Genomic DNA, 288,358 nt, shown 5'->3' on the forward strand with positions numbered 1-288,358 from the left:
CATTTCCCTGATGATTAGTGATGTGGAGCATATTTTCATGTGTCTCTTGATCACCTGTATCTCTTTGGAGAAATGTCTGTACCTGTCTTCTGCCCATTTTTAAATTGGTTTATTTATTTTTTTGGTATTGAGTTGTATAAGTTCTTTATATATTTTGGATATTAACCCCTTTTTGGTTATGTCATTTGCAAATATCTTCTCCCTTTCCACAGGTTGGCCTTTTTGTTTTGCTGATTGTCTCCTTTGCTGTGCAGAAGCTTTTTATTTTGATATAGTCCCAATAGTTTATTTTTGCTTTTGTTTCCCTTGCCTCAGGAGAGACAAATCTAGAAAAATGTTACTATGGCTGATGTCAAAGAAATTACTGCCATTCATTCCCTTTTTATTGCTGGATAGTTTTCCATTGTATGAATAGACCACAATTATCTACTCACCTGTTGAAACCATTGGATTGTCTTCATTGGGACTATGATGAATAAAGCAGCTTTTTAAAAATGTGGACATACATATTTTAATTTCTCTTGGGTAAATACCTATGATTGGCATTGCTGGGTTATATGGTAAGTGTATGTTTAACTTTATAAGAGATTGCCAAACTATTTTCAAAAATGGTTGCACCATTTTACATCCCTACCAGCAGAGTAGGGGAGTTCCAGCTGCTCCATTTTTACCAGTTATTACTGATATTTGTTTACTTGTTCTATTAATTACTGAGACAGGAGTTATCTAAATCTCCACCTATAATTACAGATTTTCCATTTCTCCTTTCAGTTATATCAGTTTTTGCTTCATATATTTTGAAACTTTGTGACTAGGTACGTACACAGTTAGTAATGTTTTGCTTTTTTTTTTTTTTGAATGAGTTGACCCTTTTATCATGAAATGTCCTCCTTTGTCCCTGTACTCAATTCTACTTTGTCTGCCAATCTAGCAACCCCAGCTTTTTCTTTTTTAAATCACAATGTACATGATACATCTCTTTCTATCCCTTTGCTTTTAAACTCATTTGTGTATTTTTATTTAATGTACGTGTCATTTAAATAGTATATAGTTTAGTCTTGCTTTTTTAAAAAAAAATGCAGGCTGCTGCAACTTCTTCCTAGACACATCGTCAAAGGCAAGGGAAGCAAGGTCAAAAATGAACTATTGGGACTCCATCAAGATAAAAAGCTTTTGCACAGAAAAGGAAATAGTCAACAAAACCAAAAGATAATCAACAGAATGGGAGAAGATATTTGCAAATGACATATCATATAAAGGGCTAGTATCCAAAATATATAAAGAACTTATCAAACTCAACACCCAAGGAACAAATAATCCAATCAAGAAATGGGCAGAAGACATGAATAGACATTTCTGCAAAGAAGACATCCAAATGGCCAACAGACACATAAAAAAGTGCTCAACATCACTTGGCATCAGGGAAATACAAATTAAAACCTCAATGAGATAGCACCTCACACCAGTCAGAATGGCTAAAATTAACAAGTCAGGAAACAACAGATGTTGGTGAGGATGTGGAGAAGGGGGGACCCTCTTACACTGTTGGTGGGAATGCAAGTTGGTACAGCTACTCTGGAAAACAGTATGGAGGTTCCTCAAAAAGTTGAAAATAGAGCTACCCTATGACCCAGCAATTGCACTACTGGGTATTTACCCCAAAGATACAAATGTAGTGATCTGAAGGGGCACCTGCATCCCAACGTTCATAGCAGCAATATCCACAACAGCCAAACTATGGAAAGAGCCAGATGTCTATTGACAGATGAATGAATAAAGAAGATGTGGTATATATATGTATATATAAACACACACACACACACACACACACACACACACACACACACAATGGAATATTATGCAGCCATCAAAAATTGAAATCTTGCCATTTGCAACAATGTGGATGGAACTAGAGGGTATTATGCTAAGTGAAATAAGTTAATCAGAGAAAGACAATTATCGTGTGATCTCACTGATATGTGGAATTTGAGAAACAGGCAGAGGGTCATAGGGAAAGAGAGGAAAAAAATGAAACAAGATGAAACCAGAGAGGGGGACAAACCATAAGAGACTCTTAATCTCAGGAAATAAACTGAGGGTTGCTGGAGTGGAGGGGGGTAGGAGGGATAGGGTGGATGGGTGATGGACACTGGGGAGGGTATGTGTTGTGGTGAGCACTGTGTATTGTGTAAGACTGATGAATCACAGACCTGTATCCTTGAAACAAAGAACACATTGTATGTTAAAAAAAACAAACAAAAAAAGCCCAGTCTGAGAATCTCTGACTTCTAATTGGAGTGTTTAGACCACTTACTTAAAATAAGTCATAATTAACAAAAGAATAAACTGTATGTATTTCAAGTGTATAATCTGATGAGTTTTGACATGTGTATACCTGCAAAGCCATCACCACAATCAAGAAAATGGGCATTTTCATCATTCCCAAAATTTCCCCGAGCTCCATTGTAATCCCTCCCACCCCCTCCTCTTTGGAGGACACCACTGATTGGCTTCCTGTCACTGTAGTTTGCATTTTTAGAATTTTGTGTAAATGGAAACACCGTGTGTATTCTGTTCTGTCTGGCTTCTTTTACGCATAGAGATGGTTTTGAAATTCATTCGTGTTGTTTTTGTTTCAATTTTTTTGGTTCCTTTTTGTTTCTGTGTAGTATTCCATGTGTGGGTATACCACAGTGGTTTTATTCATTCACACAGATGAGCATTTGGGTTGTTTCTAGCTTTTGGCTATTCCAAATAGAGCTGCTATGAACATTCTTCTTCAAGTCTTTGAGTGGACATACGTTTTTAAATCTCTTGAGTAAATACCTAGGAGAGGAATTCCTAGGTTGTATGGTAGGCATAGATTTAATATTTTAAGGAACTGCCCGTCTATTTTCCAAAGCATTTGTATCATAGCTCCCCTGTCCATCGAGTTGCCTTTTTTAATTTTAGTGACTCTTTTTGGTGTGTTTATAGTTCATTTACTTATTGCCCATTCAGATGTCTTCTTTTGTGAGGTTTCTGTTCACATTTTTCGCCCATTTAGAAAAATGTCATTGTTTCCTCATTCTGATAAATATTCTTGGCTGATGTATGCAGTGCAATATTTTCTCCTGGTTTGTGGGTTGTGGGTTAAGTCTATGATCCATTTCATTTTTGTGTAGGCTGTAAGGTAAGTACTCATTTTTTTCCATGGAGAGTTCTAGTTGTTCCAGCACCATTTTTTCAAAAGACTCCTATCCCCACTGAAGTGCCTTGACACTTTTCTTGAAAATCAATTCATACTTATAGATGTGGGCAAAATAATACAAGGTATGTTCAAATACCTTACCTATAAATCTCAGTAGGCTACCTGTGTGAAAGAGTAGGCTAAGCATTAAAAATAATTTATGTGGTTATGAATCTCTAATTTTCATCAAAAAAAGTTTTCTTTTAACAGTTTTTTATGTCTATTCCAAAATGAATTAAGTCATTCTCTTTGATTCTAAAACGTCATGAATGGCAACATTCATATTATGATAGCAGAAATCATTCTACCTATCACTTAAATGTACAGGCTTTCTGGTGAAGCTAAGCCTTGTTCCAAATATTTGGGTTTGGCAATGTTCACAGACCCCAGAATTTTCTTCAAATGTAAATACACTCCGAAGTGATACAAAGTGAAAAAATAAATAACTCTCAATTTTCCTAAAAAATCCAGATCTATAGTATTGATACGATAACCATAATTTAACTTTCTCTATTGGGAGTGCCCAAATACGCCAACGCGCAATTCTGTGACAAAGACAAGAACAGGGAAAAGAAAACCCCGTGCCTGTGGAAATTGAGATCGAAAAATTTAATGATTTAAAAATAGCCTTTACATACAAGATGGGGAAGAGAGTAATACAGATTGAAATTTTGGTTTTGAAAACGTGAAATGTCACCCCTTAGCTTAAAACAAGTCTGTCATCTCCTAAGAAACACACATTGTACAATGGACTCTATAGGGACACCTTTCAGCTCCTGCCGAGTTGGTTTTCAGCAATCTCCTTTCTTCTCACATGCTTTCTTGTCATAAAATGGTACAACTTTTAATCATCTCTTGACAGCACAGAGCTTGGAGAACTACAATAATGGTTGTTTCGAAAAGCAGCTTCTGGGATGTTTTGCTGATTTTTTCTCACACTTAGATCACACATTCTTCTCTCTTAAATCCTTTCCTTTTCCAATGATTTGGTTGTTTAAAACAAGTAAGCTTAATTAAGTCAAGGCATATATGGCAAATAAAAACCTTTTCAAATAGGCTAGACTAGAACCATTAAATAAGAGCTGGACGGAAAGCCTACAGATGACATGCTTCCTGACTTGTTAATATATGAATACATTTACCCACTAGGTAGGAAGTATTTCATTTGTTTCAAGATCAATCTGATGGCTCGTGGGTGTGTCTGTGCTGTGCCAACACCAGCAGGTATAATGGGACAGACTATGGAATGGGCTCTGTGATGAGCTGTAAGACGGTGGTGGGCTGTTTACACAGGGTCATGGGCCAGACAGATTGTAAAGACTGGATGGGCTGAGTGTCGGGTCAGCAGCTGCATGTTTTAAGGAGGGTGTAAGATCAAGCAATGAATTTCCTTAGAGTAAGATGTGGCCTGGTGGCTCTAACCTTTAAGTGACCCAGGAACGGGCCTGTTTTCCTCAGGTAATGGAGGTAGTAGCCCCTAAGTGAATGTTGAGAGTCAGAACGGCCTCTACTTACAACTGGCAGATGGAACCATCCCTTCTTTTTGTGGACAGTCATAGTCTGACATGTCTTTATGAATTCCTGCTGCAAATAATATGGTTTTTGCAAATCTAAAAACACCCTTTGGAAAACCTCACGGCCAAGTCACTCATAAACGCAGATGATCAAAAGCCCTGGGGAAAACATTTGCTTTCCTTTATTGTGATGTCCTCTCTGTGTTGAAACAACCAGCCCTAGCTGGGGATATGGCCTCTGCCTACTTCTAAAATACCGGTGCTTGGATTAACGTGTACCTCCTGGAACTTCTTTTATAAAAGGGCTTTTTCAATGACAAGTGAGGCATTTTGCCACAATGGGCCCAAGACGGTCAATTCTGAAAGGGGTTTCCAAACAAGAACAAGTCATGCCATGCCTGGTTATTGGGAGGTGAACACTTACACGTATACTGTGCTTCCCAGACTTGGAAGTGACAGGCTCAGAATAATTGCTAGTATATGTAGAGCAATATTATAACTAGCTGGTATGTTTTCTTAGGGAAAAAAAAGGGAAAAAATGCAGCATTACGACGTGCTTACTAAGGTGCTTCTTCATTCATGTTTTCTGATGGAATGTATCGGACAAACATCTACAAACGAACATTACACAGGCATACACATAAGAACCACACAAGAAAAAAAAAATTCCCCCTCTAGCTCCCTGAATTTCTGAATGTTGTCTAACCCACAAAATGTTAAAATAGTTCATTTTCATATAAAATTATCTACAAAAATAGATAACATTTACAAAAACCAGATAGCATTTCCAGTTTTCCTTGGTAGCGCACTCAGTCCCTCTTTCCCTCCTTCTCCTCTCAGAAGGTGGCCATCTCCAGCAAAGAGCGCTTGAAGAGCTGGGCGTTCCTGGACAGGTCTGTCACTTGGTGCACCATCTCCTGCAGGGCCGTGGTGCTGGGATAATGGAGGGCCGCCATCTTGGTCGCCATCACGATCGTCTTGAGCTGCTCGCAGAGCTGGTTGCTCGAGTTCATCACTTTGTTGCGAATGTCCTGGGCGGCAACCTGCCTTGTCAGCGTGTCCCCAATGAACACCAGTTTGTGTGCGCTCAGGATGACAAACTTGCTGTGGGCCACGAAGATGCGCGGGGGCTGCGCCGAGCTGACGCAGCTGAAGAGGGCGTCGATGGCGTTGAGGAGGGAGATGTAATGGGTCTCGCACTGGTCGTAGTAGAAGCAGAGCAGCTGCCGATCCTGAGCACCCACGCTGCTGTTTGTGGTCGGGAGGCTCTGAGAAGGCTTCCACTTGGAGATGTCGTTCTCCACCGGCTTGGTGATTTCTTGTTCCAACAACTGGAACTGACTTAGCTGCAAGGGAGAGAAAAGCAGACCTCGTGAAGGGGAAGGCAGTGTGCAGTCCTGGAACTGAACCAGGGCTCGGAGTTCAAGGACAGGGGTTTCAATCCCTCGTAAGTGGCAAGTGCTCATTAGATGGGAGGCTTTGCTTTCCTAAACTGTAAAACGTAGAGTTTGAAAAAGAGGATCGAGAAGAAATCCCCTAGCTCAGGCCCCTGTGGTTGGGTATCCGTCTCTTCTGCGCTAAGGCGGGAAGGCAGCTAGCTTTTCTACTCAGCTCTGTTACCTGCACCTTTATGAGACTTCCATGAGTTAACATTTACAAAGTGCTTAGAATGGTGTTTGGCGTATTTCCACCTCTATGTAAATGTTTATTGAACGTTGAGTGGTGGGGAGGGAAAATCAAATGGAGGGATCTCTTTATCAAGTAAATCACTGACAGTTGGCTCCTTCTCTGGGAAAGTCTTGACTCTGTCCCTTCCAGACTCTTCGATAAATGACCATCCATGACCCCTTTCTGTTTCTCCGACTCTTTCAGTCAAGATTTGTAAATGTTATTATGCAGTACTACGGGAGAGTAACGCCTATAAATACATGTGCAGTGTGGAAAAGAGCTTCTCTAAGGGAATCTGAACGCTAATTGTTCATCAGAGCACTTAGCTACCCAGAGCTGTTGAAAGAAAAGAACCTTGCACACAGTCAGACTCAATGAGTGTTAGCTTTCTTCCTTCCTTACAGTTCCCTGCTGGTGTATTATTTAAACTGCAGTTATAATAATCTTATGCTATTCCACCAAATCTCAGGAGAGACCCTTCTTTTGCAGGTAAGGACTACATGTGATCTGAGCCTAGGACTCCATGATCTTCTGCTCCAAGAGAGAGCTCAGTCAGAGTAGGGATTAAACTCATCCAGCGTCTCCCCTAAGAAATGACAGTGAGTTTTCCTTTTCAACAGAATCTGCTTTAGAAATCACTATGGTTTCAACAAGTTCCCTAAAGCCTTGCAGTCCTACTTGGCCAAATGCCAAAGCAGACATAAACAGATACAGGGTGATGTTTGAAGATATTTCGCTTATGCTTTTGCAGATACGTTCATAAATATATCATCTTATTAGATGGAGAGGTGGGGGGATTTTCTCATTTTATATAGAAGTAACTGAAGTTCAGGGAGGTTAAATGACTTGCCTAAGGTCACAGGGTTGGCTGGTCAGAAAGCAAGGATTAGGACTCTGGTTTCCTATGGCGCCTGGGTGACTCAGTCGGTTAAGCAACTGACTCTTGATTCCAGCTCAGGTCATGATCTCAGGGTTGTGAGATGGAGCCCCTCATTGGGTTCCGCACTCAGTGCGGAGTCTGCTTGAGATTCTCTCTCTCCTCTCCCTCTGCCCCTCCCCCACCCCACTCACTCTTGTGCTCTCTCTCTAAAAATAATAATAATAATAATAATATAAAATATCTTAAAAAAGAAAAAAGGAACTCTGGTTTCCTGAGTGCAGTGTGACAGTTCATGTCTCTACATGTCATTTCATTTCAACTTAAAAGGCATGTAAGTCCTCAATCCATTACTCTTTTATTTTTACGCCCTGTACCAGCAATACTTGCCATTATCAGCCCCACTCATGCCCAACTCTTGAGTGAACCTGCCTTGCCCAAATCCCTTGTTTGAGGGCTTGGTTGTATTCTGAACACATTTGATCCTGCCCTCATTCTCTCAGATTGGACCAAGAATAGCCAAGCCATAGGCTTGTGTTGTAGGAGAGAGACAGAGAGAGGTGGCCCAATCGGACTCTTTTTTTTTTTTTTTTTAAGGAATTTGATGAACCACAGTGAGGAGCTATCCCCGCTGTGGATGCTGAGATGAAAAGTCTACTTTAAAAAGGACTTTGAGTGGCCATTTATGGGTTCTGTAAAGTTCAATGGGAGCCAAATGAGTAGATAAGCAGAGGAAACTGTCAGACAATAGAGGAGAAGGAAGCAGATTTAGAGAAAAGGAAGTACAAGAAGGAGAGAGAATTCAGTCCTAGCTCTCATCGGACTTGGCTGTATCTGCATTTTCTCTTCCTGCACTCCCCTCCCATGGCCTCACTGTAAAACCTGTTTGCTTGGGCTAGCTTGAGTGGGACTTGCTTCTTGAGACCAACAACCTTAACCCAAAGAGTCCTAATATGTTAGACATACAGAAGTAACCTGGAAAAATGGCTGTTTAGAGATAATCCAGGTACACCAGCTGGATTGCTAAAGTTATAAACTTTCTCTTTGTTCTTATCCCCTATTATAAGCCTTGGAGCTTATTATTATGATTATTTTTAAAGATTTATTTATTTGAGAGAGAGAGTGGGGGTGGGGAAGGGACAGTGGGAGAGGGAGAAAGAGGGAGAAAGAGAGAGAAAGAGGGAGAAAGCGAGAGAAGCACTCCCCACTGAGTGGGGAGCCAGACGGACTTGGGGCCCGATCCCACGACCCTGAGATCATGACCTGAGCTGAAATCAAGGGTCGGACACTCAACTGACTGAGCCACCCAGGTGCCCCAGAGCTTATTATTTTTTTTAAAAGATTCATTTATTCGAGAGAGAGAGAGCATGCAGGGAGGAGCAGAGGGAGAGAGAATCCCAAACAGATTCCGCACTGAACACAGAGCCACAGAGCCAACATGGGGCTGGATCTCACAACCCTGAGATCATGACCTGAGCCAAAACCAAGAGTCAGACGCTTGACCCACTGAGCCACTCAGGCACCCCAAGCCTTGCAGCTTATTTATGCCCAAGTGTGCTGGAAGGACCAAAATCGTGATCTTCTGAAGGACTACCTTCCTTACGAAGCAGGAAATCTGCAGTACTAGGTCGGCTCTGTCCTGGTTGACCTTACCTGATGGTGCTCCAGCTGCATCTTGTTCTGTTTGATGATATTTTCTTTTTCCAGCAGCTCTTTCTGTTGCCTCTCAAACTCCTCCTTCCCCTATTATTTTTCAACATAAAGAAAACATTACATCACCCCTGTGATTCACTTGTGCTAACACTTTCACTGACAAATGTGTAAATACCCTTTAGTTTTCTATTGCTTCGGCCCTCTTTGGCCCTCTTAGGCCCTATGAATGCCAGATGGGGATGGTGCGACCCCTGCCAGACATCCAGAGTTCCCGTGTAGGGCAGGGCTGAAAACTAAAATCCGTTTCCACGTGGGGTGCCACGATCTCCGCTCCACTTTACCATTTTGGGAGATCCACGCTCCCCTTCAAACCTCCTTATGCAGTCCTCTTTCTGAGGGTTCTTCTCTAACAGATTAAATGCAAACCCGTAAACCCAATGCAGGTCTAAATGGGGTCCACTCTGCACTCCTGGTCTCTGAATCATCTACAACTCTACACCAAATTAGTATTTCCTAATATGCAGAGCTGAACAACCCGCTAGGGGAATGGTGAATGCCCCTTTCTACTCTCTCCTGCGCCTTTCCTTAGCAGTGGGGGGTGGGGGTAGGGAGACAGGGCCCAGCTCTCTCCCTTCCCCAGTCTCCTATATGCTCAGGAACTGTAGTTAGTTCAACAATTCTCAGGACGATCGATCCCTCTCAGTCAAATGAAAGGAATGGCCGAAGAAGATGGCACACCAAATTCTAAATAACGGATCTTGGTCAAATGTTTGAATTCCGCAAAGTGAAAGGGATCCCAGGTCAACATGGTGGAATTTCCACTTGTAGGAGGCAGACTGTGCCTGCCCAATTTCCCGTGTGCTGGTGACATTCTAGGTCAGCTGACAAAGGCGCAGTGTTCCTCAAGGTAAGCCTGAGGTGGGGTGAAGTTTTTCTGTAAGTAATTAACCACACAAACACGCACATTATAGAGCCGAAGGGGCCTGAGAATTTCTCTAATCTAGAGTTTTCTTTTTTTTTTTCCTTAAGAGTGCCTCCCTCCTTTTTCAAATATGCACAACTCTATCATAAAATGCAAACAGAGGTGGGGCTGGTGTGATAATCTGTGGGCCCACGTTCCTACTTGGGGGTCCCTTCCGGCTTGCCCGAGGAGTATCAATGAATCACTCCAACCCCACGCTCCATTCACTTTGCAAATGAGGAAATGACAGCCCAGGGAGGTTCAATATATCCATCACACAGTTAGTGTCAGGGAAAGGTCTAGAACCGAGGACTCAGCACTCTCAGGACAGCATCCTTCCTACTGTACAATGTCGCCTCCGCACGTGAACTACGAATTCTGCTCGCGAACCATTAGCCATGCTCTCGCCGCTGGCAGTCCAGCCTAACAGCCGCTGCGCATCACTCCCAGGCTCCCTGAATGTGAACATCGGCGCTTACGAGCCTGGTTTCCTTACCTGTAGGTGGACGTAGTCATAGTCATCCATCCAGCTCCTTTCAGAGCCATCGCTGCTGCTACAGTCAGGAGGCTGGTCCTTGCCCAGGCTCGGCGGCAGTGGCTTGTTGAGGGCTGGGGCCTTGTGGTCCCCAGGATGCAGCAGGTGCATCTGGGACGCAGCGTGTGGGTACTCCGTGGAGTTCATGATGTTCTCGGACCCACTCTTCGCGTGTGAGCTGCCAGGGCCCGGTCTGAAGAGGGCCTCTGCGTTGGTGTTGATGGTTGTGGTGAGCTGCTTGGCATCATCGGGCACCGTCTTTGCCACCATCACGAACCGGTCCAGGTCATCACACTTGTTTTGGGGCTTGTTGGCGGCCAGAATATTCAGGGACCAGCTGCACTCATTTAAGTCGTGGCTGGTCTGGCTCAGAATCTGGTGGGAGTCTTCCACTCTTTGGAGCTCCCGCTTCATTTTGTTGTGAAGGAGGAGTTCGGGGAGGCAGGAGGCGTTTGCTACAGCCCCCTTGGCGAAATGGAGGTAGTCCCTCACGAACAGCTCCACCTTGTCCACGGAGGAGCGGATCTCGTTGATGTGTCGTTCCATGTATCCGTAACACCGCCAGTCCGTGGTCACCAGCGCCATGAGGCTGGAGACGCCCACCTCCAGGCTCTGCTGGAGTCGGTGGAGTCTCTCGATGGCTGTGTCCGGATCCAGCAGGAGCCTTTTGTCCTGAGACGGGGAGGCCGACAAGGAAGATTCCTTGGAGGTGGTGGAAGAAGTGGACATATTGCTCCGGGTGCTGCCCGTGCTGGAGAAAGATAACCGGTTGATACCATCGACCACGTCCTGAGAGCCTTTGGCATCTGGGGTGTTGTGCAGGGGGACGTCGTAAACGCCGTCTCTTTCTTCGGGGTTTGCTTTCTCACTGGTTTCCGCCGGCGGCTCCAGAAACTGAACCCCTCGGGGGATGTCGTATGCATCGTTCTGGGGGCCCAGGGACTGTCCCAGCTGTGAGGGAGGGTGGTTCAGCGAGACGCTCTGGTGTCTCCGTGTCGCCAGGTCAGCGGCTCCCGGAGCATCACAGTTATATTTTATGTGAAGGTCCTTCCCCATCGGCTTGGTGCTGGTTGGGGGGATGTCATACACACCCTCGGGTCTGACGTCCGGCCTTCCAGCTTGTCTCACTGGAGGGGGGAAATCATACTCTTTTTCCCTAAGCCCTGCCTCATCCCGGCAAGCAGAGGGTGGAATGGCATACACCTGAAAAATAAGTAGAAAAGGGGCTACTATGCATTTGGCTGGCTCATGCGCACACGCAGAAACTGAGAAGGACCTTAAAACGAGGCTAGAATTCTCACCGCTCATCACTGGCTCCTGGCTTTTTACCTTCCCCCCACTTCTGGCCCGTGTTTCCCAAGGCTCTGCTCTGCTCTGTTCTCACTTCCCTCATCTTGGACAGGAGCACCCTTCCCATGGCCTCAGTGCTGCTTGTGTGTGGACCCCTCCTGGCTGAGTTGCCCTCCCGGGGTCCCAGTCCTGCGTTTCTGACCACCTCCTGGGTTTCCTTCCTCAGCTGATCCAGGCGGGGAGGCAGACTGCGCATTCCCACATGGGAGGAGACGAGGCGTTGGAAGAGTGGAGGTCTCTCCCTGGATCTGTCAGCTGTGAGATGCTGAGTACGTCGCTTCAATGTTCTAACACACCGTTCCCTTCTCTGGACAATAAGGGGAGCTGTACTTCCTGTGCGGGCCGTACCCCAGCGGACGAGAGAGTGCATCAAATGCAGCAACCCCTGTCTACGGACTGAGGACGCTGTAACACTGCCCAGAGATAGGAGGATGTTCACTGCTTGCCAAACTGAATTATTTTACCTTCCTACTGGCTCTCCTTCTCGACTACCTCATTTTTAGTAGAATCCTCTAAATGTGGAATCCTTAGACTTACCTTTGAGATTTTTTTCCTTTCGTTTTTAAAGTAATCTCTATGCCTGATGGGCTCGAACTCACGACCCCGAGATCGCGAGTTGAATGCTCCCTGACTGAGCCAGCCAGGCACCCCTGGAATCCTTAGACTTATCATTAGCCGTTGTCTTTCCTTCCTCCCATCCACTCTCTCATAAAGACTAGTTTTCTGCCTTTGGTTTGCCCTTCTTGTTTTACCCCAATAAACACACACGCGCACACACACACATAGACACACACGCAGACACACGCACACGCACCCCTTTGGTGCGGCTCTGTGGTAGCTCTCTTACCCCTTTAGTAGGAGGGATGTCATAGACGCTCTGAGGTTTTATCTCTCCCACGGGAACCGAAAACACAGGGCCTTTCACTGATGACGGAGGGATATCGTACACCTGAAGACGAACACTTGCGTTACCCAGAACGGAAATGGCATATACTTGTCATTTCTGACACTACGAAGCCTTTCACTGTGGATTTGTCTGCTCTTTGCTCTATGTCATAAGGGGTTGGTAGAGTTTTTCTTTTTAGATTTCATATTCTTTGACTTTGATTGAATATAAAAATGACCTTCCGTGAAATACCTACACCGTTTGGACTTTATTTGTTTATTTTTAAAGATTTTATTTATTTGTTTGAGGAAGAGAGATTGAGTGACGGAGAGAGCTTGGGGGCAGAGGGAGAGGGAGAGGGAGAAGCAGGCTCCCTGACAGACAACATGGGGCTCCATCCCAGGACCCTGGGATCATGACCTGAGCCGAAGCCAGTCGCTTCACTGCTGAGCCACCCAGGCGCCCCACTGTCTGTGTTTTAAACTGTAGTTTAAATTTTACATTTCCTGAACGAAAATGATAAGTGACAAAAGCTTTGTCAGATAAAGGACTAGGATTTCCTGATTAAGCAAATCCAGAAAACATAATTTAAATAGCATTGTTGAAAATGGCTTCTGGATAGATAGCTTCAAGTGAAACGTGCATAACTGGTGAACTTCCCTTGGCTCTTTAGCCCTGAAGGAATGTCACCCTGAAGCCCTCCCCTCCCCCCGGCTGGGCTGGTACATACCCCTTGAGTGGCGTGGGAAGGAGGGATGTCGTAGATGTCCTTTTGGTATCTGGACGGGTACTCGTACACGTAGCCCTGGCCTGTCCTCACGGGGGTTATCACCTGTGGGCAGGAAGACACAGACGTGTAAAAGTCCAAGCCCCAGTCCTGAGTGACTCTCTTAGCCTCCTAACCAGGCACTCCTCCGTCACCTCTCCCCCATAAAAAGAAAGAAAGAGAAACAAGGAAGGGAAGAGAGAAAAGGAAGGAGACAAGGAGACATCAGGTCAGAACACTTTTAAATCCTCTCTTGGATCCCAATAAAGAACAAATCCCTGAAATAGCTCCATCCCTCTTCCTCCTGATGACAAAACCATCTCAAAGTTGGTCCAAGTCTCAATTCCCAGGATGCACCTTAAGGAAGAACCATTTTTAAATTATGAAATTTTAAATTATGATCCTAGATCATCCCTTTGAAGCAGCAAAACCACAGCACAATGAAAAAAAACCCACATTTTTTTTTTAAAGGCTCTGAAACTATTTGTAAAGTGAATAATGCAAATAGAGAGTTGAGCTACTTAAAATTCCTCTCATGCCTTCTCTTCATGTGACATTATTATGATTATAACTAAAATTCCATAGGTCACTAGAGTACTTTTATGAAGCCAATAGCTCAAGCAGTGCTGGCTCTCAGAAGCCTCCAGGAGCTTTCAATCTAACCCTTGAAACAGATGACAGACGAGTCGGGAACCACCCGGAACAGAGTTCAGGTCTCTAATCATTTTCTTGTTTCCACTGGGGAAGCAGACTTCCCAGACAGTACCTACGTCCAAGGGATGTGGGAAGTCAAACACACCGTCACAACTCTGGCATCTAGAACCAATGCCAATGAAAGGAACCTCACCCAGTAGGCTCGGATTTTCCCATCTACCGTCCTTCACCGTGTCCCGAAGCACGGGCAGAGAAATTACTTGAACTGAAACTCATTTGGAAACGTATTTAATCCTCCAAGGGCTTCTAAATGACCAGGGTCTTGTGTCTGCCTAACCCCTGCCTCCCAAATGACTAATAGCAACCCCCCCCTTAGTATTGCCCATGTTTTTTTTTGTTGTTGTTGTTTGTTTGTCTGTTTTTTTTTTTTTTTTTTGGAGAAAGGGCATTGTAAATTAGGAAGAGTTGGCTCTTCCTTAAGAAACTGTCATCTTTTATCCTTTCCCTAATGTGAAAATTCTGGCGTCAGGCTGCCTACAAAACTATGTGAAAAATGCTCGCGTTCGGCTTATATTGAAGTGGGTGGAACTCCGCCAAAAGCACCAGTGCCCTTCTCCCCGGGAAGCTCTGAAACGCTGAAATCCCTGATGCCTGCAGCTCATTACTTCTTGCAGTGGAGGTAAAGGAGATTAGTATTGCGGTCACCATCCCATCAAATCTCTCCACTGCCTTGGGTTTAAAAAAAGGAATCTATGGCTTTCAAGTTTGTTGGCATGGAGCATACAGAACCATTTACAGAGTGGACACTGTATTGTGCCTAGCAAATCTTCCTTTTAAAAGCAGCGTGCCCTTTGCTCAAGAAAAACGCACTCTGTTGCTAGTGCCCTTATATGATTTTTTTTTTTCACTCACTATTGTCCAGGAGAGAAGTGAAGTATCCTCTCTGAGTGTATCTCATCAGCCCCTCTATTTATAGCTCTCTATTTTGGCTTTATAATAAAACCTGTGCACAACACAGCTTTTGTTCAGTCTGAAAGTTTCTAAGAGTGGATTCTGTCCAAGGCTGCCAAGTTAGTAATAACGCTAATGGAAAACCAAGGCTGGTTATGCTGAAGGCCAGCTGAGTGGTTCCATCTTTAGTTTAAAGATGGGGAAGGGGTGGGGGGCTGGGAGATAGAGGGGGTGGTGCCGGTATCTGAAAATAGTCCTTGGTGAGATGTAAACACATGGCAAGACCTCAGAAAGGCGGGGTCCTAGACAAAGCTTTTCCTCGTCTTTGCGGATGCCCCTGGCAGGGAGCATTAGAGCTTCCCGGTATTTAACTTCTCACTTCCTGACAAATGTCACAAAACCTCAACTTGCTCTCTCTTTCTCATTTGGAGGATGCCTGTGGTCATCTGGTTTTTAAAAACTTTGCATTCCAAGCCAGTAATTTTCCTTGTTTATGCATTAAAAGAAACAGATGGTGAAAACCACAAGGGGGGAAGAAACCAACAAAATAAAATCCCCCCCGATTCGATCGCAGCATTCCCGATGGTACCGTCCAATTCACGCCGGTCCACAAATAGCATTTAAAAGGGACCAGCGTTTTGCATCTGGTCAGACACAGCCAGGGTAGACAGAGACCCACTCTGTAACGTCTGAGGGAAGAGGAGCTGGAAGTGTTCTCCTTTTGGACATTCTCCTCCTCGACCCGTTGCTTGGGTGACTTTCATGCCAATTGTGTGTTCTCTCCTCGGAGGAAAGTGCTGACTGTTCTGTACCTTACAAAGTATCCAGTTCTGTGGTCATAAGACCTTTTCTTCCTGCTTGACCCAGTACACAAAAACCTTTCTACTGTCCCAGAATTACTGAACCTCAGCTTAGGAGGAACAACAAGGTCGAGCCAAGGGAATGTAAATTTCAGAAGCCTTCTCTCCTGGGCATTTGCAGGGCAAGGCGTTGATGGCAGTGCTACACAGAAGGCATTTCAAACCTAATTTTCTCAATGACACGAAGTCAGGTTTTTCATTTCCTTTTTTTCCTCCGTTGGTTTTTCTTTTGTGCTCTCCTTTTATTCTGTGTATTTATTTATAGTTACAAGGGCTTAGCTTTAGGAACTACCAAACTGACCTCTTAGTTCATTAGAGTTGATGGAAACGGGGCTAGAAACGGGGATTCCTGGGGCTCTCGGACCGAGGGCTACTGCAGCCCCTTTCCTGATGACCCTGACAGAGGATTTGCATTTTCCAAATACGGATGATCGGCCCCATGAGGAATCTGACTGGTCCTCAGATGTTAGGATACTATTCTTCTTAACTAACTGAAGAGTCTGAAGGTGGACACTTCGAGAAGAGAGGAGAGGAAGGGCAGATGTAGACATTTAGGAAAGGAATAGTCCATTTAATAAATGTCCCAGGCAGGGTGGCGTCCAAAGTCCAGAGAGTGGGGTTATTGCTCTGATTATGTGCTTGCCTAAAAGCAAGCAAACACACATAGGGCCCCCGACCCCACACTCTGACGTGTTTGAGTCACACCATTTTCAGCATCAGAGCCCGGCCACCACGAGCTGCTTTTAGAGATGATTTAAATACCTCCAGTGTCTCATAATTTTGAGAGCCGTGCATGCTGAAATTTTACAGAAGAGGAGCTCGTGTTTAGGGTGGCAGTGGGGGGCCAGGGGAGCCCGGCAAACAGCATGTATGAGTCAGTGAGCTGGAAGAGAGGCCCGTGGGCCAGGCCACTCACCCCTCCCCAGCCCTTGGCCTGGGCTTGCACCTGTAGCCCAGCAAAGGCCTGATGCTTAGATGCCTGTGGGGCCCAGCAGATGAGATGCAGGGAGAGACGAGCTGGGATTTTGTGCTGGGAAGACAGAACTCACAACCTCCTGAAGGAAAGCAGCCACTCCTCAGCTCCAGCCAGCTGCCGTCCTGAGAAAATGGGCCCCGTGTTGCTAAGTCTCTCAAATTTTCGGGAGAAGCCAGAAATCTGGATTTTTTAATGTGAAATCTGATTTCCAGAATCGGCTCAAATATTTCAAACAGCATCCTGGCCAAACCAAGCATGTCTCTGGCCCTCAGGGGGGCCCATCTTGTGTTCATCTATGTATTTCTGCCCTCCTCTCTCAATACCTTGAAAACTTCTGAGGGCAGGGCCCAAAAAGCTCTTTAGCAATTCCATTCCTTGGCAAGACGGAGGAACTCCACCATTTTATACCGATGTCCTGTGCGCCCCACCTCTGTGCCTTCACTCGTGCTGTGTCTTTGTCCAAGATACTCTTCTTCCCGTCTTCATGATTCACATTTTATTCAGCTTTCAAGGCCAGGCTGAGTGTCTCTCTCCCATGGGGCCTTTCCAGACAGATAGAATACCTTTCTCCTTGGAACGCCCCAAGCACGTTATGCGTACATCTCTAAGGGAACTTATCACTTGTGGTCCGTTTCAGTGCCTCCCATGTCTACTCAAGGCATGGTGGAGATAGAGGCCGTTTCTCCTCCATTTGTGGATCCACAGCAGGGCCTAGCACAGTGCCCTGACTGTAGTAGGCTTGGATAAATGCATTGACTGGGTATATTAATGAGCTAAAGGAAGACTCGAGGCTTTTCTCAAGCAAGATGGTGTGGAACTGGACAGGACAGGAGACAGGGTCTGCCTGTGTAGGATGAGGTTGGTTTCCAGGTGAGTCAGCTCTTGGATGAGTGGGACCCATGGGAGAAGGAGCGGAACGGGCTCTTCTCAGCCACGGATGGGAAGGTCGGGCAAGTGAGGAAGCCAACAAAGCAGAGTGAATTTTCGATAAAATCAAGACATCAGAAACCACGGAAGCACGATCACCTGCACCACTGTTTGGTGCAAACCACCATGGAGGCCAAGACGGGCTGCTAGATGGTTTCCTTTTCCCCAGTCTAGAGGCTGCGTGTGACATGAACATCTGTGTTCTTTTCAGCCCCAAGCTAGAAACATATGGGGGAGTTTTGCAAAAAGAAAGCAAAACAAACTCTGCAGTTTACGTTAATATCAGAAGGAAAACACAATGGAAAGGAACGGATGTTGTGTATCACAGGCCATGGCCACACTCGGTCTTTAACTCATGGAAAGGATTCGGTCTGATGAGGGGAGTGATTGAGAACATAAGCCGGACTCAGGCAGAGCCGACTCTACCACATGGGAGAATGTGACCAAGGCATCTGTCCATTCTAAGCCCGTTTCCTCCTGCGTAGAATGAGACTATTAGTGTATTAAGTGAGATCAAGGACATAAAGCAGCCGGCATCGGGTAAGCCCCTTAAGCCTTAGTTATTTCTATTACAATTCTCTTATAATTGCTGGGTTATACGGCTTTTTACTTTTCAACTTAAGTTGTGGACCTGGTAATTCAGATCAACCATCCTACTGAAGACAGCTTTTAGAAAATGAGGAAAAGATATTAAAAATCTTCTTCACAGCATTAAAGCATTAAAAGATAGTAAAAAATGATCAGGTCCAAATTTGGGAGCAGAGAAAGAATTCACAGAGGTCAGCCCACACTTCAACGCTGCTTTTTTCCTGGGGGACATTTGTTGATGTGAGACAGGTGTCCGAGAGGCCACACTGTGTGTTTTTGCAATGTCTTTGGGTGCAGGGGAATATTGGACTCTAGGGCTCCCCAAGGTTGTGACCCTCATAACCACCCCCCCTTTGGGCTGGGATCCTAAGGGCTACATGTAAAAGTGAGAAGCTGCTGGAAGGAAAGCCACCCTTGCATGGCTGAAACCAGGTTTTCACTCATCAGGGTCAGAAAGAACATCTCAAAACCTGAAATTAGATTTATGTGTGGCTGGGAGGCTGGCACAAGCAAATAAAATCCTCTCTGGAAATAGAGAACATCTTTATGGGCCTTAAATTATTTCTTACAAATATTTAAAAATACAATGTCCACCCTACAAAGATACCCAGGAATACAGGAGACAAGACAGCAGAAAAAGACAACAGCCAATTTTTGCTCTCTTCCCAATATGTGGAGGACGTGGTCTGTGTCTTAGTGACCACAGATCTCGAGGCTGTTTGCTTTCAAAATGTTGTGTGATTAAACCATGGGAGCAAACAAAATTTAATCATGAGATATGAGTCAAATAGAAAGAAATTAATCTTTACCAATGCATACAGTGTTCCCGTGAGGTCTATGAGGTGATGGGAATTTCACATCAAAGCAGTAAGTGACAAGAGACTTTGGTTCTTGATGGCCATCAGTAGATTTACTTGGGTTACTATTTTACTCTGGTCTTATCAGTATTGCCATTGTCACAGTTATCACTCTAACAGCCCAAGACACTCCAGTGGAAAACCCCAGGAGAAAAACGTGCTTTATGAGGCATAGAAATAAACCTATTTACCCAAGAAAAAGATGGCAATGTCCCAAACCCAGGACTCTCGATTGGATTTCTCTTCAGACAAGGCCTTTTCAGTGGAAATCACAAGCTGGGTTTGTCAAGAGGATCTCCATACCCAACTGGAATGTCTAGAAACAACATACTTTCAAGACAACTCCTGCTTACATAGTATCCCTGGGGCCAAGGTCTCAGCAAGTCTCCGTGGGCATCCACTTCACCTCCTCAGAGCAGAGCTCGCTGGCGGGTGCCTGGGAGTGGGGCCTAGCTGCTGTGAAGGCCCTGAGGTTAGGAAGACTTCTCAGCCGGCATGCCTCCGGTTCAGTGGCACGCTGTGGGAAGCGGGAGGGGAGCCAGCTGTGCCAATCAGGCAGGCAGACCCTCCCCACCCCTCGAATCCTTTGAAAGCCAATTAATAGGGTCTCAGGTCCCGCCATGTTCTGCCATCCTTCCTTCTGACATCAGCCCTACCACTCGCTACTTATGGCAACTTTTCATCTCTCTCCTCCAACACTCACGCCTGTTTTGATTCCTTCCCTCCTGCCATGCTACCAGCAACGTAAAGAACAAAAAACAGTAAAAAGGAAGCGGAAAAATCCTACTGTTTGACAGAAAGAACTGGGTGGAATGGATAAGAGGCAGAGATGGGGTGGGGAGGGGGGAGCAGAGGTCAACTGTTCTAGGGTAAGCTTATCATTATTATTGCTCATACTTCTACATTTGATAGATGCCTGCGTCAATGATTACAAAAATCACAAAAATAGAATTTTTAATAATTTTAACAGAATTTTTAAAAATAAGAAGAAATCCCACTTGGAAGGGTAGGGAGGGGTCTTTGTAGCTGTTTGGATTTCTGTGCCCCATGATTTAATTCTCTGGGTCTAAGTCTCTACATTGCAAAGGAACATCAGAAACAGCCAGAATGACACAATCCTTTCTTCTGATATCCAGATAATGCCTCGATAAATGACCACCGGAGTTTACCCATCAGTCTAGCAGAGCAGGAACGTGTGTACCGGGCTCCTGGCGTTCTGCCCCAGGGCCTCGTCAAGGCCTAGGCAGCCCAGGTGGCGCTCGGGAAGTATAATGAGTAATTGATGAGGAGTTAAAAAGTGCCACTGTGCCGTAATAATTACAGTACAGATTTATAACTCCGCCATTAACAGTACCTAAGATTGTCTGAATTCAAAAGTAGGCCTCACTGATTAGCAGTCGGCCATTTGCATTTTTCTTGGCATCTGCAGAAAGTAAAATTAGATTGCTTCCTGTCTATCTCTAATCTCCCCTAACCCCCTGTTTTATTTATACTATCTCTGGGTTTCATGCATTAACAAGAGTATTTAGATTTCTCAAACCGCCCACTGGAAAGGACTTATTTCACATAAATGCCCTTAAAAAGCATTCACAGAGCCACCACGGTATTTATTAGATCTTATAATAACCTCTTTGTCTTAAAGCCCATGAACTGTGTGACCCTTTCCCTTTAAAGAAAGCCCTTAGGGAGAGAAACATCACCAGTATCACTGCCTGCCCGTTAGAACTTGGATCCAGTTTTCAGAAATGGCAAAGTTATAGAGGTTCGTCTGTTTAAAATCCAGGATTACTAGTTTCTTTTCTATGACCAGAGGAGAAGCCACATGTGGCCTCCGCTGGATTTATTAATTCTCTATAAATTCTCTCTGCCCAGCTTGGGCGTAGCAGTGAGCTCATTTATTATTCGCATAGCAACAATATAATGAAAACCGAATCTGGCCCGAAAAATACACCCTCGCGGGCCAAGTGCGTGGCTCACCCTTCCTAATGCTTCTCTTGAGCTCATCGAGGTTTCTCCCCCTCTGTTGTTGGGCAGTGATTTACTTTCCTTCAAAGACATTCTGCTGTCTGATTTTTAGGCTAGAACTCAGCTTTTGCTCGCCACATCTCAATCGTGGCCAGTCTCTCCCTCTCTCTCTTTTTTTTTCCGAAGGAGGAAAAAGTCAGAACCGAAGGCTCAGAAGTGGAACGGGGTCACTTTCATTCGACACAGCATTCGGGAGGCAAACCACTCCATGGAAACAGTGCCCCGATTGTCAGGCCTCTAGCACGCCTCCCCTGCTGCTTTCAGGAAGCTCTTTGTGCAGCAAGTGCTAAAGCAATATTTAGCTATGGAGTGACCGAGCGCCAAAGAGCAGCTCGAGGGTTTAACGTGAAAGAGCATGGCGGGGAATGACGTCTGGGCTCCCGCAGCGGTGGAGGTCTTTCTCCGGACAGAGCTGAATGTGCCCCGTGACGGAGCTGGGTACAGCGAAGTCACTTTTTATATCCCGTGGGCCGAAATGTTCCTGGAGAATCATAAAAGGCACCAGCGCTTTGGTTCTTTGGATGTCCAAATAAATTCAACAGGACACCAAGCACGACGTCTAGATTTTGAAAGGGAGTTTAGAGAGATGCCCACAAACTGCCTGAAAGGGGATGTGATGATGGAAAGGGAGCAAGGCATGCGCATTTCTGGACCCAGATGCCTGGAGCGCTCGGCTCCTCCCACGCCGGAGACCCCTCCCGGCTTCACTGGGGGACAGGACGCAGTGGCTGATGGGACAGACCCATCACGTGGCACAACGTGGAGCTGCGGCAGGGCTGTTGGCGTCGAGAGACACGTGACCTGCCAAGGGTCTCTGCCATATCCGAGAGGACTGGAGGAAAATGGACCAAAAAGTAACAAGTTCTAGGAGGAAACACACTCTTAGCTTTTGGTACCAAAGCAGGGAAGAGAGTTGTGCAGAAGCCACTCCCTAGAAACTGTTGTCACGTACAGGGATGGGCCTGCGGGAGCTTTGAGTCTCCGTGGCTCAGCATACCCCCCACCCCCTTGTTCCTCCTGCTCCTTGCCTTCTACTGCCACAGCTCCATCCTCTAGAGGCGACTGCCGTTTCTAGATGGGAAGGCGGACGGCATCCTAAAGGACGAGTAAGAAGGTCTGCCAAAACTTACAGGGTCAAGTTGAAAATTTATATCAATGCCTGAGTGTCTTTTTTCTTTTTTCTTCTTTAAAAATCTTGAGGTCCAGCAGTTTTACTAAACTTTTCAGGTAACTCTGGGAAAGAGTCAGATAAGGATATCTGGATCATAAAATTTTAGCAAAGACCATTAGAGATAATTCAACCCTACTCCCCATTTCACAGTTGAAGGAACTGAAGTTCAGAGAGGTTATTCAGCTGGTTTATGACAGAGAAGTAATAAGAACCTGGTTGGCTGCGTCTGGCAGTCCACCCCTACTTTTCTCAATGTCCGGTTGCTTACATTAGCAAGACAGATTAGAAATTTACTAGAAATTTACTACTTTCCTAGTTTCACAGACAAACTCACTTTCTTGTTTGAGAGGTAAAACTTGAATTCTGGGTATCTTAAATTTTGGGCGTACCCCTTTCCCTGGCAAGCGCATTCTGGGAGATTGAACTAGACAGTAGTCTCTCCTCATCCATGATGGATATGTTCCAAGACCCCCAGGGGATGCCTGAAACCGTGATTAGTACCAAACCTTATGCATATATTATGTTCTTTTCCCTATATATACATACCTATGATAAAGTTTAATTTATCAATTCAACACAGAGATGAACAACAATAATAAAATAGAACAATTATAATGATATACCATATATGAACATGGTCTCTCTCAAAATATCTTACTGTACTGTACGCACCCTTCTTATGACGACACAAGACAATAAAATGCCTATGTGATGAGGTGAAGTGAGATGAGTGATGTAGGCATTGACTGTATGTCAGAAAGGGGATCATTTGCTTCTGGACCCTGGTTGACCATAGGTAACTGAAATCATGAGAACAAAACTGTGGATAAGGGGGAACAACCGTGTCTGGTTAAATAAAGTTATCCATCTGGGCCAATTGGAAGTCATTTGAAAAATGGTGCTTCCAATGGTAGCCAACGCAGCAATGGTCTCAGTGATACCACGGTCTTTACATCACCTTAATCATCTGCTCGGGACTTCTGGATCAGCCTGCCAGGAAACGGACCACTGCAGCCGGGTGGTGGGAATTTCCACCTTCCTCAGCTCACACTCCATCAGCATAGAGGCTACTCTCCAGCTCTGGAGTGGGAGCCTTCTGAAGTGACTTTAATTCTTTCTGGCCAAGGTGATGCTGTTTAGCACCCAGGATTTTGATGAGCTGGAATTGCTAATGAAATGTCTTAAACATGCCCTCTTATTTTAGGGCTTGGCAACATCAACCATTAGCCAGGATGTAAAAATCATTAGCTTCAGATTCAGACAGACATGAGTTCAAATATCAAGGCCACCTCTTACCGGAGGTATGTCCTTCAGCAAGTGAACTCCCCTCTCAGACCTCAGATCCCTCCCCCATAAAGAGAGGAGGGTAAGGAACACCTTATGAAGCTGTTGAGAAGATCAGATGAGATTATGGATGTAAAGTCCCCAACATGGAGTCAGGGCCCCAGGGCACTTTCGGGTTACCCCCTGCTTTCGTCCTACACCTATCCTGAAAAATGAGTAACTTCATAGCGTGCTAAGGGCTATACAGTCAATTGGTGGTAAATTTGAAAATAAATGACTGTTATGAAAAATAACTGGTTTAAGCATGGCCTGACTTAAGAAAATCCAAGAAAAATTACTCAAATAAATCAGATGTGATTATAGCATTGCTGAAGATTCTTTGCTTCAAAAATTGACCTACTCTGGAGTCCCCTTAAAGAGAGGATCCCTCGGCACTCTTCAGATGTTCCCGAGTTACACAGAACTTTGAGAGAAGACACACTGTTCTAAGTGAGTCATGCTGTGACTCTGTAGCCAGGAGCAGCATACCTCTCTAGCAGTGTACCTTGACAACTGGGTGTATGGCACTATTGAGAACCAAGCGCACTTCTGATGGGATCTCGCTGTACATTTTCCACAATGTACTCAAATAAGCCTGCTTTTAAAGATGCATTCCACCAGTATGAAGTCTGAGTTTTGTCATCAAAGCAAATAAATAAATGCATTCTTTTTTCTCCCTCACAAATACAGCATTATCCACCCAGCCAGACATCATACCACACACAGTATCTGACCCATTCACTCTGATAAGCATAGTCACTTAGCATGAAATCATTGAAAAAGGAAGGAAGATTACCTCTGTTTGCTCTGGTGTGGGTTTACAAAAAGTTACTGATGCACTCTTAGAAATACGCACTATCTCTGAGCTTTATGACAAATTGCAACTGAGTTAGAAGGCCTTGGCATTGACCAAACAAAAAAGACCTTTGTACATTTTTAGGGAGGTGTTCCAGTTTGCTCATTCCCCTGGCGTGGGTGGCTCAGCTGGGAGGAGAGACTTCTTGTTTTCAAAGTGAGCTCATAAAGTCCTGCCCCAAAGTGCTCAAGGACCTCCAATTCTGTGTAAGATGTAGAATTCATCTTGACTCTTGAGGGTAAAGAATTTAGATGGAAGTTCACTTCTCCACACAGCCCCAAAAGTCATGTATTGAGGGGGAAAAGAATTTAAATTCAGATTATCTTTATAGAGAGTTGCACAATTCTGAAACATGGTCCTACTACATGGAGTTTATAAGTGAAGAAGCCAGAGGTATTCTGTGGCCTGTCAAACTCGAATTCTCCCTGCTGTTTTCAAGGGGTGTGTAATGTGTGTGTGTGTATAGGAAGAGAACAAAGGAAAGTGAGGTGTAGTCAGGGTTTATCTTCTCGGGGCACTTTCATTTCCTCTAAATCTATTTTTACTTGTTGGTAGACAAATCATACTGCTAAGATATAGCAGTTAGCTGGCTGGTAAGTCAGTGTTGCTCCAGGCGACCAGATTTCACAACGCTTCAAATCCCAATAAGGGAAGTCCTCTGTTCCCTAACCAATGGCTTTGGGTGAGGGTGTGTGTGTGTGTGTGTGTGTGTGTGTGTGCGTGTGCACATGCGTGTGCGTGTGTGTATGTGTAATTCCTGATGACTCAGTGTCTAAGAAGGTACAAATATTATAGCGAATCTATTTCTGGTTCTTATGTTACCTTTCAGGAACGGGACTGGCAGACCTGGCAAAAATCTTTTAATCATTTCCTGCCAACATTTGGCTGTGTCCCATTTCGGAAGGTAGGACACGGTCTTTAAAGATGATGTCATGGGGTCTGGATAAATCTAAAGTTTTCTGAGTGCCACCCCTGCCATAGTACTGGCCCAGCCCAGCCCATCACACCCTTGTAATAGCCATTGCAGCTTCAATGAACCCATGAGCTTCCCTTGAGATTAAGTGAAGAGTCCGACATATTTTGGGGACCAAAGAGGAGGGAGTAAATGGCTGGGATGCAGACAGGAAGCTTCACAGAGGAGATGAACATTGACATATGGGCTTGAAAGTATGAATAAGAGTTTACCGATGGAATGGAGAAGAAAAGTCATTCTAGGTAAATCACAGAATATGCAAAGCTCTGCTCCCCAGCAAAAATAGTGCTGTTCTCCTCTTTAGGTGACCTCGGAGGAGTCAACTGATCTTGTCTACATTGGGCAAAATGCATAAAAGTTAGGCTCTCGGGCACCTGGGTGGCTCAGTGGGTTAAAGATACAACTCTTGATTTCAGCTCAGGTCATGATCTCAGGTTCATGAGATCGAGCCCCACGCTGGGCTCTGCACTCAGTGGGGAGACTGCTGGAGATTCTCTCTCTCCCTCAGCCCCTTCCCCTGCTCGTGCTCTCTCTCTCTCAAATAAATAAATAGATCTTTAAAAATAAATAAATAAATAAAAGGTAGGCTCTCAGACATGCTGAACTTTACATCAATCATGCTTTGAATGCTCACTTGTTGTGCAGAGATAGTTATGATTACAGAAAAGAGGTGGTGGCATTCCCCAACGCCTTTCTTAGGGGAAAACTACCGTGTAGAATGTGACATACGTTGTAAGAGACTGTAATAAGCTGGATGATAAGATTTAAACAGTGTGTGATAATCCGATGGGTGATAAGATCAGAACCACTTTTCAGTTTACTTAAAGGTCAACTCAAATTAGATGCTTCGTTTCTTACTTCTGCCCCATTCCTTCATTCGTTGGCTGTGTTCATGTGCTGACACTGCTGTGAGCATGGCCTATAGCAGGAAATGCCATACGTGGAAATGCCAGATGTGAACGACAGCCGTGGCCCCTGCCTACCTGAATGGAGCTTATAATTTAGCTCAAAACTGATCTTCAGAAGGATGCAAAACAAACCTGGTTCCATCAGTGACGATACAAGTGACATGTCCAAAAAATAATCAGAGAAACACATATTCTCCGTGTGGATCAAGGCACAGAATGGGCGACTCAGGTGGCAGTTTTACTAATCACTGAAGCAGAAAAATGAGGCTATTTTAGACCTTTGTGGCCCTTAGGCTTTTGGACCTTTGGAGGCTCCACTCCCAGCCACAGTCCCTTAAGTAAGTAAAATTTTTGCTTTTAAAGAATCGAGAACATTAAAAAATATACATAATTTAGCTTTTCAAATGATTGGACTCTGAGTAACTCAGTTAATTTAAAATTGCCTGTGAGGGGCGCCTGGGTGGCACAGTCGTTAAGCGTCTGCCTTCGGCTCAGGGCGTGATCCCAGCGTTCTGGGATCAAGCCCCACATCAGGCTCCTCCACTGGGAGCCTGCTTCTCCCTCTCCCACTCCCCCTGCTTGTGTTCCCTCTCTCGCTGGCTGTCTCTATCTCTCTCTCTCTCTCTCTGTCAAATAAATAAATAAAATCTTTAAAAAAATAAAATAAAATAAAATAAAATTGCCTGTGAGTCCTTGGCAATCACAGGGCATATTTAGAAATCTCTGCAAAGTGAGACGAATCTAACCTATACATTGTTTTCAAATGTAATAAAATAGCTCTGAGCTCTAAACGTAGCAATTAATGAAGCTGACATTATTTTGTTTCCTACACATTTATCTAAATGTTTATTAATTTATATTTTGCAGTTTTTGTGTTTCATATTTTGGAGTCAAAATTTTATTGGGGGGGCGGCTCTCAGACATTCTTTCAGGCCTGGGCATTCTGCCCATCATGCCTGATGGATAAAACGGCACTGCACCCAAAACCCATAGGGCAAAAGACCAATGAAATTAAGAAAGGTGTCCGTGTATCTGGTTTCCAGGTAACTGTAAGAGTTCTTTTCCACTCCGTGCAAAATTCCTGTAGAAGCAAAGAGACAGCAAGCCACGCACTCGAAGGGAACAGCCTATTGTTAGTAGTAAAGTATCTGCATATTTGATATACAATCAGAAGCATAAACAGGGCTGAGGCCATTCAAAACGAACTCTGAGAAAGGAAAGACAAACAAGGGAGAGGAACTAATTTTTTAAGTCCCCACTGTGCTAAGCCTTGGGCCAGGTCCTTCCTGTGTGTTGTTCTATTGAATTCTCGCAAGAACTCTGTGAGGTAGTTGTGTTTGTTCCCATTTTACAGATGGAGAAACCAAAGCCTAGGGAATTTGAAGAACTTGCCGAGGGATGGATAGCTATGAAGGAAGAGAGCCAAGGGTTAGCCTAACCCCAAAGCCTATACTCTTTGCACAATACTCATGTTGTCTTGTTTCATAAAAGGGTGGGGATGACCTGATTATCTTTCTTTTTCTAACCACTGATATAAGTGGTGCATATGGCACTTGATGTGGTCGGGACGAGTAGAGGCGTCTTAGGTGGGTAGCGGCTGCAGTTTCCCAAAGAGCAACGTTGCAGTGAGAGAAGGCAGAATATTTTTTTTCCTCTTAAATGATTCATTCATGGAAAAAACTGTGGTGGATAAAAGTCCTGAAGTCCACAGTCTGTAGCAACATCAAGGGAATCTTTAACTATGGGAAGTCCCGAATCACAATCAGATTGGAACACAGCCACCCCCCCCCCATCACTTCACAGTGTTTCTCGGAATGCAGTCCTGGGTCACCTCCCCCAGAACGAGCTAACGAGCTCACCCCAGGGCAGATTCCCAGGCCCCAGGATTAGAATGTCTGGTGGGAAAGGCCTGGAAATCTGCATTTCAGCTCACCTTCCCAACCTCTCCAGATGATTCTTACGTTCTCTAAAAGTTTTAAACCACACTTCTGTGGTTTAGAACAAGATCCTCCTCCTCTTCTTTTTCTTCTTTCATAGCTTTTAAAGACCACGGCTTAAACTTCCAGAATGTCCAGTTCTGGGCTTACCACCATTTTACAGATGAGAAAGTAAAGAGAAAAATGGGTATAGGGCTATTCACTAAGTCAGCTACAATAAGAACTCAAAAAAAAAAAAAAAAAAAGCCCGAAGACAAAACAAAACCCAAAAAGCCCACCTGATTCTTGCTGTACTGAGATTAACTCTTGGGACCTTGGCTTAAGTCATTTCTGTGATTCTCACCCACTGAGAAGATCCCTACACAGAGGAAAATGTTGACAGAAGTTTTTAAAACAACTATTGTCTAGAAGGTTAAAATTCCCTTTTAGCAGCCAAGCCATCTCCACTAAGAAGGGAGGGAAGGAAGGATGGAAGGAAGGAAGGAAGGAAGGAAAGAAAGAAAGAAAGAAAGAAGGAAGGAAAGAAGGACAGAAGGCGAAAGTGAAAGAAAGGGGGAGAAAGAGAAAGAGTCTGAGAGCAAGCAAGGGAGAAAGGGAGGGAGAGAGAAAAGAGGAGGGAGAAAGGAGGGAAGAGAGAGGGGAAGGGAAAGAAGAGGTTCTTCTTCCTCACACCCATGGTGGTTCGAGCCAGTGGCCTAGGGGACATGATGGAGGGGGTCAGCCTAGGGGACCAGAGGCGCTCAGATGACTTTCAGGATATCCTGCAGAACCCTTGGTGTTTGGCAGCGAGGAGCCAGGACCGTTCCCTCCTGCCCTTCCCATCCTTGCCGCCATGTTTCCACCTCGGACCCCCACAGCTCAAACTTAGCACTGCAGGCATTATCTACTTCTCAGTTCTGGTAAAAGTCTCCCCCCGTAAGGGCTGGCAGAGGTCCGATTCGGAAGTTGGCTTCCTCCTACAGGAATCATCTGCCTTTTGGTAAACATAAAATGTTCCACTGATTTTAGAATTAGACAAACAAACAAAACATTGAGTTCAAGCGCACACCCCAACATCAATCCAAGGGAAGGCGTGGTCAAAGTCTGTCCCCTTTAAAAGGATGGAGGGTCAAGGAGCAAATCCGCAGTGCAGTTACGGCAAATCAAATGGGAAGAAGTCTGAAGTACTTTTCAGACTTGGAACTAAAAAGGTTGAGTCTAAAAAGGAAAACATGTCACCTTCCTGCCAAAATAAACTGTGATGAAAGTTTAGACCCCACCACCTTTCAGCCAAGCATTTCCTGTTCTGGTCTCCCTCGTCTGCCTCACACTAGCTCAGCTGAGGGAGAGCTATTTTTAAGGTGCAAACAACCAGGACTAAGAATGAGAGAAGTTATTTATTTATAGTTACACCTTTCAACTGTTCTTTTTTCCTTCTGGAGATAGAGGCTTGGTTTGGCTTTCCCTTTGAATCTAAAGTCCCTGGGGTAAGAAGGACTTTGAAAGGTCATGATGGAGTCACTTTGCCTCCAGACAGTGGGCAGAACAAGTCACCACTTCTTGAGGAATTCCTCCTCCTGTGGGTGCTCTGGGCTTACGCAACAACACAGGTACTCTTGAGCAATGGTTTGTAATACGAACCTTTTGCATAAAAGGTGATTTGAAAATACATTCGTGGTTTTGTTATTTGAAGGACTCCAACAGTGATTCTCCCCCCTTTTTCGTCCAACAGAGAATTCCATTATCATGCGAATAGAAGTTCCATAATGGATTTGGGTTTGTAAATTCAGCCTTTGTAATTAGATTTTCTTGAGGCAGGACACACGCATATGTAGTGTTCTTGGAGCCAGCAAGCTCCTTCTTGTATCTAACTGCATCTTCCCTTATTTCTTATTCCATTAAATCAGTCCATTCTTAATACCAAACCTCAAAGGACCCATTGTAGACCCTTGGAATCTGCCGGTAAACAAAAGAGAAATGCCCTCGCTTGTAATGCTTGCTTAAGCACGATCTTGGTGTTGGCTATTACCCCGTAGTTGACTAGCATTATTTTCTTTCCAGTGTGTATTTCCACCTGACATTGCAGTGTTTGCTTGTCTCCCCACTACAATGTAAGCATCACGAAAGCTTTGTTCACGCTTTAGTTTATCACTGTATCACAAGCATCGAAAATATACTGAATGAAGGGGGCCTGCCGGGCTGGCTCAGCTGGTGGAGCATATGACTCTTGATCCTGGGGTTGGGAGTTCAAGCCTCAGGTTGGGTGTAGAGATTACTTTAAAAAAAATCTTTAAAAATATATATATACTAAATGCTTAAAATTAATTTGATGAACAAATTTCTATTTATGTCAAATTGTTGTGACATTTGGAATTATATAGAGTGCTGAAGAGGTCCTTTCCTTTTTTTTTTTTTTTAAACATAATGGTTTCCTAAATATTCTGGCTCTACTGTTTTCACCCACTGGCTCCGGCATTATTACAGGAATTACTTAAAGGACGAGAGGATGGCTCCTTTCTAAATTCACTAGTATCCATGTGTTCTCTAAATGGGTCAACCTTGAAACTAACAACTCTACAGAAAAGTTGGTTGGCATGACCCACGGCCAGCTTCTTTGCTCCCTTTACTTCTGGTGGGTTCCTTGTGCAGCCAGGCCAATGGGGTCATGGTTCAGCTTTTGGTGAAAGGAGAGTCAGTCCTTTCTGTATCATTGTACTTGTTCAAAATTTGGTGCCTTGTACCACTCAAGGAGGAAACAGAAAAGACTGGAAACTGTTTGAGTGTAGAACCTAGGTCTTAAAGCAGATCTATCAGAAAAACAGAGAGAAGCAACTTAAATGATCCAGTATGATCTGGAACGACACAAGAATTTATAATGACATGGGAACAAAGTTTTGCTGACCGATGAATGGATAAATGGTACAAAACATCAGGTATTTCGGTACTTACTCTTTGCAAGACTATTCAGTTCTTGAAAGTTTCAAGTTCTTGTTCTGGGAACATTTCTATTGTTCTGAGTGCAATGGAAACAAGTAAGTAGGAACAAAAATCCAGTCGGTCACTCACTCACCTTTTTGCTTAAGTGGGGACCATTAGCCCCCCCAATGCTTCTCTGCACTGATGGTGGTACTTGATACACATCTTGTTCCTGGGTACCATGGCTAGTGGGGACCTGGTAAATCCCCTGATGTTGGTAGGAAGGTGGCACTTGGTAGATGCTGTCTCGAGGGGCACCGTGTGGGTTTGGCACTTGATAGAGCTTCTGTTGGCCAAAGGTCTGATGCGTTAGTCCAGAAGTCGGCTGGTCCTGATTGGAGGGGGTCTCCTGAATGGGGCCAATCAGAAGCTTCACGCGGTTGCCTGGGACAATGCCTTGTCGACCATGTAAGGAGCAGAGCCACCATCCTTCCAGTCCTCCTGTGTTCTGCTCTATGACAGTCAGGATATCTCCCTTGCGGAAGGCCAGTTCCTCAGCACACTCTGGGACATTGTCGTATAAGGCCCTTGCCATAAGATTCTAGGAAGAAGCGAACAGAGGGATTTCATGTTAGAATGCTAGCTCAGTCATTTAAACACGGAAAGCCCATGCTCTTATGGAGAGGCACACTTCCTGGAAGGGAGAGAAGAACAAATATGAACAATAGCCTGTAAAGAGAAAAACAGATGGTGCAGACAAAACACAGATACATACGTACTGTGTCTGCCACCAATGACATCAGACTGCCTCCTCGGCGAAGCTCGGAACACCACAAGAGTTCTTCCCTCTAGCTCTAGATGCTGTGCCAAGGAATTATGAGTAGTACTGGTAAAGAGTTCACTACACAAAAACACTTTTCTTCCTTTCTTAAAGCCAGCTTAAAGAATAAAATATTCCAAGATCTTCAGATGTGCCACAGCAGGCATTTCTCAAGCTTCTCATATACTGGAGGCAGAGAGAGTCAAAGAAAATCCCAAATAACAAATGGTACACATGGCGTTTATAACTGGTGTTAAAATGGAAACAAAAGTAGACTTATATATGCCTTGGCAGGGCTTACAAATTCTTGTTCTCAGTTGGTCAAGAAGTCCTTGTATCCAGGGAGAATTGACAGGCAAGTATTTTTTCCATGATAATCAGGCCTGGAGCATAGGGTGCCAGCAGTCTACATCTCCAGATTGGATGGCAGGGAGCGAGGAAGAATTCACCGCATCTAGGTAGATGTCACCACTTTCTTTTTCGGTCTTTTATTCATACCTTTCCTGAAGGCCCCTCCTCACCCTGCCACTTTTTCCCCCTACTTCTTGAATCTCGCCATTCACGTCAGAAAGCCTCTGCCTTCCCCTTTCATGGGCCCAAAACACTCTCTCCCTTTGTATGAAGGCCCGTCTGGCACATTCAGTACTAAGCAGACAGCCAAAGTAGGCATTCAGCAGAGAGTGGGCAAGCAGTACGTGCTGACATTCTTGGAAGCCTTTCAAAGGCTCCGAAGATTTCATTTCTTGGCGTCAGTCACGTTTCACAGTACGATGGCAGCCATCACCACATGCCTGCTCCTTCCCAGCACACAGAGGAGTCGGGATGCTGTAAATTCATCGCAAGCACTTGGAAAACTAAAAGGGGTCTCTCTGGTGCTTCACTGAAGTGCCTGGATGCGCTTGAGTCACCGGGACAATGATCATTTGTGGGAGGAGGGCGGCCTATAGGGTGGAGCATGTTTGGGACTTTACATATTCGTGGAATTTTTGGCAGTTGTTTGGATTTCTGCCCCCCCCGCCCCGTTTGCTTCTCTAGAAACGTGGACTTCATCTTCCAGCCCCGTGCTTTTCATTCCTTTAGAACTGACATACATTAATCACCTCCCCCCCCCCCCCGTACTAGGCCCCATGACCACAGTCTTGTGCTGTGAGCTGGGCCTCCTCTCTGAGGGGGGGACTGTGTTATGTAAGGCAGCTCCCCTCCCGTCAGTACCTGGGACGGGGTCCTACTCTTACTGTTAATCCTCTTAGTGCAACTACTTAACCTAAGAAAAGGAGATCAAGCCATAGAGGTCAGTACCCAGGAAGCCCAAGGATGCTTTTTAAGAATAAGGTTGAAGTTCTCGTTCTTGACAATTTTTTGAGATCCGAGAAGTCTATAATGTAGACAGGTGAGGAGTAAGGGAAGCTCAAGGGAAACTGAAGCGTTTGTGTTCCAGGTGAAGGTTTGACTTAGTATTTATACGCTAGGAAGCTTGGGGTTTTTCCTAACAAAAATTCACATATATAAAGATAAAATCATTCAGCATCCTACCCTGGCTTGAGGAACCACTTAAGGATATGTCATAATCCTAAAATCTCTCTTTCTCTTCTTCCATCTTTTGAGTGTTCTGTAACTTAAAAGAAAAATCATAGAGTTACAGACAACAAGATTCTGGTCCTTGGTACCAAAGTAACCTGAGGGAGATCACTCCACCAGAGTTGTACTGTGATTACAGAGTAGGGAGAGAGCCGAGCACTCTGGTCTCTGTCCCTTTTGCTGGTGCCCCATTCGATGATTGGGAATGGCTGGTAAGAAGGCCCCACGAGAAATCAGAACTGATAGAATTAGGACCAGTTCTATGGAAGCTGAGGGTGGGTAGCTGGACGAGTCTAGTGACTACGAAGAAGGGAAAGAAAAGAAACAGAAAACAGTAGCAAGGCAAAGACTGCAGACCTAATCAGCAAGCTGGAGGCCTGTGGAGTCGGGTCCCTGCCATGGGACTCCCTGCAGCACTGCAGTGGGGCACTGGACCGTGCTTGATGGGAGGCAGCTAGAAATCCCCGTGTGGGAGTCGTTCTGGATGTTCTTCGTCTCCTATCCCACTGACCTTCCCGCACCTGGGAAGCAGCATGCTAATGCTTCAGATGTGCCCCGAGAGCCGTTTCTCTGGGAAAACTTTCAGAGACTGTTGTCCTCACTATCGGAGGCACCCCGGGGAGTTGTCCTGACTGGTTGTCCATGATTCCCCAGCAGTCCTCCGTGCTGCCCGCAGAGGTGAGGCTTTAAGGAGAGAGCCTGCGGCAGGACCGTTGGTAGCACGCGCCCCCGTGATGGCCTGACACCTCACACACTGACAGAGAGTCTCAGCCTTGGCTGAACGGAAGTAAGTGACTGAACACCCGTACAAACTAAGAGTCCGCGTCTACACCCATCCCTCTCCCATACAGAAGGTGACATGCACTCCTGGAGACCTTTAGAGAACCCCTGGACCCAACCTCCCTGTTTTATAGATAAAGAAACAGGTCTGGGGAGGCCAGTTTATCATTTGCCCAAAGCCACACTGTTGGTGTCAGAGATGAGAATTCTCTTTCCAGAACTCTAAGCCACCTTAGCTCGACTACACAATGTCCTCCTAACTGGGCTCAACTCCATTGTATAGCGAAGTTCGGAAGATGACAATTCTTGTCCTGTCTATGGAATAAACAGATTATTTTCTTTTGCGCCTTCACTTCCTCCTCGGTAAGATGGGAAGGAGGGAGGGAGGGAGGGTAACAGCACCGCCCTCATGGGTTTGCTGCGAGGATGAAATGAGTTAATCCAAGTCAAGTACCTTAACACTGCTGGAGGCTTAGGAAGCTATTGTGACAACTTGACTTAATTTGCTGAATGGCCCTTTGGCCTTGGGTTCCCTCCGTACTCAGCCTCTTGTCAGTTCTCCGTCAAGGGTTGGGTCCTGTTCTAATTATGCTATTATATATATATATATATATATATATATATATATATATATATATGAAATATTCAATTACATATCAAGAGAACTGTATCTTGCAGTATTTCTCTGATATAATAAGTCATGGTCACTGCAACCTCTTATGGAATATTTGCCTGCAAATAGCAATAATGAAACTATTGATTGCCCTCAAGAGACCGAGACAAAATATTATTATTATTATTACTACTCTGATTACTACTGAATGAATTATGGCTATATCTCTTTAGATTCCAGCGGAGTCCAAGCCATCAGAAAGGGGGGAAAAATGGGTAAGGAGCTTGGCTCTTGAAAACACTTGATGCTTTGGGGGCAAGAGTTCCATCGAGAATATAACAGCAAAGTTAACCAAAACACAAACCATCTCATTCAGAAGTGCATGGAGTTGATGGGCAGATGAAGAGTTAATTCATCCAGCTAGGAGAAGGTGGAGGGACCTCCTCCTTCAGGGTGGGAGGTGTGATGCCTCAAGGCCACAGAGTCAGAAGGGTGATTATCTGAATATCTTAGAAAAACCCAGGAGAAGGGGTTTGTCTATTCAAGATCTCCTCTTTCTCCCACTCGCCCCAGGATATTTATCTCTAGGGCAGGAAAGGTCAACAGAGAAACAAATCCAGGACAGATAAGAGAGCTCTGTCATTCTATAGCCAGTTGGATGGTTAGCCTCGAGAGGGTGGCAGTTAGAAATGCAGCTAGGGCTTGGCAAAGCGCCAGAACGGTTGGGGCACAGAAGTTGAAAGCCAGAGGAACTTCAAACAATTACACTCCAGCTCCTTCACCTTACAAATGAGAAAAAACAGGGCTCGAGCAGTTAATGATTTGCCAAGCCACCTGGCAAGAAGGTCACAGAGCCCGGGCAAGAATTCATGCCTCCCCGTCTCTAGCTCCAGAATTGGGACAGTACCGAACAAAGTCAAATGCATGGGCTAGCAAAGCTGTGTTTCTAACTAGGATTGGAAATCGGCATTGAGAGTTATAAATCCTCTTTGAGGGAACCCTAATTATAGTAGCCTCTAGCACTGATCCCCCACCTAGTCTTTCTTGAAGCTCTCTTTTGGCTCCCATGATTCCACCTCTGGTTTCTTCTCTTCTCCCTATTCTCATGACCACTCATCTACCTTCTTCACAGACTAATCATGTTCCAAAGGGATCCCTCCTTTGTTCTGTGCTCTTTGCATGCTCAGTCTCTAGAGGAAATCCCATCCCTACCAATGGCATCTAAACACACAGATAACAGATCCATTGCCCCAGCCTAGATATTTCTTCTGCACTCCAGTCCCATATCTCCAACTGGCTAATAGGTATCTTCTACTCTAACTCGACAAGTGTAGAAACCCCTTCTCCTGCTTTATCTTAGTTCACAGAACGCACACAGCTGCCCAAGAGAGGAGGCTCAGAGGTTTGTGGAGTCTCTTCACAATCTGGAACTCAATCAGCTTGGCCCCCGACTTCCTCCTCACTGCCTCTCCTCGTTCAGGCCTTCAGCAACCTCGTATCAGGAGTCCGGAAATTGCTTCTCAACTGATTTTCCTGCATTCACCTTCTCCCACCTCAAAATCTATCTTCCATCTTCCCTAGAAGAGTTATCTTTCCAAACCTATCCGCTCGTTTCCCTTTCCAGTTCTTTGTAAGAGTATTTCTTTCAGTATGACTTGTAATACCCCATTCAAGACTGTGAACTCCTGAAGTTCAGGGAGGCTGGCCTATTCCTTTGGCGTTTCCAGAACTCGAGCCCAGTGTCTGAAGCAAAATGTACCTCATTAAATGTCTGCTAACTTAAAATGGATTCTGGACTCTGATTTCCTGGTTCTCTACAGAGAAGGTGAAATTGTTTTCTAGAGACGTCAGCAAGATACTTGGTAAAAGTTTTCAGATGGACATGGGAAGATGAACCAACGGAACCAGAAAGATAAATGGCATGTCCAGACCTCACAGCCAGAGAATGTGGGAGCCAGCAGCAGGAAAGTGCCCGCCCCTCCCTGTTAAACAGGATAATGACGTAGATGGGAGCTTGAATCCAGTGTCCACAACCGCTGAGCAAACAGGAAGGCCAGGAGGAGCTGACCATCCCAGCCAGGTTAAATACAGTCATCTCTGGGAGAGCTTTTCCCCCGTTGGTGTAGAGCCCTCCATCTGGCAGCAGGTGACTGGGCACCATTCATGCTTTGCCAGGACGTTGGGTTCCTGGTTCAGCTGTGCCTGAGGAGTGGGAATAAAATTCTGTACAACTAGCTAGAACACTGGGTACAGAGAGCTCTAGGTCATATGACAGTTTCCACACCATCCCCCACTCTTCCCTGACTCTTTTTTTTTCATTGCTATCAAAATGTCAAGAAAGCTTATTCGTACTCCCACTGCCAGGGAAACTATCTGCTTTTCCAAATACAGAGAGGTGTGACTTATAATTTCCATGACCATTCATGCTGTTCTTTGAAGAGAAATGAGACACAATAGCTGATGTGTCACCCCATTAGGACTGATAGCATCATCAATGGCCCAACTTCCTCTTATTATTTTTACTTCATTCTATATTTATCATGTAGGAGCTCCTGCCAAGACCTCGGGGCTGCCACATTCTCACCAATATGACTTTCCTGTACCCAACTTCCCAAACTTTCGCTCTGGACTCTGGTGGGGTGCATGTGGACGCGCGTGCGTGCACACACGCATACACGCACACAGTGGACAGATCCTGAGAGACAGGCACGGTAAAGAAGGAAGTGGCTGTTGTCAAGGAAATCAGTCCTAAAGGAAGTAGCTAAGGAACGAGCATCATCAAGGTCAGTCTCAGGACACACTGGGGAAGAGGAAGAAGGGCTCATGGGCTTTTGTGCGTGCTGACAAAAATCAGCTTCGGTCTGAGGGCGATCAAACCACTTTGGCTTCCCCCCACCATCACCTTTAGGTTATAGGGAAATGTGGAATTTCCCCAAAGAAGGTACTAGTCAGAAAACATGGATATCTACAAGTGTCTGGATTTCGATTCTTGGAATACTTGGTTTATACCTGGGTTTTTCATCAGATGATCTGGACTGTTCAATTTTTGGAGCTGAATCCTCTGGAGGTTGTTAAATGGCAGATGTGATATGTTCAAGAAAGTTCAGGAGTTAGAAGATAGGATTCATATCACTTCCAGGTTTTTCTCTCTGCTGTATTTGTCAGCTGTAGTCTGACATGGTGTTCATTATGTGGTCTGAACTAGCCATGGAAAGGCAGCAGCAGAATTTCCCTAGGCACACTTCTGATACCTCCTGGGGGGCATCCAACATATGCCATAAAGATTTCTCTGGCACTGAGACCATATTTCAGCCAATGCTTTTCATTTTCTGGAAAGTGCTTCTCAATCCCTACGGTGGTCACAAAGCTTACATGAGTATCTCGGACCTTCTGAATATTCAGGTCATTTACTTGGTCCCAAGTCCTCACATTTTCTTAGATTTTCTAGCCTCGTGAACTTTACCCATAGCATTCTCTTTTGAGCATTTCTGAATGGAAGATGCTTTAAGAAATCTGGCATTAGACACTTGTCTCCCAAAGGTACTCTTTGATACACAGCAGCCCTGACAGGCACTGTGGGGCTGCACCCTGTGTGTGGTCAAGATCCAAGGCACCCAGATTTGGGAATCTTAACATCTCTTCCATTTTTGGCCCATTCCTGTTTGATGAGGCATCATTTCTGATAATGCATACATGCATAACCCCCTGCATTATTTTGGGGGCTCATGCACCAAAGTGATACTACCTCTTGAGAGTTGAGAGCGGCTGTTGGCCAATTTGGATATTTGGACCTCAGAAAGAATTTTCCATCTGACCAGATTTGGTCACATCATATCGACAGCATAGATGTGAGATTAAGTAAGTGTTTCTTTATACGCTGGTTTTCTTTCCTTCTTTGCACTAGAGCGAATGCCACCTGTTCGCCCTTGATTGAAGCTTGATGCGGGACAAAAATATCCATATGATGGGATTTGTTTACCATGAAACCAACAAAAGTCTAGAGCAAATCCTTTGTTTCATCTGAAAAAAATTATAAATGGGTTGTTAGGGAGGCGTGCGTGTGCGCGCATGCGTGTGTGTGAGAGAGAGAGAGAGAGAGAGAGAGAGATACTTCATAGTCAACTTTTATTATTTCTTGGCCAGTTGTGGAGGATGAATCTGAATCCTGGTGGGAGTGAGAACACAGCATTTCCTCACAAGTCTGACGATCAGAAATGACACACTTGTCTCCAGGAGCTCCCTTTTCCACTCCTCTGTGGTCTTTGAGATTTTTTTTTAAAGCAACTCCTGAGGGTCTTAAAGAAGGTGGAAGGACACCGTGGTTTCTATGTAGTAGAACCAGAAGTCACCCATAGCTTGACCAGAACCAATTACGCTAGAATTTTAGACTGAGAAGGGATTCTGGAGATCATTCTAACCCGGTCTTGTTTTCCAGCCCGGAGGGTCATCTAGTAGTCTAGCAGCTGAGCCAGAACGAGCATCTGGTTCCCTCTTAATCTAGGACTTTTTTCCACTGGACCAGGATGTGCTTCCTGAGAACCTCTCCATCTTAGAATTTAGTACTGTTGCTATTAAGCCTTGGAATTTATAAGCATTTGTCCCAGGTTGCCTGGTTTTGATAGATTGAAGTACAGTGTATTGGCAAAGGATCAAACACATGGGGCAGGCACAAACTCTTTTCAGGGTCTGTCCCTAGATAAATCTGACAGGCGCCATATAATGATGAAGGCCTGACACCCACTCACCCAAAAGATAGGTTTTTATTAACAATAAAACAACCAACTGGATTTCAGCCAACATTACAGTGTTGGCACTGGATCACATCTCTCTGCCTGTCTAGACAGATCCCTCCAACATCCAGGTACTTGGGGAAGTGAAATGAGAATTAAGTTATAAAGGAGTAGGAGACGCCAGTCCACTCTATTACGGTTTATTTCCAAAAACAGTATTGTTTCTCAAAAGTCAAAGCACGAAAGTTATAACATCTAATAAAGTATTGGAAAGAAGAGAAAGATCTTATTTTTTCTATTGCCACGTATCTTATCTTCCTGCACCAACGTATGCAGCTGTCAAGGTCCGAAGTAATATCTAAACCCACCAATACCGATACGTACACACACTAGCAACCCTGACCTAAACCTGCAGCCAGACCCAGGCGACATACCTTGGATGACCCCCGCAACACTTTGAGATGTCCCCTTACTTAGGTTTGCTGCCTGATTGCTATTATCCCACTCCACTTGTGAGGTCCTCAAAGAGTTTTAAAAACGGACCAGTATACTCGGCCGAAAGGGTGTCTACAACCATGTGCCGTCAGCCTTGTGCCTGCAGAGAGGTCTCAAGAAAGAACTTTCGGGTGCTGTAGCTTCTCAGCCAGAAGAGGGAAGAAAGATGGCAGGAGCACATGGAACAGAAGAAAACCTCTAAATGAAATGGGTCAGGGGCTAGGTATATAGACAAGCTCGTACATGTATAAATTATAGACCAGTTTATAAGAATAAAATAGCTTTCTTCAAGGTTCTGTTCTAAATGCATGTTCCATTATTTTATATGTCAATATAAAATTATATATATCATTATGCATGCACACACACACACGAGACAGAGGAAGGCTTCAGAGGACCAAGGTTGCCTTAGAGATGGCCTGATGGTTTCACATGTGGCCTGAGCGAGACCTCATGCTTCTTGGTATTTTGCGGTATTCACCTGAACACACCAGGGCCACGCATGTAAGAGGAAGTTTCCCATGCTGAGAACCTGTGACATGAAGCCCAACGTCAGTCATGGTACAATTATGGCAAACGGTTCTATGTCTGTATTTTTGTGCTTCTGTCATGTAGAACCAGTAAATTTTTTTTTTTTTTTTTTAAGCAGAAGGAAGTAGGGGAGATGAGACCAGTGATTCTTAACTAGGGGGCACTTGGGGATTTGGCAATGTTTGGAGACATTTTTAGTTGTCACCATGCGTGCGTGTTGCTGGTGGCCAGTGGGTGGAGGCCAGAGGCTGTTAGACATCCTGCAATGCACAGGACAGTCTCCCATCCCGAAAAACGATCGAGTTCTAAAAGGTAGCAGCGCTGAGTGGAGAACCCTGCACAGAGGAATGGACACCCACCGAATTAACAGGAGCTAGTCTCAGTCCTCATTATTGTAAGAACGATGGCCAAGAAATCACACCTTTTGTGCCTCTGTTTCCCCACCTGCAAAATGGGGATAATGAACACGTTCTTTCTAATATTATGAGAAGTCATGAAATTATATATGCGGAACACTCTGATTTCTTCAGAAGAAAGGGTCTCTATAAAATCAAAGCACAGTTATTATTACTGCCTTATTATGAGCTCATGAAATTGTGCCTTAAGAACTGTACTCCTCCCCCTTGGAAAAAAAAAATTCCTCCAGGAAAAGAAAACAAACCAGAAATGATCTCATCGTGATTACACCTGCCACACCAAAAAACAGACACAGTTCAGAGAAACTAAATTCTTTCCCTGCAGCAATGAAGTAAGCTGCGTCTGTAATTAAGATCTTAATAAGGGAGGCAGGAGGCTTGTTGCAGTCGCTGCAGGCCCAGGAGACGCAGAGCTACCCCCCCCCCCCCCACCCCGGGCCCGGGTGGAAAGCAAGATCAATTGAAACACAACCTCCCTCACTGCTTCTCACTCTCAGGTGTTCTCGGTACATTTCAAAAAAGGCCTTTCCTTCATTTCTAGAGATGCCTATTTCTGCTAAGGAAAAGAAAAGAACCAACTAATTATTTGTCAGCAAATAGTACTGATGACTCTATATGAAAAATTCACCTGAATTCACTTAAAAAAAAAACAAAACACCTCTTAGATAATTTCCTGTCAAAAGGCTGACATAAGGGAAAGGGATAATGCCTTCAACAGTTGATCTTTGGGGCAGCTCACGTTGACTGTCTAGGGTGGCCATGTGTTCCAGAACTTTCCAAGACAGTCCCAGTTTCAAGTATCTTTCCCATTGTCAGACCGTACGTCCCATTGTTGGGTTGTGAAACGTGAATGCATATCCAAAGAAGTTTTATATATATATATTTTAAACTAAAAATAAAAGATAGGCATGCAAGTATATATCTTGCTAATGGGTTTTCCTTGGTTGAATTTAGGATTTGGGAGAAAAAAGAGATAGGTATTGGTAAGAGTCTTTGATTCAGTCAATGGACATGTTCTCTAATTGACAAGATGATCTTTATAAGGAAATGAGATATATTGTAAGGCCATCTGGGCCTCTGTGAGATTGTCTAGAAGTCCGGCTTCCCAGTGAATGGGGTTAAGAGAAAAAGTGCTGTGGAGCTGACTGTATTCTTATTGCTCCTTTCCCTTACCCCCATTTAAAGGTACGCTCAACACACTTTGCTCCAAGGGGAGAAGGCTGGAGAATCAGAGACTAACACGAAGTTCTATCCCAGAGGAGCGTTCAAGAAAATAGATCTTCAAAATTTTGCTTATGCCAATGCTATTGTAATGGTACTGCAATACTGCTGGTCCACTAACCCATTTCCTGCCAAACTCATACCACAAACGTTTGGTAACCAAAAAACAACAAAAAAATTCGTCAACAGATTACAGACATGTTCTGATAGACACTAAAGACTCTGGACACCAAGAAAGCTGGAGTGTCTAGACGTCTACTCTACTAGCTTCCCTGTGTGTTGGTTTTGCTTGTTATGGTTATTGGAGGTAGGGGTGGAGTGAATTCAGGCTCATTCTTTTAGTAGAGCGCAGGGCTGGGCGACAGAGAAGCCTAGATGAGTCCTGAGTTAGCCACATCCCCTGTGGGAGTGAGGTGCTAAGTTAACAATAACGACCTGACTACTACAAATCAATGAGATTAAGGCTAATTCGTACAAGAGCATAAGGTTGCCACATAACTAAAAAAAATTTAGAAAAAATATTAAGGGCACATCATTCTGTCTAAATACATATTGCTTTAATAAATAGGAAAGATCTGGTTTAAGTCTTAACCCTATATACTTTTTGATTGCTGCAACTTTCTCTCTAGCTTCCCAAATAATTCCCCCTGAAACGCACTCACGCACACACGTACGCATACGCACAAAGAGTAAAGAAAGGAATTAAACTTCAACTCCAAAGATCCTATCAAAGATTTTTGTGCAATGCTTGCACCTTTACATAGTTATGGTTGCTCAATCTTTAGTTCTGGTAATCGTGAGTATCAACAGTCCACTAAGAAACATTTCTGGTAACGTAACTATTATCTGGACATATTGGAAAGATCAGGAGGGTTCTCATTTGCAACATATACACCATGATTTACAAAGAGATAAGCCACCTCCAAAGCGATAGGCCCAGTCTTGGAATAAGGACCCTGAATCGTCTACTTAAACACCCTTAAGCACCATTAATGGTTGGGGAGGAGGTCGGGGCGGGGGGGGGGGGGGGGGGGGGGGGAAGACTAGCTCTTTTGAAAGAATAAACTGGTATTTAGTAGTCCATGATGGGGCGCAGATGTATTTGAGAGCACTTGGCTGGCAACTTTAATATCCCCATGATCAACTGCCCCAGCCCCCACTTCAGGCATGAAAACATCACTGTCACACACTGTCATAACTCACACATGTTTTCTGGAGTGCCACTTCCATCTTCCTCAAAGTATATGCCTCGATTCACCTGGATCTCCTTGTCAACTAAAAACTACCTTCTCAAAGAATCACTCTTCCCAGTGGACAGTGGCAGGGGTCATCACCAAGGCCATTGCTCTTAAAACGAAGATTTTCAGGAAGACAGTCTTTTGCAGCCAACCTGTAATGCTCCCCAGGCCTGCATCGTCCTCATGAACCAGTACGAATGGCCGCAGGGAGATCACTGGAATGCTCTAAGTAAATAAGGTGTGTGGGGGGGTGCCGTTGATGGAGTACGAACAGGGTTTTTTTTGGGGGGGAGAAGTTGCCTTCCATGGGCATATTCTTTGCAATCATCCCTCACCTAGGAACCCAGCAACTATTCTCAGCACTTTAAGTTGGAAATACAGCCTTCCTTCCCAGTGGTCCTTCTTGTTTATCTTGGCAACGAGGTTTGGTAATTAAATCTATATGTTACTGCAGAGTAATGCCACGGGCCCAGTGGCTGGCATTTCAAACCAATTTGTTTAGGTTTCTTTCTAACCCTAAAACGATCTAAAGATAGATCACCAGGACCTCTTACTTCCCATCTCCTGCAGCAGGATGAGGGATGGAGTCCCCCCTGAGCATCCGTACCCCCAAATCATCTCCTTTGCATTTCACCTTCGATTTTGTGTTGATGCCTTTCTCTTGTCCTCACTAACATTCTTCCTGTGGATAAGTGATTCTAGCAGATGCTTCCTCTTAAATTTTATCTATATAATGCTTCTATATATTATATATGTCTTATAATGCATCCTATAACAGCTGCCATTTTTACATGCCTTTGTGTTAAAAATGAATGATTTGCAGATAGTAGATCCTTACCACTATCTGATAATATCGGTATTATCACTCCCAGTTTTGTAAATGAGGACACAGAGGCCTGAAGTAGCAGAAGTGGGATTTGCAGCAAACCCCAGGTCCTTTCTACCATGCCATACAGCATTAGGACTCTTTTTAGTGGCAACAAACAAAACAAAACAAAACACCCACCTCTTTTTAATGGCTATTTGTATAAGTATTTTACATCCTTCAACATTCAATTCAGTGTCTGTTGAGTGCTGACTATGACAAGGTCCTGTGGTTTCAGGTATATCAAATCTTATCAATAACAATGAAGATCCTAAATCATTAATATATTAGCAAGGGTGCTAATCAGTGTGCTGGTAAACCCCTGTTGTCTGTCATCTGCTTTGCCACACTACACCCAGGCCCAGGGAACACTAAATAATACTCAACCACCTTTACCTCATACCTGGGATTTTCACATAATCCCGTCTTGAGTCCACACCATCCTTTCAACACCTATCAATGCAAAGAGAGCCGAGGCTGACTACCATTATCTACTTTACTCTATGCCCTGGAGTCGTGGTAAGTACTTCACATCCATCTATTATCTTGTTTGGGCCTTAGAACAATAGTCTGACCAGTTATCATCCCCATTTTACAGATAAGCAAACTGAGGCTCAGAGAGCTTGCCTTGCCTGAGGCTATCGAGCCATAAGTCACAAGAAACAGAAATACCTTTCTCCAAAGACCCCACTCTATCCACAGGGTCATATAAGGTCAAGGCCGTGTCCCGTCGAGGCTGTAACAGATCCTAGATCACACTTTTTATTCAAGGACTTGTCTAACAATCTGCCTATACCCAAAATAAAGGGTGGGGACTCTCATTTTCACTGGGCCTTCCTTAAAACTGGACGGTCCCCAGGGGCACCTGATGGGCGTTGCAGGTATCCTTTCAATAGTGACTTGATGGGAAGGGGTTAATAAGTAAGGAAGTGCTAACAGAGGAGGGCAGAGGTGGAAAACACAAAGCCTGTTGTAGGGATTATGGGTCAGTCGAGGTGACAAAGGTGTAGGCTTTTGATCCTTACACAGAGTGGATGGATGAGGAGACCTGGCCAGTGGGAAGTGACAGAATAACCCAGTAGCGTAGACACGGGGAGAGAGACGGGGGCCAATGAATGGGAGCAGCAAGAGACCAAGCTTTCCCACAGCAGAGCTGGAAGAGAGGAGAGAGGCAGGCGGTACAGGGTGGGCTTTACGGTCGCTGTGTCTACCTGGGTGGAGGAGGCGAGCTGTAGGCAAGTCTGGTGTTAGAGCCGCATGAGGACTGCTTGAATGAAAAAAATGAGAGAAGTTGAGGTCGATGAGGTCATAAGGGCACATAAGGGGGAGGGAATTTGCAAAGGGGAAAAAGCTGGGAGGAAGTTTTTTTAGAAGTCCTGGCGGGGCGGGTAGGAGCAGCAGACAGGAAGCCACTGATGAATTCTGAGAAAAGGACTGATGTATATTACAGTAAGGAAAGGATGCTGAAGGAATCCTTGGTATGCCCCACACTGTGCAACTTGCTAAATTTGGTATGGGCCGAGCACCTCTAGTTCTCCAAAGACACTCGTCTCTACGTGGGTAAAGCCTGTGGCTGTCACAATGGGTTTGCTCAATAAATACATCCATCCATAAACAATTCAGTTACTATTAAAACTTCTTTCGGTGCTTTGAAAATTCCTAGATCTCACGTAAGATTTAAAAAGGGGCGTGGGGGACTGGGGTCTCTCGTTCGGAGAGAGCACAACAAATCACTTACAAGACAGTACATAATTCAAAGCTGAAATGTCACAGCAAGGAAAGAATAGGGAATTATCGAAGTCGTAAATGACCGTGTCCACTCGGCTGAAGACCCTCCATCATTTGTCCTCAAAGGGGCTCAAGAAAATAAAAGGATTTTCAAAGTCCCCCTCAAAAGCGTTTCACAGTACCCATGTTTGCCCACATCCCTCCAGAACACAGCGGTCTGCGTGCCAGAATCCAGTTTTCTTATTTGCATTATAAGCTCCACCTAGATGTTTTCTTCGCTCAAAACGTTGAGGAGTGAATTTATTGTCGACCATACTTCAGTGGAAAAAAAATGAATTCGTTGCATGGTAGACTAGACACAATTTAGAATTTTAGGCAGGCACCCAGGGTTCTGAAATCTGGCAAAACCACAGAAGCTATTAGCTCAGCTATCAGACATCAGACAGGCAGTGCCGGCTGAGCTCTGACCAGGCTCGGGCCTGCACAAAGTGGGCGGGGTCTCGGGCCTCAGCTCCAACACAGCTGTGCACGGATGCTTCGGGTCCCCCTCCTGGCAGAGAGCAGCAAGGATCAGCCTCCAGACCCTCAAAGGGGAGCCTTCCCTGGGCAAGCCACCACCACGGAGGCACCGTGCCCGCCCCCCATTTCAGGGCAGGCTTTGCATCTTCCGAAGAGCCGGTGGAAAGCTCTCAGTAAACGCAGGCCCCCGACGTGCTGTCTCCTATCACAGAACCTCCCACTGAAGCCTTTGAAGAGAAATGGAACATGAAGTCCCTATGAAACTGCAGGCCCCCCCCACCCCCATGAACACCATCAGCACCAAAACCCAGCAAACGAAAAAAAGCTAGACTAGATGTGTGCTAACCAGAACCGATGTGTTCATCCGTAATAGCTTACATGCCACCGTGCTCAAGATTATCATAAACGCATCGCTGGCTGGCCTGGAGCTGTGGAGAAGTGCAGACGGAGTGGGGCTTTGGCTGCCCTCTAGTTATGATTCCTGAAGTAGCCAAACCAGATAATCTGGTTTAAAAAAAGAAAATCTTATAGTGGCTGAATTACAAATCTCTGGGGTGAACAGAAGGCTGGCCGCGCTGCATTCCCAGTGCGTAGAGCAACACGGGCTTTCAAAGGTAATTCCTGACTCCAGGATTTTACAATCGAATAATTATCTGGCTTTACTACTGGAGTGGCTCAAATGAAACACGGAACTGCCAAACGTGCCTTACGCTTTGCTTTATTGACTTATAGCTAAGAAAGAAAAAAAAAGAACCTATCCTGCAGGAATACTGGAGATGAAATAGTTTTAAACTCCCTGGGGGACAAAAACAGTAGTCACACAGGACATTTCAGGGAAGTCACAGATGATTCTTTCTTATAGTGGTTTAAAGTCACACGTTCTGGAGCCAGATCGCTTTGGTTCAAGTAACAGCTCTGCCACTTGTTAGCTGTGTGGCTTTGGATAAATTACTCAGCCTCTCTGTGCCACAATTTCCACATTTGAAAATGAGTATATAACAACACCCACCTCACAGAGTTTTTGGAAAGGTTAAATAACTCTTAATATTATTTACCATCCCTCCACCTCTGCACCATCGCCTCTACTTAAAATGACAAAATCGTCTCCTGAAATAGAGTTGCCCATTATTAGAGAGAAAACAGGCTTAAAAGACAGGGACAGTAGATTTCTTCCGCTACTGGTTTATTTTATAGTCACCCCAAGGTGTCAATTTGGCATTTGGCCCGTTAGAGAAATCAGTATTTTATTCTGGTGAAAAAACCTAATAACATGAGCTAATAACAACCATATATTTACACCACCTGGCAGGGTGTCCAACACTGGTAAGACCCGGCAAAGAGAAGGGTTTTTTTCCATGAATGCCAGTCGAAATTTATTTTGTCAGTTGCCATGACGTTTTCTCTCCATGAGGGTAAAATGAAACATGATGAGGTCAAAAAGTGACTCTAGACTTTGTCACTTCTTTCACTTTCTAGATTGAGGTACTTAGTGTTGATTTCAGCCATTTGTACTTTCCAGTCATAAACGTATGAACATATTTTCTCTTTGTTTTCCCCCTGCAAGGTAGTTGTTATGAGCCTAAATGCTTTCAGCAACAGGGATAGGAGGGGGAAGAATCACCCGAGGCTCTGGAATCTCTAGGCCAACCACTGTTCTAACCAAGGGACTGTGGAAATATGGGGTGAGCCACTTCAAGAATGGGAACTTCCCTGCCAGGTAGGACTTGTTGCTGGTTGCATCCTAAAGCCAAAAGTATTAAGAATCTTCATGATTATCCATTCCTCTGCTTTTTCTTATGGAGAAATAATGGAATAATTATAATGATGATGATGATGATGGAAAGCTAATAGTACAGTGGTAACTGATACATGTGTCTTCACACAGTTGTAACCTTTCCAAGGAGAACCATAATTCATGCATTATAATAAAGACTTTCAGCATCTTGATTTAGAGGTTTTGAACGAGATTTATAGCTTTTGAATAAAAGATTTATCACTGAGGTTAGCCAGTGGCTATTAGCAAGAACCTAGTTTTTACAACCTCACATTAAAAAAGGATGGGCCAGAAGCTACATAATTCAGAAAGGAAGCAAAGTAGCTCCCAGCTAGCAGAACCTGAAGGTCAGACAGGTAATACAAACTGTCAATCCAAAACCACAGCCACCTTGCCAACCATCATTTTAATAATAGCACGTTTGTTTAAAAGCATTAGGTCTCACGTCTATTCTAGAAGTCACCCCCAATTCACTGCAATGTGCTTCTTTACAGTACAGTGTCTCTGGAAGCTGCTTGCCTGGTTAGATGGGGGTGCCTTAAACAAAACAGGGATATTCCGAGCAAGTTATAATCCTTTTGCCAAGAATACACAAAAACAATGGAGCAAAATGCATGGGAAAATAATGTATCATGACATTCTGTAAGCTACAGGGACAATGAGCTGGCTGGACACTTCAGACCCTCAGTCCATTCAAACACCAAAGTGTTTTTAAGAAGTGGCAGGTACTCATTTGTTCTTACATCAGTATCATAAATGATACTGGACGTCAGAATTCTCCACCATCGGCTGCGTAACAGTACCTCGGGCTTTTAATTCCTCCCACCAGAAGTACGAAAGGCAAATTGTTTCTCATATTAAATGCTTAAAGCAAAGGCTGAACACTGCTTTAAGAGCCAGTCTGAGATACTCAGAAGTTCTGATTCCTCTCTCATTACAGCTCCGGGACTGTGGAGGCCAGGCCTGGGGGAGCCGCGGAGACTTGAACTCCTTTTCAAGTTAGACACCCTCCGAATTCCAGGGGCTCCCGCGGCGGCTCTAAGACGAATGCCCAAAACTTCAGGGGAGATGGACCCGGGTGCGCTGTGAACTCCCGGAGTGGGTCTCAGAGACTGGGTCTCTCTGCCTGCCTGCTTGTATGCCAGCCTCGGTGATTGAGACCCATCTCTCCTGGGCACAGAAGGGCTCCCTGCAGGGGAGGTGTCACAGTGGGCAACACACACACACACGCACGCACACGCGGAAACCTTATGGAAAAGGCACCCGCTTACCTTATACTTCATCTCGGCGGCGGGGAGTGGAGCCGTTTTCCTACACTAGTGAGACTGCATCAAGCACTGGCGAGTCCGCCCCTCCATGGAGTGCAGTGCTAAATGAAAGTGAGAACGGTCCGGGCCTGGGCGGGGTTGCCAGTCGCAGCGCGCCGAGCTCCAGCACAGCTTCTGAGCTCACTGTTATGACTGAGGCTGGCGGAGCATCGAGCATATTTGCATACCTCCCGCCATTGGCTGGCGGGCCAAGGTAGTGCGGGGCCCCGCCCACCTCTTAACTTCGGAAAACTGACAAAGAACTTGTAATGTAGTCATTTCTTTTTACATTAGCAGAAGGGGTGGAAAATAAAACAAAGTGGGGAACCCTCTCTTCACTCCCCATTCTCCCCCCTCCCACAAAAAAAGTATCCGAGAAAAGGAGATTCTTTTTCAGATTAACCTATGTTTTAGAGACATTGAATTCACAGAGCAGTCTGACAGCCCTGCTTCCTGTGACCTAGCAACTCCTTCATAAACCCATTTCATTTCAAAGCCATTCACCTCCCAATCTCTACATGAAACGAATTCGGGGAACAAAAGGTTTTCTGTCTCGGGGCCCCTTTTTACTAACTACCCCTGCTGATATCTCTCTCTCTTTCTCTCCTCCCTCCCTCCCCTTTTTTGTGGCTGTTTGCTTTTTTTGTTCTTTTCAATGTTCAAAGTACTTTCAACATCAGTCTGCAGAGGAGCCAGAATACAATTCTCTCTCAGTGAAAAGGAGCTCCCCTTGCACAGGCACCCAGGCTTCCCTGGCCGGCTTCTCACCGGGGCCTCGGAGAGCTGAGTGTCAGCCACATTCAGCGATCTTCTCTGGCTTTGCTGAGGATAAAGGTTAGATGTGACCTCTCCGGAGAGGGTGGCCAGTGCACGCCCTATACATCATCGCCGTCCACTGAGCACTGTGTCCTTTGATGGCTGACATTTCTAGCTCCAGCTTTGAACACTGCAGTGTTTTCCTTCTGACCTCTCTCCTGAAGATGACCCATTAACCCACCAACACTTATTATGGGGGAACAAAAAATGCTCACTGTTTGATGAGCCTGGTTAAGAAAGACCAGTCTGTCCAGTGAAGCACAGAACATTTGGTTCAGCCTCATGATTTCTATAGAGAAAGAGGTCACCCAGGAGAAGACAGAAACAGTCACCTTTAGCGACTCTCCGGAAGGATAGAGCTGAGAGAGGGGAAAATTCCTTTTCACTGGGTCTCAGGGTTGAGACTCCGTGATTGCAGACAATAGCTGTCCCTGAGTGGGATGGGCTCCAACCAGACTACACGACTGGGATGGAAAAATCGGCTCTTAATTTTTTTCCTGACCTAGTTGGATCAGAATCAGTTTGATTCCCCTCCCCCACAAATTCCCAGTGGATTAAAATTTTAGTTTTATGATCCAAACAAAAAGAACAGGAGAGCAGCTGTCCTGCAAAAGTGGTTTCCAGATACAGGGCTCATAGTTGAGATCACAGTTTAATATGGCACCAATTCCCTGGACGTGACCAGCCCCCACCCCCACCCCCACCCCCACCAGCGGTGGTAGCGTCATGAGGTTGACACACCCGTTCAGGCCTCAGCTTGGACTTTGCTTTTCCTCATTTAGCCTTGGAGTGAAAATGAGCCTGAGTGATTTTGCAAGGTCTTTCTGAACACAAAGCACACGGCATATTCTGCTGTAAAGCATCCTCCTCACAGTCCCACAGTCTTCTGGGCGGGCCATTAGTTTGCAGGAAATTGTTTTTGGTGTCCGCCTGGATCAGTCAAAGGCCTTCTCATCTGTAAGATGAGTCTTGTGGCCTCCAGAAGATCTAGATAACATTCCTTTGGCTTCCTAAACAGTAAAGCTGAATCCGCCTTTCTGTTTTGTTTGGTGAGTACCATTGAGTAGGTGAACACTACCTCACTCATTTCAGGGCTTTCAGACGGTTTCCCAAAGCATCTGCTAGGGCTTTTTGTCATTTCGTTCTCTTGCTAGAAAGTTTAATTCATGCTAAGTGGCCCTCTTGCTTTCCTGTTTCTCTCCTGTTGGGTAGAACACCTCAAATCTACCTGAAGTTCATTTCAGGGCAGTTCGGGTCGGTGTTAGTTACCTTGGAGTTAGGTAAACTGTTAGAATCTGAGCACATTTTCTTAACTTCTTGATTTTGGTGCCCTGAGGTATAGATTAGAGAAAACAAGACTACCTACTTGCTGGAGTTATAATGAGTATTGAATGAGATAATATGCATAGGGGCACCTGGGTGGCTCAGTGGGTTAAGCCTTCGCTTAGGTCATGATTCCAGGGTCCTGGGATCGAGTCCTGCATCAGTCTCCTTGCTCAGTGGGGAGCCTGCACCTCCCCCTGCCCCTACTTTTGCTCTCACTCTGTCTTTCTGATAAATAAATAAATAAAATCTTAAGAAAAAAAATGAGATCACGTGCATAGAAATTAATAATCCCAGTACATAGTAAGATCTTAGTTAATGTTTGCTTATTAATAGTTCCTTATTAATTATTTCATCTTAAATTCATCATATATTATTTTATTACTATATTATATAACACTATTATGGTATATAAATATATAAATATTTATTTAATTATATGAATTATAACTGCTATGACTGTTAGACTGTCAATATTTTAAGTGCGATAAGCCGTCAGAAAAAAGGTGGAGGATAGCTTTCTAATTTAACAGATATCGACTGAGCATCTCCCAGGTACTATTCCAGGTGGGGAAGGTAGAGAAGCAGCCCAGACAGACAAAGTCTCTATCCGCTCGGAGCTCACAGTCTCCTGGAAGTGGGGGACAATAAGTCAATGAATATGCAATACAGTTTTGGAGTACTAAATGCCATGGAGAAAAATTAAGCAGGGAAAACTGCTAGAGGAAAACAGATGAGGGTTGGGGGGCCGTCTTATTTTAGAGAGTGGTCAGGTAAGCCCCTCTAGGGAGGTGATATCAATGGCATAAGGGATCCACTCAAAGATCTGGGGAAAGAGCATTCCAGATAGAGGAAAGCACCTGAGCTCGGTGGAATTAAGAACAGCACCCAAGCCAGGGTACCTGGAGTCAGGCACCTGGGGTTTGGGTAGAGGAGACTCAGACAGGTGGCTGGTGGCAGTTGGATTTTCTCCTGAGCGCCGGAGGAAGTCACCGGAGTGATTTGAGCAGAGAATGATGTGATCTGTTTCTCTGTGTTTTTACCCTTCGTGTAAACACTCAAGGCCAGCAGGCTATTGGTTAAAATATTGAGCTCTGGTCTTAATGCAGCTTACATAATGCAGTTGTTACTGTATTCATATTTAGTATTAAGTATATTAGTATTTAGGCATTTAGTAGGTTTTTTCCACCAAATACCCTTTGGGGAAATACAAATTCTCTCACTGAATAGGAAAACAGCTCCAACCCCATCTATTACCTGAGATTTTTGTATGCAAAAATATGGTTTAAACTATGCTATATAAACACTGTTGATTGATCTATGGGGGCCAACCTCCTACTCCCATAGGTAGGCTCCTAAAATGGGCCAGGACGCTGGGGCTCGGGCCCTACCCTGTGCTTGCCAACACCCTGGTGGCCCCTCAGCCTTGCCACCTGCCTGCTGGTTGGCCGAAGGCTCTATCGCCCCAGACGCTGAGGCAGGCAGGAGCAAGGGACAGGACACCAGACGGCGTCCAAACGATTTTCCAGCTGCCACTGGACACAGGCATGGATACAGCAAGAAATCAAGAGGATGCCACAGGGAAGAGATTCTCCTATGCACAACTTGGGAGGAACCCATGTGGCTGCTGTCTAAGAGCAAAGGGCAAGGTCAGAACATGCTAGGACAGAACATGAGCTCGGGAATCTAGTGCAGCCCCTCTGAAGAGGACGAAGCTGCTCCGAGGGCTGGGGTGCCTTGCCTGGGGCGCCGCCAGCTTGGCTCGTAACAGCAATCGCTGCTTCAGGTCCGTTCTCTGTCTCTTTTGTCTGCTCTATTCCAGTCCTTCCTTTGTCGTTTCCCAGCCTGCAGTCTCTCCCTGCTGAAATCTACCTTCCACATCGCTACCTGTTTAATTTCTAGAGTTCAGAGCACATCACGTTGCTACTGGGATTAAAAACCTCTAGGGACCCTTCAATGCCTTTAAAAACAAACTCTGCAGACTTTGGCATGGACTATAATTTGAGCCCACCCTTCCTTTCTGGCCTCATCTCTTCCCATCCCACCACCCCCAACCCCACAACCCACCCTCCAGCCAAACTGGGGGGGGGGGGGCTCACCAATTCCAAGACACACTTGTACTGTCCTGACTTCGCACAGATGGGTCCCTCTGCCTAGCGCGTCCTCCCTTCACACTTCTGCTATCAAGCCGAGCCCCAACACTAACCCTTTTGTGCTTCCTTGTCAACATCCCCCACTCTGCCCACCTCCTCCTTTCAGAACTAATTCCTCCCTCCCTTCACTATGCCCCCATTGTACTGGGAACACGGCCCTATTATGAGGCTTTTCCACATTGTACCATAATATTGGTAGATCTCTGTGGCGCCAGCTTCAAGGTGAGCTCCCGAGGGACAGGGTGGTATCTTGTTCGTCTCTGTGTCCCCCGAAAGCTTATACCTCATAGGGACTTAAATGCTTGCTGAATGAATGGATGAACAAGAGGACAGAAGTCACTTCAAAGAATGTCTATTATCTGGAAGTTCTGTGTGATGTTCAGGAAGGGAATGGAGAAAACTTGAGTTTGTGGGCAATAGTGTGGTTTACATTGATAAGAAGCGGAGCGAAGATGCGACTTTTCAGAACTGACTCAAGACCTGTTGCCGGTTCTGGCTCTTGGACATGGTTTGGTCTGAAAACTACAGCTTGTAGGCCTCCTGTTTTTGTACGACCCATGAGCTAATACATTTTTCATATGGTTGGAAAAAAAGAAAAAGAAGATTTCGTGAGATGTGAAAATTATGTGAAATTCACATTTTTGTATCTGTAAATAAAGTTTTATTGGAACACAGGCACCCCTTCCTTTACAGGGTGTCTTTTGAGCTATAATGGCAGGCTTGGTGGTTGTAACTTGAAGAGGTAACAGCTGCAAACCGCGCCCCCCCCAATGTATTGTTTGGCCTTCCACAGGAAACATTGGCTGACCCATGTTCTAGAAGAGTGCAAGATATATCTATATACTGGAGCTCAGACTCAAGTATAGATCCTTCCACATCCACAGAGAAATGATCTAGGAATACCCATTCGAGGGCCATGTGTTACCATTTTTAGTTGGGAAAAAAAATCTACAAAAAACAAAGTTATTTGAAAAAATAATACGAGGCAGCAACTTTCCTATTCTGCGAATCTCCATAAACCTCCCCAAACAAAGATGAGCCACTTAGAGTTTTCCAACTGACCGCTGGCGTACTCGCCTTGATCGAAACCCTCCTAGGTGCCAGGCCCTGAGCTGCATTTCACGAACGTGATCTCACTGAATATGTATCTAACATGACAACACTAATTTTACATGTACCCAAACTGGAGACCCAGAGAGGTCATACAGCTTGCACAAAGTTACAGGTGGATGAGCGCGTGTCTGGTGTGGGACGACAGGCTCTCTGGCTCTTGAGTCTCTGGGCCCCCAGTGCTGTGCCTACTGTCCCCCATCATCCCCTGGGAGTTTTCATTATCTGAGCCCCCCGTTTGTCAGTCAGTTCAATAAGGTAGCTTCTCCATTGGAGTGGGACTAAACCCAACTGAAGAGCAAGTCGTCAAGTTGTGACACACCTTATCCATGCTTCAAACCCCGCTCGTCTAGACTGCCCCCCTTAATCACTGTGTTTCTCTAGATCCCATCTTTCTCTCTGCTTGCACCCCATCTCCTTCACGAGACCTTTCCTTTCCATTGCTGATCTCTTCCCCACCCCCCGTGTCTCTCCCTACCTCTGCCCTGGGTCGGTGCTTCCCAAAGCTGACCTCCCTTTAAAGCAATTATCAATGCTCCGTGGGCCTGGGGTGGGGACTTGGCATCTATACATTTTTAAAAAGATCCCCCAGATCTTTTCAGCATTACGTGTATAGCTTGTCATTTAGGGCTTAGGTGTTGCCTTTACTATTTCTCCTGGGACGAAGAGCTTCTTCTCTGAAGTTAGATTTCAAGCAACTTGGGAAAGGGGATCCTGTCCTTTCTTTGCTGTATCCCCTTCTGTATTTATGCAGGCAACTGAGTCTCATGGACGTCTTGCCAGAGCCCTGTGTCTTGTCCACGCTCCCAGCCCTCACTGACGTCAACGTGGAAAAAATAAGTCACTTTTCAGTCGGCAGAAGAAAGGACACCTTTCACTCTAGGCAATAGCCCCTGCCCCCCTTTTTAATCTTTTGAGCTGGTCAAGCTCTTGGAATGAATGAAAGTCTGTTATTAAAGAGATACTCCAGACGCAGTCTCTAACATTTGTTTCTTCACGTGTTGGGGAGTGGAGTGTTCATTCACTTTTTCGCCACTGATATTTTGGTGAAAGAACCTCATGAAGGCCACCCGATCCTTACCCTTCCCACCCTCCCCCTCCCTTAACAATTAATTTATTATTATTATTTTTTAAGTTTTTCTTCCTACCTGCCCCCCCTTTTAACAATAGTGTCTGAAGGATAAACTCCATTTTCTGAAAGAGTTGTTGAAAACATTGTCTTACAATATTTGTTTCTGCAGATGGAGGGTGTTATTAAAAAGCCTTGTTGACTCATGATCCCAAAATTACTTCTGATTTGGTACCCTCTGACTTACTTCTTATTCTCACTTGGTGACGAGCCACTGGGGAGGGGTGGGGCCCTAAACCACAGAGAATAGAAACGATTCCTCTAGAGTTCTCTTTACTGGATGACATGGTGGATTCCCACACTGTGATGACTTTACAAGGTCTCACTGCCCCGTTTTACGGAGCTGAGTTTATAAGTGTGTCATCGTGACCTTCCTTTTAAAAAATCTGCCATCCTCTTTCCCCTGCCTCATTTCCCACGGCCTTCTGCCGTCTGTCACAGATTCTCTGAGGTAGCTTTTAATCTTCCCAAGGGTGAAGTGCAAAAATGGTGTGTCTTAGACCCCTATCGGTCCTTGATAGACCATGAAAGAATACATGTAATCCCGTGTCACCAACACACCACTAAATACCGACATACACCCCTGTAAATTCTCCTGGTGGTTACGGGCAATACCTGGACTTGGTTTTTGAGAAACTGTAATTGTGAAGTTTTTGATGTTTTATATATACATACATAATAGTGTTATTATAACTTTGGAATCCTCAGTTACTACCTTCCCCCCCAAAGAGTAAAAAACAAAACAGATTAAATTATATGTCAAGTAAACTTGCTCAACTTTAGTAAAATATGATAAGCAATGATGGGGCTCCATTTTAGCATTTAGTATTTTCTTCAAATGAAAGATTTGGGGAGTTAATTTAGGGGTGAGATTATGAGGAAGACGAAAGACGTGCGAAGGTTTACGATTCCACTCTTCCAATGTACCCGGTTGGGCATAGGACTGACTCTCGGTGGAGCAAAAGGACTTTATTGGTAAAATCGTGCAGGTTGCCTGGCAAGGCTCTCTCCTGTTCTCTCTGGCCGTGAGGTATTCTGTTACCACACGCTTCGGTTTGTCCAAATGAACTATTTGTTATACGAAACTGTCATGGAAGTCTCTTCTGCTGCCAGAAACTGTGGATCTTTACAAAGGCCAAGGTGATCTGCCGAGACCATATAGCCAGAAGTCCCACGCCTGGGTGGAGGATGGCCTTTTCTTCCTGAAGGCACTACCGGGACACAATGGCATCGCTATGTGATGTGTATCCAGTAAGAGGGGACAAAGCACGCTGCTTCCTTCTTGCTCACTTTCGTCTTCCTTTGTATATTCTTAAGTCTGAAGTCTTCCTGTCCTCTCCTTGCATCTGCAACTAGGATGTGACATGATAACATGACATGATCTGCTGTTCCCTCTCCACTTTGTGCTCCTGTCCAGGTGTAGTAAACAGAGAGGCTTAGGGACTGCGGGCCCGACGTGCCTGGATGGGGCCAGATGTTGTGTTTCCAGAAACACTGGCCACTAAAATTCACCTTCTGCATCCAGCATGCAGCCTAGCTCCAGGAGGAGGTGGGGGGTGGAGCTGGAAGCAGAGTGGGGTGGGAAAGAATCAGGGCACATGGCGGGATGGGTGTTTTCAACACCAGATAACCACTTTCCTGGAGGCATAGGGTAAACCATTTCTTCAGGGGTGGGAGATGCATTGCTCCCCAACCCCCGCCAACCCTGAAAGGGGCCAGCTAACCCGGTCTTCCGAGGAAGCCAGCCTCCCGTCCCTTGCTGCCCTCACCAGCTGGGGCCGGTGAGTGTCCAGCAGGCCCCATCCCAGGGCATCGGGCCTGTCTGACCAGCTCCGGCGGCCGCCAGCTGGCGCTGATGAGCGAGGGGAAAGAATCCGAGAAATGCGGGGCCTTGGGGGGTGGGGGGGGGGGGGAGGACAGGAGAGGAGGAATGTGGTGTGGGGACACGGCTCAGCCGGCACTGTTCAAGCCAAGCTTTTGAAGAGTTTGATTCATTTTAGAAAGCAAACAAACTGCTGCAGCTATCAGCAATCTTTTATTTTGTCTGCAAGAGGAATGCCTCTCCCGCGTGGGCTGGGCACCGGGCGGTGGTGGAGACACGGGCGTCCACCCTTGACGTGCCGTGTGCAGTGTGGACGGCGCGTTCCTTTCTGCCCACTGACGCTGAGAAATGCAGAGCAGCTCTCTTCCTCGGAAGAAAAGCCAAGGGGGGGGGGCCCTGCTAATTAAGGAGCATGCCCGTGACCTTAAGCCTCACTCGCTCACACCGCGGGGGCTGAGAGATGTTGGGTGTAAGTTCCCATCATTGGCCTTTGTCCTGGCACCCGTGACTTCAAACGAGGCGGTGTAGAAAAGGGGGTGTTGCAAAGGTTTTCTTGAGCTCTGGTGCCTGTGGTTCTTGTGATTCATGCTCTAACCAGCCTCGGGAGCTTCTGGTCTTCAGAAAGGGTGGCGAGCTGGGGGAAGAAGCAAGGCTTCTGCTCTTTCTGCCCCTAGAAGATAGGGGCCACGTGTTCCCCAGCTTCAGCTCTTACCACCTCGAAATCACTCTACATCTTCAAAAGCCATCTCCTGGGCCGTTCTGGTCACCAGGAAAACAAATTTCTTTCCTCCTCGCCCAGACAGGGCTGTGTTTCTTCTTCTCTCCTAAGCCCACCCTGGGACTCAGCTTCCCGCTCCTCCGTCTCTCATTTTTGCCCCTAATCTCTCATATCCTGCTCTCTACGTGTACATTTAAGTCTTCCTCAACCGAAATAGAGAGCCACAGCTCCTTGTTCAAAAACCTGGAGGCCAGACGCGTGTGGGATTCCGAATATTTCAGATTTTAGAAACAGATTGACCTATCCCCCAGACTACTCAGTTCCCAGTGGGACTGGGGCCAGCCTCCCATGTGCAAACTCATTCATATTTCGGCAGGAAGATGTACGAAGACTCATGCCAAGTGGGGTAAATGAAGAATACGCATTACCTTGGGCCAAGCCAGGTCAGGTTTTGCTGCCAAATGAGTTGTGAAAGAACTCGAGACTTTCATCCTTCATAGCTGTGGATGAGCGAGCTTGGACCACTAGGACATTCTAGTTCCTCCGGGCCTTCCCTTGGGCACCTCTCCTTCCCCCCACATCAGGCCGAGTACTCTCTCTCTTCTCCTTGCCACGACCAGAGGGCCAGAGTGAGCAATTTGGAGTCTGGCCTCCCATCTGGGCCTCCTGTCCTCTGCCTCTGCCAGGCACTCTGTGGACCACCATTCAGGCCAGCGCCTCTTGGGCTCTCCATGGGGAATTACCAGTGCTTCCCATTCCCAAATCATCACCAGTCTGTTGTGTTGTAAAATACTTATCAATATGTTACTAGAAAAATGGAGTAAAAAAGACGTCTCTTGTCTTCATGATGGAATCCAACGGTATAAAACGGCCCCTGTCTAATTGCCGTCAGGGCTGTGAAGGGCTCACTCTCCACCTCACTCTCGAGGTGGACCTGGGGGGTGTGGCCCGGCGGGCGGGGCTCTGCAGGTCACATTTGGAGGAGCCCTCCAGTGCCCACTCCCGGGGCTCTCCTGGGCCCTTTGCCTTCCCTAGCTTCTGACATTCTCCACCACCACCGCTCTCAAGGTGGCCTCCTCGTCTGGCCTCCATGGCCGAGGGCTCTTCCTGTTCTTTCACGACCCTTGCCAAGACCTCAGTCCCCTTTCCCGGCAGGACTTCCACCAGGTTCCACCCTTAACCTGTTTTCTTCTGTGCTTTCCCATTATGTAACTAATCATCTCTAGCGACTTCTATGCTCGCTCCTGGGTAGATGACAATCGCATCTCCTGACTTGTGTTCTGAGTCCCAAACTCTCACTTCCTACTGCACCCAAACAGTCCAGAGGCACATCAATGTTCACATATCGTGATGGTTATTTTTATATCTCAACTGGGGTAGGCCACAGTGCCGAGCTATTTGGATAAATATGAATGTAGACATTGCTGTGAAGCTATGTTGCAGATGAGAATAACATGTAAATCAGTAGACTTTGAATAAAGCAGGTTATCCGCCATCATGTGGGTGGGCCTCATCTAATCAGTTGAAGGTCCTAAGGGACAAAGGTCCCCCTGGGAGAAGGGAATTCTGCTGTAGGCTGCCTTTGAACCTGAGCTGCAGCATCAACTCTTCAACTCTTCCCTGGGTCTATAGCCTGCCAGCCTTCCCTGCAGATTTTGGACTTGTCAGCCTCCACAATCATGTGCCAATTCCCTAAAATCTCTCTCTCTCCATACAGATGCCCGCATGCACTCACGCATGCACACACACACATCCTACGGCCTCTTGGTTCTGTTTCTCTGGAGAACTCTGGTTAATATATATGTGAACTTCCCACTGAAACAGTGTCCATATCTCACTATTCTATTTCTATTTACGATGCTGCTTTTGTCTCAGGTGCCTAGAATCAAAAGTTCAGACTGATCTTTTGTTTTTTTTTTTCCCTTCCTCCCACATCCATCAGCCACATCAGTTCCACATCCTCCATATTTATGGCATAAATACCCTCCTTTCCATTCATCTGCTAATGAAGACCCCAACCACCATGCAGGCCTGGTCTATCATGGAAGGTGAAGGTGCCCCCTGTCCATGGAGATAGGCCCGAGAGGCTGGCATGTGATTCAGAGTCAACCTGAGATCTTCTTTGAGATTTTGGAAATGAAGCTTGGGAGACAGAGGACCTCTCTTTCTTTTCTTACAGATCATAATCTTCAAATGTATGTTTGGTAGTGAACATCTTTTCCTCAGTGTGCAGAGTGTCTATAGCATGAGAGAGTGAGTCCACATGCAAAAGAAGCAAAAATATTTGGAGTGAAGGGATAGAGAGAAAATTAATGCTGTTGTCTGTACCTCTGGATCAAGCCATACCTGATGTTCCTTTTTAGACAACCCAATTCGTAAGGCAATGAACACACTTTTCTGCCTAACCTAGTTGGAGTTGAGCTTCTTTCATTTGCAACTACAGCGTTCCGACTAACCGTCTGCCGGAAAGTATTCTCCTCAAGGGCAAAGACTGTACCTTATTGATGTGTATCTCCTAAATGTGACACCACATTTAGAATCTTCTCGGTCTGTGTGTTGCACTGAATCCCCAGCTTGTCTTTAAGACACCAACTACATTGTGAAATTGTGTGTGAGAGGAGAGGGAGAAATGACAGAAAGGAACACTTTCTGCAGCTCCTCTGATGGCAGAAATAGAATAGAGACTTATGTGTGGGGGACATCCCAGACTGAGGGTGGTTGGGGTCACGGTGGCCCAAATGAGAAGCAGATCCACCCTTTGATTTCAAATTCATTGATAGACACAGATTTAACAATGAAAGGAAACGGGAGACATACTTTTACTACGAAGTGTGGGGTAGCAGTGTTTTGTCTACGTATAGATCCGTATAAATGTTTATATTATATCGCCTTTCCAATTAACTTGTACTTGTTAATCACTGCTGAGATTTCACTCATCCGTCCGTCAATACTTACTAATTGTTCAACAGAATGCCAGGCACCACGGGAATTACAAAGGTGAATAATACCCAGATGTTGCCCTTCCTTCTTAAATACCTATTACGGTAGCAGCCAAGGGGACTTCATGAAGATAAACTTGTGTAGAAAAAAAAAAAATCACACCGTAAAGTTATGTAAGTTTCTATTTTAAAATCATCTGGTTCTAATTTACTAAATTTAATGCCTTAGAGTCAATGCCAAAGTGCTACATTTGATTTATGGAAATACATTAGCACATTTTTCCATCGCGCTCTTGTACAATGTATTTACCGCCCTTTTGTTATGGTTAGAAAGATTATGGATCTTAAAAAAAAAAGCCCTCTTTATGAGCTTGTGATATTTTATTATAAAATGCCATAAGATGGAATAAGAAGTCTAGTAAACAATAATACTCACTTAGGAGCATTCCACATGGTTTAGCCTTTTTTTTTTTTTTTTTTGTATATATATATAAATTTAACAGAGAGGTCTGGAAAATGGATGTTTAAAAACTTGCACTTTATGCCAAACCACTTCTTTTCAGGGCAAACAAGTACTTTAGGGTGTGGGGGGGTATTTAAATGGCAGTCATACTATACTACACCGCTAAGAAAATAATAACGTCAATACCAAAGGATACAGAATGTCATAGACTCAGACTTCTGGAGGGAACTTACCAAATATTCCAGCAAAATGGAATCTAAGAATATGGACATAAGTACCATTGGTGTCCATGGCTCAGGGCCCCGCACTCGCCAGCAGGGCAAGGGAGCAAGTTTTCAGGAGATGCGGGCTCTCATTACCTCCACCCTCTCTGACATGCTCGCCCTCTGAAGAGGCAAAGGTAGGTCTGCCCCAGGTCCTGGGAATGAACCACCTCTATGTGACCTTCGGGGCTGTGGGCTTGACCAGCTCACTTGGTCACAGAAAAATCCAGACTTTGTGTCAACCTTTTCACTGAAGCCTCCCAGACATGCCCATGAAGGCCGCCCTACATCTTCAAAGTGGTATTTAAAGCTTGTGTGTAATCGTTTTGTTCCCGCTTTACTCCAGCTTCGCACAGCTTACAAAAAACGCAGGTTTTACACCTCACACCCACATAAAATAAGATGGCTGCCTAGGAATCCCCCTCCGCCCTGCAGTTTGGCATTTCAGAAACCTCATTTCTCTCAAACAGAGTTTACTCAACTCTTGTAAATGAAAAATGGCAAAGGCCAGGCTGTGGAAATGTTTCCTTTTCAATAGGCCATCTTCACGTCGTGATGTGATGAAGGATGAAGGGGTTCCAGTGGCTCAGAAGGAATGACAGGGGACTGTCCAGCATGGTTCAGGGGCCTCCAACTCTGTCCTGAATCCTCTCCCACATCCAGACAAAGCTTGAGTAGCAAGAAACTCTTCCCTGTCTGGCCAAGACTGGGTCTCCATGCTCCTCTGCCCTGGAGCCAGTCTTCCTGAAGTGAAGGGAACACCATGATTTCTCACTCCTTCTAGAGTCTTTTCTGGATTGTGTCTCACTTCACCTCTTCAAGTGCATTTACTTCTCACTGACCCTCAGCTCAAGCGTCACCTTCTCCTTGACATGGACTCCAGCTGGCCTCTACTGAGGAGTCCTTTCCCCGAATCTGTGTGATGCTCACAGCCTGGCATGGATACTGGCATCACTTGTGAACCCCTTGCTGTGCCTTGTTTGGGGACAGTTGACCTTGGAGGCAGGCAATTCCCTATCTGACCTAGGCAATAGCCATTTGTATGTATTGACACACAATTCATGCAGATATAAGTCACCATTTTAAAGTGTACTATTCCGTGGATTTTGGTATACTCGCAGACTTGTACCGCCATCATCACTAATTCCAGAACCCACTCCCCATCAGCGGCCTCGTCATTCCTCCTCCCTCCCAATCCTGGCAACCACGACTAGCAATCTAACTTCTGTCTGGCAATAGCAAATTATAACTGACTTCATGAATTTTTTTCCAGCACCATTCCAAAAGCTGCCACCAACATGGGATTGCTCATTAAAATTTCTGTATACATCGAGAAGGATCACTTTGGTTGTGTGAACACACATACATATTTAATACTTGAGAGGGAATGCAGAGCGATAACAACCAAAAAATGGCAATTAAATACAGAAAGGGAAAGCAAAAGTTGGGCGTGGAGAGTGTTTGGTGAGTTGGAGAGGGTTGGGGAGTGAAGGCTTTAGAGAGAGAAGAGAAATACTGTCTTACAGGGACAGGGAGATTATTCTCTTTGTATTTACCTCGTAGGGTCTTATCCTGTGCCAGATACAGCCAAGCAAGCCTGTCATCTAATCTGTAACAGTCAGGCAGGAGCCAGGAATCCTATGCGATAGATAAGGAAGGAACCTGATGTTCAGAGAGGGGAATGCCCTGCCCAAGGCCACACAGCAAGGGTTTAATCAAAGCTTGCTGGTCTCAGATCCCATGCTCTTAATACTTTGTTATATCTTTTGAACACTGTATGTGTATGGATCCTCAAACTGGTCGTAAAAAGGTACCCTGATGAGGCAATTGCTCTTCTCCGGAAAACAGCCAGACAACAGGGACAGGTAGACATTTTCCCAGCCTGCACCAGAAAGGGCGCCAGCTGTTCTGTCAGGCTGCCACGGTTCCCAGTCTCTGTGGCCTCCATGGAAAAGCCATTGGAACTTCTGGCCTTTTGCATCCCTGAAGCCAGTCTCGTCCAGAAGCAGCTTCTTCCAGACCTCAAGACCAGCGCTCTGGCTGGCACCAAGCCTCCCGAATGCCAGAGCTCCTCTGACCTTCTCCAGCTCTGGTAACTTACTTGTTGGGAGACAGAGGCCCCGTCTTGCCCCCTGGGTGGCCCAGCACAGGGCTCTCCCTGATGGGCGGGTCTCCGAGGACTCAGACGAGTGTCTTTGCAGTCTCTCTTGCCAGCTCCCTGCTGTCTTCTCCACCTGAGGAGGGCTCTGCCCTTCTCGCTTTGTTTTCTCTCCCCAGGCAATGCCCCCCACTCACAATACCTCCGGCTGCCTATCCACACGCTGATGACTCTCCAGTTTTCATCTCTGGGATGGGTAATTTTATAGGTTAACTTGGCTGGGCCACTCTGTCCAGATATTTGGTCAAACATTATTCTGGGTGTTTCTGTGAGGGTGTTGACTTTTGTGGGTGGGGTTCACCTAACCACTTGAAGGCCTGAATACGACAGAAGGCCTACCTTCCCTGAGCAAGACAGATTTCTGAGGACTGCCCTTGGATTTCATCTGCAGCACTGGCTCTTTCTGCTTCTCAGCAGATTGTCCCTGAACTTGAATGCTTTCCTAAGTGTCTCCCATCCGATGTTGGCCTAGCCACCCTCCACGAGCCATGTCCTTCAAAGAAATCTCTTTCTATAACTGCACACATACCATTGGTTCTATTTCTCTGGTAGAGCCCTGACGAGTACAGTTCTGGAGACTGAAACCCCAGTGTTCATCTGGTTACTGAATATCTTCATGGTCACGTCAAGTCACGGACCCCCGGCTCTCGTTCATCCTTAAGAGCCCCTCAGAAGAGTAGCTACACATCCAGCTATGGTAGCAAGCCAGAAAGCTGGCATCTCCCTGACCCAGCCGACACCCTATCGCTGGTCTCCTATTTATGCTTTGCACGTATCTTTCAAACTATCCGCGTCCCTTTGTACTCTCTGTGCCCAGCTGTGCAGATCGGGCCACTTTTGTCACTCCCCTGAGTCTCTGTGCTTCCACTCAGGCCAACCACACATTTCTCTTTTAAAATGGCCAATCCGATGATGCTCCTTTGATGCTTGAAGGGTCACCTCCCAATTTTCTCAAGAAAAAGTAACAACACAAAGTGACACAAAACATAAATCTCCAACGTGACCTGTACTAGTGCTTCTCAGACTTGGAGATCAGAGACGTGCACGCCCGTTTCCCGGAGCTTTTGTTAAAATGCAGCTCTGGGGACGCCTGGGTGACTCAGTCAGTTCACCGTGCCACTCTTGATTTCGGCTCAGGTCATGATCTCAGGGGCCTGGGATCCAGCCCCGCATCGGACTCTGCACTCAGCGGGGAGTCGGCTTCAGGATTCTCTCTCTTCCTCTGCCCCTCCCCCTGCTCACTCTGTCTCTGAAATAAACAAATCTTAAAAAAAAAAAACAAAAGCAGCTCTTGTTCCATTCGGTAGCCTGGGTGGGGCCTGGGGGATCTGTGTTCCCAGCAAGCTCCGAGAAGGATGGAGCTGCCGTCCATAGATCACTCTTAGAGTGTCAGGGGCTCAGAGGACACAGCACAGTGGGGCCTCTGCCTGCCTCTCTGGTCCCCCCCCTTGTGTCTCTCCTGGAATGCAGAGGCTGCAGTCACTGGCCTTTTCCAGCTCCTCTGTGCCGCACACAGCAAGGCTGACAGCACTTTCCCTCCTGACTCTTGCTCAGCGTTCAGGATTCATCGGAAACATCACACTGCTTACTGTGTTGCAGCCCCCTGGTTATATATTGGCACTGCACGCTGCCCTTGTCCCACAGTTCACCACACTTGTCACTGCTTGTTCAAAGTCAAGCTTTTTCAGGAGGTCATAGGCGCATGAGGGCGGGCACCAATTCTGTTTTGTTACTGCCGCATTGCGGGGTAGGGATTAGAGCTGGGCACCTGGAACTGCATTCATTCGTTCATTTTTTTCTTTTTCACTGAATCACCGATGGGTCAGTTGGTCACTCAGCGACTATTTATTGAGTCCTGTAACATTAGATTTGACTGTGAGTGACAGAAAAACCCGAGGACGGGTTTAAACAAAGCAGAAGTTAATTTTCTTTTCATTTATGAAGAGTCTGGAGGCAAGCAGCCCAGGACTGGCGGAGGGCTTGATGAGGTCTGCAGGGACTCAGGCTTTCTCCAGCCCACGGCAGTGCCTGACGCCATGACCAGCCCCTGCTGGTCTTTCTCCTAAATGGCCATTGTCCTTGGAGATCAGAGACGGTGCCAGGTCGTAAAATTTTGCAGAATGTTGGCTATGGATGAGAGTTAGAGCCCCACGACAAGCATAGTAGCCAAACCCTAAATTTAATTTGACACACCATGAAGACAATGGTATGCGAGCCTGGCCGGAATCTTCACCTGCCACCCTCCATGGGTTTCCTTCTCAAGGTGGCCTCCAGGATCTCCCCTTTTCCTCAGCATCTTATGTGTGTCCTTAACACACCGAGGAGGAGAGAGGCTGCTAGTGCCTAGAATCATCCCGAATCTACCAAAGAGCTTTTTGCCGCCAGTCTTATGCTCTTAAGTGCGTGCTGACGTTCACCCAGTAGGGATCCCTCCTCCCCCAGGTCCCCAAGAGAGACCTGTTAGCCACGTCCAGTGACACTTTTCAAATTTGACAGTCTTGGTCCCCTGCGGGTGTGTTGGGGAATGCGCTGTGACTTTAGCTCTGAGATTCTAGAAGCTGCCACAGCCCACCATCCCCCCACCCCCATTCCTCTGAGCACTGAAGCATCTTTCAACTTTACCATTCCACCACGTTTCAAAGTTCTCATTTGCAAATCAATTTCATAAGGCCCCAGGCTCAGTCCCCTGGTTAACAACCTTAAAATGGCACTTCTTGCTGGATTGAGGAATAAAACCACACACCTGCAAATTCCTTACTAACTTTAACTCTGATCTTTAACTGTGAGTCCGTGTGCCCTGTTCTAATTTCTCTAGGTACTGTGTCTGGATCTCCCACCTGTGGAAATGTCTCCAGAGGTTTCCTGCTCTAAGCAGATTTAAGGAGATGATGCATTATATGATAGGCGTCTCCTGAATTTGGATTTTAAAGGAATAAAGGTGTTTTGTTGTTACGGTTGCTGTTTTGCTAAAATCACCTGTCTTGGTCTGCTGCCCTCTGTTAATGGGATATCTATGATGGGGACATCTCAGGGAGATGAGTGTTAAACAGATAGGGACATCGGAGTCCAGGGTAGTTAAGTGAGGAGCTCAAATATAGGCTGTAGGGGAATAGCTACCTTCCTTGTGAAGAAGTTATGTCCAGAAGCACCTTCAGCTTTCCTGGTTCTCTCTTGCCTCCCAGGCGGGCGGGACCCATATTAGGTGCCCGGTTTTGGAGGTGAAAAGGCTGAGGCCTGTTTATTTTCTACAGAAGTGATATGCCCGGGCAGCAGAGCCCATTCGACCCTGATTGCAGGCTTCCCGATTTGTGTCCCGTTCCCTCCCACTCAGTAGGTACCAGTGACCCGTGAAAGTCTCAAGCCTCAGAGACAGGCATTCACCCCTCCAGGGATTTAGGGGCAGAGCTACAAGAGGAAAACAAAGCAAAACTGGGAATCGGCATGGTCTCATGGAAGAATACAGTCCTTTTTCCGGGTGTTTCCACAAAGAAATGACCCTTTGTATTCTAGCTGCCCAGAAGCTTCCACTAATTTCTCTGTGGCTCAATTCCAGGGGTATGTTTGCCGTGGGCTCTGTGCTGCTCTCTGCCTCAACATGAGTGTGTGTGTGTGTGTGTGTGTGTGTGTGTGTGTGTGTGTGTGTGCGTGCGCGCGCATGTTCACGCCTCAACACGAGCCTGCGCGTATGTGCGTGTGCGCATGCGTGCACATGCGCATGTTCGTGCATCTCTTTGGGTGAATAAGCGTGTCTGTCTGGCCGGGGTGAAGGGCACAATTTTCCTCTTACCTCCAGCGCTTAGTGCACATAATGCCTCTCCCATACCCTGCGCTTCTGCTCAGCCCCTTGGTTGGAGACCCTGTCACTGATTCCTGTCAACCACAGGTTGCATTTTGCTCTGGGCCCTGCATGGGAGCCTCGTCTGCCACTGTAGCCCCGCCCCTGCTAGATCTTTGGCTCAGGTCTGGCCCGGGAGGCTTGGCAGTGGCAGTCAAGGCCTCTCCAGAGACAACTGGTGTTCTCATTTTCTACCAGCCCGAGCATGTCATGAACTTTCCGGCCCAGTGACAGCTGAGAATACAGATGAGCACAAAAATCAGAAAAGGTCCTTGGAGGCTCTTGGAGGGTGCCAATCAAGTGAAGGAGCTGTAGGCTCCTTTTGAAATATCGGAACCAGCTCGTGTCTCCACCTCGTGGTAACTCATTTATCTCTGCTTAATTGGAATGCCTCAGCAAACCTGTGCTAATATAATTCTCTGAGGGTCTGAGTGGACCAGTCTCTGCCTTTAAAGGGAGTGAGACAAATTAACACATGCATATAGGCGCTCCCTGCATCCCCTCCCCCGCCTCCCCCCTCTCCCCAATCACAGACACACACTAAAACGTGATTCACTGCAAATTGGCGTTAAAGACCCTGGAAGTTACGGTTGACCTTTTCCCAGGCCTCCTGGAAGCACCCCTTTCCATGGTCAAAGAAAGGCTACAGAGAAATAGACATCTTAGTTCCACGTCACTTACACTCTTTAATTGTGCAGAACCTTCTACACATACAAAGCATTACTATCTTAATATGCAAAGTCGGAAGTGACAAATATTGAAGAGAAACTCATTCCTAGCCTGGCCAAGTTCTGTTTTCCAAGAAAAAGCTCTGTCTCTTAAATACATGGTTTGTTTTTGTGTGTAAATTGGTTTTGTACTCTGGGTCAACATATTCCTAAAAGAGAGAGAGAAAGAGGGAGAGAGAGGGAGGGAGAGGGAGGGAGGCAGGAAGGAAGAAAGAAAAACTAGAGACAGAGGTGATAGGAATACATCCCCCCCCCCCCCCCGAATTTCAACACAGAGATCATTCTTTTGGAAAACTAGGCTTTGAACGAGATGTTTTTAATGATTACTGATGGTCACCTAGGAACATTATCTTCTGGGGAAACAGTAGGACACAGTAATTTTTACGTTTGTCTTAATGATCTAAGATCCTTGCAAACAGCTGAGTCCCGAGGAAGCCAGGACATGTTCTTTCAAGAACTTGTAGACAAGGATCAGGTTATGGTCAAAGGAAATGCTCTGACTTTAGTCCTAATAAGTTCCCATTTAGTTTCTCGTCCAGCCAATGTCCTATTTTGGTTTTGTCACATTCACACATGTGTGCGGTCACTCAACTCACAAAAACTTGTCACATCAAACAGTTTTAAGTCTTGTTAATAATGATTTAAAAAAAGTCTCACTTTGCAGGATTGTAAGGGAGGAAAAGATGTAATGAAATCAGATAAAACCTCCTCACTTACAAGAATCTGGCCTCCTCCACTGAGGTTGCGGGGAGTAAGTTCTCTGTAGCAGTTGTGATTTCTGAAGGACGAATTTGATCAAGGTGGACGGCTAGTTCTTCACTTTTATGTCCTCCTCCCTGAAAAGTCCTTGGTCTCCAGGAAAATTGCTGGAGAATATATGCTTTTTCCTTTCCATGCACAACCCCATGCTCTGGGACTAACACATGTGATGGTGAGTTACATCATGAATGTTCGTGGTAACTTATCTAAAATGCTCAAAATTGGCGTCCGCTTTTCCACTCTTTTAATGTAAAATTTTGTGTATGGGAAACTATGGTATTTTTTTTTATTTTTTAAAGATTTTATTTATTTATTTGACATAGATAGAGACAGCCAGCGAGAGAGGGAACACAAGCAGGGGGAGTGGGAGAGGAAGAAGCAGGCTCATAGCAGAAGAGCCTGATGTGGGGCTCGATCCCAGATCGCCAGGATCACGCCCTGAGCCGAAGGCAGACGCTTAACCGCTGTGCCACCCAGACGCCCCATGGGAAACTATGGTATTATTTTAGAATATAACTCTAAATCTTCTGTGGGAACATTATAAAAACTATCACCAAAGTCTATTCCTTCTTCTTGAATGTAATAGGCAGTGACACGGGTATGCTTTGAGTACATATGTAAATGCAACATCATCCTAAGGATGTATGCAAAGAATAAAATAGATCCATCACTCTCCCTTTCAGACAATGGTGATTCAGGCAGTGACGTGATGCCATATTGAATAAACATTGAGGAAGACGTAGATTCATCTGATTATTTTGTACTAGTATTCATTTTTTTGTGGATTGTCGTTTGGAACCACCAGTTAATATCATGGCATCGTCAACCATATGTGAAGATCATGTGGTTTAAATAGCCAAACTATGAAAAGAGCCCAGATGTCCGTTGACAGATGAATGAATAAAGAAGATGTGTGATGCATAATGGAATATTATGCAGCCACCAAAAATGAAATTTTGCCATTTGCAATGACGTGGATGGATCTAGAGGGTATTATGCTAAGTGAAATACGTCAATCAGAGAAAGACAATTATCATATGACCTCACTGATATGCGGAATTTAAGAAACAAGGCAGAGGATCATAGAGGAAGAGAGCAAAAAATGAAACCAGATGACACCAGAGAGGGAGACAAGCCATAAGAATCATAGGAAACAAACTGAGGATTGCTGGAGGGGAGGGGTGTGGGGGAATGGGGTAACTGGGTGATGGACATTGGGGAGGTTATGTGTTGTAATGAGCACTGGGTATTATATAAGATTGATGAATCACAGACCTGTACCCCTGAAACAAGTAATACATTTTATGTTAATTAATCGAATTTAAATAAAAAATAAAACAAAAATATAAAAGCATGTGGTTCAGGTTGTTAGATAACATACAGGATGACCAGTTGCAGTTGAATTTCTGATAAATTATGAGCAATTTTTTTAGTGTAAGTATATTCCATTTAATTTGGGGGACATGTTTATATAAGAAAATATTTGTTGTTTATCTGAAATTCAAATGTACCTGGGAGTCCTGCATTTTTGTTTGCTAACTATGACAACCTTACACGCAGAGAACCAGTGTTACTGTCAGGATAGCCATCTGAAACAAGAGGAGAAATCCCACTGGGCCTCAGAGATGATAGTAACTTCCCTATAGAAAACACGCATACCATCCCTAGTTTTTCTGCCCCCACCAAGACAGAACTTCGTCCCATCTGCATTCCAGTTTCCTCTCTGAGAGGCTGAGTGGGTGGAATGTCACTGGTAATTGAGATTATTCCTATCACCAGAGTTTTAACAAGTGGCATTTTGGTTTAATGAATATTTATTGAGCACATACAATTTTGCAAAACAGTGTGCTAGGCTGAGTCTCTTTTCTCAAGGAGTTTAGAATCCAAAATGAAGAGTAATGTGTTGACAACTGATGCTGATTCAAAGCAGTGTGGGAGAAGATCCAAATAATGTACTACGGGGATGAATAAATTCTACGAGGAGTGGGAGATGAGAGAAGAGTTCAGAGAGGAGAGTGGGTGAACTGGGCTGGCAGGGAAGGAGGATTCTTGATGGCCAGATAGAAGCCAACAGCCTCCGATGCTGCAAAGATGGAACCCTCAAAGAGACAGAAATAGGAATGTGTGGTCAGAGCCCTTTTCCACCCCAGGAAGGTATAAGTCATTCAATTGTTTGTTGAGGAGATCTTTATTAAACACCATTGAACACATCAATGTAAAATTGCAATTGTGCAAAGAGCAATGAAGAAGAGACGTATGGTCCCAGGAAGGGTAGTATACGAGGAATGACCTAGTGAGAGCAGTTGGACATGGCATTTATGAGGGAGGCAGTGGTTGAATTGAGCTCTGAAAAACCGGGGTGGGGGGTGAGGGCCAGGGAGGAAGAGGATATAAGACAGATAACATAATATGTGCCAAGGCCCAGTGGCAGAGAGAACCAGGGAGCATTCGAAGAACTGAAAGAAAGTCGGTGTGTCTGGAGCATAGACAGCATGGTGGGATATTATGCTTGAGAGGGAGTAGATAGCAGGTGGATTCATGCAAGGCATTTTGGAATCCTTTACGGAATTCTATCATAACACCCTGAGCCCCGTGGAGCCATTCTATGCATTTAAATACGAATGTAACATAATTGACATTGAGTGTGAAAGAATCATTGGCTATACTGGTGCGAAGAGACGGGAGAGAAACCAGGGAGCTGTGAGGACACCAGTTAGGAGGCTACATTAGTGATCTGGGCAAGAGTTGAGGGCAACCCAGATCCCCCTCCTTCCTGAAGACTTTTTCTGCCTCATTTTCAGAAGAATCCAAGAGGAGCAGCCGTAGGCCTCCCATCGGCATGCCCACAGGATATCTGGGTCCTGACAGCCCAGCAGAGTGGGAAGAATTCCGCACGTCACTGCGTGTCGATACTGCTAGAGGTAGACACAGGGTATCCCCACTGAACAGTGGCAGCTCCTCAGAGTCCCAAGTGGATGTTTCAGGCCTCAGAGGAGCAGGGACATGCAGGCCAACTCAAAAGCCAGCTGGCCTTGGCGGTTAGGATTGCCTTTCATATGCCAAACTCTTGACAAGGTAGAGCCCCAGCTGCTCCGGCTGGAGTCTTCCTGTCGAGACCTTCAGAGTCCTAGCACTTTTCTTCTCTCGTTAGTTCCTCTCTTCCCAGCTGTGCCTGTGGCAGGAGAGAGGAATGATTCCATGACTCTTGGAACCTCTCCAGCCAGTTCTAAAAGCATCAGGCACCTCTACTGTGGTTGGCCATATCCACCAATTACCAAGCGTAGGTGGTATCTCTTCAAAGGTATTCTTCGGTATTTAATTCTTGTATTATATGCTTGTTACAAACCGTGAATTTGAAAGAGCCCCTTCAAGTATCTTTTTAATATCAACACGTATGAATTGGTGTAGGTGACATCGTGTGTCGCGCACACCCAGAGCAGCCCCCATGTGGGCGGCATATTTGCCGGCTGGCCACTTTTATGCATCTTCCAACTTTACCACAGGCCAAACCTCCCTTTGAGTAGCATTGGTCAACCTCTGAGTATGTCAGACAGATGCTCACGAATGCCAGGAAAGAAGGCAAAATTTGTAAGTATAATGGCTCAACATTGACTCTTAGGCCCTTGGAAAAATGCAAAGTATGACCATTGGACTCCTGGTTCCAGACCAGTCCTATGTTGGGGGTTCCATCAACCATGTGGATCTTATTAGAGGTTAATAGACCCTTCAAATGGTGTAGCCCAGAGTTTTTCAACTTTGGCACTATTGACATTCTAGGTGGGATAACTCCTTGTTGGAGGGCTGTCCTGAGCTCTGTAGGGTCTTCAGCAGCATCCCTGCCCCCCTCCCCATTTTGACAACCAAAAATGTCTTTAGACATTGGCAAATATCCCGGGAGGGCAGAATTGCCCCTGTTTAGAACCCCCGTGTACGCTACACTCCTCATTTATCTAATGAGAATCAGGACCTGGAGAAGGAAGAATGCCTTTGGAGGGTCCACAATTCTATAGAAACAACCCTAGAAGGAGCCCTCGGGTCTTTGGAATTCTAGCCTGGGTCTGTCTCCACAGCCCCCCAAAGCAGACTGTTGTTCTGAACCATGTCGCATCTATCCCCTCTAGACACTGCTCCTTATCCCTTCCCTTCTGTTCTAATGTCTTCTTTCTTGCATCCTGTTGCTCCTGAGTTCTGCCTGGAAGCACTAAGATATTTGCCCAATTGAATTTCGACCCAACAGAAGAGCAGGTCCCAAGCAAAACTCTAAACAAGATGAGAACTGAGGGTTTTCATGTCTGCGTGGTCGACAGCACAGCAGAGCACCGGGCACAACACAGATGCCTTGCGTGCATGTGTGTGTGTGTGTGTGTGTGTGTGTGTGTGTGTGTGTATGAAAGAGAGAGTGTGTATTTTAACTGAGTAGCAAAAAAGTTATCTTTTTTATTCCTTGTCTCCTATTGTAGAGAGTAATATCTTGCTCATGGACAAGTGTCCTTCTCCCCATCTTTTGCTTTTAAAACTGATTCACACAGCCTTTTTTCACACCAAGGTATAAATAACTGGTAATAACCGCAGATGATAATTTTCTACAGAGTTGGCATATCCTGAAAGAGGAAACACACAACTTCCTGTAGCACACAACTCTGGACCTTTTTCTAAATGAGTTGTGTAATAACAAAGTCCAAAGCGAACGCAGACAAACTCCAATTTCATCGCAGCCTCTCACAGCACGTACAGCACTCCATTTCTTGGTGTCACGGTGTAGTCACAGGACTCAGAGGCGGTGGAGTGCCCTGGGGGGCTTACCCTGGCCACGCTGCCTGCATGCTAGCATTTTCCTCATAGGACAACAACGTGAGAGCTGGGCCCCAGCACCCCAGATGGGCCCTTCCGTAGAAGGTGTGAATGTTCTTCTCTGAATTTTACTTACAGCAAGCCTCACTTAATAATCTAACATGTTTGCTATCAAGAATTTGAAAGGAAGTGGTTTTGTGGGTTTTAATGCATTCTTTATGTCGAAGTTTTGTGTCCCTCAGTTACTGATGCGAAGAAGCATTTTGGCTATCTGACCTGCTTTGGAAGCCAGTTGGCTGTCTGGGTTCTGCTCCTGGCCTCTGGGCGGAAGGTTATAGGTTCTGAACCACTTGCGGCCGTGCAAGGGGTGATGCCCCCTTGGTGACTGTGCCCACAATTCCTTCCCAGAGTGAGTGTGAAGCTCAGTGAGGTCATGAAGCTCTCGGAAGGGGTGATGTCTATTCAGATCGGAGGACATGGAATCATAAAGCGTTCAGGGCTGAAGGTGCCTCAGAGCAATGTAAGGCTGGTGAACGTCTGGGGGAGAGGTTGGTGATTTATGACTTCATCGGCTTCTGGCATTGCCGATGTTACTTCTGTCGTAAGACGAGCTAGAAGAGCTGCGATATGAAACCAGAAAACGCACACATCGTTTCTCTTTGTGGGCTCTTGGTGCTGCTGGTGGTGTTTTTGGGGTCCAGTGAGGTCTCATGGTGCAGAATGGAGGGAGACCTGGAAACATGACCCCGATCTGGGCAGTGCGTGTGAAGGAGCCTGGCATGGGAAGGAGGTCAGGAGGGAATCGTGGTTGGCCTTGGGGCGATGCCAGGTGGGGCATCCCTCCTCACCCAGTGACCTCGGGTGAGCTGAGCAGCCTTACAAAATAGAACCTTCTGGCAGCATGAGGGCTCCTCCTGCCGCCTTTGCTCTGAGAGCCTTGCACAGAGTGCTCTTTCTGCCAGGAAGGTATTTGTGGAAGGCACTCGCGACCTGGAACCTGGTTACTTAGAAGCATTTCCCAGTTAACCTAAGTATAATGATCTTTCACCCCCGAAGGCCAACTTGGAAAAGGGGCAGAAATGGTTAGTTCCAAGTTTTTTAAAAGGCAAATTCTGGGGAATTAAGTATCTGATCATAACCTTGAGACCAACAGGAGCCCACGAAAGCTTGATGTGATAGGGTGAACTTTGAAGGTGAGTTTTAGTCCTGCCCCCCAACCCCAGCCTTACAATGGAGTGCCTCTGTGAATAATGTTATGAGTACATATTGTAATTTAATCTTAGAGCTCTAGGCATGTATTACTATTAGCAAAATCAACTGTATATACACTGGAATTTTGTTTGTATGCTCTTAATCAAAACAAACAAACAAAAGACCCTACAAAGGGAACACACAGACACATGTGGTCTGAAACACATTCCCTCACCTTCCCTGGGGTTAGAAAAACAAGCCATAACTTTAGGAATAATCAACATAATTTCTGATGTGCCGAAAAATAGAGGTAGATACTGTTTTAAGATAGACTGAGCAAGTATTGATATTAACCAGCCATTTTTGCATCTAGGATGAGGACATTGAAAACAACACTGACACGTCAAACCTTTGAGAGATCAGGTTGGATGGTCACCTAAATGGTGTGGTGGTAGGAGCGCAAGTGCAGTGATCGGCCCTTTGAAACACACTAGCAAAAACCAACAAACAAAAAAATCCCGTAGAAACAAAGCTTCTTCCTCATCTGCTTGCCTCAGTGCCAGAAATGGTACCATTAGGATTCATTTAGCTTTTCCTTTTAAAACACAGGTAACCCCATGAAAGGGCATTAAATCGTCAGTAGTCACTTACATTGTGGAAATACTGAGTTCTTTGTATTTCTCCAGGCCTCGCCTAGTCAACCATGTGTATGGAAGAGGGTTTCGTTTTTGTTTTTTAAGATTGTATTTAATTATCTGAGAGAGAGAAAGAGAGAGAGCATGGACACGGTGGGGGGGAGGGGCAGAGGGAGAAGCAGACTTTCCGCTGAGCGAGGAGCCCAATGCGGGACTCGATCCCAGAACCCTGAGATCATGGCCTGAGCCAAAGGCAGACGCTTAACTGACTGAGCCACCCAGGTACCCCCATGGAAGAGTAAAATAGGAGGAGTAATAGTAGTGAACAGATAGAAGATGTACTTCGAGGAGCTTCCAAAACACCTTCTTCCTCCTTGCAAATCTCTGCCCTAGCACGCCAACACTGTCCTGTGACAGAAACACTTGGGAAGGCAGTCCTAGAGCGAGGTGGACGCAGAATCAGCTGGAATAGGCTTCAAATCCAGACTCTGCCACTTGGAAGCTGTGTGCCTTTGGGTAAATTGCTTAGTCATTCTAAGTCTCAGGTTGCCCATGTATAAAATGGGGTCAATAATATTTATTTCACAACGTTGTTGTCAATATTAAAATTGATGATGAATGTGGTGTGCCTGGGTGACTCAGTCAGTTAATCATCTGACTCTCGATTTGGGCTCAGGTCATGATCTCAGGGTCATGAGATCCAGCCCTGTGTTGGGCTCCACACTGAGCATGCAGCCTGCTTAAGATCCTTTCTCTTCTTCTCCCTCTGCCCCTCCTCCCGCTCATGTGTGCTCTCTCTCTTTCTCAAAAAAAAAAAAGTGTTAAAAATTGATGATGAATGTAAAGCCACACAGTAACTGTTCAATACAAGGTGAAGATTGCAGAGCTGGAGGAGATGGTGATTTCTTGCCTCGCTCATTGCCAACCCAACTGTGGCCTTTGAGCAAAGGACCGATGGCAGGAGCAGTACAAGTGTCGGAATATGAGGGGCGGGTCCTAGATACCTTGAAGATCCTGGGGGTCTGGAGGTGGGGACGGTGTTGACGAGGAAGAAGATACAGTCTGCTAGTCACGGAAGACAAACTATTTCTCAGTTTTTCTGGGGGTGGGACTTCTTCACGCCTTCCATCAAACATTCTCGGTGCTGAAGAATATGTGGTCTTGGGGGGTGTGTGTGTGTGTGTGTGTGTGTGTGTGTTGCTGACGAATTCTTCCTGGGGTTGGTGCTAGATAATTTTCAGAATCTGATTGCGCCCTGGTTGGCTCACTATGGGCACAAAGCATGCAATGTTATGTGTAATTTTTTAATTATTATAAAAACTAAGCCAATTTGAAAAGTAAGCTTAGAGGCAGCATGAGATTTGTTGTGGATTCTAGCAATTTTCTTTTTGGCAAGATTCCAGGTGGCTGAGCAACCTAGAGTACCAGAGCAGTGATACTTAGCAACAATAACGATAGAAATCTTTAATAATTCTGATAAAAACTTTACATTTGTATTCATCTTTTCAGGTCTCCTAGCATTTTCACATTCAGTGTCTTAGTGGGTCTGTACAACAATTCTGTAATGTAAGCTAAGTAAAGGAAGTTAGTAGCTCCATTTTATAGATGGGAAAACTGAGTCTTTAGAAGGTTTAGTAACTTTCCCAATAGCGCTTTGCAGAGCTTGGATTAGAACCTGGATCTTTGGATGCTTAGTTTATGCTAGAAGCCAGTACTAGAGGTTAAAACAGCTTATCCATTTTTGAATTCAACGTCTATACAGCCCTTTTTATTTGCCATATATCATATCGAGCATTAGAAATACAAAGATAACTGTGTCACAAACATTGTCCTCAAAGAGCAGTTAAATGGTATCCTTTCTTTTAGAAACTGTACCTAGTTTATAATTTTAATTTTCCTAATTAAAATGGAGACAGGCTGCCTGGCAAGTATGACTATTTTTATGGGAACCATTGGAGAGATTATATGGACACAGGTCATGGGAAATCCAGGATATATGGTGGTTGTTGATAACTTATATCTTGTTTTTATCTCATTTTCTCTCTTTCCCCTTATTCTTGCTTCACTAAAATCCTCAAATAGACAAAGTTTGGGCAGTGAAAGATCACCCTGGCTCAGCAGGGAAGCTCGCAGACCGCCGCGCCATCATTGCTATGGTATTTTGGATTCTTGTCTCGCCCTGAGGATGTCAAATTTGGAGCTCATCTTCTTGGAAGAAACCTCTATCTTTTTCTTTTTCTTTCTTTCTTTCTTTCTTTCTTTTTTTTTTTTTAAAAGATTTTATTTATTTGACAGAGACAGCCAGCGAGAGAGGGAACACAAGCAGGGGGAGTGGGAGAGGGAGAAGCAGGCTTCCCACTGAGCAGGGAGCCCGATGCGGAACTCGATCCCAAGACCCTGGGATCATGACCTGAGCCAAAGGCAGACGCTTAATGACTGAGCCACCCAGGCGCCCCAAGAAACCTCCATCTTAACCACCTCCCCAATTCCTCAACTTAATCTGACTTTGAAGCATTTCTTATAAAGAAATAGACAATCAAAAACCTTATGCGCTCTGGAGAATTCCCCAACATGGAAATTCAGCAGCGAACGTGTGCCTAGACCAGATTTCGCGAAGGGCTGTGGTTTAATAAGGCCCTTTGCCTTGAACCCCCTGGCACAGGTTCTGTTTGCCGTGAGTCGATGGTGCATAAGCTCTGGCTCTCAGATGACCAGGGACGGGCAAGAGGAAATTAACGAGAAACTTCCCTAAAGAAAGAACCGAAGAGGCTTTGCTTTAAAGATTTTCTTTTTCTGCACCTTGAACATTTCTGGCAGCTGTATTGCTGACAGATTTGTGGCAACATTCTTCTGGCCTAGGTAAATGTTTGCTCTGTTTTCTTCTTTCCACATCGTGCATTCAAGAGCGTATGGGTCTTGATTCCCTCCCTGCCCTTAGGTGGAAACACGCAATCTACCCTTCTGAGTGTAGAAGGAAAACATAGACTTTGTTCACTCCCCAGATTCTCTGTTTGAAGCAAGTTTAGGAATTTATGTGTGGTTGGAATGGGGAATTAAGACTATTCTGGAACCTGGCTACCACGCCACATTTCCAATTTGGCTTCAATTGTTATCTCAGGATAGAGAAAAGCGTTTCCATCCACACAGCCCAGAAAACCCAAATAGAAACTCTGGAGTTGAACACGGTATAGATTTGTTAAAAGAATAAAACGATTTAAAGCCTCGCAAATACGTGGAAAAGAGGTTTGCGGGGAAGCAAAGAAGAGCCATAGGCCTGAACTTCAGATAGATGTGGTTTTGTAAATCACGACATCTGCTTTATAAGAAGTCCACAAATAAAATCAGGTGACGTTTTAACATACAGAATTATCCATTAAGTGTAGACCCTGTGCCAAATTCTCACCCAATAAAATTAGATGGAAATGGTCCTGTAGAAAAAAAGTTATCCCATTCCCCCCCCCCCCCATAGTATTCCTGGTGGTGAAAATCTAGGCTAGCCAATAGTTTAGCAGAGAATCTAAAGGAAATGAACAATAAGTCCTTGGCTAATTTTTAATTCTCACGATTTCACAATATGTATAGCAATTGCTTTTGGGTTTTGAGGCCATTTTCAAATGATTACACATATGCTTAACGTGGGGTATGTATTCCAGATAAACCATTATTTCAATATTTAAAATCATTTAACCCAGATAATCAGACAGGATTTTGAAGCTTTTGTGCGTGTGTGTTGGGGGGGGGGTGTTGGTGGTGGTGGTTCTGATTAAATGTAAAACAATTCAAAGGAGTTCAAGAGTCTGGTCTGCATGATTAATAGTCTGCAGTGGATATTAGAAATCCAGACAGACCAAAGGCAAAATGCCTTCCTCTCGTAGACAGACTGTATTCTAACCTCCAAGGACTCTGCGCATTTAGTCACTCTCAATTCAACTGCCTTTGCCAGGCCCGGCTTCACTGGATTAGAGAGTAGTGGAAAAAAACCCCTCCCAGGAGTGATCGTATCAAATTCCCGGAGTGTTTAATCTGTCTGGCACATGGATGGCCCTCTTGGGCTGTGGAGAGTGCACAGCGGAGAGGGCCGTCTTGGGCTGGCGTGCCGGTGCTTGGAAAGTGAAAGCAGGCTGTTATATTCTCCTCCCCGGCTCGCATTCCTGGCCTTCGACATCAGGAGGCCATCGTTTAGTTGGAATGGAGGAGCGCGCGTTAAGGTCACACGTGGATAGGTGCCTTTCTGCCTGGGGCATTTACACAGGAAGCCTCTAACCTCTCGGGGAGTTGGAGGCCTATCATTTTCACAGAAAGGAGGCTCGTTAGTTCTCACCCAAATTTGAATTTGTGGTTCCTTAAGCCTATACCCTTGAGACACTTTGTCAAGGGGAAGAGCAACCCATTTCCTTCAAAGTAATCCGCGTGGAACCTCTCCTACTCTCTCCGGGTTCAAGGCCAGACTTTGCCATTTATTAGCTCTGACCATGGGCAAATTCCTCACTTTCTCTATGTCTCAGTTTCCTTAGCTTTCAGGGACAATAATAGTACCTCTGTCCTAGGATTGTTGTAAGGATTGACCAAGACCACTTAGCCATACAACTTAAAGCCCTTGCCATGTACGTGAGAAACACTCAGTTAATATTTATAATAATAATAATAATTTTTATTAAAGTTCTAAATCCTGATCTTTCACTTCCTTTTTGGTATTCCCTTATGCATCCTTTCTTTCCTGAACCTTAGAATATGTTAATAGAATTCTTGATACATCCGCTTTATCAACAAATTTTACTAAATACCATTATGTGTAGGATATTCTGTGGAGAGGTTATTTTTTTTTAAAAAAAAGATTTTATCTACTTACTTGAGAGAGAGAGAGAGCACGAGCAGCGGGAAGAGGGAGAGTTCCCCACTGAGTGTGGAGCCCCATGCGGGGCTCGATCCCAGGACCCCAAGATCACGATCTGAGCTGAGGGCAGACGCTTAACCAATTGAGCTACCCAGGTGCCCCTTGAGAAGCTTTTTGACACAGTCCTACAACATAACTGTTCTGGCCTTTCCGTGTGCTCAGATGTGTCTAGTAGACTGAAAGGACAGTCAAAATTTGAGGAGGCAAGAGTACACTGGGTGATACTTGAAGAAGTTGGGGTTATCTGCCTTGGAGGATAAGAGCTTACTACCGGAACGTCAGTATGGAATCATGGGATAAGTAATCCTCGGTTATTTCATATGCCCATTTTTGGAATGAGTGGGGATGTTAAGAGTATACAAAGAGGCCTTTTTGGCACCCATTAGTACCGAGGTGCGAGGTGCTCTTAGCTAGGTGCGCCCAAAGAGCGGAACTCAATGGCAGATCCTGAGTGGGGAAATTTAGCAGAAGGAAGATTGGAAGAGACAGAAGTGGTGGCTTATTCAGGGAAAGGGGAGGAAGAGATGGCTCTGTACCTTCTAGTTCCCATGGAAAGAGACTGGGAAGAAGGGAAAGAGTGACCACCAGAGCTCCCTAGAGAGGGACGAAGGGCAGCGGGAGAGGAACAAGGGTCTGCTTCTGCTGTCATTTTGAGTTGAAGAGGTGGCCGTGTTCCCGGCATGGCGTAGAGAGGAGTGAGGAGACTGGCCCCAGAGCTAGCAGGCTGCCTCTGGAGCAGGTGTGGCCTCGTAAGGGACTCCCCGAGAGAAAGGACCAGGGAGTTGGGTGGAGCCGTACGCCCCAGCATCCAGCACAGACTCAGATGTTGCCGCAGTGGGAACCAGTCATCGTCCTCCAGCAACCAGCCTGGGACCGCGTCTGTAAAGCTTCAGGGCAAGAAACGGTCACCCAAGAATTGACTCTCTGGCCAAGTTGTCCTTTGAGTATGAAAGCAGCAGGCAGATATCATCAAGGGTTGAAAAAGCTCAAGAAATACAGCATCTGTGGGTACTTTTTGCAAATAAAAACTGTGTCTTGAAAACCAATCCAGCCAAATAAAAAATGAGTCAAAATAAAGAATTCAGGAACTGAGAGGCTGTGGATTCATTTAAAATAGAACTGAGACCAAACAACCGTAGGAAGTATGGCTAGAGAATAGAACTTAAAGGTCACATGTAAATATTATAGCTAATCCAATTGGGGATGGGAGGAAGGTGGGGGGGGGGATATGCTAACTTCCTTCCTCATCTTCTCTGTTAGGGAACCAGTAGCTACTCCCTAATGTTGAAAAGGACAGCTTAGTAATAATTTCAGCTCTTAAAATTTGGCATAAACATTTTCTTAATTCAGGGAGCACTTTTAAGAACCAGTATTTCCAGTGCGGAAGAAGCATTTGTCTGAAATTCATCAGTTTCTTCAGTTTTTAGTTTCTCATCTGAAAATTCAATTGAGTTCTTTTAATTTAAAATTGCATGAGTATAATCTCATTTTTGTAAATGTCAATGTGGAATCATGGGATAATTTATCCTGGGTTATTCGGTCAAGGAACTTCTGTGTATCCATCAGGCTTTATCCCTGTAGAAGTACATGGAAAAGTCCAGAAGAATGCCTTTCAGATGTCAGCAATGGTTCTATTTCTGTGTGGTGGGATTTGGGGTGATTTTTAGGTGTTACTAAGATTTTTTCTGATATTACTTGAATTTTTCAAGAGTATTTGCTGGGCTTTAGCTTATTTCATTCTTCCAACAAATCTCTGCTTAGACTTTTCAACTTTAGTTTTCCAAGATGTGTGGATGGGAACACTTTTCTCTGAGAACTATATCCTGGGATAACAATTTGAATTAATTCATGTGTTGTCCTTATGACCAGTAATGTCGGTGGGGAAGTTGTTTAAACTAAAGCTGGTCATCTTTTTACAGAACAAGAGGTCATTCTTTTGGAGGGCTTGGGAGTAAGGAATTGGGGGAGAGGTATCATTGGTACAGATGCGATGTATTTATTAAATAATGCCCTAAACCAGTGGTTCTCAACTGGGTGTGATTTTGCACCCTTTCCCCTCCAGGGGACATTTCATATTGTCACAACTTGGGTGGGGGGGAATGGCATTGCGTAGATGGGGTCCAAGAACGCTGCTAAACACGAATGCCCAGGACAGCCCCCACCACAAAGAACTATCTGGCCCCAAATGCCAATAGTGCCGGTATAGAGAAAACCTGCCCTAAAGTCTTGGAGAAGAAACCATTATACAGACAATTAATTCACTCACAAGAGTGAGTTCAGAGACGGAGGATTCTATTTTGGAGATGAAATCTCTCTAAGAGGGCAAGTTTATTCTTTCTGGCCACTAGAGTTCTTAGCCAAATACATTCATTAAAAATAACTTCTCTGCTTTTTATTGGGTTCTAATTAATCTTCCACTAAGTATCAATTCGTTTGTCAATGACGGATGAGAAACTTTAATTGTAATCAGGGGCGTTAAGTCTAACAAAGGGTTGATGGAGTTTTCAGTGGTACCTTCAGTACCAACCTGACTGAGCCGGTCTCCGATCTTAATCCTTCCTAGCTTGAGCAAGCCCAGCTAGGCTATTTGAGGTCTGTGCAACCAGTGAATGGTCTGGACCAGTTACATGAAACAAGAAGTTAATGCTGGAAGACTGGACCCATCTTGGTGTACGAGCACGTAGGGAATGAACTACCCTCTCCTTGTTCACCATAAGGACCATCCATCAACAGATGGGAACAGGGTTGGCTTCCGTTGAGTAGACATTTTGCTCGCAGCCCAACAGCTTTTTTTAGTCACCCACACCAAAGAAAATCTGCACGTGCTGGAATTACCTGTCTGGCTCGGGACTACAAACAGCCCTCATCTACAACACTCAGCATCGCTGGCCGCTGTTTTCAGGACCTCTTCCTCAAGTCAGAATGCCTGGATGCCAGTGACTTTATTTTAGCAACAGCCACCTCTCTGGCTAGTGCTTCCTGCAAATGTGTCTTTTCAAGAGACTCAACCTGGAAATGGCTTGCGACGTACCATCTGACTTTATTGTGCGAAGAACAAGTGACTCTCGTGCTCATTAGACGCCAGATGAACTGATGAACCGAATGTTTGGTCTGAAGCTTTGACAAGGTCAGACATCTTTGCACAAATAAAAAGCTACCACTTCTTTGGTGTCAGGGATGTAGTTTTCAAGAACCTTTTCACAATGCCTTAACACTCGTACTTTGACTTGACTCTATGGTATGTAGCTTATGAAATATAAATTGGCTTTATTGTGATATAGAGTTGTTTTGTACTGGGGAGCAAGGTGGGCATTCACGGCTGGTAAAGCATTAGCTTTCAGCTAAATATGCTGTTTGCTGTGTATATTATCAATTTATGACAGAGGTCCTGGGGGTAAGAGCATGGGGGCGTATCAATGCATCACTGATGAGCTAGTAAGACAAGAAGCAACATGCACCTGTTATCCATGATTATTGAGATATGGGTCTTGTCTGGGGGAGACAAATTGCCTTTCTTCAATTATTTTCCATAAGCTAATCATATCTGAATATTTTATCTGAAGCTTATAATAAAGCTTATTTCCAAGCATCTGCCATAACCATAGCTTGCATTTAAGTAGAGAAATGTAAAAGGGGACCCCAACCTGGAGGCTTTGCCTTACAGTAGTCAGTGCCCTTGACCACAGCAGTGGACTTCAGCTCTGCAGGCTCTGAAACCAGACATTCTCCGCTCCTCCTGAGTTGATGAGGCTCAGAAGACAGTTCAGAAAACAGAATGAAAATTTAGAGTGAGAAATATTACTGCAGAATAAGTCAGAACACTGACGTTATCATGGATTCCATATGAGCTACAAGTCCATCACATGAGGAGATGGAATAGTGTTTCACATCTGTGCTCTGCGTGTCCGGGGATATGTGTTACTGCATTTATTTCAAAATATTATTGTATTTGTGGGGTTTTTTTACTAGAACTTTTTCACAAGTGAAATATCCTAAAAGTATGTTTTGATTAGCCTTTACTGTTCTGTATTGTATCTTGGCACTCCTAAACAGCTTTTCGAGCACTCGGTGTAGACACTAGCTGGCTAGTAGATTTCAGGCTACTGCAGGATGATGTTGCCTCCTGTCAGCCGTTCAGTTTTTGTGTTCTGATCTTTGTGCACCGATACTTGTGCAATGAGTTGACTTATTTTTTCGTTTTCAATCTGACTCTTTTATAAAAGGAAGCAGAAAACGAAGCGATACATGAAATATTCAAACTAATAACCAGAATCATAGATGTCATTTACCTAACGCAATTGAGTCTTTAGACAAAATGGCGAACCTTAAGTTTCCAGGAGACGCTTGTCATGAGAAAGAACGAAATTACAGAACACGCATGAAATATTGAAAATACATTGTCAACTATTGCGCTAAAGCATTTTGATAGTAAACTTCAGCTCCTTGAGAACAACTTGTCACTTGTAAGATGCAAATCTCATGTTGGGAATCTTCCATACAATTTTTAGGAACAATGGTATTACCTGTGGGGGAATCTTAGAGCTTTCTTAGATCTAAAAGAAGCCGCTACTTCCCCAAAAGTTTTCTCCATACTTGGAAGTTCTGAAAACCACCGGGCTAGACTCCTCCAGTAATATTTCAGAGCAGAAGCTTAAGATAAATTCTTAGGGCATCCCTTTCCCTCTGCGCAGTACTCTCCCTTGCCCCCATGAGCGGACATGGGCACATTCTTCTGCTCCCTGCATCCAGACCCCATGGAGTCCACCACTCTTTTGCACACTAGCTTTTCCCCAAGAAAGATGCAATGTAATTGCCGATAATTGCAGAACGATACTTCCTCCACAGACTTTCTTAAGTGTCCCTTAGCACACATTTACAAACCCCTCAAAGATGGTTACTCTGGGTCATGGGTAAGTGCAAACGTTTTGTGTTGGTTTTCACTAAATTATCTAAGAGGATCCCCTTTCCTGATTTTATCCTTAATTTGAACTCACTTATCATCATCCTCTCTGGCCTGACTAGCCCTCAAAGAAAGGCTAGTTTCATACCAAAGATGTAAAGTGTTTGTAATAGTTGGGACCTCAGGTCTTTTATATTATCACTATTAAAGACTTCAGCTCTCACTCATTATGTTACATTTGGATAGCGCTCTATTGGTTATGAATCATTTTCACAGCCAGGCCTTCCTCCTCTCTGATTTTGTATCTGGGTACAGGGAAATGGGGGAGGAGGCAGGAAAATCCTGCCATTCCCTCCGTCAGCCCTGGTGTTTGTCCCAGCAACTGCCCCTGCCTCAGGTTAGGCCGTCGCCCCTCACCCCCATTCTACGTCCTCTCCCAGCAGCTGGGGACAAGGCAATCTTACATGGCATCTTTGAGCTATTCTGGTGAATCTTTGGAGAACACAGAACTAAGCATGCTTTCAAGTATTCTGTACTTCATATATTGATCTTCTAATTTATCTCTCAGGTGGAAACCTAATTTTTCCAATTTTCCAATTAATCGAGGGCACCTTCCAGGAGATCCCACACACTGAAGACATAAGCCAATATGCCAATTTACTAATTTACCATGTGTTTATTCCTCCTCAGTGATTTGTCTATTATTTGGGGTGCTCCCTTTTCAGAGTGGGTGCATGGGTGGAAGAATCAGTATCAGGGATATCTATGGGATTGGGGAAAACAGACTTGCTTTCAGGCTCAGAGAGTTATTTGGACTGAGCCTTTGAACAATTTAATGGGAAACTCTTGAGTTGACAACATGCCTTTCCAACGCAAAGTCACCTGGAAGAGAACAGTTCAGAGGACCCTGTGAAGGAGGTTGATTAGTCTTAGAGAAGTAGAAGAAGGACAATCAGGAGCATAATCCCATGGATATGTCCACTGTCTATGGGAAGGGGGGAGCAACTGGGGACTCTGGGACTTTTTAATTGCGAAGAAATCCATAATGTAGAAACGCTGATGAGAAGAGTATAGTCGTTAGAATCTGTTTTTGCCATTGTTGGTAAAATTATTCCTGTTATCAGATGGATGCCTTGGTCTGTTTTGACTCAGTTCTGCCATTTTCTATTGATTTAAGCCTCTGGTTCTGATTCCCAGGACAGCCAACCCCCTTCTGGCTAATACATGGCTCTTCCCTGTAAGTTTTCAGATATGGATGATGTGAAAGGCCAGCATTCTCTTTCTTATGACAAGTTTCTCAAGATGAACCAATAAATTGGCTCCTGTTTATGGAGGACCTCCCCATAGAGCCTGAGTAAAGAGAGAGACTCACAGGCATATGATTGCTTATTCTAGTCCATTGTATTTTTTTTTTAAGATTTTATTTATTTATTTGAGAGAGCGAGAGAGAAAGCATGTGTGCACAAGGCGGGGGGTAGAGTCACAGGGAGAGGGAGAAGCAGACTCCCCATTGAGCAGGGAGCCGAGTATGGGGATTCAATCCCAGGACCTGGAGGTCACGACCTGTGCCGAAAGCAGACGCTTAACCGACTGAGCCACCCAGGCACCCCTCATCCACAGTGTTTTGAATAAATTTGTCATTCTAGAGGATACCCTAAGCACATCTGTGTTTTAATTGATGTCACCCATGGACACAGATAAGAGCAAATTTCTGGGATTTCAAAGCAGAGCACCAGCTCCTTCTAGAAGTACCAACCATCCTGGTTTCTACCTGACTTTCCCACCTCTTATTTTTCATCTGATTTCTACAGGTTATGCATCAATCTCTTATACATTTGGTTAATATGAGTAAATTCCTGAGCATCCGATTTGTCCTGAAACAGAGATCAAATTTATTTAATTTTTTTGACTCGTAGGAGCATATCATGGAATGTGGTGACCACACTTGGGAACCTGGCAGGAGGCTGGTCTGTCTGGCTCCTCTCCCCTCATTAGCATCTCCATTTCCTTGACCTCTAAGTGAAACATGTGGCAAAGGAAAAAAAAATGAGAGGACATGTTTTCTGGGATGTACACGGCAATGGATGTCGTTGTTTTGTTTGCCAAAACATGGTAGAAAATTAAAATAGATTTTCAGTTGATTTACACTGAATTATTTTCTGATTTATAAACTATCTGATAGCAATTTTAATGCTGGATGTCTGTCAATCAAGGTAAACAGTAGCAAATACACATATGAAAGGCCTCCTATTGCTAACACAAGAGGAATAAAAGAACATACATATAAAATAAGACTGAGTTAAAGTTGTTGCCTTTTAATGATAATAAAGAATTTTCCAGTATTCCGGACAAGGGGCTGCATTTATTTTTATTTCAGCTGACTGAAATGGGAGCACATGTTGTATCTTAGTTCCTTAACCTAGTTTCCTTTAAATCGACTTGAAATTAGGAAAAGAAATTTTACTTGTTAATAACAAGGTTCAGTAAAGTTGGAATTTGAAATTAGAATTTGCAAACTTAAAGGCCCAAATTCCTGAAATTCCTTATCACACCAAAGTGGTGTTCTCTTCTAGTTTTCAAGTATTTCATGCAAGCCTGGGCATCCAAATTTAACTGTAAATCAGCAAATCCAACCCATTCATTACCAAGGGGTGTCCACTGAAGATTTTGGGCTGGGGTGGGAGGATGGAGGGGTGGGGGACGGAGGGGAAGTTAGTGATGATACTGAAGGGTAGACCTCCTGGTCTCTAAATTACCTTCCGTGGAACCTCCCCTCCTGCCGCTCTGTCTGGTTAGGTCACGGGCATTCTTCTCTTTGATGGGAACAGTTCGAATTATTAGTGTCTGACCTCTGATGTCTTAGGCTCTTTAGAGAGCTTGTGAGAACTTTGGGAAGAGGCTCCGAAGCACTGTAGCTGTCCCACTTGTTTTGGTCGGTTACTTTCTTTCTTTCTTTTTTTTTTTTTAAGATTTTGTTTATTGATTTGAGAGAGAGAGTGCGAGCAAGTGAGAGCACGAGCAGGTGGCGGGAGGGGCAGAGGAAGAGGGAGAAGCAGACTCTCCACTGAGCAGGGAGCCCAGTGCAGGACTCCATCTCAGAACCCTGGGATCATGACCCGAGCCGAAGGCAAACCCTTAACTGCCTGAGCCACCAGGTGCCCCTGTTTTGGTCTGTTTTTATTCCCAGGGATACATTCAGATGATGATGGGCAAATTGATCACTTATTACCCAAAGAACAAATAATCCAATCGAGAATGGACAGAAGATGTGAACAGACATTTCTGCAAAGAAGACATCCCGATGGCCAACAGACACATGAAAAATTCTCTGCCTCACTCGGCATCAGGGAAATACCAATCAAAACCACAATGAGATACCACCTCACACCAGTCAGAATGGCTAAAATGAACAAGTCAGGAAATGACAGGTGTTGGCAAGGATGTGGAGAAAGGGGAATCAGTCCTCTTGCACTGTTGGTGGGAATGCAAACCGTTGCAGCCACTCTGGAAATAGTATGGAGGTTCCTCAAAAAGTTGAAAATAGAGCTACCTTACGACTGAGCATTTCCACTACTAGGTATTTAGCCCAAAGATACAAGTGTAGTGATCCGAAGGGGCACCTGCACCCCAATGTTTATAGCAGCAATGTCCACAATAGCCAAACTATGGAAAGAGCCCAGATGTCCATCGACAGATGAATGGATAAAGATGTGGTGTATTTATACAATGGAATATTATGCAGCCATCGAAAAATGAAATCTTGCCATTTGCAATGATGGGGATGGAATGAGAGGATATTATGCTAAGCGAGATAAGTAGATCAGAGAAAGACAATTATTATATGATCTCACTGATATGTGGAATTTAAGAAACAAGTCAGAGGATCATATGGGAAGAGAGCAAAAAATGAAACAAGATGAAACCAGAGAGGGAGACAAGCCACAAGAGACTCTCAATCATAGGAAACAAACTGAGGGTTGCTGGAGGGGAGGGGGGGTGGGGGGATGGATTAACCGACATTGGGGAGGGCATGTGATGTAATGAGCACTGGGTGTTATATAAGACTGATGAATCACAGACCTGTCCCCCAACAAATAATACATTATATGTTAATTAAAAAAATGGACCACTTATTAATTGGTTTGGGCCAGATTAAGTACTGAAATCGTACGATAAATGACTAGAATCTTACCCCAAGGATTTTCCTGAGAATATTGTCTTTACTTCCTCTGTTTTAAACCTAGGATAAACCATAAAGATATGAACAAACACTTCCTTATTGATAAACAAAGAGGAAATACTCCCCTGATGTTAGGGGCATACCATGAGGCTCTTTCTAGCATTCTGTCGACTTCGATTAACAAGCAAAGCTACAGTGTTCATTACTCTTAGGTTACAAAATGGAAAGTGATTATTACCTGCTCTTAAGGGGAGCTGTAATTACCGTATCACGAAATGCAGGGCAGACGTTGCTGCTTCTCCCCCTCCCGCATTTTAATGTGCCAGGGTTTCCAACATATCCTCACGCTGTTCTAGTTTAAAGACTTTCCAGTGATCCCCAGCACCTCCGGCCTTTCCTACCCTCCCAGGAATAATAGCAGCACTTACCCACCTAAAATAAACAAGCAGACACTCTCAGCACAGCTGGTGAACGGCCTTAGCCACAGCTTCGTCTTTAGTGACGCAGTGGCAAAGCCAGGAAACTCTTGGGCACTTAACTTTATCCTGAATGGCAACAGTGTCACGTCTGCACTCATGAGCTCAAAGGGTCCTAGAGACTCCACGAGGTTAAGTAATCTGACTAATAAGGTGACTGGGAAGGGCTCATTCACCCTTCCTGCGGTTAGCCTCAGTATTTGCTTTGTGCAAGGGAGAGCCTGGTGTCTGTCTAACTGTGAACCGAGCCCATCCAGAATGCATCGGGCCCCTCTCAGCATCTCTGCATTTTGTGGTCCCTCTTAACCAAAAAGGTATAGTGTCTTTCTCTGCTGAATATTCCAATTAAACTCAGGTAGTGAAATAAATGGATTTGGAGAAACCCCCCAAATACTCGTGTGTAACACCAACTTAACAGCCTGCCAGACTCTTAAGAGTAAGGGAATATAACCTGAGACCTGTGTGGTCTTTGGTGCTCTCAGTCTTTTAGGGGATCCAGTGGAATTTAGTACAGGGCTGAGGCTTTATAATAGCATAAAATATATATAATAGTATATAATATGTATCTGACATGAACATGTATCTCACCTCTCATCCAAAGGGGATGCTACTGACATGCTATGAGTGGGACCAAACACATAGACTTTCCAATAGTCAACTGAGGTTACAGCGATCCTTCTGGTGCTCTGTCTTCCCTCCTGAATGCTGTATGGATTTTGTGGGGCACCTGGCTTGGGCCCACTGTCCAGTTGGCAGCTCTTGGACTAACCAATAGACGAATTCGACCTTTGCCCTTGCTGGCATCATTAGTTTAGTGACGTGGCTACAGATGAATATTAATGTTATTCACCTCTCCATTAGCTGGGTCCCTACCATGGTGACTAGTTTGGCAGACACAAGATGGAAAGAACATTGCTCCTGCTTCCAAAGGGTCTTCAGTTTAGTTGAACAGACAAACTCGAAGAGATACTGAGGAATCCAAAGAGGAAGTCAATGAAAGAGGATTTCAGGGAAGACTTCTTGGAGGAGGCAATACCTTAGCTGAGTGTTGGAGAAAAAAGAAGCCTTAGGGAACAGAGAGGAATGGGGGTAGATGGATAGGGGGTAAAAGAAGTCATCCCAAGCCACGGTGATGGTAGGAGCAAAGGCAAGCTATTGAGAAAGAGCAAGGGACTAGTGCTCTGGCTTGACATAATTTTAAGTGTCCAGAATCCTTCACTACCTGCTTTAGCAGCCTTGGGCAGGGCAGAAAGACCTGCTCGGGCAGTGTGGGCCTGTCCCAGGTTGCAGAGGGATTCGGTAGCATAGCTGGATCTGGGTCTTAACAGTTAGCAGGTGCAATTAGAGCTCTTGCACTTCTTGAGTCAAGAGAAGAGTTCACAGATGAATCCTAAGCAATTGCAAGTTTGCACCTGCAAAAGAAAACAAGGACCCGATGTGGAGAGGGGCCAGATGCTGAACTTCAGGAAATCAAGGTAAAGAAGTCTTGAGCTTCATCTGCTTTATTTTCACAGTCCTGGTTTACGTCCACCCGTACTTCTGTGTTTGAAGAAAAAATGCAGAGTCATGACACTTTGACACCAGTGACAAATGACTCTAGGTAGAGCTTCATTATCAAGGAAGTCATAGGCTTTCCTTTCTGGTGTTTTGATTCCCCCTCCATCTCCTTTCCCTCCTCCCCGCTCCCCCTTGGCCGTTTTCTCCAGCTGTTGTTGGTAAGGAAATGATAAACATGCACATAGCTTCAGTATGACAATATTATACAGAGCTGCGTTTCTGCTGCTGCTGTGTAAACTCAGCTCACGTATTGTAAAACCACAATGAGCGACAAGACACATCCCTTCCCTGAAAGCATATTTCCGTCTGGGTCTGGTTCTCCTATTGAGATATTTCCCCCTGCGCTTCTTAGGTGGCCCCACCACGGAAGGCTCTGTCCTATCAAAGGACGGCCCAGTGAAAACCGGCATGCCAAATCAGGAGACTGTCTCCCTCTGTTTTCTTCTACTACCCTTGAGCCCGGGACTCAGTTTACCCTTCTCTCCAGAAGCTGAAGACAAAGGATCTCCACAGCTCACAGGTTGCTCGTTTTGTGCACCACACAAATCAGGTCTAGTCGCTCCATTCACCCTCCAGTCTTTCTTCCTTGGTCACGAGCTGTGGCTCCTCCCTTCCGCCAAAGCCCAGGAGGAGGAAGGCGAGCCTGATATAAGGTGTCCTAGCGATATGCAGCGCTCGGCAGAAGATACGATTGCTTTTGAAATGTAAGCAAAATGATCACCTCCTATTTTTAAGGTTTTTTGCTACATGCACAATTGAAGGCAGCTTGATCTAGATTTGCCTTCTTCCTTCGTCTATCTTTGCAATGTTAGGATGTGCGAGCCCTGGACAAAAAGAACACTATCGCCCGAGGAATTTACTTTCAAGATGGTTGACTCGGAAGGTTCCAGTTTTCACTAATGGCGGAAGGTGTGTTTCTCATTCCTCCCTCTCCCCGGGTGGCTCCCCTCTTTGCACTGGCCTTGGCTTCCAGAGACCCTGGAGGTGGGAGACCCGGGTGCAGAGCCCAAGGAATGAAGCTGCAGAGGGGTCTGCCAGTTAGGGAGAGAAAAGCCGTGTCTGTGGGAATGGCAGTGGAGAGTACCATTTCTTTCTTTCTGGCTCCCCCCATTCACACTTGATCGCACATTCCGCAGTGTGCAAAGGGGAGCATTGTTTATCCATACAGATATTGAATTGTTGTTCTTCTTATCTGGGCTTCATAACTGTCTGCTTGATTTTCATTTCTCTTCCCCCCGCTTTGATTAATTGCTTCTCTCTTGACCCTGAAACCATTGGCCCGTTCATGCCAAAACCCTGACTCCCACAGCGCTGGGGCCTGGTGAATGAATAGATCCGCCACACAGTCCTCCTTGTTTTCTAGTCTTTGTTAGTGACCGATGATCAGAGGGACTGTTGGCTTTGTGCTGTGATCTGAAGAAAAGACGTCCCGATCGCTTCATTGTTGTCTCCTTTAACTCAGTCAAGGAAGCAGTTTCTTCGGGGTAGGCGAGGTGAAGTTTTATTGAAAGGAGTGTCCAGATTATGATATTGTAAATTAAGTACTCGTTTGATTACCCATCTACCTTTCTTTATAGGAGTGTACTTCATCATAGAGAGAGTCTTGAAAATGTGTATTTTTGTTGAAATTTTAAAAAATTATTATAACAGCACAAAGGTGCTCTTTAAGACTGGTTACATGAAAAAAATAGTTTACAAATGAATAATCCCTCTTTAATTTAGTTTCTGCAAAAACAAATATACTAAGGATTGAATTCGCTTAAAGCAAAGGCAAACCTGAATCGTGACATGAGTCACACAGTGCCACCGAAGCCAAGGCGTGGATACCCCGTGGCCTTGCTTGCTTATCTGTGGCCGCGTACTTGGGCTGCCTTATACACAGTCGCCGACTGGTGTCAACCAGGCCTCTCCTGTCCTGCTGGTAGGTTCCTGCTGCCAGTGACTCAGTATGACTTCATTTATTTGAGGTATCGAGTAAATATTGTCTAGGCTCAGATGGCTCTAGGCATTGTTCCTGTGGCTGGAGGAGAATCGACACCCCATGACCTACAGAACACCTGTGAGAGTTCTTAGCACATAGTTCATGTGGGGTTGTTCCCTGTCCATTTAGACAACCTGATCGTCATGGATGGGGCTCTGGTGTCTGGTGGGGGAGAAGTGCTGTGTGAGGGGCAGGGACCCTAAAGTGCTCTGACTGCTAGTGTGGGATGGGTTCCTTCTTCATTAGCATTTTGCCAGGTTGAGCCAAGAGAGGAGGCTGACGACATTAGTGATAATTGACTATCTAAAGGTGCCTTTCCCCGTTTCTCAGGATGGGATTTAGCCATAGGCTCCAATTAAATCACAAAACACTACGGGGCTTACTGTCTTTGACAATTTCCTTGAAATGTGTTCCAGGAAAAATCCAAATGTCTTTTTGAGACTAAATTCTTTGTCTCTTCTTACGTCAAACCTGAGAACTAGGTTAGAATTGGAGTAACTATAGGTTAGGAACTTTTTGAACGTTAACCTAGTTTACACATAACCTGGTCTTCCAGTTTTAGGGTGGTAATGATAGGATATTTTACTAAGAAGGGACATGATAGGCTAAGTAAGCTGGTCCTAGTCTAAGCTGCCGCCTCATCTGGGAAGGTCTGTGCCATGTGTTCCAAAGGGTAATGAAGGTCTTGCCCCTAACTAAGCTCCTTCCCCAGACCAGGAAGGGACACCCCAACCACCAACTCAGTCATCAACCCTCAGTGCAAATGGGGCTACACTCTGGGGTGTGATTTTGCCAGGGAAGCCAATTGACCCATAGACAATGCTTCCTTTCTCAGAATTACTTGTCTTGGCCCATTCCTGCTCTCCAGGAGCATTAATGCCTATGAGTTCCTACTTTCCATTCATCAGTTATTCAATCAATTCATTCATCCCCATTTCCCTGGGCCTGCTGCCCATAAAGCACGGTGCTCCATGTTGGAAATGCCAAGCTGAACCAGACCCACTGCACGTTTTCCAGGAGTGCACGGTCCAGCGGGATGAGGCCTCCATGTGCACAGGCAGCAAGCACAGCCCTCTTTGAGAAGTGCTGTGATTGAAATATGGACAGAGCATCAAAGCAAACAGAGCAGGTGCCAGTATGACAAATGAATGGCTTACTTGTAATAACATCCACCACTATGAGCTAAAAGCTGAGACGTTCCTCAAAAGCACTCATTGCTCAGTATTGGACTTCGTCTTTTCTTTGCTAGTGATACACGTGGGCAAATGTGTGTTTCATCGGCAGGGGGGGCAGGGGACGTGTTCTTGGAGATATTGGCTTTGTTATAGTGCCCGCCCTGAAAAAAATGAGCACTGAAGGTATAAAGCATACACTTCAACCTACCCAAATGGGGAATTATTTTTAGATAATTGCTACTTTAAAAGTATTTACATCTTGAGACATCATCTCAGGACATGTCTTTAGATATGGATGGATCAATCGTTAGTAAATTTGTGGATGTGTCATGAATTCAGAATGTCAAACAGTACATTGGATGTGGAACTGGGAGAAATTTTTCAGCCGCCAAATTTATGCGTATGGAAACAGAGGCGGATTGAGAAATATAGTAAAAATCGCACCGATACCAATTGAAATGGAAATTACTTGAGTTGATAATGAGTCTTGATTAAGGGAAATGCCTGCATTAGAGATTTTTAAAATGCATCTGAATTATTATTATTTATGTGCTACTTAATTGACACTCATCCTTTGCTAGCCTGCATTATTCGGAGTAGGAGTGTGTTGTGTGCATATGTGCGCGGGCGTGCGTGTGTGTGTGTGTGCGTGCCCATGCACACGCACTGTGTCACCTCTGCTTATCTAAAATGCAAGCTCCTTCATAAGGAATACAGTCAGTGATATTGTCATAGCGATGTAATGGGACAGATAGTAGTTACACTTGTGAACACAGCATAAAGTCTAAACGTGTCAAATCACTAAGTTGCACACTTGAAACTAACATAACAGTGTGCGTCAATTATATATATAAAAAAAGTGCAGACCTTACCAAAAATAAATAAATAAAAATAAAATATAAGCTCCTTGAGGGCAAGGATTTATCGAACTCCTAAGGCCTATGTGTTCAGTGAGTGCTATTTCCACTGCTGCTTTTGCCCAGGCTGAACCCAGATCAATGGTTCAAATCCTGCCAACTCAGGCCAAGCAGGGATCTCTTCTTAACTTCAATCCCCAGCTCTTTCTGGGGGCATTGGCACATCATTATGATACTTTTGCGTAAGGGCTCCTAAGTCCTGGGAGTGAAGGAGTTACTGGGAGCAGAGCTCTTCTCTCTTTCCTCAGAAGAGCTGGGTAGTAACATCTGCCAGGCTTGTGAAGGGGAACAGAGCCGAGTGATGGCTGCTAGGGTAGCACAATGTGTATGTGATGGAAAGCATGAATCCAAAGGAATTTGGAACGCACGTAATGGAGTAATAAGGATGAATAGTTCAATTAAATCCAGTAAAGGACCAACTAGTCACGGGATCTGGAAAAAGCTTGATGATGTAAATGAAGATAGGGTCACAGCAGGGCTCCCAGTGCAACGGAAAGGTTGCCAAGGCACCCAGGCATAAATCTAAGACTTGATCATTTTCGTTTGCAATACGGTGCTGTGACAAAACGCAGGGAGGAAATGTCGCACGCATAGATGTCTATGGAGAAAGCCACCAGTCACCTCGAACACTGCCTCTTACCCCTCACACTTGGGATGGAAATTGCTGGAAGATAGGGGCTTCTGTTTGCACTTTATGTCACTCAGTACTTGACAGGTAGTGTGACTCCAAGGACGGTTTTGTGGGGCAAATGCAAACACAGCCGAGAATGGCCCCTTGAGGAGAAAGTGGGAGGTCGGAAGACTGAAATCTTTATTGGACAAAAGGTCAACATTCATGAGTGAGAGGAAAGAGGAGGTGTTTGGGGGCGGGGAAGGGACTGAGGAAGAAATTCCAAAGCAGGCTGCAAATCAGGCTCAGGAATGTGTTTCAATGAGCAGAGGAAGTGAACTCGAAGCTGTTTCTGATACATTCAGGCAGGGGTGGGAAAGAAGCTGAAGAGAGCAAGTGAGGTAAGGGTTCATAGGGGAGCGCAGGCTGGTCCGTAGGGATGAAAGGGCTCTGCAAACCGTGAAATTCCCAGCAAGCTCAGGACATGTGTTCTGACCGGGCTTTTGCCCAGAGCCATGTTGAACCATCCCAGTTGGGTGCTAACTACCCATGGTGATGGCACCTTTCTTTCAGGATGAGTGTGGTTGAAGGGGGGAGTTCTCCGGATTCTACAGCCGATGCTGTAGGACAACAAGGACGGTCTCTGCTGATTTCCCAGCTCACACAATCATTAGTAACCACCAACTGTGCTGGTTACTCTCTACCTACTTCCCCGCCTACCCCAAATCATTCTCCTCCCTGTCCTGCTTAGCTCTGTGTCCTGGGATGTTGACCCCCACCCTGGAGGGTTGCTCTCCTTCCACTCCCTGGATTCACCCGTGGCTCAGCCAGTGAGAAGCAGGAGATCAGAGCTTGGAAAGAGAGAGAGAGGTCAGGGTATTTCTTCCCTGCTCTCTCCCTGCTTCTTTGCCTCAACTTTGGCAGTTGTTCTGTGTCACCCCAGCCTTGGCCTTCTCTGGGTTCTGGTAACTCTCCTTCCCCTGCCCCTTCCAGCCTGGACTGGTGATAGCTTCCTACCGTTGTAGTCTCTGGGGTTGTGCCAGGCTCCAGTGCCCGACACTAGTCTCCATCCTCTGTGTGCACTACCCCATTTATTTATTCATTTATTTTTAAAAAAGATTTTATTTATTTGAGAGAGAGAGAGAGAAGCAGACTTCCCACCAAGCAGAGAGCTGGACATTGGGGCTCAATCCCAGGACCCTGAGATCATTGACCTGAGCCAAAGGTAGACGCTTAACGGACTGAGCCACCCACGTGTCCCTGCACTAACCCATTTAATCCTTCCAACACTTTATTGGGGGCACGGAAAGATTAAGCCACTTGCCCAAGATCACACAGCGAACGGCAGAGTCAAGGTTTGATCCTATGCAGTTGAGTGTGAGACACGGAGCACTCACCACCGACACATCGTACCTCTCTCCCTCCTTGAATAAATTTCTTGGAGCACATCTAAGAATGAGAACGTGAGACCCAAAGAGCACCAAAATCCATGCTAGGGAGGCTCATATGCTAAAGCTTATTCATAGGAAAATCTCTCAGATCATAATCAACTCTTTTTTTATGCCTAATTCTAACAGGAGAGGATATTCCTATTCTAGTGGTTCTCAGCCTGGTTGCACAACAGACTTACCTGGGAGAGTTTTCAACTATCCCCATGGCCAGGCCAGGCCCCAGCCTAATGAAATCACAACTCTGGAGATGAGACTCTAACATAGATAATTTTTTAAACTCCCAGGAGATTTCAGTGTGCTGTCTTAGCACTCGGCAGCAATTGCTAGAAAGCAAGGGTTATGGGTGAATAGGCCTGACGCCGTGCATTAAGAGTAACAGCTAACAGCTAGGCAAAGGGAGGGTAAAGAGGAGCTATGGGAGTTTGCCCAAGAACCAAAGGGAAAAAGCATGATCTGGGTTCGAGTGCTGCGTGGAGGGATCCAAGGTCTGAGGACACCTTATTTTCTTATTATTACATTAGAGCAATTGCCCTAAGTCACTTGAAAGGACAGAATTCTTGTCAATGTACTTTGTTTATTGAAACAAAGCCTTTTACCCCCAAATATTCCATCAGTAAGGTCATTCTTAAACAGGGTAACTTTGGGTATCTGGAAGACTCACTTACAATACAATATTTTCGATTCATCCATAGATCGGCCATCTCTAGTGAATGAGGAACAGAGGTGTGACATCAACTGTTTATCAAAACACACCTGTTGACCTTCAGCAGAGAACAACGTTCACCTGCTCCTGATTCACGGTCACAAGTGACATTTTTACATGTTTTGGTCCTAGCATGGGTGATTGCACAGAGAGAAGGGCTCATCAGGCCATGGTAAGAACGCGGCTGAGCCAGCCGCCAGTCCCCTTGGAAATGGTCCTGGCATGAGGAAAATGCAGGCTTCGTCTATTTAGACGTCGGACGTGGTCTCCTAATTGTTATTGTTGGTTGTTCCTTTTGGACTGGGGTTAGAATATTCCAACAATCTGTTCCTGACGGCAGACCAAACAACTTTTATTTCTTTCTTATGTTCTCGTGGCTGGCCTTCTTGTTTACATGCTTGCCTGCAAAGAGCGGGTGTTGGGGTGTGATATGGCTCGCATGCAGCCCTGCAGCTGGCATAGGTCCACTGTGGCCACGGGCTCATGCTCCCCACTATTAGCCATTAAACTGAGGCGAATTCAACAAAGGTGAGCACACAGCCTCTCTTCTCTCACCCACCTCTCCGCTACAACTCTGTTCCCACTAATTCCTTCCCTCCCTGCCCTCAAAGGGCCCTGTGCTGTGTTTTATTAGCACACCCTGAAACCAAAGATTTCAGCCAGGTTCACAGGGGGAACTTTGGGCTGTGGCTCCTGGGGAAGACCTTCTACCTGCTAAGTTTCTCATCTGTGGCACCACTGACATTTGGGGCCACATCATTCTTTGTGGTGGATGCTGCCTTGTGCGTTGTGGGACGCTTAGTAGTATCCCTGGCCTCGACCCACTAGGCGCCAGGAGCACCTCCTCCCTGAAGTTGTGACAATGAGAAATATCTCCAGACATTGCCAATATCTCCCAATGGGGGAAAATTGCCCCTGGTTGAGAACCATTGTGTTAGGAAAAGATACATGGAGACCCTAACCTTCAATCTCCAGTGGACGTGGGGGTCCTGGACTAAACTAATCTTAACGACTTTTACCTTAATGCCTGGCTGTGAGAAGTGTGGGCTGTTGTCCTCTGTCTAAACTGTTGTCATGGAGATGAGGAATTAGGCCTGTTCTATACAGGATCCCCACCCCCCTCGACCCCTGGGGTGGACTGGGATCTTTCCAGAAGTCAGTTATCCCGAGGTGATATGAGTGATCTTCCCCATGGGGTAGGCTGGTTAGCTTCTATTTGTTCTTCCAGAACCTTCTCCACTCTTCTCTGCTGTGTGCCTGAATCTCACATCTATTTTCTCGCTGGAGGGCGAAAGGAGGTGAGGTCAGAGCTTTTATTTGTTAGCATCCCTCATCCCGCAACATCGCTGTAGGCTGACTGCTGTGCCCCTGGGCCAAAGGTCTCAGCTCCTGTCGGGTGTGGCGAGGGAGGCCTCTCTTGTACTAGCCTGGACCCCTGCACTGCCCTGTGGTTTTGCTATGTTCTGCCCTCACTCGTAGCTGGTGCTGGAATCAAATTCTCTGAGTTCCTGTTAAGTTAGGATAATTGAATAGGTCCTATATTTCTCGCTGGAACCTTGTCTAATGCACAAAGTCATGGGGATTTGATATAGAGAATACATGGACTTTCAAGGTCTCTTCTACCCCCCAGATTCTGTGATGCTCTGGTAGGCACAGGTGTGTGCCTCCCTATTAAGATTAGTTTAGGCATGAGTTTGTGACCCATTCTGGTTTAGTTGAAAAGGGAATTCTGCAGGGAGGCTACTGGTAAAGTTTCCTCTTAAAAAGAGATGATAAATCTTTTTCCCTTTATCCCACCTCTGGACACTGTGAGAGGGTGTGACATCCGGAGCTGCAGCAGCCATCTTGCTGTTATGAAGATAGCAAAGTTCAAAGATGAAAGGGTCTTGGTCCTTGATGACATCTTTTAGGTAATGAACTAACCAAATTCAGAACTACTCTTCCCCCAGAATTATGTTATATTATAAATGTTCTTATTGTTCAAGCTAATTTTACTTGAGGTTTCTGGTACTCGGCCTACAGCCCAAAGGACCCTTAATGCACTGTTCTAGGTCTCATCTCATTTAATTCACTAATAAACTGGAATCTTTTGTTTGGATCCTCCTTCTCTTGTTGGAATTCTTCTCTTTTCTTTTTTCTTCTTTTTTCTCTTTCTTTCTTTTTTTCATTTAATTACCGGGCTATCTTTTCTAGCAAGAGGTCCCATCCAGGTGATCCTACCTGGTGCCATTAATTCCATTACCATGTGGACACTCATGACTCCAAATGTAAATCTCTAGTCCTGATCGTCCAGCCCTGTGTATACAACTGCCCACTCAGCCTGCCCCTGGCACAGCCAATGGACAACCCTAACTTAACGTGTCCCAAACAAGCTGTTGGTGCGCCCTCTCAAAAACTTCTTCTTCTCCAGGCTTCTGTATCTCAGTTAATGACATCCTTTTCTTGTAAAGGCCAAAATATTAGAGTCAGGCTTTACTCTTTTCTTATTCCATGGCATGAAACTCTTACCCTACATCTAATTGTTTAAGGTTATGTTCGAAACATTTGTTTCTTACCTCTTTCACCTCTCCCACTCTAGTTTAAGCCATGAATGTCTATCTTTCCCTTAAGGGAGCAGCCGGTCTTCCTGGCTCTTCCTGCTTCCTCTCTGGCCACTCAACAGTCTGTCCTGAGCACATCAGCCCAAGTGAGCATTCTCAAAGAAGTCAGACCTTGTGAATCCCCTGCTCAAAACCCTGCAGTGATTTCCTGTGTCGCTTAGAACACATACACTCCAAAGTCATTATCCTGGCCTCTAATGCCCCAGATGTTTTAGACCCTAGACTGCCCTCCAAATAACTCTTTACTGCGACCATATGGGCTTGTTTATTTTCCTCAAACGTGCCAAATAAAATGACCTTCACACTTACCACTCCCCATTCTGGAACGTTCTTCTGCCAGCTAGAGTCACGTCACATCACTCACTTTCTTTAGGCCTCAGCTAAACTATCACTGCCTCTGAAAGAACTTCCTTTACCGTGACCTAAACTAGCATTCCTTTTCATTCTTGTCTCTTTACTTTGCTTTATTTTGATCCTTGCAGTTCACCACTCCTTGACGATCAATTACATATGTATTCACTGCTTATTATCCGTCTCTCTGACTTGCATATGAATTCTGTGGGAGCAGGGATATCTTTTTGCTCACTGCTGTGTCTTCTGCACTGGCAGTGGTAAGATTTGTTGGGTGAATGAGTGGTTCAAATGCCACCATCCCCTTACGATATAGCAGGCAGCTGAAGTAGAATCTTAGGTTACAAAGAAGGAAGAAGGGCTGCTAGGATGAGAACACAACCCTTGACTCTTCTGGTCCAGGGCTCTTTCTATTGCTTTATACTGTCACCTACATATATGAATAAGCTCATGATTATTTTTTCTTCAAAAGTAATTTGCAATTTTATAGGGAACGAAGTCATCAAGTATAGAAGTGGGTCTCTAATTAGGCAACTTGTGTCAGCAAGCGTGCAGAGAGATTGTGTGTGTGTGTGTGTGTGTGTGTGTGTGTGTGTGTGTGTACAGGGGTGGTAGGTAGTGCTGGGAGGTGATGAGAGGTGCACAGGACCTTTCTGGGTTTGGAAATCATATCACACCACAAATCCAGTCAATACGTAACCTGGACACTTCTTTGCCCTATAGCAAGGGCCAGGGGTCGAGTAGAAGCATCTTCATGAGTGAGTGAGCTTTCTAAGTTTTTGGAAGCAATAAGAGAAAGTGAATCATGTAACCTCTTCCAGACTTTTAGATCTCAAATGGGTAGAAGAGAGATTAAGGAAGCCAATAGTAAAGCTAATTGTGGAAGACTTGCCTATCATGTTGAGATCCTGCATGGGTGTGTCTGAGGCAGACCCTCCAATATGACATCCAAAGAATAGAATGGGGACTTGTGTTTAGTATCAGGGTCAGATCTTTTAGGAACAAACCAGCAAATTCAGGTCAGCCTGTGGTATTCAAATCAGATGAGAAGCATACATGAAGGTGTTAACCAAGTAGCCTAGTTTGTTATATAAGCTAATAATTAAATCTACCCTTTATCAGTTGAAGATGATGTGTTAAGTGCTATTCGTGATAAAACCAGTACCCATTGCTAGCATTTGTTTTTTGCTTATCACATGACAAGAATATTTCTAAGTGTTTAATAAGCTCATTTGATTCTCATGAGGACCCTTGTGAGGGAGGCACTAGTATTTTCTACATTTTGCTGATCAAAAAGCTGAATTCTAGAGGGATTATGAATTCCCTAAGATTGCTCAGCTGTAAGTGGTGGAGCTGGGATTTGAACCCAGGCTGTCTGAACCATAGCCTGTGCTATATTAAGTTGAATACTGTGCTCTCTCATTTAATGCTTGAAATTCTAGGAAATAGGTACTATCATCCCCTCTTTATAGTCCCTGCATTGTATTACTGTAAAACGATACTGGGACTTAAGCCTCGGTGCGTTTAGCTTGTGAGTCTTGAAGAAATTAGTCATCCTCCTTGACGTTTGTGACTGAGAAATGTGGACAGTTCTCTATGCACTGAAAACTATAAAACACTGCTGAAGAAAATTAAAGAAGATCTAAATAAGTGAGGGAGATAGAATGCGTTCATGAATCGGAACACTCAATATTAGTAAGATGTCAGTTCTCCCCAGATTGATTTCTAGATTCAGCACCATCCCAATCAAAATCTCAATAAGCTTTTTTGTAGAAATTGACAAACTGATTCTAAACTTCATATGGAAACACAAAGGACCTTCTTATAAAAGAAGAATAAAATTTGAAGACTCGACTTCAAGATTTAATAGAAAGCTATTCAAATCAAGATAGTGTGGTATTGGCTTAAAGATAGACAGATTAAAGGAACAGAAATGTGTGGACAACTGATTTTTGACAAAGGTGCAAAGAAAATTGAGTGGGGAAACATATTCCTTTCAACAGATGGTATTGGCACAATTGGATATCTATGTATGAACTTCAATGCATATCTTCCATCATATAAATATTAACTCAAAATGGGTCAGAGATAAATGTAAAACCTAAAACTGTAAAATTTTTAGAAGAAAATATAGGAGAAAATATTTGTGACCTTGGATTAAGCAAAGATTTCTTAGTTATCACACTGAAAAGCATGATCCATAAAAGAAAAAAATAAATAGGACTTCACTAAAATTAAAAACGTCTGCTCTTCCAAAGACCATGTTATTAGAATGAAAAGACAAGATAGAGACTGGAAGAAAATATTCACAGTACATACATCTGACAAAGTAATTGTATCCAGAATATATAAGAAACTCTCAACACTCAATAATAAGAAAACAACCTGATAAAAGAATGGACAAAATATAGGAATAGTCATTTTATTAAAGAAGACTTACAGATAAGCACATGGAAGATGCTAAGTAAAGCCATGGGAAGATATCACTGGTCTACGGCCATACCACCCTGAACGCGCCCGATCTCGTCTGATCTCGGAAGCTAAGCAGGGTCGGGCCTGGTTAGTACTGGGGCACCTGGGTGGCCAGAGTCCTGGGATCCAGCCCCACATCAGGCTCCTCCACTGGGAGCCTGCTTCTTCCTCTCCCACTCCCCCTGCTTGTGTTCATTCTCTCACTGGCTGCCTCTCTATCAAATAAATAAATAAAATCTTAAAAAAAAAAGATATCACTATCCACCTATTTGGATGGCTAAAATTAATAGAACAATTCAACCATACGTAGTGCTGGCAGGGATGTGGAGGAACTAGAATGCTCACATACTACTGATGGACACACAAAATGGTACAACCACTTTGGAAAACATTTTGTCAGTTTCTTAGAAAGTTAGGCATACGTCTACCATGTGACCTACTCATGATCCTAGGAATTTATCCAAGAGAAAAGAAAGCACATGTCCATACTAAAACTTCAATGCAAATGTTCCTAGAACTTTATTTGTAAGTGCTTCAAACTGGGAATAACCCAAGTAACTATCAACAGGTGAACAGATAAACACACTGTGGTCCATTCATACAAGGAATACTACTCAGCAACAGTGAAAAGGAATGAACTATTGATACACACCGCAACATGGATGAATATCACAATAATTATGCTGGGTAAAAGAAGCCGGGAAAAAAAAGGGTACATAGTGTATGTGTCATTTATATAGATTTCTAGGAATTAAAAACTAATGTATAATGGCAGGAAGCAGACTGATGGTTTCCTGGGGATGGGATGGGAGTCAGAAGGGGCAAAATGTGGGATTATAAAAGAGCATGAGAAAACTTTTGGGAATCATGGATACGTTCATTATCTTGATTGTGGTGATAGTTTTACAGGTGTATATGTCTGTCAATATTATCAGAACTCACAATTTAAATATGTGTAGTTTATTATATGTCAATTATACCTCAATAAAGTTGCTAAAAAAACCTCAAGTAGTTAATGTCTATGAACATAGGATTATATGTGTATGACAAGCCGGTATGAGGGCACAAGAGTATACAAACCCTTCCCTAGGTAACTGGGGAGATAGACAGACAGACATGCACATGCACACACACTAATCAAAAAACTTGTAGAGACTAGGGATACTGCTTTCAAGTTTTTAGGCCAGATTCTTTATTCCCTTCACCCCGCCCTCTACGTACAGTTTTATATATTACTGAGGTTGTAGTAAAGCCTCTGAGTTTATTTTCACTTCAAAAGGTTTTTTTGAAATCTAATGCCTTGAGTGCACAAGATTCCAGACAGAATTGTGGGGGTGGGGAGTAGAGAAGTGACGGGGTAAGATGCTGACCTATCACCCAGCGGGTGAGAAGTGCCACCTAACCTTTCAGCTTCTGGAAGCGGAATTTTGTAATGAGCTGTCACTGTATTTATCACCTAACAATTACTGTAATTGGATAAGGTGTGAAAAAACCTGGAAAACATTACTCTGTCAACTACTTGGTATCTTTGATGAAGCTGTCTGTGGCGGGGTCCCAGCTATAATTGCAAATCAGCACGCAGCCTGTTAAAACGGTTTAGGTTCTTTCCATCCCTTTATTCTGCAGGCTTGCTGTATGGCAATTGTTTTGTCAGATCACTAAAGGCAGTAATATGATTAGAACATCGTGATCTTGACTTTGTATATGGTTCAGTCAACATTGCATGGGGCTGGTTCAGCTACAGTTCAAGAAGAGCAGAGTGAAGTCTGAGCCGTTGCTAGGTAACGGTACTGCATGCCCAGGGGCTCTCCATAAGGTGGTACTTACCTTAAAGAAGAGAGCACGGTCTCAGGTCTATCAAGTTCATAAAAGTGATTTTGTTGGCATACTTAAGGTGGAACCAGCTCACAGTATCAGATACAATTAAAGTAATTTAAAATAATAAAAACAACTGGCAGGGGCGCCTGGGTGGCTCAGTCGTTAAGCCTCTGCCTTCGGCTCAGGGCGTGATCCTGGAGTCCTGGGATCGAGCCCCACATCAGGCTCCTCCGCTGGGAGCCTGCTTCTCCCTCTCCCACTCCCCCTGCTTGTGTTCCCTCTCTCGCTGGCTGTCTCTCTGTCAAATGAATAAATAAAATCTTTAAAAAAAAAAAAAAAAAACAACTGGCAAATAGACTGGAAAGCATTGAGACAGCTCTGTTACGAGCCACATTATCTCAGGGTTGCTTGTTGTCCACAGAATCAGGAAAAAAAGGCTTGGATTTGATCATTCTAAGATCAAATTCTAGGCCATTTGATTTTAGAATGTTCCTGTCAATGTCTTGAGGTATTGTTACTCATAATAAAGATTGTCTCATCAAGGAAACCATCATGCTTTGGCCAACAGTGCCAAGATCATATCTTCTTTAGTTGTTTCCATGTTGATGCACTGTACCATCCAGAGGGCCTCTATGACCCTCTGGTTCTTTTTACTGCTTTTTTGCCAACCAACTCCTTCATTCACATAGCCTTCCTCCAAACGGGCACAATGCAGCCACTTAGTTTTCTGCTAACATATAATCACACGTACATCCTCCTCATTACTGTACCCCCAGATCAGTGGGGCTCAAGTTTGAGATGCTTTCACACACTTCTATTTTATATATAGGTGGATGATTTCTTGGCTTCCTTCCACAACTGGCTAATTATATCCATTCCGTTTTACTAGTTTGAATGCATTTTATGTATGCATATTACTAGTTTAACTCCGACAGCAGCCTTATTTCCAAGGTTTTTGGAGACACCTAACCAGCCTGCCTCCATCTTTCTTGCTCACCATTCGGACCTTTGATTCGAGTCCAAGATTTGCCATAAACTAGCATGTGATTCAGTGAATCCATTCATCTCAGGTCTTCAATATGACTGTTAATAACTTGGGCACAATATTTCCCCAACTCACAAGGATGAAAAAAAATTTTTTAAGGGTAGAGCACTGAGCATGAAAACTGAGAATGAGGTAGAAAGATTGAAAAATAAAGGCACATGTAATTATCTTCTGAGCTATTTTTGATACCTGATCTGTAAATCTAGGAAATGCCATCGTGTTTTGGTTGAATGAAGTAATATAACTTGGCACTCACTCTATAAATCTAATTCTATTATTATTATTTTTAAGTTTTATTTATTTATTTGAAGGAGATAGAGATGAGAGAGAATGTGAGCAAGGGAGGAACAGAGGGAGAGGGAGAGGAAGAGAATCTCAAGCAGAATCCCTGCTGAGCACAGAGCCCAAAGAGGGGCTCGATCTCACAACCCTGAGATCATGACCTGAGCCAAAGTCAAGAGGCAGATGCTTAACTGATGGTGCTACCCAGGTGCCCCAAATTCCACTATTATTATTGTTATTTGATTTTATGTAATAACGGAATGTTTAGGTTAAATCAGCACCTTAATTTCCAGCCTAGTGGCAGATTCTTATTTTTATTTCTTTTCCCTCCCTAAAACTGAGAAAACTAACATGCAGCCTTTAATGACTCAATGTCAGATCTCCAGGTGAAAATTTTAAAATTCAGGCAAAAAATCCAGATATATAACCTTTGTGATGGTAACGTCAGAATTAAAAAAAAAAAAAAAGGCATGTAACTATGTGTTCAATAGACATTGATCTAGATGGTCAGATGTGTGGCAAAGTTTCATCCAGATCCCCACACAGGAGTCTTTTCCACTAGTGTTCTCAACCTGTCAAGGAGACCATCCTTGCCTGCACCCATTTCCTTATTCTTTATTAGGTATTTTCTGGAAGTTTGTTTCTTCTCACATTTGAACTCAACTATGAGGAAGACCATCTTTCAAGACATATTTTCCATGAGCTAACATGATGGTTGCAAACCAGGATGACACCATCCAGAATTTCTCTCCTTACCAACTGTCTCCACCCTGTAAGCTATCCTGACAGAATCAAGCACAATATGCAAGCCTTACTAGGTGACTTTTGGCCTCTGAATGAAGCATTTCAGGGTATTCTGTTTCTATTTTTCTTGAGTTTCCACAAAGTAATTTTATATCCTTAGGAGCCAAGAAGCATTTCCCGTAATTAGGGTTTGCTACTGGCACTTGCTCCTTGAAACATTCATCTGTCCAGCTCTCAGATTGAGAGGACTGCACTGGAATTGTGGGGTTTGGAGCAGGGTGGTCAGCAGCAAAACAATAGTATTACAATCACCAAGAAGTCCACTCCTCACCCTGGAGTCCTGCATAGAAGGTTCTAGAAACAATGCTTCAACTGTATCTTGAGATCTTATGAGTCTTTTTATATGTTAATTGGAATTACTAGGAATGGGCAAGAGGCCTTTTGGCCAGCACTGAACTGAGCGGTCACTGATTAGCTCTGTGTAACTGGTATTCTCTGGGTCTCAGTTGCTTCAACTAAAAAACACTTGAAGGGATTGAAAACAAGGGGCATCTAAGGACTCCCTGAGACAAACACTATTAGCATCTTTGTACTTGTCAACATTTCTCAGCCTTCTTCAGGTCAGTGGAATGCTGGTTAACCAATTCTCCACTTTCCTGGCTTGTTTGCTAAAGTGCCCCATACCTTCTCTCTTTTTATCTACACTGCTGGAAGTGAAGGACCCTGAGATGGTGGGGCCACATGGTAGAAGAGGCCCAGATGCCAGAGGAAAGCTGCCCGAGAGAGCCAATTACTGTTGCAGGAGTGAGGACACAACTGTATTGTGCTACAACACCAAGATTATAGGGCTTACTTGTTGCCGCAGCTCACTGCAATGCTAGCCTGACTAATGTATTCTTTCAGCCCTACAGTTCTGTGTAGGCAGTGTACAGGGCCACGTCAGAAAGAGGTTTGAACATAAGAAAGAAGACTAGGTGGAAACCTACTGTTTAATTGGATGTCGTACTCAAAGATGCTTTTCTGAGTGAGCCAGGGAAAAGAGCAAGGGGCTCTGGGTAATACTTAAAGGTTAGGGGATGCATGGTTCCTTTAGTGTAACAATGACTCTGTCTGTGTTACAAGGCCCTGGTCAAACCGGTAGGAGTATCTTGGGGAAATAAGGACAGAGACCCCCTTCATCTATAAGAACTCAAAGTAGGTCTAAGGACAGAAAAAGCTCACCGATTCCTGTACTTGTGGTGTTAGTGTGGAGGCGATGAGTACAGAGTCACCTTGGACTTCTCGGTGATTGTAATACTATTGTCGTCCTGCTTGTAGATTTTTTTTTTTTTAATTGCAAGGAAACTGACCAGGTCTGGGTGGCTGGTGATCATTTGGGGAAAAATAGACTGTTTCTCTCATGTTCTCAGTTTAGTCCTTTTTCAGAATGGATTCCCACAGATAGTGTTTTCATCTTGACTTATTTTTACTGAGTGAAAGTACCATTTTAAAGAAACCCCCAAAGCTTCATATTTTAGAATAAATGAGACCTCTTTCTGTGGGAAAAGAAAGCCACAGAAGACACTGGGAAACCACATGGCCCCATGTTACATCAGGGGAAGTCTGGTAGGGATGTGAAAGCCCATCTCTGCTCAGGGGTCACTTTCCGTGTTCCAGCTCCTGTTTACTTCCTGGACCTCGGTCAGGTGTCTTTTTGACAGTAACATTCCTGCTGCAGAGCTGGGCTTTGTGATCCACAATCAGACGCAGAAAGCCTTCAGCAATCCCATCCCGGGGAACTCAATTTTCCTTGATTTCAATGAGAAAGTTAAATCTCTGTCCAGACAGTGCTTCTTCACAGGCTTTGCAGCTCTTACACCTGCAGGACCCTTCATCTCTGGATATGCTTCCCATTTTCCAGACAAACTCGGGGGACCTGCATCCCCCAATAAAATTCCTGTCTGTGCTAAGTTGCCTTGTAGTCGTGATTTATACCTCAATAAAACTACATCTTGAAAAGGAGAATGGGTTTGATTCTATAGCTGACATAATTTATGCCTGTTTTAGTTTTGGAATGCACAGTATTTACGCAAGGGGAGAAGTCTTTGTGATGACATGTATATACCTACATCTACAGAACTAACGACAATGGGGACAGTGGAAATGTCCCCAGGCATCTAAGTACTGGCCTCCCATTCCTACTGAGAAAGCACCCACAGACTCAAGCAGGGGGCCTCCAGATTCTGGGATCAGGAACCCCCACGAGGCTTGCTTAAATGATGTATTCCTGGTCTTCACCTTAGATCTCCTGATTTAGATTCACTGTGAATGGGGTCCAGTAATTTGTTTTGAGAATCTTTGCTGGGGATTCTGATCACACCAGAATTTGAGAAACATTTTCCTTCAGGTGAGGAGATCAAACCTCTATTTCTGGTTTGAAATTAGTTACCACCAATTATTTGCTGAAGAAAAGGGAAGGGAAGTCATGCTTTTTTGGATGCCTTGTTTGTGTCAAGCATTGTGACTGACACTCTTAGAACATATTATTTAAAATTTTCCAACGGTCTAACAAAGTTGGCATTTTGCAGAAGAGAAATTGGAGGTTCAGAGAGGGTAAAAAATATTAGTAAGTAGTGGGGTAGAGAGTTGAACCCAGATCTCTTCGGCTCCAACCAGCATACATTTCCCATGAAGCCACATTCCCTGACGATTCCACTGGGTGTTTTCTGTGCACCCAGAATTGCACCAAATGTTTTAGGGTTCATAATAGGTCACCCTTTAATCCACTGAGAGATATTATGAGAAATTTCTTAAGGAGATGATGGTAAATCTTTTCATTCACTTGAGGGAATTTCTCCTCCCTTATACTGTGGACACGCAGTGCACTGACCAGAGACCCCACTTGAGAGTGAGCAATCATCTGTCAGCTCCCGAAGATTGGGTGATGGGTGGCTCTCAGCTGAGTCCTCCCGAGATTGTCCTCAGCTGAAGAGAACCTCTTCATGCATGTCATACCATCCCCCGCCCATCCCATGACTGGGCCAGGCAGGGGTATAAAGGCCTAGCACCCTTACCTCCATTCCAGACAACTCTTCCCATGCACGGAAGACTATGTGGTCAGCCTGGGTCTTAACTATGACTGCAGTGTAGTCCAGCTCCCCTCCTGCCTCATCCCGCTGCCTTTGTTGCTTATAGATATTCCTGAGAGCATCTCCCATAACCCCCTGCATGCCAATCTCCATCTCTCCAGAGTCTGCTTCCCTGGGAACTTGACCTGTGATGTTGTTAAATCGAATTTTCCTTGTGGATACATTATGGTTATATTTGGGCAGTGTGATGGGCTTAATTGTGTCACCCTCCAAATCCATATGTTCAAGTCCTAACCCACAGTATCTCACAATGTGACTTTATTTGGTCTTTTAGGAGTTGCGTTGGATACAGGGCATTCAAGGTAAAATGAGGTCATGTGGGTGGGCCCTAATCCAATATGACTGGCGTCCTTATAACAAGAAGAGATTAGGACACAGACACACACAGAGGGAAGACCAGGTGAGGACACAGTAAGAAGGCAACCATCTGCAAGCCTCAGGGGAAGCCATACCTGCTGACACATCTTGATCTTGAACTTCCAGCCTCCAGAACTATGAGAAAGTAAATGCCTGTTGAAGCCATCAGTCTGCAGTACCTGTTACGGCTGTCTGAGCAGACTAACAAAAGCAGATTTAGAGGTATTCATTTCAGTCCTTATTCTTTCATCTTTACTCTCAAGGAACAACCTGGAAATCTGAACAAGTTAAATTATCCTTGAAGTGTATGGAGGAAAGCTAATAATTCTCAGTGCATAAAGTTTTCATATTCCCTAAAATAGGTCATATTTATTTAAGGGGTGAGAAAAGAACATGTGTTGGGGCACCTGGGTGGCTCAGTGGTTAAGCGTCTGCCTTCGGCTCAGGTCATGATCCCAGAGTCCTGGGATCGAGCCCCGCATTGGGCTCCCTGCTCAGCGGGAAGCCTGCTTCTCCCTCTCCCACTCCCCCTGCTTGTGTTCCCTCTCTCACTGTGTCTCTCTCTGTCAAATAAATAAAATCTAAAAAAAAAAAAAAAAAGAGAAAAGAACATGTGAATTCCTCCACTTCGTTGCAGCTCCCTTTTTAGGATGTCGCAGACCTATGGCAGGTGTAAATACACACTTTGATGACGAGTTTGGACCTGCAGTGAACTTGTATCTAATGGGAGAAAAGGGACACAATTTGTAAGTCCTGTCAGTCAACAACATTTTGGCCATTCGTGAAGCAAGAGTCCAGCTGGATGTTTTTTCTTTAGATAAACCATCACAGACCGTGTCCAACTGCTAGCTTCCTGCCTCAGTAGAAAGGGGAAGAGTGAGGAATGCCAAAGAAAAAGTTTTGCAGTTTAAAAGATTTTTTTTTTCAGCATTCTTGTTTTTCCGAGCCAGCTCCATCGCCAGGGATGCATTGGGAAACTGCCTACCAGCTTTCTGACAGTGAAACAAGACAACCCTGAATTGTCATCTGCCAGTTTCTGTGGTGTAAATACCCCCACCACGGCCCCTGTTAAGTTACCTATGTGAACTCACTGGGAAGGACGAGCCCAGTCAGATCTGGGGAGCTGGAACGAGCTGCCTCCTGATTCCTACAGAATCGTGAAGGAAGGCTGCCTGCTGCCCACCTCTCTGCAGCTCACGATGGCCCTCCGGGTGTGAGCATGCGCTCTCCGCCTTCCCTCCGTGTTTGTGTTTGCACGGGTAGCTCGGGGCGTGCTTTCACTTGCTGAGTTGTTTGGTAAAGGGCTTGCTTTTAAGAGTATTTATAAGCATAGCACAGATTTCCCCCAGGGTGTTTCTTTTTTTTTTTTTTTTTTAAGATTTTTTTTATTTATTTGACAGAGACAGAGACAGCCAGCGAGAGAGGGAACACAAGCAGGGGGAGCGGGAGAGGAAGAAGCAGGCTCATAGCGGAGGAGCCTGATGTGGGGCTCGATCCCATAACACCGGGATCACGCCCTGAGCTGAAGGCAGACGCTTAACCGCTGTGCCACCCAGGCGCCCCCCCCAGGGTGTTTCTGACCGTGACCTCACGGTGTCTTCATTGCAGCTTCCCAAACCAGTCACAGCACAGGGGGCTCAGGAGAGCAACCCAGTCTAACCTGACCCAGATTCCTAAAGGCTCCATCTCTCCCCTAGCCTTTCCTTGCACACTGCTTCTCCCATCTTCTGCCTTGAGTGATTTCTTTGAGCCGCATAAACTCTACTTTCTATGTGCTGTAGGACTCGGAGTTTCACCGGAAGCCTCTGTGGGGGGTTTAGAATGTGCCAAACACAATTATAAGCAATTTGCATACTTCGGCATCACAACAACCCCTGCAAAGAGGTGCTCTTCTCACCCCATTTTATAGATGAAGAAACTGAGGCACAGAGAGGTTCAATAACTTGTTAAGATCCTGCCACTTGTGAGTGGCAGGGCTGGGATTCGAATCAGGCAGCATGGCTTCAGGTCTGGATCTTTTACCAGCACGCTGCCCCCCAGAGAGCGGGAGGGACGTATCCCTAGAAACCATTGATGACAAGGAGTCAATGCTCCTTTTTGCTCTCAGGTCGTACTGATAATTGCCAAATTTTTCCATTCTACTTAGTCTAGTGTGACGTTACACACAAGTGTGTACGTGTGTGCGTGTAATATTGACATACAGTTCAGTAATGAGAAAAGAAAAAAGAAAAACCTAACCAGAAGTGATAGAATTAATGATCCCAAGGACTTTTGGTCTCTGAACATAGATGATTCTAAAGCAAATGAAAGATTTCAGGTGGTAGAATTGTCTGGTTTTCAGATCCAGAATACCGAAAGTTGAGAAGCAACTTTGTATATTTGAAATACCACAGTGCTAATGTTCATTGCAGGGACTCAAATGGAATGAAATATTGGCTTACGTTCGAGAATGCTAAGGTGTTTTTTATTTTTATTTTTATTTTTTGCTTTGTTTTTGTCTCAAGTTAGTGAAACTGGCTGAGTAGGTCTAAATAAATGAGGAGAGACTATTTTTGTTTCACTCCTCATTAAGAAATTAACATTCATGCTGAGTGACTTGAGGAATCACAAATAAATGTAATTTGCTCCAGTTTGAATTTGTGCAGGACTCCTCCCTTATCTGTGAAGCACACATTCCAAGACCCCCAGGGGACGCCGGGAGAAGCAGAGCACCGCACCCTATATACACTATGCTTTTTCCAGTAGGTCCCTGCCTATGATAAAGTTTAATTTATAAATTACACACTGTGATTAACAACAACAGGAATCAGAGAGAATGATTATAATAATATGCTGTAATAAAAGTTATGTGAATGTGGTCTCTCTCACTCCCAAAACACCTTAGTGTCCCGTGCTCACCCTTCGTCTTGTGATGGTGTGAGATGATCAAATGCCTACATGAGATGCAGTGAGGTGAATGACGTGGGTATTGTGACATAGGGTTAGGTGACTATTGACCTTCTGATGACATTCAGAAGGAGGCATCTGCTTCCAGAACGCAGTTGACCGTGGGTAGCCATAACTGTGCAGTGCTAAACCCTGGGTAAGGGGGGGACTACTGTCATTGGGTGTGGTTGAAACTTCTATGGAATCCAATTCTGTGACAGATTTTTGTCATGGAATCTTGGGACTAGGGGGACTTTTAAGAGTCATTATTTTAAAACATTACAGTGAAAAGGCAATCTGGTTTTTAAAGACTTCCATGCAAATCCCTTTATTTCTCAAAGAAATGTTTAAAAAAAAACATTTGTCATTTTACTTAACTTATAGACTTTCTCCCACAAATGAAATAGGGCCCTTTTTGGATTGACGTGACTGCCCAGTTGCTTTCTTATTTGTACTGATGGTTAGCTCTCCCTGTGATACAGACGACAGATTGCGGATCTCAACACATAAGGGAATTAAGCTTTCTTTTTCTTTTTCTTCTTCTTCTTCCTCTTTTTTTTGGGGGGAAGGTTTAGTTATTTATTTGAGAGAGAGAGAGCATGGGGGGAGAGGGGGAGAGGAAGAAGAGAATTTTAAGCAGACTCCGAGCTGACGCGGGGCTCGATCTCATGACCCTGAGATTACGACCTAAGCTAAAACCAAGAGTTGGGTGCTTAACTCCCTGGGCCACCCAGGCACCTCTTAACCTTTTTTCTTTTGAGCACAAGTTTCTTCATATGCATTTTTTTCATTTCATCCTCAGGACAATCTCCCTAACTCCAGTTTATAAATTCAGAAACAAAGATTAAAAAGAACCAAGTAACTCGCTCACAGTTACTCAACTGCTAAGCATCAGGGTGACATGAATCCAGCTCTGCCTGACCCCCCAAAGCCACCACACCACCCGTGCTGCCTGCTTCCATTAAAAGTCAATTAACAGATGCATTGCATATCACTTCTTTGACTTAGTTTCTGTAAAACCTTTAGAAAGCCTTGGTTAGATAGGACTATGGACCGTTTTATCCCTAACCTCCACCTCAGGCCAAGTTGACTTTCTTGCGGAATGGCTGAATGGAAAAGAAACAATTTAATACTGATCGGCTGATGGAGAAAGGGGGCACCGGAGAACTGGCTAATCTAACCTAGGGGATCAGCTTCTGAATAGTTCAGTGAGTGTAACTTCCAGACTTGCTTGAGCACTAGTAATACTAAGGGGAATGGTCTACCTTGATCCCAGAAGATTGCTTCCCCTGAGATTGAATGGGAGAGGACTTACTGTGGGCACTAATGTATCCAGCTCAGAAGATTCACCTACCAGAGCAAAATCGGGTGGCCTGCAATCAGCCTTTTAATTCCAAATATTAGTTATAACCCTGAGTGAGGATGGAACACCGTGCAGTTTATTGTTTCAAAGGAATTAGTCTGGATTGAGCTGGACAAAAGGGAAATGGATGAAATGTACGTTTTTCCCATCACTACTCACCGTTGCCCACATTTTCCCAGGTGCTTCTCTCTGCTACGCCAAGGAATGTTGGAGCTCTGGATCTTGAAAAAGACAATTCCCGTCTTAGTCTGCTGACCACCTTCTTTCTTTTCATAACTCAGCTTAAAGGATACACGATCTTCTCAGGCCAGTGTGTGACATTACGGAATTCACAGCCTCTTGAATCTGAAAAGAAGTTTAAAATGTGAAAGTGGGTAAACATCGACAGAGGCTGAGACGCTTTCTATCACTTAAGGATTGCATCAGAGCAGCTGGAAAAGCCAAATCCGTGTCCCATGAATGGGCTCCATCTTTTATTCATTCATTCATGCAATCATGCAACCAAGGAAAGCATTTATGGTACTCTCACTATGCGTTTACCTGGAACGGCAAAGATGCAGAAAATATGATCCTGTCCTCAACGACCCCACAGTCTAATAGGACGTATCAAAAAAATACAGTTCCATAAAATGTCACAGGTCCTCGATAGAATATGAAGTGGATTTGGTGAGGGCGCAGAAGGAGGGAGACGGTAAACTTTGGGTGGAGTCTTGAGTGATGGGTAGATACTTGCCAGGTGCTTCCTATTGGGGCAGAATGGTGGAAGTGAGCGATCCTTCGTGTCTATAGTCTACAATTTTAGTCCTGTCATTGACTGTCATTGATTAAACTTGTTTTCCACCCTTCCACCCGCTGCCTCGTTATTCCCCTTTATGTTGTTGCTTTTATCATTTTGAAGCCACCAAATGTGCCTGACTCTACCTCTCATCAATGGCTCGAGAAGGTCACTGCAGCCATATGCTTTTCTTGTTTCCCTAAAATGAGGAAAACTGGTGCTTTGGCAATGTGGCTTTTAAACAGCTTAGGTGCAAAGCCCAGAATTTCATTTTTTGGGGAAAAAAAAAACGGATTGGGCTTTTGGTCTGTTAGTACAGGCCAGCTTTTCACTCCCCTTTCATGATCTCACAGCTATAAAGTTCAGTTTTGGGATGGGGTATGTGTGTGTGTGTGTGTGTGTGTGTGTGTGTGTGTGTGTATCCTTATGGACCATTGTTGAAATATATATTCTTAGAAAAATCCTGATACTTAAACCACATGGGCTGCACAGACATCTCTTTGAGAACTGGGAATCTGAATCTTTGTAAAAGGAAAGTGTTTTTCCTATCAAGAATGAGAAATCAAAACCAAATGGATGCTTTAAAACGTGGAGCAAAAACACAAGGATTGTGTCTGGATCATAGTATCAGCTCAGCAAACTGTGTAATGCGCTCATCCAGCTGCCCTCATGGGGAAGAGAAGCCTTCTTAGAACTGCTTTCCAAACAGAGAGTAATTGGGAGTTGGTCTCCTTTCACTTCTGCTAGGATGGGGATAGCTTCCTGTAATTTTGGTTTGATAAACACAGTATTTAAAATCTTGGTCAAGATGGGGAGAAGGGAATTTTCCTCTGAGGCACTTGCAGTGGCGAGGCAAGAGGACACGGGCCCATGACTCATTTGCTCTGCCTGAACCCGTCCATGGTTGCCCAAGTATCTGGGCCTCAGATGGTGGAGAAAACCAGCAGTGCAAGTTACTGTTTCCAGAATTCAGTCCATTTCCCCCTGAGGTATTTGTGCCTTGGGGCATTTTAACTGCCCAAGGTGTCTGAGCTTAAAAGCAAGCATTCAGAGCTGGTGTGTCTATGGGTATCCCAAAAACGACAGTTCTAGGAATGATAGATAGATACATAGATAGATACATAGATAGATTTCATTAATTATTATTTAAAAAGATTTTATTTATTTATTCATGAGAGACAGAGAGAGAGAGAGAGAGAGGGAAACAGGCTCCCCAGGGAGCAGGAAGCCCGATGTTGGACTTGATCCCAGGACTCTGGGATCATGACTTGAGCTGAAGGCAGCCGCTCAACCAACTGAGCCACCCAGGCGCCCCACATTAATTCTTTATTGTGATATCTAACACACATAGAAAAAAAAATGTAGAGCTAAATCAATTGTCATAAATTGCCTTCCAGGTGACCCCAGAAGTTTTTCAGCTGCCCTTCCAAAAACAACCCCTTTCTTTAAAGGCAGTAATGCCTTGAGTCCCATGCAGGGGGCCCTATGTTGGGCCTTGTGCTTTTGGGCTTCTAGATTTCCTCCACCAATGTCCCTTTCCAAGGAGAGAGAAGTCCTTGAGGCCAAGAGGCCATGTCCACCTAGAACTCATGTCTCCCTTTCTAGACCATGCACCAACCACCAAGACCTTGGGATGCCCTGTCCAGATGATTCTGAGTCCACTTCCTGGTTTTCCCCAGCCCCTTCCTCAGGTCCACCTGCCCAAGGGGTGCCCTAGGGACAGATATTTGTAGGAGGCTGTGGACGAACATACATGGACACAAAGGACCTTGAGGTATGGGATGGGGCAGAGGGTGGGAAAAGACAGTGGGAGTCTGGGGGCCACTTCCTCTTGTGCCACACATTCCAGTGAGAAGCTCTAAGCAGTCCAAGAATTCTAGGGTCCAGCCTGGCCCTCCAGGTTGCCATGAAGATACGTATGTTGAGGTAAGAGGATAAAACATCTTTTATTTAATATAGTGTTAGTTTAATTTACCTTAAAATATTTAGGCCTATGACTATGATATACAGTTCTCCATTTAAGCCCCAGAAATGTTAGGGATGAGCCCGCCTAAAGGTAACTATCCTATTATGGTGATTACGCCTCCTTGCCTTTCTTTATACTTTACCGTCTACGTCTGCATTCCTATATGCTAGAGTCCCTCTTCCCTGTTTTTGAACTCTGAATAAATCAATCACACAATATGTATTCTTTTATGTTAAATTCCTCTACCCAGCATTATGGTCATGAAATTTATCCATGTTGTTGCCGACAGCTATAGTTTGCAATTTTTATTGCCATATAGTATTCCACTGTATTGAGGCCTATCCATCTTAATGTCAAGGGACAAGTGAGTTCTTTTCAGGATGAAGCCTTTATGAACGATCCTACTAGGGAGACTTTTACCTATTTCTGTTGTTCATATACCTACGAATGGAATTTGCTAGATGATAGATGCACATTTCTTCAACTTTACTGGAAAATACCAAATCGTTTTCCAAAGTGGTTGTACTAATTTATATTCTCACCAGCGGGGTATGAGACATCCTGCAGCTCCTGCCTGGTATTTCTTTTTGTTTTAATCATTCTGTGCTGAGAATATTCTAGTATACTATTCAAAGTTTTTTTTTTTCTTTTTCTTTTTCTCCTCATGATTCATGTCTAAAGATACTGAAGTGATTCTAGGAACTTAGAGTTTCAAGTTGACTGTTGCTAACATCAGTAGAAGTATATACTAGTAATAACTTAATTACTTATAATAATATCCACAGTTTTCATCTGAAATATGGCAGCTAGGAGAAGATCTACAGCCTTGGAAGATTCACAGTAATAAAATCCAAACCAAGAGTGTTGGTCCATATAGCATTTTAAAATAATGGCTTATTAGCAGACTGACCTTAGGGGGGGGGTGAACCAACACTCTAGCTGTGCAGTTGGTATTGACCCTTTCCTTTCATAGAGGTATGCATGTCCCCAGGGCATGCTCTGACAGTTGTGGCAGCTGTGGGCACAGATTGCTGAATGGCCTAACTGGGGCCGGCTGGGGCCACCCCAGAGAAGGAAGATGAGCTGGGGAATGCCGTCAGCTTGCAGCTCATTAGCCACCCACATCTGGCAGCATCTGTTCCTCCAAGAGGCGGCAATAACCATGTGCTCTGGTCAAGAGAAAGCAAGGGACACGCACAAGCCTCTTCTGCAGAAATGAGCACAGCCTCCTCACTGCCCACCTTCTTCTTCCCCTACTTGGGTCCCTGAGCTTTCTCACTTCACCTTCCTCTTGCTGATAACCTCAACCTCCATGCACCTTTGTCCTTTCAATGCACCCTGTCGGACAAAGCCCATCTCTGAACGTACTCAACTGTTTACTTTCTCTCCATCACTCACCCAGCTGTTGAGCATTTCTGGAAAACCCACACACCCTGCAGATGGTGCCACTATATACTTATGGTCACCAGTGCCATCTCGGCCATTGTTATGGTCAGGCAGCCCCTCTCTGTTCCCCTAGTTTGCTCACCCTCCCATTTTCCCACTCTCCTGTTCTAATTATAGATCCTCTTCTAGAAGGATGCATTGGTGCCTACTCGGACACAGTTGGCTGTTGTCCAGTATGCACAGGGCTGTTTCAGAGTTTCTCCACTCTCCTCAAGTCCCTGGTTTCAGTGCCAGCCCCTCTATTGAGCCCTCGTTCCCAGCTCCACTGTCAGCCCCAATAAGTAGTCTCTTCTCCTGCTTCATGAAGAAAGCTAGAGACACCTCACATGGACTCCCTCAACTTCCCTCCTCCTCTGCGGATTCATTTAGAATGCGGACTCATCCCTTTCCCCTTCCTGCCTCCTTGTGACAATAAAGGAAGTGTCTCCTCTTGTGCCCAAGAATATCCCTCTACCTGGCCTCAATGCCTAGTCAGGGCCATCTCTCTATGTTCCTTTCCTCTCACTCTCTCCTCACTTCTTCCCAGGAGTTGTCAAATAGGTTCACGTCTCTCCCTTAAGAACCTGGTATCAGGAGCTTCCTTAGCTTGGCCAAGAACCTCATCCAAACAGGGCAAGAAGCAGTGCCAGGGGTTGGATTTTATCCCCCTTCCATGTTCTTATGTTGAAGTCCTAGCTCCCCGTTTTCAGAACGTGACCTTATTTGGAAATAGGGTCACAGAAGATGTAATCAGTTAAAATGAAGTCATACTCTCTCTGGATCTCACTTTCCTCATTTGGGACACAGGAGTCTTCAGACTGTCATTTTTGGGGTGGGAGCAAATGGGGCAGATGGGAGAGGGAGGTTAGAAGGGAGGGTTCTGAGCTCCACAGTTCTCCTTTGACCACAGCAGCTCCATTTTAACTGGTTTACAGTTTGGAACTCTTGGTAACGTTTGGCTTAAAAAAAGCATTTCACTGTTTAAAAACTAAAATACAAAATTTAAATCTCCTGGCTTAGGTGATATCTTAGTCTCTTTCTAACCACAATTGACTATTGATTATAAGATTTTACAAGTGAAAGCATGTGGTTTTGATGAATATATTGCACAGATTTTTCTCAAAAAAGCCCAATTTAATAAAATTTTTTTTTCTGTGAAGGAGATGTGATAAGAGACTGACTACTGCAATTTAATTTTTAAGCCTTTTAAAGACGCTCGTATAAAACATTCACAAGTTAGAAAAGCAATTTTTCTTGGGGCACCATATGTTGGAATTTGGGGTTTAGAAATATGCTTACTGTCCACCTGGGCTCTGAGACTATGTGCAAGTACGGGACCTTCCAACGATGAGTTCTTGAGGACAATCACTGTGGCTGCTCCATCTTTGTTTCCGCAGGACCTAGCTCAGTGCCTGGTACACAGTAGGTGCTCAATAAGTCCTTACTGAAAGAGACTCCCTGAAGGTCTCTGAGAATTCTTGGTGATAGGAATGAAATAGAACTTCTTTCTAAGGGAAGAGGTGGGTAGGGTGGAATCCACAAACACAGATTAAGAGGGGGCAGTGCTCTTGAGTGAGGCATGGGTAAAATGGCACCGTTTCTGCTTGTGGGACAGTTATCTGTGGGATGGAATAAACACAGTGGAGGAACATAGCTCTATGGCCTCCTCAGAATAGTCTGTCTAGGTTCCTGGTTTCCTGGCAAATCATTTCATTTCCTACACAGGGACAAGTGGACCACTAAGCCTACATTTTTCTTATTTCTCCCTGGATGTTTCTCTAGTTGGTATCTGATCCTTATTTGTAAGAACCCCTAATGGGATCCTTGATGGGAAAGGATCTGGGTAGCTAGTAGGATAAACCGGGTTCTCCAACCTTCTCTGTCTCCCAGTCCTCCGTATGCAACTGGCAATGTTCAGGGCAGGAAGTGGTCTGGAAATCAGAAGACCTGGGTCCTAGTCCCAGGTGTGTGGCTTTGGGCAACTCAGCCATTTCTCGGTCCCAGTTTCATCTGTGGAAGATGAAGGGTCAGACAAAATGGTGTCCTCAATTCCATATCTCATATAGGTTATCACCTGAATATATAAGTGGTGGTACACCAGGAAAGGCATTATTAACCAAAAATAGTGTCTTTCTTTCTCTGTCTCTGTCTCTCAGTCTGTCTCTGACTCTGTTCCACTTCGCGGTGTCTTTGAGATAAGGCCTTGGAGGGGATGCCGAAGAGTGTACTTAATTAAAAGGCCCAGAAGCTAAGCATTTATCAGTTGTGCACATTAGGGATGTTACACTTTCACCACCTGGGGCTTGTCCTGAGGGAATGGAGCCTGACCTGGATCAGATTTATGGTCAAAGGTGTCAGAAAGACCCTCATCAGGGGCTGGGCAATACTCCCCCAGAGGAGGAGACTGGGAGAAGGCAGAGCAGAACAGGGGCTAAAGCCAGCTGGGTGCCCCTTATGGTTCCGCCTAAGGACAATTCTAGGTGTGGGACCACTGCACTCAGTTTGGCCACCAACGGCCCCTGGAATAGAGGCCTCTTGGAACTATACACTTACTAAGCTGTCTTCCTTGGGTATTGTATTTCCCTGGGCCGTGGAGCCTTGCTAAGATGTTGCTTGCCAGCTGATGGAGGCCCTCTACCACACTGGGATTCTCACAGTTTATTTTGGTAGGTAACTAAGACAGAAAGACAGTTAATTAAACCCTTCATAAAACAGTCCATCAGCCACCTGCTTGCAGAGCAAAAAGTCAGATTCTTTGCTGTGCTTTGGCAGAAGGATTGAGTCCTTCAGCCTCCTCTTGGGCCCCATTCGGGATTCTAACCAGGTTACCTATGAAACTTCTTTTTTGTTATGGTATATATTTTTTCCATTTGTGTAAAAGCCGTAAATAAATACCAGTGATCTCGTCAGGCCATGCCAAAGAAGAATCTGTAGGGGATTTAATACCCTAATGCATCGGACACACTTGAATTTGGCTAAACATTCAAATTGGGTGGTTTGGCTCAATTGAAGCAGTTTAAACGTTGTTGGGGTATAGCTTTTCAAGCGACCTCTTTCAGAGGTTGTTCTTTCAGAAGGGTCCCTGGAAGGGATTGGCTTTAAAGTGAGTTGGAAATTCTCAGGTATGTTTTAGAGGTCTACAACACAAGCCTTCCCTTTGTTTGAAATGGGTAAGACTCAGCAAAGAGAGTGAGATGAACAGGGTTGTCTATTCATCCAAGTTCACATCCAAACGTGCACCCTAGGGGCATAGCAACGAAGTCATCCATGCCTTAGGATTTTCTACAAACACCAAGATATTCCAAAAGACGGTGAGAACCCTGACCAAGAAAAAGGGCATGGCAATGATCATGAAATAAGCGAGGGTGGAAGTCAGACTTGTAAGTCCTTAAACCCTGATTCTTTGCCTGGTCTTTGCCAGCAAATTTTCAGGAATCTCTTAGCAGAAGAGAGGACATTGTTTGCTGCACCTTCCACTCCTGCAGAGTTCTTGGGTGCTGACTATTTATAGGGACTCTCAGCTGCCTTCATTCCCCATCTGGTATTAATTTTTATTTCTTCTTCTTTACCAGGCTCTGACTCATCTCCACCCAAACCTTCAGGTTTCCTGAAGGCGGGCTTCCCCAGATGTGGCGCCCCACCCAGGTAACGCAACTTGCCACAAAGAAAGAACGGTCTTTGTCCCCAGTCTCAGGGAACAGGACAGTGATTTAGTCAATCATCCAAGTCAGAAATGGAGAGATTTTGCTTAGCGCTTCGTTTATTCTCACCGCCTACATCTCATCGGTGGTGGGGTCTTGCCCTTTCGAGCTCCTTTCCCTCATCCGGCCCCATCTCAGTTGCCCCCGTCTTAACTCATTGTCTTGCCACTGGACCAGTGACATTTTCATCCCACTTTACCCTCAAGGCAATGGGGAAGACTTTGAAAGGTTCTGACTGGGAAGTAACTCGATCACATTTCTTTGTCGTAAAAATCTCACTGAATCTAGTGGATGAATTGGAAAGGTGGCTGGCATGGAAGGGTCGAGAAATCCGTAAAAAATTGTGCTAGAATCCGGATGAGAAATGAGGGGGTCTGGATTAAGCCCATGGCAGAAACAATGAAGACAAGAGCAAGTGGCTATTTAGCAAGTCGGGGGATAAAGTATAAGATCTGATTGGAACTAGAAAGTGAGAGACAGGAAGAGTTTGTAATAAATGTCTCGCAGATAGAAGTAGAAGAGATTGGGTGGATGATAGCATCGTTCTGAGAAAGACAAAATTAAGGATTAAATCAGTGAGAAAATGATGAGTTTTATGTGACGTGTTAGGTCCCAGTTTCACGTGGGAAATGTCATGTGAGGAGAAAATCAGTAACAAGTTTTAACTATATAGGTTCACTGATGTGCAATATTTTTTAAGATGTATTTATTTATTTGAAAGAAAAGGAAATCATGTGTGAATGGGGCAGAAGGAGAAGGAGAGAGAAAATCTCAAGCAGACTCCGTGCTGAGCACTGAGCCCGCCGAGGGGCTTGATCTCAGGACCCTGAGATCATGACCTGAGCCAGAATCAAGAGTTGGCTGCTTAACTGCCTGAATCACCCAGGCGCCCCCCGCCATGTGTGGATTTTTTTCAATAAATACAGTATAGTACTGCAGACCTTAGGACTTGCCCATCTCCATATATATATATGAGCCACTTCCTTATAATAAATCATATATGTATGATATATGATATGATGTGTGTATGTGTGTATGTGTGTATATATATATCTATATCTCCATGCTATTACTTCTGTTTCTATGGAGGACCCTGACCGATACAGCACAGAATGAAAGAAAAGAAAATTTTTAAAAATTGGAAGTAGGGAAGGAAGGGAGAAAGAAAGAAAAGTGTGGGATGAATGAATCCACAAGAGCCTACGTGCTCTGAAAACATAGGGAGAGGGCGGGTGACTGTCTGTCTGTAATATCTGATGGCATCGATGACTCATCAACATTATGTAACTAGAATTAGCCTTCAGACTTTGCTGTCTTGGAGGTTTTGTCTCATAAAAGCAGGACTTCCTAGCTTGGCTTGTTTTCTTGTTACCTAGGAGCCGTTGCTAGCATAAGGTCATACTTAGAAAATTGAGCCCTCAGTAAGATTACTCAGAGACTTGGCTGCTTTCTCTCTGGCCATTTTATCTTTAGGTCAAAAAAAGAAACAGCTCACTTTTCTTAAGTGACATTACACATTACTTTGAAATATGCCCTACAGGCCAGCCCTGAAATCTGGTTTTTTGTTTTGTTTTGTTTTGTTTTGTTTTTTGGGTACTCACAAAAGAGAAGTTTTGTTTTAAAAAAATGTCAAAAAAATTTTTGTTTGTTTCACTCTAAAGATCATCTTTGATAATCCAGTGTTTAGGAAACTGTTTGATGAATAGAAGTTGAGAAGAAAAAAAAAAAAAAGAAGTTGAGGCAGAGGTGAGAATTTGCCCAGCTTATATCCAGTTTATTTCTGACCCAGTGATGGGATAACCTCAGACCACTGAGGTGATTTAAATGAGAGACTTATTGGGCATGTAGAATTTATTTTGTTTTTGCTCTATTTTTCAAATCTTTTCTGTTATAATTAATATAATAATATAATATACAATACAATAATTATATAATATATAATATAATATGGTGATAAGCCATTTTATTTGTGGTTGTAGCAGAGGCCATTTGAAACATCTCCACAGCTCAGAAAGATGTCCATGGTTGTTGACCTCTCAGTGATAAGTTCCAGATTTCAGTTTGGACAATACAGTCATGCTTTATAAAGTTCACAGCTGCCTGGACCTGGAATGAGCACCTGACCCGAGTTTAGAGTCAAAGTTCTTCACACACACACACACCACACCCACCCACCCCCACACACACACTGAGTCACTCACACAACCCCACTCCACGTGTGAACTTGGAAGCGTGGCTGCATTCCTGCTTCTGGCACCGTGAGCGCTAGCCTCGTCCTTACAATGACCACCTCCCTTCCTCTCCCACTAACCCCTGCCACCCTACACCATGCTGGAGTTGACCTATATTTTAATCTTTGTAGCCAAAAAGTCCTCATTTATTCTGTTAAAATAAGATTAAAATATTCCCTCCTTGGGTTGTAGAATAAAAACTCAAGGGGCGCCTGGGTGGTTCAGTCGTTAAGCGTCTGCCTTCGGCTCAGGGCGTGATCCCAGGGTCCTGGGATCGAGCCCCATGTTGAGCTCCCTGCTCAGTGGGAGTCTGCTTCTCCCTCTCTCTTTCCCCATCCTCCCACTCATTCTCTCTCTCTCTCTCTCAAATAAATAAATACATTTAAAAAAAACCCTCAAGTTTAAGAATTTCAATGACAACAGCTGTGGACAGTGCAGTGGGGAGCACAGTGTTCTTATTAAGAACCACTCATACTCTCTCACCTCTTCCTTATCCCAGGAAAGCCTCAGCAGCTGGTGGCAACAGTGACTGCCACACCCCTTTGTTGGTGGAGTGTGGTTAGTGCCATACTTCTGACGGTCAATTTGTCCGAATCTGTCAGGGTTACTCGGGCCTGTATCTATTCCCAACGATGCCATTTGCAGGAATGTATGCTGCAGGTGCACTCGTACAAAAAAATGTATACAGATATCCTTGCACAGGTGCAAAGTATTAGGACAAGGGTACTCGGTAAAGCATTGTTGGTAAGAGCGAAATATCTGAAACAACCTAAATTTGCGTTAATGTAGAATTGGTTCAGTAAATTAAATGAACCTACACTATTAGGGTGTTATGATGTGAGAAAATGAATAAGGTGTTCGCGCATGGGAAGAGCTCTAAGGCATGATAATAAGCGAACAAAGCAAGGTGCAGACCAGTGGGTTTCACCGGTTAGCATTTGGGGGATGATGATATCTCTTCAAATTTACTCATGCGTGTATACATTGAAAAAAACTGTGGAAAGAGAAGGAATAAGTTAATGCCAGTGATTTTACTTGTGCGTATGGGTGTGTGCATGGCAGGGGTGCAGGGAAGCAGACAGCACAGATGGGAGATGGAAGTAAGAGGAACACTTTAACTGCATACTTCTTACGTGGTTTTAAAAAAATGCTATATTGTGTATTGTCAACTATACAAAAGATAGAGAGAGGAGGAAGAAGAGAAGGAGGAGAAGGAGGAGGAGGGAGAGAGGGAAGACAGTCAATGGCTATCTACAGAGACAAACCTTTATTTCATCAGACTCTTAGCTGGTTATTCTTACTTAGCAAAGAAAATATTTGGAACTGTTTTCCCTTGAGTAAAAAAAAAAAAAAAAAAAAACCCACCTCCCAAAAAAACCCCAAACAACAAAAAAACCCAACCCACTGATGCTTAGGGACATGGCCCGGCTGTGGCCATAGCATTGTGGTTTCGTGGCTTCCTCCCTCAACACTCCCCATTATCCCCCCAAGGTCAGGAATCACAGCAGACCTAGAATCTCCACCATCTCTGGCTACGTCCCCTTCAAACAATAGCCTTGGCATTGATGGATGAGAGGAACTTGAAACTCCATGAAACATTATAGGAGTGAGGCTGGAAATTCCTTCCCTGTGGATCAAGTCTACTATTCCTCCATATTCGGCCATGGACAACAGGCTTAAAATATCACTGTGTCTGACAGAGAGGGAGAGAGGGAGAGAACAGTGACTCGAAATGCACACTAAGGTATAGAAACCTTAAATTGCTATTTCCTTTAAAATAGATGTTCATAAAGGAGTGGGTTTCTCAGCCTCATTATCCATGATGGGGCCCGAAGAAAAGATTGTATGAGTTTATTTGGGACTGCCCCAGGTAGTGTTGGCAGATAAAATATAGGACATTGAGTTAGATTTGAATTTCAGATGAGCAATAAATAATTTATATACCAAAAATATATACTACACACTATCTCAGAATTATTCATTGGTTACCTGACATTCAACCTTAACTGGGTATCCTGTGTTTTTATTTCACTAAATCCTTCAAGCTGGGCCCCCGGGACTGGCCTGCAGGAATAGAAGCTCTGGCCTCCAAGGTTTAATGCACGGGGGGGAAGGTTCATTTGTCCTCATCGTCTCAAGGAAATGACAAGCAAACAACCCCCTCCTCTAAGAGCCAGTCAGATGCCCCTGACTCCAAGATCCAAGCATGGCACCCGCCTCAGACTTTTCTACCATGTCTGGTCCTAATAGATGGACATCACCCAGTCTAATACTGCTGCCCTGGGTCCCACAGATGAGACACCAGGGGATGTGTACTGCTCTGCCATCAGGACTTTGGCTTCACATTTCTAACAGAAAATATGGATTTGTGCTGCTCTTCCAAATTTTCCCATCTGGCCTGCCCGCTCTCATGGCTTACAACTACAGAGTGACCCTGTATTAAACTGAGTCAAGAAATCTTCCAAGAACGAGAGTGTGGTTCAGGGCAGCCCCTTCCAGGTGTCAGGGTAAGCCTGGAAGGTGGTGGTCACTCAACGAGCATGACCTTAGGACAAAGGGGAGAGGACCCTCACGACACTGCTTCACCTGTCTAGTGGGGTGGTTCTGATGAAGCACGTCGTCCCCCGAGCAGAGACCATCTTTCCAGTGATGAGATGGTGGGCTCAGGAGCTATGACCTCTGACACAGAAAGAGAGGGAGCCTCTCCTCAAAGGTAAGTCAGCTTTTAATCTGCCCTTCACAGATTCGGGGCACAGATCATGCTCATGAAATACTGCTCAGGTCCCTTCCCTGTCAAAGAGGAAATCCTCGCACATGGAAAGACCACTGCAATGTTGGCCCTCTGTTTACATGCAGTCTCCACGTGTAGCCAGCTCTGTTATTACAACACACGCAATGACCGATGACATAGTGACAGAAAACTCATTTCGCAGCACTCCACATCCCAAGGACAAGGGGTGTGTAAACTCCACCAATGGCAGGCCTGTCCTCTCTGAACCTTGCTCCTCCTGGATATGAGCTCTTGGTGAGTTGACAGTCTGTCTGTCTTCTGAATCATCCATAGGGTTGGCGGCACATTGTGAATAGGGTTTGGCTTTCTGGAAGAGCTGGGCTCATGGGAGAACACTTAAAGACAACAGCTGTGCCAGAATCAAGGCCGCTGTGGAGGAATTGACTCTCGCTCTTTCCTGAAGCTGCAGCTCACCAAAGAAAAGCCAAAGGCAGCAGCAGCACTGCTTTGAGCAGAGAAGAGCCACCACTGAAATAGTGACTCAGAGCTACCGACTTTTCCATGTCTGCTGTGGCGCATGGCTGGGTAGGTTGCATCACAGACACTGATTTTAAAGTACCATGAACCCAGTTGAGGTTTGTAGGGCAGACACACAATCACTTGCAAACCAATGCCAAGCACAATGAGCAGTGTTTTATGTTTCTCTGCAGGTTTTCTTTTGGGTCTCTCCAGGGAGCTGGGAGAAATTCAAGTCTGAAACTCTAACCTGCATCTGCCATTCTCCCCCTTACACTAGATCTGAACCTCAGGAGAGCTTCTGGGACATTTGCTGAATTCTAATGGGAACCTAACCCTCCAAATATTATCCTTCCTATGGTTTGCTAACATATTTCCTGGAAACACATCATACCGAGATGTCTTGTACCCTTTGTTTTCCCAGACTATTTGAAAACTAAAGTATGCAGACATTCAACTTTGGGGCTGATCCAGGTTTTTCATGATCTAGCCAGGTAGGCAAAGATTCCAGGGAAGGCCAAGGATTTAGACCACCTGCATTAGAATCACTGGAAACACCTGTTTAAAATCCTGATTCTTGGGGTGCCTGGGTGGCTCAGTCGTTCAGTGTCTGCCTTCGGCTCAGGGTGTGATCCCAGAGTCCTGGGATCGAGCCCCACATTGGGCTCCCTGCTCCGCCCCGAGCCTCCTTCTTCCTCTTCCACTTCCCCTGCTTGTGTTCCCTTCTCGCTGGCTGTCTCTCTCTCTGTCAAATAAATAAATAAATAAAATCTTTAAAATAAAATAGAATAAAATAAAATCCTGATTCTTGTGACCTGTTCTAGAGCTATCTACTGAGTTTGTATGGGGGAGGCCCGGGAACCTGCATTGTTCACAACCTCCCCCCCACCCCCATTCCAGGTGATTCCTGTGCACAGTAAAGTTAAAAGGCATTGGTAGAAGTGAAACGGTCTTAGATTAGCAGCCAAAAAACTGGAGATCAAATCCATTTACTAACGGGATGGTCTTGGGCAAGTTACTTATTAACTGCCAGCCTCATCTCCCCATCTGTAAAAATGGGCATGTTATTTTATAGGAGTTATATTTTTTCTCTTTGAGGATTAAATGAGATAAGGCGTATGACAAGGCTGGCAAATACTGAGCTCTCGCTAAATATTAGTATGCTGAACCCTAAGAGAGAGAAAAGGGATGGTGAGCTCGAGCAGTCTTTGTAGACCTTGAGACGGATATGTTTTGCAGCAATTTCCAGAGACTCATGTAACCCCTTTTGGATGGATGCAGAACAAGGAGACTTACTCACTAAGTGGTTTTATTAGCTGCTAAGGCCCTACTAACATACCCAAGAGTGGGGGATATGGTGCTATGGGGAAGATGAGCTGATACATAGACACTTTCAGAAAAGCAGCTGCAGGCTAGCATAAAGGTGGAACAGGTCAGCTAAGAGCATGTGGTGAAAGTAGTGACTTTACAGCTGTGTTCCTCAGCGGGGGCCACGTGCTCTAAATCGCTGACTCACCAAGGATAATTATGTCCCCCAGGGGACACTAGCCAGTGTCTGGAGACATTTTTGATTGTCACAACTGGGAGATACTACTTATATCCAGGGGGCAGAGGCCAGGGATGATGATAACCACCTTATGGTGCATAGGACAGTTTCTCACACAGAGAATGATCTGGCTCCAAATGTTAATAGTGCCCCAGTTTAGAAACTCTGCTCTAAGTTAACACAGAAGACTGAGTCATGGGTGACAGAAGGAGGCCTCCAGGCAGTTAAACAGCTCCCGAGTGGCAGCCTCTTGCTGCTGTCTTGCAAGGTCTTACGGATGTACAACGGGCTCAGTGTTGTGCAATCTGACCGGTCACCATTAACCCCCTTCCCCTGTCTCATGCTCAACAGAGCCAGTTTCTTGATCATTTCCACAATGAAATGATTGGGAAAAGCATTCTTAGAGCTTTGGAGACGGAGAAGGTGTTGCTCTCTACAGGAGAGGGCCGAGGCTGCCTCACTCCTGGCAGTTGTCTCGTTCCTTATCAGGAGGGTAGAGAAGTGAGAAGCCACTGGGAGGCCATGCTGTCCGACAGGGTTTGCCCCTATAAGGAGCCCGGTGCAGGCCCATGAGAAGTGCCTCCCCAGCTTAGAGGCACTCAGCATGCAGGGATGCGATCAAATCCAAATGGCCATTGGTCTATGCTAACCCTTTGCTAGTATCTCGCTCTCCTCTGTGATCCCTCGCTTCATTCCATGGACTTCTCCAGGTGCTTCCAGTTTAGTGTCTTGGTTAACCAGCTCTCTGGCTTTATTCCCTCCACTTGATCCCCTGTCTCTTTGTATCTCTTCTTTCCTGACATGGCTTGTGCTCTGGGGCTATAACCTCTGGGAACCGATCTCTTTGGTTGTCCTGCCCTCCTCCTGCACCAGCCTGGCTTCCTAGTTTCCTTTCTTCCTGCTCCACCCATGTCCCCTGGGGTCTCTTTAGCGTTTTATGCACACTGCCTTCCTGCTTGCAGGGTCGTCGTCATGGTATGAATGACAGCGCTCAGAAGGACCCCAGGCTGGGTTTTAAGGCTCTGCTGTCACCATCTTAAAATTCTTTTTTTATTTTTTATTTTTATTTTTTAAAGATTTTATTTATTTATGTGACAGAGAGACAGCCAGCGAGAGAGGGAACACAAGCAGGGGGAGTGGGAGAGGAAGAAGCAGGCTCCCAGCGGAGGAGCCTGATGTGGGACTCGATCCCGGAACTCCGGGATCACGCCCTGAGCCAAAGGCAGATGCTTAACGACTGCGCTACCCAGGCGCCCCTTAAAATTCTTTTTTTAAAAAAAGATTTTATTTATTTATTTGAGAGAGAGAGAGAGAGCACAAGCAGGCAGAGTGGCAGGCAGAGGGAGAGAGAGAAGCAAGCTCCCACTGAGCAGAGAGCCCCACACAGGGCTCCATCCCGGGACCCTGGGATCATGACCTGAGCCGAAGACAGATGCCTAAGCGACTGAGCCACCCAGACATCCCTGAAAATTCTTAATAGTTTCTTCTATGAACTTGTATTTTGTAAATGAATTCTGATGGGACAACAATATGCGTGTCTGCCATTTCTCACCATTCCATTCTTGTAGACCATTCGCCGTAAACCCAGGAGTCCAGTGGACCCACAATGTGTAGCAGTTCATGGAGATTCAAAGCAAATACAAAGTAAGTGGGTTTTGTTTCTGACTGGGTAACCTGGAGTTGGGGGGGGGGGGACACTGATGGCCTCCAGAGGCCATGCTTTCCTTCTGAACCAAAACTTGCTTCAAACACAGAAAGAAAGGCATGGCATGCTAAGAAACACCAATGCCCAAGAAAACCTTTGTCCTCTCTTACTTACGTTGCTTCTCTGCACTAGCCAACCACCAGCCCCTTTCCTTTCCATCCTTCCTTACTCATGTCTAAGCCAAAGGTAGAGACTGCTAGTACAATGTGCATGAGCAAGAAATGGCATAAGAGCAGCTGAGTTAATGTTGTGCTGCTTTTCCACTATTATGGTAAGAACAAAATATGCAAATTGTATAATTTTTGGTGATTAGCATATGAGTTAAATGCTCTTATATTTGCATTTAAAACCAGCAGCACACAATGTAGAGATGAAAGGTAAGATTCATGCTAATAATTTAAAATTTAAATTTTCCTTTACTTAGAGTGGCATGAAATAGCAAATTAAAAAAAAAAAAAACCAACAAGCCATGACAAGTGAAGAGAGAGACTGTGGATGAAAGGAAAAAAGCTTTTATTTTAGTACCTCTAATGGCACCTTTCTCTTGTGTTTTTGAAAAAAGGGTGCCTACATTTTCATTCTGCACCGATCTCTGCCTGTATGCTCCTGTTTCCAAGGCCAAAACCAGGGTCTCTTTGTCAGTGGACCATGCTCAGGCTGAAGGAATCCATCAGCCTGTGTGCACAGAGAGCCGGCGGTGCCTGAGAATGGATGTTCCCTGGGAGCCGCACTCAGCCAATGGGTGACAGGTTCACAGGTATAAACACTGCAGCTCCTGGGTTACCCTCCAGGACAGCTTTGGAAGGGGGCCTCCACTGACGCGAGGCTCCCCTGTGGGTTACCAAACTACCACTTTATAATTTTGTGTGGTGGCTCACCTTTGCCTGCTCCTGGCCTTCATGGTCCTACTGCCTTACCAGTTTTGCCTGGGGAGATTTCTGAAACAATCATTTTTATTCAACCCAAAGCAGCTTTGCTATGTCTCCTGCAACCTGGGACCTGGCCAGCTGAGACTTTTTTAAAAAAAGATTTTATTTATTTATTTGAGAGAGAGAGAGCATGAGCAGGGGGAGGGGCAGAGGGACAAACAGACTCCCTGCTGAGCACAGAGCCCAATGCGGGACTTCATCCCAAGACCTTGAGACCATGACCCGAGCCAAAGTCAGATACTCAACCGACTGAGCCACCCAGGTGCCCCAGCTGAGACATTTGAGTATGCTGTGGACAAGCTCACCTGTCCTTCCCAGTCCTATGAGTATCCTGCCAAGGCCATGGTTTTCGTGAGGTGTCAATGGTAGCCTGTAATTGGGTTGTGAGGTAGGAAACCCAACTACAGACATGCCCAAAGGAGTCTTCTATATATGCTGGTTTCTGAGGTTTATACTGAAACTTTTGATACAAAAATCATTCTGTGCTGTTCAGAGGGAATTTGGAAAGCACTTTGGAGAACTGGTCTATCATAGGCCACTCCCACCGGGCAATGTTCTGGGCAGGTCTGGGCTGAGACCTGGATGAGAGAAGACTGGGTAGCTCAGACCTCAGGGAGGTGTGCTCTTTTGACTGACCAAAGCTCTTCATGCCACATGTCCCCAGCTCTTCTCACTTTGGGAGAGAAGAGAATAGAACTTACAAACAACAGGCTTCATTTTACCTTTTAAAATTATTTATAATCTATTCTGTGAAAATTAGGCTGGAACCAAAACAAAAGTTTATACAATGGGAAGAAGTCTCTTCAACAAGTGGTGTTGGGAAAAGTGGACAGCAACATGCAAAAGATTGAAACTGGACCACTTCCTTATGCCATCCCCAAAAATAAACTCGAAATGGATTAAAGACCTAAATGTGAGATTTGCAACCATAAAATTCCTGGAAGAAAATATAGGCATTAATTTCTTTGACATCAGCCATAGAAACATTTTTCTAGATCTGTCTCCTCTGACAAGGGAGACAAAAGCAAAAACAAACTATTGGGACTACATCAAAGTAAAAAGCTTCTGCACAGTGAAAGAAACCATCCACAAAACAAAAAGGTAACCTACAGAATGAGAAAAGATATTTGCAAATGGTAGCTCTTATAAGGGATTATTATCCAAAATATATAAAGAACTTCTACAACTCAGTACCCCCAAAACCAATAATCTGATCAAAAACAGGCAGAGGACAGGAATAGACATTTCTCCAAAGAAGACGTACAGATGGCCAATAGACATGTGAAAAGATGCTCAACATTGTTCATCATCAGGGAAATGCAAATCAAATCACAGTGAGATATCACTTCACACCTGCCAGAATGGCTAAAATTGACAACACAAGAAACAACAGGTGTCGGTGAGGATGTGAAGAAAAAGGAACCCTCGTGCAAGGTTGGTGGGAATGCAAACTGGTGCAGTCACTGTGGAAAACAGTATGGAGGTTCCTCAAAAAATGAAAAATAGAATTACCATATCATCCAGTAATTCCACTCTTTGATATTCACCCAAGAAAATGAAAACACTAATTCGTTGATAGAGGAATGGATAAAGAAGATGTGGTATATCTACAATGGAATATTATTCAGCCATAAAAATGAAATCTTGCTGTTTGCAAAGACATGGATGGAGCTAGAGAGTATTATGCTAAGTGAAATAAGCCAGTCAGAGAACGACAAACACTTTATGATTTTACTCATATGTGGAATTTAAGAAATGAAACAAATAAAAAAGAGACAAGAAACAGACTCTTAAATACAGAGAACACTGATGTTGCCAGAGGAGAGGTGGGTGAGGGGATCGGGAAAATAGATACAGGGGAGTAAGAGTGCACCTGTCATGATGAGCCCTGAGAAATGTATACAACTATTGAATCTCTATATTTTACACCTGAAACTAATATCCCACTGTATGTTAATTATGCTTTTTAAAAAAGTTATCATCTTTTTCTACTCATCTAGGTTCATGGTTACTTGAGCAATCTTGAAATGCCTTTTCACCTTCTCTGCCTGGAGAATTTTATCCATGCTTCAAAATTCAACACAAATGTTAATAGTCTCTCTTCCTATGCCACATAATGTCCCAACGTAAGTATTTTTGTGTGTATTTACCACCCAGCACCCTTAGATTATAAAGACCTTGAGTCAGAATCTTTATTTCATTAATTTTTGAAGCCCCCCCACCTTGTGCAACACTTGGCACACGATTGATTTCAAAAGTGTTTGATTAGATAACCATCATGGCTCTTGTGAGCTCCACGCTATGCTAACTACCTGACATGCGGTATTGTCTGCCTTCTTCACACCAACACAATTAGTGGGTATTGCTATCCTCTTTTTACAATTGGGGAAACTGAGGCCTAGGGAGCTTACATCACTTGACTGAGCTCACACAGCCTCCCTAGGAATAGAGTGGAGTCAGACCCAGCCTTGCTAGTACCGGAGCTGGCGCTGTTCACACGGAGTGAATGAGGTAGGGGAGTGGGTATTTCCAAGGCTGTCAGGAAGCGTACTCATTAGAAAGACTTGTCTGTACAACAGCCTCTTAATTGAACAGTTCAGCCAAGTTCCTTACATGAAAAGAAGCCATTTTTACCTCCCAACTCTGTATGGGACCGTTTTCATTTTAACGAGCTTCTCCCAAGTCCCCTGAGCTTTGTTGTCAGACGGTCTTGTTGCACGAGTATTTAGCTCCTGCATAAGAGAAAAGCAATATAGAAACCAAGCACAGCTGCAGGCCCGGGCTGCTATTAGCTCCTGGGTACAGCTTGCTGCAGGACTCCACCGAAATCGCATCGTGTTTCCAGCACAGAAGAAATGCTTGAGAGTGGTACTGATATACCAGTTAAAGACCCTGGTATTTTTCGGCCCTTTGGGGCAGACAAGCAAAAGGGATTTATTTTGTTATGAGAAGCACTTTCTCGATTCTACTTAACTTTTGTTATTCACAAGGGTATCTCCCAAGTATTGCCAAAGAATAGGAACACCATGTTTGAGTTATCTGAACATGCTGGACGTGCATAGCCTGATGGGTGATGTTTTACAGTGCATTTCTTTCCAATCCAGAGTGGATTCATTAAAAAAAAAATCACAAAAATTCACCAGCTTCCCTGCCCCGCCCCCCTCCAGCCTTTGTCGCTGAGAATGTAGGAGCACATAGGTAGCTGTCTATGGCTTGATCAAGACTGCTGGCTTGCCAGGGGCCTGGTTGATCCATTGCTGGGGTATCTTGCTTCCTTGTCCACTCAGGAACCAAGGGTCCCCGAGTTTAGGCAGTCTGGACTTGAGGATGACTAGGTTGCAAGAACACAAGAAATGGAATCAGATAAGAGGAAAGGTTTATGAGAAGCACAAAAAAAAGAGACAAAGAGGGAGGGTTGTGTAGGGGGGAAAGGAATGAATTGAAGGGTAGGAGACTTGAGTTTTTGGCAGGGTGACCATCTCATTTATTATCTGCACTGGAACTTTTTTGAGAGTGAGAGGGATTACTATGGGTAAGTGTACTGGGACAACAGGCACAGATGGAGACTATCCCGGTGTGGCGTGGCCACCACCGTCTGGGCCACTAACTAGCTGTCTAACCTGCAGCAAGTCACTTAGTATCTCCGGGCCTCAAGTTCTTGCAACAAGCTCTGTGGTGGCCGAGCTGCCCATTAACCGGTGCTGGGCAGTGAGTGTGTTAGGAGGTTGTGTGGTTGGTTGTGACAGTGACCGAAGGCAGGCAGCACTAACATTTTGTGCCCAGAATCTGGGGATGCTAAAGGTCCTGCTATGAGCCGTGAGATCACTCCCATGATGAAGAGTCGTCCCATCCAAAGTGTTAAAACTTCCCCACTAAGAAACACTGACCAAAAGAATGGGCTTCGAGTTCTTACATATAAAGAATTATTAGACCCCGTAAGAGGGCTCCAGTCACACCAGACAACTTTCTACGGTGCCAGACCATTGGGAAGAATTTCCCGCGGAGCAGGTTAATTTTGATAGCCCCTGGATAAAAGCCAAGAGCAGAAGTCACCTTAGAAGACATGGTGCAACTCATCCTTACCCCAAGATAAAATATACAAAGTACTTTATGGGGTAGTTTTTCTTTTCTCTCAATGTCGACAGAATTGTTGAATAATTAATTGTCTTCATTTATTTGTGAGATGATTGACATTGTCCCTCAAAACAGAAAAACAGCTTGAGCTAAATCTAAACTGCAAGTGTGTCGCCGACATGGCGGTCCCTTGTCTCTGCTTTGCCTTCTATGGTAAACCTGGGCTTCTCCTGAGTTGGGTTCCATTAATTTCAGTGAGAAGTGTGTAGCAGATAAACTTTTCACCAGTCTTCCTGTGGAACGGTAGATTCAGCTTTACCGTGAGTTAGTGGCCCCAGGGGGAGCAGGCCAAGGGCTCCCTCCCCTGAAGATGCCTCTTAAAAGGAAAGAGGTCATTGACAACACCCAAAGGAGGCTGTGGCCATAAATATTTCAGAATTCGGCTTCCTTAGTATCTTAAATAATGAAAAACATTTGCTTGTTTAAGACTTTTAATTCCACCAATCTTCAGATTCTACCTCTAGCGTCTTGCTTCAGAATTCCGTGGTGAGGTACAAGCGTGACGTCATGGTCAGGAGCAATGCACACCACTGAAAGCCTTGCCTGGGTCGGAAAGAAGTGCTACGGTCTCAAGAGGGCCCTAAGACAAATACATACAGGCGGCCTCGTGCATGTCAGAGACCTGTGCAAGGGCAAACATCTTTATGACTTTGGTCCTGGGAAGAGAGACCCAGCCTGGGATTAGAATTTACAGCGGACAAGCTGCTGATGAGGCAGTAATGGCCATTTAGTGCATGAATGGCCACTTTGGGAACAGGGGGCTTAGCACTCCAGGCTGAAAATCTCAGAGTGAAGCCAGGGGCAACCCCATTCACCTTTGCTGGACTAAGTTAACTCACCCACAGTCTGTCCCTTGGGTCTTTTCTCTGCCTTCCTTTGGATTTATAGCCCTCCCTGCAGTTCTTCAGGGCTTTGACACACATGACAATTTAGCATCAAGGGAATTCCCAAGACCACGGGAAGAATATCTTTCTTGGCTATAAACGTCACTCTGACATTCTTCCCATCTATAATGTTTCAAGACCACTTGGAATGTGCATGGCCTGCCCTCTACAGAGTCCCTACCCTGTAAGAGCTCACAACTTCCTGAGCCTGTCTTGCTCACCAGAGTGCTTACAGATGTCTCCCCCACCCCAAAGCATCAGCCAACTTTAGTGCAGTCATTCTCAACTGGGAGCAGTTTTGTCCCCTAGGGGACATTTGGCAATGTCTCGAGACATTTTTGATGGGCACAAGGGGGAGAGGGGTGTTACTAGCATGTAGGGGATAGAGGCCAGAGGGATAGAGGCCATCTAAACACCCTACAATGCAAGGGATTGCCCCCCCCCCAACAAACAAGGATCTAGTCTACAATGTCAGTAGCATCAAGGTTGAGAAATCCTGCATTAGGGCAGGAGTAGACCACCTCTGCATAGTCCAGGAAAGTAATTGTCTAAATTTGCACTATCCATTGGAAATTTGGGATAAAGGAAATATTTAATATCTGTGCTGTCCAATATGGTAGTCACAAGACACATGTGCTTATTTAGCACTTGAAATGTGGCCAGTAGGACTAAGGAATTAAATTTTAAATTTTATTTAATTTTAATTAATTAAACTGTAATCATCCCATAGAGTTAATGATTACCATCCTAGGCAGTGCAGGTCCATAAATGGAAGCTCAGAAGCACTGAGATAGCCTGTCCTAGCCAGTTATCTACTCTACTGGTTTGTAATTAAAATTCCACAGTTAGACAACTCCTTCTTTAGCTAAGACTTTGACCCATATTGATATGACATTACCCCGGAAGGGAGATGACCTTTCACTTGTAAAAAAAGACCTGATGCTGATTTAATATGATTAATGCATCTGGAAGAAGGTCTGACAGGAACCCAGAGTGCTGAGGGCTCTGACCTGAAAGAAGGACACCATGAGACTGAGCAGCAGACTTGCGGGAGGTATCTAGAGTAACCTGGAGGATGTGACGTCATGGGCTAGAGGTAGCAATAGCAACGTTTGCTTATTTTAATCGTCTAAATTCTGTTGTGAACAGAAGCCAAATACTCACAGTTCCCATTCAGACACATGTGTGGAAACCAGGGCAGCAGAAAAGACAAAGTATATGACAAAGAGAGCCTGTTTCCTGTTCCTCCATGTGACTTTAGTGCTTCGGCCAAGTCTCCAAGCGCTGAAATATTATGGTGACCCCTCCCATATGGAAGCCCAAATAAAAGCAATATTAAACCACAGGACACAAAATGTTTTTCCCCCCTTTGATCTGATTATAAAATTCAGGATAAATCCATCAAAGCTACTTGTCCTGATTTCTGTGGGTGCCCCAAGCAAGTAAGTGCCTCCTTGTTAATCTGGCACTGTTTCAGGGGTTGAGTTTTAGGGCCTATTTTTTATATAACCCGTTGAATAGCTAGCTTTTTGTACAGATTTACATAGATGGGATATTGTACACTCACAGTAAACATTTCTAGAGAAGTCACCAACCTCACTTGGTAAGTTAGATCTATCTATTTCTAGAGATAAGGGAAAAATAATAACTGGACCAAACCAACTTTCTCTTCCTAAATGTTAGATAGGGCTCAAACTGGAGCTCCTGGTGACATCAGCTTTGGTGATTCCCATGGCAAACAGTGGAGAACCAATTGAAAGAATAAGTCCAATGAGAAATAAACTGAGGGCCTCAGAGGGGAGAGGGGTGGGGGAATGGGATAGACTGGTGATGGGTAGTAAGGAGGGCATGTATTGCATGGTGCACTGGGTGTTATACGCAACTAATGAATCATCGAACTTTATCGGAAACCGGGGATGTACTGTATGGTGACTAACATAATATAATAAAAAATCATTAAAAAAAAAAAGAATAAATCCACCTGCAGTGTAAGAGGGTTCCCCTTTCTCCACATCCTTGCCAACACTTGTTGTTTCCTGTTTTGTTAATTTTTCCCATTCTAGATGGTGTAAGGTGGTATCTCAGTGTCGTTTTGATTTGAATTTCCCTGATGGCTAATGATGCTGAACATTTTTCATGCGTCTGTTAGCTATTCGTATGTCTTCTTTGGAGAAGTGTCTGTTCATGTCTTCTGCCCATTTTTTTGACTTGATTATTTGTTTTTTGGGTGTTGAGTTTGAGAAGTTTTTTATAGATCTTGGATACCAGCCCTTTATCTATAGTGTCATTTGCAAATATCTTCTCCCATTCCGTGGGCTGCCTCTTTCTTTTGTTGACTGTTTCCTTTGCTGTGCAGAAGCTTTTTATCTTGATGAAGTCCCAAAAGTTCATTTTGATGGGAATGCAAGTTACTACAGCTACTTTGGAAAACAGTGTGGAGGGTCCTCGAAAAGTTAAAAATAGAGTTACCCTATGACCCAGCAACTGCACTACTGGGTATTTACCCCAAAGATACAGATGTAGTGAAAAGAAGGGCCACATGCACCCAAATGTTCATAGCAGCAATGTCCACAATAGCCAAACTGTGGAAGGAGCTGAGACACCCTTCAACAGATGAATGCGTAAAGAAGTTGTGGTTCATATATACAATGGAATATTACTCAGCCATCAGAAAGGATGAACACCCACTATTTGCATCAACATGGATGGAACTGAAGGGGATTATGCTAAGTGAAATAAGTCAAGCAGAGAACAATAATTATCATATGGTTTCACTTATATGCGGAACATAAGGAATAGCATGGAGAACATTAGGAGAAGGAAGGGAAAAATGAAGAGGGGAGATCAGAAGGGGAGACGAACCATGAGAGATTATGGACTCCAGGAAACATACTGAGGGTTTCAGAGGGGAGAGGGGTGGGGGAACGGGTTAGCCTGGTGATGGGTATTAAGGAGGGCACGTATTGCATGGAGCACTGGCTGTTATACACAAACAATGAATCATGGAACACTACATCAAAAACTAATGATGTACTGTATGGTGACTAACATAACATAAAAAAAAAAATTCCAAAAAAAAAAAAAAAAGAAAAAGTAAGTCCACCAAAATTGTATCAGAGATGTGAGAATTTTGGTATAAGAAGAACTAAAAAATAAAACCAAGAACTCTTCTGCTCAGAAAGACAGAAGCTGAGAGAGTTGCTTGACCCAGAGAATAGATAGTTGTGAGCATTCTTGTTCTCAAATCCCTAGTTGGTCTGAACACAGCAGAGGTGAGAGGGGTGTGGAGGGGAAAGGTAAGTAAATTTAAGACAGTGAAAGGAAGTTTTTTTGTGTTAGTTCATTCAGTTTATTATAACAAAAATACCTGGGGCACCTGGGTGGCTCAGTCAGTTAAGTGCCTGCCTTCAGGTCGGGTCATGATCCCGGGGTCCTGGGATAGAGCCCCCTGTCAAGCTCCCTGCTCAGGGGGGAGTCTGCATCTCCCTTTTCCCCTCCCCCTGTTCATGTTCTCTCTCTCTCTCTCTCTCAAATAAATAAATAAAATATTTTTTAAAAAATAACAAAAATATCATAGACTGGGTGTTTGCAAACAACTGAAAAATTATTTTTCACACTTCTGGAGCTTGGAAAGTCCAAGATTAGGGTACTGACAGGCACGGCAGATTTGGTGTCTGGTGAGAACCTTTTTTTGATTCATAGATGTCTTCTTGCTATGTCCTCACATGGAGGAAGGGCTCTCCTTTATAAGGGCACTAATCTCATTTGTGAGGACTTCATCCCATGACTTAACAACATTCCAAAGCCTCCACCACCAAATACCACCACACTGGGGATTAGGTTTCAATATATGAATTGGGTGGAGGGGAGGGGATGCAAACAGTCAGTCTTCAGCTTTCTGCCCCTGAATTCGTATCCTCTTGCATACGAAATGCCTTCATTTTGTGACAATAGCCCTGAAGTCTTGACTTATTCCAGCAGCGAGTCAGAAGTCTAAAGTCCAAAGTATTATCTAACTATCATCTAAATCAGATATGGGTGAGACTCAAAATGTACTTCATCCTGAGCCAAATTCCTCTCCAGCTGTGAATCTGTGAAATCAGGCAAGTCGTGTGCCTGCAAATAGAGTGGTAGGGCAGACATAGGACAGACATTGCCATTCCTATGGAGAAAGAGGAAAGAAAAAAATAGTGTCAGGTCCCAGGCAAGCCCAAAACCTAAAAGGGCAAACAACATTGAACCTTAAGCCCCAAAGATAATACTCTTTGGCTCAGTGCTCTGCTTTTCAGCCCACTAGGGTAGCAATGGCATGCCATGGCTCAGTGGAATGGCAACGCGTCAGTGGCTCTTGGCTGGACTCCATGTCTGCCCCTGCCGTAGTTCTCTGCCAAGCCCTGTTCCACCACGGTTCTCTTCCAGGTGACCCTGTCCATGCCATGTTCCACTGGACACAGCCCAAGCAGGGGGCTCTCTGTGGGGACCCTGCCACTGAAGTACTGGGTGGGGGCTTCCTGCCTCACCTGGACCAGAGAGGTGCACCCCCCCCCCCGCCACTTTGAAATCCCTCTGCCCTCCAGGCCTGCAGTGGGAGTGGGATCCCTGTTGACCTCTGACTTGCCTTCAGGGTCATCCTTTCATTATCTTGGAGAACAGCACGTGGCTTTCGTTGAGATGGGTGATCCATGCTAACCTCCTCAAACCGTGGCTCAGCCACTCTTCCAGCATCCTCATTTTTTACAAGAGAGATAGGCTGAGTGTCTTCTAAATCTTTAAGTCCTGTTTTCTTTTTGCTTAACAATCTCGTCTTAACAGTTTTTTTTTCTCTTCTTGAATTTTACTGTAAGTAATTGGGAAAAGCCAAGCTGTGCCTTCCACATTTTACTTAGAAATAGCTTCTGTTGGGTCGCCTGGGTGGCTCAGTCGGTTAAGTGTCTGCCTTTGGCTCAGTCATGTTCCTGGAGTCCTGGGATTGAGCCCCACGTGGGGTTCCTTGCTCAGCAGAGAGCCTGCTTCTCCCTCTCCCTCTGCTGCTCTCCCTGCTTGTGCTGTCTCTCTGTGTGTCAAATAAATAAATAAAACCTTAAAAAAAAAAAAAGAAAGAAAGAAATAGCTTCCGCTAATACTGAATTTCATCACTCCCTCGTACGACTTTCCACAACGCTAGAATGTGAACACAATTCACCAAAGTCCTTCGCCAGCTTGTAACAGGGGTGGTCTTTCTTCCAGTTTCCAATAACATATTCCTCATTTCCATCTGAGACCTCATTAGAATGGCCTTTACCGACCACGTTTCTGCTGACATTCTGCCCAGGGTTGCTGACGTATCCTCTAAGAAGATCGAGGCCTTCTCTGCAATTCTCTTTTCTTTCTGAGCCCTGGCCAGAGTCACCCCTAATGGCCCATTCATGACGCTATTTGCTTTCCCTAGCATGCACCCCCAAGCTCCTCTCCTCTCTGCCCGTCCCCTGCCTCCAATGCTTCCACGTATTTAGGTATTTGCTCCAGCAGCACCCCACTTCTCAGTGTTAATTTCTTAGTCCATTGGGGTAGCTATAACAAAAATGCTGTATTTCTCACAGTCCTGGAGGCTGGGAAGTCCAAGATCAAGGCAGATTTGGTGTCTGGTGAGAGCCCTCTTCGTGGTTCACAGACATCCTCCCACGGTGTCCTTACAGGCTGTAAAGGGTAAGGGAGCGCTCTGGGATCTTTATAGGAGCACAAATTCCATTCATGAGGGCTCCACCTACATGACCCAATCACCTTTAAAGGTCCACCTCCTAATACCATCACATTGGGGGCTAGCCTTCATCATATGAATGGAGGGGGACACAGACATTGATTATTTGGCAATTACTTAATATAGTATAGTAGTGGCGGTAGTGGGGGTGGTGGTGATTTAAGAGCTTTTCATCCCAGTGCCAAAGGTGGCAGAAACAAAGAGCCCCAAAATGTTTAAATATAGAATGCCAGTTCCATAATGAATCCTTGGTTAAAGAAGACTAGAGTGTTTAAAGCTAATTTCTTGAGATAAGCATACAGAGGGGCTTCATCTCTTTCCCATCATGACCCCTGCGCCATTCTCCAAAATGGAACACTGGACCAATCCTGCCACAAGTCTTTGGGTTTATCTCCTATGGCCATGCTTGCTAAACCTCATGACTGAGTTTGCAATTAAACCATATTTGACACAAGCAGCTTTTATGTGTTAGTGCTGGAACAGCCCGAGAAACACAACACCTCCCTGGGTAGAAGTGGGAGCTTTTCTGAGGCAGCAGCAAGCCCAGACATATGGGGCAGGGGGCTGCCGTCCAAATGCTCTAATAGCTGTTTTTAAACTGATCCCCTCTAAGTCTTTAGAGTGTAATGGCTGATTATTGGGTCAACAAACATGAAAAGCTTTGTCATTGGCCTACGTTTGGACCAGAAGCAACATGTCTTTCATGAGCATTTAGGATGAAAGATAGAAGATGAAACAAGAAAATGTTGGTAACAGTGAGCAGCACATGAGGGTCTTTTTAATGTGTGTTCGCCCTAAGAGAAAAAGCAGAGCAAAACGATCTATGCAGTGTCCTTGATCTTTGTTCATCCCAGGCTTGTAAGCCCTCAGTTACCCTTGTGTTTCCATCACCAGACCCGTGGGGGTGGTATTTCCAATCAGACTTCCAGCTGTTAGCTAAGTGAGACGATGACATTGGTTCAAGCAATACTTCACTGAGTACGAAGTTGACCATATCATCCCCCCTTCTTAAAACCCTTACAATTCATCAGTGGTCTCTACAACCTCCAGGATGGGGAGAGGGTCTCCCTGTCCACACGTACACCTCTCACCTTTGCTCCCGTCACACTGAGGTTTTTCTGATTCTCCAAATACTCCATGTTCTCTTATAACCTCACGCCCTCACACATGCTATTCCCTCAGAAACGTATGCACCTTCTCTGTGAAACCAATCTCGACAACTTTGAATTAGATTTTCTTGGGCACTCATTGGAGCACGCGCCATGTCCTATTGAAATTACCCCGCAACTTCACTGTGAGATCCTGAAGGCCAGGGGCTGGTTTTACGATGCAGTCATCCTTGCTCTCTCAATGCGGAGCCCGGTGCCACAAGGGTAGCCGGTCAATAGATGGAATGGGTGAGTTTCAGTACGTTGTAAATGATAGAGACCTTTTCAACATAGGTGCATCCTATCCTGTATTTTCTCTTTGGTAGAATAAATACTATTAAAGCAGTTAATAGTTCCCTCATATTAGCTCCAGATACTTAAATATATAGTGTAACCCATCTCTTCCTTTAAGACAACTGAAAAGAGAAAGTAAGAACAGAAACAATTTATACAATTTAGGCAAAGAAGGAAGGAAGGAAGGAAAGAAGGAAGGAAGGGGAAAGGAAGGAAAGGGAAGGAGAAGGGGAAGGGAAGGGAGGGAAGGAAGGGAGGGAAAGGGAGGGAAGAAATAAAGGGAGAAAGAAGGGAGGGAGGGTTTTCCTTCTAAAAGTTCACCTCAAATGCAAGAGAAGAGATTACTTATATTTTGTTCTGAGGCTTGGTCCGTGAACAAGAAAGAAAGGAAGAAAGAAAGAACGAACGAAAGTGACAGAATACATTATGTTCCATCCATGAGATTAGAAGAGGGATGTCTTTCACCTCCCAATCCTTCAAAAGACACAACTAGAAACCTTTTCTAAAGCTGCTCAGGAGAGTAGGAGTTGCATTAGATAATGGAAAGCAAACTGCACCTAACATGAAGTGCCTGATTAATTAGTCTATTTCCCAACACCTCCCTTTTCATTCTTCAGGAATGACTAAGCTTTATTATTCACCTCCATCGGACTTACGGTATCTCACCTGTATAGACACCTGCCCTGGAAGGAACTGCTCCTCCTCCCCCTCCTCTTGCGGCAGAAAGCCCAAGGGAGTGCTAGGACAAACAAACGCTCCCAGGATGTGGGGAAGACATCAGGTGAGTGACAGGTGCAGAGGCAGGGCGGGGCCACGCTGCCTGGAGAGCTTTTCCCTGCTGGCGGCGAAGGCTGCCTCTACTTGCTTCTCCCTGAACTTGCTCATCAAGGGCTGCTGGGATTTGGGCGGCCACAGCTGTGTTTAGCAGTACATTTGCTTTATCTCTCACATCCTTTGAGGATCTCATTGTGGGCCATTTTATCCACTTTAATGAATGTTCCGGCGGTTTCTGAACATGGGGCTGTGTCTGCATGCCCTGAACAGTGATTACGTTCACCGTCGAGATTGAATGGAATATATAGTCACAGACCTTTCGCCCTGTCTTTTTCGGATGACATACCCTTCATTTCAGGCCATAACAGGCAGATGGCCAAGGAGAGAAAGGCTTTAGCTCAAAATTTGGGATTGCCCAGTTTTCCTCCTTCCTCTCACGCTCCATCAGCTAATCAGTCACCTCCAGTTGCTGTTTAGAATTCTCTAACAGTTTTTGAATCTGGCTAAATAAATATGGCATGTGTATTACAGATCAAGTGGTACAAGGTTAACTTCATGGAATGGGAAATGTGATATATAAAGTGGAAAAAGCAGGTTTTTTAAAATAGTTTGAGCAAATGACTATATGTGTGTGTGTGTGTGTGCATATGTGTATATATATATATATATATATATATATATATATATATATATATAATTTTGAAAAGAACCTAATAGGAAACGCAAATGAAACTAATAATGCTTATTCTCGGAGTGGAATTAAGGATCATTTTATTTAATTAATTACTTTAATTTTAAGTAGGCTTAAAGTGGGACTTGAACTCACCACCCTGATATCAAGACCTGAACCGAAATCAATAGTCAGAGGGCACCTGGGTGGCACAGCGGTTAAGCGTCTGCCTTCAGCTCAGGGCGTGATCCCGGCGTTATGGGATCGAGCCCCATATCAGGCTCTTCCGCTATGAGCCTGCTTCTTCCTCTCCCACTCCCCCTGCTTGTGTTCCCTCTCTCGCTGGCTGTCTCTCTCTCTGTCAAATAAATAAATAAAATCTTAAAAAAAAAATCTTAAAAAAAAAAAGTCAGACACTTAACTGACTGAGCCATCCGTGTGGCCCAGGAATCATTTTAAATGTATTCTATGTACATTTATAATTTTTTTCCAAATTATTTACATTGAGCATTACTTCCAGTCTGAAAAATTAATACAAAATATTAAGAGAATGAGTGATGCACGCAAAGAGGGAAAGCAGGTATCCCATATATGTTCTATTCCTATCGCCACTACCAGAGTTTATTGCTCATTTTTTTCTCACCTAGAAAATTCTCCTTGCATGGCACCCTCTCTTTCCCACCCTTAATTCATTCTGTCTCCTTAAGTCTTCCTGAAAGAACATCTGACCAAGGGGCTCCCCTAAATCCTCCAGGGCTTCCTGTGGGACAAAAGAGTCCAAAATCCTCCAGCTGGAGATGAAAACACTTCAGAAGCTTGTCTGCACCTGAGGTTCAAATCCAAATCCTGTGTCTCCATCCTGGGTCCCCTGAAGGCTGTGTGGGCTTCTCTCGATGTGAGCACCCCATCCCCTGCGACTCTCCTCTCCCCTTCCCCCCTCTCCCCGCCTTCACCCGCATCATTCACTCTCTGCCTCAACCTTCGAGAGTCAGCTCTTGTGCTGCTTCTCACAGGAAGCCTTCCCCGGCATCTCTAGGTAGAGTTAGGGGTCTTCTGTCTTGTTCGTATCTCCACGCTCGCGTTTTCCACAGCAATATAATCATCACGTTCCGCATCTCTTTCCTCCACCGGAAGGGCAGGGGGATCTCTGTCCTCCTCTGGGATCAGCTCCCAGGGCAGCATCGCACACGTGTGGGTGCTTAATAGACATTATGGAGTGAATAGACCCCTAGCCAGTGTGGATGCATGAAGGGAGGAGAAGGAATCTGAACTCATTTTCATTGATTTCCCGCTCTGACCATGGAAGCTGTGATTCTTAGTTAACTAAGTTTAGTCTCTCTCTTTCCTCAGAGGACTGTAATACATGCTAAAATTTTAAGGTATTTGATCACTCAGCATTTATCCACTTTCTCCACTTGGGGTATGAGGACGTGCATCCCATTAGCTGCCTAGAGACACACTACAAAATATTTCCCCTCTGTAAGCAAATAATTCTGGGTAAGTGAAATGTTACTCGGTGTTGGGGGCTGAATTGTGCCCCTACAAAATTCATATGTTGAGGTCCTAACCCCCTAGTGCCTCAGAATATGACCTTATCTGGAAGTAGGGTTGTTGCGGTGTATTACTTAAGTTAAAGTGAGGTCATCAGGGTGGACCCCTTAATCCATTATGACTAACCCAATACAGTGTCCTGGTAGTAAGGGGAAATGTAGACAAAGAGACACAAATGCATACAGGGAGAGTGCCCTGTGAAGATGAAGCTGGAGGTTGCGACGGTGCTTCTATAAGCCAAGAAATGCCAAGAATTGCCAACAAACCATCCGAAGTTAGAGGAGGGGCACAGATCCTTCCCCAGAGCTCTTGAAAGGAACCAGCCCCGTGGACACCTTGATCTTAGATTTTAAGCCTCCAGAACTGTGAGATAATAAACTTCTCTTGTTAAGCCACTCACTTTGTGAGCAGTTCTAGTTAACTAATATACCCAGAGACCTTAGTGACAATCAGAGAGAAGGGACCCAAATATCAGAGAGGAGCATTATATGCTACATGTCCTATCTTGAACTATCGTTGTGGTAGCCAGCATCTGGCATGATTATGGCTCCTTTTGCAAATAAGAAAAGGAAGGTCCTTTTCTGTCAGTCCTCACCACCTAGTTCCCCTCACCGCAGGCAACCTCTTTTATGTCTGTACATATATATATTTCATTTTTAAACAAGTGATCATATAAACATTATTCTGCCTTGATTTTATCACATAATCATGGATGTGGGAGCTAATTCTCTTTTAGAATATATAAACATGCCTCATTATTTTGATGACTGCACGGTGTTTTTTTGATAGATATCTTCTGCCTGTTCTTAATAAATTTTTAGCTGACTTTTCTTAATCAAAATAAACAGGAAGCATTCCCGAAGTTTCCTTCACAGCCCGAATAGGGCTGAGCCTGCCCACTGATCTTTTCCCATTAGACAGATGGATACTCTCTTTGCCACCAGAGGTTGGTAAATATGCCTTAAACCCCTTGTAAAGTGGACTTTCCTTAAGTTTTATCAAAGTGTCTCCAAAGCAAAGCAGCTTATGTTTGGTGCGGGGCTGGCCCATGCTGGCCCCCTAGATCCTAGGTCATCAAATTTTTCTCCTCCGTGGGCTATGCGAGAAAGGCTTAATTGGATACATGTTGGGCCAGATGAAATGTGAGATCACATGCATTAATCAAAACCTTTGAGTAATGTATCCATTACCTTTCTATGATCCACGTGTCATCATCCATTTCCCAAATGTTACTGCACTGGGATTTTAGGACTCACCTGAGTTCTCTCTGTATTTTTTTTTTCTTTTTTTGAAGCTTTCTAAATTCTCACAGAGATAAATGGTAAATGCTTCTGGTTCAATAAGACTCTGCTTGCATTTGTCATCTAATCTCCCAAAATCAGTTAATAGAATCATTCATCTGTCATATAACAACATCCTATTTTATATGGTTGATTCTGAGTGTGAGCTGAAGGGGAAATTGGCCATTCCTAACTCATTATTTTTCACATTGAGTCCAACAAGCTCTTTATACATTCACTGTGGCCAAAATTCAGGTGATTTTCGGAAGCCATGCTTGCATGGAACATCATCCCCAGTGGGTCTCTGACATTCAAATAGGCCAGGGGCCACATGTGTGTGATATACATTCCATTCCTTCCCAGAGTACCCATCCCATTCATCCTTCAAAGTCTTAACTGATTGCCTCCCAGAAGTCTTCAAAGATCCCCCCGATGGAATGAATATGTTTCCCCCTTATATGAGTTGAAAATGTGCATTTCTACTTAGCTCATATTTCTTTCAGTGTTGTTCTAAGGTATTGTTTCCATGCTAGTTTCCTTTACTGAGCTGCAAATAGACCTGGAGGACAAGAACGATGCCTCTCATTCATAGAGCAGGAGATCAGCCAATGTCTATGGTGAAGAGATCATCATCACACATTCAAATGATCACATAGTAATAGTTACCATGTACAGAGCACGTACTTTGTACACATAAGTCGTCATTTAAAGAACTGTACATCAATTATCTAATTTGTCTTAATACCCTTTGTGTGATATTATCATCTCCATATTATAGAAAGAGAGAAATTATAAGCCACTTGCCTAAAGTCATTGAGCTAACGGCTGTAGACACTTAGGCGCTAAGATGCCTGTCCCTTAGTGAGCCCTAAAGTCTACAAAATTGATTTAAAAAAATCCAGCCATCAAACTTGTATAATATAGAATTTTAATTAATTTGCAGATTTAGTCAATTGAGTATTTCAGTGGTCTTCTATTACACTTTCTGCCTTTTCCCTTGTTCCCTTGTGTTTGTCCTAGAGGTCTGTTCTCAACAGACAATGTGATCCCATGCTAACTCAAATTAGTTCTTGGGCCCCCAACTTCTCAATGGCTTCCATTTCACAAGAGTAAAAACCAGAATCCTCATAATGGCTAAACAAGTTCTTTTCCCACCTGCAACCTCTCCAGCCCTATTTCCTACTCTCTCCTTTGCTCACTGTACTCCAGCCAAGTTGCTGCTGTCTTACTAACAAGTCAGGTGTGCTTCTGTCTCACAGCCCTTCTTAGTGGTTTTCCCTCTCTCTGAAACTGTCCTCTCCCAAAATATTCTTCATCTTCACATTGTTACTTAAAAGGAAATTTCTTAGGCTCCTGACCACAATTGAGTAACTGATTTCAGACTAGCTCATCTTTTATATGTAATTAGGAAAGCGGACAAGATATATGAGGTAAGATTATTTTCAGACAATGGAAAATAAACAGCATAAGACTTCAGCTCTCGGAAGAAGGGAGCATGAGGTGAGCTGCCTAGGGACCTGAATTTGAGCAAAGGACAGTAGGCCTACTGAGCTGAAGAGGCAGGGATCAGAGTCCAAGGCAAATGAAATAGCTGGAATCTGTGCAGGGAGAAATCCCTGGAGGTCTATGTATATGGGGGGTGAGGTCCTCCTTGAGTCCATGGCTGGGGGCTGGACAGTACATGTGCCAACCACCCAAGGCTTACCAAATATCAGCTACTATGGGCTTGAGATCAAAGCAAATGTCAGAAAGGTTGAACAGTTCTGGGGGTAAATGTGTGAGTATTTTAACTTAAATTGAAGAAAATTAAATGAAATTTAAAATTCAGTTCTTTAGTCATGTTCAAGTGTTCAATAGCTGCCACCATAGTTCATGGTGCAGACATAGAACATTTTCCTCAATGCAAAAAGTTCTACTGAACAGCACTGCTCTCAAGGACCTACAGTGGGAAATTCACAGTGTCTAGTAGTCAATCATAAATTGCTAGACATGCAAAAAAAAAAATACTAATCAGGATCATGTCATCCACAGTAAAAAATAAAAGCAGTCAAAAGAGACTGATTTTAAGATGTACCAAAAGTTGGATTTAGTAGATAAAGACTTTAAAATATATATGTTTTGGGGCACCTGGGTGGCTCATTCGTTAAGCGTCTGCCTTTGGCTCGGGTCATGATCCCAGCGTTCTGGGATGGAGCCCCGCATCAGGCTCCCTGCTCAGCGGGAAGCCTGCTTCTCCCTCTCCCACTCTCCCCCTGCTGGTGTTCCCTCTCTCCCTGTGCCTCTCTCTGTCCAATAAATAAATAAAATCTTTAAAAAATAAAAAAAAATTATGTTTTATAGTATATATTCAAAGAATTAAAAATATTGTTTTTTTTAAAAAAGTCCTAATAAATAAGGAGTGAGTAAATAAGGAATCTTAGCAGAGAAATGGAAAACATAAAAAGAAACACATGGAAATTTTAGAATTATGCAAGGCCTAAAATGAGTCATTCACTGAGGGGCTTGAGATGGTGGAAGAAAGACTCATTGAGGTTGGAGACAGATCAGTAGAAATTATCAAAGAGAGAAAAAATATTACGGAGAAATGAACAGAGGGTCAAGAACCTATGGAACAGTATCAAACAGTTTAACACATGTGTGATTGGTGTCCCAGAAAAAGAGAGTGAGAACAGAAAAAAATATCTGACTTACACATCCAAGAAGCTGAAGACGTATGAAGATAAAGAAAATCCCACACAGGTAAATCATAGTCAAACCACAGAACACTAAACATAAAGACAAATCTTAGAAGCAGTCAGAGAAAAAAGACACAGTACATACAGGTGCACAAAGTTAAGGATTGTTGTAGATTTTTCATCAGAAACAATAGAGGCTAGAAGACAATAAAACAGCATCTTCAGAGGGGAGGGGGGTGGGGGAATTGGATAAGACCGGTGATGGGTAGTAAGGAGGGCACGTATTGCATGGTGCACTGGGTGTTATACGCAACTAATGAATCATCGAACTTTACATCAGAAACCAGGGATGTACTGTATGGTGACTAACATAATATAATAAAAAAACTAAAATAAAAAAACCCAGCATCTTTAAAGTGTTGGATGAAAAATTCTGTCCGTCTGGAATTCTATGTTGAACAAAAATATTCTTCAATATCGAAGGTCAAATAAAGACATTTTCAGATAAACAAAATCTGAAAAAATTAATCATTGGAAGACCTGAACTACAAGAGATACTAACGGATCTCCTTTAGTCCTTAGGGAAATAATACCAGATAGAGACTACAGAAAGAAGGAAAAGTACCAGAAATAATAAATCATTGAATAAGCTAGTTGTGGCATTTTCGTACAATGGACTAACACTCAGTAATAAAAAACAGTAACTACTAATAAGTGCAATAATGTGGATTAAGGCACATACAAAAGATGTCATGTTGTGTGATTCCTGTTATATGACATTCTAAAATAGGAAAAACTAGTATATAGTGATATAAATAATATCCGTGGTATCTTGCCATGAGGGTTAACACTGACTATCAAAGAGAAAGTGGGAACTTTCTAGGGGGATCGAAATTTTCTATAGCTTGATTAGGTAGTAAATGAATTTATTAGTCAAAAGTTATCAGTCTGTACACTTAAAATGTGTGAATTTTAGAGCAGATAAATTATATCTTAATAAGTTGGGTCAAAAAAATTTTTAAGTTACCTTCTCTGCAAGACTTTGCCTGAGCACCCTTTTTAAAACTGCCCCCTTTCATTAGTTTTCTCCATACTATGTATCACCAACACAGTGGATATATTTTTAAAATTAAAATTTAACTTTAATTTTTTTATTGACTATTGTCAGTTTTATTGTACAGTCGTAAGTATAGTTGAACACTATATATTTTGTTTATCTTGTTTTATCTTCCCTTCTAGAACATACCTGCCAAGTGGGCAATGACTACTCATTTCTTTCATTGTTGTGAACATTGCCAACAACAGTACCTGGCACATAGTACCTGCCAGTAAATGCTACATGGATGAATAAATGAATACACATATGAATAAATGAAGGAATGAATTGACTTTCTTTATAGGTATCGAAAGTAAGACTGCGTATGTAAGCTACAGTAATTCTACACTAGTATGTCCTGAAACTCAAGACACCAGGTTTTAATCTAATTCAAAACGAGAAGGCAAGAAACATGAGTGAAGAAGGTATTACATGTAGACTAAACACATGTGTAGGTAGTTGGCATGCCGTGGGAGATACTTGACCTGGACTCTCCATAGATGAATGCTGGATGTTTACAACCTCAGCTGTTTTTCTGTACTTTACCCACGAGAAGATAGAGGTGCATATGACCAGGGAATGAGGGTAATAAAGGGGAGGGAAGTGGGGTTGTAATTGGCAGAGACAGGGATGGGTGGCCCGCTGTTTATCATCCCAAGACCCACCACCTCAAGGTTTCTTTCTGGTTTTTCTGTTTTTGTCAAGGAATTAGTAGGTGTAAATTAGTCTCTTAAGTGTATAGATCTTGTGACATCTGGGCCACGCCCATCTCTGGCTACCAGCAAGTGCTAATAAGCACTTAGTTGTTGTTGTTGTTGTTTTTGTTTTGTTTTTTTGGTTTTTTAGGCTTATTTATTTATTTGAGAGAGAGAGCACAGGGGAAAGGGGCAGAGGGAGAGGAAGAGTCCCAAGTAGTCTCCATGCTGAGCACAGAGCCCAACTCAGGGCTCAAACCCAAGACTATGAGATCACGGCCTGAGCTAACACCAAGAGTCAGATGCCCTACTGTGCCACCCAGGCAGCCGGCTGGCAAGCACTTGTGATGGACATAATATTGGACTATAAATTTGATCTCAGCTCCAAAGATTTAGGCACCTCATTTAACCTCAAATTTCAGACAAATGAGAAAAAGCCACCTAGTTCTCTTCTTACTGGAAGGTCCACTTTACTGAAGATATTTACCTTGGAGAGAGAGTTGTCCTTCAAGGTAGGGAAAGTTCAGGAGGGGATATACATAAAGTATCAACAGCATCATGCTCCTGTCCTGAGCATCATACCCTTCCCAAGAACAGAGCAAATTGGATTCTTAGTTCCAGGTAAGGGCATGTTTATTTCATAGTTGATAAAATAAGATTGCAACAGGGCAGTCCCATCTCCATGGCTCTGACACCTCCTCCAAGGCAAATTCCAACTTGACTCTGCTCTGGCTTCCGCGGCACTTAGATCTCCTAGCACACATTCTAGCACTTGACCACAGTCTGCCCGGTCGCTGGCCAATATTGCACTTCCTACCCCCACCCCCGCATGAGTATCAGTCTCTCCAGCTCCAAAGTTCAGAAAACAGATACCTTGTCTCCTATTTTATTCTTATCATTAAACAACAGCAGCACATTTCTTCTTTTCTTTTTTATCCCCTTCTTTCCCCCCTACTCCTAACCCTGCCCCCATTAGAGAGTTAGTGCTCAAAGAAACTGGGGATTGGGACTCAGGTTCTGGGAGTAGAGGGGAGTATTCATACTTCTCATTCCATGTCTCTCTGACTACTAGAATTATAAGTCCCAGCAGTCATCCCTTTCAATGGAAAGGAAAGGAATCTGAGGGCATTCTTGTGGAAGTAGGGAAGGTATGACAGAAGAAAGATATTTTGTAAGAGATCTTCTTGTCTGGAATAGGGTGACTGGGAAGGGGGCCTGGAAAGAGGGACCAAGGAGAAGCAGGATGGGAAGGGTGTGAGTAGGAGTGAAAATAAACATGAAGATACTGAGAAAAGAAAGAGGGAGAAGAAATCCACCTGAAGGAATATTTAAGATTTAACAGGGAGTTGCTGGGAGAGGGGTTTAGGAGGTGGAGAAAATGAGCCAATGGGTGCTTTGAACCCAAGCCAAGAAAACTGATAACAAGAGACCATGCATTTGTGACTATTCTGACAGTGTGCAGCTTTGGACAGCGTGAAGGAATTTCAGGGTTTCATATTATTGCGTATGGAGTCATCTTGATGCAGGATAGCAGTAGATGTGATGCAGAAGGGGGCACCAAGACAACAGGGGTGCTCGCGTGTGCTGCATTTGGAGACCTTACAGGAGGTCTTCTCTTCTCCTGCCAACTTTGGCTCTGTACGTGAAGCGAGGATCTGTCTCCTCCCCTACTGTCACAGCCACAGAGGGTGATGGTTTCATTTCCAGGTGAACCTCAGAGCACCCAAGATTGAATCTGCTCTTAGTCCACTGTCCCCACCTGCCAAGTTTCCAAAGAGACTTTCTGAAGGAGAGATTATTTTCTTTTCAATCCCACAAACAAGTCTAGAGGATTTCTGTCTGAGTAGAAAGTACACAATGCATCATTCATTGATTGTAAATACCAGTACCGTACTAAGCAAAGCAGCATTACTGAAAAATATTTTTATCTGAGATCAAAAGGACAAGCCACTGTGATGGATGAGGGCATAACCAATATCCAAACTCATCTTATACCGCTTTCCTCAGCTCAGGTCCTCCAGCCCCACTGGCCTCTTACTGTTTCTGAAACACAACTTCTGCATCTGCTCGCTGCCTGAAGGCTCTGACCCCAGCTCTCCATGGTTTTATGGCTTCTGAGACCTCCGTATCTAAAGTGTTTCCTACCCTGCATCACCCAGTTTCATCTTCCTTATGGCACTCACCACTCTTGATGTGACCTATTGTATCTATTGATTTATTTGGCTTATTTGTGACTTTATCATTAGAATATAAGCTCCACGAGAACAAGGACCTTGCCCATCTTTTCCAGCACTAAAGACACTGTGTGGCACACAAAAAATATTCAAAAAATGCTCATGGAATAAATAAACATGCTTGTTGGTATAATATTTATATTTTTTATGTTACATAGAAGGTATTTTTTTCCTGCTCTCCGTACTGATTCGGCAGACTCTCCCAGGGCTGCTATCCTATTCGATGATGGGGGCAGTCTTTAAAAGACAAAAGAATGAGGAGACCCAGTGAAACAGTAATGCTTTTTATTAAAGAAGCAAATGTCTTTTGTTCACTTTCGTTGTGTGGTCATGAGAAGGCTCAGATGCCCCCGCAGAGTTCAAACCCCTTCTGTTTACTGGGTAGACTGCATCTACTTATGATGCACATGCTAGAATTTGCAGGCAGAGAGGCCTTGGCTCTCTTTGACTTATCTCTGTAGTTTCTGTTTGTGGCCAGAATGACTCTCCGTGGGGGACAAGGTTAGGGCTGGGAGCTCTGGTGCTGCAGAGGGGATCTGGCCTGTTTGAAACTCAGCAGCTACCACCTCAGCCTTTCAAGGCTTCTCCACTTGCTTCGATTACTTGCCCATGAACTGCAGCAGGCAGCACTTTGGCTCAGTAGGGTCTCAGCTCTTGGGTCCTCATGCAGAGAAGGTGTGAAGACCTTTTTCTCTGTGAGAGCCCACATTCAGCCAGCTTCAGAGTCCAGAGCTACTGCGTCAGGTCTCACCCAAAGCTGACTTGTGAAGGGTCAACCAATTTTTTCTATCCCCCTATCTTTACAACTGCATTCCCATGCCTCAATCCCTTCCCTTCACCCTTCACAGATTCCTGTTTAGGTTAAAGGGCCCCCAGGACATGTCCAGCCCAGCCCACCTCTCCCTCTACCCCCTAGCCTCAATCCAGGGTGCACCCCTCTCCACCAAAGGATCAGGGCTGAGAGATGCAGCGTGAGGAGAAGTACTGGGAGGACAAAGATGAGGACTCCTGGCCACTTCTTTTCATCTTTATGAACTGCAGTTCTGGGCAAATCACTTCTCTCTGAGACTCAGTTTATTTCTTTGTAAATCTATGATTAAACTCCCAATTTGTCTAGCTCAGAGCATCTCTAGGTTCAAAAGAGATAACAGATGGTGTATACGCTTAAAAATCTTACCCGTCCTTCTAAACTGAGATCACACTAGAACTGTTTAGAAGTAAATGGTTCACAGCTCTTCAGGAGCTAGTCTGGGCAACACAGATTGATCTACAAGACAATAAACTCATTTATAGTAGGCTCTTAGTGGCCAAAAGTGGCTTTAAGTGTTACACCATTTAGGTAATGTATGTTCATTTACATCGAATTTCTTCAAGTAAATACAATCTTAGGAGAAATCATTTAAGGTGAGGATTTCAGGTGTCAGGCTGACCTCTAGAGGCAATACCTTGAGGGAGAGGGGGCTGATAAACACTCAAGTCCTAGTTTTGATGATTGTCCTCTTAGCCCATACACAAAGCTGAGCATGCAAAGTCTCCTGTAATTTGGACAGACCAAAGATGGTCTCAGAGGTTACCATCACCTTTACACGACTAGTTATTTCACAACTCTTTCCTCATCAAAACGATGTTTTTCTCTTGGTTTGTTTCTCTTTCAAGCACCCTGACTACAAATTGCAAAGACCAGGAGGACCTGGGCAACCCCAAACAGAGATCGCATCATCTGGCTTTGGCAACTTCCTCTCCTCTGTGACTAACTGTGGGAACAGAAATAGAGATTCACAGACTCTCGGAGTAGATGGGAACTTAGAGGTCAGCGGGCCTGGCCTCTCTCAAAGCTACCCGTCAGTTGACACGCCTATAGAACACCTACTGTGCCAGATGTTGGAGTGGTTAACTAGAGGGGGCAGGACCAAGGTGCTGCATAGGACTCTGTGGCTAACTCGGTGGAGGAAGGCAGGCAGGTAGATAAGGGGTTGGGATACACAGATAAATACAGTGAGGTTGAATGCTCAGACTCATGCATGGAATGTAATTCAAGGTGGGGGGAATCAGAAAAGGCTTTTCAAGAGAGGTGGAGTTTTTTGTTTATTTGTTTGGTTGGTTTCTGTTTTTGTTTTGTTTTGTTTTTTAAGTAGGCTCCATGCCCAGTGTGGAGTCCAATGCAGGGCTTGAAGCCAGGACCCCAAGATCAAAACCTGAGCTGCTTAACCTACTGAGCCATCTGGGCACCCCAGGAAAGGTGGAGTCCTAAAAGAAGTAAAGGAGTGAGCCAGAAGAAGATCAAAGAGCGGGGGTGGGAGTGGGCAGGAAGACATTCTAGGTATTTCATAGCATATGCAGGGCAGAGAGACCAGAAAGGAAAAGAGGTGGGAAGAAGAAAAGGAGAGATGGAAAGGGCAAGATGAAGGAATGGGAGGAGACCAGGTAGGATCAGGGGGATGTGACCGAGCTCACTGCCTACTTAGGGAGCTGCCAGGAGCCCCCCACTGCAATGTGAAGGTCCAGGTGGGGAGCAGCAGGTGAGGCTGGAGCAGTAAGCAGGGCCCAGATCAGAAGCAGCCTTCTGGTCCTTGTGAAGGAGGTAGGAAGGTAGGACTTTATCCCAAAGGTGACAAGTTGACTCTGAAGGTTTTAAACAGCCCAGTGGATTCTAAGGTTTCTTCAGTGGTTCCCCCTGGCAGACAGTTCATTCCACTGGGGGGTAGGTCGGCTTGTTAGTAAAATGTGTGTTCAAGTGGAGTCCAGAGATGCCATCTGTAAGAAATGGGCCAGGTGCTGCCCTCCCTAGTCGGCTTGCTCTTCCACTTGCAGTGATCTCAATACTGGAAGACTTTTTCTTATCCCATCCACGCCCCACATTTCCTCCTCTTCGGGGTTCACAAACCTGATCCCTTCTACCTCTGTTCATAGACATAGAAGAGCTCTCCTTAGAAGCATGGGGCTTGGAAATCCCAGCTTTTCCACTCTTGCCTCTCTAGGAAAATGAGTTGTCTACACCATAGATGTTCAAACAGCCATCTGGGCACAGGCGAAGAAGATGAGTCCTCTCCTAATGGCAGTAGAGAAGTGTGTACAGACACTGAGCCCAGGTTGCTTTGTCATGTAACACTCAATCTCTAGCATTGCTTCTCTGATTAGCTAGCTCTCCACTGCTGCTCAGCTGGCCGACCACTTTCTCTTCACTCTTGCCTGTTCTCCCAGGAATGTACTCTTTTTACGGTGCTTTGTTTTGTCAACCTTCACATGTAACAATGCAGGTTCTTCTTGCAGCTTCTTTCTCTGAAGCTAGGTATATCTTAATTGGGATGCCTTAACGCTCCCCTGGCAGCATGGCATAACGGTAAGAACAGTCTTCAGAGTTGGAAAGACCTCAGTTTGAAATTTGGCTCAGCTGATTCATAACTGTGGGACTTACGAGGAAAGTGACACAGCCCGTCTGAGCTTTGGTGTCTTCACCTGTATAATGCTGAGCAATGAAGATCTGAGTTCATTTAGGCAATGTCCTCCATACAAAGTGGGCATAGGCTTGCCAAAGCCAGTGGCTATTAACGATAAAAACAACAATGGTAATGACTATGACCATCTGGCTCGTCCATTCCCAGCTGAATGCCCTGGGTCTACTGACTTACTCAAAGCCTCAGTTGTCCCATCTCTTAGATGAGGATAACAGCAATTGTTTGGTAGAGCTGTTTAAGGATCCAATGTGATGAAAATGTGCAGAGCACACGGTAGGCCCTTGAGCACGGGTATGTGCTCTTTGCCCCCCAGGGGACCTCTTTCCTTTTAGCCAGCCCCTTCATCATTAGACACCCTTCCCTCCACCCTTCCCTCCATGTGTCCCTGTCAGGGGTCACAAGCTCTCTCTGGGCAAACAGCCTCCAAGAAGACGCTTTCCTTTCTGTGTGCCTAAAATCAAAGTCATTTTTTTCTGTCCCTTGTTTTTCTCGTGTTGTCTCCTTCTTGCCTGTTGTGGGTCGAATTGTGTGTTCCCCACCCCTTCTCGGGGAGTGGACAAAAACATATATTGCATCCCAACACCGAGCACCTGTGAATGTGACCTTATTTTGAAATAGGGTCTTTACAGATTTAAGCAAGTTAAGATGAGGTGATTAGGGTGGGCTCTCATCCAACATGACTGTTGTTCTGATAAGAGGAGAAGAGAGCACCATTTAGAGACAAAGACATAGAAGACAGTCCGTGAAGACAGAGAAGGATTGGAGATTTGCCTTCACAAGCCAAGGAAGCTGGGACTGCAGAAACTGGAAAAGGCAAGGAAGGGTCCTCCCCTAGAGTTCTGACTGAAGCATGGCCGATACCTTGATTTCAGGCATCTGGTCTCCAGAATTGTGACGGAATGCGTATTTGTCATTTTCAGCCACCCGGTTTGTGGTCCTTTGTTACAGCAGTCACAGGAAACTGACACCCTGGCTCCACTGCTAGTTAGAGTCCACTTGACTGAGAAGTTTATTAACTTGTGAAATGAACATTCTTAAAGCCCACCTTTAGAATTGACAAGTTGTTAACCCAAAGGAGGGATATATTATGCGCTTATTCGTGGAATAAAATGAATAGAAAGGAGCAGGGTTAGTCTGATCAAGAAGGGAAAAGAACCACTTAGAAGACTCAAAGCACCACCCTGCTAATCAATGAGACAAAGCAACCTGGAAAAGTAGGGAAGGTCCGAAGTGAGGGTCAGGGTGGGAAGAGTCACATGGCTACAATTCGCAGATTTCAGGGGGACTGGTATTTTTGTGCTGATTTAATCTATGATTTCAGCTTATCAAGGGATAAGGTTGACAGACTAAAAATTAGCCACAGGGTACAACTTTACTCCTGGCTTAACAGAGGACTAAAGGCATAAAGCAAGCGGCCGTGTCAGAACTTGCATGGCAGTATGAAATGCTATGCTTTGAACAAAGCTGGGTTGGCCTGGGTATGAATTACAGGAAGAAAGGAAGGAAGAAAAAGAAAGAGCTCTGGGCTATTTATTCTTTTTCTATGGGACACATTGAAGAAAACACTTGTTACGTGTCACAGACCCAGCTGGAGGACGTGGGACCAGACAGGGCATAAGAGGCATGAGTCACGGCTCCCAACTTTCAGAAGCTCCATATGTGGGAGCCCAGAAAAAGGCTCACCACTATTCTGATGGAGTCCCTTTGGTTTGGGGCTGCCTGAGCTTGGGCCAAATGTTGTGCAGGTCTTAGAACTTAGAACCAGTGATGATAGCCTTGGACTCATGCAGCATGGTATTTTAGGTAAAATAGTACTTAGCTCTCAGCTGGGTGGGGATGGAGGAAACTGGTTGACAGTCTGTTAATGCAGTGATCAGATCTGATGGGGATGGAGTGTCTCTTGGCCCAGTTTAAGACTGAGGTGGACTTTCAGTGGCTTAGCATGTGTTCCTCCCTTGCTTCTGGGAACCACGTTCTGATGTTCTTTTGGAGACTCAACCTTTCTCTCTTCTCAGTTCTTGCTGTTAGGGGAGGGTGCATGGCCATGCTAAAGCCAATCAGCATATTCCATTGTCCTGGTCCCACAGTAATTGGTTTAGGAATGGGCATATGTAAGACCCAAGAGTCAATCCTAGCGACTTTTACAAAATCTATTAAGAACAAGATGCAGTCAGTTGGGTTGCTGAGAGAAGAGGATGTGCACCGGAAGGCGCTGGGGGCCATCTTGGTACCATGTTGGAAGATCCAAGTCTGAGTGAGCCCAGGGACGGAGAGAGAGAGTCCTGATGACACGGAGCCCTTATATCTAGTGGTGCCTAAAGCTCTTTTTTGTTACATGAACCAATACATCCTAGCCTTTTATTTTTTTAGGCCACTAGAAGTTAGGTTTCTTGGAAACCTAAAGAGTTCTGACTAATACACAGACCTCAGTAAGGCAAAACAGGACCACAGAAAATGTCACCAAAATATATAGAAGACAGAATATACAAGATGTAATGTGTGACATGTTGCACTGGAAGGCTTGTAAGGTGAAGATATGATCATAGGATAGCTTTGAGAACATTTTAGAATACTTAGGAGTATTTTCAAACATAAAATGATGGTATTACTCTTTTAAATCCTTCTGGGATTAGGGAATAAAACAAAGTAAAAAAAACAGTAATCTGAATTCTTCTTGTAGTAATATGCCCTCATCATCATCATAAAAAGACCATCCCAAAGGCAAGACATTTGGGTTTCATCTGGGCTCTGATCTAGGGCTACCAACTGGTCCTGGTTTGTCCAGTGGGACTGTCCTGTTTTATAATGGAGAGTCCCCTATTCCCAGAACCACCTCAGTCCCTGACAAACCTGGGTGGCTGTATCTTTGAGAAGCTCCAGGTTTTCATAAAGGGCCACAGTGCTCACTGCAAAAGGGAAAGGGGGGGCAAAAGACCTCTTCTGCTTCAATCAGAGTAATTTCTCTTCTATATGTTTAAAAAATCAGAGTCTGCCTAAGATTTTTTTCGGCGGGGGGGTGGGGGATAGGGAAACCTGCTCTTTGAGGGACCTCCCTTTAGAATTCCATGATTTAATTTTCTTTGTTATGAGGCAAATGGCTCTTAGAGACCAGTATTTCCTGCACCTGGCTGATCATAGCAGTCACCTAGGGAGGTGTTTAAAACGACATACATTCCTGGCTACCACACCTGGAGATTCCAACTCAGCCAGAATCAAGTGGAGTCAGAGATCTGTATTTTTTAAAAAATCTTTGCAGGTGACATACATATAAATTATTCACAAAGGTTGGTATGTTAACTATCATTAATAATAAATCACTTTCCACACACCTCACAAATGGCCAAGACACACCATTGTTTGAGGTACTGTTTCCATTACACCTTAAACTTTCCATGCATCAGGAGGGCTTGTTCAAACAGCTAGATGGACCCCACCTGCAGGGTTTCTGTTTCAAGGAGGGCTGGGGCAGGACATGGAATTTGTGTTTCTGAGACGCTCGCTCCCCGGTAGGCATCATCATCGTAGACCATAATAAGCTTAGTTGAGTGTCTTGTCTGGTCTCTTTTATCTTTGTAATTATTGTAAAATGCCCCCCTCACCTCCCCCTAGCACAGTACTAAGTAAATTATTGATGAGACAACGTGTGGATAAATGTTTTATTGGCCTCAAGGACGGCGACCTTTCCACCAACTTTCTGAAGAGTGCTGTGACCTATATCCCTTAGCATGTAAGAAAGGTTTCTGTTGGTTATCTAAGGAATATTGTCTCATGGGACCTCCACTGAGGACAGGGTGGGAACAACAGGATTTCCTGCTCTGGGCTTTAGGGGCTTTGTGCTGAATACAATGAAGTAACTGCCACGTTCCGTCCTGAGGCCTCCAGACACACACACTGGACTCTCCCCAAGACTCCATTTTGTTTGTTGGTCACTTTCTAAAGCTGGAATATTTGCTTTTCACCCACCAATTCCTTTCTGTCTTTCTTTAGCTTGTCATTATATTTAAATTTTTGAACTGATTTGCTGGGACATTACCTAAACATATTCTGGTTGCTGTAACTCTTTATTTCTGTGGATAAACTTGTCATTATCCCTCTGGAAGCCGAAGAACGATTACTCCATCCCTGCTTAGGCTGTGCAGGGCCCCTCATCATGCCTGCATTCTTTGGCTTAGCCTGTTCTCTGTTGGTGCTGGAACAGCTGTGGGCACCTTGGCACCGTCTTCCCACCCATCTTCATTAGTGCAAGAAATGTTTCTTGTACTAAAGAGACCTACATGTGGCCACAATCCGGACCTCAACCCAGACACACCCCAAACAAAGTTAGAAAAAGAAAGAAAGCCACTGACCATTATTAGTTGTTAAATACAGGAGTACACTGTCCAAGTTCTGCAGGAACATTCAGATGGTGTTTAAGTGGCTTTGTAACTTGTATGTAACTACTTGAAATAAGAAACAGCACCCAGAAAAACACAAATAATAATAGAATTTAAAGATTCCTCTCTTTATTAGAGACTCCTGCTACCGTGATAATATTTCACACAGATGGTTGTAGACAGTCTAGTTACCCCAGAAAACAAGATATGTGCCCCAAATGCAGGAAACAGAGGACCAGCCCAGCTCCTCCCTGGAAAGAGGGTTTGCTTTTGGTCAGAGCATATAATTATGGAGAAATAATCCCTTCTAGATCAGTTCTATAACATCAGCCTCGTTAAGTGGCTAAGTCTGTGGCAGTGAACAAAAGCAGGCTTCTCTGCCCATTACCCAGGCAGTCAGTGCGGGTCTCAGCTCCAGAGGTGACTAGTCAGCAACTAAAAGAAACAGTCTTCTCTTCCACAACGTCAACAGCATGATGGGAGCACTGTCTTTCCCCCCGAAACCACTCTGACAGAAATGCTTGCCGGCGTAGAACTGTTCTCTAGTACAAACTGGTCTGAGGGGCTTGGTTATGTGTGCCTTGGAAGGTTCTGAAACCCTTTGGTGTTGTAATGACACTTGTGTTTCAGGAAACACCTCTGAACCTGGCTGACAGGAAAATATCATGTTAAGCAATAATAAATAAAATTGAGGACTGAAAAAGTTTTGACTCTCCTTGTGGAGAGTCAAGTCAGTCTCGAGGGAAACTGGGTATTTTCCTTGTAGGCTTTCCGAAACACAGTGGGTGGTGATGGGTAGGGGGGTGGGAGGAGGGAGGAAACATGACCTGCATGTCACCCTTATTAATTGTTTCTTGCTTTTGAATTGGATGTTGACATTTTTCCACTTTACAAAATGTGTGTGTGTGTGTGTGTGTGTGTGTGAGAGAGAGAGAGAGAGAGAGAGAGAGAGAGAGAGAGAGATGGTCAGGAAAGGGTGTTGCAAGGAGAAATTGAAAACAACTCCGACCATCCACATAGACTGAGGAGATTCAAACACTAAGAAGCCAAGTTCACATCATCGCAGGCCACAGAGTGAGAAGGCAAAAGTATCTAGGCTTAATTATGCATATTACCACTGCCTGCAGGGAAACTAGGCAGTCCTCAAAGTCCATCTTTTTTAAAGTGGATCAGGATCAAGTATTTTGTAAGAGACACAAGAGTTTGTAAAACTTTGAGTGACTTGAAAGGGCTTCTGTATACAACGGAGAGAATATGAAGCTCCTACCATGTGGAAAGACAAGTCCTCAGCGATCTGAGTCTGACGAGTCACAGGAAGAGAGCCGGCCAAGTGTTTCATTTGGGGTGGGGGTGGAGGAGCACGGGGAGAAGGATACATACATATATCTCTATGTACAGAGATGATTAAAGTAGCAGACTGAAGTTTCCAGTAAGGTCTTCCTATTTACCCTAGGAATCCAGAAGCGAATGGGCCTTTGCTCAGAGTCTAAGAAGTCATTGGCCATGTTCAGATTTCTCTGAGGAAGAGAGTGGAGGAAGTTTCTGCCTGGCCATCATGAAGACATAGCCAACAGACTTTACAAAACAAGTGCCTGCCTATGTGTATTTCACAACAGTCCATATTGGTGAGTTCATTTTTGGTAAATTCACATTAAAGAGATAACTACATATAAGCCAGTTCAAAGTTATCTATGAGTTCCCCTTGTTCTCCCATATAAACTTGACTTTTACCTCATGTCCTTCTGGACATATTCCTCCATACTGATGCTTGGTTGTCATTACAGAAGTTTCTCAAGAGCTGCTTCAACCATTGTTAGAGTTGAGAAATTTTCTTTTTCATAATATCCCAAATGAATTGCCACATGTTGACCCCAGGCTTCGGAGGGATTTATCACATAAAGTTGGCAGCCAATCCATTAAACACCATTTTTTTCATGAAGATCTTCTCTAGTCGAGAGAGCTTACCATGTTGGTGCACCATTTTGTTTCCAGATACCTATTCCCTTGAGACTTGTCTCCTGCCACTGAGGGACAAACCCCTGGAGCAGTGTGCAAAAAATTGGCCTTCTCAAATAAGTTTCTGAAATCCCTGCCTGTAGCATGACAAAAGGAGGATGCTCTTCTATCAGCAGTGGTTGGTGTGGAATTCATAATGGAACTATCCATCGTATGCAAGAATTCTGCGGGCTTCAGTTGCCAGTGTGTCACACAGCGGGGTGACGATCGCCCTTTCCAGCTCCAAATTCTGTGATTCCAGGGACCTGCTGTTGGAAGAAGTCTCTGTCTCGAGTGCCACCCCACAGGCAAGTATGGATAAATTCAAGAAACACCAAGCAAAAGAAACCCTTCACTCAGGGTGAAGAGGGCATGACAGGTGATAAAGGGTTAAACTACAAAGTACACCAGAGATCAGCAAAATAACCAAAGGAGAACATGGTCAAGAGTCTGCTAATAATTTAAAGAGTCCAGGGAAGAGGAGAAAAGGAAGTAACCCTCACAAGTAGCCAGGGAAGGGTACCACCCCTCGCCTGCATGGACCTTTTGCGAGAAGCTGACAGATCTTTACAAGAGGAGAACACCGTGGCAGGACAGAAAGGGCGCGCAGCACGTTTGCGCACTCAAAGTCCAAGACAGGCCAAATCCTACCTATGTGTAAGCTTCTCTATGTTTGCACATGAGGCACTTTTTCTTACTGCCATTTTCTTCTGGGGTCCTCAAGCCTTATTCAATGAAAGGGTGGAAACTGGCCTCCAGAATTAAGCTGCTTGATCTAGAAATAAGAAAACTGCTTTTAGCAAGTTTGGTTTGGGGTTTTGCTACAGGAAACTTTTGTGCTTAGACAGCAGTACTGTTGGGGTAGGAATCAGAGGAGAGGGGACCGTGGTTAAAGTCTGACCAAATCCTAGATGGCACCCTCTTTTTACCCTATTCACAGTAGATGGTTAAGAAATGTTTGCTGCTGGTAAGACAACAAAAGACCCATCAGTTTTGGTGAGGAAACTTAGAGGAACATTGTGTGTCAACCATACTTCAATTTAAAAAAATTTCCAAATCTAAAAAAAAAAAGAAAAGAAAACCCATCATGTAGATTTAAATCATTTCAAACAATTAATGAAACGAGGTGCAGAAATGAGGTGCTTTGTTTCATATGTGATAATTAAATGTTATAATCAAAGATTCATAATGTCAATTACATGAAGAGCTTTCACTAAAGAATCTTTTGTTGCTGTTAAAAAAGGAGCTTAGAAGTATACAAAAATTTTATATATAAATATAGATAATCTCCATTGATAATTACATATGATCTAATTATATATGTATAATATGTACATATATGTGTGTATAACCCTAAAGAATATAAATATAACCCTAAGAAGCAATATTTAACATTAATAAGGGAATTGATAATAATAATAATTAACAATTAATAAGGGAAGCTATACATTTGGAGGAGGGAGAAAGCACCAGGGCCTGGAACATTCAAGAGAAGATGTCAAGAAAGAAAGAGTATGTGAGCTAAGTCCGGTACATGGGTAGAAAGGAGAAATTAGTCTAGGCAATGGCGAAGGCACAGATATTCGAGGAATAGTTGGGAGATTGTAAAAGAGGAAAAATGAAGTCTTAATGCATGGTGTTATGCTAGCAGTCTTCCATTTCATCTCTCGCCCTGTTTTGTGAGTTCTACCTCTCACTTCTCTTCTGCATGTCTTAAGTCCTACGGTAGCAGCCCTGGGTCCAGCTGCTAGCAACCAGAGCCACAATGAATGCTTTGACCTCCATATTCTAGGAGCTTCTCTTCTTACTTTTTCCAGATCCCACAATTTATTCTTCAAATTATGATATTGAACAACCCCAGTCTTTCATTTTAGTTTCTTTTTCTTGCTTGTTTTTCTCACTGGAGGGAGAGAGATTGCGTAGGTGTCAAAATCTGGCACTGGGTTGACTCTCGTTATCCAGGAAATACACACCTACACACTTGGATATGTCATAAACCACCAAGTCAAAGGTGAATCTCTTATTAAATGGCAATACATCAGGAACTGAATGTGAAAGGAACAGACCTTTATTGACTATTCACCAGATGTAAATTCTATGCAAAGCTTTATAGAGGACAGAAATGACTAAGAAGTTTACAAAAGCTTCATTTATTGGACAAGACAGATGGGTAACAACTAACTATGCTACTGCTGAAAAAAACCATTGAGTCAAGACTTTTTGTTTCATCATACTCTATGATGATATGGCAATCTCCATTGATAGTGCATTTTTTTAACTTAAAATTTTTTTCTTATGAAATTTCTCTCATGGGATCTAACTACTGAGGCAAAATTCAAAGGATTCTGTTAGCTCTGTCCAATTTCCAAATCCTTCTTTTTTTTTTTTTTTTTTTTGACTAAATGATCCCTCTCAATTGAAGGACTCCTTCTCAATGCAGAGACTTCTCTGGTTCAGCTGAATTATCTTGTGCCACAGTTGTCTACATGGCATTCACAGCCAGCTGTGGGGTAGTCATCCCACTGACAGAACCAAAGACACAAACCTGGTAAAAGATGAAGTAGAGGGAATTCTGTCATGTAAAGTCGTGATTAATGGGTTAGCACTGGGAGGGGACACACAGGAGAAATTTCTTTGTCAGAGGTTGTGTAAGCCTAAAAATGATTTACAATTGGATGACTTCAATTATCATGTGAAAATTCACCATCTAGATCTCATAAAGGAACGTTCTTAGAGTGTTATGGATACATATCCCGAAAAAAAAAAATGAGGGACATCAACAAAGCATGCCTAATTGAGTAGGAGGGAAAGAATGTGGTAAGTCAAACTATGCTCATTTGGGACATTAAAGTACTAGACTCTAGGAGTATGTTTAGCCAAGGAAGATTCTGCATCATAGCGTGATTTTGTATGTAGCTTGACAAAGTTGTGTCTTCAAAACAGTCAGCTACATTTCAAGGCTCCCACTTCTGTGAGCCTGAGAGGGGAGGAACCCACCACTTCCATTCTTAGCTGGGGTTTGAAGGATACTATTTTGCTTATGCTAGAATGAAGTGAATAAATGCATGGATGTTTTTTAGTCAGGTAGATGTGAATTCAGATTCCAGGTGGGACAATCTTGGGTTTGTAGTCATTGTAAACCTTAGCAATTTTCCCCATTTAATAGTGACAGCTAAACAAAATTTTTGCTGCTTCTCAAGTATAAGACACTGTTGTAAGCAATAGATATATATTACTTCATCTAAATTCACAATAATCCAATGAGTTGATGTGCAGAAACGAGTTAATACAGCAGGGCCGAGGCCTTAGAAAGCTCTGCTTGCAAGATTGGCCCTTGGCTGGCATCGGGAACTGGGATTTCAGGAGGGTTTCCACCATTCCCTGTTAAGAGTTACCCACTGTATCTAACTGTTTGTATAAACAGTGTGGGTTATGCTAATACCCGCTCCCCTTCTAGGAGTTTGAAATTTTGGTATGTGGCAGACAGAGGGTGCCTAAGTGACCAGCCCTCAATCAAAACCCTAGCCCTGAGTTTCTGATGAGCTCCTCTGGTAGACACCACTTCACACCTGTCATAACTCGTTGTAGGAATTAAGCATACCCTGTGTGACTCCACTGGGAGAAGATTCTTGGTAGCTTGTGTCTGGTTTCCTCTGGACTTTGCCCCATGTGCTTTTCCCTTTGCTGATTTCAATCTGATTCCATTGGGCATAATAGATCACAGTTGTGGGTATGACTATATGCTGAGTCCTCTGAGTTCCCCTGGTGAGTCATCAAACTGGGAGTGGGCTTGGGGGCCCATGGCACAGATGTGTGGCATTATTATCATCTCAGTTTTAAAGGTGAGGAAGTGTCTTCATGGAGAGGTTACTCCATGAGAGGTAACTATCTTAAGGTCACACAGCAGGTGCGCAGCACCACTAAGACTTGAACCCAGGTAGGCTAGAACCCTGTGCAGGCTTTAAACTTATAATACCCCCTTCTTTGTGTGATCGTGAGGCAAAGGAGGTGTGTTTGCTCAGAATATACTAAGTGCTCAGTGAAACTCTAATTGTATTGTTATGCACCAGTCTTCTGTCCCTTCCACCTGCTAACCAGGATATCTACCATACATTTTCTATAGGCCAATGATAGGTAAGTAGAATGTCTCCAAGAAGGTGAAACATGCATAAGGAGAGAAATGGAGGGAAATGGTATGCAGCTCAATGACTTTTTTTTTTTTTTAACAATAATATCTATCACAAGACCTTTCTTTTAGCCAAATGGAGTTTCTACGATTCTTCTCTTTCCTTGCCTCTTCTGTCTCCTTGGGCCCAGCTTAGAGGGACTGGACACTGTGGTGATGGTGATAAAATCAGCAGAGCTGGCTGGGTGTTTAGGAGAACTGAGGCAGAAATAGAAGAGGAGCCTGGCAGTTTTGGTTGAGCCCCTTTCATTATGGTAACCCTATTTTCTACCACCCGTCTCCCAGATGGGAACACATTGTCTTGCAACAGAATACGTTTTTTTGTTTGTTTGTTTTTGTAGAACCATCTTTTTAAAAAATTCAATTTAGTTAACGTACAGTGTATTATTAGTTTCAGAGATAGAATTTAGTTATTCCTCAGTTGCATGTAATACCCAGTGCTCTTTCCATCAAGTGCCCTCCTTAATGTCCATCACCCAGTTACCCCATCCCCTCCAGCAGCCCGCCATTTGTTTCCTATAGTTAAGAGTCTCTAATGGTTTGTCTCCCTCTCTGATTTCATGCTATTATATTTTTCCTTCCTTTCTTCTATGTTCATCTGTTTTCTTACATTCCACGTATGAATGAAATCATCTGATATTTGTCTTTCTCTGACTGACTTATTTCGCTTAGCATAATACCCTTTAGTTCCATCCAAGTCATTAAAAATGGCAAAATTTCAATCTTTTTGATGGATGAGTAATATTCCATTATATATACCATATTTTCTTTATCCATTCATCTGTTGACGGACATCTGGGCTCTTTCCATAGTTTGGCTATTGTGGACATTGCTGCTATGAACATTGGGGTGCAGGTGCCCTTTCAAACCACTATTTGTATCCTTCGGATAAATACCTTGTAGTGCAATTGCTGGGTCATAGGATGGCTCTATTTTTAACTTTTTGAGGAACTTCCATACTGTTTTCCAGAGTAGTTGCACCAGTTTTACAACAGAATACTTCATATCCTACTTGCTAAAATTATTTCTCAATCACCCTCACCCCTTTCCTACCTTTCAAGCCTTCCAATTAATGTAGAGACATCCAGTTTCCTTCCACTGAGGAAACTAAATGACCCTAGCATCTCACAGACTTATTCTCACACTGCTTTCAAGAAAAACAGCCCTTCCTGCCAAATGCCCGTTTGTTATATGTCAGAGCAAATGTATCACAAGTTGCTGTGTTGCCTTAATTAGTGGAACACGATGTCCTACTTAGAGCTGAGTTGGCGAAAGCACAGTATCTCCACATGGCACAATCTGGACGGTAAAGGAAGATGTCCTTGATATAAAACCTCATCTCGCCATCTGCCCCCCAAAGTGCATTTTACTAGAGAGACAAACTTATTTCATAGTAAGAAATAGGACTTAAAATGTAAATGGCAGATGAATAGTGGCTTAGCGATGCCGAAATCTGAATCAATGAGACCAAATCCTTCCTTACGAGCACATTTTGATGAAGTCGAATTGGAAGGAGTCCACGGATATCAGATAGTTGGAAAGAGGACTTGTCAGAACGAGTGCCAAAAGAAAGAAATGAGACTTAAGAAGAGAAGCTGAAGGGTCACTTCACCTGTATTGTAGATTTTCTCATGGGAAATCTTGGCCTTCAGTGGGCAGCATGATAAAAGCAATGTACGAGAGGTAGAGATTAAAACAAAAGCCTCCGATCTTGCGATAGAACCCATTTTTATCTAAGAAAAATCAACGTCCTTACACCAAAGGTGTGTGCACTGTCAGGGTCCATTGGGAGTTGCCTGGTCATAACTCCTTTAAGTCAATGACTCGGATTCGGTCCTAGCTGGGTCTTTTGCTCAGTTGCCCAATTTTACATAAGTAACCTCATCTATTCTACCTTGATCTCCTCAGTTTCGTTATCTGTAGAGTGGGGGATATAATAATGCTCCCAGGACCCTGTGGGTACTGGATAAGATGATGTGGGTCAACGTGCTGACTGAATTGTAAGTCAGTACCTAAATGTGAGCTGTGAATATTTTGTTCCAAGAATGTTAGCTATCACCACGATTGAAGAAAAAAAATCAAATGTAAAATAAAAACCTAGTTTTCACTGTATTGACCATTCAGAAGGGAGGGTTACCTCAAGAGGAGAACCTTATAAAGCTAAATTGCAAATGGAACAAGCATTGCAATAAATTCACTTCTATGACCAGTCGAAATATTAACTTCCCTATTGCAACAGCTGAATCCTTCCTCTTGAGTTGGTCTGGAAAATGGTCTAAAAAGGTGATGGGCATCAATTAAGACTTAGGTCAGAGTCTCTGAAGTAGCCAGTGATTTAGTTTCTGGGATTAAGGAAAACAAAAATCTTACCAATGGCTGGATAAAAATAACATTCCTTTCTATTGTGATCATCCGACATCAAGGAAATGTTTGAAATTTAGGCAGCATAGTATGCTGTGCCTGCTACAGTTATTATATGGTGGAACTTCTGGAAAACACAGCAGCACAAATGTGTTTTATCAATCTTTGCTGTTGGTAAGAATCGTGGAGAAAGCAAATTTGAGTCACTTCCCAATGCATTCACTCTAAAATGGATCATTATTCTAAGGGACTCGTCATGCCTGTTAGATTCAAATTCATCTGCTTGGAGTCCCCCACCCCCACCCCGCCCCCGCTCTGCTCCCCATCATTCAAACGCTCTGTGCTTTCTTCACAAATGCTGCACACAGACTGTCATTAGGTTCAGAGTAAGCTGCAATTAGCAAGTCTGTCAGCTTCTCTTACAAGGAACTTATTTTTCAGTGGAAATTTTTGTAATGGTTCCTGTCTGATGTTTAACTCTTCCCTGGAGACCAAACTCCCCAGCTCAATTCTTGGCAACGTGATTGGAAGAGTGAATGATACCCCTTTGGACCAATTAATTACTGTGATTTCTTAAATTTAGCTACTAGCTGTTTTGGCACCTTCCACACAGCACCCCTTGCAAATAAATCCTACAGAGCTCTGAAATGTCTGGCCTCCCTGTCTGAACCCTCAGAGATTTGCAAGACTGGGTCTTGGTTGTCACAAGGCCTCTTCAGTGTGGTCAGGGGTAGTAAGCAAAAGCCTCAGTGTTTCAGGGACTCACTTGCATTTCATTTACTGGGTGGGGGTGATAAGGTGTTTGCCAATGTCGCCCAGCTCATTGACCAACAGGCTGCATAGAACTTATAGCGTATCTCCTGGAAGCTGCTTCTCCCCTCCCCTCTGGGTCCAAGGGGCCCCTCGCAAGTTGAGGAGGAGAGCTAGGGTTGGAGTATAACTAGGAATTCAAACAGAGGGAGAAAGGTTTTAAACTTAAAAGGCAAAACAATGAAGATTTCTTTAACTTACAGATAAAATACACATAATTTAATTTATCAACGATATGTATTCCTGTGATTCCTCATAAGCACAGAAAATTGAGTTGTCTATGTCTCTCAAGAGGTCATTTTTTTTTTCTATTTGTTCGAGTCACACCGAGGTAACTACTGTAACACACGACTACAAATCAACATACAATGAAAGAAATCATCGCAATAGTTTAGTGACTTTTCTGGCAGGGCGCTGTTGATGCTCGTTTCCCTTGTTGCCCAGCACACGGCAGGGACTCCATAAACACTTGTTGACTGGTGAGTGATAGGTGTGTTGGTCTACATGACGACAAAGGATTTCTCCTTCTATTTCATCTTCATACTTATACCTATGAGCTCACGTTTATCACCGAGGTAATGAAATATCATTTTGACCTTCTTTACAGAGGCTGAGATGAATTTAATTGGATTATTTCATTCATCCTCGAAGGCTTTGGGTTTTGTTTTTTCATGCTCTTCTCTTCGTGAATTCTTTTCTTGTCAAACCCTGTTCATTCTTGAGGCCCCTTCTCTTTTAAAAAATCTTCTTCTCTGTCCTCCTCTTCTTCCTCATGGCTTGTATGTACTGAGCTTTTAATGTGTCACATACGACTCTAAGTGTTTTGCATATATTAATTCATAGAACAGTCAGAACCATGTACTGAGTCATAAAGGCCACTGAGTGAGGTATGACTGCTCTTAGCTCCCTTCTGTAGAAGAGAAAACCGAGGAACAGAAAGAGTGGTAACCGGCTCAAGACCACACAGCAGGAAGTGGGTAGCGGTGGACTCAGACCCAGCCTATTGGCTCCATAGTTGCCCTCCTAAATATTCCCTGGTTATCCATCCGTCTTGGATCTGCCCATTTCCTGAACTCTGGTCATTCCTTTTGCTTTTTATTTTTATTTTTTTTACAAGGAGATAGATACTAATCATCATTTTATTAAAAATGGGCTTAATGCTCTATCTTCAAAGGGATAAAGAAAGGGGGGTAATCAGAAGGGGGAATGAAACATGAGAGACTATGGACTATGAGAAACAAACTGAGGGCCTCAGGGGAAGGGGGGTGGGGAATGGGACAGACTGGTGATGGGTAGTAAGGAGGGCACGTATTGCATGGTGCACTGGGTGTTATACACAACTAATGAATCATCGAGCCTTACATCGGAAACCGGGGATGTACTGTATGGTGACTAACATAATATAATAAAAAATCATTAAAAAAAATGTTCTATCTTCTATTGTATTGGCTGCTTTGGATTTAGTTCACATTTTTTTTTTATATCTTTGTGTAAAGAGCACCTTTATTCTTTTTTAACAGTAGCATGGTATTCCGGAGTGTGGATTCCCAAATTATAAAAACGATCCTTCTGATGGACATTCGGACTGTATTCACATTTTCAATAACCTGCACAACTGCATTTCAAATCACTGCAGAAGAAAGAAACACATGCTAGGTTGAAGTCAAATAAAGAGTGTGGGGTCAGGTAGCTCTTCTCTGCTATTAAGAAATAAATTATTCAGCAGAGAGAAAATACGACATGGACCAGACCAATATTGCTGCTGGGGGGCATTAACTCCTCTACTTACAAACTCTTTTCTCTGTGCAACACTTTGTTTAACTGCGAAATTGACACATTTTGCCGCTCAACCTTCCCTGCAGGAACCCGGGAGGGTTAACAGCAGGCCTGCTTAGGGTAAGGTATTATCGTGAAAGCATTCCTGACTTTTCCTGTGGCTGAAGCAAGCAGCCGGCCACATTTTCTCCAAAAAATGCTCAGGCCAAAAATATTCTTTGCTCGGCTATATTGACTTGAACTCTGTTTTTCAATCAGGCTGTTATTCGAATACTGGAGCAGATCCAAATTTGCTTTCCTTAGGAGAAGTCCGTAAGTGGTAAGTGGGTGTTTGAGGCGGGGATGTGGCTATTTTATATAACGTCATATAACATGGGAAGGGAGGCAGCGTGATGAGGTGACCCATGACCTGAGAGCTGAGGGAGGGAAGGAGCCTCGCAGGTAAGTCTTGGAAGGTCCTTCCAGCACACAAGTCATGAGTCGGGCTCACGCTTGGCCCTTTAGCAGAGCCTCAAGGAGGCCATTTAGTGGCTTTGCAAATGTGATTTTTGTTTTGCAAACGTACATTTTCTCCTCAACTCACATGTAAGCTTCTTGAGAGTGGGGGCCCATGGTGGTGATGCTTTCTTTAGTAAACTTCCGCTCTCTGAAGTACACCAATCTGTAGTATGTATCCTTGTGCTCTTTCCAGCCCTTACCGGGAGCTTTGATTGAATTATTACCCCTAGCTTGTGACACTTGAATATCCTAGGAAAATACTAATGTTCTCTCAGAGAGTAAGTTATGCACGTGATCCTTAAATTCCAGGGCCACATATCACACTTAGCAAGCTGGCACGGATAACCTCATCATTTAAAAAAAGAAAAATGGATTCTCAGTTCTAAACAGTATGAACTAAAGCCTTTATCTCTAATGCCTGCCCTTGCGTCAAATAAGACACCAAAACCACAATGAAAACAGTGGCCAATGAAGTAAATAACGTAAAGCAACCAAAGAAACAAACACCATCAAACAGCCCTGTCTTTCCGAATCACTACTTCTCAAATCAGAACACCCTGATTTTCTCAACATTTGCTGCAACATGGACGGGACTGGAGGAGATAATGCTAAGCGAAATAAGTCAAGCAGAGAAAGACAATTATCATATGGTTTCACTCATTTATGGAACATAAGTAGGAAGATCGGTAGGAGAAGAAAGGGAAGAAGAAAGGGGGGGTAATCAGAAGGGGGAATGAACCATGAGAGACTATGGACTCTGAGAAACAAACTGAGGGCTTCAGAGGGGAGGGGGTGGGGGAATGGGACAGACTGGTGATGGGTAGTAAGGAGGGCACATATTGCATGGTGCACTGGGTGTTATACGCAAGAAAGGAATCATCGAACTTTACATCAAAAACTAGGGATGTACTGTATGCTGACTAACATAATATAATAAAAAATTTTTATAAAAAATTTTTAAAAAAGAACACCCTGATGAAGTGGTTCTTTTATCCATCTTGCCATTAAATAAAGAAATTATGAAAAAATCAAATTACTATGCACAATGTACTTCGGCCATTTTATTTTAAATCCAACGGTTTGCAATTTGTCAATCCTTACTGTCATTTATAACTGAATTAGATGTGCCTTTGAAAGCTGTGTAATGGATAACGTGTTGGGTATAATTGCCGAAATGTGTTTCAGGTCATTGTATAATTTACATCTGAGGTCTCTTGTCAACCATAAAGTCCACGAAGACACAACCTCATTATATCCCAATACCATATTATCAAGGAAAATTAAAAGGAAAATTTGATTGACTTGCGTTGTATTTGCAGCGTTTCTTAAGGACATAAAACCGACAAGTGTCTTTAATTACTTGGACATCTCTTACATTTGAATTCCTTAGAGATGGGGATGTTGTCTACTCAGCCTCACTGTTGAATCCTCAACACCTAGCACAGTGCCAGCCCATAGGGGTCCCCTAACAAATGTTGAGTAAATAACTAACTTATTTTCTGAAATGAGATATGGTACCTATGACAGTTAATTTTATGTGTCAGCTTGGCTTGACCAAGAGATCCAGATATTTGACCAAACATGATTTTAGACGTTGCTGTGAAGTTGTTTGTTAGGTAAGATTAGCATTCAAATCAGTTGACTCTGAGTAAAACAGATAACCCTCTATAATGTGGGTGAGCCTCGTCTAATCAGTTGAAAGTCTTGAGAGAAAAAGACCCATCTTCCCTGAGCGAGAATTCTGCCAACAGACCGACTTTGCCCTCAGCTGCAACAGCAGCGCTTCCCCAGGTCTCCAGCCTGCCAGCCTGCTCTGCAGATTTTGAACTTGCCAGCTTCCATAAATGCATAAGCCAATTTCTTAAACTAAATCTCTCTGTATACAAACATATATACTCACATGCTGTTGGTTCTGTTTCTCTAAAGAACCCTGACTAGTTCAGTCTGCCTTAGTCATTAATTCTCTCAGGGAATCAATCATTATATGTTATTTACTGAGAATCGTTCTCACCCACCAAGACCCCACAGCCACCAAAGCCAGACCAGTGACACAACCCCGGAGGGCTTTGACCTCAACTTTTCCACTCTGGTGGAGGGCCAGAGAGCATTACCTCCTCAACGTTTCATTTCTCTTGTGATGCGAGGCACCTGCGCATCTTCCCTCTAGAGAAACAGGTGCCGTGAGAACATTGCACTTGCTCGGGCCGGGCTGTGATGGTGTGGTAGGAGGTACCAACTTACTACTGTGATTTTAGGGGAAAATACTTCCCATGGTGATGCGGAGCCATTAATAGTATCACTTCCTCTAAATATTTCCACTCTCTATGAGTGAAGATGTGGGTGGGGAATTTCCGTCATGGAAACTGGCCAAAAGGTTACAAAAGGTTCACGGACACTATACCATTTGATGACTGTGTGGTCGCTAACTGGTCCCATATACCCGAAGGGAAAGACGATTCTAAAAATACAGCAGTGGGAAGCCTCTAGGGAAGCGTGGTTTGAGATTTGGTTCTCTTCGGGATCTAGCAAAGTGATTAGCAGTCACAGAGCCTGTTTGCTGCCCTGGGGGAGGATGCATTTGTAGAGTGAGTATTCAAATAGAGCCTTCCACCAAGGGTTTCTGCGGTCGGAGAAGCGGGTATGGAGAAGGAAAGCCTTCCTTATTGTGCCCGCTTCTCGTGTGGGAGTAGCTTTTATCTCTGAGAGTCATTTTTTTCTCTTTCTTCCCTCCACTTAAGGCCCTTTTTCCTCCTGACTCTCAGTTCTCTACTTGGTTTAGCTCTTATCTCCAGCTAAAAACCTGTTCCTAACATGCGGCAAAACTTCACACCGCTGCTGGTACTATTTTGTGCACGAGAGAGGAGGAATTTGGGGAGCATTGTGCCTTCCTGAAATTATACTCTGACCCTCCGTCTTTGGCAATTACCTAGCGCTGTCAATGGATAGAAATGATAGATGGTCATGTTTACACAAAAGTAGGCTGTAAAGTCATCAAAATAACTCATCAACGCCTATTTGCATCGACATGGATAACCGTCAGAGACAATGTTGAGCCGAAGAGCCAGTCATGGAAGACTACGTATGATATGATTATATTTGTTTCAAGTTCCCAAACCTGCACAGATAAACTGCATATGCAGTACACATTAATCACATATAAATTATTTTTTATAGAAATACATTTATGCATAAATTGCACATACACATATGATATATGGATACCTACAGACATATGAGGCCGATCTAAAAAGAAAAGCAAGGGAATGTGATTAACTCAAAATTGAAGACAGCAGTTCCCTTTGTGGGGGGCGTGGGTAGAAACGGGTACAATTGGTAAGGGGCATGAATCAGGCTTCAAGGATCGGTAAGGTGAGCGGTAGGTCAGCATGCATTTGTTTTATTTCTATTATTATTTAGAACGTATGTCTACATCATATGTACTTCTTTGTGGTAGGAAATGTCTCGCAATATTTTAAAATTTTTCTAAAGTGAAATTTACCTGGGTTATTAATCCTCATCTTCCTTGGGAAAGGAAGGGAGGGGCTCAGGGAATAACAGTTGCTTATAAAAACGAAAGAGAAAGTTCATTGAGTTATAGACCTCCATTAACCAATGCTTCCAATCTGAAGCGAATGTGAACGTGAATGCACTGACACCCCACTTTGCCGTTGGTGAGTGACTTCTGAACCCCCGGGATGCTTTCTCAGGGCAGAACCACCATGTATGTAATGGAGCCTTGCGATGTGTCGGTTTCATGTTGTCTACCATCCCCGCCTGGATACTTGGGAGCCATTGTGGGCACACTGATGGTTATTTGAATGATCAAAAAAGCCTGCAGCAGGGGGCGCCTGGGTGGCTCAGTTGGGTAAGCAACTGACTCTTCATTTCTGTTCAGGTCTTGATCTCAGGGTCTTGAGATCAAGCAAGCCCCGCCCGATGGGCTCTGTGCTGGGTGTGGAGCCTACTTAAGATTCTCTCTCTCCCCTTCCCTCTGACCCCACTCTTCCACTTGCACCTGTGCCCTCTCTCTCTCCCTAAAAAAAAAAAAAGTCTGCAGCAAAAGGTGGTGTGGTCACCCCTGCCTAGGACATCCCCGTCGTTCCTGGCCCTGCAGCCCTCACGGGACAGGTGCTGCGTGGAATGAGACACAGCTGTAACTTTGAGGTCCTGCTCTAGAGAGACTCCATCAGCCTCCTCTCAAAGTCCCACCTTCCAGTGTCCGCATATCGGGTGGGCTGCCAGTACAATTAGTAACACGATTTTTTCTTTAAATCGACTCACTGTTTTTTTTAACTTAAAGATGTTTATAGTGAAAGAAAATTTATACCACTCCTACAGATAAATAACCAGTGCCATTAAAGTTAATAAAAGGTAATCATGAAAAATAGATGTGGGAAAACAAAACCATCCTGTTAAATTTTGGCCTGAGAGCATTGCCTGCCAATGGCTCATAGCCTAAAGCCCACTTTCTTTTTTTAAAAATGATACATGGCCCCAGTGGTTAGAGAATATTAAGATCAGGCCAGAATCAGAGGCTCAAAGGAGTGAAAATGGAAACTTTTCTATGACAAACTCTAGTGTCTCAGCGTGGTTTTAGGCCATATCTCTATATTGTGTACCATGTAAAATTGTCATATGGTGCCTCACCGTTTGGAAGTTTTGATCAAACGAGTTGCAAGGAGACAGATAAGCAGAAGGCAAATGGAGGGGGCTTGGAGTAAGATGGGGTATGGTTTTGCAGAGGACATGTTAAGTCTAAAGGCACTCTTCCTGGGGCACCTGACTGGCTCAGTTAGTGGAACATGCGACTTTTGATCTCAGGGTTGTAAGTTCGAGTCCCACATTGGACGTAGAGATACTTAAAACAAAAGCTTAAGAAAAAATAAATAGAAGAGCTCTCCCTGTGGTGGTAACTGGGTCCTCTCTCTAAGCGGGATCTCAAAAGGGATGAGGAGGACCCTGAATGGTTATGAGACATATCAAAATGCAGATGTGTAAGATTAGAGAGGGAACAGAGGATGACATGACCCGAGTGTCCACAGCGCTGTGTAGCAGATTGTCTCAGCTTCCATTTCACCAGAAGCAGACCCTGACTCAGAGTCAAATGCATGTAGTTTAACAAATGATCCCAGGACACCTTGGTGGGGAGCAGGGCATGGGGGAGGGGTAGTGAGAAGGGAAGGGCACAGGAAAGGCACGTTATCATGCCAACTACCACTGTGGGCAACTGAGTTTGAGCTCATGTGGAAATTTTGGGGCAAAGGTAAAAAAGACTTGTCTTATTCCACTCAGGCCTGGGCGAGCTGGGATATTTATGGCCCATTGGAGAGTTAGTTTCTGGGCATTTTCATTTACCTTTTAGCAATTACAGTGGCCCTACATGGCTTAGAGAAAGCTCTCAGGTCATGAGATAAAAATTCAGGCTGTTAGAAGTTAGTCTAGTCCTGGCAAACCACAGGAGACTCTTAGTTCTAGGGAACAAACTGAGGGTTGCTGGAGGGGAGGTGGGCGGGGGGATGGGGTAATGGGTGACGGGCATTAAAGAGGGCACTTGATGGAACGACCAATGGGTGTTTTATGCAACTGAGGAATCTCTAAAATTTACCTCCGAAACTAATACTACACTCTATATTAACTAAATTGAATTTAAATAAAGAATTAAAAAAAGAGTTGGGAGGGAAATAAAGGGTTGTCCCCAAGAGGTGAGCAGCTTGTAAGAAAGATGAATTAAAGGAGTAATCAGCCTCTTATCTCCAAAAAAAAAAAAAAAAAAGTTAATCCATTCCTGATGAGGCCGGAGGGATGTAGGTAGGAAACTGACTGCTTTTACGACACCCTCCCTCTGCTAGAAACTTAAAAAAACCCTGTCCTGTTAAATCTTTACCAGAGCATTCCAAGAGGGTGAGTTCCCCCCATTTACATGCAGAGAAAGAGGCACTGGGAGCTGCTTCATTTGCCCGAAGTCACACACAGCCTGTGTTCTATACCCGCAGTGACATCTTCCTGCTCTTATCAAGGTGAAATTCACATAACATCGGTTAGACATTTGAAAGAGGACAGTTCGGCAACATTCAATATATTCACAGTACTGTGCAGTCACCACCTCTACCTAGATCCAAAACATTTTTGTACCCCAAAAGGCAATCTCAGATGCATTAAGCCCTTGCTCCTCATTTTCCCCTCCCCCAGCCCCCAGGAGCCACCAACGTGCATTCTGTCTCTACGGATTCACCCATTCTGGATATTCCATACACATGGAATCGTGTACTTTTTGTACCTGGCTTCTTTCACTTTAGCACGGTGTTTTTGAGACTTATCCATGCTGTAGCAGGTATCAGTACTTCATTCTTTTTTTTTTTTTTTTTTTTTTTTTTGGTGGCTGAATCCTATTCCATGATACGGATATACCACAATTTGCCTCCCCGCTCATTTGCTGAGGGACATGAAGCTATTTCCCCTCTTAGGCTATTGTGAAGAGTGCTGCTGTGAAAGTGTGTGTACATGTATTTATTTGAGTCCCTGTTTTCAGTTCCTTTGGGTGTGTAACTAGGAATGGAAGCGTTGGGTAATTTTGCATTTAACTTTTCAAGGAGCCATCCTCGTCTTGGAGGGACCCTTCTCCTCTACCTCTATTTAAATGTTAGAATGCCTTGAGATTCAATTTTTTTTTTAAGATTGTACTTATTTATTTGAGAGAGAGAGAGAGCCAAACAGTGGGAGAGGAGAGAGAGAATCTTGGGTAGACTCCATGCTGAGCGAGGGCCCTACAGAGGGCTCCATCCCATGACCCCGGGATCGTGACCTGAGCCAAAATCAAGAGCCAGATGCTCAACAGAAGGAGCCACCCAGGCACTTCTTCCTCAAAGCCACCCTCCTGCTTTCTCCTTCAATACTTCCCCTCAGGTGTATATCACCCGTACCCATGGGGCAATTACTGACTCTATGCCAAGGATCCCCAGACCTCTTCTTGGAGCTCTAGATATTGGTCAGTGTTGACTGCCCGGCTGCCATCTGCCTTTGAATCCATTCTAGAACCGAAGTAACCCCGGGCCTGGTCCCCACCAGTTTCACCAGTCTCTGTGATCTACAAGCAGCATCAACATCCACTTGGGTGTGCAAACCAGGGAACTGGGGCTCATCTTTGACAGACTCCCTCCCCCGCTTTCCTTTTCTGTCCACCACCAAGTGCTGTCGATCTTCCTTTCTAGATGACTTTTAAATCTGTGTAATCCTCTCTTCGCGGCCACCACTCTTGGCTGTCCTCACACAGATATGCTTGCTTGGCTGACTTCCTCCACCTTCTCCCTTGGTCTCCCTGCCTGTAGGTGTGGCCCCCTCCCATCCATTCTCCACACCTATCGAAAGGGATTTCTAAGAAGTGCAAATGGGACCACAGCACCTCTATTTCTGCACGGCTTTTAGAATCAGCAGCATCTTTTATACTGAACCTTTGGGCTCCTTTTGAGCCACTCCCCACTTCCCTCCTGTTGCACTGGCCTTGATTTTGCCAGATAATTCTGTGGTCTCCTACCTCAGGAAATGGTCTCCGCTGTTCCCTCTGCCTGGAGCATAGCCTTGTGAACTCCTACGCCGTTTTCAGTTCTAGTCTCACCTTCCTTCTAGAAACCTCCCTGCCTCCCAGATGAGATCAGCTTCCCCCACAATATGTTCCGATCCTTATCACATTTGTGTAATTAGTAATTAATGTCTGCTTCTCCCCCGGACTGTAAGCTTTTTGGAAGCAGGACAACATCAATTTTGTTTCATCTTATGTAAGTTTTGACTTAAACGTAGCTACCACACAGTGAATACTCATTAGATAGGTGTTAAATACGTGAATTAACTGATTAATGAGAAATGGAACGCCCCCTCAAAACTGATTTCACATCCTTCCCTCTCCACTGCTCCCCGTTGCCCCATTCTTAAAACTGGAATGTCCTTGAAAATGGGGAGGAATTTCCTCCCAAACTTGGAAGAAAACCGAAACAAGGAGGAAAACTGCTTGGCTGGTTCCCAGAGTTCTGTCATGGGGAACTGCTCTTCACGCCCACTTCTGGGTGGGAACCAGCTTTTGAGGGCAGAGGGGGGCTCCTCAAGCAGGGTTTAAGAGGACTAGAGTACCCACTTTCAGCTCTCATCACTGTCACAGGGGGGAAAAATGCTCACCAATGTCCACATAGCTTCGAACAACATACAACCCTTTCAGAATGGCCTCCCCCTTTCAAATTGTATATGTTCTTCATTTTGAAATAATTTAAGCAAGATAAAAATCCTTCGTGGAAGGGAGGCAACCCAATGAATGGAAGAGTTTTGTGACTTAGTAAATATTGAGAAAAGGAAGGATGAAGCTGTTGGGGTGGCCCAGTGTGACCAAGTAGAACCCAGTGCAATTTGTTCCCAGCCCCCTAGAGATGACGCTAAGGACAAGGTCTCTGCAGAGCTGGACACAGTGAGTCCCATTCTCAGTCATGGTTTTTTGCCCCTCAGGGGCCATTCCCAGAGGACCTGAAAATGACATTATAAATGACTCAACTCCACCATCAAGTGTAAGTGATAGTCCATATTTAGGAAGCATTGAAATCATTTAGGAAAAGCCAAAGCACAAGGTTATCACAGGTATGCTCTCCGAGGAGGGCAGCAAGAGGGGAGGAGCCATCCGGCTTCTATACCAGGAAGCACCTACCCAAGATGATTCAAACACTAGAATCACATAGCTTTTAGGTTGCATGAAAGCCAGTGCCTGCAGGTCAACTTGAAAGAAACCCGGAGTCACTCTTTCCTCCTTTGGGGCATGTTGAGTCCCTCTCGGCTCCAGTGAAGGGGTTTCAACAGTAGGGAACACTAACAGATGTCTGACACCAACTCAGGAAGTCAGAGTCTGAGTGAGTCTCCCCGCCCCCTCAGGCCACAGCGAGTGTCTGGGAACTCACCCAGGGCAGGACCACCGTTGCTGGTTCATCAGGTCTCCCCCGGTGTTCTTGCCTCCTCTCTGACCAGGCAGGTGGGAAGTGGCAGTTCAGTCCTGCCTCATGATTATGCTTCTCTCTTGCTGCAGCCACCAGACTTGCTTCTAAAGGCAGCTGCAGGCATTTCCCTACTGGGCAACCACACACGTAGAATGTGAGTGGCGTCTGTACGTGTGTTTTTCCTTCCGGTTGCTGTAAGTGATGTTGTCTCGGTTCATTTCCTCTCTGTGCCACATTTTTTTTTCTCTGATACACGGGGGGCAATTTGTAGTTTAGGGACAGGTGGGAAATCTAGCTTTACTCTGGACTGCTTGCTATTTTGAGAAAGAGAGGTGATCTTTAAATTATTATCATGATAAAATGTAGGGGAGTGGCATAAGTTCCTTTCTAGGCTGCATGGAGGCAAACGTTAGACTATTGCAAGGCCAGCCAAATTAGGATTTTGTGGTTTTATGGCCTTAAAATATTCTAAAGATTTCCACTATAAATTGACGAGAAACATCTTTTCATTTAACCAGTATTTATTGAGTCTGTGCACTGCGAGAGGCACCCTGCTAGGTATTGGGTACCCAAATGGAGAATTCCTATCTCCAGTGTGGTATAGAAGCAGAGACTGAGCATGTGGACGGGAATTTGGAAGTTACTTAGTCCCAAATCCTTTGTCTTCTTCTTCTTTTCTTTTTAAAGATTTTATTTATTTATATGACAGAGAGAGAGACAGCCAGCAAGAGAGGGAACACAAGCAGGAGGAGCGGGAGAGGAAGAAGCAGGCTCCCAGTGGAGGAGCCCGATGTGGGGCTCGATCCCAGGACTCTGGGATCACACCCTGAGCCGAAAGCAGACGCTTAACGACCGAGCCACCCAGGCGCCCCTCAAATCCTTTGTCTTCTCACTGTGCTTTTGAGTAGCAGCCAAGTGGTATGGTCTGAGGCTAACCACCTGGTGGTTGCCCTTTAAATGCTTTTGATCTTTCTGTGACTCAGCTTCCTCATCTGTAAAATGGGAGTAGTCATGGGATTGTTGCGGGAATTAAATGAGTTGTATGTAAAGCACACTCAAGGGGTTGCTGCCACAAATATATGAGTGTTTGCTATTATCATTAGTGGCAAATTTGATTAGTATGAGTTCAGTCCTTTGTTTTCTGTCTTCTCTTTTTACTTCTTGTCCCTTACTGGTGCCTAGAAATGACTGGGGGACAGAGAGGGTGGAGGAGAGAAGGAGATGGTTTGAAGAATTGATACTCCCCAGTGATCAGGTGGCGTGGGGTGGTCTTGCTCTTGCTTGCTCTATCAGTAAGACAAGGAAAGCACTGTCCTTGGCCCTCCCTTCATCCTTGTCCTCTGTTCATGCTGTATACTGCATTCTTGTGACTTCTATTTTGTTGTTGTTTTGTTTTGCTTGAATTTCCTGTAATACTTCTCTGAAATTCAGATCCATGTCATCTATTTTTAAATGTCGAGCTGGTCCGAATCCTACTAAGGAAATACTTGGCCCATAAGCAGATGCCACATTTACACAAAGAAACAAACACTCAGCTCAATGGCTTGTGCAATTAGGACATATGAATAAATCAATAACCAGAACAACTATGGCAATCTTCATACATGTATTACATCCATAGGTATAATTAGCAATATTCATGGTAAAAATATCATCTATTTTCTCTTTCTCTTTTCCTTAAAAAAATACTCTCGTGTACACGCTATATATGAGAAACTATTCCAGATTAGAGGTAGAATTATCCTATTCCCAAGTTTTACTTTATAGTCTAGCCTATCCATAATAAATCAAATGCAGCAGAAGCCTAAACAGTACATATCTTTTCAAAATGTCCCTTCATGCATTTCCCATGATCCCATATCGTGTGTTATTTTCTCCATTAGATATTTAAGCAGTCCAAATTTAAATATGTCAGTTTCAGAAAAAATAACTTTGAGTGGTACGTAACTCCCCGAAGGGTAATGCTATTGAGTTGTCTCCCTAAGCCAGTGACACCCTGGAGATACACAAGAAGCCTAAGCTTGGCCTTCATATGCAGAAGGCTCTCGGGTTTGTCAACCTGATTATCCTTAACTCTGTTCTTTTGGCTACATCCTCATGGCTTCCTTTCCCACTTGGAGCTGCGTGCATGTCCCAAGCCTGAGGGCTTCAGAATGGAGAGAGAGAGCGTGTCTGTCAAGGCCAATTGAGGAGCTCAGACTTTGCCCAAACACAGATGACACTTGTTCTAGAAAAACAAGTGAAATGTTTTTTTCCCACTTGGAAAGACGAAGGTTTTCTATGTCTGTTTTCCTACTTAGGTTTTCTTTTCCTTCTTCTATTTTTGGTTTGTTTTCTTCTTTTTTTGATTAGTGGCAGGTTATGCCACATGTCAGGATTTTGACAAAGCCCAGACAGTTCTGACAACAAACAAACAACTAATTTCTAATCACTCTATCCAATGAAGACCATGTTTACATTTTCATATTTATTTAAACAATCTTCTTGACTGCTTTAACTAGCTTCTTCACGCCGGCTCAGTTAGCACCATGGAATGCTTTCTAACTACCTGTTAAGCAGTAGCCAAAACCCAGGCAACTGTTTTGAATTTGTCATGGGTGTTTGGTCCAAGGAGCAACTGTTATATGGAGTGGAGTCTAAAGGGCAGGGGAGGCAGAAGTGAGGAGCATTTGAGAAGATAAAAAGTTAAAAAAACATCTATGGCCAAGTTTGTGTGTGTGTGTGTGTGTGTGTGTGTGTGTGTGTGTGTGTGTGTGTATTTATGATTCCATTTGTGTGACTCATTTCCCTCCATGACCAAATACAGTATTAGCCATAGGGAATCCGCTGCCCACTGAGGAATTTAAATGAATATGCCCGAGAGTTGGTTTGGCAAATTTTAAGAGCGAACTTGTCTGGTATTAGAATGTGTGCCTCATCCCTTCTTGGGAATGGGAGTCAGTCCTGCGGTTTTCATTTTTAGATGAAGAAATCGGAGCCCAGAAAGATCCAGTTCATTTGTCCACTGAGTAGCTGTTGCATACCTGCAAACTTCCAGGAGCTTTCCCAGGCGTGTTCGGTATGTTAGTCCCCAGGACACAGGGCCTGCCTTCCAGATACTCTGGTGACGCAACTATTCCCATGAATCGGCTCCCTCGGATATTAAAAGCATTTATTGAGCAAGTGCTGTGATAAATAAAAAATGAAGGAGAATGAGCTCCTCCCCCCAGGGAGACTATAGGCGAGGAGGTGCGGCAAAGTGAACCCTAACCACCTGCCTCTTCTGCTCTCTTTCCACTTACAACCCTCTTTTTCTCTCATTACAGGACAGCTCTGTCTTCCCCGTCATCTGTTCTCCCAGTTCAGCAGCCAAGTTCCCAGTCCCCAGTCCCAGAACCTCATGATCCGCTCCTTCGGCAGCGCGCTCGTGTTGATTTCCTTGTTCTTCTTCTGGGTGTCCGTGCAACCACAGCTATGAGTGGCAGCTCAGTCTACTTTCCTGCTCCAGAGCTTCCCAGCCTCGCTGGGGGAAGTTAAGGAAGGCCGATTGGTGTCCTTGCAAATTCTCCCCCATCTGAGGCCCTTCTGCTGCTCAGGAATCTTCTTGTGCATCTTGCGTGGACTATCTGTCGAGTGTTCCTTCCATTCTTTTCCCCGCCCCCCAGGAGCTCTGCACCCAGGCCTCACCCGGCACCACGTGGACGGTAAGTGCTGATGTGAGCTCTTCCAGTGACCGGTGGTCTCTGCAGACTTGGCTCTGCCATCCTCCTGTTCCTCATTCTCTGCACATTCTCCAAGCCTTTGAATTAGAGCTACTAGCATTGCCACTTGACTAATAATAAGAGTCATAACTACCATTTTTGATGTTTGTTATTAGGAGGTAAACGGCATTTGCAAAGATGAAACCATCCTTCTAGTTCACAGAACAGCTGTTTGAAGAAATGTGGGCACCTCAAAGGGCAAAGGAAGAAAGATTAGATTATTCTTAAGAGAGCACTGACGGCAAATTTAAAAGATTCCAATTTATTGGAAGCATTCATTGCATTTAGGCATCTGGCACCAAGCACTCACCTCTCCATTACTTGTATCCTGTCCACCTAGCCCTTTTCTGGATGGTAGCCATTTTTGGCTTCCCCCCAAAATAATTGGGAACATCTTGTTAGTGTTGATTTTTCCATAATTTTTAAGATAATGTTTTAAATCTAAAAGTAATACATTTGTATAGTAAAAAAACTAATGTTGTAGGTAAAACTGAAGTGCCTTTTAAGCATTAGCCTTAATTTCAATTCCCACCCCTGCTCTCCCTGCAGTGAAGTCTTGCTATCTGTCTGGCATGAATTCTTCTGAGTCGTTTTCTAAGCATTTACATAAATATATGTAACCACTGTCAGTGTGCAATTGGGCACATGTGCCATCTCACCCTTGAGCCTGCCTGTGCACACACACAGGACACGAGACTGAAACCATTCTATTACGCTTGGTTTCTGAGGGAACTGTCTAAACTGCTATTCTGGTTTCACATGCAAATAGCAATTTGAAAACAACGTCTTATTCATGAGAATATAAAAAATAAAACAACGTTGCTGCCTTGGATGGTTGAAGAGATCAGATTCCTCTGTTTGTCTGACTTTGGCTCCTCTGTTTTCTAAATATACGAAAACGTGGTTTTATGTCCAGCTGGTTGGTGTCTGAGTGGAGATTCCCGGATCAAATACCAAAGGTCCACTAGTCATTTGATAAAGTGAATTTCTGGACTTTCCTCTTTGCCTTCATGATCATGGAGCCAAAACTCACGTCAAATCATGCCTCTCCCTTGAACATTTTCTTCCTTCTCACCTGTCAGAGCAGCCTCCACGCACAACCACACATGGAAGGATGACTACTTCAAAAATTGAGAAATATTTTTTCTGATTCCGAGTACTTAAAACCCCAGCACTGTGTTATTTTCCCTCTAGATTTTGGACAATTATTTTCCACTAATATAATAAAATTTAAAAGGGAACTCCAATTTATTCTTTCTTTATTCTCACCACAACTTCCTGTTATATAAGCAAAAGCCTTGTTCATGAAAGCCTAAACCTCAGTCCTTCATTCTATCTACCCTCTTGCTTTGCCTCCTCTCTTCCTTTTAGGCTCAACTTTCCTGATGGAGGAGTCTACATCCTGTGCCTTCCCATTCGTACCTTCCATTCCTTCCTTTCCCATTGTATTCCTTCCATCCCGACACCTGGATCCCACCCCCAGCCCTCCATGGAGGTCATCCCTGTTAATGTCACCCAGAGATCCCAGGTGATGGTGCCAATACAAAGTCTTTCCCTCTGTCGGCATTTAAAATGACTGATCACCTCTTCTGGCTCAGACCGCTACATTCTTTCTTTAGGGGACCCCACTGAGCCTTGGCTCAGCTCCTTCATGGTTACTGCACCACGTCCACTGACTGCCCTCCTGATGGCCAAGAACTGTTGCTTATTCATTTTGGGGACTAAACATTTTACAAAGTGGTCCATAGAGATCTTGCATTAGAATCACCCATGAGACTGGTTAAACATCGATTCCCCCAAGGCCCACCCTTGAATTGCTGAATCATTTTCCTGGGGAGTGAACCCTTCCGGGTAATTCTTGTGTATATGAACGTTTGAGAATACAGTTACAGTATCCAACAACTATTTGATGAATAAAGACATGATGAAAAGTACTGAGCTCACTACTTCTAAAAATCTACTCTACATCCTTCGTTTTTCTGGGGGTATATTTTGGCTGGAGAGAGGTCTGGGGAATTTGACTCAGCCATGGATCAAAGTGACCTAGTGGGAAACAGCCTTGCATTATTCTCTAATCAGGTCATCAAAGTACCTATTGTCCTGTCCAAATGCCAAATGAAGTTTAGGGTCATTCAAAGCCCTGAAGATGTTTGGCTGTGATAAGAACTAGCAAATTCTTGCTCAAGTGAGAACTGGTATTGCCGGCATGTTCTACATTTTTAACTCACCAAAGTCAAGTTCTTAGGTTTCAGTGGTTCACAAGTACCTTCTAAGGAGTCTCACTGTCGCATTTGCTGTGCTTCTCACCAGTATTGATAACTCTAGTGTCTGTTAATAGCCCTCCCCTGTTGACATTGGGTGGACTGTGAATGCACTCTAAGGATTTTTAGACTTTAGGTGAGACCGATGGATTTGTGAAGACAGGCAAGTCTTGTCTGGGCCACAAGTTCTCTAAAATGTTCTTTTATTTCTTCAGTAAATTTTGAGCTCTCCCAACATGATCTTGAAACTGTCATAAGCACCATACCAGGTCTAATGAAGACTAACATGCCTCATCTAGGTGACCTCATGACTACCCAAAGTATCCTCCATAAATATTTGTTGGATTTATTATTTACCAAATAAAAGTATCTCTGAAAGTACATATGACAAATGTGTAGAAACACACTGATACCGTTAGGTATGTTTGAATACAAACATATATACCTGAGATGTAGAAGAGAAATGAAAGACATCAAGACTGATTTGAAATTGGTGGTCCTTTATGGAGGAATTGAGACCTGGGGATAGCACCCAAGAAAATCCTCTCTGATTTTCAGGGCCCATGTGATTAGATCAGATTCTCATGGATAAAATAAGAGCTCATCTCAAGGTCACTAACTTAAAAACATCTGCAAAATCCCTTTTGCTGTATAAAGTAACCTATTTATAGGTTCCTAGAATTAGGACATAGACCTGTTGGAGACCATTATTCTACCTATTGCATATAGAAATTAAACAAGTAAAGTGCATGGAAGTTGAGGGATTTACCTAAGACCACAACACTGGTAAATAATTGGATCTATTAAACTCAGAGTGCAAGAATCTGATGCAATCAGAGTCTCAACTAATGGAGATTTATGATAAAGGGATGTAGGGAAGAACTGAAGAAGTTTGAATACACATAGGGCCAAGCTTTTCAGGCACTGGAACCTCCTTCTCAGTCTATAGATGCCATGATTTTGTTGATTTCTCAACAGCAGGCATCCATGGCACCAATAAAGCCACTACTGCTTAGTTTCCTAGTTTCTACTGACTCATCATGGTTTCTGCCCACTGCCTCGTCTCCATAGGTCTCTTGGTTTCTAGACCCTTCTGTCACTTGTATTTCTGTCTTTGTGTCACCTTCAAGTTCCCTACAAGAAAGGATCTGAAAGAGTCTGTTGGTCACAATGGGGCGCTGGACATCCCTGTCCAATTAGGGGGTTCCCACTGGGCTATCTCATTGGCTGCCAGCCAGCTTATGGGTAGATGTCTTCAAAAACAATGGACACTTCCTGGTTCCATCAGCCAGGGTCACAGGGTGAGTCACCACAATCTGTATGTAAGGAATCCTGTAGGGTCACGTGCCTCAGAATAGGGCCACAAACAAGTAAGTGCAAAGAGGTTTGTCTCCAAATGCTAAGCCAGAATGTCTTCCCTGCCCATGCACCCTGCATCATACACTGTAGTTGAACCATATCTTGGAACCACAATGAGAATAATCTAGCTGAATGAAAGCATAAGCCAGGGACGAACAAAAGGAAGACAACGGTGCTCAGAATTAATACTGAATATGGACATTTTGAAAAGGTTTAAGTAATTGTTTTCAGTGCTTGAAGACTCTAATTGCTCATCTTTAACAAAGAGGCCACACAGGCTTCTGAAAGTTCTAAAATTATATCATCTTTATCAGTAACCAGGACCTCAAATTGCTCCCGCAAACCACATAGGGCCTTATGAAATAAGGCCTTGGAAAAGGGACTCTGATGTTTCTAAATTTTGTGCCCATTTGTTTCTCCAGCTACATTTGCTCTGAAAGGGGAAAAGTGCTCTCAATAACTTGGAAAGAATGAGTCTAAACAAGTTTCAGAAGGAGAAAAGCTCTCTTGGCACGCTGAACCCTGCCGCCACCACCCACCCCCTTCTTAATGGAAGAATGTTTCATCTGATAGTTCCCACAAAAATGTGTGCTGTGGTCACAGCTCAGCGATGCCAGCACAAATCTCAAACACAGCCACCTCCTGACTGAGAATATAATCTGGGCTGGTTTTGGTCTGGACCACAGTGACCAGGGACAAAATTTGATTTCGAATTTCAATTAATTACATGGGAGGAGAAGGCCATCTGACAGACAGGATCTTAGCATGAATGCCTTTTCCGCGGTGTCAGAGTATAGGGGTACTGTCATATTACATGCCTCCAGGGTTTTTTCTATGTAGAATGCCAGTGGCATGTTGCTGTCTCAACTTTCTACACCCTGCAATAATTCATTGAATTCATTCATTTTTTTTTTACTCTGAAATACAGAACATTCTTTATGCAGTCAACCAAAATCTTGATTTTGAGCCATTACCGCTGTGTTCGGAACTGGTGATAAACTACCGGGTAAAAATATACATAGTATGTTGTGTATATTGAATACTTTGGCTACAAATAACACAAACATAAAACTTATAAAGGTTTGAACGACAGTTATTTGTTGCCTCACCAAGCAAGAAGGTGAAGGTTGGTTAATTCAGTAGATCGATAAAGGTCTCGTGTCAGTTTTGTCCCCAAGTGTTTGGTCCCCTCATGATTGCAAGTATCTGCAACAGCTCTAAGCAGTGCATTCACAACCACATCCAAATGCAAATAAAGAAATAAAAAAAGCCAAAATAAAGACACTCCCTACTTTGGGTCTCTGCCTCTTTTCAAGGATGATCTTTTTCTACATTCTTCCCTGCCCCCATTCCCCAGCAGAAATACCCTCAAGTCTTAGGAGGCAGAATTGTGTCCCAACTAAGCCAATCAATAGCCAGGCAAATGAAATGGTCATAATTGTCTTAGACCAGTAAAATTTTGCCTCCTGAGGTTAGGAAGAGGCTCAGTCTTTCCTGAAGCACAAGTCTGCCCCCGACACAGATACAATCCAGCTCCATTAGCAGGAGGAAGGGATTAGTTATAGGAAACCAGCAGGTCTGCCTCAGTATGGGGCTTCCAGATGACCCAGGAGGACAGGGAAAACACTCCCTGTATACATATTTCTCACATGCTGCCCAAAACACTCATGCTTCAGTATCTGCTTTGCTCCTTAGTAGTTGCAAGATTTTGAGTTAGTTTAACCTCTGGGAACCTCAATTTCTTCATATGTAAAATGGGGAATCACACATATCTCACTGGGTTGCTGTGAGGATCAAATGTATTAGCATAGGCAGAATACCTAGCACCTTGCTTGGCCCATAGGAATTCCTTCCTCAGAGCCCCCAGGCTGCTTACAGTCTAAATTGCTGGGTAATTGACAAGTCGGTTGACTTGTATTCTGATCGAAGGTTAAGAGTCTGACTCTTGATTTCAGCTCAGGTCACGATCTCAGGGTCATGAGACCAAGCCCTCTGTCAGGCTCTGCACTGAGTGTGGAGCCTGCTTAAGATTCTCTCTCTCTGCCCCCTCCCCCAACTTGTACTCTCTCTCAAACAAAAAGAAAAAGAAAGAAAGAAAGAAAGAAAGAAAGAGAGAGAGAAAGAAAAAGAAAAACAGGAAAGAAGAAAAGAAATCCTCACGTGGCTAAAATGAAGTGATCCTGGGGAAAGAGAAAGGACCAGGGGGCAGCAGGTGTAGGTCAGGGAGGCCCTCGTGGTCAATGTTAGGGCTTTGAAGAAATGGGGAGCCATAGATGGTTTCAAAGACAGAAGTGTTATAATCTAACTTATACTCTTAGAGGATAACTCTGACTGCTGTGTTAAGAGGCCCAGAAAGCCAGAGTGGTGGTAGGGAGCTCTGCTAGGAGACAACGGCAATAATCAAGGTCAGAGATGATAAGGGCTTGTCTCCAGATGACGGTAATGCAGTAGCGAAAAATGAATGAATTTGTATTCTAATCTGAGGTGAGACCAATAGGATTTTCTATTGGATGTGGGGAGAGAAGGCAAGAAGGTCAGGCCCTAAGATTTGGCTCTGGCAAGAAGAAGGAGTTGTCATTTTCATAGATGAGGGAGACTGGGGAAGCCGGTGGTAATGAGGACGAAGAGTCAGATCAGAGGCTTGCAAGCTCTGTGCCGCCATTAGACATTGAGGCAGCTGTTGAGAAAGAAGTTAGACCAGAGGACAAGTCTGGGCACGCAGATGACATTTAACGCAGTGATGTGGGATGAGATCACCAGGGTGTACACATGGAAAAAAGAAGCAAACTGAGGCCTTCACATTGGGCACACCAACATGGAGAGGTTGGGAGAGGAGGCAATCAACAAAGGAGACTGAGAAGGGGTGGCCCGAGGAGGGAGGACCACCTCCAGTGTGTGGTGTCCTGGACGGTCAGTGAAGGGTGTCCAGGGGGAGTTGACAAGGGTGTCAGCTACTGGTAGGGGAAGTGCAGTGGGGCCTGAGAACTGCCCCATGGATTTGGTGATGTGGAAGTCATCAGTGACCTTGACAAAGCAGTTTTGGTTGTGGGTGCAAGTGAGAATGGGAAGGAAGTTGGAGGCAGCAGTGTAGACAATGTCTTCAGGAGGCTCTGCTCTAAAGCAGAGTGGGGTGAGAGTGGCAGGAAGGACCAGAGTCAGTGGAGGCTCCTTATTTATTTATTTATTTATTTATTTATTTATTTATTTATTTGAGAGAGAGAGCATGTGAGTGTGAGCAGGGGCAGAGGAAGAGAGAGGATCTCAAGCAGACACCCCACTGAGTGTGGAGGACAGTGTGGGGCTTGATCTCACAACCCTGATCATGCCCTGACCCCAAACCAAGAGTCAGATGCTCAACAGACTGAGCCACTCAGGTGCCCTGATTTTAAGATAGGAGATTTAATGTACTTAAATGATAATCGAAACTCTAATAGAAAGGGCAATTATAGGGGCGCCTGGGTGGCTCAGTCATTAGGGTCTGCCTTCGCCTCAGGGAGTGATCCTGGCGTTCTGGGATCGAGGCCCGCATCAGGCTCCTCTGCTGGGAGCCTGCTTCTTCCTCTCCCACTCCCCCTGCTTGTGTTCCCTCTCTCGCTGGCTGTCTCTCTCTCTGTCAAATAAATAAAATAAAATCTTTAAAAAAAATAAAAAAGAAAAGAAAGGGCAATTTTATGACACAAGAGAGAGGGGAGTGAACTGTTGGCATGAGGTCTTTGAGCAGGATAAAGGGATGGGAACTAGGACATAGTGAAGAAGCTGGCTTCCAGTGGGGCGCTTAGCTCAGCTGCTCTACAGTATGGCTGCCTTGACATTCACTTTTTTTCTTTTTTAAGTAAGCTCTATGCGGGGCTTGAACTCAAGACCTTGAGATCAAGAGTCAAGTGCTTTCCTGACTGAGCCAGCCAGGCACCCCTTGGCATTCATTTTGTTTGGTCAAACAGCTTGAATGGTCCTTGAACTGACACTAGCCCCTCATACAAATGCATACCCTTGCTAGCAGCCCGCAAAGTCACAAGCAAATGCAAGTTCCTGATATGACTTCCCTAAAAGCCCTTGTGATCAAGTGCCCCCCCGCCCCAGGGCCTTCCTCTTGTGTGCTCCTTAGATAAGACCCCCCCCCCGGAGCTTACCCACCCAAACCCTATTCATTGTGGTTTGAACTGGCCCATCTGTCCTCAGCTTGAGAACCCCAAAGCATTCCACCCCTGACCCTAATAAAGGCCTTGCCCTAGGTTCTGTCACTCTCTCTGCATTGACCTCCCTGCCATTTACTTCCCCCAGGACCAATGAGTCATCAACCTTTCTACTTCAATTTCTCTTGTGGTCTTCTATTGAACCGTGGTTCACCATCCCGCATCCTGTGTTCCACGTTAACAAATGTTACTTTAACATAGTCGTAATATCTTCTCATGAAGAAGGGCAGGCTAAGGGTATGGGGTGTGAGTGGATGCAGGACCTCTGCTGACTGCTTCTATTTTCTCTGTGGAATAAGAAATAAGCTTGTCAGCCAAGACTGAAGCCTGAAGGGGAGGTGATGGGGGTTTAAAGAGAGAGGATAGGATGTGAGATAATCATCTTGAAAGATGAATGAACTTGGGAGGTATGGTAGGATCACTGATCAAGAAACCAGGGCAAATCAAGGCTGTGGCTATGTATGTTGGCTCCAAAATCTGTTTTTAGACCCTGATATCTCTCCTGAGTTCCAAACTCATATACCCACCTACTTGTTGATATCTATCCCCTGCCTTCTCATGGGAAAATTAAAGCTATTCTCTTCCTGCCCACCTCCACCCAGTGCTCTTCTGTCCCCCTTTTTCAAAGCAGAATAATAAAACCTTTGAATAGCTCATGAACTAGTGTAAGACAATAAATATTTTTTTTTTATTTTCTGAGAGTGAAAATACTGAAGGAGAATCATGGTTTTTGGAGGATTACTATTTGTTCAGTATGGCCATTACTATCAAGATGTCTGTGAGAGATCCCAGTGGGAGTGGTGAGTAGTTTAGCTAATATACATTGGATGACTGACTCTCTGTCTGGTCTGATATTATTCCTCTGGTAATCATGAGGCCATATGCACCAGGCTTCGGAATCTGTAGTTCTAAAAAGCTCCCAGATGATACCAATGATACCAGTCCACAAACCTCACTTTGGGGTTTAAAGGTTAGAAGACAGAAACGTATGCAGATGATTTCAATTTAATGTGTTAATCATTATAATAAAAAGAGAGCTATAAGAACATAGGTTAGCAAGGGGCGCCTGGGTGGCACAGCGGTTAAGCGTCTGCCTTTGGCTCAGGGTGTGATCCCGGCGTTCTGGGATCGAGCCCCACATCAGGCTCCTCCGCTATGAGCCTGTTTCTTCCTCTCCCACTCCCCCTGCTTGTGTTCCCTCTCTCGCTGGCTGTCTCTATCTCTGTCAAATAAATAAATAAAATCTTAAAAAAAAAAAAGAACATAGGTTAGCAAGTAGATTAAGGCAAAACTATGGAGACTGTTCACTTACAAACCAAGGAATGTATTCTTCATCCTGAGAAGGATATAGAACCATGGAAGGATTTGAACATCGAGGTGACAATGCTTGAGCATTTGTCATTTGAGCACTGGGGTGCAAAATGCATATTGGATGTCAACCATGTGTCAACCACTGTTCTGGCAGCAGACATAAAGAGTGAACAGTGAAAAGGACAACCAAAATCTTGTCTTCAGGGAGCTTACATCCTGGAGGGGGTAGACAGGGAGTAGTAAGAAAACAAATAAGTGGGGCACCTGGGTGGCTCAGTTGGTTAAGCATCTGCCTTCAGTTCAGGTCATGATCCCAGGGTCCTGGGATCGAGCCCCATGTCAGGCTCCCTGCTCAGTGGGGAGTCTTCTTCTCCCTCTCCCTTTGCTTGTCGCTCCCCCTGCTTATGCTCTCTCTCTGGCTCTCTCTCAAATAAATAAATAAAATCTTAAAAAAAAAAAAGAAACCAAATAAGTAAGGTAATTTTAGATTGAAGAAGTGTTGTAAAAAAAAAAAATAGCAAGGGTTAATATGACTGAGCCTCAGGGGACCACTCTAGCAGGAAGTAGCTGCTGAGCCCAGAACTGTGTAACGGAGCCAGTCCTGCAGGGATCTGGGGAAAGAGCATTCTGGGTAGAGGGAACAGCGGGATGGTGGCCTTGAGCAGGGGTGAGCACTAAGGGAGGAGAATCAATCAATCAAATCAGAGCCTTGTGAGCAGGGGGAGATGGTGGAGATGGGGTCAGAAAGACGAACAGGGGACTGTAGGGGCTTTGAAAGCTGTGATGAAGAGTTTGCATTTCACTTTAAATGTGGGAGTAAAAGAATCCACTTTTTAATGGATAACTTTTGCTGACATGTGAAGACGGGATTGTGAGCATGCCTGTGGGGTCAGGCGCAGTGTGGATTCCTTGGACACGCTCAGAACCGTGTGTTAGAAAGAGGGATCTGTTAGCAGCATGTGAAGTAGCCCAGGGAGGAAAGAGTAGCTCTCCAGAAATGTCTACACTTGCCGGTTAAGGAGAACATACATGAAGGGGGCAGTCGGACTCACGCTTCCAAATGAGGCTGTGGCAAGGGAGATGAGAAATTCAAATAATACTCAACTGTCTTAAGCCAGGCGCAGAGGCTAAGACTTTCTCACTAATACCCTCATTTAATCTGTTCCACAACCACACCATGCTGGCAACAAAAATCAGTTTCCAGGGTTTCAACCCAGACCTATGGAAAGAGAGATCCAAGGGCATCTGGTTGTCAATACATAAATGCTTCAGGTGATTTTTAAATTCAAAGGAGGTTGGATTCGTTGTGTGGGGCTCCATTTTCTGCTCAAAGGAATGAAAATAGCTCTCTGTGAGCCTTTGCTCCTTTCCTAAACACTACATCAAAGACTAATGATGTACTGTATGGTGACTGACATAACCTAATAAAAAAATTAAAAATCAATCAATCAATAAAAAATAAACCCTGCCAATTAATTTACAACCCAAGGGGTGACATTGCAGGAATTCCAGGATAAATCTACCTTAAAAATACCAACCAGCAAGCTTAGGGAGCCTAGGAAGGAAGCCTCTCTGCTCCCTGCTGGGGTTGGTGTGAAATGTTGCTGGGGGTGTTGAGGTAAAGGCAAATCTTGGGGTAACGCTTTAAGCTGCAATCCGCATTTGTATTTTAATGTAAAGAGTTTCAGATCCTTCTTGAGAGAATCTTTGGGCTGGGAAACCGTGGAGGGTTCTGGGCCCAGAACTGGGGGCAAAAGCCTTGAGGGAGTAGAAGGGAGAAGGGGAAAGGGGAAGAAGGTGGCACCAGGGCACTGAACTTGACTTCCTTCCCACGATTGTTGGGAGCCCACCCCCTTCCTGAGCAGAGGCTCTTAAAATGCTGAATGAAGAAGAAGAAAAATCTGGTTTTATAACTTTGCATTATTTGTGCTTGATTAGATTCTAATGTGGCCTGTGCATCTGGTTGGTTGCCTTCAAATAAGCATTTTTTAAAAAAGGGAAGCTCTGGGGGCGCCTAGGTGGCTCCAGCGGTTAAGTGCCCAACTCTTGATTTCAGCTCAGGTCATGATCTCAGGGTTGGTTGTGGGATCAAGCCCGTGTTGAGCTCCATGCTCAGCAGGGAGTCTGCTTGAAGATTCTCTCCCTCTGCCTCTCAAATAAATAAATCTGGAAAAAAAAAAAAAAGGAAACTCTGATCTGCATTTTTACAACATTCCCTTGTAGCTGCTGGGTTCTGTTCAGCCTTCTCCAGACCAGAAAAGGTTTTGTGGGCACAGGGGAGCTCTAAGGTAGAGCAGGGATGGTGCACTGACACCCAATTTCATAAAAATAGGGAGATGACAGAAGTGGAAGGAAGGAAAGCCATCACTTACCGAGGACCAGCGGTGAGCCCAGGTCTGCTTGGACACTTCTCACGAATGGCATCGCAGAGGCTCTTCTTTTCCTCTGGTTCTCCTTGAATCTCCAGTACTGGAGATTGGCCCCAATGGTGAACACACCTGCTGCTGAGTCATTTGTGTGAGTATTAGTAATAAGTAATATCTATCAAGCCCATAACACATGCCAGGTGTTTTACAGGAAGCTCCTCATTTAATGCTCCCAAGAGATGGGTCACATTTGTATCTTCCTTTTCAGATAAAGTAACTGAACCCTAGAGATGCTAAGTGATTTGTCCAGAATCAACAGTGTACAATTCAAATCCAGGCCCCTGGACTCTAGAGATCCCACGTTTCGCCATTATGTGATACTGCCTTTTTCTTAGACAGAAAATGCACAAAATTACACCTACCCTGGGCATAGTTTCCCACTAGGTTTGAGGTCTTTAGCCTCCTTATTTTTTGCCTCCCTTTTCTCCCTAAAGGCATCCACTCTCCACTTTAGGCTCCCACAGCCTTCCTATACTGTTTATGTCACCATGGCTACCACCTCTTTCCTGAATAAATTATTCAATGTAATTCTCTCATTCATCCTACTACTATCCGTGACTTCTAGACATGCATACATTTGGAAACTTTTTACCTCTAACTCTACAGATTTTTTTTTTTTCTGAGAATTTCAGCTGTCAACTCAGAGAAAAAGGATCTATTTTTCTCTTAACTGTGGTTTGGGGATGTCTCGGGGTGGTGACTAGTTGAAATATCTAGGTGTGAGAACTTACTCTCAAGGGCTTCCTGCTTATCTGGAGAGGGTGAGCTCCAGAACCAGCTACCAGAAGTGCATTCTTTGGACGATGTGAGGTATAGGAACTGGTGTCCTGGCTCATTAGCGTCTTGGAGCTGTGATTCTGAGACCGGGAGCCTACGGTGCCTGAGCACGTATTCACGCATTCATCCATCAAGTACACATGGTCATGTGAGTTGGCGCCAGAGACACTTTGATAATCAAGACTGGCATTGTTCCTGCTGCCACGGGGCTCACAATGCTGAGTAGGAGACAGACATGGCTAAGAAGCTTCAAGAAAAATGGGCAAATCTCATTTCCTTTTGGTCCTTTCCTTTCTCTTCCTTCCTTCCTCCACTGATATTATAATTTCTCTCCCATCCCTTTGCTCCTAGTTCGCAGATGCTGTGTGTCTAGAACTTCCCTTCTTCCCTTGTGCCAATATGCCGTCCTGGACCTCCCTGTCTCAATTCCGCCTAGTGAGTGATGATTATGTTTGGCCCAGCTCACTGCCAGCCAGGAAAACCATGGCTCATGGTCCATTTTTTCTCCGCCATGAGCCTTTTGGTTATTCCAGACACACAGAATTTAAAACAGCTACAATAACAGTGACTAGTTGATGGTCAAGTTCAGAGCATCCATTAATTAATTCATTTATTCATTCAGTAAACATTAAATAGCCCGTATCTTCCAGGAATTGAGATGCAGAAAGGGAAAACACATGTTTCTGTGCAGTAAAGCTATAAATTTCCGAAGGCAAGGACCCCATCTATCTTCTGCATGCCTCTGTCCCTGATATTTAACTCCTTCACACCAGGTAAGAACTCAATAAGTATTTGTGAAATAAAAGAATAAATTCATATTTTGACAGAAAAGACAGATACACAATCTATAATAAAATGGATAACCATTCATTTAGTAAACATTGTTTGAACATTTCCTAAGTGCTAAGTACTATGTCAAACAAGACAGATGCCATCCTTCCCTTATGAACCTTACAGTTGAAAATTCACCCAAGTAAGTATTAGAGTTGTTTGAAGTGATGTGATGAAGTGCAGGGTTTAGAGAGCACAAACCTGGCATGTTTGCCTGGCTCATGTGAAAGCCCTGCAGTCCAGTCAAGTTCAAATTGCTTCCAAAAAACCAAAAGACTGATGTGGTTGAAGCATTTTGAGTGGGGGAAAGGGGAGAGTGGGAAAAAATGAGGCTAGCAAAGAAAGCAGATATTGGATTCCCAGAGCTTGGGGGAGGGGCAAGCTAAGGAATCAGGGCTTATCACAAGAGCAATGAGAAGATTTTCTATGAATTTAAGCAGGAGAAAGCATGGTGAGTTTTAATTTTTAGAAAATAGCTCTACTTTGAGAATAAAGAATGGGAGGAGATCAAGAGTAGACAGTAGGCCAATTAGGATGCTATTGTAGTAATACAGGACTGAGATGATATCCACTTGAACTAGGAGGGTGATTTTGGAGGCAGAAAAAAGTGGATGAGGGGCGCCTGGGTGGCACAGCGGTTAAGCGTCTGCTTTCGGCTCAGGGCGGGATCCCGGCGTTCTGGGATCGAGCCCCACATCAGGCTCCCCCACTATGAGTCTGCTTCTTCCTCTCCCACTCCCCCTGCTTGTGTTCCCTCTCTCGCTGGCTGTCTCTATCTCTGTCGAATAAATACATAAAATATTAAAAAAAAAAAAAAAAGAAAAAAGTGGATGAATCCAAAATCTATCTTGGTTCCAGAATCAGTAGTCTACGGTCATTGGATTGAGGCTGGGGTGATGATGGAGTGATGTTAAGGGTGATTGACAAGCATAACTTTTTATGTTTCTTGCCGGAGCTAACCCATAAATGTTGGTATTATTTTCTGAGATCGAAAATGTGGGAGGAGAACCATGCATTCTGGAGGAACATTATTAGTTAGGTTTTGGATACCTTGAGATACCTGTGAGGGATCTAAATGGAAATGTTGAATAGTTTAACTGGTACGCATTGCGTGACTGCCTGGCTCAACATTATCCCTCTAGTAATTAGGAGATGTGCATGTGATCCAATCTAAATCAATCATCGTGCCTTGACTCCTAGGTCACATGACTGATTCATGGAAAAGCCAGGTAAGCCTCACAAGACCAGTCAAATTCCTTCTCTTAAACTGAGTGGGCAGAAGAGATTTTCACTCTGGTTGTAGAGCTCTGAGGCTAAGGTCAGAGCTGTTGACGAATATGGCCCTTGTAAGGGAATTATGTTGGCTTAAAAGAATGAAGATAATATGCAACCAGAGAAGTGTAAAGGAGAAAGAATCCTGAGGATACTGGAGTCTTCGTGCTTCTGGCCCTAGTTTGGTTACATGAGTTAAAAGTCTCATATCTGTCATATCTGTTTATTAACTAGTCTCCCTGACTCTGTCTCTTGCTCTCTCTCTGCCTCTCTTTCTGTTTTTCTTTGTCTGTCTGTCTCTTTTGTTTTATCTTAGCTAGTTTTTGGTATGATTTTATCACCTGTGAATCATGGCAATGCTAGTAATGTAAGCAGGCAGTTGGGTTTACAGTCGAGAACCCAGTGAAAGATCTTACTTCTAGACATATTGTTGAGGGTTGTTGTTGATATGAAATTTGAAGACAGGGAGTAGACAAGTTTACCAAAGCAGGTAGGAACGAGAGAGAAGAGTACTAAGGTCTCAGCTCTGAGGAATTCTAACACAAAAGATCTAGGAGAGGAGGGTAAACTTCCAAGGACGTTGAGAGCAATGCCTTAAGTCATTAGAGGAAAACCAGTAGTGTGGTGTCCCAGAAGCCAAGGGTGTTTCAAAGACATGGTGGTCAACTGTGTAGAATGTTCAAGAGATGACAAGTATGATAAAAACTGAAAAGCAGCCATGGGCAACACAGAAGTCATTGATGCATTTACCACAAATAACCTCCATGAAGTGGAGAGGTCAGGAGCCAGTTGGAGTGATTGAAGAGTAAATGGAGGTGAAGAAGTGAAGCCAGAGTATGGAAACCATTCTTTTGAGACCCATAGCTGGGAAAGGGAGGAAATAGAGAGGATGGCCCTGGAGATGGAGTTCAGAAAGGGACATTGTTTATTTTTTTTCTTTTAAGATGCGAGAGACTAAAGCAAAATTATATCTGAAGATCTGTTAGAACACAGAAGAGAAAACATTAACTCTACCTGGGTGAGTAGAGAAAGGTTTCTCCAAGGAGATGGTTTTGAGCTGGGTCTTGAGTAGGGAGTAAAATTTTTCCAAAGGACGAAGGCATTTCCTGTGAAAGGCAGATTGCAAGCAAACGTGCGATGGTGCATTCGGAGAATGGTCAGTAGCTCAGTGCATGGAAAATGTTAACCCTGGCTTCTGTTAGGAAGAAAGGAAAATCCACCCAAGACCTTTCTCTACCTTTTGTTTTTGTTCTCAATTTCATCTTTAAAATAATAGGTTAGGCCAGATTATCTCTAAAGTCTGTTCCATTATTAAAATCCATAGCTAATGGGGATCTGTCTTCAGTGTTTTGTTAGATTGATAAGAATATTCCCCCAAATGAATATTACACCGCAGCTGATTCCTATAATTATGCTTTATATTGTGTGGTGAGGGACTTCCAGGAGGTTGGAGGCTCAGCTAAAGTGACCCACTTAGAAAAAAATAATCATGAAATATCTTTGAAGTCTACTATGTTTTACTTTAAAAGTTCATGTGCATTTTATTCCCTATATCCTTAATATAGTTGACATGGTTTATTTATTATTATTACTTATTTATTTTCTGTGTGATGTCCCACGCAGATAGGCCAGCTTCACCCTTTAGATTTAAATATCTGCAGGTAGTTACTTCCATAGGCTCTGAGCAAGGATGAGAGTCCCTGGCTGGCTCCTATTGCCTGTCCGGTTTCACTTGTCCATTCACTCCCAGCTTCCTAGAGGCAGGCAGGCAGTCTGAGCACAGCTGTCTATGCGAGTGCAGCATGGTGGGACCTGGAGCAGGGAGGAAGGGCTCATTCAGAGTGGCTGAGCTGAGTTAATTGATCTTTATAAATGCCCTGGGCCACAGAGACTCAAGTAACGGCATTATGAGTCTTAGCAACTTAACTACCCACATATCATATTATTTGCATCCACTTGCCCATAAGAATTTTCTTTCTAAAAGAGTACAAAATATAAAAGCTACATGAAATTGCCTGAAAGGAAAAAAACACACACACACACAACACACATTAATTGGATTCTTGGCAAACGACTGCAAAAATGTCCCAGAACTGACGAAACAAGTTATTTTTAGACAACTTTGCCCAAAAATATGTTGGTGCCTCTGTGAGTGAGTTCATCACACATGCTACAAACTCCTTTGGCCAGATCTTTAAAAAAACAACAAACTTCATTTTTCCTTTTTATTACATAATAGAATAAAATGAGCAGTCTCCCAGTGTCGTCTGTTGGCTGCATTCCTCAATCGAAAGTTCTTTTTTTCCGCTTCTACCTTCATGTTTGCCTTTCTTTGTATGAGCCCTTTTATTCACATGCCCCAGTTTTATAACCTAAAGATGTGAAGAGAAATTTAAGTTCTTTCCACCATTCATTTAGGATTTTAGTCGTCCCCATTTTTTGCCCATCAGCTCACCCTGATGATTCATCAGGTGTCCATACTACAACCGTCTGCTCATTCTCCAACGACGTTGAGGACGAACGCTTTCTATGGCATTGCAGGGAAGGCTGAAGCCACTGGTGGTTACAGAGATCTGGCTTTGTGATAAGAGCCCTGCCGATGATTAGAAGACCTCACCTAGTTGGTCTTAAAACGGAATTAGCCCAAATGGTGCCAATGGGAATTAACGCGCTGCATGGTCCCAGAGCAAACACAATACCTGTCGTTTGGATGCTCTTAATCTCAGAGGCAAATGAGGGAAATAAGACTTTCTGAGGCCTAGCCACACATTCCCCAGTGATTATAGTACCAAATACTCATGACTCAAAGTGACTGGTTATCAGATACTAGAAACATCTTCTCAATCATTAAAGGATTTAAACGTCTGCTTGAGTGTGCCATGTTTTTGAAATTAATGAGTTTTAAAGTCATTTATACACATTTCTGAAGCTGTATCTACAGAGTTTTTCAGTAATGTTGGCTATATATATCCTTAGAAGGAAAAGTAAATTTACTTCTAGAAAGCCCAACCTGGATATAGATATATTTCCTTAGTGTGTCCTGTTTACTTTGCTTACAGAACCTCTCTCTGTATATCCTGGACAAATTTCAGAAACTCTGTGCAAACAGGCATACTTAGAGTGCTTACTTCTTTCTTTCTAGCAGCCTAGAATTTGACACAGGAGTTCAAGTGGATTCTTGGTATATGTACTTTTTTAAGGGCTAGGAAAATTCAGAGCCCCTCTGTACTCAAGATCTTGCTCTGTAAATTATTTCCCATAAAACTGTCTGAGGACAGAAATGATCAATTTCTGGGCTTCAGGCTTAAGCTTGAATCTCTGGTAAAATGCACATAGTCTGATTGAAACTTTCCTTATACTGTTATCATTCATTTCAACCTTAGTGGAAATGAAGATTCAGAAAGATCTTGATGCAGAGTGGAGAAGAGAGCTCAGTTTACTGGGTTGCTATGGGTGATAATGAGGAAATATTCTCTGAAGGCAAAAATGAATAAATCCTGACTTTGCTTAATTCCATAGTTGTGCATGGGAGGACCCTGCCCTCAGGATGAAACTAGGGCAGTTTCTTCAAAGAGGAGTAGCTTCCAAACTTTGAGTATTTTTCTGTAGATAGGAATGGAATTTAGGTAGGGTGTCACAGAATTTAAGAGCAGCTCACATTTCTGGAGGGCCCTGCTTGTGGGCACGCACCAATGGATGTCAATGTGGGCAAACCAACATGGCTTCCGTTCAGAGGTCTTAGGCATTTGTATCTCTCACACGTGCTTCGTGGCTAACTTTCTTGCTGCTGGTTACAGATTTGAATTTTGAGGTTAGTGATGCAAACACTTGCACACAGAGCTTCATTCTCTTGTGATGTCTTTGTCTGGATTTGCTATCAGGGTAAGAATTGCTTTGCACAATGAGTTGCAAAGTGGACCCTCATCTTTTATTTTTTGGAGAAGTTTATGAAGGATAGGTATTTCTTCTTGAAACATTTGGTAGAATGCACCCGTGAAGCCATTGGACCTGGGCTTTTTCTTCTGAAGTTTTTTGAGGACTGTATGTATGGAGAAGAAGAAAAAAGTTTGGCAGTTGTCTGATGACCACTAGGCAGTGACTGATTGCCTCGTGTGGCGAGGGGGAAGAGGGCTTCTTTTAGGATGATGAAAATATCCTAAAATTAGATTGTGGTGACGGTTGCACAACTGTGTGAATATACTAAAAACGCTGAATTGTTCGCTGTAAGTGAGTGAGTTACCTGGTATGTCAATTCTTATAAAGTCATTTAAAAAGCAGGTTTTGATTCTGTTCATCTCCACTGTTTTCTTTTCTGTATACTACTAATTTCTGCTTTCTTTCCTTATTTTTAATTTCTTTGGGTCTGCTCTTCTTTTTCTAGCTTATTAAGTTGCCTCCATGTGGCTCCTTGGAGTTTGCTGGCCAAACAAGTCTTGATGTTGCAGGATTGGAGCTCACAGACCTTAAAGATTATGGCCTCAAGGATTAAGTTTTATGGCCAGTCCGGTCCTCGAACCAGCAGTTAGCGTCTTTCAGATCCTGGAGATGAGGCTGTTTTTATGTCCTACCAATTCAAGGAGGCAAAATTCCCAGGCCACAATTAGCAGAGATTTTCTCAGCCTTTTTTTTTTTTTTTTTAATCAGAGGGAGTTCCACCCAGTTTCCACCTCGATTCCTATTGCCGCTTTACATAAAATAATTTTAGTACCATTACCTCTGATTAGGCAACCTGCCAGATGCCGATGCCCGCTTCCTGCTCCAGAAGCAAGCCCGGATCTCTGTGCTGTGTGCTACCAATCGCCTTGCTTTTCTGGACCATGTACCTGGTCCGTGTAGATGCTTATCGTGGCTTGAACCTGCTTATATTGTTTTACTTATTTATTCATCCTGTGCCTGTCGTTGTTCTTTGAAGTGGGGGGTGGGCTTACAAAGCACGAACTTACTGAACGAATCTTGATGCTTCCTTAGGGTGATTATTGCACCAAATGGCTTTAAAAATAACTTCAGGCCAACTGAAATAAACCCTTTCTTTGTGTTTTCTTAAACTTAGAGCAGTGTTGCCCAATAGAAATAAAATGCAAGCCACGTATAAACTTTGGAATTTTCTAGTAGTGACACTAAAAATACAAAAAGAAACAGGTAGAGTTAATTCTCGTATGTTTTATTTAACCCAATACAGATCTTCCTCAACTTACGATGCGGTTACATCTTGATAAACACATCTAAGCTGAAAATATCACAAGTTGAAAATTCATTTACTACAAACGAACGTACAGATCATCGTGACTCAGCCTCACCTTCCTCAGACGTGATCAGAACACTTACATTAGCCTACGGTCCGACAAAGTCCTCTAACACAACGCCTAATTTACAATAAAGTGACTATCTCATGGAATTTATTGAATACTGTCCTGAAAGTAAAAAACAGCATGGTTGTGTGGGTGCTGAATGGTTGTCAGCGTATCGGTTATTTACTCTCCCGACTGGGGGGGCTGACTGGGGGCTGTGGCAGCTGCCCATGACAGATTATCACACAGCAAATTGCTAGCACAGGGAAACGTCGAGATCAAGAACGTGAAGTACAGTTTCTATTGCATTGTACCACTCTCGCACCATCATAAAATCGAAAATGGTAAGTTGAACCATCATAGGTCAGGGACCATCTATATATCTAGCATACTATCATTCAAAAATAAAATCAATATATAAAAATCATTAAGATGACATTTTTAGTCTTTTTTCATCCAAAGTCTTTGAAATCTGGTGTGTATTTTGTACTTACAGCACATCTCAATTCAGAGTAGCCACATTTCAAACACTCGCTAGCCATATGTGGCTGGTGGCTTCCATATTGGATGGTAGAGATTTATAGTATGTATAAAATGATAGTAAGTTTAATCAGCGCCAGTTCGGGTTTTTGGACCTTTTTCTTCCAAGAATTTCATTAAGTAGTTAAAACACACAAAACAAAATCTAGACAGCCTCAAAAGCTGTGTGTTCTTCTGTTATACTTGTCATCACCATGCTAGTATATTTGGAGAACTCCCCTTATTTTCTTTTTTTGAATTGAGGGAAGAGAGCAAAAAGCCTTATGTGTACAAATTTACAGTACAAACAAGACTATTTATGCTCTCAATCTGGGAAAACTGGTTTCTGAAAAATCAAAGTTTTCATTTTTCCGAGTTACGTGAAATGACAATATATAAGGTTTGAAATGGTCGTCACTTTAATTACTATCAGTTAATTAAGGAGTTAAACTCCATTTACTGCCAAAAAGCATTTGAGGGTGCTGGAAAGGATTGGAAAGAAATTAGAAGTATAAAATATGATGGGGTTTTATGGGTTAATACAGAATTTTTTCAGTTGAGATTAATTTTCAATTCCCTCTAGACAAAGATATTTGGTTTTAATGAGTGTTGTAGCAATGATTCTGATAGGCTGTTTACAGTCTGACGCCCCCAGGTATCTCAGGCAGATAGGTAGATCTGTTATAATGCAAGAACTCCTTGCCTCTATGTGGGTATTAACAACCGTTGCTACTTCCGGGGAAAATAATCCTCTCAAAGTATACTGTTACATTATTAAAGCATGGGACCACCTTCTCACAAGATTGCTAAATAAATCACATTACTTTATCAGACTGCTTATTTATGCAGCTTAGAAACACTAATAGTTCATCAACCTCCTGATTTTATGGCCAATCTTCAGACATGCTAATCTGTCACATCTTTTGAAACCCCTTTCTTCATGGGTAGGAGTTTTCCCCGGGAATTCCCAATCATGTCATATTTAATGAAAACAATACCAGCAATCACATTGGTACGCAGCCCCTTCCTCTTGGGAATCTCCAAATGGTTTCCAGATTGATGGGGGTCGGTTTTCAAAGGCTGCTAGTAAAGGAAGAGGGGGAGGGGATTCGTTCCCTATCAAGGTTGGGGGAGTAAGGCTCGCAAGGAGATTGAATCATTGCCCGTGTCATTCAGTCCATCTGGGCTGTATCATTTCCATTCGGACCCAATGTTCCAAGAAGCTGAAATGCACCTATTTTGGCAAGGATTCCTCTTAGGCTGGCCGGGGAACCATCATACTGTCATCACAGCTGGCTATGACAGGTTCCAGGAGTTTGGAAATTGTTCTTGACATGGTGGGAAGCATTTTCATGTCCTAGCATCAGGAATGCGTCATTTCCGATGTACGTGGGGCCGCTCCACCCCCACCCCCCGCCCTTTCTAGCTTGTTATCGAGGCTAATTTTCCCCCGCGGCGCTCATCCCCACGTGGTATGTTACGTATTTGTCAATGTTCTGTCTTTACCCACTACCATGTAACCTCTGTGAAATCCCCAGCTTTGCCTGTTTTATTCGCAAGTGTGTTTATGGCGTGAGGCACTTAGTAGGAGCTCCTTCCATATTCAGTGAATGACAGAGCGAATGTACATGCAAAAACCCCACCTTCTCTCAAAGAGTTCGATGGAGTCCGAGAAGCCTAGGTCGATACCACAGCGCTGTAGTCTATGGGCTTCGAGATCTTGAGAGACCTGCTCCAGCTCTGTTTTCAGGTTTCTCAGGGATGAAATGGAGTAGTAATATGTACCTTACAGGTTGCTTGAGGATTAGATGATGTAAAATGCTCCGCTAAGCATGGGGCGGGGCTTGCAGGGAGCGCTCAAGAAAGAGTGGCCATTTGGGGGGGGGGAGTATTACTGTTCCAGAGGTTCCTTACCTGGAAGGTGGTTAGATCTCAGAATCCTAACTTCAGCCATAGAGGCTCAAGCCTCAGGGCTAAGTCCTATTTCTTCAAGGGTTGGGGACCAAGACTTGGGATTGATTCCGTGTCCCAGGGGGCTCTCCGGCTGCAGGAACGGCCGAGGGGTTTTCCAGCGAATCTAAACACAGTCTTTAAGGATACTTACTTTTACACACAGGGGCTGCAAGCCTGCTTCATATCCCAGCCCAGCGGGGACAGTGTCTGAGGAAGGGGGGGGGTGTCATGATGCCCCACAGAAGGGAAAAATTTGGTTCAGACCCTTCTGGCTGGGAGTTACCACGCTGTGTGCTGAATGGGGTTTTGCCCTTATTTGGGCAAGGAGGGAAGGGGGGGTGCAAGCAGGTAGGGGTTTCATTCCTACACCCCTGATTACCAGCTCCTTCCCAGCCCTACTGTGGCAAGAGCAGAGTGCAAGTGGCAACAGCTGATTGACCCAGCCCAACACCTCACCTTCTGGAGAAAAAGATAGAGCATTCTTGCTTCTCTTCCAGAGGCCCTCCTTGAAGGATGCTTACCTCTGAAAGCAGGTGAGTGTGAAGTGCATCATCTTATCTGCTTCTCAAAGCACAGAAAGTATATTTTACCAATCACTTTAAAAGAAGTGGCACAGCAAAAAAGCAATATGACTCGGACAAGCATTCCTGACACCCCCAGGAGTGGGTAGGAAGCACTTCAAACGAGTTAATAATATAACGTGACAAATGAGACAAAGATATGAAAAGCCGTTTTTAAGTTGTTTGCACTTTGACACATCTGAGATACTGTATCGCTCAGACATTTTTTTCAGATAAAAAAAGGGAGATAAAAAGATTTCAGAGACGGAGCACGCAGATAAAGCTTTCTATTAAAACACGTGTGTGCATGTGTGGGTCTGCTTGCACACGTGTGTACATACGCGCACGCATACCCACTGCCTTTGCAAGGCTCTCATGGTCTCGCCTCACCTCTCTGGACTCCCTCACAGAGTGGTCTTGTGGGAGCACCAAGCCTACACACTCTGCCTCTTCCCAGCTCCTAGCACTGCTGACCCTCCACCCAGGAATGCTAGGAATGTCCTCCCTCCCCTGCCCTGCTCCCCAGGCTATCCCACCTACCCAAATCACCGTCAGTCATCTGGGCTCTGATCGCAGTGCCTGGAGAATTCTTCCCTACAGATTTCACGGTGAGCCACATTCTGCTTTCCCCAAGCATCTGTGGCATGTGGTGCTATCCCATTTTTATAATCGGAAGTTTGTTCTTGTAGCTGCAAGAGTGGAATAAACAATCCCTTCACTCTCCCACCCTAACAAGGTCGGGACGGCAGCATGTGGTTCTTGTACAGAAGGGTCATAAATCCTCACACCCCCTCTTCCTCAAATGGAAAGTCTCTGACATGCCTCTCTAGGCCAGGGATGTGACCTGACACCAAAGTAACATTTCAGCCCTTCTGTGGGGTTTCCTGTAGCCATCTGTGATCGGACGGTCCTGACCCGTTCGGGGTTTCTTTTTCTTAACTATTTTTATTTATTTTTGTGAGAGAGAGAGAGAAGGAGAGAGAGAGAGAGAGAGAGAATAGGGGATGGGGAGGGAGGGCAGAGAGAGAAGCAGGTTTCCCACTGAGCAAGGATCCTTATGTGGGACTCGATCCCAGGACCCTGGGATCACGACCTCAGCCGAAGGCAGATGCTTACCGGACTGAGCCACCCAGGCACCCACAATTCAGGGTTTCTTAAGCAGGGGTCAGGGGCCCAGAAGGCAGCCTGGAGTCCATCTAAGGGGAACAGAATAAGGAGGCTGGGGTAGGAGGATGCCTTTCAGCATGGTGATGGAAGGCCCCAATTCCATAAAATAAAATTATGCTGTATTAGCATGGAATGGATCACACCGTATTCAGAAAACATGCTTATTTGTGGATAGTGAAATAGATCACATGACTTTAAAAAAGTGAACCAGTTCCTGCCATCCAGGAGGCTGTAGCCCTCCAGGAAGCAAGAGAAGATAAAGGCAGAGGGACGCCTGGTGTGTGGTGCGGGGGTGCGGGTGGGGGGCTGATAGCTCCAATTTGGATGAATAAGATCATTATAACATTGACGTGAAAGCTAATTATAGAAAAATTCATCTCTCCTGGAATATAAACAATTTCCTGTAACTATTTTATTGAGAAATCTAATCTCATGAGGATTTTTTTTGGGGGGGTCCCTTTCTTGACTAATTTGTTTTTCGTGTGTGTGTGTGTGTGTGTGTGTGTGTGTTTAACTGCCTTTGGGATTATCATACGCAGAGGCTGCTGGGAGAAACTTGGTATAGCCTGAGTCCCATGTCGCTTTTGCTCTTCCCCAAACCCTTTCGGTACTGACACCCGTGCACAGCCCCCTCCCCACACACGCACACCCTACTGTGTGTGTGTATACACACACACACTCAGGCGTGCACGCACACACGCATGTGCGTGCGTCCGTGCACACCCTTTGTGTTGGGAGGTCCTAAAACGCAATGACCTGGCTGACCAGGCACCTTCCATCCCATAACATGACTATGGGAAGAAGGGACATGGGAGGCTGTTTCTCTGACCTAAGACATTTTATGGTTAAAAGCAGCCTCCTGGGGCGTTCTGGGATCTGTTCTCATTCCCACTCATATCTTTTCATCAAAATTGGCTATGAACTTAATAATCCTTATGACTTGTTGGGCTGGCCGAGAAAAAGGGGCCAAGACACCCAAGATGGCTGACTCTCCCGCTAAGATAACCGACTCTCCCGCCAAGATTTAAACCAAAACCTAGGTGGGAAGCCGAAACCGTCCTACCGACTTCCCTCACCCCCCAGCAGTACCTAATAAAAACCCTCGCTGTCTTGCCCTGGGCGCGACTTCCCCAACTCACCGCTCTTTCCTGAGTCGTGGAACCTCGCCCGAGGGTGCTTGCAATAATGTTCATCCCTTGAAACACGTTTGCCTTGCGGTCTTGATTTCATTGGCGACGAGAAAAACCTAACATGACTCACTTGCAAAAGTACATAGGGAGTTGAGTTTTTCTTTTTTCTTTTCTTCTTTCTTTCTTTCTTTCTTTCTTTCTTTCTTTCTTTCTTTCTTTCTTTCTTTTTTTTAATTTCCTTTCTCTAAAGGTTAAAATTAAAGCGAAGAGGAGCAGAAAATTACTCTCCTGGGCCCAGCGGGAATGGGGCCTGGGTGTCCCAGGCCCAGTCTGGTGGTCTGGATGTTTTTCCCTCGCCACAGCTCTCTGTGATTTATCCAATGTATCCATGATGGCCTTTCTCAACTACTTGGCGAAGTCAATCCGGAAGTGATTCCAGGTGCCCTCCTCCCCTGGCAGGATTTTCTCCCACCACCCACCTCTGGCACTCCAGCCACTCCCCTTCCTAAAAATGCTCAGGGTCTCCCCATCTCCTGGTTTGACTCACCTTTGTCCCCTTACCTAGGAGAGGGAGTCCTTTCTGTCAACCCTCCACCAGCTGCATTGCATCCTACCCCTTCTTGAAAGCATTGCTGAATTCCATCTCCTGTAGCCTGCCCTCATTACCTAACCCAGGAATGCTCACTTCTCAGCCTGTAAAGGACTCACTGCCCTCCTGGAGTGTTGATCTCATTCATTTATTTAACAAATATTTGTTGAACACCTAGAATGCCCTAAATAAACACTGCTTACACTGTGGGAGATACAGAGATGAACGAACACAGAACAAGCTTACTGTCCAGTGGTTGGTTCCTACACTGGTTGTGAGTTCTTTATAGGGGAGGACTGGGTCTAACAGTTCCTTGTATCCCCCAGAATACAGTAAGAATTCAATTGAATATACTGAACTGATGAATGAATTCACTCGTTCTTTCATGCAATGTCATACAGAGTTCGAATCAACACTGTAAACAACCCCTCGAAATATCTGAGGCTGAATGTGGAAAGAAGAGGAATACATTCCATTCTTATTCAAAACATCGAGTGATTGTTTTCTGTATCAAATGTGAAATTCCGGTTTTATCAAACACTCTCAGAGAAACACCCCAGCCCCAAGAGCAGACAGCAGTTGTAAACATCTTTTCCTGCGGAGGGGCTGCCTGCCGAATTCCAGGGCCCAATCTGCGGAAGACCAGTCATCTGCTCCCTCCCGTGGAACAGAAGCTAAGCCCCGAGGGTATTTGTGTGTTTAGACCCTCTGCGTGATGCCTAGTGCTGGACCAGGAGTTAGCTGAACGCACAAACCACCAGCAAACGGGATGGAAAAAGACAGGACCCAGTGGAAGGGAACAGAGTTGCTCAATGGCCCAGAATCTGATCCTGGAAGACAAATCATGGTTAGCCACATCGCTTCATTATTGACCTTCTTCTTTGGCACATAGAAAACACACTTATGTGCACAGTGTATCTTTTGCTTTTTCCAACCAGTCTCCTCCTTCCCACCAATGCTATTTATACCAAAAGATGGCAAATGGCACATATCCTGGCATTTTTCTATGGCTTAAGACACAGTCAAGGCTCGCGATGATGTAAAAGAAAAACAAATGACATCGTCAATTTCCTTCCCGATTACTAGACGATGTTAAAGGAATGCTGAGGTTTTGTTTGTAAAAATACACTGATGATTATGTAACCAGTGAGACCTACATTTCTACCTTGTTTTGTTTAGTGCAGGCTCAATTAAACTTCTCAGCCCTCATATAATCTTCTTAAATCTTTGTGGTTTATTTGACAATCTGGTCAACTTTTATCATATCCTGAGGTTGGATGTGCATTTCAAAGCATCAGGAAATGATGAGCTCTGTCCTGAGGTGAAGGAGGCAACGTGGGATAGGTTTTCCATCTTAAATTAGCATAGATCAGAGGCTTTGGGGGAGTCCACGACATCAGGTGACCGGAGTGAGGGGCAATAGCAGTCCGTCAATCACGTGACGCCTGGGAAGGAACCTTCTCCCAACTCCAGCTGAGACTGTTAATGCCCAGAATGGGGAAGAGCGAGTGTCATCCTTTTGTAGCACCGAGCCAGGCAAGCCACGTGGGTTTTTGGAGAAGCTTCTGTTTGCATGGCTAAATAATAAAAGATGGTCTAGATAGGTCTACTCTTATACTGTGTGATGGACCATTATCAGAGCTCTGTTAACTGATCAGACATTTGGTCCACTAAAGCGCAGTCTTGGGGCTGATCAAGTCCATGCACATTGGGGTGGGGGAGCAAAAGAACTTGTCAGTCTTCTGCAATGGACATTCATTTCTCCTCTTAATATCAGCAGAAGCTGTATTATGGACGGAATGTGCCCCACCCCCACAGTCGTATGTTGAAGTCCTACTTCCCAATGTGATGGTATTCGGAGGTAGGGCCTTTAGGAGGTAATTTGATTTAGGTGGGTCATGAGGGTGGGGCCTCCAAGAAGGGATTAGTGCCCTTGTAGGAGGAAGAGCCCAGAGCTTGCCCTCCTCTACCACGTGAGGACACAATGAGAAGGCAAACATCTGCAAGCCAGGAAGAGAGCTCTCACCACACACTGAATCTCCTAGAACGGTGATCTTGGACTTGCCAGCTTCCAGAACTATGAAAAATAAATGGTTGTTTCAGCTGTCCAGTCCAGGGTATGTTTTTATAGCAGCCCACTCGGACTAAGACAAGCTGTTTGTACTTGTTGAACAGACAATGGCTCATATTCAACTCTAAACGTACCACCCTCTCTTTTCCATATTTACTTAATATTTCCAGTATTTAATTAGCACCTTTTAGTTTACAGTTGACCCTGGAACAACATGGGTTTGAACTGGGAGAGTCCACTTGTCTGTGGGTTTTTTCTTTAATAAATACAGTACAGTACTGCAAATGTATTTTCTCTTCTTTATGATTTTCTGAATACCACTTTCTTCTTTCTAGCTTGCTTTATTATAAGAATACAGTATACAATACATACAGCCTATGAAATATGTGTTAACTGACTGTTTATGTTCTTGGTAAGGCTTCCAGCCAAAGGTAGGCTATTAGGAGTTAAGTTTTGGGGGAGTCAAAAGTTACGCTTTTCCACCGCATGGGAGGGTCAGCACCCCTAACCTTTACATTGTTCAGAGGTCAGCTGCATTCTCCTTTTATTCGTTCCAATATCCTTTCCCACCCCACTGCCCACGTTTTCCACTTTTATATCGTTGCCTGAATAAATCTTCCTGCATATATGTCAAGACTCACCTCAGGTGTCCCCTCCTACATGAAGCCTTCCCTGCTCTCCTCCCCTTCACCCCCAGTCTGGCTTCAGGAAAGATTCTATGCACTCCCGCTGGTGGCTCCTACCAAAGCCTCTATTTCTTTGCTTTGTGCTTTTTACTCAGTCCCTCACTAGACTGAGTTTCTCACTGAAGGCAAGAGTGTGTACTGAGCTCAAGGAGTAGACCCTGGAGTAGAGCAGTAGGCACAAAACATCTTTATTGAGTGAAGTATGTTTTTTGGTGAAACCTTTGAATAGAGGTTTTAACTTGTCTGTGTAAAGTTAATATCTGTTTGCAGGGAAGGGTGGGGGAAGGCATGCTGGCCAACAGTAGATTGCAGGCAGGAGTTTACTGCAGACTTTCAAATCGGAACAGGGCCTCGGATGTTGCTGGAATTGTTGAAGACAAAGGCAGTGAAGTGACAGAGGGGTTTGACAGGAACTGGGTCGTAGAAGTTTAGAATTCAGTATCTCGGGAGGAGATGAAGTTCAGCGTGGAAGGTCAGAGGCTGTAGAATTCTTGTTCATTTGAACAGCAATTCCGTTATGGGTGGAATTGTGTCCTCCCGAAGGATGTTGGCGTTCTAACTCCCAGCACCTGTGATTGCTACCTTATTTGGAAATGGGGTCTTTGCAGATGATCAAGTTAAGATGAGGTCATTAGGGTGGGTTCTAATCCAACATGACTGGTGTCCTTATAAAAAGGGGAAATCTGAACACGTAAACAGATAAACACAGAGGAAAGACGACGTGAAGACGCCAGGAGAAGGTCATCAACAAACCAATGAACACCGAGGCTGCCAGAAACTAGGAGAAAACAGTGGAGCCCTGGGAAGGAACGAACCCTGCCAATACGGGGTCTCAGCCTTCTAACCACCAGGACTGTGAGAGAATACATTTCTGTTGTTTAAGCTACTCAGCTTGCAGAGCTTTGTTCCTGACAACGCTGGGGAACGAGTCCAAACTGCTCTACTTAAACTCTCAATTACCTGCAGACAGGGATTTGGGGTCCTTTATTCCCAAATCTCCAGCAGCTGGCATACCCACTAGATAGATGTTTGCAGAAATCTCGAGCTGCCTTCTCAAACCGAGCTCTCTTTGGACTGGAAGTTAGAGGATAGGAACTGAAAAGGATAGAAAAATGAGAGGCTGGAATTGGTATGCACCAGAATTTTGCCCAAGCTTTTACTGTTCCCAGGCACTCCCCCCACCCCACTCCTAAACCATGATGTCTCCTTCTCCGCATGCATAGAGGAAAGACTCCCAGATGCCAAGATCCAGGGCCATTCGTCTTTAAAGTCATCTGCTAACAAGCATAAGTAAGAACACGATGTCTTCACCCAGTGTCCTGCCCCCTCCCTACCCTGGGGTTTAGCTACCCCACAATTTCCTAGGGAACTCTTGTTTCTTAGTATTTAAAGGTTAACTTGAAATTCATTTCTGATGAGAAAAGTAAGAAAACTCTGGAAAGCTGGGCTTGCTAAGTGTTTTACCTTAGGCTACCTTTCCATTCCAGAATCTTTAAAAACTATAAAACTCAGAGATGGAGTTATGTGGTTCCCTGACCAATACAGATATTTGTAATAATAATAATAGAGAAAAAGATAGCACAACCTCGGATTTTTTTTCCCTTTGCTCAGCTGAAAATTAAACCAGGCAGGCAATTGCCATAATATATAATATGTGTCCACTGCACATTACATATTACATGGTTATTATTCTGCATTTTCATCCAATCATCTTATTAGCTCTGGTATTTTTATGTGGTGAATGACTACAAGCTGAAAGTCAAACGAGGAAGTCACTGGGGGAGAAATGAAACACAGACTCAGTAAAGCAGGACCCATTAAAATGCGACCCACCGCCACAGCAGACCGCAGTTGGGGTGTCGACAATGAACTCTGGGAAAATACTAAGGCCCTACGGTGAGAAGCACCATCTGTGATACGATCTTTACGGCGTAACTAAATCTGTTTCATTCTACTATCAAACCGCAATTACACCTCATTCCTCTTTCTCGAGCACCACAGTTAGAAAGCTTTTTGAATGCTTTTGTAATGTTCTCCGCACTTAACTGAAAAAAGAAATCAAAAGAGGAGAGAGCCATGTTAAAACAGAACTCGTGATATCTTTAAATATATTTTTCAGACCCTGGAGAATGCCATTGTATATATATTCTGACGTATTATTAAGAGAAAATAAAACCGCCCCATGAAATTCTAAAAATAAACTTGGACCCGTTTTTACAGCTCATTCAACTGATTTTCTAAGTTATGAGTCATTTGTTGCTTTTGGTGTTTGATGTCATTTGCCCGGAGCCGCATTGAATCCTATTTTGGGCATATGAGCAAAGATATGATGGATTATAATAAATCAGGCCGCTGTTCACATTGCTTATTTTTTCTAATATGTTCTATCTGTTCTTTCCCATTTCTAAATTCCCTAACCTCCTCTGTCTTTTCTTCTGGAGCTAGAATTCTGTTTTCTTTTATTTCTTTCTTATTTGTTCTGATGTGGCCTCTTTCTCTTTGGAGTTAATGTAAACCATCACCCCTGCGAAGTGTGGAATTTTCCATCCTAAAGATAACGTAATGTGGCTTAGTCAAGCACCTCTGAGGGTAAAATTCAACTTCTTACATCATATTCTAAAGAGTAGGATTTGTAGAGAAAGGTTTTGAATTTTCTTTTCCCCCAACGTAGAAGTGACCATGTGAAATGTATTTAAACAGAAGGGGCTAAACACCCCTTATCAGCACAGTAAGTGATAGGTAAGTTGTCGTTGATTATAATTACACACTCGACCACATATTCTGATTTTGAGATTTAAAAAGCACAATGCGTATGTTAGGAGCAATTATATTTTGACCCAAAGAAGAGTAGTAAATGACAAAGCAATATGCTGGAATATGTAACTTCTTTCCTTTTTTTTTTTTTAAGATTTTATTTATTTATTTGAGAGAGAGAGGGAAAGCATGAGTGAGAGAGCACAAGCCCGGGGCAGGGGCGGGGGGGAGGGCAGCAGGCAGAGGGATAGGGAGAAGCAGGCTTCCTGCTGCGCAGGGAGCCCAATGCGAGGCTTGATCCCAGGACCCTGGGATCATGACCTGAGCCAAAGGCAGACGTTTAACCAACTGAGCCACCCAGGCACCCCGAAATATGTAATTTCTTTTCTATAATCACTAGGCGCGGTGAGCTTGTTAAAATCAGGATGTAAGACCATTTCTTTCTGCTCTGTAGCTTAACGTCTAGTTCACAGTGAGGCTTCAAAAGTTGAACTGAATCAAAATGAAGGAGCAAACCCTTGATCAAAATCAAATATTTAACTGCCCGTTGGAATAGACTTCTTCCTTCCACATGCTTCCCTTAAATTTTGGAATGTTCCTAGGGCAGGACCTGGCGTCCCTGGAGAAGGATTATGAAAAAGTGGGTGCAGAGTCCATGGACAGAGAGGATGAGAGTGGGGAGTTGTAGGGGGTCCTGGCACCTTCAACGTTCAGTCTCTCTCCCCAGGTTTGTATCAATCATTCTACTGTTCCCCTAATCCCCTACAAATATGATCAATGTCTCAAGTGGAAACAAAAACAGACAAAGGCAAAAAAACTGGAGCATGTGTTAGCTGATTACTTACCCTTCGTCCAACATATCGTAGTATTCTGAAGGTAGAGATCATTTTCCTTACATCTTGATAGGGCTCGATGGCCAAACAGAGTGCTCTGTGGTAGCAGATGATTAGGAAATGTTTGCTGTGTCGGAAACATAAAACAAACAATTAAAAGTAATTACTGGAGGTTCACTCCTCATTTTACAGTGGCTAATAGTCATAGATCTCTGGCCACATTCTCAGTCCCCCAAGCCTGTGTTTCAAGGAAGCGTACCCCTAAAACTTCTGAGAATTCTTTGTAATCTTTGAGTAACTTGATCCAGAACCAAGGCACTTGACTCCAGTCTTTTGTTTTCTTATCACTTACTGTAAATGTTGAAGAAATTATGACTCTGTGTTATCTTAGCAAACGGAGCTTGTATACACACTGTGTAACGGGGAGTTAAGAAAGCCGGCTCAGCTTCTATGATCAGAACAGCTGATGTGGTCGACCAGAATGGATCTTAGAGAGTCGCTTTTTCTTTTCTTTTTTTTTTTTTTTTTTGCCAGAAGCAGAAACGTGTTCTTGGGTATAAAACAATGTATGGCTGAGAGCCATCAGCTAGATCTCTTAACCATCTCCTCGTGGTGCAATGCCCTATGTCGGAATCTCATGGCCTGAATTCTTTTCCTTCACGGTGCAGCCAAGACACTGCACTCCAGATTAGTTAAGAGTTCTTGGCTGTGTTCAGAGACCCCAGTAATTGTGGAGGGGGCAGTAGAATTCAAGCAGGTGGTGTCACATGGGGTCCAAATTTGGACAGAGTCAGAATCAAAGTGACTGCATGTCATAATCCTTCTTGAACACTCTCTCTGTGGGCTATTTGGGTACTTTTAGGTGATAATAGAACTCCCTATAGACGAGTCGAATGGAAAGAGCATGGAATTCAGAGATAGCCAGATCTGCTAAAAATTCTGGCTCCCACATTTACTATGTGATCTTGAGTAAGTTCATTTGCCCGCAAATGAGAAATTATGCCTATTTTGTGAATTGCTGTTTCAAATTAAATGGCATTATGCAAAAAAAGTTTGTATTTTAATTCATGGGCATATAACAAACATGAAATAAAAGCCCTTCTTCCCCATCTCTTCCCCCTTCTCTTCCTATTCTCCTTATTCTTCTTATTTTTATTTTATCTCTATGGCTGGGTTAAGTGTGGAAGACTACACCCATCCTACTTTCAACCAGATGTGAGTCAGGATGCTAGGCCTCCTCCTGGCTCTGTGTGTGTCTGTGTGCGTGTGTGGGTGTGTGTGCGTGCACGCGTGCACGTTCATGCTTGCGAGTGTGCAAACAACTGTAAGCAGGGAAAGGGTTTGGGTGGAGAGGGAAGATGACACACTTTTTAAGGTATGGATATTATCTCATGCAGCAGAGTGTCTGAATTCCCCACTCCTCACCTTCAACCTCCTGCCCGCCACCAGCTAACACTCCTGGAGCACGGAGCTGATGGTGTTTTCGGTATGATTGCCATCTCTCTGCAGCCTCTTCAACCCCCTGTCCTGGGAGGGTCAGTGGAAAAAGAGAGGCAGTATCTTGCTAATGAATGGTTCTGCATCCTCATGAAGACCATGTCAAGTTCATGGGCTTCAGAGGGTTGATGGCCTTCAATCATTCCTCACTTCACCCCAGGCCCCTTCTGAGGAAAGTAGGGCCACCTGGGGGCTGTACCAGGTGGGCTTCTTGAGACCCCCATGGTGCGAGGCCTTTCCATTGGCCGTTCCATTGTTCCAACATTAGTCAAGGAATGGTCAAGAAGAAAACCGTAGGAATTAATGATGTAGAGCTTGACAGAGAAGAAAAACAATATCTTGGGCAAACCAATTGTAAGCAGATCACCAAGCTTACAGTGTGAAAAAAAAGGTGGATAAGCACAAAGTTAGAAGAAGATGCCATGCACCCTTCCATTCATCTGTTTATTTAGTCCAGATTATTTATTCAGTACTTTACTATGTGTCAGACACTGAGCTAAAAGCTGAGGTTATAATGGTAAACAAATCAGATATAATCCCTGTCCTCATGCTTGTTGAGTCTGGTGCAGGATCTGATAGCCTAGAAAATTCAAGGCTGTGCAACAAATTATCCCCAAATCTAGCATCTTAACCCACTACTTTATTATACTCATGGTTCCGCAGCTTAGGAATTTGAACAGGGTACAGGATTCCATGATGTCTGGGCCTTAGCTGAGAAGACTCAATCATTGAGCATGACTTAACAGCCAGGGGCTGAAATTATCTGGAGATGTCTTCGCTCATTTGGCTGGCACTTCTTGCTTAGCTGTCATCTGAGAGCTGTTGCTCTCCAGTATGACAGTCTTAGGGCAATTGGACTTCTCACATAATAATTGGCTTTCCCCAGACCCAAGGGTCTTGACAGAAACACACAAAAGCTTCAGGACCTTTTCTGATCCAGCTTTGGAAACCGTGGACCATCACTTCTACCACATTCTATTGGTTACTAAGGCCAGCCTGGATCCCGGGGAAGGAGAATTAGGCTCCTCCCACCTCTGCCCCCCAACCACTTGGTGAAGGACAACCAGGTAAAAGCAGGTGGGATAGAAGATACAGGTGGAGCCATCTTTTGAAAATACAGTGTCCCCAAAACAATGAAATAAGTGTTATGGTAGAGCAGGATAGGTTCAACACAGAAGGGATCCTATTCTTGACTGGCAGGGTCAACCAATAACTTCTCAAAGGATGTGCCTACTAAGCGGACATTGAGGATCAGTGGAAGTTAGCCAAACAAAGACAGTGTTAATTAGTTCAGGCTGCGAAAACGGATCGCTCAGTGTTGGGAAGCTGAAGTAAGAAACTTTTATTTCTCAAAATACTGGGGCTGGAAGTCTAAGACCAGGGTATACCACAGTCAGGCCATAGTGAGACCCCTTGTCCCAGTTCACCTTCTTGTGTTCTCACACAGCACAGAGAGAGGTCTAGCTCTCCTCCTCATCTTACGAGGACACTAATTCATCATGGAGGCTCCGCCTTCACCTCCCAAAGGCTCTATCTCCTAATACCACCCTTTGGGGGGCGTTAGGGTTTTAACATATGAATTTGGCAGGGCCGTCACAAACATACAGTCCATAACAAAGAGTATATGAGGAACAATATTTTAAGCAAATAGAACAACACAGGCAAAGGCCCAACATCTGGTGAAGACCTAGGCCATTATGGAACTGAAATGATTTCCATATGGCTGCCTTATTAGGTGTGAATGTGGTGCCTCGTCAGGGAGGGTGGGATGGAGTTGGCGGAGGGAGGCTAGCATGTGCGTGTGTGTGTGTTCCTGCAGGATAAAGAAAGAAATGAAGCTGGAGAGGTAAGCAAGGACCAGAAGGTCCTTGGGAAGGTCCTAATGAAACATCCTAAGGAGTCTGGACAACAGTCAATGAGCGGCAGAAAGAAATGTTATCTGTACATAGAAAAACCACTATATGCAACATAAAAATGAGAACAGAATTCAAATGCAGGCAGCTTTTAATTTTCTAGTACCCAAACTCTGAAAAAGAGAAGGATGCTTATCTCACCCATTTGGAAGAAAGTATATGGTGCTGTTTCATCACTTTATTATTTTTAAAATTTTAAGGGAAAGTGCTGTTCACTATCCCAGAGAAGCACACATAAGACCCACGGATTCAGACACTACCCCTCCCCCCCACCCCACGAGCAATACAGCATTTTCGTCACACATGCCAGATTTTCCTGATTCCTATCAAGAGCAGTAGTGCACCGAAAAGATCAACCTAATGCCTAATGTTAAGCATCGTTTATTGCTAGTACAATTTTCATAAATGTGGAAAAAAATCTCTTCAAGAGGAAATGAAAATCCCCTAGGCACCATTTTCTTCTCTAGAAAGAATCAAATTTTCCCCAGGAAGGGAAGATGCTGAGCAGGAAATGCATCATTATAAGACACTTTATGATACTGTGGACGACGTGGCAAATGGCCATTTATATGAAACCATTCATTTCCTGCAGTGTGGTTCCCAAGTGCTTGCCTTCTTGGAACAATGACGGGAAATTTCCTAACACAAGAAGGACTATGACGACAGCTCCACTTATATGTTGCTCTTACTCTAGTCTTGGAAAATGTCCCATTGTCCTTCATGCATTAGATGAATCTAAAATAGGCAAAGAAGTCTAGACAGTGGAAACCATATATAAGATCTATGTTTTTCCTCCGTTATTTAGTACCATAAAGTGAAAGTCACTCAGTAACCTCTAGTCTAAGGGAAGAAAAATTAGGGAAATACACAAGCGTAATAAATATATATGTCAAGTAACAAGTCTTTGGCTATTTTCCTAGTTCATTACCAGCTACTTCAAGTCTTTTTAAGAAGTAGGTGGGGCAAAAATCATACATAAATGAATAAAGTTATGTTTATCAAATTTGAAAGCAGCTAATTTATAACATGTCCCCAACCTTCAAGACACTAAGGTCTGACCAGTTTTGATTATATCCAGCAAGAATTCATTGGGCTCAGTCTACATGATACTTTGCCGGTCTATGTGATGCCACACCAACCTGTTTTGTCATTTACTACATCCCAACACAACGGATGTGTTATACGCTTTTATTTGGACAGACGTTGGGCAAACTTACTACTGAGTCTTTGCTGTTTTTCCTTTTTTCCATCTGAATGCTCTATAACTCAGAATTAAGTAGTGGCCTTCAATTTTGTTCTTTCCCACATTTGCTTTGGATACTCTAGGTCATTTGGACTTCCAAATGAATTTTAAAATCAGCTTTCATTTGTACAAAAAAAAAACCTCTGGGATTTTGATGGGGATTATATTGATTCTGCCTAGCAGTTTGGAGAAAACTGTTATCTTAACAATATTGAATCCTCTTATTTACAAAGTATATATCTCCATTTATTTCATTCCTCTTTAATTTCTCTTGGCACTTTTCATAGTTCTCAGGGTACTTCCTTTGTCAGATGTGTCCTTAAGTAATGCAAATTTTTATGCTATTGTAAATGGCATTGTTTTCTAAATTTTCAATTGTTCATTGCTAGTTTATAGAAATACAATTTGCTTTTGTCTATCGATCTTGTATCCTAAAATTTTGTTCAACTAACTTATTGATTCTAGTAACTTTCCTGTAGATTACACTGAATTTTCTATATAGATATTCATGTTGCCTGCAAAAAAAGTTTTTATTCTTTTTCAAATGATGCCTTTTATTTCTTCTTCTTGCCTTATTACGCTGGTTAGAGCCTTCAATATAATGTTGAATAGAAGTGGTGAGAGCAAACATTCTTGTCTTTTTCTTTACATTGAGGAAAGCAGTCAGTCTTTTACCACTAAGTTTCATGTTAGTTGTAGGTTAGTAGATGTCCTTTATGGAGTTGAGAAAGTTCTCTTCTATTCCTAATTTGCAAAGAGGTTTTACCAGGAACAGATGTTGGATTTGTCAGAGTTTTCTACATCTGACAGATTATGTAGTCTTTCTTTCTTAGTTTGGTGAATTACATTGGTAGTATTTAAAATGTTAAGCCAACCTTGCATTCCTGATCTAAATCTCACTTGCTCATGATATGCTTTTTATTTCTTGTTAGATTTGATTTGTTAAATTTTTTCTTTAAAGAATTCTTACATCTAAGTTTATGGGAAATGTTGATCTGTAGTTTTCTTGTCTCGTAATGTTTTTATCAAAGTAATTTCAGCTTCATGGAATGAGTTAGGAAGTATTATCTCCTCTTTAATTTCTAGAAATTTTGTATAAAATTGGTATTATTTCTTTTGCAACTGCTTGGTAGAATTCACCAGTGAAGCCATCTGGGTCAGGAATGTTCTTTGTAATTATAAATTTGAGTTCTTTCTTTTTTTTTAAGATTTTATTTATTTATTTGACACACAGAGAGAGAACACAAGCAGGGGGAGCAGCACGCTGAGGCAGAGGGAGAAGCACACTCCCTGCTGAGCAAGGAGCCCGATGCAGGGCTCGATCCCAGGACCCTGGGATCATGACCAGAGCCAAAGGCAGAGTCTTAACTGACTGAGCCACCCAGGTGCCTCTATTTCTTCTTTTCTTAATGACATATAACATTGTATTAGTTTTGGGTGTAAGCATAATGATGACACATATATGTAATATAATAATATATTATAATATATAACAATAATTATATTGTAACATACATACAATATCATATACATTGTACCTGAATTATATTCTGATATATAGTGCTAAATGATTTCTACAGTAAATTTAGTTAGCATCCATCACTATACAGTGATAATTTTTTTCTTGTGATGAGAACTTTCAAAGTTTACTCTCTTAGCAACTTTCAAACATTTAATAGTGTTAACTAGAGTCACCATGCTGTACATTACATCCCAGGACTTATTTATCTTATGACTGTAAGTTTGTACACTTTGACCACTTTCCCCCATTTCTCCATGTGCTCTACCCCATGCCTTATGAATCATCCAGTTTTTTTAGTACAACTTGTGGGAATGGGAGCTATTCCTGGCCTGTGTGAACTCAGGTACAATTTCCTCTAATCACTTTGAGTGATTCATTCTCTAGCTTCGCATGGTTTCATCACACACGTATGATTATTACTCAGCCGACTGTTGGTGGAGAACCTTCTACCAATCTCTGGATTTCCCTCTGTGGGCAGCTCTCCTCTCCTCAGCATTCTGTCCTGCGACGTCTGTCTGTCTTGGTGTCCTGAGATGGTCAGCTCCATCTTCTCAAATCAAAATCCAGTGGGTTTTACTTGAGCTCTCTCTCTCTTAGTGACAGAGCCTGAAATGACGGTTCTCTCACAGCAGCAAGCTCGGGCAATTAGAGGACTCACTTTATTTGTTTCTCTTCAGTCAGGATCACTATCCTCTGTTACCTGATGTCCAGTGTCTTGAAAACGGTTGCCTCTTATATTTATTATTTGTTTTTCATTTTTTCCCAGACAGGAGAATAAATCCAGTCTCTGTTACTCCATCTTGACCAAAAGCTGAATTTCTCCTCTTGTAAAGCAAGGACTATTGTGGGTTTTTCTATTACTTTACTTGAACTTAATCCTAAGAATCATGGAAAAGTGTTAGCAGTTCAATAAAGAATTAGTAAACTAGAAAAAATCTGAAGAAATTATTGAGAAGGTAGCACAGAGAAAACAAGAAATAGAAAATTTAAAAAGTTATAAGAGACGAGGAGGTAGAATGAGAAACTATTATAAACTATTTCTTGCATGCCACTCTTTCCTCCTGGGATTAGTTTCCTTCTGACTAATGTACATCTTTTTTTTTTTTTTCATTCTCTCAGTGATGGAAAAGTCCATGAGTTGTAAACTGTCAGACTTGATTTGTTTGAAATTGTCTTTATTTCACCTTACTCTTGAATAATAATTGAGCTAGATAGAACTTTCCAGGTTGACAACCATTTTCTCCCATTACTTGAAGGCATTATGCTGCTGTTTTTTGGTTTCTTGTAATGCTAATGAGAATTCTGCCTTTAGTCTAATTGTTGTTCCGTTGTAGGTAATTTACCTTTTTTTTCTGAATGCTTTTAAAATTTTCTTTTGTTTTCAGTACCCCGCCACTTGCTACTGACCACGTTGTCAGAATTTCCTTCCTTTTTAAGACTGAATAATATTTCCTTACAGGTACATGCCCTATTTCATTGAAATTCTTAATAATTTTTTAACAAAGATTCCTGCATTTTCATTTTTCACTGGCTCTGCACATTATGTAACTGGTCCTGTCTTTATTCTATCACGTGAGAGTTTTATTTGAAAAGCTGTAAAAGAATACAATATAGGAGAAATTAATAGTGTATGCTTTACAAGATTGTTTCAAGAGTCCAGAAGAAAATCACCCAGCGGGTCAGACCCTTCATAGATATACCCAGTGTGCCCACCCCGGCCCCCTGATTCTCAGGTTGATCTCCCCCTGCCCCCAAGAGGGGGCTTTCTTTTTCAAATCACCAGAATGTGATTTGGAGAAACGCACACTCTACTTGTTGGAATCAGGAATGTCCTAGAATCAATCCCCTTCCATCCATTTGCACACCTTAACCAATGCAATCCCTAGGGCAATCGCTTGCAGCAGGACATTTCCCAAGTTAAGCTAGGGTATCACTGGGAGACAGGAGTTTTTTGAAAGAAAGTCTAGGATAAATCTTGGCATTCCATATTCAATGCTCTTCAAGATTTCCCTGGTAGTATAATATGCAAACATGCTTTGTTCTTATTCTTTCTGGGTCATATCACAGATAACTACTGTCTCAGGAGAGGCAGGAAGTTTCACAACCATCACACCAAGATCCATATTAAGGATGAGAAACATTTCTCTGATGACAGCACAGTGGGCTCTGAGCTCTCCCGCGGGGATGGCAATGTATACTATAATGCACTGAAGTGACAGGCTGCCCTTTGTCTCCTTCCTAATTCCAGAACTTGACCAGAGGCCCATAGCACATAAAAAGTGAGTCCCTGTATATGTAACTTTTTCAAACCACAGAGTCATTTGCTTCTTGATGTCTTTTCTCTGGCCACACAAAGACCTACTAGAAGCTTTGACATAAGGGTTTTTCTGTAACTTAGACTAATCACCTTTGTCAGCAGAACATACTGCATGAAAAAGTGAATGAGAATTAAAATATTTCTCTAATTTAAAGCAATTCCCAGAGTAAGAGGATGGGATACTGCAGGTTGTGTGTGTGTGTGTTGGGGAGGGGGTGGGTACTGTTCATAACATGGGTTTAGAATGAATGAGAGTATGTGAAATTGAATTGGATGACAAAACAATCCTTAGAGAAACGTCTGCTAGGTAGCTGGAATTCTAAGTATAAATCAAAGAGGTCAGACCTCGCTATAATAAAAATGCAGCTTTGGCTTCATGATTACAGCTAGTGTTTTTGATCTGGCTGTCAAAGATCCTGCAAATAATTTTTTTAAAGGTTTTATTTATTTATTTGACACAGAGAGAGAGAATACAAGCAAGCGGAATACCAGGCTGAGGGAGAGGGAGAAGCAGGCCCCTGCGGAGCAGGGAGCCAGATACAGGACTCGATTCCAGGACTCTGGGATCATGACCTGAGCCAAAGGCAGACGCTTAACTGACTGAGCCACCCAGGTGGCCCTCTTTTTTCTTTTTCAACGGGGCTACTAGAACATTTAGAATGTGGCTCACATTAGAGAGCATTGGTCTAGAACCCATGTAGTTTCTGATACAAACCCACTTAATTTGGGACTTTTGGTATTCTCAGATTTACTCTTATCCTGGAGATTCATTCCATTCTGTACTCATAACTTTGGTCTCAAACACATCATTTGCTGGTCAGTGATGCCCACCTCCCAGCACTCCCACCCCTGTGTCTCTCTGCTGGTCATCTTCTCCGCATGTGTTTCAGGAAACGGGAGAATCATTTTATCTCTTTGAGGAAAATACCCAAGTTGACATTCCAAGGTGGGTTTTTTCTTTTCTTTTCTTTTTTTTTAAATTTTTTTTTAAAGATTTTATTTATTTATTTATTTGACAGAGATAGAGACAGCCAGTGAGAGAGGGAACACAAGCAGGGGGAGTGGGAGAGGAAGAAGCAGGCTCATAGCAGAGGAGCCTGATGTGGGGCTCGATCCCATAACACCGGGATCACGCCCTGAGCCAAAGGCAGATGCCCAACGACTGCACCACCCAGGCGCCCCAAAGGTGGGTTTTTTCTTAATTGAAATTTAGAATAGAGTGAATAGAGGCATGAATTGTCAAATTTGGCAGAAATTTTCTTTCTAATACCAATGAGTCTGTCAATCATACCCTAAAGACATACACGACTGACAGCCACTGATGTCTTCCTCACTGTCTTGACCAGAGCAGAAACTATTCATGACGCCAGACAGACCATTTGTGCAAAAGCAGGACTTCACTAGGTTTTATTCTCCATCAGGCAGCTAACTCATAGTGTGAGGAAGTACCCAGAAGATGCTATGCACAGTGTACTCTGGGAAACTTATTTCATGGATATATAATTGTTTTGGTGCCTGGAAGTTAAACGGCAGACAGAGGAGAGACACAGGAAGAGAGGGGGCAAAAAACTTGTAGGATTTCATTAGTTAATGTATGTTAGAATATACTGTATGCATTAACTTTTCATTTTTTTTAAAGGATTTTATTTATTTATTTGACAGAGAGAGAGACAGCCAGCGAGAGAGAGAACACAGGCAGGGGGAGTGGGAGAGGAAGAAGCAGGCTCCCAGGGGAGGAGCCTGATGTGGGGCTCGATCCCAGGACTCTGGGATCACGCCCTGAGCCGAAGGCAGATGCTTAACGACCGAGCCACCCAGGCGCCCCGTAACTTTTCATTTTTTAAACAAAAGTTTTCCATTTTGATAGTTGGCTAATACATGAGTAATAAATGCAATTTTATAATATTTTGAATATTTTATAATTCATTTGGTGTTATATTGAACAAAAGATATATAAAAAGATACACAGCTAACTTGTTTTTATTTTGTATTTTATTTAATGAAGTTAAAGTGTTGAACTTATCATTTGAACTTATAATAAATATATCCTGTCATATCCCAAAATTTTGGATTCATACTTTTCTATAGCTTTTATTTCTGTAGTGTTTATTTCAACATAAAAACTTATTTAGGATTTTTTTAAGTTTGATGGGCCTAAGGGGTACTATTCTGTTAATTTTTTCCCCCAAGCTCATTATTTAGAAACTTTTGAAAGCATCTTAATTTTTTAAACTATTTTTTTCTTGTGTGATATAGAATACTCTGATACTCCTTTGAAATACAAGTGATAGGTAGCAAAAGTAACATTTTCCTGGAAACTGCCTTTCTTGTGTAGTTACTTTATTGTGTCTGGGAGCAGTCATGGATTTTTCTGGATATTATCCAAATCTCTTCACCAGTGTTTAACATTATAATTAGGAGTCAGATCTTTTTTTCCACTGTAATTTCAGCTCTTGAATGCATTCCAGATTTTGTGTAGTACAGTTTGTCTTTGCAACGAAGAACATTGGTCGTGTGCCTCCCCACCCCGCAGAGGGTTAATATTAGAAATTATAATACGTAAATGAAATATGGAAGCCTATTTTATTGACCTCACTCATGGCCTACGCCTGAAGTAACCACTGAGTAAAAAATAATGTTACATTTGTTTTAATGCCTCTAAAGTAAATTGTGATAATGGTGTGAATGGTGAATGAACAACTTCATTTCGTCTACATGAAATACCGCTTCCTTGAATCCGCCTAATGCACCTGTAATATTGAACCAACCCTGGTGATTATTATGAAATGCAATCTCAACTTTAATATTCTATTTATATCTAGCTCTAGCATAACTGAACGGGTGATAGCAGCACATGTGGACAGCTGCTTACTGCTGAAACCTTTAATTTTCTATCCAAGGACTTTCTTTCTGGCCACAGGAGCATTAATGTTCCGTCTATCCGGAGGCTTGAGCCCCAATGCCAGAAAATTTAAACCCCAAGAAGTAGCTCACAAGCACTGTCAAGTGAGGACTCAACGGATAAACCTCACAGTTGTCTCGCCCCTTGGTTTAACGTTGAAGCATAAGGCATATTCTGCCCCAGCACTCTACAGACTTTATCACGCGGCGATATTGTTGAAAATTCATGTTCTGACTTAGTGGGTTTGGGGTGGAGCTTGAGATGATGGGAATGATACGCTTTGAGTAAGTTGTACACAGTCCCCCAGAATTCCCTGGTGGAATTCAGCTCCGTTTGCCCTCAGTGGAAGTTGCTGGATTATTCTTTAGTTTACTTCCCTTCTCTGTTTTTAAATTATCCCTTCCCTTACTAGTGTTTGCTATTTGCATTGGATCCTTATCTTAGGGGCTGCCTCTGAGGGACCCCAAACTAATAAGACACATATATATACATACATGTATCTCTTGCTATCTTGATACCTATTTCGATCTTGATATCTAAATCTAGATAGATTTATTCTATGATCCATCTATGATTGATCTATCATCTATCTATCTATCTATCTATCTATCTATCTATCTATCTATCTATCATCTATCTATCTATCATCTATCTTGACCACAGCAACACAGTGCAGTTTCTTAAATCCAGGAAATGGAAGAACTAGAAGAGAAAGGAGAAAGACATCCAGGAGAGGCTGGAAAGGGAAAGTTGTTGGTCACCAGTCAAACCGACTCTCTCTTTCTCCTGATGTAGTTGTGGAAACGATTTGATATCATGGAACTCTGGTTAAAGAAGGGACCAGGCAGTTAGCTGTGGCTGCATAGATAGCGCCTATCCAGAAGTCCATGGAGTGATAGCCATTCTCCTAGGGAACATGGGCCAAGATCTTTTGCCTGATTCTATTAATTCAGGACACGCCATCCAGAGGGTTGGCCATGGGGGTCATGGAAAGTAGGTAGGTCAAATGTTAATCTTGGAAAGGACATGAAAACAGCGTAAGCAGAGAGACCTGGGCCAGGTGGCAGGAAGCTGATGCCACACTTCCGGGCTTGTGGGCCAGCTCTGTAAAGAGGAGGAAAATTAGTGAATGGGCTTTGCAGATGTTCATCCAGGATTCTTTAGGGACTTGGTGCAGCTGATACAATGTGTGCTACTTACCTTGTAGAAATGTGACTGAGCGCTGAAATTCTGGACTTTCTCAGCTCAAATCCCAACTCTGCCACTTCTGAATTTGCTACCTTCCCATTTTATTCAATCTCTTTATGCATCAATTTTCCCATCTATAGAGTGAAGACAATAATGCCTATTTCATAACATTGTGATGAAAATTAAATGAGATGTTATGTATAAAGTAATTGTGTTACTATAACCAGCAGATAAGAGAGCCACCCTAATATATTAATTATTCCCATGCATGCTGGGAAGGTGGTGGGTGGTTGTTTCATCTGACTCAGGCATTGTGCACACACGGACGTGAATGTGTTTAATATCATATTCATAGAAAGCCACTGGAGTGATAACACCATGGTGATGTGAACCGATCCTAGTTATGACAGCCACGAAATCCCATCACTGTTCTTAGCTGTGCATGGCATCCCTCCCATGAAGTCTTCCCTTGGGCAAAGCAAACACCTGTTCTTGGTGAAATGCAAAAGGGAAACTTGGTTTAAAGCTCTTGCTTCCCCTTCTTGTGAAGCTTGGCAACCCTGCTAAAATAGTTCCTGGCAAGGCCCACTTTCAGTTTCTCAAGCTCAGCAGAGAACCAGTGATCCGAGGTCTCTTAGGGCAAAGGCTCAGTTTTGACCCATGCCACCATATTTGAGACTTATTTGGGGCTTAAAGAGAGGCAGAATCACTTTGATTTTGCCATCAGGATCCACCCTTCTCACCCAACAGTCTCACCATTTGCTGTGGCTTCTCTCCAGTGCCCTGATGGGTTAATATTCCGGAAGCCACATTTTGGAAGGCCAAGGACAGGTCAGTTCTGAGGATCGTGCAAAAGAGAATCGGTCATTGTACTAAGCTGTTTGATTCCGGTGGTTCTTTCATCTGTTTTTTTGAAAGCAACTTCCCCTCCCTAACCAAGTTCTGCCCCAGCCTCTTGATGGGTCAAAAAAAGTGGATGCTGATGAAAATCACAGATGTGGCCATACCTCCCCAGCAGCAGTCGGGTCGGAGGTCATTTGGCCCCTTTCCCGTAACAGGTGGCACTCAGTCATCAGAGAGGCTTCTACTTTTTGAGATGGTTAGAATCAAGAGACATTTACAGTAAAACATGGTCACTTTGCATTTCATTTTCTGTAAAGCCAACTACAAGCTATTTGACAGCTGTCCTCTTGAAATAAGCTTGTAGTGGTGGGTGTCATAGGTATCAGAAACAAAGTTTCAACTCTTTCAACAGTGTGAGGCTGCTATCGTTTCGAATTACATTTCGGCAGACCACAGAATAGATGTTCCCCCCATGCATACACACTCTCGCACACACACACACACACACACACACACACACACACGTGGAAGTATGTAGCTAGAGAAGCATGGAGAATGTGTGCTAATGTCTATTGAAGGAAGAGTTGTTAGTCAAACAGATTCCCATTTGCACTCTTCTACTATTAGGAAGGATAATCATTTGTTAGTTAATTAACACGCTGGCCTTGAAGGTGGCTCCCATTTGCATGGAAACACAAAATGTGTGTCCTCCCCTCTCCTTCCTCCCAGCTGGGAAAAATAAAAGATACGCCGTTCACACACACTCATGAAGTTCACACATTTCATTTCGTTTTCAAAGAATGGATAGGCAGCAATTCTAACCTAAAGGATTCATACTGAAACCATTGATCACAGAAATCTAAATAGGTCCTAATTAATTAAGAGTCTCAACCATTCCTTTCCTGGGCTAACTGCCCAAGTTCTAAAACGCAGACCTGACATTCGTACACCATGCAAAAACCTGGGTGCGGATACACAGAGACCCTGGGAGGGGGGGATCGAGCTCCAAGGATACCATCAGAAATAGAAACGTTACGTCTGACAGTCGTGTGATCTAACACCACTGCCCTATAAGGAAGATTTTCTCTCTCCACTTACTCTCCCAGAGGTAACGGGATTGCAGTGTGACCTCCTAGGGATGCACACATGCATTTTCCCCACACATACCTTTAGTTCAAGAGTCGTATTTGTAGCTCCCCTAGGAAAGAATCAAAGGCCAAGAGCGGGTGGCGCAGACTCTCATTTGGATCGTAGAGCCCGGGCAACAGCTGCAGCTTGTCACCGGCATTGGCAGCTGATGGGGAAACGCATTGACGATTTCCCTCGACCTCATAGATCATTAACGACAGAACGCCCTCCCACTAATTGGAGACCGCCGTGGTAGCTATAGTTGGTTTGATTGAAATCCCTATTTAATTTTTTTTAAATTGGGGGGTAAAATACATGTAGCATAAAATTAATGATCTTCACCATCTTTAAGTTCAGCTCAGTAGTGTTAAGTACATACATATGGTTGTGTAACCCATCTCCAGAGCTCTCTTTATCTGGTAAAACTGAAAATCTGTCCTCATTTAAGCAGTGACTCCCCATTTCCAATCTCCCTCAGTACTGGGAAACCACCATTCTACTTTCTGTCTCTGTCAATTTGACTAATTTAGCTAGTTCGTACAAGTGGAATCATACAGTATTTGTCCTTGTGTGACTGGTTTATTTCACTTAGCACAATGGCCTTAAAGCTCAGCCATGCTGTAGCATGTGTCAGAAGTCCCTTCCTTTTTAAGGCTCAATAATATTCCACTGTATGGATCTACCACAATTTGCTTACTCATTCCTCTGTGGATGAACACTGGGATTGTTTCTATCTTTTGGCTATTTTGAATAATGCTGCTGTAAACATGGGCGTATGAAATCACTTTTAAATTACAACAATACAAGGCTCATCTGCCATTGCATGATTAATCTACTATCTGGTCCTCAAGTCATATATTTTGTAAAGAGTGTAAAATTGTTTTGTTTCAGGGAGCCCTTTTGATCCATGATACTCACTGATACAGCTGAGTGTGGTTGGGGAACCTGTGGGCACAGAGCAGAAATGAAGCTAACTGGTTGATTCATCTATCTCAATTTTAATATCTGCCTCCTTAGCACTTAATTTTAATTGTCCAAACTATTCCAGCTAAGATCTATCAAATGAGAAATACTATCCAATAGTTCTACCCTTTTTTTTAAATGATTTTTTATTATATTATGTTAGTCACCATACAGTACATCCCTGGTTTCCGATGTAAGGCTCGATGATTCATTAGTTGCGTATAACACCCAGTGCACCATGCAATACGTGCCCTCCTTACTACCCATCACCGGTCTATCCCACTCCCCCACCCCCCTCCCCTCTGAGACCCTCAGTTTGTTTCTCATAGTCCATACTCTCTCATGTTTCATTCCCCCTTCTGATTACCCCCCCTTTCTTTATCCCTTTCTTCCCCTGCCGATCTTCCTAGTTCTTATGTTCCATAGATGAGAGAAATCATATGATAGTTGTCTTTCTCTGCTTGACTTATTTCACTTAGCATTACCTCCTCCAGTGCCGTCCATGTTGTAGCAAATGTTGAGAACTCGTTCTTTCTGATAGCTGAGTACTATTCCATTGTATATATGGACCACAACTTCTTAATCCAGTCATCTGTTGAATGGCATCTCGGCTCCTTCCATGATTTAGCTATTGTGGACATTGCTGCTATGAACATTGGGGTGCATATGGCCCTTCTCTTCACTACGTCTGTATCTTTGGGGTAAACACCCAGTAGTGCAATGGCTGGATCATAGGGTAGCTCAATTTTTAACTTTTTAAGGGACCTCCACACTGTTTTCCAGAGGGCTGTACCAATAGTTCTACCCTTATTGATATCAGTCATGGCTCATACTTGAACAGCACTTAAAATGTTTCAGGCAATGAATCATGGAACACTACATCAAAAACTAGTGAAGTACTGTATGGTGATTAATATAACATAATAAAAAAATGTTTCAGGCACCATTATTAGCTATTATTCTATCAGTATACCTGTTTTACTAATGGGACAATGAGTCCAAAAGTAACGAGGCATCTTGCTGAGTGGTCCACAGGTAGTCAGGACCATTATTTGAACCCAGGTAGTTTTGCTCCCGAGTTCATGCACTTTACCACTATACTACACTGTAACTCATTTATGGATGTATATGGATAGATGTATGTATGTGTGGGGGGTGTATCTAAGTGTTACCTTTTGACAACCAACAATGAGAGAAGACACATGAGAACTTCAATGGATATTGCTAGAAAATGGTGCAACGATGTATGATAGAAAGTACTCTGGTTTGGTCATTGAACACAGCTAGTTAGAATCGCAGCTCTCCCACTAGCTGCCTGGTAACATGGACCAATTGTTTCATCCTTTTGGCTTCAGTGTCCTCTCTGAAAATGGGGATAATAATAATATTTACTTGACTTTGCTGAGAACGCTTAAGGACATAATGTCTGTAATATAATTAGCTCCTAGAAGGTACTCAATAAATGTTAGTTCTCTTAACTCTTATGAAGCAAGGAAAGAACATGATCTCAAAAAACAGATGCATGTTTTCCTGAGGACATGCACTGCAGAAACACATTTACTATAAACACACTCCGATTTTCTGTGTACTAGAGCCCTTAAGAATTACATTGCCTCCTCTCTCTGTTGCACTCTGCTAAAGTCTAATCAGAAATACAAAAGACTTGCCATGTTGGAAATTGAATAGTAGGTCCTGATAAAATCAACTCCGTACTTACTTCAAGTGGGGAAAGAGCTCCAAATACCACCGCTTTGGACATTTGTCATAAATCAGCCTTTCATGCCAACGCAGGAAGTGCTCTCTCCCAGTCCTGACTCAAGGCCACTGTTGTGCAATCGTGTCTCGACAGTCACATAATCGATTTTGCCTCTTCCCTTGGTTTAATGTTTTAAAGGGTGTAACAATTCAAATAATAGAAAGGATGATAAATTCGCTATTTTATTGATAAAAATTACTCACATGGAACCTTATATGTTATTTGTCTAGTAAGTGGGATTGCTTGAAAAACATTCCTTCTGAGCTCAGTTGATTCAAGAAAGATCACCCATAGTAGAATTTTGTTGTGCAAGAAAGATTTCTTTGCAATGCCCAATACTCCGCTTTGACGATATACACAGTGAGGCACCAAGGGGACCAACGAGAGATGCATACAAATGCAGGTCTGCCAACTCTCAACAGACTTCCTGACAGCAGAGGAGTTTCTTCATAGAGATTGAAAGATAGCACATGTTTCCTTACACACGTATATAAAAGAAATACAGGTTTTACATTGTTTCTCACTATCCCCTTTCTCTTCCTTGTAACGTTTTCCTTTGAGCAGCATGTTTTCATTATATGATTCCCAAGGACTGATTGCTGTTAAGTCCAATACCAAATAAATGGCAAGTTTAAATGAGTTTCAGAAGTTTGGAAACTGTAAGAGAGATTCAGTCCCCATCTGTGCACTAAGTGTCTTGTCATCTACCTGTTTGGAGGTTCCAGGCTACTGATGGAGAAAAACGTTTGATTGGATTCAAAATGCAGGAATGGAAATGTGGGGTTTTTTTAAAAGACATTATTTTAGAACAGTTTAAGGTTCACTGCAAAACTGAGAGCAATGTACAGATGCACCCCACACGTGCACAGCCTCCTCCCTTATCACCATCCCCCACGACGTGGTCCGTTTGTTACAACTGATGAACCTGTATAGACACGTCATCACCCACAGTCCACAGTTCACCTTCAGTGGTGCACATTCGATAGGTTTGGGCAAAGGACCTATGAATGTATAAGGTACAGTGACAATGGAGGTGTGGGTTGTTCCCCCTCATTGCTCTCTTTGGTTTATTGCCTCGGGAGACGAAATGCACGTCTCGCATCCAGGTAAGCTGTGTGGAGGGTTAGTGACTTCCTAGATGCAAGAGTTAGCTGGAAAACTACCGTTTTCTAGAGCTGGATCCATTCTTCCAACTTTAAAGATGTGCCTACCAGCTCTGTTGTGTGTGTGTGTTGTGTTGTGTTGTGTTGTGTTGTGGTAGTTTGTGCTTTCTGATGTCTCTTCTTGAACAAGTAGGTTCCTCCTTGGGACGGGGTGGAATGTCTCTGCCAATACATGGCAGATTACATTTTCCCTTTAGTCCAACTCTGCTTATAACCGAGCTTTTGAGCTGTTGAACTATTCAGTTACCACGCTGAATGAGATGAGAGCATAGTCTCCTTGCTGAGATGAAACCAAGCATGAAATAGGGTGGTGACTGGTTAAGAAGCTAAAATGAATTTTGGTTCAAGGTGAGAATTCACAGGCCTTGGTCCATTGAGCCATGTTTCCCATGCTTACCTAGCTATGAAACAGCTGCTATATATTGAAACTCTGAGAAGTTTTCTCAGCAAAATTGAAGATTAAAAATAAATAAATAAAACCACCAAACTCTCCCTTCCCCCTCTTCTTCTGACATAACGTCTGCCACATTCCTCACAGCTGCCCTTCCTCCTTGGCTTGAGAGCCCTGTGACGGGGGGCTCCTGCCTCACAAGCAACTCTACTCAGACCCAAGTACTTGGTCTGGGTAAAAGGCGTTCCTCTGTTAGGTGGAACCCTGTGTCCCTAAGAGTCTGCATCTCGGTCCTTGAAATGTGGCCAGCATTCTATACAAGGATTTTTAGAAATAATTTTTTTGAAAAGATTTTATTTATTTATTCGACAGAGAGAGAGACAGCCAGCGAGAGAGGGAACACAGGGGGAGTGGGAGAGGAAGAAGCAGGCCCACAGAGGAAGAGCCCGACGTGGGGCTCGATCCCAGAACTCCGGGATCACGCCCTGACCAAAGGCAGACGCTTAACCGCTGTGCCACCCAGGCGCCCCTAGAAATAATTTTTAAAGGAGGAAATGTTGTATACCCTAGCAGCTGAGTCATTGAACTTGAACTCCCTGAGCCTTACTCCTCTATTTGATTAATCGGTTTAGTTTTTCGTTTAGTTAATCATCCTTTTGCCTTTGACCTCGGCCATTTTGCTCTATTTTCCACTTGGTTGTCTTCCTTCTTTCTGTGTATATGTCTCTCTTTTTTTCTCAGTATCTCATGTGTATATTTCTCCCCGGGGTGTTTTTCAATTTTTCTCTTTTTACTTTTTTTTACCTTTTCCCTTAATTTTAGTGACTACTTATTATACAACTACTTCAGGCTGAGGAACGGGCTCAGGTACTTAGAGAATATAATGAAATTCTTTGCCTATCAAGAAAATTAACTCCTCTGTCAAATCTAGCATGTCTTCCTTAACTAACTATAACAGAAAACCAAATTATTTGTCCTGGCTTTGTCTTATTGTTCCTCCTAGTTAACTGAAAAAAAGCAAATTGAATATATTTTTTATTGTAAGAAACACAAAATATCATCTAAGTGGATTTAATGGTTTACCTTTCTGTGGCACCAATTGATTTTCTGCCTTTTACATCAATGGGACTTGCCTGCAAAAAAACAAACAAAACAAAACAAAACAAAAAAAAACTTCATCCCTGCATTACTCCCCTTTCTTCAGCAGAAGGAGAATGTTAAGAATAAGGCCAGGTGCTCCAGAGACGCTCTTGGTTTATCTGTCTTATCAGTAAGCGATGCCATACGGCTGGCTTACATTCAGACACCTGGTGGTCTTTCAGATAGTGAAGTGTAGCATCCAGTGGTCTTCAAGCTTGAGCCTGCATTGGAATCACCCGCAGGGTTTGCTAAAGCATCCATTTCTGGGTGCTCCCTCGCCCCAGTGGGTCTGATTCAGCAGATCTGGGGTGGAACCTGAGAATTTGCTTTTCTAACAAGTTTCAGAGTGGTGCCAATGTTGCTGGCTTGGGGACCACATCTTGAGGACCACTGTATTAAATTGATTTTCAAATGATTGAGAGACAGGTTTGCCAGTAAGGGACTGCATGTGTTCTCAGTTTTTTGGTTCAGAACAGTGAACTTTAAAATAAACCTTTATTATTATTTTTGGTCAAGTTTATTCCTAGCTCTTTTATTCTTTTTGGTAATTTGGTAATTGGAAATGGGATGTTTTCCCTAATTTCTCTTTCTGCTACTTTATTGTTAGTATATAGAAATGCAATTGGTTTCCACATAGTAATTTTGTATTCTGTAACTTTACTGAATTCATTGATCAGTTCTTACAGATTTTGATGGAGTCTTTAGTGTTTTCTAAATATGGTGTCATGTCATTTACAAATAGTGAAGGCTTTACTCCTTCTTTACCAATTTGGATGCCTTTTATTTCTTTTTTTTTTGTCTGATATCTGTGGCTAGAATTCCAGTACCATGTTGAATGAAAGGAGTAAGAAGGGACATCGTTGTCTTATTCCTGATCTTAGAGGAAAAGCTCTCAGTTTTTCTCCAACTGAGTATGACATCAACTGTGGGTTTCTCGTAGATGGCCTTTATTATGTTGAGGTATGTTCCCTCTAAACCTAGTTCGTTGAGAGTTTTTATCATGAATGGATGTTGTAAAAATAAACCTTAAAATAAAAATATTATTGAATACGTTGTTCCTATTTAAATGTTTTCCTATGAGTGAAGAATATGATGGTTCTCGACAGTCAGAACTTCCAGCCCTGGTATGGATGGAAAGGGCAGGAAGCCGGCGCTTCTCCTTAGGTGCCGCTAAGTGTTTGCACGCTCCTCTCCAACGGGGTCATGCTCTGCTATGCAGATTTTAGGTTAACGCTGATGATATTGTTTCTTGAAACAAAGGAGCGAAAACAGGAGAGTGACTCAGATTATAAAATGTTGATTGTAAAGGCCTACTGCTCTAACTGTTTTTGTAATTTAAAGAAATCTAATCCCCTCAGACTGCCCTGCTGTGCTGCTCCCTGAAGTCATGTTTGTTTGGGCTTTGGATTCAACGTTAAGATCATGATTTAAAAGAAAAAGAAAATGGCCCCCTTAAAAGTCAGAGCTTCTCTCAGACCCAGGGTGTGGACCAGCCAGCCGTTGTGGGCATAGACATACACCCCTGTACACACGGCTGGGGTGTGCGCCCATCTCTGCCAAGGGCACGTGGACAGCCTGGCACTACCCACCTCACGAAGCATTCCAATGCTTTATTGTTTAGGATTCCTGAGGATCAGCTTGACAGATGGGCTAGGAACACAGGAAAAAATTGTAGAATTTACGAATTCCTAGAAATTATGCTTAAATGTTATTTAATAACTCAAACTTCCAAGACAACAGTTTTATTAACTTGCTGATTTCCAGCGCACCCCAGGAATAACAAAAGTATTGCTGTGGTCCTCAAAGGAGAACCTCTTTGGTTTTCTGAGACAAACTGTAAGCTTTTACAATACTTCTCATCTGAACTATAAAAAAAATTCAATGTGAGTCCTAGGACTATTTCATTTACAAATGTTACGCTATCCTTCTTATTAATTCAGCAGACTTACCTTCAGACCCCAATGTAGTAGTGCAGAGAACACTTCATTTCAACTTACTTAATTTGCTTATGCGTAAGTTGGTAGAACTGGAAAGATCCTGACATATGCACCTGCCTGGGAGAGAAGAGATTTTTAATCTTACGACATAGCATTTAAAACCAACTCTATTTCAAAGGAAGGGAGGGAGGGAAGGAGGGAGGAAGAAAGTAAGGAAGAGGCAAATTGAATATGTTCTATTTCTCATTAGAAGGAAGAAAAGAAAAATCTAAGAGGGTCTTTTTTTTTAAGCTTTATGTGCTATTCAGTTGATTTTCCACTTTTTCTATCAATGGCGAGGAAAAAAACAAACTCCATCCCTGCATTATTCTACTTCTTTTGCATGAGAAAAATGTTAGGAATAAGGCTCAGGTACTCCAGAGACCTTATTGGTTTACCCGTCTTATCAATAAACAAGGCCATATGGTTAAGAAGGAAGTCCCAACTCTATTCCAAAGTATCTTTGTGATTTTCCCAAGACACAAACATCACACCATCCATCGTATTCTTTGGTCATTGGAAGAACCTCAACTTTTTGGGGACATGGACCCTGGAGACAATCGAACTAATTAAGAAAGGAATTCCTTGTCCCCGAACCAGGCTAACCCAGAATAAAGTGGGTCTTATTGTCCCTGTTGACTATTTGTAACCTGTTTCAATAGATGGCATGTAATTTATACAGCAGCACACAGTTTATTTGTGATGATTAAGTGAATCAATAAAGGGAGGAAGGCTGATGATATGTGCTCAGAGATGGAGCCGATTTCTCCCAGGGAGATGTTCTACTGGTTCACACATTTAAGAGCAACCAGTGCTCATTTCTGTACAATTGTGGTTTCGCTAAAGCCCCGTTCTGCCTTCCCAGTCATTAGAGGCTGGAGATACAGGGAACGTTTTTCATTTTATTCTTCTCTCTACATGGTTTTTCATATACCAGGCTTTGCAACTTTACTGGTCTCCTTTGCTAATATTAAGAGTAAATGTTCTGAGGGTGGGTGGGGACAAAAGAGCAAACTGTAAAGAGGACAGAGACAGGGTAGAGGATGACAGACCTGAAGCTCAGAGTCAGAGGCAGAGCCCAGCAGAATGATTTAAGACCTCAAGGAGGATGAGAACAGAATGCTCTAAGTGAATGGATCAGAGACCAGGAACTGATGAACTTCCTCGAGAAGAGACAGCGTGAGGCATGACTCCCAAAGTCAGAGCCAAAGAAAAGACCAGTCAATGGCTCACAGAGGTGACCCAAGGAGATGACTGGAATAAAGGTAGAAAGTCCTCGGAGAGTGACTCTCCCCTGGCTGTGCACGAGAATCACCCAGAGCTTTGGAAAAGTGCCAATGCCTAAAGAGCTATCTGTCTTTTATAAAACAAGCAAAACTAAAGAATATATAATATATATGGTACCAATTATATATATTATATACATAATACAGTACATATTATATATACATATATAACAATTTTAAAGCAAACATAAACTTTCAGTAGTTACTTCCGGTATAGGCAAATGGATGAATAGACGAGAAGCACATAGATAATAACCTACTTATAATGTTCTGGTTCTTAAATCGGGTGGTAGGCTCACAGGTTTTTGTTACGTTTTCAAAATTCAATTAAAAGAGGGACATGCATGGACAGTGTTGATAGTGTGTGATGAATCATGAATCAAGATTTGAACTTATCGAATTCTGAGCACCTGGGATCTGGATGCCAAAATTACTGATGCAGGGAGCTGACCCTCACATGTTCTGGTCTAAGTATGAAGTAAGGCCCAGGCATCAGTATCTTGTAAAAGCTTCCCAGTTGATTCTCATGCACAGCCAGGTTTGGGAACCAGGCTGGTAGAAGAACACAAAGGAGATTTCCCAGGGGGGCAGGAGAAAACCAGGTCGGGGAAGACTTTCCAGAGAAGGTAGCATTTAGATGGGGCTTCAAAGTACAAATATGATTTTGACAATGCACAATACATTTCTAGGCGGAGGGAAAAGCACAGTTGATCCTATGAGATGGACGGATTCATGGCATGCTCAGACCAGCAGAGCAGCGTGCAGTAAAGCTACATCGCCGGCATGAGGCTATACTGAAGGGGATATGGGGAATGGGTAGGGAAGAAATGAGGGTGGAAAAATAGATTGGAAACAAATTACACATGGCCTGTGCTATGTAAGAAATTTGAATTTTGGTGCAGGCAGTGGAAAATCATTAATTTTTAAATGAGAAAGTGATTTGTTTTTTAAAAAAGATATCTGCATTTTAGAAATATAATTTGTGAAAAAGCATGAAAGAAAAAGCACTGTAGAAAGAAAAGAAACCAGTGCCTTCGTTAGTAGGCTATCTAGTAGACCAGATAAAAAATAAAGTCTGATTTTTTTAAAAGTGGCCATGAGAATAAGTCATGGATTTGAGATACATTTTGCAAAAAGAATTTACTTGACTAAGAAAGAAAGAGGAAATGAAGTTGATGCCCATTCTTCTAGCATGGTAGACGAGGTGGGTGGTATTAATTTTGAGCAAGCTAGGGAATAAGGAGAAGAACCCAGTTTGCAAATGTTGAGTTGGACGTGTCTAGGGTAAAGGTGACCCGCAGTAAATGGGGCTGAAGTTCAGGCAAAAAGTCCAGGTGGAGATACAGACCTGGCAGTACATGGTGAATAAGGGGCCTAAGGAGAGTTTTGAGTAAATGAAGAGAAGTTGGCAGTGGCTGGGACCGTGGGAACCACCAGTCTTTAAAGGGTAAGCAGAGGGGGAGGAGCTAATATAAGAAAAAGATGGAGGAAAGAGTTATCAGAGATGTAAGGGAAACAACAATTCAGACATAGACAGCCAAGCCAGTCAAGGGAGCAAAGCTACGGAAAGGAGGGGATCAAAAAGGAAAGTGAGTTGGCCTCCTTAGTGGGACATTGAAGAACCTTGAAGAACAGTCTAGCTCAGCTGAGGAAATGCTTTGGTTTCCTGTGTTGTAGGGTGGGTAAGATTTGAATGAGTAGGGAAGTGAATGGGACTTTCCAATGGGAAAGACGGTCGAGATGTAAAACTGGAAGGAGTTAGATCCCAGAGGACGGGCTGGAGGATGGATGTGAACACAAAGCTCTGTGGTCATAATCGTTGAAACACGCATAGGAAATACACAAGCTCGGATGATGGCGACAATGTTAAAAAACTGGCTGGGTTACAGGAGATACTTTTTCTTTCTTGATATTTTTACATTGTTATTTTACAGTATTTTTTGTAATTCTTTAACTTCACATCTATATTGGAAGATAAATGTTATTTTTAAGAGTGATGTGAAGGGTTAGCTTTGGAAATGAGTAGATATCTCTTCTAAGATAGGGAGAAAGCTGGTAAGAATTCTCTACAGCTATTGATGATTTTGGAAGCTGAGAATTTAGGAAGCTCATCTCCGATGGTTGTTGTGAAGCTTTTCCTGCCTTTCCAAGTGGAAGTAATAACCCTTACTTATGTTTCCTTTGCCGGGTACTACCCACCCATTCACCTACATGGTTTGACTATGCTCACTTCTTCTGCGTACCTCCCTCTAGCCAGATCTAAGCCCATCCAGGGCAGAGATCATGCCTGCTCTGTTTTGTAGTCCAAAAACTTTGCACAATTCCTACTTCATGGTACATGTTCAATAAATCGTTAGGTAAAACTTTGCATAGAGGAGACAGGGATGTTTTATCCCATGACTTTAAGAGCAACATTAGCAGCAATAAGGTAATTGATGCAGGCACGCCCTTGTAAGAAAAAACAATCCAAGTTGAGGCTTTCAAAGAGATGTGAGTTACCAAGTAAGTTTCCTAACACGCCTCTCAGGCACTGGTGAGTGCAGAGCCGGAAACCAGGGTACCTACAGCTCTCCCTTGGCCTGAGAGATATTCTTCAGTGTGTCAAAGACCGGGATGCATGAGCCTGTGACCCCCTCCTAGACACCTGGCACGGGAACAATCAAAACGCCCCCTCTGCTGGCAGAAGGTCATGATCCAAGATTACAGGTAAAGCAAAGGTCGCAGGCACATGGTTCTCGAGGATGCCAACTGGCTTTACCATATCGGGTGATTTCTCATACTCCCTTGGCCAGGTCTCCTGTTTTGTAACAGCTCAGTCAAGGATTTTACTGAAGTAGACAAGCATGAAATGAATTTTCCAGAGAAGTTTCCGAAGTGGGGGAAAGTTCATGGCTCAAAAGCACTGGTGGGTAATGAAACAGGCCTGTGAGCTTCTGTTTTTCTTTATAAAGAGAGCTCTCCAGGTTTTCAAATCTGAATCTAAAACTTGAGCTGTATGCTCAATTCAAGCCCTTCTTATTCTCTGACTTGCTGTTGCGAGTTTACTTTATGCCGCTTCTGAACTGCCCGAGTGGCTTATGCAGGTTCCGCCAGGATTTTGTTTGGAACATGCACGGGCTGGTCTCTCTTTGCTCTGGAGACTATTGGTGTGTAATTCCTCTCCCGCCCGGGTCACAGTGACCCAAAGGAGCTCACTGAGAGCAAATTTGTGAAAGGTGCTTGCCTTAACTAGCTGGTAACCATGCCTTATCGAACTTTATTAGACTGCTGTTTATTATTAGGAACTCATTTTTCATTTATCTAAAAACCAATGCACAGTTTTAAGCATGAAGAAAGAAAACGAGAACAAAACTGGCCGTCCCTTTCTGCTTTGGGCGTTACCTACTGAGCCCTTGTCCTTGAAATACAAACACACACAAACCAACGTGAGGTTCTCAGACTAGGAGAAAAATAAAATAAAATAAAAGTAGAAATACAGCTTTCTAAAACAAACAAGTGAAAATACTTGGATTCAACCTAATTCAATCTGATGGTTCTTAATCTGCTGGTTCTAAACCCTGGTTCCACCATCTGACCTTGAGTAAGTCATTTAATAAGTCCCTGAGATTCGATTATCTCTATATTGAAATAATAATACCTATTGGGAAGGGTTGGTTTGAGAATTATGTATGTAAAATATAGAACACAGGACACTTGATAAATGTCTGTTGCCTTTCCCTTTAAACTGCCTCTTGGAATTTCTCCCTTATTTCCATTAAAATTACCACTGTCAGAAGGTAGATCTTTGATTGATTACATCTTACAATCTTAGTATAGAAACAACATCATGGTATGACTCTAAGCTTACCTTCTTGCAACCCATTTTGCCTGATGCTACCAAGAGTTCCCTTCCTAAAACACACTTTCTTCATGACACCCTTGCTGGAAGTTTCCAAGAGCTTCTTCCTGTCCCCCCACACTGCACCTAGAGTTTAAAACCCTGCAGGTTCACTGCATTCATTTCTTTGGACTACATGAAATGCCCCCGTGTTTCCTGGGGACAGGGAAGTCTAACTTGTTTTCTCTAACTCTTTTGTTTGTTTGCTTCTGGGTATGTGTCTCTCTTCACACTCTCTCCTCTGTGCTCCCCTTTCTCCATCAAAATCCTGATGGAGCAGAAAATCTAGCAAAAGTCCAAACCTTTCTGTGAAGTGATTCCTACCTTCTCTGGACCACACTGACCATTAGCCTCTCTGAGCTGCAATTGCCCCTGGTTATAACCATGGTTTCACGCTTTTCAGAGCTGAAACACACAGCAAAGTATGGAAACCTGGAGTAAGTGGTAAATAAATATTGACCATTATTTTCTTGATTGCACACAACCCAAGAGACTGAGTTCCAATGGTCGAGCTAGCTCAGGCATGGCATCTTGTCAACGAACCCTGCCTTTCTTTCTCTTGCCCTTTTTCTCCCTTCTTTTGTTTTTCTTTTCTTCCAATAAAAAGTATTTTGCACTGGGGGCACCTGGGTGGCACAGCGGTTGGGCGTCTGCCTTCGGCTCAGGGCGTGATCCCGGCGTTATGGGATCAAGCCCCACATCAGGCTCCTCCGCTGGGAGCCTGCTTCTTCCTCTCCCACTCCCCCTGCTTGTGTTCCCTCTCTCGCTGGCTGTCTCTATCTCTGTCAAATAAATAAATAAAATCTTTAAAAAAAAAAAAGTATTTTGCATGGGATCTTTTATCTTGACCTGCCAGGTTTTATATTCAATTTATCATTTTTTTTCCTAAAGCTTTTGAGAAGTACTTTTTTTTGCTATTTTCTAGAATGCTGAATGTGATATCTGTCTGACCTTCAGTTTTTGTAGGCATTTCAACCAGTCAGGATTTTGGGTTGTTGAGTCCTATGCTTGAAACAGCACACCTGTTAGTTGCAACTTTGTTTTATTTTTTACTTTAGAATTACACGAAAAAGTAGTATGCCCCGAAGCACCGATGGTTTAGTATCCATTTCTATTATGACCTCAGAGCATTACCTCAGTGTTTTATAGATACAATTTCACATCTCCAGGTATTGTTGCAATGAATTCCAAGTTGGCATCTTTATTTTGTAATTCCTGGAATAGGAAGAGTTGGCAACCCCTAGTCTTGGGACCAATGTATCTAAAAATAAACAAAAAGATTAATTTTGTAGCAGTTCTAGAATTTCAATAGTTGAAAATTACGTCCAAAGCTTCCATAGCTATGACCACAGTCTAAATTTAGGCAGAATAAAATTCATGAAAGGGATGGAAAATAAAAAGATTAAATCTTGCCAGTGAACGTCTGATTGTTCTCCTAACTCAAACTTCGGTTATTCATCATCATTAAGGGATATACTGCTTGAGGGTTAGACATAAAAGCTAGGAGCCCCCTCCCACCTGTTAAAGTTCTACATTCTCTTTGAACATAACTTGAAAATGAAACGTGTTCCTTACTCTCCCTGCCGGATATTTTACCAAGGAATAGATTAGCAGGCAATCAAGAAAAAAAAAAAACAACAAATGGTTTGAATAATCTAAAAATTCATTCGTTCATTCGACAAATACTTACTGAACATCTACGGCAAGAAGGCATTGTTCAAGGCAGCAGTGATGCAGCTGCTAGTAAGACAGAGCACGGCCCTTCTCTTAGGGCCCCTGCATTCTTATGGGAGATGAATGACAACAAATGAGAACACAAACAAGCCTGTAATTACAGCTTGTAGTGAGGGCTTTCCTGGGCAAGAACTGGGTGTGGTGATGAGAGGGAACGCTTCCTTTGAACAAAGTCATCAGGGAGGTTTTATCAAAGGGGCTAACAGTAACCTATAAATTAAGAGCTGACGAATAAGAAGGAACCAGCTATGCAAAGGGATAAACGAGAAAGTATATACAAGGATCCTGAGGTGGAAAGCGTAACGGCATATTGGCAGAAAGACTGCCAACATGACTTGGATAGAAAAGCTGAGGGAGAACTGGTATAAGGTGACGAGGAGTTAGGTAGGGGCCAAGTCAACTAGAATCTTGTAAATTGGGGAAAAGAGGTGCTTTTTATTCGAAGTGCTTTTGGAAAGGAGATACCTAGGTGGTTTTAAGCATGGAAATGACACGATCTGATTTATATTTTAAAAATTTCTCTCCGGTTGCTGTGTGGTTATGGATTGTAGCAGGGGAAATGGAAGGAGGGAGACGTTCAGAGGCAATTCTAATCATCTAAGTAAATGGTGATAGTGGTTTGCATTAGCATGATTGCAATGAAGATGGAATGAGGTGGATGGATTTGAGATATATATTGACGATTAAGCCCCCAGAGTCATTGATGGAGTAGAAAAGAAAAATCAAGGCTTGAGCTCTTGACTGGGGAGAGATGCCATTATCTAAGATTAGGGAGGTCTGGGGGAGGAAACAGTTAGGAGGGTAGAAGAAAATTAACTTTATATTTGAGCTACCTATTAGAGAGCTGGATGAAGAGGATAAATACGAAGTCAGATATCTGGTCTGGAGCTCAGGAGTGAGGTAAGGATTGAAAAGGTGAATCTGGGTGTCATGGCATATCTGCTGTGACAAGCCATAGGACAAGATTATTTCCTTAGAGAGATGATGTAGGTAAAGAAGAGGACCTAGGACTCTCCCGTGGGGGCCCTCCCACATATCTGAGATCAAGCTGAAAGGAGAACCACCAGAGAAGACATAGAGAATGCCAGAGAGGTGTGAGGAAAACCCGGTGAACAGAGATTCAGAGAAGTGGGAGCTTCCAATGAAGTGGAACAGCTTCATTAAAAGATACTGAGTGAGGCGTCCGTGAGAGGAGCACCTTCAGAAGAGTCTTGGATTTGGCAACATGGAAGCTGTTCAGAAAGAATCTAAGGGGGTGAGGACATAGATACAAACACCATGAAGGGCTCTGTAGAGAATTTAGCAGGTAAAGGGAGGAGAGAGATAAGGCAGTGGCTGGAAAATGGTGTGGGGTCAAAGAAAGAGCTTGTATGTTTTGTTTAATATTACGCTGGGGGACAGCAAAGTGACAGGTATGGTGAAGGGAATGATCCAGTGGGACTGCAAGCCTGATGATGATTATAGAAGTGGGGCCAGTCTTCATGGTTCTACCACCCAAATGAAAGCCAGGCTGAATCCCCAGGAAAGGTTCAGGCTTGATACTTGTATTCTAAGACAAATCTTTTGGCTTCCGCAATAAAACATAAAATCTGAATAGAAGGGCTACAATTTGTTTTTTATAATTCCTAAAATCACAGAGCAGGGATATAAAGGAAGGTCTTTAACACTCGTATTGACAACTGTGTAGCTTCCTTTTCTGCTTCTCTACTTATTACTTGGAGCAACTCTTAATCAGACAGGAATCTAAAACTCGTTAAAGCATTTTCAAAGCTTAATCCAGCTTAAGGGTGGAAGCACATTCCCCGTACCCTGGACCCTCTCCCACCATGGGGAATGTCTGAAAGTAAAACAACTTTATTTTCACAAACAAAGTAGCTCTAAGTTTGGAGAATGATTCAAGATGAACTTCCTTAGCTGAGGAAACAGACACCCTAAAAAGAAAACATCAATGAAATGAAAGGAAGAAGGAATATATTTTTAGAATAATTATTGAAAAACTTCTGACAAATTAAAAATATAGTTTAAATATGATGATTCCATCATGCAGATAAGAGGGAGATTTAGATCAAGGACTCTCCCATTGGGTTATTAGGACAATATATAAAAGGAAATATATTGTATGGGGACCAAAGGCTACCCAGAAAATTGTGCATTTCTGCTGCAGTTTAGACAGAGTGAATAGGAAACTTCGCACTTTCTTGAAGCAGAACTAACAGGTTGAAATGGGTGTAAAGATAAGACACTGCTACAAAAAATGGATTCACTACATTGTATTTATTAAAAATAAACAGGTGAAAACAATGGATCAATAGTGACACAATTGTTTCCATGTCCATCTCTGATCTCTCTCCAACCTTCCACCACGACCATAATATCCCTCTTCTCAAACTTATGATCCGAATCCCATTTGCTAACCTCAGGCATTTATCCTCAGCAAGTTCCCAAAGACCAGTGTGTGGGGGTGGGGGTCATGTGTTAGATACAGATTTTAAAGAAAGCTTCAAATTTCTAATCTTGGGCAAGCAACTTCACCTTGAGCTAAGTAAATAACCTCTGCATTCATACCCAGTTTTAAAGATTTATCATTCTATGGTTTTTCAGTGGTGACCTTGTAGCTGTCAAGTTCATTGATTTAAAATGAACAGTTGAATAGGTTAAATAGAGGCTGGGGATTGAGGAGGGCACTTGTGGTGATGAGCACCGAGTGATGTATGGAAGTGTTGAATCACTGTATTGTACACCTGAAACTAGTATTACACTGTATGCTAACTAATGGGGATTTAAAGAAAAACTTTAAAAAATAAGATAAAATAAATAGTTGAATTCCATGTTAATGCATCATTGCCTTTAATTAGGAGGTTTTAGACATTTTAATAGGAGCTTTAGAATTAATTTGTTGTTTCAACTGAAAAGTTCAATAATGCCTAGGAAGGAAAGAAGACAAATTCGAAGACTCACATATAATTTATTTTTAAACTTGACAACACACAAATACTAACTTGAATTTTTAAAAATAAGCTTATTTCTTCTCCCTTAGCTTTTTTTTTTTTTTTCCATTCATACACAGATAGACATCACTGGAAAATAAATAAAGGAAGGAAGGAAGGAGGGAGGGAAGAAAGAAGGGAAGGAAGGAAGGAAGGAAGGAAGGAAGGAAGGAAGGAAGGAAGGAAGGATGAAGGGAAAAAGGAAAGAAAGTGGGAGGAAGCCTTTTCTCATTAGTTATATAGAATATATTAGTTGTCCCAACAAATTTGAAATCCCAAAATTAGAGCCCCTTTAGCAAGTTGCTCTTTATAAAAATTATCAGTCGATATTCAGCAGGAGTTAACCTGAGATAAAACTAATACTATTTGTCACCTCAGCTTCAAGGACACTCAGTGTTTGCCTGGTCAACCACAGAATAACAAGCAGTGGCCGGGCCAAAGTCCCTGAAGTGAGAAACATCTGTATTAAATGCTTTCCCTATTGGCAGCCTAAAACTCCTTAAGTTCTGAGGGCCTTTCAGCCTTAGTATTTCTTCCTCTTTGCTTCTAAAAGATTACCTCCGTCAGAGGCCAGGAGAAAGGTCCAGCAACATCAACAAATATGTCACTTAAGAATTCACTTTACAACTTGTTAGTTTACTGGATATATAGCATTCCAGTAACTATTGCTATGCAGTAAGTTACCCCAAAACGTAGTGGCATCAAGCCATCATTTATTATGCTCGTGAGTTCTGTTGAACAAGAGTGTGTCCAGAGAACAGTGGGGACAGCCTGCCTCTGCTCCATGATATCCAGGCTTCCGTTGGAATAATCTGAAGGCTTGCTCGTGAGCTTGTGTGGAGGTTGATGCTGGCTGATGGCCATGAGTGTAGCTGGAGTTGTCAGCTCACATGTGGCCTCTGCTTTTGGCCTGAGTTCCAAAACATGGTTTCCAACATGGCGGTGGGGTTCCAAAGGTGAGTGTCTTGGGAAAAGAGGCGGGGGAGAGGATGAGAGAGAAAGAGAAAAAGAGAGACAGACAAACAGAGACAGAAAAAGAAATAAAGGGAAAGACAGAGAGGAAGGGAGAGCGAGAGGGGAAGGACAGAGGAAGCCAAGGATGAAGCCACATGTCTTTTATGATCTTGTCTAGGAAGTCACTCAACTTTGCTTGCAGGGCATTCTCTTCATTAGCAGGCAGTCACAAAACCCTGCCCATATTCTTCACCTCTCAATGGAGCAGTGTCAGTGCCACATTGTAAGTAGGGCACAATGGGATGAGATATATTTTTTTGTGGTCATCTTGGAAAAATACAATCTGCGAACATGGGCAACCTGTATTTGAACTAGTGAATGGGCTTGTTCCAGGTGCATCTAGATAGCTCTACTCCTCTCTTCCCAGTGTAGTGAAAGATGTTTCATTGTTCCCGTTTCTCAGGGACAAAGGGACAAATTCTTGTCATCAAAAGACCCTTAATCTGGATTTAGCACTTCACCTCTTACCTTTGAATTTTCTATGTGAAAAATCTGTCCTGAAATTATGGTAAACTTTAACAGATTGCTTGAACATTTAACTATACTGATTCAGGAACATCAAGAAGCAGTCGTGAAAATTAATACTTTCATCAAATGTTTCAGAGTATTTTTGTGACTTTATTCCGAGATATCCATATTATATTTTGCTGTATAAAATATATACTAATTTAGAGATATAAATAATTAGGGCTTTTTTTTTACACAGTTCTTAGGAAATCTGAGGATCAAATTTTTACTCATGTAAAATTAAATTTCAGAACATGGCAAAGAATGGTATCAGAATTTAATTAAGAGGATAATGTTATGGGTTGAAGAGTGTCCCCTCCAAAGAGATATATTGAAGTCTTTCCCATAGGACCTCAGAATGTGACCCTATTTGGAAATATGGGTGTTGCAGTTATAATTAGTTAAAATGAGGCCATACTGGAACAGAGTGGGCCCAGTATGACTAGTGTCATTATAATAAGACAGACACAGAAGCATGGCCATGTGAAGAGCAGACATAATGGGGGGATGTCATGATGGAGGCAGAGCTTGGAGTGATCCATCTACAAGCCAAGGAATGCTTGGAACGACCAGAAGCTGGAAGAAGCAAGAAAGGAATCTTCCTCAGAGGTTTTGGGGGAAGCATGACCCTGACAACACCTTGATCTTGAACTTCTAGACTCCAGGACTGTGTGACAATAAATTTCTACCCAGTCTGTGTACTCTGTTACAACAACTCTGGAATTCTAATACAGACAGAAAGTAAATCTCTGTTTCTTCTTCTAATGAAAAAGATCAATATATTTCCAGCTCCCTTGGGGTCTGGACTTTAGTTATTTCTTATATCTTAGGAAAATCATGATATTGTTATTTAATGCTCCCTACTTCTGTGATAGGCTTTTGTTACTTTCTCCCAGTAGAATGAATATTTAGGTCCTCTCAGCCACCATATTTGCATTTGAGGAATCAATACCAGTGCTTTTTCCTTCATGAAATCTTTCCCAATCTTTCCAACGGGAAGTAGTCCCTCTCTTCCCTAAATTTCCATAGCACCATGTCTGTGTCTTATGTGGCATTTTTTACTGTCTTCGTGTGCATACAGTTATTTATATTAGTGATGTCTTCCTTATTGGGGAAAGCACTGGGTGGGAGAGATAAGGCTTTTAGATCTTAGTATTTCCCATTGCACTTAACACGGTGCCTTGTCGTTAGTAAGTGTTGAGTAAACATGGACACACTGGCTGAAAAGTTTTATGAGATTGTAAGAGATGAAGTTGTCTGTTCTAGAGCAAAACTTGTAAGAATGTTTGGATCAGAAGATTATAATGCAGCCCTTTTCCACCAGAGTCCTTGCTTTACATGGCCTTGGGCACCGCTAACACTGGGCTCCATGTGAGTGGGGCCCCTAGATCTTTGAAATGAAGCATCCTCTTTTCCTATTCAGGCTTTTCATCAAAACAAGGTTATGTCTTTCACTACACACCTGGAAAGTATGAGGAGGCTGGCATAGCAGAATCCTGAAGCACATGGACTCTGGTGCATGCGGCTTGGGTTCCCACTCAGATCCCTCTTCAAAGAGCCTACTACAGGTGGTAGAGCCCCCAACGTCTGCTGGGACTACTGCACTAGGCCATTCATGCTCAATGAGGGATTCTTCCAACTTTGACCCAAGACTCCTCATCCATCGGCCTGTTTGAGACTTTGTCAGTGGTCAGAGACTTTCCTACCCAGTGCTTCCTTCCTTCCCTTCTTTCATAGATATCACACTCGTGTCTTGGTCTGGAGCTTTACCCTGCTCACTCCCCCTGCTTCTTCCCCCTTCATCTTTCACAGGTGTTTCTCCCAATAAACCTTATGCACATGTAATCTCACCCTGGTATTCCTCCCCCCCTCCCCCGAGGATGCAGATCGATACAGGTTTAAATCCTGGCTCTTTTATTTATAACCTCAAGGTGTGACTTTGGGCAAATAGCTTTTATTTTTTTTATTTTATATATTTATTTTTTTAAAGGTTTTTTTTTTTTTTAAAGATTTTATTTATTTATTCGACAGAGAGAGAGACAGCCAGCGAGAGAGGGAACACAAGCAGGCTCCCAGTGGAGGAGCCTGATGCGGGGCTCGATCCCATAACGCCAGGATCACGCCCTGAGCTGAAGGCAGACGCTTAACAACTGAGCCACCCAGGCGCCCCAAATAGCTTTTATTTTTTACCTCTGTTTCCTCATTGCAAAAATACAGAAAGAAGAGCGCCAACTTCCTACGACTGTTGTAAGGATTAAATCCTTCCCTGTGTGCCAAGCACTCAGGACAGTGCCCATATAGCAAGCATGTTGGGTTAGCTATCATGAACTCTTCAGGACTGATGCTGAATAAATCAAGGTGTGATGAATGTTAGATGAATGTTAGATCCCCATTAGAAGCAAACACCATTGTTATTTCAATTATCAATGGAAAGTATTGCAGGCTCTGTGTTATGTAAATAACATTAATTCTTCACTCCCCTTGATGGGTATTGCAATGTTCTTAATCCCCAGGTTGCTGTGTGACTAGCATTCTGAAACTATTTTAGGATACTTTCCTGAGTTCCTAAGTGTTTCATTATTATGGAAAAAAAAAACAACCACCTAGAAGAATTATGTTAGTTAAAGTCAAATTCTTGCTTCTGCCTGTATTCACTTGTTCTTCCTTACTCTTTGGTGAAAAAGAAGAATTGCCTTCGTCCTGTTTATGACAGTTGGGAAAAGCACGCCTCTACTTATTCTTCTTTCTCTAGACTAAACATTACCAGTTCTCCTCATGCTTTCTTTTTGATCTTCATTTCCAAACTATTTATCACTAGTGCTCTCTTTTCCTGAATGTTCTCCAGAGTTCCAAAAAGTTGAGCCACACACTGGAGAAACTTCTCCAAAGGGGTTTAAGTGACTGCAAATAGAAGCAACAAGAACTCTGTGCTGCCTTCCCCGAAAGGCCTGTGATTAATAAAATCCAGGGAAGGCACTTTCTTCCTTTAATTTATAACTTCACTCTATTGGGGGGGGGGGGGAAGCAGTAGATTAATAAGGAATTAAGTGGAAGGGATTGTTTTTGCATCTGGTTACAGTTAATATAAAAGCAATTCAGTATGAAGAGTTCCCATTTTTAATTGCTACAAGACGCATGTGTTTATCATTTTTAAAAAGCTAATTTGAAAGGCTTACTATCAATTAATTCACATATCATTGGCTGATAACCACATAACTAAGAAAACTTGTCAAGGGCCAGAAGTTAAATTAAAATGGGCTCTAAAGTTTTCTTAAAAAAAAAAAAGCAACAATTAAAACTAGTATTCTGTTCTATAATGCATCTTTTTTGGCAGTTAAACTATTTTATGGTGCCAACATAAAAGCCTTGATTAGAATGTTCTGTTTCGGATCCTGTTTTTAAGTAAGCATTCACTACCTTTCGTGTTGCTTAGTGGTCCTTATAAACGAGGCCTGGTTTTGCTCCTTCTCCATTTGCTGGAAGCGAAGGTAAGGCAGAGTTTCCACGGCCGCCAGAGTGCTGACCTGCAGGACGCCCAGCAGGACAATTACACATAGCCTGTGTAGACCTGGTTGGCAGTCTCAGCTGCCTGTGTTGGTCTTTGTGATTGGCTGTCTAGGCCACAAGCCACCAGGTTCACAACACAATGCCTGGCACTGTGTCAATCCTGCCAGTCGGTGGAGACAAATCCAGAAGCTTGAATTTCCTCTATAGAACTGTGCATGAAACAATGGGGTTTCTGAGAAACAGCCTCTAGGCATTTCACCCTTGTTTTTTGACCTTGGGATTATACAGAGATACTGCCCAATGGACTAAGCTCAGCGAGCCAGGCCTTGTTCAGATTCAAAAGCTTTGCCTTATCTCTCAATAAACTAAATGGAAGACACCACTCAACGAGGGAAATCAGAGATTTGGAACACCCTGGTAGATGACAACAACAAGAGGGTAGCAGGGGACAGGAAGGCTACAAGACAATGAGTCTTAAGGCTCTAAAACTAACAGGGCTGTGCTTTTAAAAGCTTGTCATCTGAAACCAACAGGGGATCGAGAAAGAAAATGAGTTTGGCATTCTGAGGCCCTAGTGTTAAAAGAAAAAAAAAAAAACCCTAAAAGGTACACATGCTCAGAGAAAAACAACAGAAACTAAGACTAAAATAAAATGTAATTACAAATCACTTCAATTCCCCCACCACGAATCCCCCAGCTGTCCCAGATTCTCTCATCAAAGGAGGTTCTGGAAGACAGTCAAGAAATCAGAGTTGTAAACACCAAGGAAAGAATCAGGTCTCCTTGGTTAAATTTAGGTCTCTTGGCCCAACGTGGTTTCTCGTATTTAAAAATCATGCTGAAGTCACTTTGGAATGTCTACGACCAACCGGTTTTCCCAATTAGGAACAAAGCAAGGAATGGGAAAGCCAATGCAAAATAACAAAAGTCATCACCAAGGTAGCCTGAGAATCACTGGAGTTTAAAAGAAGCTATGAAATCATCCCTTCCTTTCAGACAATGGACTGGAATACCTCCTTGATACAGAGGGTCAGTGGAATGGCCAGACAGCAGTCAGAACACACTGCCTCTGTTGGGGCTCTGCTGTGGGGTCACCCCACTGGCCATTGGTCAACCTAGTCAAGGCTGACTCCCGTCAGCTGTCTATCTCTGGTCCTATCAACCTGATGATGAGACCACATTGCTCTAAGTCAGGTGACCGATGGCTGAGGACTTCCTTTGAAAGGACATTGGGTGTTCTGGGTTCTTTAGGATTTCATAAAAGTGGGAAATAGATCCAGTAGGCACCTTAGTAACTATTCTCAATATGTCTCACCTCTTCCCGTCTAATGACCAAGAAGCTACCAAGTAGTTTGTCTTCTTTGCCTTCACTTTCTTACCTTCATTCCCTATCATCCTAATACCTGAAATCCTCTGACTTCTGAACTCATCTTCTTTCTTTTAACTGTAATTGAAATTACCTCTCAGCTTCAATATCCGTTTATCATTTTCTCCTCAACTTGCTGCTGCCTTTACAACCACCGATTGAGCGTTTCCACCAGCAAAGCCCCGTACCTGGGCTTCTCTGACTGCATTATTCAGGGGTGGGGAATGGACAGCAAGCTGTAGGGAAAGTCTTGGCATCAACGGACCTGGATGTGAATCCAGACTCTCCCCACTACGCAACATCTACCTAGCATTGTGCATGTGAATTCTCCTCAGTTCAAGAAATTTATTTCTGTGTTCCTGCTGTATTTGTGATGACTGTGTAATGGGGGAGAATTCCAGATAACACCAGGTGTTGGATTTAGATGGGTGAGGAAATAAATGTGGAAATAGCCAAACCTTACTTCTCATACCCAGTTAGATGCCAAGATCTACTGATTCCAGCTCGGCAGTGTCTCCCACATTCATTCCTCTTCCTCTCTGGTACCCTGGTGGAACCCCTCACGACCTATGACCTAGCTTAGTGGTTAGCAAACTGAGCGCTGAGCAGCTCTTGGAAAATGCCAGGGAGACCCTCAGGGACTTCTGTGGGTGGGAAAGCAAGAAAGCAGTGTGTCTCCTCGTGAGGTCCATTCCTGCCTCTTCAATTTTAAGAAAGTCAGTTCCATTTTTATGTTTTACATTTTTTTATTCAAGGAAATATTTTCTATTTTATTTTTTAAAAACCCACTGGCCCACATATTGATGTTGTCCCATAACTGGACTCTCTATCTTTATAGTCCTCTCTTACAATCTACTTTATAGTCAGCTTTCAGGTTATTTCCAAAAAAGCACACTTCTGCTCATGCCATTTTCTTTCTTTCTTTCTTTTTTTTTAAGATTTTTATTTATTTATTTGAGAGAGAGAGGGAGACAGCCAGCGAGAGAGGGAACACAAGCAGGGGGAGTGGGAGAGGAAGAAGCAGGCTCCCAGCAGAGGAGCCTGATGCGGGTTTCGATCCCAGAACACTGGGATCACACCCTGAGCCGAAGGCAGACGCTTAACGACTGAGCCTCCCAGGCACTCCATGCTCATGCCATTTTCTATCACCTGGAAATGCACTACTAGATATGGTAGCCATCAGCCAAAAATGACTATTTAAATTAATTTAAACTAAATTAAAAATGCAGTTCCTCTGCTGCATCAGCCATATTTCATTCTCCATCCCCACACATACCTAGTGGCCGCCATATTGCACAGCTCATGCTTGGAACATTTCCATTCTTGTAGACATTTCTGTTGGACAGAGCTCGTCTAGATCACTATATAAAATCTTCGGACCTTGACTTAGCACTTAAATCTATCCTTTCGAAGCCAGTCTGCGGCTGTTTTCCTTGATGTAGTGCTCCTATTAGTCTGAACTATTACCAAACATACATGTTCACTTCCTGTCTTCATGGTCTAGCCTACCCAGTTCCACTTAGATTTCCTTCGCTCAATCACTGGATGCTTAAATCCTACTCCCCACTTAGGAACTCTCCTCCCTGAAGTCCTTGTAAGTTCCCTGACTCAAAGTAATTTGCACTTCCTGGGAACTCTCATAGGATTTTAAATGATGCACTCTACTCTCATCTTTCACCATTTCTTCTAGAATTACAACTATTTGTGCATATGCATCAGCTCTTGAGTTGGTAGGTTTCTTCCAGAAGCTGATTCTGAGACAAGGATTCAAATATAAGTAGTTTAGTTGAGAGGAGCTTCCAGAAATCACCAGTAGGGGAGAAGCAAATCAATAAAGAATACATTAGCAATTCAGATACTACTGTGGACAACCGGAGCTCTGCCCCATGGGGAGACAATGTCAAACAACCGTCCTTGGTCAAAGAGGTTGGGGTATTTATTCGCCAATGCCTCTTCTGTTTTTTAATTTGAGGGCTGCTTTCAAGGAACATAATTCTTGGGTTCTTCCAGCTTGTCCAACATTCAGGCCAAACACACTTGACCAGAAAAGAAAAATCGCTCAGAGAGCTGGGAGGCTCCGTATGAAGGCTTCTTGCGTAGCAGTGGATGCCGAGGCGTCCGGGCTGCCCCCGCCGTCGCACCCACAACCTGGAAGGTAGGTCCTTGGGGGCTGAGGCCATTGGAGTCAGTGACAGATGCCTCCCTCAGTCACCTAACATAAGCGGTCGATAAACAGTTATCCTGAGGGTCTTAGGCGCTAGAGAAGCCTTCTTAGCGGGATCGGATGGTTTGGATACCTGAAGCCGCTCACTCTTCCCCCAGGTAGTCTCTGGACAGACTGACGCGTGGGGGGTTCTGTTGGCTTTCACGTCAGTCCTTACGGACCAAATACTGTATAGGCGTGGGAATTTGCTGAGGCAAACTGGAAGGGAGCTCGGGGATTGTTTCAGAAGCTGCCCTGCGCAAAGGAGGTTGAATCCGGAGAGGAAGGCTCAGTGGAACATCTGTAGTACTTGCCTTTAACCCTGATTTCATCAGTGACTGGGCAGGGTCCATCTTCCGTGGCAGTCAGGAGATGGAATTGCGTGAGAGTCGGGAATCTAGGAAGAGTGTGTGTGTGTGTGTGTGTGTGTGTGTGTGTGTGTATGATGTGTTTGTGTAAGCGTATGTAAGTGGGATGTGGTGTGTGTATGTACGGTGTCTATGTGGTTGTGTGTGTGTATGTGGGATGTGGTGTGCATGTGTGATGTGTTTTGTGTGGTGTATGTATGTATGGTGTGTGTGTGGTTGTGTGCGTGATGTGTTTGTGTATATGATGTGTGTATATATGCGGGATGTGGTGTGTGTGTGTGGTGTGTGTGTGGTTGTGTGTGTGTGTGGTGTGTGTGTGGTTGTGTGTGTGTGGTGTGTGTGTGGTTGTGTGTGTGTGATGTGTTTGGGTGTATGGTGTGTGTATATAAGCGGGATGTGGTGTGTGTTTATGGTGTGTATGTGGTTGTGTGTGTGTGATGTGTTTGGGTGTATGGTGTGTGTATATATGCAGGATGTGGTGTGTGTGTGTGGTATGTATGTGGTGTGTGTGTGTGGTGTGTGTGTGGTTTTGTGTGTGATGTGTTTGGGTGTATGGTGTGTGTATATATGTGGGATGTGGTGTGTGTGTGTGGTGTGTGTGTGGTTGTGTGTGTGTGATGTGTTTGTGTGTATGGTGTGTGTATATATGCAGGATGTGGTGTGTGTGTGGTGTGTGTGTGGTTGTGTGTGTGATGTGTTTGGGTGTATGGTGTGTGTATATATGTGGGATGTGGTGTGTGTATGTGGTGTGTGTGTGGTTGTGTGTGTGTGATGTGTTTGTGTGTATGGTGTGTGTATATATGTGGGATGTGGTGTGTGTGTGTGTGGTGTGTGTGTGGTTGTGTGTGTGATGTGTTTGGGTGTATGGTGTGTGTATATATGTGGGATATGGTGTGTGTGTGGTATGTGTGTGGTTGTGTGTGCATGATGTGTTTGTGTGTGTGCACGTGGGAGGTGGTGTGTCTGATGCGTGCGTGTGCTCACACATAATGGCACGTGTTGCGTCCCGGGAGCGTGGCTGAGCAGCCTGACCACCTGCGCTGCACTGGCCCCTGCGGCGGGGCTGCCACAACACAGGCACCCCCGTGCCCGTGTTCCCTTTGCCCGGGCTTGAGAAACCACGCAGAGCACGGAGCTCCCGTGTCAGCAGGGCTCACGGAGTTCCTTCTCACACACCGCAGAGGGCCGAACAGTGCCCTTAAGCCAACAGGGTGCATGGCCCTGATCTTCCTGCTGTCATTTGCCATTTCTGCAAATTAAACATTTAAACAACAGGAATGAACTTTCAGTCTCCCTCTTCATTTATTATAGCTCAACTCCTACCAATTCTGTCCACTTTCATGGATTCATCCTGTCCATTCACTTCTTTCCATTTTAATGGACATGTAGCTTCCAGGACGACCGATGCCCGTAACCAGATCTTTGGAAACAGAAGGCACGGCTGCGATTTCTCAGAACGATGACAGAAAACAGGGGCCAGGGACTAGCCCCAGGCTCGCCCGGGGCAGGAGGGGGCACACACAGAGGCAGGGCTGCTGACAGCCGAGGTTTCAGGAGGAAAACCAGAAACCCTATGAGACGGCTCTCTTCCATGTCCAAGGGCATCTCGAGTGATGGAGGACTCACAGATGATGTCAGGGGCCCACCTTCGGCAGTCAGGTGTCCCCCAAGACGAGGGCAAAATTGCAACAAGAAGAACAATGTATAAAAGGCCAGGCAAGGTGAGCTTGGTATCCTGGGTCCCAGTCACCAGCCTAATTCACCTGGTGAGAGGTGGGACTAGACAGATGGCCAAGCAGAAGCTAGAACAGATGTCAAAGTGTCAAAGTCACACAGATGTGACTCCATGTGTAACCTCGCGGTAGAATCATAGCCCGTAGACCAGGATTTCCAGAATGCTTGTCCTTCTAGTCCCAGCTTGATGCTCAGCTGGGGAAGTTATGCCACCTCCCTTGGGCCTCAGAATCCTCAACTTGAAGATGAAGCTGGTAAAAGTGCTCAGCTCGAGGCCTGCGTGAAGAGGAAAGGAGAGACCAGATCGTAAATACCTGGGAGGGCGGCTAGCACTGTGGACGCGCGATCTCATCCGTGCTTCCCCATCCCAGGCCACATTTGCAGTAAGGGCTTTAATGCTGTAACAGGAATCAGGGTTGTCGTTCACTCACCAAACCTTGAATGACACACTAGATTTGTAGGTCGGGGGTTTGTAGTTGCTTAGACAATTCCAAGTTGGTCTGGGAACCAGCATGAGCTGAGCCTGCTGGTGTGGGCATCAGTGGGGCCCGGGTTTGGGGAGGGGAAGGCAGTAACGGGTATAGGATTGGGGCCTCATAGACTTTCCCCCAAAATTGGTGAAGTAAAACTGGGAATAGGGCAGCACAAAATATAGGAATTGTGAAAATGGTCAGCCCAGAATAATGTGAGAGACCCTCGACCACACCATCTCCGAATACTCCTTGCCAGCCCATGGCTCTGGTTACTCCTGCCTGGGATTCTATCTGCTGCGTTTCCTAATTAGGCGACCAAGAATGGAGCCTCCTCTCGGGATGATGACTATGAAAATGCATCTTTTAGCAGGAAGCAGAGATTCAGGGGTGCTGGCGTGGGTAGAAGGCTTCCCTCGGTTCTATCCCTTTATCGCCATGTTGGGACGGCCCATGAAACAAACAGGTTTCCAGCTTATAAATAAAATCCCTTGAATTTCCGTGTTTATGATAGAGCTCTTTATCACTTGGTCAGCGTCGCACATGTGGTCTAGCAAACCTTCCCCTAATACCTCCTCATAATTATAAGCACGGACAACAGATCCTTCTAGTAACACCACCACGTTTAGCTTTCCCCCCTTCTGCCGCTGTCCTTATTTGAACTCAGAAGCAGCAGGGGGAAACGCCAAACTTACCCCCCACCAGAGCCAATCTTGGCACACCATTAGAATCCGAGAGGCCTCTTTGGGCTGGTCTAATGAAAGGTGACAGACATAGGCCTGGCCTTACCAAACCACAGGGTAGAAAATTTGGTTAGGGTTGTAAAGCAAAAAGGACAAGAATGTGAGGGAAGGGGTCCAGCAGGGAAAAGAGAAGAGCCATGCCCTTGGAGAAACTATTTACCCCCAGGTGGTCAGTGTTGGGCCAGTTCGTTAGCACCCGCTGTTAGGCCAAAAAATTCCACATCTGATGGAACGATGTTGCAAGACCCCTTGCTGAAAAATTACCGGAAAAGGACACAGCTCAGGGAACTGAGTGGAAGTCAAGATGTGCAGACAGAGACGAGGCTGGCCGGCCCTTGAGGACATTCTAATATCTGTACATGGTGGGGGAAGGCTGTGGAATATGCTACTTTCTTATAGAAAAGGGCAGACACCCGAATTGACTGAAGCCTTGCAGCGGGGCCCCTGCTCTGCCTGTCCCTTCCAAATCTCCACCAGCTGCCTTCACCCCAGAAAGGCCATCATACTGGACTGCATCCAGTGACTCCATCCCTTGGAAACAGGCTCCCTTGAAAAAGTTCTACCTTCCTCCAAGATTCTGAGCCCTACCGTAATCCATTCCAGATTCAACGATTGCAAAAAAAGAAAAGGCTCAAAGACAAGGTGCCCAAGCGCTCTTGCCCATGTGGGGGCCTATCCACAGCACAGGTTTAAGCTTGAGGAGCAAATGGTTTGTGAGAAGAAAGTCATCCCAGAGAGAGGCACACAGACTTGGGCCGCAGAATGGGCTCTTCCATCATTTTTGGAGGGGTGGGGAGACAGGAGGCTCCATCAGCCCTTCAGAGAATTGAAAAGAAAATGAACCCTAAGAAGTAGCCCAGGCATGGGGGGCGGCAGCTGTAGGGACACAGGACGTTAACCTTAGCTTGGCAGAGTCCACTCACTGAGCTGGCGGCCACGGGGGCCATGGGATGAAGTGGCAGCCCTCGGCGGGGAGCGCTAAGGGCCATCCCAGCGGGGACCGGAATCTTCGCCGCCAGCATCAGTCACCTGGGCACCCAGCCAAGCAGCCTCTAGTGGCTGTGTCAGGGCCACAATTCAGATCTGCAGCGCGGTCTGGGGAGCCAAGAGAGTTTCTTAGGAGCGTGTGTATGAAACTCCCTGGGAATTTCCAGAGTGCACTGGGAGGGAGCGGAGATGTCCTGAGGCTGTGTAGTCTGCAATTTGTGGTCAAGTCAAAGAGGACAGCGTTTGCCATTACCGGTGCGTTAGCGTAAAGCGTGCCCCATGTACATCCCGTGAGCACCAAATGGTGAGACGCTGCTGTAAATGATGCCGATACATTAGTCTCCTCATTTGCAGGCACAGGATGGGAAGGGACATTATTCTCCTGACTTTACTGTACATGGTGTTTGGTTTGCTTTGGTTCGGTTTGGTTGTAATCCCCAGCCCGAGATAGGGTTTGTGTTGGTCCCATGTTCCTTTCTCCGTCAGTTCTCTTTGTGATTGATCAGCAGGATGGAAAGTCGGCTGGAGGCAGGGTTACAGGACACCCTCAAAGAGTCCGCTCTTGAGAACTCCATTCTCCCCCAGCCTGGCCCCCTCTGATTTATACTTCACCGGGCTGCAGATTCCCGACCTCACAGTGTAACGCTCTAATCACATAAGCTGACCACAAAACCTTCTTTATTCTCACGACCACTGCTCCCTTCGAGCCCAGCTGTATTTGAGCTACCTCGGGGTAGGGGCCAGCCTTCAGGAGTGACATACAGACTGGCAGGCTGTCATGGTAAATGCAGGCTGCCAACCCTCTCCGGTTACTAGGAATGATTACGGGTACAGCATGCTTTGAATGTTGGAAAAAGGGAGACTTAAAATGTATTTGGCTCAGGCAATTCATTTTAAGGGATTTGGTTCCAAATTTCCTGCAATCATAATCATGGCCCATTTTCACAGTCACTAGACTCTCAGATCCTGTGTATACAAAATAAAGAACCATAAAAAGGGGAAACTTGAACAATTGTAAGTTACAGTGGTGGTACAAATGTGATTTGGGACAGCGTGAAACCGTATCAGAAGCTAACTGCAGCATAGAGACTGCTTTTCTATGTGTCTAGATATGACAGAGATTAGATACAGCATTGTTCAGAAATCATACACTTGCAGATCCCTTCTCTTTTTACGGGATTAAAGAGAATATAACCTGCTCTGCTACATTCAAAGCGGGGGGGGGGGGGGGCGGGGGGCGGTGGAGGGGGGAGAGATTTTCTGATCTTTTGTTTGCACATCCAGTCCCAGGGCAGCGTTGCATAGCAAAATAAGCTTCCTTGTTTTTTAGAATGTGTTTGCAGAATGTCCTGTAATAAAGCTTCCTTATGTATGCTAGCGTACTGGTTCTAAAGGCTTCTCCCGTTTTTTTGTTTTTTTGTTTTTTGTTTGTTTTTGCCAAGTTTACCTCCTGCAAGGGACAGTGAAAAATTAGGGGCTGGCTCCTCCTGGTGGCTTTGTTGGAAAACTACACCCGCTTGCCTGAGGCCCTCGGTCAACAGATGGAGCGCCCTCTAGTGCACAGAAACGCAAAACTACAGAAAAAGGCGATCAATTATGCTCTTCCTACAAGCCAGGCGTTATGCTAAGGGCTGTGTATTGTTGCCTTGGTTGTCGATTGCTGTGGCTTAAAACACGAATCGTTTATCATCTCTCGTGGGTTTCTGTGAGCCAGGAAGCAGGAACAGCTCAGCTGGATGGTTCTGAGTGAGGTTGCAGTCAGATGGCGGAGGCATCGCAGAGCCTCATTCGCTTACGTGTCTGGTGGCTGAGCTGGTCATTCTGGAAGAGCTGGGGTAAGAACGCCTCGCACGTCTCCCTGTCTCTGCGTAGCCCCTCTGGGGTATTCTCCAGCATGGCCAGACCATTTTCAGGCTGGCTCGGGGCTTCCAAGGTGGTGTCCCCCAAAGGAGAGCCGGGAGGAAGCTGTATTGCTTTCTCTGACCGGGCCTCAGAAGTCATGCAGCGTCACTTACGCTGTGTTCCGTTGAAAGAGGCAGCTACCCTTGCACCAATAGAGCATCTCTATGATTCCATTTTATCTCCACTATGGCTTGTTTTTCCGTATCTCCTTTATGGCTTTCTAATGATTGCCCTAGGTTTGATAATACGTGTATATCTTTCATTAGTCACATTCTACCTTTAAATAAGACAGCACTTCCGGAGCAGCTTAAGGGTCTCACAACTTACAACTTCTACTCCCAAGTCCCTTTCCCCATCCTTTGTGCTATCGTTTTCTTAAATTTTGATGTAAATAGTCTCTAAGCCCACACCTGATAACTTTTTTTGTTTTAATCATTGAATGATCTTTTAGAACAATTATCAATTTAAAAATGTTCTTTATATTTACTTTCTTTATTTCCTCCCGGAAAACAAAACCATTACGATAGCTACATCTGTATCATCTATGTTGGGTATGTATATGAATACACACACGCACACACAGACACATGCATGTGTGTGTGTGTGTGCGTGTGTGTGTGCGTGTGTGTATGCACATATACAGTCCCCAACTATGATAGTTTGACTTAGGACTTTTCAACTTTATGATGGTGTGAAAGTGATACGCATTCAATAGAAGCCATACTTAGAATTTTGAACTTTGACCTTTTCCTAGGTTAGCAACGGGCAGTGTGATCTTCTCCCGTGATGCTGGGCAGTGGCCGCAGCTCCCAGGCTGGATGACGAGGGTAACCAAGCAATACACTGACGACCATTCAGTACAGTGTTCAATCAATTACATGAGAGAGTCAGCACTTTATTATCAAGTAGGCTTTGTGTTAGATGCTTCTGCCCACCTATAGGCTCATGTAAGTGTTCTGAGCATGTTTGAGGTAGGCTAGGCTGGACTATGATGTTAGGGGGTTAGGCGCATTAAATACATTATCAATTTATGATACTTTCAATTTGTGATGGGTTTATTGGGACCTAACCCCATTGTAAGTCGCGGAGGATCTGGGGTGAGAGAAAGAGAGAGAGAAAGGAGGAGGATTTATTATGAGGAATTGGGTCACTTGGTTACAGATGCTGAGAAGTCCCATAATCTGCTGTCTGCAAGCTGGATACCCAGGAAAGCCCTTGGTGTAATTCCAGTCTGAATCTGAAGGCCAGAGAACCAGGGAGCCAGTGGCGCATGTCCCAGTTCAAGGGCAGGAGAAGACTAATGTCCCAGCTCAAGCATGCAGGCAGGAAGCAAAAGAGGAACACTTCTTCTTCCGTGGCCTTGTGTCCTATCCAGGCCCTCAACAGACTGAATGCTGACCACCCACACTGGGGAAGACAGTCTACTGAACCCACTGATTCAAATGCTAATCTCATCCAGAAATACCCTCCACATACACGCCCAGAAATAATGCTGAATCTGGCACCCTTTGGCTCAGTCAGTTTAACACATGAAATTAACCATCACTCCTTATTCTTCAGTATTTCTATAATCTTCATTTCTTTGTGTACAACTATGTTTCCCGTATTATTGTCCTTCCGCTAACGTACGTCTTTAACTTTTCTTTTAGCACAGGTGTGCTGGCAATGAATTCTCTAAGCTTTTGTTGTTCAAAACAATATTTGGCTTCATTTTTGAAAGACACAGAATTCTGGGTTGATAGGTTATTTTTCTTCCGGTACTTTGAAGATGTCACTTCATTGTCTTCTGGGTTGTGTAGATTGTAATGAGAAATCTGTGTCATTTTATTTGGACTGGCTTCAAGATATTCTCTTTATCTTTGGTTTCCAGCAGCTTGAGTATTATTTATCTAGGTGGATTCTTTTTTCTCACACGTGCTGTGCGGGCTTCCCTGTACATTTTGGATATGAATATTGAAGTCTTTCATTACTTTGTTATCCCTACAAATACTTTGCCTCCTCTGTTCTCCACCTTGTATGGCATCTGGTTTCTCGTCCCCTCATGCTTTGCCCCAGGGGTGACAGTTCTTGTATTCTTAGGAAGGCCTGTCTTTCTTTAAATGTCAGACTTCTTGGCTGTTCTGCAACCTTGCTTCTCTGATGGATTCGAAAAGAGTTGTAATCTTACAGATTATCTAGCATTTTCTTGCCTTTAGGGTAGAAGTTATGTTTTCCCTCCAGTTTTCTATATTTTAAGAATCAGTGGAACTTACCATCATTTTTAATTTTGCTATAATTTAAAATTTAGATAAAAGTTGGAAAAAATGACAAGAGAAACTCCCATATAAATTTACCCAGATTTGTAAATTATTTATATTTGCTTTCTAATCCTCTCTGTCTTTCTGCCTTTCTCTCCTTATAAATCTATATCTATCTACGTCCATATTTATGTATCTTGTAAATTATTTGAGAATTGGTTGGAGTCATTTTATCTTTTACCTTAAATATTTTAGCGATTGTTTTTGTGAGGACTTTTCCTCATAAACAATAGTATATTTATCAAAATCAGGAAGCTTAACATTAGGAGTGTACGTCAACATAGCCTATATCTAAATTTTTCCAATCTTCTCAATAATCTTCTTTTTAGTTACTTACTGTTTGGTCCAGAATCTAATCACACACTTGGCTGTCATACACCACTTTAGTTTCCTTTAATCTGGAAAATTTACTCTGTCTTTCTGGACTTTGACATATTTGAAGACTAAAGGCAAGTTTTTATATAGAGTCTCTTTCAAAGAGGTTTGTCTCATGATTGGATCCAGGTTATGAGGCTTTGGCAGGAAGGTCACAGAAATGGTTTTGTGTCGTTCTCAGTGTGCTATGCCGGAAGGCACGTGATGATAGTTTGTCCTAATATTGGTGACTTTAGCATAATCGCTTGGAGAAGGGGGTGTTTGCCAGGTTTCTCACTGTAAAGCTACTATTTTTCTGCTTTGTAACTAATAAATTATCTGTGGAAAGATATTTGGAGGGTACAAACAGATATATTATTCCTCATAATTTTTTTCACTTCCACTTTAAGCATCCATTGTTGATTTTTTTTTATTTTAGAGAGAGAGAGCTCATGCATTCATGAGCAGGGAGGAAGAGGGGTAGAGGAAGAGGGAGAGAGAAAATCTTAAGCAGGCTCCACACTCCGTGGGGAGCCCAATGCAGGGTTCAATCTCAGCACGCTGAGATCATGACCTGAGCCTAAATCAAGAGTCAGACAATCAGCTGACTGAACCACCCAGGGACCTACCATTGTTGATTTTCTTTTTTTTTCTTTTTTTTTTTTTTAAAGATTTTATTTATTTATTCGACAGAGATAGAGACAGCCAGCGAGAGAGGGAACACAAGCAGGGGGAGTGGGAGAGGAAGAAGCAGGCTCCCAGCAGAAGAGCCTGACGTGGGGCTCGATCCCATAATGCCGGGATCACGCCCTGAGCCCATAATGCCGGGATCACGCCCTGAGCCGAAGGCAGACGCTTAACTGCTGTGCCACCCAGGTGCCCCCCATTGTTGATCTTCTAAATCCATTCTATCTTTATTGACATTGTATTTTTAGGAAGTGAGTTCTTGGGGCACCTGGGGGTTCGGGGGGTATGTGCAAAAGTGTAGTCAGAGAGGGCACGATCACGGATGGAGGTCAATAGATATCTGTTCAGCCCATGATCGTGGGCAGGGAAGGGGACTTGTGAGGTATGGTGTTCTAGACCTTCTATAGTTATCAGGGCTTTTCTGGTCTGGCAGTTGGAACGTTCCAGTCATTGCAAAATGTCTTCATCAATGCCTCAAGAAAGTGCTATAAGAAATAAACACAATGGGTTTCAGTTACAGCATGAATTAAGCAGTCTTGTCTATGTCTGGTTTTAACTGTTGGGCTCTATAGTTGAGCAAGAGGACTCTCTGACACTAGAAAATACGTATCTATGCCTGTGTATGTGCGAGCATAGACATGCATGTATATGTACATATTTATCTATCAATTATATATCTATATAGTATTTCTATAATCTTCATTTCTTTGTGTAGAAATATCTATCAAATAATCGATAGATAAATATCTATCAAATAATCGATAGATAAATATCTATCAAATAATTGATAGATAAATATCTATCAAATAATTGATAGATAAATACACACATGCATATAGAGACAGACACATATATCAATAATTATTTTTATATCTACCTATTTATACTGGTATTTTCTATTGCAAGCAAACACTACAATGTACATTGCCATTTGACCCATTTCCATATGGAACTCCTTCTCAATGGTGAGAAACCTGGCTCTCGCTCTTTAGAGATCATACCTCTATTTCTATCTTTATATATAGATATCATATGATACATAAATATTTTTATTAAGTCTAGAATACACAGAAAGACTTCTCAGAATTGCCAGCCCTTACCTCTGTAGAAAGCAATCCTACTTACTGGAGCTCAGCATCTCTGTATAGTATTTACGTAAAATTTACACATGTTAAAGTACATAAACCTTAATTGTTTGATTTAGTGAGCTTTAAAAATGTACATACTTCTAATATAACCCTAAAATTTAAACTTTTCTTTGAAGACCACCTAGGTTAGTTTCCACATGCAACTCAAACATTCTTCTATTACAAAACTTACTGCAATTCTTTCTCTGTAGATTATGTTCAGTAGATGATGAGCTCATTAAAGAAAGAGACCACGCCTCTTCATTTTTGAATACCCAGTTTCAAACAATGTCTAGCATATAAGTAAATAAGTAAAATGTCATTGCAACAAAGAGTCTGCAGCTTTCAATGAGGGGGTTGTATAATTTTAAAGCTAAGACCTGCTTATTATTTCTACTGAATCACCAGCTAAGGACATTATGATAAGAATTGTCAAGACATAAGAAGGGGGAAAAAAGGCAGCAGTTGGAATGTTAATAAATCATTGGTTTCTTCTAACTCTTTACAAAGCCATAATACTCTTTTAAACATTCATCTAGTCTTTGAAATTGGTGGGTGGTATGAATTACTACCACTATTATTTATACTATTAAGACCTTCAGTTTTAGCAAGATATTTAAAGGTAAATATAGGTTACCTGTCCAAAACTTAATGGAGAAGAACATTTTTGTAGTTCCTGGTTGATATTCTGACACCTAAGATTTATTATTTTCAGTCGTCTCAAAGCAGTGGGTAATCAAATTTGTTGACAGACAGATATTACTATAATACCACTAACGGGCTTGGCAAAGGGAGAGGCTACATGAGTTGAAATTTGATTATACAGTTGCTTCAGAGTCATGTCTGGAGCTGTTCTTCTTTTTCTTAAAAAAAAAAAAAAAAATATATATATATATATATATATATACTCGTTTGAATATATTAAACTAAGTAAATATTTCTAATTCCTATGAGAAATTATGGCAGAGTAGTTTTGTGGCGGGAACCCTGGAAAGATACCAGAACACTTGGATTCCGGCTATGGATCATCCACTTGTCAACTTGAAGTCCTCTGTAAGTCGTAATACTTTAAAATATATGATGACAGTAAAGCCACTTCATAAAGTTATCATGAAGGCTAACGAAGATGATACTGATGCTGACGCTGCTGGTAGATTACATTTATCGGGATCTTATCATGTGCTGGGCACTCCTGTTTATTTTTCATTTAATCCTCACAAAACCCCATGAAGTTTAGTATTATACTTTTTGAAAGATGAGAAAACCAGAGTTTAGGAAATTAGGTGACTTGTTCAAGGTCACACATTTCATAAAATGGTAGAGCAACACTTCAAATCCAGGTGTCACCAATGCCAAAGTACAATTACAGTTGTTCTTTATCCTAAACATATGCAAAGAATATCAGAATTTCTGACGAATATTAAATAATCCCATTGTGCTGGTTCCTTTCACTTTTCCTTCTACGCTCTCTGGGGCATCTCAAGCATGCTAACAAATTTCACAACCATCTCAAACATATTACGCATCAAGTCTGTGTGTCCAACTCAAACTGCCTTTCTGTAAACTCAATAATTATACATCCAACTTCCTCGAATGTTCTGTAAGCATCTCAAATTCAATATAGCCTTAACCAAACTCATTATTTCCATGTTAAATGTGTTCTATCCATGGTCCCTGTATCAGTCAGCAGTTTTCTTGTAGTCCCCTTATCTCTCTCAAGTCTTCATGGCTTATTGCTATGCTATTTATACTCTCTAACATGACGGATCCAATCTTTCTGCTCATTAAAAATTCAGCTTGAGAAATCTCTTCCCCTTTGGATCTTTGTAATATCATATAAGTAGCATCACCTCTATTCAGCTTTCATACTTTGTATATATATCTATTCTTATATTTTATGATTCTATATTTTAGTAATAAGTAAACCTTTTTTTCCCCACTGCACAAACACAGTCCATTAGAAGTTTTTGGATGGTGGAAGTGTTCTACATGTGTTCTAGTAACTACTGTGATGGACAATGTAGCACTAGACTCTAAGGTCCATAACAACAGAGACTATATCTTTATTCATTTTTATATATCCAATATCTGGGACACGGGAGATCCTCAATAAATATGTAGGAAATCAATCAATCAGTCAATGAATAAATAAAATATTTCACAGTGGCTGTGAAAGGAGAAATATGCTTACCATAAACACTAGGGAACTGCTACATGGAGGTACTGGGGAAACTGATTAATAAACTGTGACTTCTCAGTGAATGAAAAGTTAATGCAAATAGGTTTCCAGTAATGGAGAAATAGCTTCCATCAAGTCAACCCACTCTCAGATAACAAATATAACTCTATTTGAAATATAAAATACAATAATCCAAAGGCACTCCAGAAGAACTAAAAGAAACTGAAAGGACATCTACATTGGAAAGAAGTAAATAGTGCAGGATAATTTTCTTGTTTTTAGATAGCTTTTTATTTGTGCTAGGCTCTAGCTTTATCTTGCCACATGGCTAAAATTCTAATAGAAATCCACAGGCTTACTGGCTAGATGAGCCATAGGACGGAGTTTGGGGAGACAACACAACTGAAAAGTGAAGAGGGAAATCCTGGAAAGTGAAAACCACAGGCAGGGCAAGGTTAGGAGGGTTCTCCATATAAACTTGGCCCAAATCTCTGACTGATCCTTGAACTCCATACACACAAGGTAATATATATACATATATATTCATATGTTGAAAAATATATATATATATATATAGAACTGAGTTTTCAAAACAGAATTGGAGTTTGAATCAAAGCCAAATTCGCTGCCTGCTTAAAAAATAAAAACAAACAAACAATGAAAACATACTCTTCAGAGAGACATATCAGAATCCAGTGTCTCTACGATGTATTACTCACAATGTTCAAGCTATTTAAAATTACTTGACTGATGAAGAAACAGGAAAATGTGATATAAACTCAAGACAAAGGAAATAAGTGGAGACAGATCTTTAGATGACCCAGATGTTAGAATTAGCAGATAAGGATTTTAAAGCAGCTATTATAACCATCTCAAGGGTTTAAAGAAAACATGCTCATAATAAAGGAACAAATAGAAAATCTTAGAAGAAAAATTGAAACTACAAAAGAGAACCAACTGAAAATTCTAAAAATGGAAAATATGGTATTTGAAGTGAAAAATTTGCAAAGTGACTTTAACAGCAGACTGAAATGAGAAGAGTCAGTAAATTTGAAGATAAATCAATAGAAAACATCTAAACTGAAAAATTAAAAGAAAAGATTGGAAAAAAATGAAGAGAGTCAGCAAGCTATGAAGGCACTATGGAAAGGTTTAACATATGTGTACTTATAGTCTCAGAATAAGAAAGAAAAAATTTGAAAACATAATGGTGATAATTCCCCCAAATTTGGTGAAAGGATACATTGACACATATAACAAGTCCAGGGAACCTCAAGCAGAAAAAACAAACAAAACCACATCTAGGCACGTCAAAGTCAAAATTCTGAAAACCACAAATCAAAAGAAATTCTTGAAAGCAATCAAAGATTAACCACAGATTAATTCATTACATGCAGTGGAGGGATATGGATTAATAATTTGTCAGAGGGCGCCTGGGTAGCGCAGTCGTTAAGCGTCTGCCTTTGGCTCAGGGCGTGATCCCGGCATGGCGGGATCGAGTCCCACATCGGGCTCCTCTGGTGGGAGCCTGCTTCTTCCTCTCCCACTCCCCCTGCTTGTTCCCTCTCTCACTGGCTGTCTCTCTGTCACATAAATAAATAAAATCTTTAAAAAAAAAAAAGAAAATGAAACCTGCTTTCCTTTAAAAAAAATAATAATAATTTGTCAGAAACAATGGACAAAGATGATAGTGGAATGATATTTCTAAAATGCTGAAAGAAGAAAAAAGTCAACTCAATGCAGTGAAAATAGCCTTCAAGAATGAAAACAAAATGAAGACATTTTCAGATAGACAAAAACTGACAGAACTTTTATCAGCCAACCTGCAGTACAAAAAAATGCAAAAGAAGTTCTTCAGGGGAGAAGAGTTGATGCCAAAGGGACACTCAAATCTTCAGATGAGAACGAAGTAGAAATATGGTACATGTGTAGCAATATAAAAGATTGTTTTCTTCCTTCCAAGTTTTTAGAAATGTGCATGACTGTTTAAAGCAAAAATTATAACAATTTATTATGTGATTTATAACATTTGTAGATTAAATACATATGGTAACTAAAAAATGAAGGAGTTTAAAAATTTGTATTTTTAAAAAGGTTATTATAATTTATATGAAATGGTCCAATATTACATCTAAGTTGACTGTGAAAAATTAAGGGTGTATATTGTGATCCCTGAAGGGACCACTTGAAACAATGCAAAATGATGTAATTACCAAAACCCATTAGAAGGCAATTCTCTCAGAGATTCAATTAAATCAAAAGAAATTAAGAAAGTGGAATCGGAGAATCAAAGAACTTATTGTTCTTTGACGAGCACTGGGTGTTGTATATAAGCGATGAATCACTGAAACCAGTATTGCACTGTATGTTAACTAATAAAATTTAATAAAACCAATGAAACAAACCACCAAACACAAAAAACAGATGGAACCAACAGAACACAGTAGTAAAATGATTGGTCTAAATTCAAATGTATTAATAATTGGATTAAATGTAAATGAACTAAACAATCCGACTAGAAGTCAGAAATTCTCAGAATAGATAAAAGAGCAAGACCCAATGTAGTTTCTTCACAAGAGATGAACTTTATTTAAATATATTTTTTAAGAGATGAACTTTAAATATAAACACACAGATGGGCTAAAAGTAAATGACAGTAAAAGATAAATCATGTGAACAGTAAACTTAAGAAGGTTGGAGTAGCTGTTTTAGCATAAAATATAATAGATGCCAAGGCAAAGAGTATTACAAAGAGATAAAGAGAGACATATTAGAACAATAAAAGTACAAATTTCCAAAAAGACGTAATAATCATACACGTATATGCCTAGTAAAAGAGGTTCAAAATATATTAGATAAAAAAAAAAGTAATTAAAGGGCAAAAGAGTCAAATCCACAATGATAGTTGGAGTTTTCTCTCAGCAATGGATAGAGTAAATAGACAAAAGATCTGAGTAACACTATCAACCTCCTTACCTAATTGACATTTGTAGAACACAGCACTAACAACTGCAGAATAAAACATTCAAGTGCACATGGCATGTTAACCAAGAGAAACCATACGCTGGACCTTTAACACCTTTAAGAAAAGGCTTGACACCTTTAAAAGGATTGAAATAATGCAGATTATGTTTACTGACAATAATGAAATTAAATTAGAAACAAATAACAATAAGATATATAGGAGGAGTAAAGCCCAAATATTTGGAAATTAACACACTTGTCAATAATCTATGGATTAAAAAAAATCACAAGATACATTAGAAAATATTTTAAACTGAATTATAATGAAAATAAAGCATATCAGAATTTGTGGGATATGGCTAGAGCAGTGCTTAGAGGGAAATGTGTAGCTTTTAAAGGCCTAGATAAGGAAAGGGATAAATATATAAATCAATGACCTAATGTTTTACAGTAAGATCTAGAGAAAGAAGGGCAAAGTAAATCCAAAGTAAGTAGAAGGAAATAAAAAAGAAGAGAAATCAATGAAATGGAAAAAAGATAAACAGTAGAGAAAATGATATGTATATCCTTTTTGAAAGGATAACAAAGTTGACAAGCCCTAGATAGACTGACCAAGAAAAAAATGAGAGATATTACCAATATCAGGAATAAATGTGTAAATATAGTATTGAAGCTACAGGTATCACGAGCAACTTTATGTCAATATATTCAACAACTTAGATAAATGGACACATTCTCTGAACAATGCAACTTACTAAGACAGACACAAGATGGAATGGTAAATTTAACTAGGCCTCTATCTACCAAAGAAATTGAATTTGTTGTTCACTCAAATACGAAATTGGGTCCAATGGTTTCACTAGTGAACTCTGTTAAACATTTAAGTGAGAGAATATATCAATCTTCCGAAACAGAGGAGGAGGAAACCCCTCACAACGGGCTTAATGAGGCCAGCATGACCATGATACCAAATCTGACAAAGACATTTCAAAGAAAGAAAATTAATACACTAGTCATGTCAAATCGGCCACCTAGCTTGGTTTCCAAATTGCTCTGAATTTGGGGGTTGGGGGGAGAGGAGCATGGAGGGCTGAAGATAATGCAGTCCAATCTGATGTTCTTCAGGTTCCTGTGAGATCTGGACAGAAATAAGAAGCGAGTGAATTAATGTAGGACGGCTGATTTAGAAGATGAAAGGCTTGATCAGCTAAGTAAACATTATTGCCAGATACTTCGAGAACTCTACGATTCACAGTATTTATAAGAGAGTTCTGTGAGATTATGCGATGCCAGCTGTACTTGGCTTTACCAGTCGTCTGAATAGTCCACGTGGTAGACATTGGAAAGGAATAAAATAATTAAATAATGATGGATTCAGAACACAAGCAGAAAAATAAATAATGACACTTTTGAACGGGAGCAAGCACCTCAAGAAGGAAACAACAGTAAAACTCAGAGCTCCAAGGCAGGGGAAGAAGGTAAAGAGCAAGATGAAGACATTTTAGCTCTAAACTTGGCAGAAAATGAAAATGAAGATTACTTAAAATCTTTATTTGGAGTTGGATTCTTATAAAGCACATGTGTGGATTAACAGGGTCCCTTTGAAAACACAGCAGGAACAGGTGCTGGAGATCTGCAAGAGCTCCACTGGGAAGAAACAGGGAAACGAAAGACACATCTTTTGCACTATCATAGACAGCACGGTAGACGTAGCAGGGAGGAGTAATCACCAGTATCGGTGAAGTTCATCCATGAATCCCAAGCCCAGAGAGAGAATATGGGTGTTCTACCTTTGGGAGCCGATGTAGACATTTTGGCTGCAAAATTTCACACTAAGGTAACTGAAAAGTGGGGAACTAACCTGGAGCGCAGGTGTGGGTTGGCTTAGAGTATGTCTGGTGGACTGTCTCCCCCAATGCAGGTCATGGGAACTTGATCCTTAGAGAAATAACCCCAGGACATCCACACACTCTAGTCTTCCTTTGCCTTAAATACCTAAATGGTCAAAGGTAGTGTCTGTGGTGGGAACATCTGTTGCTTTGGGAGCAATTAAAGATGTTCTTTTTTTCTATTGATCACCACTGCTCTAGAGCTCAGTGATGGAATTTCTGTCCTCTCTCAGAACGATACGGGAAGAAAGGCAAATGAACTGAAGGAAGTTTGCCGTTCTCAATGGATAGGCGGGTATGATGCTTTTGAAATTTTTGTGGAACTCCTGCAAACACTTGTTTTATGTTTGAAAGGTATAAACAATGATATAAATGTTAGATGGGAAAACTTCATAGCTGGTTGAACCTTTGTTCTTTATAGTGCGTTAGCAGATTTTGTTTTATGTATCATCATTGTTCATAAAAATGTCCTATTTTTGAAAAGAACCTTTAGAAAAAAATCTTCATGGCCACACCTCCACATGTCTTCTTTGCAGCCAGCAGATTGTCTACACAGTTGAATTAAGTAAAGAGATGGAAAATATTAATGTTTATTATAAATTTTGATTTGAGAACACCGCAGATTTGGGACCACTTGATATTTAAATGAAATTTCCTGAGAAATTCCTCAGGGCTTAGCAAGATACTCTAGAACATCAAGAAACCATTGCAAATTACTTTGAAGAAATACTGTTCTAACAACGAAGGACATTATTCAGGACCTTAAGGCTATTTTCTTAGAATAGCGCCTCACAAGTCTTAAATGCTTACCTCTGGTAGTCTCACAGAACAGCTTACACTCAACACCAGGCCAACGTGTATGGAAGTAACTTATCCAATCCCAACACGCTCTCTGCCAACATTCTTTGTTGGAAGATGGAGCCAAAACACAGAGAAGACATACAGCTTCCATCCACCATGTACAAAGCTCCCTATCTGTCTCCCTTCAAGATTTTTCTTCATGTCTATGTATTGCAGAAGGGCCTGTATATTCTTCCTTGATAAAGTTTGAGAACGAGAGCTGTGAGATTAGATGAAAACATCTTAAGCATATCTAAAAAATACTTCAACCTACCAGAGGTCAAATAACTTTGCATAACAAAAATCTTGAAATAAAAATATGATCTTAATTTAATGGTAGGCACATCTATCAAGCTATACATTTAAGCCAGAGCTTCCTACAAGTACTTTAAAAACCACTGGAAATACCTGAGAGAAGTTTTGCAGATAGCTTTATCCTTATATTTGGTATTCGGAAGAAATAGCTGCTGTGTGTATATACATCACCAAATATTTGCCCATGGGCCTTCCACTGAAGGCTGTAAACATTAATAAACCACCTGTTAAATGGCCACTGTCTGAACTTTCATTCTTCAAAGAACTCTCTTTTCAGAAGACAGCATTGAAAGAACATTTCATTTCTGTGTGATTTCTGCTGTGGTACTCTGGGAATATTTTGGTTAAGTCATTTTGAACATAACATTATTATTGCCATGGATCTAATCATCAGGAATCAGTTTCCAATTCTTTGAAGAAGTAAGTGTTGAAGAGGTGTGGGGAAAAGGAATATATTTCATACAATATTATAATAGAGCTCAGGACTGACCATTGACTAGTGGGTGTTTTAATATGTTGTTTTAAATCTCTAATGGTCGGCTAAGGGCATTACCAACAACTAGAAGAGACTGTGAACTCCAAATCTCCAAACAAATTTATTTCAGTGTAGATTTTAGTGTGGATTCCATTAAATGAGTGTAAAGAGAAAACTGAAGTTTGAGTAGAAAGCAATTCACTATTGTTTAGTATCTGATTCTTATTTATGTTCATTTGTTGAATTTATACCCTAACGAGCCATAAACTTTCCCAGAGGAGAATACATCATGGTCAAGACAAAATCAGAGGCCAAGGATTTTGACCGCATATTTGTTTTCTTTCTGTAACCATAACCCCTATCTTGTCTTGATTTATAAAAATTACCTGGGGAAAATAGAAATGTTGTTGTTTTTATAAAAATAATACAGTAAGTATTGTTATTTTTGGTGAGAAAAAGAAAATTTGTATAATGTATATTAATCCAAATAAAATGTGAATTTTGTTTTCTTAAATTTTCTTTCTTTATTTTCTTAAAAATTATTGAAATCCTTTATTACCTTAACAAAAACAAGCCTTTGTCAAACTCTTTAACAAAATACTGGCAAGTTAATCCAATGATATATTAAAAGAATGATACACCCAACAAAGTAGTTTATCCCAGGAAGGCAACGTTGGTATCACAGTCAAAAGCCAATCAATATTACCCATCATATTGACAGAAAAAAGGAACAAAACCATAGAACCTTCTCAAAAGATGCATAAAACCCACTTGACATATTAAAAAACTAATTCCTGATACTTAAAAAAAAATCTCTAAGTAAACTAGAAATAGAAGGCAACTTCACCACCTGATAGAGGATATTTATTAAATCTTACATTTAATATAATGCTCAAAGGTGAGACACCGTTTTCCCTATTGTACTGGACATAGGGCAAAGATTTCCCCTCTTCATGTTGTAACGGAAGCTCCAGTCAGTGGAATAGGGCAAGAAAATGAAATAAAAAGCAAATGTGTGTTTGTGTAGAAAATTCTAAGCAACCTATATGCAACTACAGAAAGAATAAGCAAATTTAAAAATGTTGCAAGATCAACAGTCAATATTCTAAAATAATTTGTTCTTTTATATTTCATTGATTTGCTGCTAATATTTAAAATTCAGTTTGCAATAACTGTTAGAAAAACAAAGTACTTAGAAATAAGTTAAACAAAAACATTTAAGACCTCTCCACTAAAAATTACAAAGCATTGAGGAGGGAAATTAATAATAAATGGACATATACACCATGTTTATGGATTAGAAAACTCAGGTAAGTTTGAAAAAGAAGAAAAGGGTTGGAGGATTTATACTACCTGAACTTAAAATTTACTAATGTTACATCAATCAAGACAGTGTGGTACCGGCATAAAGATGGACAAATATCAATGGAACAGAATAGAGAACCGAAAAATAAACTCACACTCATACAATCAATTAATTTTCAATGAAGACACCAAAGAAGTTCACTGGGGACAAGGAAAATCTTTTCAATGAAAGATACTGGAATAATTCGATATTGAACTGACAAATGTTTATCCAAAGGGAACTTGGATGTTCTTCAGTTTTGCTCTTTTCTAGTAAACGAATCTGATATGTCATCATTTTCTGTTTGCACCTTGGTAATATGGTATCAACCAATCAAGGGGCTGTTTCCACCATCATAGTAATATTCCTGCTGTAGGAGTATTCTTTATCTTCTACGAAAATAATCTTTTTACGTTACAAAACCAATAGTTTTTCATTAATGAAAGCTCCAGTGTTAAAGTATGAAGTGACATTTAGGGGGGGTCCTTTTAATCTTCTACATGTCATAAAATTTGTATAACGCATTTTTAACCTAATACTGTTTTGCCTGTGATTTTCTTTTTTTCAAGACTCTTTAAGAGTTTATTATTTTTGTTTGCATGTAATGTGACAATATTTAATTTCAACATATTTTCATGACATTTGTAATTGCATTTTCTGAACACACAAATTTGAACTACAAGCTATATCCCAACTACTCTTCCAATAGACATCTCTTTCTGGACTATATGCCAAACCCATAATGACTCTTCTTCTGTGGAAATTGCCCGTTTCACAATCCCCTCTCCAAAATGTAACTTTGTTGCTGAACAAGCATGGCTCAGAGACGTGATCATGGAACAAATTTTGTTGTAAATTTTATTTTAAATTTGAACTTTAAGGTTATTTCGGATGTTTCGTTCTTCTCTCGCCCCTGATGACATTTAGGGGAGGTCACAAACTGAGCATTTCAAAACGAAATTTTATATCCTGTTACAAAAAGAACCCACAGAAGCAGTCCTAAGCAGCCAGAGTTACAGCAGATAATCTGTTCCAAGACCACAGTTGATTGTAAAATTCTGGCAACCTGAACAAAATGGGCCAATTATGCTCTCATGCAGGAATTTCAAAATGAAGCCCAGAGTAAAGTTCGCCTCTTCATGTGGCCTGCAATGAGAACCCACTTTGTGGAATGAGGGACCAGACAAAGGCAGTCTTTAGAAAGAAGGAAGCAGGAGGAAATGCACAAAGGAGAAGCAGATATGGACCAAGAACACTTCCTGGATTCTATCAGCTGTCAGTTGCTGGTTTCACTTCCTTCCAGAAGGCCAGTTGCATTCCTGCCTTTGAGTTCTGTGAAACCCCTCAACCATTGCAATACTCAACTCCCAACTTCTCTGTTTTTGGTCAAAAGGAGTTTCTGTTAAAAAGGTCCCAATAATGCAAAAATAAATATAGCTTACGGGAGGTTTTCTCCTATAAACAACCAACCCTATTATGATTAGTATATTTTTCAACTTCGCCCGTGGAAGAGGGCCCTTCTCTGTTTCCTCAATCTAAGAGTCCATGCTAACTTTACGTTGCCCGATGATGCTCACTCGCTGCTTATACTGCTCCCAACTCACCCAGTAAGTATATACCCCCCGCTACTCACTACTTATATGCCCCCCACTACTTATTTGACTCCCCTCCCCACTCGCTATTTATATGCCCAGCGCTCACTCATGATGTATATACCCCCTCACTGGCTACTTAAATGCCCCCCACTTATGCATTACTCACCTGCCCTCTGCTCACTCACTAAGGTGCTGAGTATAGAGTCGTTCCGATCACCTCTGCTCTTCTGCAGCTTCAAGGTTAAACTCGGATCTATATTTTCCAGAGGTGAGAGAGTCAGTTGTCAGAAAATGCACAGGATTTTATATTCAGCGACTCCTTCAGATGCGTTTTTAATCTGAATCCCTTTGTGCTATTCCTAGAAAGGAAATCAAGTTTTATTTGCCTAGTATTACTAGCATTTCCGACGTAGTCAATAATTTTAATACTTTGACAATGAAGGACCTGGTTTTTTTGGCTTCTGAATGTCAGTAAGTTCTGTTTTCAGAAATTTTGCCTTGGGTGAAGCACACATTTACATGTCATATTTTTAGTGACCAAGGCAAAAAAAAAATGACATTCACTCACCTTGCTAAATAAAAATTTTTCCAGTATTCCATATATATATATATATATATATATATATATATTTTATCTTTTTTTTTGCTTCCTCACAGCAGTGTGGACTCAGGAGACTTAGACTTCTCACATGAAGACTGGCTTCCAAGAGGTCATCTTACAGCCTAGGCTCATCTGACCAATATAATTTTTATTGGTTAGTGTAGTTCTTTTTTTTTTTTTTAAAGATTTTATTTATTTATTTGACAGAGATAGAGACAGCCAGCGAGAGAGGGAACACAAGCAGGGGGAGTGGGAGAGGAAGAAGCAGGCTCCCAGCGGAGGAGCCTGATGTGGGGCTCGATCCCAGAACACCGGGATCACGCCCTGAGCCGAAGGCAGACGCTTTAACTGCTGTGCCACCCAGGCGCCCCTGGTTAGTGTAGTTCTAAGGACACGTCTAGAAAACCAGATAGAGTAGAGAATGAGAACAACTCTAAAATGTCCTGATAGTTTTTCCTCACAGGATTTAGAAAATTATCTTTATAAGTCATGTTGCAGATTCTGTCTGCCTTCGGTGAAAAATTTTTAGCTTAGAAAACTGATCTGTAGAACATACTAGGTTTTCGAAACTTGGTTTCTCTGCACTCTCAAACTATTGTGAAACTGTTTAAGTACGTTAATTAAGCAAACATTATTTATCAATAAATAGCCTTGTGCTAGATGATATGTTATAGAACCCCTCCGCCCCTCCCCCAGGAGATGTGGACTTTGCCCTCCTTTGTCTTGTAAAGTAGGTGGGAAGAGTGGTGCCTGGGTGCCGCAGATGGTTCAGTGTTTAAAAAAAAAAAAAGATGGTTTAGTGTTTGCCTTCAGCTTGGCTCAGGGCTCAGGTCATGATCTCTGGGTCCTGGGACAGGGCTCTCTGTTCAGTGGGGCGTCTGCTTCTCCCTCTCCCTCTCCCCCTGCTTGTGCTCTCCCCGTCTCTCTCTCTCTCTCAAATGAATAAATTTTTAAAAAATCTTAAAAAAAAGTAGATGGGAAGAGATATAAAGCACCAGTAATAAAACAGTGTGGAGTAATATACTACATATGCTAATTTTTAGAAGTTTTGAGACAGGAGAGAGAGAAATGGAAAAAGTAAACACAGAAGCTAAGTAACAGAGGACACAGAGAGAGAGAACAGTCTGTATTTCTGACAATTTTTCCGTCCTCCCTTTATTGAGGCTTAACTAAGATGAATTAAAGCTAAAATGGTCAGGGAGAACTTCCGAGAGAAGTGGGATTTGATTTGGGACAAGAAGGAGGAGATAGGATTTGAAAGGATAAATTGCCATGCGAACGACATAAGCCTAAGTGTGAAGATGAGAATACACTCAGTTTTGCAGAGAAGCAGTTAATCTTACCAGAGCATAAGTGCATATTGGAAGCCACTGGAAACAATACTGGGTGAATATGGTGAATAAAGAGAAGTCAGAGGAATTTAAACATAAGGGGCATTGCGAATTTCTGAGCAGAGAAATAACAGGATGAAAATTGGGGTTGGGGAGATTAGTTGGCAAAGGTCATGAAAGATGCATTGGAAGGGTGGAGACTAGAGTCTGGCAGGCTAAGTAGGGCATTGCTGGAGTAGTCCTACTGTGAAGCAATGAGGACGTGGGCTGGCCACTGCCATTGCAAATGTAGTGGTTCCGTTTCATTCCTTTGCATGATGCTGTTCTGTTTTCCCAGCACCATTTATTAAAGAGGCTGTTCTTTCCCCATTGTATGCTCTTGGCTCTTCTGTCCTATACTGATTGACCACATATAGGTGGATTTATTTCTGGGCTCTCTATTCTGTTCCATTGATCTATGAGTCTGTTTGTATGCCAATACCATACTCTTTTGATTATTATAGCTTTTAATATAGTTTGAAATCAGGAAGAGTGATGCTTTGTTTTTTCTTGAGCTCGGTTCTGTCTCAAGATTGCTTTGGCTATTCAGAGTCCTTTGTGGTTTCATATAAATTTTAGGGTGGTTTGTTCTATTCCTGTGAAAAATGCCATTGGAATTTTGATAGGGATTGCATTGTATTGCTTTGGGTAGTATGGATATTTCAACAATAGTCTGTCTATCCATGAGCATGGAATATCTTCCCATTTATTTGTGTCTTCTTCAGTTTCTTTCATTAATGTCTTATAAGCTACATGCTTCAGAGATTTATTATCATTTATACTATCCTTCAGAGAAGACACTCTGGAAGGTTAGATTCTTATTCTGATGATGTTGCCTTTACTTTGAATACTTCTGAATTTTCTTTCAAACCAAGTTATGAACTATGGAGATGAAGGTTTCACTACTTAAGTTACACCTAATTTTTTAAATAGAAATTCAATTAATTAACATATAGTATATTATTAATTTCAGAGGTAGAGTTCAGTTATTCATCCATTGCATGTAACACACAGTGTTCATTACATCCCATGCCCTCCTTAATGCCCATCACCCCAGTTATTCCATCTCCCCACCAACTTCCCCTACAGCAACCTCTGTTTGTTTCCTATAGTTAAGAGTCTCTTATGGTTTGCCTCCCTCCTTGTTTTTATCTTATTTTATTTTTCCCTCCCTTCCCCTATGATCATCTGTTTTGTTTCTTAAATTCCACATGTGAGTGAAATCATATAATTGTCTTCCTCTGATTGACTTATTTTGCTTAGCATAATACCCTCTAGTTCCATCCACATATTTGTAAATGGTAAGATTTCATTCTTTTTGATGGCTGCGTAATATTCCTGTGTGTGTGTGTGTGTGTGTGTGTGTGTGTGTGTGTGTGTGTGTACCACTTCTTTATCCTTTCATCTGTTGATGGACATTAGGGCTCTTTCCATAGTTTGGCTGTTGTGGACATTGCTGCTATAAACATTGGGGTGCAGGTGCCCCTTTGAATCACTACATTTGTATCTTTGGGATAAATACCTAGTAGTGCAATTGGTGGATCAGAGGGTAGCTCTATTTTTAACTTTTTGAGGAAACTTCATACTGTTTTCGAGAGTGGCTGCACCAGCTTGCATTCCCACTAACAGTCCACATCCTTGCCCAACATCTGTCATTTCCTGACTTGTTAATTTTAGCCATTTTGACTGGTGTGAGGTGGTATCTCATTGTGGTTTTGATTTGTATTTCCCTGATGCCGAGTGAGGGCTTGAATCCCAAATCTATAAAGAACTTATCAAACTCAAAACCCAAAGAACAAATAATCCAATCAAGAAATGGGCAGAAGGGGCGCCTGGGTGGCTCAGTGGTTAAGCATCTGCCTTCAGCTCAGGGCGTGATCCCGGCGTTATGGGATCGAGTCCCGCATCAGGCTCCTCCGCTGGGAGCCTGCTTCTTCCTCTCCCACTCCCCCTGCTTGTGTCCCCTCTCTCGCTGGCTGTCTCTCTGTCAAATAAATAAATAAAATCTTAAAAAAAAAAAAAGAAATGGGCAGAAGACATGAACAGACATTTCTCCAGAGAAGACATACAAACGGACAACAGACACATGAAAAAATATTACACCTCATTTTTGCTCAAAAGAAATATTTTCTCAGGCTG

The 288,358-nt window shown here is 43.4% G+C and overlaps 1 protein-coding gene across 3 annotated transcripts; it reads right to left on the reverse strand.

Annotated features, from left to right (window-relative positions):
• Positions 1-3,823: 3,823 nt before the first annotated feature.
• NEDD9 (neural precursor cell expressed, developmentally down-regulated 9) lies at positions 3,824-185,983 on the reverse strand. Of its 3 annotated transcripts, none has more exons than XM_045811680.2 (8): positions 185,799-185,983; positions 116,877-117,062; positions 31,495-31,941; positions 13,404-13,505; positions 12,635-12,736; positions 10,399-11,640; positions 8,942-9,031; positions 3,824-6,089 (listed from the first exon to the last, which is right to left on the reverse strand). In XM_045811680.2, exons 2-8 carry the CDS (start codon positions 116,886-116,888, stop codon positions 5,580-5,582), a joined length of 2,505 nt encoding a protein of 834 aa, XP_045667636.1. In that variant the 5' UTR covers positions 116,889-117,062; positions 185,799-185,983; the 3' UTR covers positions 3,824-5,579. The 3 variants fall into 3 exon arrangements, with proteins under 3 accessions (XP_045667636.1, XP_087714111.1, XP_045667635.1); XM_087857985.1 differs by lacking the exon at positions 185,799-185,983 and adding an exon at positions 184,400-184,647; XM_045811679.2 differs by lacking the exons at positions 116,877-117,062; positions 185,799-185,983 and adding an exon at positions 49,920-50,098.
• Between the last annotated feature and the right edge of the window lie 102,375 nt (positions 185,984-288,358).

This window comes from Ursus americanus, chromosome 32 (genome assembly GCF_024610735.1).
Source record: "Ursus americanus isolate L20-20 chromosome 32, mUrsAme1.1.p, whole genome shotgun sequence".
Classification (NCBI taxonomy): domain Eukaryota; kingdom Metazoa; phylum Chordata; class Mammalia; order Carnivora; family Ursidae; genus Ursus; species Ursus americanus.

Bases quoted from the DNA above. Each gene is read 5' to 3' on its own strand.
- NEDD9 (XM_045811680.2), bottom strand. The intron at 12,737-13,403 runs GTATGTACCAGC...GTTCGTCTTCAG, and splicing joins CTTCCCACGCCACTCAAGGG to GTGTACGATATCCCTCCGTC. The intron at 6,090-8,941 runs GTAAGGTCAACC...TCTCCCTTGCAG, and splicing joins TGCAGCTGGAGCACCATCAG to CTAAGTCAGTTCCAGTTGTT.